The 288,358-nt window shown below is 42.7% G+C and overlaps 4 protein-coding genes and 1 non-coding gene across 5 annotated transcripts; 2 read left to right on the forward strand and 3 right to left on the reverse strand.

Annotated features, from left to right (window-relative positions):
* Window positions 1-10,170: 10,170 nt before the first annotated feature.
* Window positions 10,171-18,722, forward strand: ACOD1 (aconitate decarboxylase 1). The gene is made up of 5 exons (XM_070943464.1): window positions 10,171-10,254; window positions 12,467-12,628; window positions 14,418-14,507; window positions 16,679-16,884; window positions 17,765-18,722. The coding sequence occupies exons 1-5, from the start codon at window positions 10,171-10,173 to the stop codon at window positions 18,720-18,722; spliced, it is 1,500 nt and encodes a 499-aa protein (XP_070799565.1).
* A 4,324-nt stretch (window positions 18,723-23,046) lies between these two features.
* CLN5 (CLN5 intracellular trafficking protein) lies at window positions 23,047-29,023 on the forward strand. The gene is made up of 3 exons (XM_070942979.1): window positions 23,047-23,195; window positions 25,855-26,080; window positions 27,435-29,023. Exons 1-3 carry the CDS (start codon window positions 23,112-23,114, stop codon window positions 27,944-27,946), a joined length of 822 nt encoding a protein of 273 aa, XP_070799080.1. The 5' UTR covers window positions 23,047-23,111; the 3' UTR covers window positions 27,947-29,023.
* A 4,219-nt stretch (window positions 29,024-33,242) lies between these two features.
* FBXL3 (F-box and leucine rich repeat protein 3) lies at window positions 33,243-47,098 on the reverse strand. Its single transcript, XM_070942837.1, has 4 exons — window positions 46,519-47,098; window positions 38,770-38,892; window positions 36,070-36,241; window positions 33,243-34,899 (listed from the first exon to the last, which is right to left on the reverse strand). The coding sequence occupies exons 1-4, from the start codon at window positions 46,903-46,905 to the stop codon at window positions 34,256-34,258; spliced, it is 1,326 nt and encodes a 441-aa protein (XP_070798938.1). The 5' UTR covers window positions 46,906-47,098; the 3' UTR covers window positions 33,243-34,255.
* Window positions 47,099-47,188: 90 nt separating this feature from the next.
* Window positions 47,189-189,157, reverse strand: MYCBP2 (MYC binding protein 2). The gene is given in 84 exon segments (XM_070944184.1): window positions 47,189-47,898; window positions 49,118-49,283; window positions 49,482-49,589; window positions 50,559-50,768; window positions 51,289-51,396; window positions 53,570-53,761; window positions 55,824-55,927; window positions 57,112-57,244; window positions 58,902-59,030; window positions 59,715-59,816; window positions 60,785-60,904; window positions 61,059-61,155; window positions 62,201-62,484; window positions 62,577-62,843; window positions 64,596-64,676; window positions 66,599-66,697; window positions 68,402-68,641; window positions 69,274-69,339; window positions 70,060-70,284; window positions 70,617-70,773; window positions 72,800-72,960; window positions 74,170-74,319; window positions 74,563-74,762; window positions 77,111-77,268; window positions 78,748-78,915; window positions 79,711-79,955; window positions 80,846-81,015; window positions 82,300-83,949; window positions 95,376-95,501; window positions 96,930-97,062; window positions 97,839-98,063; window positions 98,963-99,037; window positions 101,794-101,934; window positions 103,892-104,008; window positions 105,823-105,920; window positions 107,021-107,136; window positions 108,652-108,707; window positions 109,843-110,055; window positions 111,686-111,830; window positions 113,502-113,674; window positions 115,737-115,786; window positions 116,564-116,651; window positions 116,907-117,025; window positions 117,882-118,107; window positions 120,958-121,176; window positions 122,624-122,724; window positions 124,236-124,378; window positions 125,285-125,463; window positions 127,549-127,680; window positions 128,886-129,092; window positions 129,784-129,975; window positions 132,119-132,340; window positions 133,080-133,354; window positions 134,530-134,722; window positions 136,341-136,437; window positions 137,049-137,132; window positions 137,214-137,348; window positions 137,602-137,693; window positions 139,685-139,812; window positions 139,916-140,041; window positions 141,095-141,267; window positions 144,611-144,764; window positions 146,443-146,647; window positions 148,100-148,217; window positions 149,112-149,193; window positions 149,527-149,646; window position 150,180; window positions 150,672-150,883; window positions 152,327-152,472; window positions 154,237-154,441; window positions 155,208-155,366; window positions 156,861-157,025; window positions 158,105-158,309; window positions 160,151-160,227; window positions 161,970-162,108; window positions 164,483-164,556; window positions 165,137-165,233; window positions 167,492-167,563; window positions 167,831-168,073; window positions 169,547-169,743; window positions 171,945-172,098; window positions 172,208-172,423; window positions 174,909-174,984; window positions 188,988-189,157. Coding segments are annotated over 84 exon segments (13,992 nt in total). The 3' UTR covers window positions 47,189-47,782.
* Window positions 189,158-277,724: 88,567 nt separating this feature from the next.
* Window positions 277,725-277,801, reverse strand: LOC139317289 (small nucleolar RNA U3). The gene has a single exon (XR_011600428.1). It is a non-coding gene; the product is annotated as a small nucleolar RNA U3 (small nucleolar RNA).
* Window positions 277,802-288,358: the final 10,557 nt, after the last annotated feature.

Genomic DNA, 288,358 nt, shown 5'->3' on the forward strand with positions numbered 1-288,358 from the left:
CTGGTTAATTGTTCTCACTGTCAGGAAATTTCTCCTTAGTTCTAGGTTGCTTCTCTCCTTGATTAGTTTCCATCTGTTGCTTCTCGTTCTGCCTTCAGGTGCTTTGGAGAATAGGTTGACTCCTGCTTCTTTGGGGCAACCCCTTCGATAGCACTTAGCAATAGCGCTTAAACTTATATACCGCTTCACAGTGCTTTACAGACCCTCCCTAAGCTGTTTACGGAGTCACCACATTGCCCCCAACAATCTGGGTCCTCATTTTACTGAACTCGGAAGGATGGAAGACTGAGTCAACCTTGAGCCAGTCAGGATCGAACTACTGGCAGGGAGGGCAGAATTAGCCTGCAATGCTGCATTCTAACCACTCTGCCACCAGGACTAGATATTAGAACACTGCTATCATGTCTGGGTGATATGATATATAGAGCCTGGGTGGCGCAGTGGACTAAACTACTGCTGTTAAAGTAGTACTTAGCTGTCAGCTGCCTGAAATTACTGCGAGTTCAATTCTCACTAGGCTCAAGGTTGACTCAGCCTTCCATCCTTTCGAGGTAGCTAAAATGAGGACCCAGTTTGTGGGGGCAATAAGCTGACTTTGTATAAAATAGAACACCACTTAGGGGGGGCCAAAAAGCCCTACTAAGCAGGTATATACAAAAGTATGTATTGCTTAATGCATTGTAAGCCGCCCTGAGTCTCCGGAGAAGGGCGGCATATATAAATCGAATTAATAAATGTCAACCCTAGTCCTTCTTTTCGATAGAGGCTATCCATGTGGGGCAGAAGTCCTTACAGCAGCAAGGGTACCTGAGGCTCTCAGGCAAACCCACCTCAAAACCTGAGCCAGAAGAACCCCAAGGAGGCTGAGTGGCTTTGCCCTGAGCCAAGTCCAGCTCCTGTGAGCCTCAGCCAGGCAGGTGCCACCCACTAGACTACCGCTGCCTCAGGGATGCAGAAGGGGAGACCGTCTCCTTCTGAGCCACCTCCAATCACACGCTCAAAATTTCAGAAGTGGGAGCTCTCTATCCAGCAACATCACAGTATGCTTTCATTGTCCAAATGACCGGAGGGGTCTGAATGGAATTCTATATCGTATCGTCCTGGCTCTGAGGGGTACTTGGTGCTCTCTGAGCTTGCTTGTTTCCATGCAGATAGCAATAGCCCTTAGACTTATATACCGCTTTACAGTGCTTTACAGCCCTCTCTAAGCGGTTTACGGAATAGCATATTGTCCCCAACAAACTGGGTCGTCATTTTACAAAGGATGGAAGGCTGAGTCAACCTTGAGCCTGGTGAGATTTGAACTGCCAAATTGCAGGCAGCCGGCAGTCAGCAGAAGTAGCCTGCAGTACTGCACTCTAACCACTGCGCCACCGAGGCTCATGGTACAGTATTTCTAGCCAACAGTTCCAGCATCATTAAGCCACATCCCCATTCTCCCTTTAGAAAGGTGTGGGTTGCCTTTGAGGGAACAGATGTAGGGGAAAGATTCCTTTGTTGCAGATCTCCAGATGGAAACTTGGAACAACTTGAAAGTAGCCTGCAGTACTGCACTCTAACCACTGCGCCATCGTGGCTGTTTCAGTACCCAAACTAGGTAACATCTTCAGTGTTAGTCATCACTAGCACTGATGATGCTACCTAGTTTAGGTAATGAAACATCTGCAAGAAAACAACCAAGCTCAGAGAGCACCAAGGACCCCCCTCATGTCAATCCTGAGCTACAAATATTCTCCTTTATTAACTTCCTGGGTCTGCTAGAGTTGGGGGGGGGGAGAAGGTCGCAATATTCTGGGTGAAGCTGCAAAAACTCACAGCTTTCTCTACTACAGATACAGGTGGCTTGCTGTATTATAGCCTGAATGCAGGTAAAATAAAGGAGAAATGCAGCTGTGTCCTGGTAAGAAGGAGGGGAAGGAGGGGAGAGTTTAAAGCTACACCCTCCTCTTTGTCAGTAACTGCCATAAATGGGAGGAGGGGTTGCCTGCTTAGATAATAGTTCAGTTTTTCCATATTTGGACTGGGTGAGTGAAATTGCTAATGCCTCAGAAAGCCATACAACTGATTAAAGGCTAATATCTGTTTAAAACAATTAAAATGGCTGCAGTTGAAAAGAACAAGCAAACAGCAGTGGAATCAACCCCCTCTTCAAGAAAGGAATTTCCCTACATGCTTTTTTGGAGTGGAGGTAACTGTCAAGAAATCAGCAGCCAAGGAGGTTTGAACAAATACAGGTTTAATGCACCTTCTACAAGGATTGGAACTATTAATGTTCAAAGCAAATCGGTGATAGATAAGACTCAACGGAATTCAAGGTGGGCTGGACTTAGGTCTCTGGTGGGTGCGAAGGGGCTCGAGACTGATGACATGTTTGACCCCTCCCTTGGTCATCTCTTACACGAACTTGTATTCCTTGAGCTTCTTATCTTGGACCTCTGCAGCTAGACCTCTCAGGCAGGTTAACTAAAGGATGCATGTAAGGAAATATCGAGAAAGAAAGGAAGGAAGGAAGGGAGGGAGAGAGAGAGAGAGAGAGAGAGAGAGAGAGAGAGAGAAAGAGAGAAAGAGAGAAAGAGAGAGAGAGAAAGAAGAGAGAAAGAAAAGAGAGAGAAAGAAAAAGAAAGAGAAAGAGAGAGAGAAAGAAAGACCCTGAGTGGCGTAGGAGGCTAATGCCTCCTACTAAGGCAGCATTTAACAGCCAGCTGCCTGCAATTACTGCGAGTTCAATTCTCACCAGGCTCAAGGTCAACTCAGCCTTCCATCCTTTCTAAGGTGGGTAAAATGAGGACCCGGTTTGTGGGGGCAATATGCTGACTTTGTATAAAACATACTAAAGTATGAAGGCTATTGCTTAACGCATTGTAAGCCGCCCTGAGTCTCCGGAGAAGGGCGGCATATAAAAATAAATTTAAAAAAAGAGAGAAAGAGAGAAAGAAAGAGAAAGAAGGAAGGAAAAGAAAGAAAGAAAGAAAAAGAGGGAGGGAGGGAGGGAGGAAGGAAGAGAGAGAAAGAAAGAAAGAAAGAAAGAAAAAGAAAGGAAGGAAGGAAGGAAGGAAGGAAGGAAGGAAGGAAGGAAGGAAGGAAAGAAAGAAAGAAAGAAAGAAAGAAAGGAAGGAAGGAAGGAAGGAAGGAAGGAAGGAAGGAAGGAAGGAAGGAAGGAAGGAAGGAAAGAAAAAGAAAGGAAGGAAGGAAGGAAGGAAGGAAAGAAAGAAAGAAAGAAAGAAAGAAAGAAAGAAAGAAAGAAAGAAGAAGAAAAGAAAGCCCACCCCAGGAAAAAGAGATAAGAGCAGAAGTTCGGTGACCACAGAGCCTCAAGCTAGAATGATGCAGCTCCAGGACAGGAAGGAACTGGGGGCTCCTCAGATTCTTTTGAACATGGAAAGCCGAAGCAGCCAAGGCACCTGGCTACAGGGATCCCAGCACCTAGCAAACCACCACTGAACATCCTTCTGTCCTGAGATCATGACAGCATCTCTTGCAGTCTTTTGATGGAGGATGGTGTCAAAGGAAGTTGGAATAAACTAGCACCATCAGAAAAGCTAAGAGACCTTTGAGTTGACTTCAGTTGCTGGAGATCACAGCATGCTGCCCTTCATAGTAGAAACAAGGAAGGGCTGCTGAACCATTGGCCATTGCTCTCTTCTAGGAGACAAGTCTCCAGTCCTGGGGTTCCCAGGCCATCCCCCAAGGGAGAATTAACCAGGGCCTGTCTGGCTTTGCTCCCAAATTAATCAGTGTTTGTTAACTGCAGGTAGCTGCTGCCCTCTGCTGGTGAAAAGCCTGCAAGAAACAGACCAATTCTCTGCTCTTTTCCTTTTACCAAATCCCAAGCACACAAACAGAGCACCAACATCATTCTTTCCACACGAATCTAGGTTTCACAATCGGGGTCAGTCTCTAGTTATTGGTGTATTTGACAAGTACAGCCCCGGATGAAGGAGGATTATGGTCGGTGTATCTCTTGAGTTCAGGTAATAACGGTTATGGTATCCAGAAGGTAAACAACAATACGTGAAAAAAATCCCACAATGTGGATGACATGAATGAAAGGAGGGATGATAGAAACAGATTTGGGGGCCATTCAGAGATCCAAAGTACAACTAAGGATGATTGTTTAATGTACTACCTATAAATGGGCAGGTCGGCCTCCTCTATTAATTGGAAGTGAGAACTAAGGATATGCCTCTCTCTCTCTCTCTTTCTCCATTTATTTTCTCTGTTTCTTTCATTCTCTCTCACTCTCTTTCTCTCTTTCAGACTCTCATGCTCCCTTTATTCTCTCTCTTTCATTTTCTCTCATTTTCTCTTTCATCCTCTCTCACTCATTCGCTCGCTCTCATTCTCTCTCTTCTCACTCTCCGTTTCATTCTTTCTCTCATCTCATTCTGTCTCTTTCATTCTTTCTCTCTCATTCTCTCTATCTCTTTCATTCTCTCATTCTTTCTCTTTCATTCTTTCTCATTCTCCATTCTTTTTTTTTTTAATTTGATTTATATGCCGCCCTTCTCCGGAGACTCAGGGCAGCTTACAGTGTGTTAAGCAATAGCCTTCATACTTTTGTATATTTATACAAAATCAGCTTATTGCCCCCACAAACTGGGTCCTCATTTTCTCTTTCATTCTTTCTCATTCTCCATTCTTTCTCTATTTTATTCTCTCTCTCTTTCATTCTCTCTCTCTTTCTCATTCTCTCCCTTTCAGATTTCCATTCTCTATCTCTTTCATTCTCTCATTCTTTCTCTCTTTCATTCTTTCTCATTCTCCATTCTTTCTCTATTTCATTGTCTCTCTCTCTCTTTCATTCTCTTTCTCATTCTCGTTCAGATTCTCTTCATTCTCTCTCTCTTTCATTCTCTCATTCTCTCTATCCTCCATTCTCTCTCCCATTCTTTCTCTTTCTCTCATTCTCTCTATCTCTTTCACCCTCAAGCCCACCCAGGAACGAACTGGGGAGGAGACCCTTCCGTGGGCAGCGCAGGTGCCTGGCTGGACCCTGCTAGGAAAATATGGGAGGGGGACTTTCCAGGGACAGGCGAGGAGGCAGGTGAGGAAATGTTCCGGGGATGCCGCGATTGATCTGAATTTGTTATGGATTTTAATTTAGGCAAACCAGGATCTGTTTTTAACAGATGAACAGAGTTGGAAGGGACCTTGTAGGTCATCTAGTCCAACTCCGCTGCCCAAGCAGGAGACCCTACACCATATTTATTGTTTGCAAGTATGATGAACCTGGGAGGCTGCAACTGTTCTGTCCCCGTACCCCACACGCACCCCCACAGATGGCCCAGAGTTAATAAGCCACACGATAAACTCTTTGAAAATAAAGCTGGCAGCAACCCAGTGGCTAGCTGCCAATTCAGACTTTACTCACACAAAACAAAGATTAGACTGCCAGCATTCCGATAAAACAGGCAGAGTGTCAACAATACAAGGATTAATCCAAATGCAGTCCGATAAAGCAGGCAAAGTCCAGTAACGCAGAGATCATGGAGTATTTCCAGTTTTTGCTTGTCATAAACTGAACCGGCCACCACACCCACATTTATACCCTGTAGGGTGTGGTCCAGTGACTCAGCTAATCTCTGGCACGCCTTCCCCTCTGCTGTACATGCTTCTCCCTGCGCCTCTGTCGCGGGTCCAGCCAGCACTTATCTTCTTCATCGCTGTCCACCTGTGGCTGCGGGGACGTGCTTGGCTCTGAGCCTATCGTTTGGCCTTCGGTGTCCTCCGGAGGCATTGCCAGAGAGGAGGGTCCTGGAGAGGGAGGCCTTGCCAACTCCTCTCCCTCACTCTCAGAGTCTGCATCTGTCAATAGCCCAGGCTCAGGCAATGGAGCCACAACACTAACCCAGGTGCACAAGTTAGAAACCAGAAGAGGGGCTCTCGGCCCGGCCTCCCCATGTCCTATTTCTGAATGGTGAAGCCGGAGGCGACTCGGCCTTTGGACCAGCCGCTCTCAATGGATGGGCTTGAAGTAGATGTTTCTGCCACGTGTTATTAATCTGCTGTATTTCAGTTCTGCTAAGGACAGCAAAAAAAACCTGTTCCTGAGGCTGCTTCTTCTTCTGCAAAGCGTAGCCCACAAATTCCTTTAAATGCTTCTGCTATAATATCGAAAGTGAATGACTATCTTTAGCCTCCGTCATCCTGTTATGGGGCTTTAGATGTCTCAAGATATATTATCTGTTTAAACCTTCACCAAGTTCTCTCCCCAGCAATATTCTCTTCCTTCAACAAAGCAGCTCTATAGTGACCAGACCCTCAAGTCTGGGACTCGGCTGCCTGGCTGGGTGGGAAAACCCTTCTTTGAGATCCTGAAGAGCCATGGTTAGTAGGGGAACTCATGGTCCTAATTCCCACTAAGTGGCACAGAAAGCTGCTCGTTCAAGTCTAGATTTAATGTGCATAGAAGACTCTGCGGATGTCACAAAATATGCCATCCAGCCTGTAGAATGATCCTATGAGAGCCAGACTCTTTTGAATCTGAACCTTGAGAAACAAGGAAAACTAATGGGAGGACCTGCAAATTTAGAAAATTAACAGATTAACCGGTGATCTAGTCCAACCCCCAGCCCAAGCAGGAGACCCTGCACCATTTCTGACAAATGGCAGTCCAATCTTTTCTTGAAATTCTCAAGTGATGAAGCTCCCACAACTTCCGAAGGCAACTTCTGTTCCATTGGTTGATTGTTCTCACTGTCAGAAAGTTCCTCCTCATTTCTAGGTTGAATCTCTTCTTGGTCAGTTTGCATCCATTATTCCTTGTCTGGCCTTCAGGTGCTTTGGAAAATAGGTTGACCCCCTCCTCTCTGTGGCAGCCCCTCAAATATTGGAACACTTCTATGATGTCTCCCCTGGTTCTTCTCTTCACTAGACTAGCCATGCCCAGTTCCTGCAACCACTTGTCCTATGTTTTACTCTCCAGTCCCCTAATCATCCTGGTTGCTCTTCTCTGCACTTTTTCTAGAGTCTCAACATCTTTTTTATAGTGTGGTAACCAAAACTGGATGTAGTACTCTAGGTGTGGTCTTACTAAGATTTTATAGTGTGGTATTAGTCTACCTCACTTGATGTCGCTTGATGTTGCTTGCTGTGGGGATTTCATCCTGTTGGACCAGTGGTTGAAATAAATAGGAATGTTTCTTACATGAAAAATCAAATTGCATACTTCTCTCCCCCCCTCTTCCTCGACCTTCTCCTCCTCCTCCTTCCCTTTTTTTTCCTCCTCCCCCCGCTCCTCCTCCTCCTCCTCCTCCATGTTGACTACAGGGATAACATTTTAAGGAAATGGTAACAATGGTAGCTCAGTGGCTAAGACACTGAGCCTTTCGATCGAAAGGTCGGCAGTTCAGTGGTTCGAATCCCCAGTGCTGCGAAATGGGGTGAGCTCCCATTACTTGTCCCAGTTTCTTCCAACCTAGCAGTTTGAAAGCACGTAAAAAATGCAAGTAGAAAAATAGGGACCACCTTTGGTGGGAAGGTAACAGCATTCCGTGTGCCTTTGGCATTTAGTCATGCCGGCCATCTGACCACAGAGACGTCTTCGGACAGCGCTGGCTCTTCGGCTTTGAAATGGAGATGAGCACCGCCCCCTAGAGTCGGGAACGACTAGCACATATGTGTGAGGGGAACCTTTACCTTTACCTTTTAGCATCCAAGGTGAGCCCAGGTTGTCATCTGATCTTAAGTTTGTGACTCCAGTAGATTTGCAGCCCAACTTGGGAGGAGAGTTAGTAGGCCCCTCTGCTTCTGGTTCATTTGTATGTAAAAATAAGACATATTCACAAAATTCGAACTGTGAAGGTCTCACTGCTCAGGTCTGCTGGGCCTGGTGGCTCAGCAGACTGATAGCATTGTGATTAACACCAGCTGTCTGCAATTACTGTAAGTTCAAATCTCACCAGGCTCAAGGTTGACTCAGCCTTCCATCCTTTCTAAGGTAGGTAAATTGAGGACCCAGTTCGTGGGGGCAAAAAGCTGACTTTGTATAAATATACAAAAGTATGAAGGCTATTGCTTAACTCCCTGTAAGCCGCCCTGAGTCTCCGGAGAAGGGCGGCATATAAATCAAATTAAAAAAAAACAAAAACAAAAACAAAAGCTGACACGTCCCTTTTCAATGAGTGAAACCAGAATTTCTTATGCTTAGAAAACCCTCTTATCTCTCAGGAGTTCTGTTTAAAATGTGGGTTAATCTGGATCCTAGATGTCTAAGGAGAGAGATTCACACAGACACACACACACACACACACACACACACACACACACACACACACACACACGGTTCCTAACAACCCTGACATTTCATTTCAGGGAAGGTTTCAGGTTTTCTTTTTGTAGATGAAAGGGTGAGATTCCTATCTTGCAATGGGATTTCTGGCCTGTGAGCCATTTATTTTGGAGGGCATAAAAAGGAGAAGTTGGGGTGGCATAACCTTATGCAACCTGAAAGTGAAACGGATAAACTGGAGGGATGAAAGTCATCCTTTTCGTGTTCAATGGAGTTTCACAAGATCAAACTTTTACAGGAAACCTTGTGTTTGCATGAGAAATGCAGCCTTACGCAGAAGACAGTCTGAAAGGAAAGAGAAGAAGAAATAGGATGGGTTGTGGGAAATGAGAAGAACAGACAAGTTTGAGGTGGGTCCCATTCTCCACACTGAATTGTGCTGGTTCATGACCATAATAAGGGATGGGATTGGATTGGATTGCATTGGATTGGGTTGGGTTTATGAGCTGGGAGCAAGGGAGATTTTGGATCTCCTGCTTGAGACAACAATGTCTCCGCTACCATAATTGACAGAAAGTAAATTTCTGAATAGGGATGCAGTTGGCTCAGTGGCTAAGATGCTGAGCTTGTCGATCGAAAGGTCGGCAGTTCAGCGGTTCGAATCCCTAGTGCCACGTAATGGGGTGAGCTCCTGTTACTTGTCCCAGCTTCTGCCAACCTAGCAGTTCGAAAGCATGTAAAAAATGCAAGTAGAAAAATAGGGACCACCTTTGGTGGGAAGGTAACAGTGTTCCGTGCGCCTTTGGCGTTGAGTCATGCTGGCCACATGACCACGGAGACGTCTTCGGACAGGGCTGGCTCTTCGGCTTTGAAACGGAGATGAGCACCGCCCCCTAGAGTCGGGAACGACTACCACATATGTGCTAGTTTTCTGTATTTGCCTGCTTCCTGGATTTGCACAAAACCTAGCCAAGAACCTGCAATTACTGCAGGTTCGAATCTCGCCAGGCTCAAGGTTGACTCAGCCTTCCATCCTTTCTAAGGTAGGTAAATTGAGGACCCAGTTTGTGGGGGCAATAAGCTGACTTTGTATAAATATACAAAAGGATGAAGGCTATTGCTTAGCACATTGTAAGCCGCCCTGAGTCTCTGGAGAAGGGCGGCATATAAATCAAATTAAAAAAAAAAAGAGAGGCTATAGCAGTATACACTTGTCAAATGCGAGAAGTCAAGAAGCAGGATAGAGTTCAAAAGTACTGCCAGTTCATTTCATGCTGCCAATACCCAAGAATCAGAGTGTCAGTCCTGCCTCGACTTGAAACCTAGGCAAGAATGATCGATGACTGCATTTTTCGAGTGAGAACCTGTTTTGCAACCTTCTGACCAGCAGAGACGATGGGAAAGCCAGATCCGTTTAACAACCGTGTTACTAACTGAACAACCGCAGGGATTCACTTTACGGCGGTGGCAAGCAAGGCCGTTCAAGCGGGCGAAAGCCGCTTCACAACCATCTCGCTTAGCCACAAAAAAACATTGGGCTGAATTGCAGCCGTAAATCAAGGACTGTCTGCAGTAGCTGGGTTTCTGCCATCTATCAGTGTCAGGCTGACAAGACCTAGAGTAGCAGTGTTTCTTCTACTGTGGGAATCCCTGTAAATATCCGTTGTCTCCTTAGTCAAGAAGCCTCACTTGTGAAAGAGGTTTGGGGACTCTCCTCCAGCTGTGTCCTTTCACAACACACAAACGCCACCGGGGATAGGTGGGGCCTACCGCTGCGTCACTCACAAGAGTTTTTTGGAAGTCCCAAATCATCTTGTTTGACTCAACACGTGATTTGCTGTCAACGCAGAGCCTGTTGCAATACCGGGCAGCAGCATCTAATGGGCCATGGAGAGCGGGGAAAATTGGAGATGTTGAAAGGCCCTTGCTCCTCCTTGAACATGTATAAAAGGAAGAGGTTCAGTCCTCTCCAGCGTGGTCTTTGCAGGCACAGGACATCACTCCGTGGCATCATGTGGGCCAAGGTAGGTTTTTATGTGTCTTGTTCCCAGGAGGAGGCATGGATGCTTTGGCTGAAAGTGGAGGAGGCAGAGGGCTTAGGCAGGGAGAGATGTGTGGCTTTGTCTACAGGAGACAGCAGACCTAATCCATGTTGAAGATGGATTCTTTCGAGTAGAGTCAAGCAACAGAGATGGAGGAAATTGTCCTTGAGGTCTGAGAGACCAGCACAGACTGGTTAAGCTGAGCCAGAACTTGGAAGCAGCTTCCTCTGCTCCGGACAGCGCCTGTAGGCCCAAGGTTAACATTATGGGATGTATGTGTGAGCTGTTGCCATGGCCAATGTTTTTTTTTTTTTTAAATAATCTTTATTTACATTTTCCATTAAAAAGAACAAACAACACATCATATAAATAACACACAAGACAATACAACACAAAACGAAGAAGAAGAAAAAAGAAAGGCATACTTCTATGTAGTACCTTAATAACCTAATATTCGGTACTATGTTTCCATATTATGTTCCGGAGAAGACAGAACAACTTATATACCTTTATACATCAATTAGGTCTATCCGACCTCACTTTACTTGTACAATATAAGTTTCTCAATATATACAATTCCTCATCTAGTGTGGGTTATAATTTCCTCTTCTCTAACCATTTATAAAATTTTTCCCAAGATAGACATATTTGTGTTTGGTCTCTGTCTTTTAGTTTTTTGGTCAATTTATCTGCTTCCGCACATTCTAAGATCTTCTTTATAATTGTCTCCTCTGTTGGGATATTTTGATTTTTCCAAAATTGAGCGTACGCCAATCTCGCCGCTGTGATAATGTGTAATGCAAGATACCATGAATCTCTTTTGATATTTTCCAGTTTGGAACTGAGCAGGCATGTCTCTGGTCGCCATTCAATCTTTCGCATTAAAATCTCATTAAGCCATTTTTTTTATTTTCCCCCAAAATTTTTCTGCTTTTTCTGCTGTTGTTGGCAAGGCTACCAGGTCCTTGAAGCGAGGTGAGGTAGAGACCACCTATCCTCAGCTTGCAAAAACTGGGCAAGAGCAGGTTGTGGGTCAAAATTTGGCACTTCCTTCAGTCCCACTGGTCTACGTTGTCAGATAGAGCCAGGGGGGCTGCGGAAATGAAGTTATCGGAACCAAAGGATTTTTCGTTTTCTGATAAAAATTGTGTTTCTGCTCCATGAGGGTAGCTGGTCAGCAGGGTTAGGAAATGCACAGGGTATTACAGGTAGTTCTTGACCTACGACCACAATTGAGCCCAACATTTCTGTGTTGCTAAATGAGACAGTTGTTAAGCAGTCCCCCGCCCCGTTTTATGACTTTTCTTGCCACAGCTGTTAAGCGACTTGTTGCAGTTATTAAATTAGTAACCCGGTTGTTAAGTGAATCTGGGCTTCCCAATTGACTTTCCTTGTCAGAAAGTCCCAAAAGGGGTTCCCATGACCCTGGGACACCACAACCGTCATAAGTACATGCCAGTTGCCAAGAGTCTGAATTTTGATCACACAACCACGGAGAGGCTGCAATGGTCCTAAGCAGTGGTGAAATGTAAAATTTGTTACTACCGATTCTGTGGGCGTGGCTTGGTGGTGGTGGGGTAATATGACTGAGTAGGGGTGGCCAATTTTTTTTTGTTTTACTTTTAAAACCATTTTTTCTACAACCTCTTCGGCTGAAGAGGTTGTAAAAAAAATGCTTTTAAAAGCCTCTGACGATCCCAGCTGAGCTGCCTGATTGGCAGAAGCTTTTTTTTTTTAAAGCCTCTGATGATCCCAGTTGAGCCGCATGATCATCAAAGGCTTTTTTTTTTTTTACTTTTAAAAGCATTTTTTCGGCCGAAGAGGTTGTAGAAAAAATGCTTTTAAAAATAATAAAAAAAAGCCTCTGATGATTGTGCGGCTCAGCTGGGCAATGGTGGGGGGGGGCGGTAGGGATTTTTTGCTGCTGATTCTCCGAATCACCCGCCTCCATCACTACCGGATCAGGTGATCTGGTCCGAACCGGGAGCATTTCACCCCTGGTTCTAAGTGTGAAAAACCATCATAAGTCTCTCTTTTCAGTGCTGTTGTAACTTTGGTCACTAAATGAACGGTTGTAGGTCAAGGATAACCTGTGATTTGCTTCTGCGAAGATAAATCCAAGCAGGTTGGGGTCTGGAGAAAATGGCAGGGGAGGAGGAAACGTGGCTGACACGGTTTGGTTTCTCTTTGCCAGAATATTACGGGAAACTTTGCTAATGTGATCCACGGGTTGAATCCGAGCCACCTGACCGACCGAGTTGTTCAGAGGAGCAAACGGATGATTTTGGATACTTTGGGAGTCGGGCTGGTAGGCACCAGAACCGACGTCTTCCAGAAGCTCATCCAGTACAGCAAGGTAAGAGGATCTGTTGTCTAATTCTCACCTCAAATCAGATTAACAGAGTTGGAAGGCACCTTGTACATCATCTAGTCCAACCCCCTGCCCAAGCAGGAGACCCTATACCATTTCTGACAAATGACAGTCCAGTCTCTTCTTGAAAGCCTCCAGTGATGAAGCTCCCACAACTTCCGAAGGCAACTTCTCTTCCATGGGTTGATTGCTCTCACTGTCAGAAAATTTCTCCTTATTTCCAGGTTGAATCTCTCCTTGACCAGTTTCTATCCATTATTCCTTGTCTGGCCTTCAGGTGCCTTCGAAAATAGCTTGCGCCCCCTCCCCCTCTGTGGCAGCCCCTCAAATATTGGAACATTGCTCTCATGTCTCCCCTGGTCCTTCTCTTCACTAGACTAGCCATGCCCAGTTCCTGTAACTGTTCTTCATATGTTTTAGTCTCCAGTCCCCTAATCATCCTGGTTGCTCATCTCTGCACTTTTTCTAGAGTCTCAACATCTTTTTTATAGGGTGGTAACCAAAACTGGATGCAGTACTCTAAGTGTGGTCTTACCAAGGCTTTATAGAGTGGTATTAGTATCTCACGTGATCTTGATTGATAACTTTTGGGCTAGGCAGTTATTGATCTTTTAAGGCACAGGTAGGGAGCTATTGCCCTTTGGTGACCTGTGGACGTCAATTTGTGGAGTTGTCCACAAGTCATCAAAGGGCCAAAGTTCCACATTCCTGTTTTAAGATAACAGCCTTGTATTTTGCCACAGGTTATCCTTATTGTTATTTCTTTCCACTATGGAGATTAGCACAAGGTGGCCTTTTCCTGAAGCCCTCCCACCTCTGTTCACCTAAAGGGGTATATCAAATCTCCACCTGAGGATTCTTCTTCCTGGTTGGGCTGGCATGGGGTAGATGGGGTAATGCTCCAGCCCCTTCCTCCAGCAAAGGGGGCCCTTTTCCACCCCGAGGACTCTGTTCCAGATAGCCTGAGGGCCACCCCACCCCCCAAATAATAGCAACCATGGAGTCCATTATCAAACTGCTGCCTTTGGTTAGCATCTAACCTGCCGATGATGGAGATCTGTGCACGTGAGTTCTGCATAAGAAGGAGTAGGTCCTCTTGCTCTTGCCTTTTTATAGGAGATAACCAAGCTAAGCCAGAGAGTGGGGTCAAGTGCACTATCAGTTTGGAGTCACTATGCTGCTATAAGAGACCTAAGTCCAGTCCCCCCTTGAAGTCCATTGACTCTTATCCGGTGCTAATTTGCCTTGACCGTTAGTAGTTCAGATTCTTGTGTATAGATTGCATGGAATAAATTTAAGAGTATTTTCGAACTTTATCCTGGTTTATTTTATCCTGGTCTTGGACCTGGTGGATACATTGTTGGATTTTGGAGCATTTGCTCATTGCTTGTGCACCAATTTGCCTTGACGGTTAGTAGATCAGATTCTTGTGTATAGAGTTGCTTGGAATAAACTTATGAATACTTTCGAACTTTATCCTGGTTTACTTTAGCCTGGTCTTGGACCTGACAGATACATTGTTGGATTTTGGAGCATCTGCTCATTGCTTGTGCACCAATTTGCCTTGACCTTTAGTAGATCAGATTCTTGTGTATAGGGTTGCTTGGAATAAACTTGTAGAACTTTTGAACTCTGTTCTGGCTCCTGATTCCTTGCATTTGATGCTCTTGGTGGAATAAGCCTAGGAGAGAATAAAGAGAAGCGGTTGCTTGGCTTCACATGTAAAAGTTCCTCCTAAGCAGAATTGGGATTTTTTTCTTTTTCTTTTTTCCAGATTTACAGCTCGGATTCATCCAGTTCTGTCTGGGGATGCTCAACGCTCAAGCTGCCTCCGCTCTACGCAGCACTGGTGAACGGTGTGGCGGTAAGAAACTCTTGGTACTCCCTACCACCCTCTGATTCCACCTGTTTTTTGCTGGGAGAAAGTCCCTAGGGCCTATATAGCCACTACTCCATCCGTTTACTCTGAGCAGGGGTGTGCTGGGGACTGAGGAACAAGCTTGGATTGTTTATTTATTTTATTTTATTAAAATATTTATTAATACAAAAATACAAAAGAAAATAATCAGGGAGGAAAAAGGGAAGGGAAAAGTGTAGGGCAGAGAGAAAGGAAGGAAGGAAGGAAGGAAGGAAGGAAGGAAGGAAGGAAGGAAGGAGAAAGAAAGAAAGAGAAAGGAAGGAAGGAAGGAAGGAAGGAAGGAAGGAAGGAAGGAAGGAAGGAAGGAAGGAGGGAACAGCATTGACCTTGGACTCCCTTTGGTGTAGTAGAATAAGAGACTAACATCAAACCTCAACTTTTTACTTTTATATATATAAACCTGGTTTGGCTTGGTTTTTTTTTAAAAAATACTGTATTTTTTGGAGTATAAGATGCACCTTAGTTTTTTGGGGGGGAAATAAGAAAAAAACTGATTGGCAGGTGGATCAGTCTCCCGGAATACCCCCAATCAGCTGTTCCCAGAGGTGAATTTTAGCAACAGGTTCCTTGGTTGTGAGCTCTGATGCTTTTTTCAGCCTCTGAAGCATCCGTTTGAGAAGCTGGGTGGGGCTACATTCCGAGTATAAGACACAGCCAGATTTTCACCCTTCCTTTTTGGGGGAAAAAGGTGCGTCTTGTACTCCGAAAAATACGGTACATAATGAGATCCATCTATGCTGGGAATCTAATCTTCCATCCTTTTCTTTCCCTCCTCACCTTTTCAGACCTCCTGAATTTCAATCTTTAAATGTGGCTGTGGGGGAAAACAAGAGGGAGGGTTGTTTTTGGGGTGAGGGAAGCCTCTGGCTACTCCACAGCCTTTAAAAGTGACGTGCACAGTAAGGCAAGAAAGAAAAGGATCTATGCATTTAACAAACCCTCCAAAAAACAAATATGAGATGTGCATGTAGGTTCAGACACTTATGGACACACTGATATATAAAAAAAACCTGTGTGAATAGGCAGAGCACTCCTCACCTGTCTGGGGATATATACCAATATTTGTTGTGGCTCCATTACCTGAGCCTGTGTCATCGGCAGGAGAGGACTCCGAGAGTGAAGGAGAGGAGTTGGCAAGGCCTCCCTCTCCAGGACCCTCCTCTCTGGCAATGCCTTCGGTGTCCGCCGAAGGGCAAGAGATAGGGCCGGGGCCAAGCACATCCACGCAGCCACAGGTGACAGTGATGAGGGTAATGAGTCTTGGCTGGATCCTCGGCAGCGTCGCAAAGATAAGCGCACACAACAGAAGAAAAGGCATGCCAGAGATTAGGCTGAGTCACTGGACCACACCCCACAGGGTATAAAAGGGGGTGAGGTGGCCATTCAGACTCTGTGACGGACAAAACTAACTACTATCGAGTCATATTGCATCTTTGGAAACAACATTATTGACCTTGGATTTATTTTACGAACTGGACAATTCTTGACTGTGGGTTTTTTGTTTATTGAGTAAAGTTCTTGGCAAGCAGCTACTGGGTTGCTGCCAAGCATCTTATCAGAAGAATTGGTTGTCTGCCAGTTTATTTAACCCCTGGTTGTCTGTTTGTGTGCCTGTGTGGGACGGGGACAGAACAATATTTTCCCCAAAAGAAGACCCTGTCTTATATTTTTTTGCCACTAAAAAAGGTACCAGGTCTTATTTTTGGAGGGGATGTCTTCCACTTAGCCCATTTCTTCTGCAGCCAGCAAGGCTTTCCTGAAGGCCTCTGCAGCCAATAATAGAGCTCTGGATTGATCAGAGGCCTTCAGGAAAGCCTTGCCGGCTGCAGAAGAAATGGGCCAAGGTATACAAGGCCTGGCTGCAACTGTCCAAAGGTAAGTAGTTGAATTCCTGTCTGAGGAATTCTGGGAGTTGAAGTCCACAAGTCTTAAAGTTGCCAAGGTTGGAGATCCCTGCTATAGATGGTCTTGAGGAGAACCTTCGGCCATCTTGATTTCAGCATGAGGCAGATGATCCCCAAGTGGGCTAAAAACGCAGGAGAGAAGGTGAAGCCCCTACCTCAGTTGCAGCTCCGACTCAAAATTTTTTCTCCCTTTCTCTGCCTCCCCCTTCACAGATACACTCCATGGATTTTGATGATACGTGGCATCCAACCACCCATCCGTCGGGGCCAGTGTTGTCAGCCCTCATGGCCGTCGCCGAAGGTGTGGCCGAAAAACAAAGGATTTCTGGCTGCGACTTGCTTTTGGCTTTCAACGTTGGGATCGAGGTGCAAGGCAGACTGATGAGCTTCTCCAAGGAGGCCAGCAATCTTCCTAAAAGGTCTGTGTTTGTTTTTTTAACTTGTTCTAAAATAAGCTCCAGGAGGACTCTCCTGGCATGGGCTTAATGGTCAGCCACGACTCTACCTAGCATCATCTGAGCTTCATTTATTCCTATCTAAACTGAGTGGGCTTCTTTGTTAGATGGTCATTACTTGAGGACCAGATCCTGAACGGGCTTTCCGATGTGGCAGAGCAGATCATTTATTGGCACCCCTTGACTGGATGCAAGCCAGGGGTGAAATGCTCCCGGTTCGGACCGGATCGCCTGATCCAGTAGCGATGGAGGCGGGTGGTTCGGAGAACCGGTAGCAAAAATCCCTGCCTCCACCCCCATTGCCCAGCTGAGCCACGCAATCATCAGAAGCTTTTTTTTTTTTTAAAAAAAAGCATTTTTTCTACAACTTCTTTGGCCGAAAAAATGCTTTTAAAAGTAAAAAAAAAAAAGAAAGCCTCTGCCAATCAGGCAAGTCAGCTGGGATCGTCAGAGGCTTAAAAAAAAAAAAAAGAAAGCCTCTGCCGATCAGGCAAGTCAGCTGGAATCATCAGAGGCTTTAAAAAAAAAAAGAAAACCTCTGCCGATCAGGCAAGTCAGCTAGGATTGTCAGAGGCTTTAAAAGCATATATTTTTACAACCTCTTCAACGGTAGAAAAAAATGGTTTTAAAAGTAAAAAAAAAAAAAGTTGGCCACGCCCACTCAGTCATATTACACCACCACCACCAAGCCACGCCCACAGAACTGGTAGTAACAAAATTTACATTTCACCAATGATGCAAGCTATTGTTCTCTTTGTACTTATGCCATGTACAAGCAGTCCTTGACTTGCGACAGTGTGTTTAGTGGCCATTCAGAGTTATAACGGCATTTTGATTCTTCCAGGTTCCACCCACCCTCCATTCTCGGCACCATGGGAAGTGCTGCAGCCACTGCAAAACTCCTGGGCCTCAACCAACTCAAGTGTAAGGAAGCCCTGGCTGTAGCCGCTTCTTATGCCGGTGCCCCACTGGCCAACGCAGCCACACAGACCAAACCACTTCACATGGGCAATGCCAGCCGGCACGGCGCGGAAGCGGCTCTCTTGGCTTCTCTGGGCCTGCAAGCCAGCAAGCTGATTCTGGACCTCGAGTCAGGCTTTGGGGCCTTTTACATGGATTACCTGCCCCAGACACTGCCCAGCCTGCAGTCCTACTCTTGGTTGCTGGACCAACAAGATGTGGCCTTCAAGAGCTTCCCGGCGCATCTGGGGACACACTGGATGGCGGAAGCTGCCCTGGCAGTAAGGAAGCATCTTGCCCGGAATGGGGAGTCTCTGCCCACTAACTGCATCAAGGCCATCGTGCTTGATGTCCCCAACATTAGATATGTTAATCGGCCGTTTCCTTCTTCCGAACACGAAGCCAGGCACTCCTTCCAGTTTGCCGCCTGCTCAGCGCTGCTGGATGGCTTCATCTCAGCCGAATCCTTCACACCGCAGAGACTGTCCAGGCCGGAGTTGAATGACCTCCTCCGAAAAACCAGCCTGGAGCATTTTCCGGACAATCTCCCCAGCTTCAACAGCCTTTACTGCGGGGTCAAAATCGTCCTCCAGGATGGAGACACCTGGGCAGAGCGTTGCGAAACCTTCTATGGGCACTGGAGGAAGCCCTTGAGCCGTGGGGATTTGGTGAAGAAGTTCCACACCAATGCCGTTGCCGCAGTCTCCCCAGAAGTGGCCGAAAGCATTGTAGAAACAGTTGATAAGCTTGAATCCCTGGATGATTGCGGGGAGCTATTCTCACTTCTTCGAGGAGCTGAGCTGACAAAAGATTTGCGGCAACGTAAGAGGGAAACTTTGTGAGACCTACCTGGTCCCAGAAGGACCTTCCAGGCCTGGCCTACATAGTCAGTTACGACCTAGCACCGTGATGGCGAACCTATGGCACGCGTGCCACAGTTGGCACACGGAGCCATATCTGTGGGCACGCGAGCGTTGCCCTAGCTCAGCACGTGCATGCCAGCCAGCTGATTTTTGGGCCTTCCGGGCCCACCGGAAGTTGGGAAATGGGCTGTTTCTGGCCTCCAGAGAGCCTCCAGGGGGGTTGAGGAAGGCTGTTTTTGCCCTCCCCAGGCTCCTAGAAAGACTCTGGAGCCTGGGGTGAGTGAAAAATGGGCCTATCGGGCCCACCACGCCATCGTGTGCCAAAAGTGGGGGGAGCGTGGGGGGTCGCACACGCCTGCGCGGGGTGGTGGGGTGCATAGAATTATGGGTGTGGGCACACACACACGTGACACCTGCCCCCACGCTCTCCCTACTTTTGGCACACGTTGACAAAAAGGTTAGCCATCACTGACCTAGCATTATCTGAGCTTCGTTGATTCCTGTCTAACCTTAGTATAGTTAGTCCTCCATTTACAACAGTTCGTTTAGTGAACATTCAAAATTACAACAGCACTGGAAAAAGTGACTTACGGCCATTTTACACACTTAACGACCATTGCACCACCACTGTGGTCACGTGATCAAAATTTGGACATCATGTGATCCCCTTTTGCAACCTTCTGACAAGCAGAATCGGTGGGGAAGCCTGATTCACTTAACAACAGTGCTACTGACCGAACACCTGCGGTGATTCGCTTAACAACTATGGAAAAACAGGTCATAACATGGGGCAAAACTCACTTAACTGTCTTGCCTAGCACCAAAAATGTTAGCTCAATCGTAAGTCAAGGACTACCTGTACTAAGATAGACGGTTTGGATAGACATGGTAACAGGTCAGCCAATGGGGACTGTTTGGAAACTGAAACATAGTATTTGTTTGTATGGGGCCATAAGAGACAGTTTGGAGGCTGGGCGTGGCTTAGCCTTGCTGAACTGTATATAAGAGTTGATTTGGCCTCTATAATGGGAACTTCTGTACAATATATTTGCCTTTGTATCTCTCTACTCTATATTGACTTGTTTCTATGAATATTGCTTCTCTGTTCCTGATATTGTATGCTGAATTCTCCTGCATGGTATTGTATATAAAGACATTTTCTTATGTAGATGAATCCTGCAGAATTATTTAATTGTGTGTCTGGTTGGATGTGCTGCAACAAACTGTGACAGACGTCAGCCTGCTTGTGTATGAATGGTGGCTTTTCTTATAAATACCCTGTAATATGAATCACTTTTGTCTAGATTCTTCTCATTGATTTCTGAACTCTTTCTAAGGCACAAGGATAGAAAGTAACAGACCCTGAGTTCAAGTTCTGCCTTAGCCATGAAAGTCAGCTAGTGGGCAGGAATAACAGAGTTAGAAGGGACCTTGGAGATCTTCTAGTCCAACCTGCTGCTCAAGCAGAAGACCCTATACCCGTGACGGCAAACCTATGGCACCCGTGCCACAAGTGGCACGTGGAGTCATATTGGTGGACACGCGAGCTCAGCTCCATTTTCAGGCCTTCTGGGACTACCAGAAGTAGGGAAACAGGCTGTTTCCAGCCTCCAGAGGGCCTCGGGGTGGGGGGAAGAGGCCGTTTTTGCCCTCCCCAGACTCCTAGAAAGGCTCTGGAGCCTGGGGAGAGCAAAAAACAGGCCTTCCAGTCCCACCAGAAGTTGGCAAATGGGTTGTTTCCAGCCTCCGGGGGGTGGGGAAGGCTGTTTTCACCCTCCCCAAGCTCCTAGAAAGGCTCTGGAGCCTGGGGAGGGCGAAAAAACGGGCCCACTGTGCCATTGCATGCCAAAAGCGGGGGGGAGCAGGGGGTTGTGCACGCATGCGCGGGAGGGCGGGGCACATAGAATTATGGGTGTGGGCATGCATACGGGCGCGATCCCCCCCTGCTTTTGGCACGTGATGGCAAAAAGGTTAGCCATCACTGCCCTATACCATTTCACACAAAGTGTTCTCCAATCTCTCCGGTATTTGAGGGACTGCCACAAAGAACAGTTAACTCATTTTCCAAAGCACCTGAAGGCAAGACAAGAAACAATGGACGGAAACCAATCAAGGAGAGAAGCAACCTGGAATTGAGGAGAAACTTCCTAACAGTGAAGACAATTTAACCAGTGAAACAGCTTGCCCTTAGAAATTGTGGGTGCTTTATCACCGGAGGTTTTCTAAGAAGAGACTGGACAGCCACCTGGCCGAAATGTTACAGGGTCTCCTGCTTGATCAGGAGGTTGGACTGGAAGACCTCCAAGATCCCTTCCAGCTTTGTTTTTGATTGACTGATTGCAAGGTGGAGAGGAGCTGTTATAGGTGGGAGCTGGTCTACCACTCTGGATGTTGGTATTGGCTCTTCTTTGATTGCTCTTGGACTAAAAGACCTCCAAGGTCTCTTCCAGCTACATTCTGATCTCTTCTTAAAAGCTTCCAGAGATGGAGTACCTAAAGCTTCTGGTGCAGGGGTGGGTTCTAAATTTTTTTACTACCGGTTCTGTGGGCGTGGCTTATTTTGTGGGTGTGGCTTGGAGGTCATGTGACTAGGTGGGCGTGGCTAGCTGGTCAGTCATTTCTGGAAGGTCCTCGCACTTATGACCAGTCCTCGCACTTACGACCCGACTCATTTGTTTGCTTTTAATACTGATCAGCTGTAGGACGGCCCTTTGAAGCCCCGTGGCAAGAGTTTAAACAGTTTTTTCCCCTCTAGTCATCAGCTGGGACTCAGGAGGCAGCAATAGATTGGGGGTGGAACCACATAAAAGGTAAGAATAACGTGGGGAGGGTGGGGGGGAACCGGTTCGGTGACGTCATATCGCCACCGCTACCGGCTTGGCCGAACTGGACCGAACCAGGAGGAACCCACCACTGTTCTGGAGGCAAATCATTCCACTGATTGTTCTAGCTGTCAGGAAATTTCTCCTTAGTTCTAGGTTCTTTCTCTCCTTGATTAGTTTCCATCCATTGCTCCTTGTCCTGCCTTCTGGTGCTTTGGAGAATAGGTGGACCCCTTCTTCTTTCTGGAAGAACCTCAAATATTGGAACATGGCTATCTTGTTACCCTTAGTCCTTCTTTTCACTAGACTGGCCATACCCAATTCCTGCAACCTAGAACTGAGGAAAAATATCCCGACAGTGAGAACAATTAATCAGTGGAACACGTTTCCTCCAGAAGTTGTGAAAGCTCCAGCACTGGAAGTTTTCAAGAAGAGATTGGACAACCATGTGTCTGAAATGGTGTAGGGTTTCGTGCCTGGGCAGGGGGTTGGACTAGAAGACCTCTAAGGTCCCTTCCAACTCTGTTATTCTATTTTTATTCCCATTCCATTCCATTCCACTCCATTGTATTCATTTCCAATCACACATGGCCAATAAAGCTACTCTACTCTTACTCTATTCTAATCATTTCCAATCACACATGGCCAATAAAGCTACTCTACTCCTACTCTACTCTATTCACTTCCAATCACACATGGCCAATAAGGCTACCCTACTCATTTCCAATCATGCATGGCCAATAAAACTACTCTACTCCTACTCTACTCTATTCATTTCCAATCACACATGGCCAATAAAGCTACTCTACTACTCTATTCATTTCCAATCACACGTCGCCAATAAAGCTCTACTTCTACTCTACTCTACTCATTTCCAATCACACATGGCCAATAAAGCTACTCTACTCATTTCCAATCACACATGGCCAATAAAGCTACTCTACTACTCTACTCATTTCCAATCACACATGGCCAATAAAGGTACTCTACTCCTACTCCACTCTCTATGCCCATTCCATTCCATTCTTCCATACGCTTTAGTCTCTAGTCCCAGCTGCTGCAGCCTGCAAAGAAACCACCCCCACCAGCTGATCTCCGGGACGGCGAGGCTCGTCCCCGCCCACTCCCCTGTCACGTGCCTCCCCGGGGCCCGGCTCAGCTGACGAGCGGGAGCGCGCAAGCTCTGGAGCTGCTGCGCAACCCGGACAGGTTTCAGCCTCCTGCGCGCCAGGGATGGAGCGGGGGACGATTCCTAGGCTGCTGCTGCTGCTTTTGCTTTTGCTTTTGCTGGCGCCGGCCGGCCGGGCGAAGGTGTGCGAGGGCGAGGGCCGTTGGCCGGTTCCCTACAGGCGAGTCTAGGGGGAGGAAGCGGTGCAGGGCTCGGTTGGTGGGAGGCAGAGCGGGGAAAGCCCTTCTTCGGCCGGCCGGTGACGCCTCTCTCTCTCTCTCTCTCTCGTCCCGCAGGCGCTTCGATCGCCGTCCCCGGCCGGATCCCTTTTGCCAGGCTCGGTACACCTTCTGCCCCAGCGGCTCTGCCCTTCCGGAGATGCGGGAGACGGACGTCCTGGCCGTGTATCGCTTGCAGGCTCCCGTTTGGGAGTTCAAGTACGGAGGGCTTCTGGGCCACCTGGTAGGACCGGTTTGGAGTCCCCTCTTGCCCCCCCCCCCGCTCCCCCGCGCTCACCCCGGAGTAAAAATGCCGAGGTTGATTGGGTTGGGAGTTCCCACGTTTCCTCGGGAAGACCAGGATTTCCGCGGAGGCTGTGCCCGGTTGGTTTCGAAGGAGCCCCGAGAGAGTTAGAGTTAGAGTAGCTTTATTAGGGCCATGTGTGGTTGGAAATGAGTAGAGTAAATTGGAAGGGATCTTGGAGGTCTTCTAGTCCAACCCCCTGCTTAGGCTAGCCATGTGTGGTTGGAAACCAGTAGAGTTAGAGTTAGAGTTAGAGTAAGTTGGAAGGGACCTTGGAGGTCTTCTAGTCCAACCCACTGCTTAGGCTGGCCATGTGTGGTTGGAAACGAGTAGAGGTAGGGGGAGTAGGAGTAGGAGTAGGAGTAGGAGTAGGAAAGGACTTTGGAGGTCTTCTACTCCAATCCCCTGCTCAGGCAGGAAACCCTATCCCAATTCAGACAAATGATTGTCCAATCTCTTCTTAAAAACTTCCAGGATTGGACCACTCACAACTTCTGGAGGCAAAGAAAATTTCTCCTTGCAGAAGTTGGGAAAGTTCTAATTTCTTTGAAAAAAAGCAATTTTCAAACCAACGTCTGAAAGGTTGAAAACAAATGTATTCAAACAAACAATGATTTATTTATTTACCTAATAAATATGTATCCCGCCTGTATTATTTTTAGAAATAACTCAAGGCGATTAACATATCCAACATACCTCCTTTCCTCCTCTTCTTCTCCATAACAACAACAATCCTGTGAGGTGGGTTGGGCTGAGAGAGAGAGGGAGGGAGGGAGAGACGGGGGGAGAGAGAGAGAGAGAGAGAGGGACTGGCCCAAAGTCATCCAGCTGGCTTTCATGGCTAAAGGTGGGATTTGAACTCAGGGTCTCCTGCTTTTCTAGCCCGATGCCTTTAACCACTATACCGGCGGTCTCCAAACTTTGCAATTTAAAAACTTGTGGACTTCAACTCCCAGAATTCCCCTGCCAACAGTCTACCTGCGGTAGAAAACAAACCAGGTTTTACTTCCCTGATTCACTTTAGGAAGCTCGGATGTTTTTGCAGAAGAAACTAGACTAAATAATATTGGCGGCTGGGGAATTCTGAGAGTTGAAGTCTCCAAGTCTTAAAGTTGCCAAGTTTGGAGAGTTCTGCAGTAGGCCAAACTGGCTACCCCTGTCTAGTATCGGTTATTAAATCCTGGTGTTGATTCATCGTATCGTCTCCTGGGAAGTCAAGTTGTTTTCATTGCTAAAGAATTGGCAGGTTAATTGGACAAAAATCAGCCCCTCTCTCTGTTGGGTGGGATTTCTCCTTGGGTGGTCTCCAACCTGCCCTTCGCAGCCAGCCTTTTCTTTGGAGTCTGTTGGAGCAATTTGGAAGGACTTCTGGTTAAGCAAAGGGGGTTTTGGGTGATGAGCCACTTGCACCCACAGTACAGTTCTTTTGAGGCCTCCTGCTTCTTCTGGGGGGTCTCGGGCTTCCACAGCAATGAGTGGGGAGGGAAGGAAAGCAGGCCAGACACTCACTCTATTTATCTGGAGAAGGTCCATGTTTAGTGTCTATGGAGATTCTCAGTCATCCAGGTCATAGTTGTCCCAAAGGTACTTTTTTTCCCAAGAGGCAACTGGACTTTTTGGTTTTTTTCATTGAAGACATTTCGCTTCTCATCCAAGAAGCTTCTTCAGTTCTGACTGGATGGTGGCCAGCCCTCTCTCAACAGACACGAAACAAACACGATATGTTTAGCCGTTCAGCAAGGCTCTTTTCTGGGGATTGCTCTTGGGTTGGATCCAGCAGAAGGCAAGTTAGTGCCTCTGCCATGGACTGGCTTTGTTCACATCATCCTTTTGTTCAACTTTTTGGGTACCAGATGGTTCCGTGGAGAGAGAGAGGATTTCCGCGGACCGGAGGAGTCATGGTTTGGTGTGCAGCCTACATCCCATGGATGGGGCTTCACTTGTTTGTGCGGCCCGGGTTCTGGCATGCCCGGTGCCATTCCATGGACCATAGATTGGGGATCCCTGTTCTAGAAAGCCATAAGGAGGGTTAGATCACTTGGACTAAGTCATCTGTTTATGCCTTAGCAAACTGTGTGAGTTGGCCAAATGTGGCCCATCATCCAAATTCTGCACTGATTATGTTACCTAATTTGGATCATGCAACGTCTACAAGAAGACAACCAAGCTCAGAGAGCATCAAGGAACCACTCATTTCCATCCTGAGCTACAAATATTCTCCTTTATTGGCACCCAAACTCTGCTTTAATAAGCTACGAATTGGTGCCAGTTGTGTCCTCACGTCCAACATCCTCTCAGGCCAAATGGATATCGGGGATTAGGAAAGATTTGGAAAACTGAATTTTTTTTTTCTTAGAAACCAAAGCTTTTCGAAGGAGCCCCGAGAGAGTTAGAGTTAGAGTAGCTTTATTGGCCATGCGTGGTTGGAAATGAGTAGAGTAGAGTAGTTGTGCTAAATTGGGTTGGTGGGAACCTTGCAGCTTTGAAAGGCCCTGATGAAATATTTGCCTGTTTTGTTTTTCTCTGAGTTTAGCGGGGAGGGGTGAAGTCTTAATTCACTGCCCCACCTCTCTAGCCCATTGTTTGTTTCCTTTCCCAGAAAATTATGCACGATGCCGTGGGCTTCCGAAGCTCCTTGACTGGGAAGAACTATACAATGGAGTGGTACGAGCTGTTCCAGCTTGGCAACTGTACCTTTCCACACCTGCGGCCTGAGAACCCCGCCCCCTTCTGGTGCAACCAGGGTGCGGCCTGTTTCTATGAAGGGATTGATGATGCCCACTGGAAGGAAAATGGCACCCTGGTCCAGGTGACTACAATTTCAGGTAATCAGGTGTAACTCACTGTAGATATATGAGTGGTTAGCTGCTGCTCATGTTCTTAACATCCGTCCATCCATCCATCCATCATAAATAGCCTTGACTCCAATGGCTAAATTAAAACAGAACACCATTCTATTCTTTCCTGGAGTAGCATCAACAAGAAAATCATATAAAACATTAAGCATCTGCCTGTCGCTATGCTATGCTATGCTATGCTATGCTATGCTATGCTATGCTATGCTATGCTATGCTATGCTATGCTATGCTATGCTATGCTTCCCTTCCCTTCCCTTCCCTTCCCTTCCCTTCCCTTCCCTTCCCTTCCCATCCCATCCCATCCCATCCCATCCCATCCCATCCCATCCCATCCCATCCAGTGGTGGGTTCTAACCGGCTTTACTAACGGTTCTCTTCGTGCGCGATCTCTGCCAACTTTGCACTCCGCGCAAGCACATTAGGAATTTGCCCAGCTGAGGTACGGCAATCCACTCTGCCACACCTATCAGCTGGGCTAAAAAAGAAGAAATAAAAGGTAGGAATAATGTGGGGGTGGGAGGGCCCAGCTCCCGGACAAAGAGAACCGATTCGGTGACGTCATATCATCACCGCTACTGGCTCGGCCGAACCGGGAGGAACCCACCACTGATCCCATCCCATCCCATCCCATCCTATCCTATTATATCCAACTACTGGTATCTACCTACCTACCTACCTATCCATCCTTGCCCATTTCTGCCAGCGAATCTGGGTGGTATACAGGTAATCCTTGGTTTAGAACTTCAATTGAGCCCAAAATTCCTGTTGCTAAGTGAGACAAGTGAGTTTTGCCCAATTTTCCCTTTCTTGCCATAAATGTTAAGTGAATCACTGCAGCTATTAAGCTAGTAACAGGATTGTTAAGTGAATCTGGCTTCCCCAATGCTTGTCAGATGGTCGTAAAAGGGGATCACATGATCACAATAACCATCATAAGTATGAGCCAGTTGCCAAGCATTTGAATTTTGATCACGTGGTCATGGGGATGCTGCAAAGGTTGTAACTCTGAAAAATGGTAATCAAGTCACATTTTTCAGTGCTGTCGTAGCCTTGAACGGTCACTAAACAAACTGTTGTAAGTCGAGGACTGCCTGTAAATCATGAGGTTCTGGACTTCATAAATAAACACGTAAAGCTTTCCCGATGATGCCCGGTGAATTATTCCCCCACCTCCAAAAAAACCTGATGCTGCAAAATAGCAAAAATTGTAAATTTTTCCACCACCACCTAAATTTGGATTATTTTGTAGAATTACAAAATTGCAGAGTTGTGCAATTAAGTTTCTAAAATATAACAATGTCCCCCCACCCCCTTTTTTTAGGAGCTGTATTCAATCAAATGGCAAAATGGGTGGACTACGACAACAAAACTGGCATTTACTATGAAACCTGGATGGTCAAAAGCAGCCCAGAAAAAAATTCCCGTGTCTGGTTTGAAGCTTATGAATGCTCCAAATTCGTACTACGGATTTACCAGAAGCTGGCTGAGCTGGGTGCCGTTTTCAAGAAGATGCAAACAAATTACACAACCATTACTCTCTTCAGCGGAGAGCCTGCTTGCCTGGGCAATGAGACGACTCTCTTTGGACCGCTGGGAAACAAATCCTTGGCGTTGGCTATTAGGAATTTCTACTTGCCCTTCAAACCGTATCACTCGGTGAAGGAGTTCTTCCTTAACCTATTGAAGATACTTGAGGAGGTAGTTCTGGATCATCGGTTTTACTTGTTTTATAATCTGGAATATTGGTTTTTGCCCATGAAATACCCTTACATGAAAATAGCATATGAAGAAATCCCCTTGCCTAACTCAAATGCTACTAAATTCGATGTGTAATTCTTGCCTCTTTTAAGCCACTCTTGGTGGGCTGAGTCCCTTTGTAAGATGGGACCCGTCTCGCCAAATTCTGGTTTTGTGGGGCGTAAGGAACAGGATGGTTTTAACTGGGTCTTTAATTTACCCGTATTACAGTCTGTTTCAGTGGACTCAAGCTTTGATGGATAGCCGTGCGGTAGGATCACAAGGGTGAATGGCTGTGGATGATTGGAACTGTAATCTAATAGAGGTCGGGGAACATCAGATTAAGTTGCTATAATTGTGCATTTCTCTTCCTTGATGAATGTCTTGAAGGGCACGTTTATAGAACGCTGGATGGATCAAAAACAAAGGTGCCTCGAACCTGTTAGCAACTTGTCCGACAAAAGTAAGCAAGCACTGATGATGTTACCTAGTTTGGTAATGAAACGTCTGTAAGAAAACCACTAAGGCCAGAGAGCACTGAGGACCCCACAGAAAGTAAGCTAGTACTTTCTGGAGTAGGAGAAGACTGAAAGATTGATCCTATGCCTGAATGACTGCATGTGGTATTTAGGAATATAGAGAATGGTACACAGGGCTTTTAACAGAGGCCTTCCATACTTGATACTCAGTTGATCAGCAGTTATCTCTTTCCCTAGATGGGTACACAGAGGATTGTAAACTTTTGTTCTGTCCCCGTCTCACACACACACACAAACAGACAGCCAGGGGTCAAATAAAACTTGCAGACAACAAATTCTTTCGATAAGAGGATTGGCAGCAACCCAGTAGCTGCTTGCCAAGAACTTTACTCATAGAGGGAGGGGTTCTTCCTCTGTCAGATAAACCCAAACAAGATACACACAGTTCAAGAATTGTCAAGTCCAGTCTGTATTAAATCCAAGGCAGATAACGTTGTTTCAAAGATACAATGTGACTTGCTAGTAGTTTAGTTTTGTCTGTCACAGAGTCTGAATGGCCACCTCACCCCCTTTTATCCCCTGTGGGGTGTGGTCCAGTGACTCAGCTTAATCTCTGGTACGCCTCCTTTTCTGCTGCGTGCGCTTGTCTCTCTGACGCTGGCGTGGATCCAGCCAAGACTTTTCTCCATCACTGTCCGACTGCGAGGAGATACCTGGCTCCTGGCCAATCTCTTCTCCTTCGGGAGACACCTGAGGCATTGCCAGAGAGGAGGGTCCTGGAGAGGAAGGCCTGGCCAACTCCTTCATGTTCGGAGCCTTCTCCCTCCGATAAGTCGGCCTCGGGGGGGGGGGGGGGGCGGAGTCACAACAACTTTGATGTATGTGTAGCCATACATCAGTATTTGGTACGGATTAACAACTGCATTCAGTGTTCCTCCTCCCACATCCTAAGAACAGAACAGAATAAGAGTTGGAAGGGATCTTGTAGGTCATCTAGTTCCATGATGGTGAACCTATGGCACTCATGCCACATGTGGCACGCGGAGCTGTATCTGTGGGCACGCGAGTGTTGCCCTAGCTCAGCTCCAGCACGCATGATTTTCTGCCCTTCTGGGCCCACCAGAAGTCAGGAAATGAGCTGTTTCCAGCCTCCAGGGGGCCTTCGGAAACCTCTGGAGCCTGGGGAGGGCAAAAAACGGGCCTACCGGGCCCACTGTGCCATTGCGTGCCAAAAGTGGGGGGAGCACAGGAAATCACGCGTGCATATGTATGGTGCATTGAATTATGGGTGTGGGCACACGCGCAACCCCCCCGCGCTCCCCCCCTACTACAACATTTGTGACATATGGCAGTCCAATCTCTTCTTGAACCTGAGATCCAAACTTTAGCAAGCTCAGCACAGCAATCCTGAGCCCTTGGAAAATGTGCAGTTTCTGCAGTACGTCTTGGGCAATGAAGAAGAAAAAGCTGAGTTAGATTTAGTGCCTCCATCCCCGTTCAGAATTTTCCTGTCCGGTTCTGACAACCACAAATACATCCCAGCTGTGGTGAATCTGATGGCCATGAAGAAACCTGGGTGCCTTAACTGCTTGCCAGATGCCACTGGGCACGAGGGCTACATTTCCAAGCTTTGCCAAGTCTTTTAACTTTTTTTCTGATAAGAGCCAAGGGATCTGTGGGACTCCTTTTTCAAACTGGACAGATGTAAAGTCTATTTTTGTGGGAAAATAATTGCAAAAAACAATAGTTCTTTGGAAGAAGATCATTCCAATGTTCTTTGGAAATATTTTTCACAATACTTTTGTATTAAGCATCATTCCAGATTTCATGCTATGGGTAAAGCTTATTTTTTTTGATAGCTGTTCCAGAAGAAGACTGTTGAGCGCAGCCTTTCCTTCACATCAGATGAAAACAGAAAGCACCCTCTCTCTACTGCTCAGAACCAGGAACTATTATTTGTTACTGGAAACATGGGAAGCCCTCATTTAGCAACTGGACTTCTCAACTTAGTCGTTAAGTGAAACAGTCGCTAAGTGAAATAACTCTGCTGATGATCTTCAGCTTTCCTTTAGAGGCCCAAGAAAGTTATAAATGTGAGGACTGGTTGTAGAGTTACTTTTTCATCATCATCATAATTACAAATGGTCGCTAAACAAGGCTGTCGCTAAGCAAGGACTATTTTGTACAGGCTGGTAGCCGACACAGATTAAATCGTTCTTTGATCGTGAAAAATAAATGGCTTCAAGATACTTTTGGATTCCTGTCTTTGATATACTGGTGTTTATGATTACAAAAGCCACTGCTAAATGTGTTCAGGAGTTAAAAAATAATTGGAAGTTATTTCAAAACACATCTTTTTCACCTAGCCGGGCTGGCTTGATCCCATCCCTTCGGTTTTAATTTGTAATTGGTTTTAATCCGGGTTGTTTTAAATGGATAGCCAAAATTATTTAATGTTTTTAAATTGCTTTTAAATTTTATATGTTATGTTTTACTATGGCTGTTCACTGCCCTGAGTCCTGTTGGAGAAGGGCGGTATACAAATAAAATAAAATAAATAAATAAATCCCCCCCCCCACCCAAATCAGATTCTAGTCTGGTTAGAAAGGAGATGCACAAATTATAAAATTTCTATGCTGTTCATCTTACTGATGCTGCAAATTTGGGCACCTTTATAATGCCTGGGAGTGGCTTTCTGTTCTTGTTTTGGCTAACAATCCCATTTTTCCCTCTTAAGCTAGACAAAATGAACTAAAACAGTTTTACCCATTAGGAGATTCCATTTTAATAGCAATAGCACTTAAGACTTATATACTGCTTCGTAGTGCTTTACAGCCCTCTCTAAGCGGTTTACCGAGCCAGCATATTGTCCCCAACAATCTGGGTCCTCATTTTACCCACCTCGGAAGGATGGAAGGCTGAGTCAATCTTGATCGAACTCCTGACTGTGGGCAGAGGTAACCTGCAATATACTGCATTCTAATCACTGCATCACCGTGGCTCTTTTTAAGACCCCCTCTTCTAAAGGGTCTTATTTTGTTTTCTTAGTCTGTTTGCATTGGAAAGAGGAAACACTTTCCTGTATAATTAGGAAATAAGTGTTTCAGTAACTTCCTCTTGCATTCATACATTGCCTTTTCCTCAGTTTCAGCGCTGTAGAATTTCTAGCCGGAGAATCTTCTGGTGGGCCAAAAATACCCGAATGACAACAAAACTCTAATGTATCATAATCATGTTTACAAACTGACCCAAGTGCATGGTCTTTGCTGAGAAATTTCTCATTTTGTAATTTTTGTGCAGGTGAAAAAAAATACAACCCCCCCCCCCCCATAAGAACTCGTGGGATCAGCTACTCGGCCAACTTTCCTTGAAGAGAACTGCTTCAAGCAGAGATTTTCCTACCAATTTCTAAGCAGTTCTCAAGTCCACTCACATCCCTCATCTTGAGCCCCGTTCCGTAATGCTAAATAAACCCTACCCTTTCTTGGATGCTTGCTCCCAAGAGGAACGATAAGAAACAAACTTTCAGCCTTCTCATATTTACAAAGGTAAGCAATGGCAGTTGCCAATAAACTCTGCATCAATGCAAATAGCGTTGAAGGATATTCGCTTCCCAGAAAATATTTTGGGGGGGGTGAGGCAATTCACAGTTTAAGCCTTCCCCCAACAGTTTTTCATGCTCCTCATCTTGAGCTGTCAAAATATGCAAACAAGGACAGGCAAAAAGAAGAATCATGTGAAGCTATGGAAACAAGCAAACTTCTTTTTGTCTTCTTTAAAAACAACCAACCAACCAGAACTAAGTATGTGGTCAGATCAGAAAGACCTGGAACACATTAAATTCCAATCAAATTTAGCTCCTAAATGGACCTCATTCACATACCTTGACAAAATTGTGCTTACACGTTATATGCTCAATCCATTCAACCAAGTCGTGTTAGAATGAGACATTTGCAGTTAAGTATCTACACATTTCACAGAATAACAATGAATGGTTGCTTTTTTAATTACCAGAGGATTAAAATACAAAATGAATAATTGGGAAAGCTGGTCTTTTTTTGCAATACCTATATAGAAACAGCTGCCAAAAATATTCATCAGCTGCAGAGAAACAAGTCATCCTGCTCAGTTTGAATCCTAACCATTTTAACAAAGTTGCTTAATACAGAAGGGTAAAAAAACCTGCTTAAAACCTGCTAAACACCCTTTACTTGCTCAGCCTGTTGCTTCTCTCACTCATCATGAAGGTGACTGCTATGAAATTTCTTTCAGATACAGGCTACAAATGAAAGGTGTGGTGGGAAGGAACATCATTAACTTGCAATTTTTTAAAAAATAAATTCATTTTGGTGAAAGTTAAAAAGCTGGTTTGTTAACGTCAGATGTTTTAAAATGGGTTTTAAGGTATAGGGATGTGTTTGCACATGAAAAGCCACTCTTTTTGTGGTTGTTGTTGCAGCACCTCCAAATTGACCTGAGGTTGACTGGCAGAAGAGTCAGTGCCTGAAATCAGACGATTATGAGTGTGTGCTGGGGTCTCATTTTCCCTTAAACGGGCTATTATGGTCACTGAGGGCCTAAGCTGATCACTAGCAACTTCTCATATTTTAGTTGCCATTCAACCTCTGGAAGTCATAGGATGTACTCTAAAAGACCTTCACAAATGGCTTCATTCTTAGAAAACTTGTATAGCACATTTTTAAAAGCATGCAATTAGCATGCAATTTTTTAAAAAGCCCAAAATATAGGCTATGGCTCCCATTAATATTTTCGCTTATTGGGCTTCAGCAATATTTAAAAACATGTTTATTATAGATGTTATTGCCCTATAATTGTTACATTTTCATTTTAAAAAACTAGAGAGGAAAAAAAAGAAACGAAAATACACCGCTAATAATTTACAGACCACTAGATTTCTGGAGAAGTTTAATAAGCAGCAGATACTTACATTTTTCACACACAAATATACCCCAGCTACTGTGTCCCACGGGTCTATATAACATTACAGAAACACCAAACGACCCACAGTTATGATTTGGGTTTTGGAATTATACATCTGAACTTGAAGCAATTCATTGTTATAAAACCTGGGTTAATGCAGTTTCCCAGATTACGTCATTGAAGTGATATATGCTCTTTACAAAGTCAATTGCAGTAATATTTCCAGGCTAAAATACTGTAATTTATCAGATTTCGAACTGCAGCCTCTTAATATGTAAACACATGTCAATGTCTACATACATTGGCATCCGTCATGTTGGGACAAAAAATAGCCAATGATAAAAAAAGTCACGTGAAAACATTTTGTTCCTCCCTGGTCACTTTTTTAACCCAGATTTTAGAAACCAGCACTAAGGATTAGACTGATTTTTTATAGTGCTTGAGAGATCCTAAGATTTAGAATCTAGAATAACAGTTGGAAGGGACCTTGGTCTAGTCCACCCCCCTGCTTAGGCAGGAAACCCTACACCACTTCAGACAAATGGTTATTCAACATATTCTTAAAAACTTCCAGTATTGGAACATTTACAACTTCTGGAGGCAAGTTGTTCCACTGATTAATTATTCTAACTGTCAGGAAATTTCTCCTTAGTTCTAGGTTGCTTCTCTCCTTGATTAGTTTCCACCCATTGCTTCTTGTCCTACCCTCTAGGTGCTTTGGGCAACAGGGTGACTCCCTCTTCTTTGTGGCAGCCTCGGAGATATTTGGAACACTGCTATCATGTCTCTCCTAGTCTTTCTTTTCATTAAACTAGACATATCCAGTTCCTGCAACTGTTCTTCATGTTTTAGCCTCCAGTCCCCTAATTACCTTTGTTGCTCTTCTCTGTACTCTAGAGTCTCAACATCTCAAGATCACGAAGAAGCTTATTATGATGAAGCTGCCACCAGGCTGGCCCAAGCTATGGGCTTGCCCCCAATAGCTCTACCAGGTGGGCATCATGTCTGGAAACCAAACTCTCCCAAGATGCTTGGACACTTCCCAATGAATCTGTTCCAAGCTATATTTCTGGTCAGGGATCAAGACCTCTTCCATTATCGACAGCTGAGACAAGCGGCCGCCACACATTTTCACAAACTCAACAAAGGCACTGCAGGAAACCTCACATTCTCCGAGGCCAATGGCCGACAGATTCTTACAACGCTCGGCAATCCGAATCAACTCTTCATCCAGGGGCCGTAGTCCGTTGGCGCACACCACCAGTTCAACCAGTCGCGGACACGTCATTCCGACTCGTCCAAGGACCTCTTTGCTGACCGATCTCCCAAAATAAAGATGGGTGACCGGAGTTTCATATCGGAAAAATGGATCAAATTCTTCTTCGTACAAGAAAAAGTACATAACCAAATTCACTTTAGGGGAATGTCTGATGAAAGCGTCCCAACTGCTTTTCTCCAGAGTGTGGAACTGCGTTTGTCCTGGGTTCTCACTGACGACATCAATGCGCAAATGTTCCAATCGGACATGTTTTTCAGATGATAGAGCGAGAAGGAGCTCGTCGCTTAACAAGTGGTAGTTCAAGGCCAGCTCTCGTAAGCCATGGCACTGGTCAGCTACACAAAGGATTCCTAAGGAAAGAAAACACAATATGAATTCACCTTCGGCCTGTCATAGAATAGAAACACCTACACTACACTAAATGCAAAAACTAAGAACTTTGAATAGTTTAGAAATAAGAATCAAGCTGAGGACTAAAGCATTTCCTCACTTGTGATAACAAAGCTCACCTGGAATTTTAATCTGGAAATAAAACCTGCTAATAGATCTAGATTTTAATCATACAGAAAAAATTCTTCAAATTAAATATACTTTCCTATCATTCATTATAGGTAGTCCTTGACTTGCAACCATTTGTTACCTGACTTTTCAAAGGTAACGGCACTGGAAAAAGTGACTTATCACCATGTTTTACACTTATGACTGTTGCAGCATCCCTGTGGTCACATGATCAAAATGTTGTCACTTGGCATCTGGCATGTATTTATGACTTGTTGGGGTATCCCTGGATCATGTGATCCCCTTTTGAGATCTTCTGACAAGCAGAGTCACTGGGGAAGCCAGATTCACCTAACCACCATCGCATTAGCTTAACAATTGCAATAATTCACTTAACAACTGTGGCAAGAAAGGTCATAAAATGGGACAAAACTCACTTAACAACTGTCTTGCTTAGCAACAGAAATGTTGCCTCAATTGTTGTAAGTCTAGGACTACCCATAATTAAAGAACCTCCATCTACTTCTAGAATAATAAAATAACCATTCCTCCTTTGCCAAAAAGCTATTAGGTCATTTTTTAAAAACACGGCACGTTACTCAGGAAAATGTTTTGCCAGTGGCAGGAATCACGTGTTGTGGAAGTGACTAAAGCAGGGAGAGGCCTGGCAGATATGATGAAACAAACCACACAAGAGATGCATTTTGGCAACTGATTAAAAAAAGAAAGAACACAACAAAGATTTGACTGTTTCATCCCATTTCAAAATAACTACTGGTGAGGTTATGTATGTATGTATGTATGTATGCATGCATGCATGCATGTATGTATTTATTGCCTGCCTTTAGTTTTTTAAAAATAACTCAAGGTGGTGAACACATCTAATACTCTTTCCTCCTTTTTCTCCCAACAATACACTTGTGCAGATCATCCTGAATTTTTGGAAATTTGCAATATAAGCTGGGTATAAATGCTAATTCAAAATATTCATCGTACAAAAAATATTCCCAAAACAAACTTACCTGCTGGAGAAACATGGGGACAACTGCTCATTTTTAAGAGTTTTAGGGTATCACTGTTGTTAGCCACCAACACCTTGAGAGATGGATCATCTACTGGCGTATCGTCTATCTTGAGTGAAGAAAGGGATTTGGAGTTTACAAATACCACAGTTAGGGCTGAAACGAAGTGTGACTGTAAAAAACGAGAAAACATTGAAATCAAGAAACAGAACAATAATCCCATTCTAAAATGAAGTTTATTCACAGAAAATGAGAGCAAACTCCAAAAGACTCAAAGTACCCACATATTTTTCAGCTTCTCAATATATTATATTGTGAATTAAAAAAAATTCTGGGTTTGCTGATTATATTGGTATGGTGTTATAAAAATGACTAGTACATACTATTATATAAAAATAAGTTGAGGCTTCATGTTATTATCCTATTCTACTGCAGCAAAAGGAGTCAGAAGTCAATATGCTTTTTTTTTTTCCTGTCAGGGTGTGGCCAGAAGGTGGTGCCATGAAACCACGGTTCTATATTTAGGCTGTAGCTCAGAGCTGGCCTCTTCTGCTGGCTGACATCCATGTGAAACCATTCAGAGCTTGGGAAAAGGAGGACAACTTTACTCCCCACCTTCCATCTTTAAGGGAGCCCTGCCCAATTATTTTCATAATGGATGAGGGAGAACCCATTGAAATTAAATCTAGACAAACAGAAGTGCTGTGGAGAAGGAGAGACATGGGACAAAGGGGAAGCTTCCCTGGATGGGGCTGACCACCTCAGGAGGAGAAGGATTCCCAGTTGGCACAGCATTGTGGTGGCAGCAGTGGTGAGGACTGGCAACACTTATGGCATTGCCCACTTGATCATTCCTGAGCAATAGTTTTGCAGGCCTTAGTTACAGCCTCTGTCGACTACTGCAGTGCTCTTTAGTTGAAAAGGATCAGAAGAATGCTGCAACTTGGCTATTCTCTGACTGTACAGGTAGTCCTTGACTTACAACAGTTTGTTTAGTGACCATTCAAAGTTACAACGTGCACTGAAAAAGGTGACTTTTTCACCTTTCCATGGTCCGGGATCAAAATTCAGATGCTGAGCAACTGCATGTATTTATGATGGTTTCAGTGTCCCGGAGTCACATGAACACCTTTTGTGACCTGCTGACAAGCAGAATCAATGGAGAAGCCAGATTTACTTAACAATTGTGTTATTAACCTAACAACTGCAGTGATTCATTCAACAATTGTGGCCAGAAAGGTCATAAAACGGGGCAAAAACTATATATATATATATTTTGCTTTAATTTATATGCTGCCCTTCTCCGGAGACTCAGGGTGGCTTACAATGCATTAAGCAATAGCCTTCATACTTTTGTATATTTATACAAAGTCAGCTTATTTGACAAATGTCTCACTCAGCAACAGAATTTTGGGGGTTCATTGTGGTTATAAGTCAAGGTCTAACTGTATTGAAGGTTCTAAAAATGTCTGCTGAACACAACTTGGTTTTAGTATTGACCTTAAATGCCCTAAATGACTCGGAGCAAGACTGCCCCTCCCGCTATGATCCCACACAATAACCCTGCTTGGCAGGAAACACCCTTCTGAAGATGCCTCTGCAGCTTGGAGCTCAACTCCCAGGTAAATGAAAAACAGCCTTTTCCTGCATGGCTTCCAGATTTCAAATCACACGTCTGTCTCTTCCTCTCACAGTGTTTAGAAGGTACCGTATTTTTCGGATTATAAAATGCTCCGGACTATAAGATGCACCTACCTTTTTTGGTGAGGAAAACAAGAAAAAGAAATCTGCCTCTGCTTCCCAGCAATTTTGCCTCGTTGCAGCAAACAGCCTGCTTTACTTTCATTTTCGTTTTCAGCATAGCTTGATTAGCACAAGAAAAAAAGAAATCTGCTCCCAGCAATTTACCTCCTTGTAGTAAGCAGCAGAGGCCTGCGCAAAACAGCTGAGAGTTGGGAGGCCGCTCCAAGGGACAATCAACTTGTGCTAATTAGGCTGTCCTGAAGCTGAAATGGGCTGTTTCTTCTTGCTGCTTGCTGCAAGGAGGTAAATTGCTAGGAGGCAGAGGCCAAAAAATGGGGGCCAGTAGGTGGGCGGGGATACATTCAGTGTATAAGACGCATCTAAATTTTCACCCCCTTTTAGTGGGGAAAAAGGTGCGTCTTATATTCTGAAAAATACGGTAGTTAAAAACTCAACATCCTTTCACAGGCCTTGACGGTTCATTAACAAGTGGTTTTATGGGGGGTTTCAATTTGAATTGTATTCATTTTGTGACTTCTACATTCTTGTCTTTTTTTATTATTATTATTATAAACTGCCTTGAGGGTCCTCTTTTTTTTAAAGGGCAGGTTATAAATCCAATCTTCAAGATGAATAGATTTGTTGCATTCTCAAGTTTTGTTCCGGCAAGATCTGAATGGTTTCTCTTTACATTTCACTAGCAATGGCGGAGTAGAGCTTCTGTTGGAACTGATAGCACTGACTTTTGATACAAAGTGAAGGATGTGTGTTAGTTGGAAAAGGGACTACCAGACATCTTCTGATATATATATTTTTTTGCCAGTGTGGACTAACGTGGCTTTCCCTCCTTCTCTGCGTGCCTGGAAGAGAAAGCTTGATCCCAACAACATGGCCCACAATTTGTTGTTCCAGATATGCTGGTAACCAACCACCCCGGATTAAAAATCTGCTCAGTACCTTTGGTAAATCCATGAAACTCGGTCGAGCAGTGGAAATCAGTCCGAGGGTCTTTAAAGAACAATTGACAAGCTGGGATAAAATATCACAGGCAGCCTCAGCCGATTCCTTGCTGCTATCCACCTGAAGGAAAAAAAAAAAAAAACCAACAGGAGTCAGTGGGTAAACAGTCCCTTCAAACACTATATACAGGCAATCCTCGACTTACGACCACAATTGAGCCCAACATTTTGGTTGCTAAAAGAGACATTTGTTAAATGAATTTTGCCCCATTTTACATCCTTTCTTGCCACGGCTGTTAATTCAAATCACCGCAGTTGTTAGGTTAGTGACACAATTGTTAAGTGAACCTGGCTCCCCCACTGACTTTGCTTGTGGGAAGGTCACAAAAAGGGATCACGTGACCCCGGGACACTGCAACAGTCATGCATACAAGTCAGTTTCCAAACAACTAAATTTTGATCATGTGATCACAGGGATGCCGCAATGGTCATGTGTGAAAAACGGTCATAAGTCCCTTTTTTCAGTACAGTTGTAACTTTGAATGGTCACTAAATGAACCGTTGTAAGTCGAGGCTTACTTGTACTTTGCTGTTGACTGAAAAGTATTTCAATTCCAAAAATATACTAAAAAGTATAATGCTGATGTTGTTCCTGCTATGAGACACTGGATGAGAAAAACCCTATTTTAGGTTATACTCAGTGATGGGCTGCTGCCAGTTCGGACTGGTTCAAACGAACCGGTAGTTGTTTTTTAAGCCATGCGCCACATTTTTTAAGTCGTGCGCATGCATGCAAGCGCAGAAGGCCACGCGCATGCTCGCTTCACTTCATTTACGTATGCGTTCACATTTTCAGTGCTGTGGCAAACTGGTTGTTAATTCATGTGCTGCCCACCTCTGGTCATACTAAATGTGAAACATTCGGACAAAGGATGTTGCATTACTTATCACCAGGAGCAGAATCTGCAACAAAATGCCACAGAGTGTCTTCCTCTTTATAACAAGCAAACAAACAAAAAAGTGCCATCCTTTCAGCCATCCTTCCAGGCAGTAATCACTTGAAGCAGACATTCTCTATTATGCTGTATTTTGGTTTGTTATTCAACCATCTCTGTTCCTAAGTATGCCAAGTCCTCTCTGAATTGTTGTGGTGTTACGTGTGTATCCATGTGCATGGTGAATAATTCAGAAGAACGCATTAATAATAGAACTCACATATTGAGCTCTCAAGAACTAAACGTGGAGCTGGCTATCAATGCTTTCAGGTCAAAATGTTACTTGTTGTACAGGACAACAACCAGCTCTATGGGAAACAAAACAGGAACTTGGTTTATACGCCATCATAAATCATTAATCAAGATTGTGCCTCTCATCTTTCCTTTCACTTGCCTTCTTCGGTTATTCAGTGTTACATTGGCGACAGTGGTGGGAATCAAAATTTTTTTACTGCTGGTTCTGTGGGCGTGGCTTCGTGGGTGTAGCATGGCTTGGTGGGCATGGCAGGGGAAGGATACTGTAAAATCTCCATTCCCTTCTCACTCCAGGGAAAGGATACTGTAAAACCCCCATTTCCTACCAATCAGATGGGATTCGGGAGGCAGAGAATAGATGGGGGCAGGGGGCAGAAGTGGTATTTACCGGTTCTCTGAACTACTCAAAATTTCTGCTACCGGTTCTCCAGAACTGGTCAGAACCTGCTGAATACCACCTCTGATTGGCAAGCTATGATTTGTGTGTGTGTGTGTGTGGGGGGGGTTTCTCAAAGCTCAAACAGTGAACAACTTTAATTCCCTGTTGGCAATCCTGATTTGAACTTCAATGTGAAAGACAGTTATGTTCTCCAAAAACGGGCACACTTGTCGAAGAACAAAAAAAATAGATAAACCGATAAGCATTCATTTGACACAAACGGGAAATGTCTCTATTGCGAGGGAAGTAGAAAACACACATACCAGCACTTTTATCTTTTTAATAAAGGGAAATATTTGTAGCTCAGGATTAAAATGAGGGGTCCTTGTACTCCCTGAGCTTGCTTGTTTTCTTGCAGACATTTCATTACCCAAACTAGGTAACACTGATGACAGAGAGCACCTAGGACTACTCACTTTATCTTATTTTCTCCCTGACTGTCCCAAAGATGCTTTTTCAGGAGGCAACTGGATTTTCTTGTTTTTTCTTTGAAGACATTTTGCTTCCCCTCCAAGAAGCTTCTTTCAGCTCTGACAGGATAGTGGGGAATAGAAAGATGACCTGGATGACTGAGAATCTCTACAGACTTCTCCCTGACTCTCTTCTATGCCTTCATGCAGAGAAGGATTGAACTTCTGTACTGCTTTTTTTTGGGGGGGGGGATCTGCAAGATCCTTGGGGTTTCAGGGTTTTCCCTCACTCAGAAACTTCAGACATTTTAAAGGTTAAGTGTGTTTTGCATGTGAGCACTGTCTAAGCCTGATCGATTGTTATCCATCAGACTGAGGCACCAGCAGTTTCACTCAGCAAGCAACTGCCTAGGAAGAAAATATGTTCCCTTCCTTCCTGTTGGGTGCTCGCCTCAATGGGCATTAACCTTCACCAAGTTTACACATTCATCCCCGTAGCTCTTCTTTCATATCAGAAGGACATTATTTAAAACATAAAACAACTGCAGGATTGTCTACACCAAAATCAAAGCAGGTGGGAAAGCAGATACAACCATCTCAGCAGCTCTTGCCTTCTGGAATCTCATCCTGTCCAAGTTGTGTGGCCTACAGGAAGAAAAGGCTCATAAGAGCAACTTGCAATTTGATAGGTTTGAAAACTCTAATAGGGCATTTGGGAGCTTCCCTTCTTTAGCTGGAAATTTACCCATATATCAGGGCATCAGAACATTCCAGGAGTTAATTCAAAATGCAACCAGATCTTGATTTCTTACTAGATCTGGAAATTCCAGTTATTCAAAAAGCAATCTTCCTATCAATCATTCCAAATCTGTTCTTACACTTTCAATCCCACGCTTGGATCCATCTAGCTTCCAAACAGGAGATTTACATATCACTAGAGTATCAAGATTGCCATTTCAACAATCCTTTGTCTGGGAAGTAATCTACATATCAAGCTGATGAAACAATAAAGCATAACGATATGAGGATGGGTTAGAGGCCTAACATGTCTTGAAGCCATATTCTCAGATCTGATTAGAATGGGAAAAAGTATATTTCATCTCCATATATGTGTCTGAGGGGGAATCCTGTCAAATAATGCTGCTATTCACTGGTTCCTTATCTGGAGTCTACAAATGGTCTCAAAAACCTGAGATGCCTCCATCAAAATCTTCATATTTAATCTCCTCAACATTATTACCAGGAAGGGTTGGTTTTTTTTTTTTTTTTGGTGGCATCAACCCCTTTCTTCTCAGGTGGAAACTACCTAACAAGCTGACTGTGGTCTTTTATTAGATCTCATTCACAAACTAAACTCACCTTTTCATGTGGAATACAAATCATTCCTTCCTTTTTCTGTCTGAAACCTTCCTGAAAAACTCATGGCACAGATTGGCTATCCATAGGCCGCTTCACATTTCTATTTAGAATTTTTGTCACTTTTCACCCAACCTCCTTAGGGCCCAAGGTGTCTAATTCTACTTTAGTATGATGGCTGAGAGCCTGCTACTTTCTGTTTTATGAACTTTAACAGCTGTCTGGCTTATTACATCAATCTTCTGACTACTGCCCGTCTTGCAAAAACCTTCTGCTATTAAAAGGTTTTAGAAGATGGATTCTTAGGTGTTTGCTGAGGCTTTTCTCAGAAATTTCACAGCTGGTGGTTTCTCCACATGCCATCTGGCATACATGTATTTCAACTGGAATGACCTCATGTAATTACTGAATTTGGTACAACCAACTATACTGCCCCAACCAGAAAAGAAACACCAGAAGACATCTTCCTGTTTGACTAGAAGGAAGCATCCATCCTCTGGAAAATATATTTTTTGGGAGAGAGGGGAATGGCATTTTTGTTTCAGGTTCTGAGGCCCTTTGTCCTGTTTTCATTTTTTTTAAATTAGACTTATGAGCAGCTCTATAGTTGTTTTAGCTCCTTAAGCCTTTACCATGATAGAAACTGGAAGAAATTGGAATTAGATGGGGTAAAAACATGTCTCCAGGATTCTCTATTGTCCTGGAAAACATCCAGAAGAAATATCCATTGAGCAAATATCCAACATCCCTCCTCAGGTTCAGCATAAATGTAAAAATAATTTAATAACTACCTGTTGTGCTGTCTCCTATCAGTTCCTTTTTTGAAATTATGACTCACAACATATAATTAAAGATTATAAAAAAATTAAAAGTTTGAGTAATCATTTTGTTTTAAATAAAGTAGTTAACATACCCCACCGAACACCCAAATACAGATGCCTAAGATACAATTAGAACTTAAAAATAACTTGCAACCAAACAAAATATTATTCCATTCCATTCCCTTATTCTATTTCTTTCCTATCCATCCCATCCTTCCTTAATCTATCCTTTCCTGCCATATCCTTTCCTACCCTTCCCTTCTGTATTCTTTCTTACATGAATCTTTATTGGATTATAAACATGTGCATCAACTCACAAACCAGGGCTGAGGAATTTTCTTTCTACATGTAGCCCACAGATCATCCTGCTGAAATCAACCCGCAAAGATAAAATATTTTGCCAGCATGATTTCAAGCGTCTTCCTTGGAACTGCTGGGAAATGTTAAAGTTGGAGCTGGGCATTCTTAGCCAATCAAAAACTCCCCCCCCTTCTTGGTGTCTCAAAACATGACCAAGTAGGCTTCAGTGTTTCTCCATAAAACTGAGGGATCAAGTTGAAACCTCAGAATTTCAAAGCATCCCTCTCCATCTCAGACTAAATGGTTGAACTCCTGAATTCATCAGTTGATTAATTTCACAATCAGCTAGTCTAATTCTAATTCCATGAGGGAAGGTCCAATATATTTAGAGGTGGTTCTGCTCCCTTCTCAGCAAGCTGTTCCAAATGTCCCATGAGAGAGCATATGTTGAGCCCTAGGCTACCCCAAGGTGAATGCTACTGGGACACTATTCCAGATGTGCCCAAACCATGGAGCAGCACAACAGCATCACAGCATTGAACATTTTATTTTTCTAAGTTCCAGCTTTTGGATTTAAAATGTTTTCATGTCAGGGTCAAAATATCCCAGAAAATAAGGCATTTTTCAGATTTTAGCATATTATCCATTAAAAAAATCAATACAAATGCAACTTAAATAAACTCAAATAAAACAATGGACATGTACACAATTCACTGAGTTCAATGATAATCCATCATGTGTCAAAAGATTTGTAACAGCTATTATTAGTCAAGCACAACACTTCACATCCCTTAACACAAAGTTTGTGTAAGGACTCCCAAGGTAAATCACACATGATCAGTGTGTGGGTGGGACTAATAAAACATTCAATTGGTGTCAGCTATTTTTGCGTTAACCACAAAAATGGCCCTGGCCCTCTCTTGCTTGCTGCCATTTTTCTGTGTCTGCTCCCTTAACCACCAAAGGAAGAGAGTGGCTTCCTCAACAAAAGTGGCTGATTAGACCAGGTTTTTTAGGAAAAGATATTGTTGGCATGGCATACTCTGCTGTGGAAAGGTTTAGCAAAGGTATTTTCTCCTTACCAGGAGGTTCTTTATTTATCTGAGTTGGAGGCCTGATATTATTCTATGCCATCCAAGTGCAATATAACTATCCTTCCTGATTGGCAGAAGCTAGAATCGAAAGTTTGTCAGATTTTCAAATCTATTTTCCTGAAAATCAGAATATTGCAAGTCCAGGTTTGAATTTTGCTAAATCTCAGGTGAACTTCTGCTTTTAGCTAACAAGCTTGTCATTAAGCCTTTCATGAATCTTATTAAGATTGTGCTAATAATAATCTTATTGACAGATGTCTGCATCACCATGGACTATTCAGCTTCATGGGAATGAGTGGCTAATCAGGCAAAGCCTTTTAACCCTGGTTAACCTGGTTGCACGGTCCCACTGACTGATTCTTTTCTCAGCAACTACACTCTGTAGAACACTCTCCCCATGTTTTGCCTCTCACTGCTCTGTTGCTTGGAAGTTCCCTCTATCCCCTTTTGCCTGCATCTTATTTTGCAGATTTTGTTCAATCTGTCAATTCCTCCTCAGAAACTACCATTCTTACTCCTGGTCACTATTTGTATTTTTCAAAACACTTCAGGAGCACCAATTTCACCTGCTATCAATCCATGTTTATTTCAGTCGGTCTTCAATTGCCCAAGAATTTAAAGTTTCAGTACTGTGGTTAGCATCATTCCTAAAAACAGCTATCTCCTGTTTTTATCTGAAGATAAATACCTAGTGAGGGGCTGTCTCTTCTCCAGGTCTGTGATCAAGTTTTTATATTTACTCCACCAAGGTTGAATTCATCCGCTCTTTGTCCACCAGTAATTCCTTCCACTTCTTCCCATTCTGCTATTTCTTTCACCTGCCTTCTAACCACCTTGGTCCAGCTCCTGCAATTCTCCTTCAACCCTCTCTCTCTACCTGTGTCCTCTGTCACCTGCTGAAGGGAGTTGGGGAAAAGCTAGCCAGGTTCCCAACTCCAACTGAGAAAGGGAGGGCTGTGTGCGTGGCTAGTATCTAGGACAAAAACCTCGGGGTGCTACCCCATTTTCAATGCGGCAAAGACATGCTGACTACAGCTGAGAAGCACCCTCCTTCCTTCAGGGACTCCTGTTCAGCAGGAACTATATATTGCCTCCAGTGAGTAAAATCTCCTTTTCCATCAGCTGACATTTTCTGCCCTCTGCTATCAGAACTCAGGCTCTGTATCCATCGGACACCGATCTCTGAAAATCAACCCAGATTCTGACTGAACTGGATTTGGAAGATGTGTATTGTTCAATACAATGGCACGGCAGTTCAACCAGGGCAGCTCTCAGATTCAGAGAGGAAAACAATTCATCCACAGAGCACAGTGGGGAAATGTGGAAACCGCTCTGAATTGGTCAGAGAGGGGAGCGCAGAAACGATAGGCTTTCAGAGGACATCATCCCTACTGATTACAGCAGGACACATCAGAATAACAAGAGCTGGAAGGGACCTCGGAGGTCTTCTAGTCCAACCCCCCCTGCTCGAGCAGGAGAACCTGTACCATTTGAGACAAGGTGGCTGCCCCAGCCTCTTCTTAAAAACCTCCAGTGATGAAGCACCCACAACTTCTGGAGGCAAGTAGTTCCGCAGGTTAATTGTCCTCATTATTAGGACATTTCTCCTTAGTTCTAGGTTGCTTCTCTCCTTGGTTAGTTTTCATCCACTGTTTCTTGTCTTACCTTCAGGTGTTTTGGAATATAGGCTGATTCCCCCCTCCGTAGGATTCTTTCTTAATACTTTGCTGGTTTTAAGGCAGTAACATCGAGTATCTAGAAATTAGATGGAATTTCCTAACAGGGAGAACAATTCATTAGTGGAACATCCAACACCGGAAGTTTTTAATAAGAGATTAGACAACTGTTTGTCTGGGATGGCATAAGGTCTCCTGCCTTGAGCAAGGGGTTGGACTAGAAGACCTCTGAGGTTCCTTCCAGCCCTATAATTCCATTTCTCTTCTTTGTGGCAGCCCCTCAAATATTGGGAATACAGCTATCACGTCTTCTTTTCTATAGACTAGACATTCAGGCCACCTGAATCCCTGGGCCCGCCGGGTCAGGAAGAAGAAGCCCGGCCAACCTGGCTGTCGCTCACCTTGAAGCTGACGTACTGCAGGTGCCCGGCGTGTCGCTTGAGGATCTGCTTGATGAGCTCCGGGTGGGTGGCTCTGGCTCCGGGTTGGCCCAGCTCGAACTCGAAGCGGCGCCACAGCTCCGGCAGGTGGAAAACCCGTTGCCAGCCCCGGCAGACCTGCGAGGCCCGCGCGCGGTCCAGCAACGGCAGGTGCTGGAAGACGCGAAGCAGCACCTCCGGCAGCAGGGAAGCCCAATCCGGGCCGGGAAGATCCCGTCGTTCGCTTTCGTCTTCGGGTTCGCCCGTTTGCTCTGCTACCGCCTCCCGCTTCATGCTGCCCGGGTAGCGTCGGCGACGGCGACCCGTGGAAAGGCCTCGAGCGCCGCAGCCCCTTTGCCTAGTCGCCATGGCAACGCCCCCCCAAGCGACAGCCTTAACCCGGGCCCGGACGTCGCGGCCTCAGCTGCCTCCTCCTCTTCCCGCGTCCCATGGAGTGGGGGATGGAGGCCCGCGTTTCTCTCAATCAGGCCGCCGCGAGCGTCTCCCTCCCAAACGCCTCTCGACGGCGTTTCACCGCCTTGTTTACTTCGCGCCCGGTCAAGATGGCGGGAGGCGGCGCATGCGCAGCCCCTTCCATCCCTCATTTTTTTTTTCTCTTCTCCATATCCCGTCACCCCCTCACCCAGCCCGACAAAAATTTCTCCTCAGGAGTCTCCGGTAGGAAAAGGCCCCGCGTGGCTTTATTGAGGCTACATTCCCTTCGGCGGCGCTTGCTGGGCGGGGGGGAGGCGCCTTTACGGAAGTGCACTTCGGCCAGACGGCGCCCCCGGAGCCCCCCCCACACACACACACACAAAAATTGGGAGGAAGGAAGCCGCCGTTATACAATCCAGGACTTTTGAGGCGGGACAGACATAGACACGTCTATATATATATATATATAGATAATATATATATATATATATAAATCTATACAACGCCTTCAAGACTGGTTACATTGAGGACGCCCCGCCGCTGTTTGATCGGCCTCCCGCCCTGCCCTGCCCGCGGCAGCCACAGTCCGTCATTCAGGAGGAGGAAGAAGAAGAGGAGGAGGAGGAGGATGAAGAAGAAGAGGCGAAGTCAGCAGCCTCCGGAGTCCCTGCTCGTCGAGGCTCGAGGGGGGTGGGGGTGGGGCGGATGCGCAGCGAGGCCACATGCAAAGCGCCTGAGGCGGGCTCGGCCCCGGCGCCGTGCTGGCCAAATGGTCCCCGGCCTGGGTTTCGACGTTTCGGCTCAGTGGCGGCTAGAAAGTGTGCGCGTTTCTGCAGACGCCGCAGCCCAGCGCGAATTCCTCGCCCGTCGGAGGGTGGACGACGTGGAGCGGACACTCGGCCCCTTCCAGCTGCTTGCTCTTGGGACCTGCAAGAGAAGCCAAGGCCGGCCGTTAAGTCCCGGGTTCCCGCCGATCACATGGTCACATGATCGAAATTCATTTGCTTGGCAACTGACTCATATTTATCACGGTTGCCGTGTCCTGGGATCATTTTTTGCAACCTTCTGTTAAGCAAAGTTAATGGGGAAGCCAGATTCAGTTAACAACCTTGTTACTAAACAACTGGACAGTGATTCACTTAACTGTGACAAGAAAGGTTATAAAATGGGGCATAACTCAACAAATGTCTCACTTTGCAACAGAATTTGTGGTCGTATGTGGACCTGTTGTGACTCTGACCCCCGAGCCCGTCTTATTGGAGGGAGAAGGCTCCGAAAGTGAAGGGGAGGAGTTGGCAAGGCCTCCCTCTCCAGGACTCTCCTCTCTGGCAATGCCTCAGGTGTCTCCCGAAGGAGAAGAGATTGGCCAGGAGCCAGGTATCGCCGAGCAGTCGCAGTCGGACAGTGACGAAGATAAGTCTTGGCTGGATCCATGCCAGCGTCGGAGAGACAAGCGCACGCAGCAGAAAAGGAGGCGTGCCAGAGATTAAGCTGAGTCACTGGACCACACCCCACAGGGGATAAAAGAGGGTGTGGTGGCCATTCAGGCTCTGTGACGGACAAAACTAAACAACTAGCGAGTTGCATTGTATCTCTGAAACTACGTTATCTGCCTGCCTTGGATTTAATACGGACTGGACTTGACAATTCTGTGTATTTGTTTTGATTCTCTGTGAGTAATGTTCTTGGCAAGCAGCTACTGGGTTGCTGCCAATCCTGTTATCGAAGGAATTTATTGTCTGCAAGTTTTATTTAACTCCTGGCTGACTGTTTGTGTGCGTGTGTGAGACGGGGACAGAACACTAACTATATATATGTTTGCTGGGATTTAATCACATTTCTCCCAAATTCTGCATGGCCTGGTGTACATATACCACACAGACTACAAAACGGGCCCTCTAATGCCATGGAACAACTAGACAACTGCAATTGACTTTGTTTCATAAGCCTATTAATATTTTTTCTTCTCACAATGAATGAACTTTCACATGTCCTAACTGATCTATCATGAAATTCTTGGGCAACATTAAGTTCCTTTTGAAGCTTCTAAATCTTCATCTGGAAGACCACCACTGTAACTGAAAATGATCAAAGACAATTTACCAACTACCCAGAAATATAATTCAATGGCACTTTAAAACATTACCTGCAGGGCAATGAGGAAGCTCCTCTTTTGGAATACTTGTCATTCTCTGGAAATCATCGTGACAAGCGTTGCAAAAATGGGTGGTCCCGAAGCAAAAGAAAACAGCCACCGAACAACAGTAGCGACATTTGTACTCTAGAAAATCTGTACCATGTTTGGGACACATCTTGGGGGGGGGGAGGAAAAAAAAAAGCACAGCTTAAGCTGGAGAGAATGAACAGTGACACTGATTTAAGATCTATGAAGATGCATGCAATGCTGGCTGGGGAATTCTGGGAGTTGAAGTCCACAAGTTGCCAAAGTTGGGAGACCCCTGACCTATTGGACAAGTCCCCAAAATGGCAGAAGGAAAATGCTTCACTACCTGAGCTCTTGATACATCAGAACAGGCGCCGCAAATGAGTTCCCGGGGGTCGTAATCATCTCCTTGTCCAGCTTCAGCATCACAACGGGCTTCTCCACCAAAGTAAGCCTGGAGGAAGAAAAACCAAGAAGAAATGCTGAGTGCCATCACACCAACTTCCAGAAACATCAGTGAAACAGTAACAGGCCTCCTGTGATGTCTTAATTACATCGTTTTGTGTTTCTAGCTTTTCTCCGCTTTAGGGAAGAAAAACAAAGCAAGGGCAGTATGAATGAAGGGCTTTCATTAGGATCTGATACGAAAACATTTTTTTGTTTCAAAACTCTGTTTTTAAGGATCTCTTATGAAATTGGGCCAGTAATGAACTATAAAGATGTCATGCTTTTGAAGCAAATACTTTCAACATTGGTAGTAATGGAAAGTTATACCTATTACATGTGAAATGTGAATCAAATAATAGAAAGGGCATTAGGATGTATCCATTTGAAAAAATGTCCTCCAAGTATGTGTGATTCTGTGGCAGCAAAGCTTCTGGGAGTAACTGGATGAACCACCTTAAAGTCTGCTAAAAGAGGGCCTTGGGTGGGCTAAGCTACTAGGGCTGCTGAAAACATCTGGAGAAAAGCAAAGCAAAAGGCCTTAGGAACTGAAAAGATATTGAATAAAGGAAGAGGTTAAGAAAGGCCATTTGTAACACAATGCAAGAAAATTTAGAAAAGAAAAAGGAAAGAAAAAATAAGTTCTTGAAAACAAGAGTTTGTAAACTGAAAGTTGAGAAATAAGTCACCCCACTTTGGTGCAAAGTTGAATGTCACTACTAAAACACTAATAGTTCAACTCTCCTTCAATTTTTGTGAGATAGCTGGATTGAAAAAATACATTTGGTATAAAAATACAATAACACAATTGTGATTTTTTAAAAATATACTATGGTCAAGAATAATTTGCTTGGATAGAGAGCCATCATAGTGTTATCATCTAAAAATATATGGCTCAGTAAATAGTCATGAAATGGCATGTTTCTATTTATCAATCATGCTGAAACACACATGTCCACCATCTGAACCAGGATCATACCTTCTTGCATTTGTAGCAAACATAATATGCGTATCTGTTCATGGCAAAGCCAGCAGGGTCATTATAAAATCGAACTCCGGGTGTCGTGATGGCTTCACTCTTGTGCAGCCCTTCATATTCCAGCCTCATTAGGGCTTTCCTCTTCACATCCTCATAAAGTTCCTTGATTGGATCAAGTAAGTCCTTTAATACCGCATGGTTTATTTTGTTCTGTTGGGTTAAAAAGAAAGAAGCAGTAAGCCACAAATCACAGTTTACTGAGCAAAAAAAAAAAAAGGAAAGATAACACAGGCCAAAGCAATTAGGGCCGGAATTTTGGTTGTCATCAATTGTGGCACTCATGTAATAGGACCCAATTATGACCATTGTTAAGCAAACCACATGGTCTTTGGTGCAAACTCCCTAATGGGCATTCTCCCCCTAGAAGCTGGCAAAAAATGTCACAAATTGCAGTCACGTGACTATGGGACGTGCAACTAATCATAAATATGAGCCAGTTGCCAAACATCCAAAATATGGAATACAAGTAAAGTAAATATTTTAGTTAAACATAAGGAAAACATTTGGAGGTAATTGATCACTATTGAAAACCAATGGAAAACATGCAATTTTCCTCTTCCAAAACTCAGACTTCTAATTCATTATCAATCGATAATCAATGATGACAGAAGTGATTCCTTTAATGTAAGTTATGGGATGCATAAAAGAAACTCTTGGCTCTGTAACTTACCTTGCAAATGGGGCAGGACATGAACCCAAAAGTAATGCGGGGGCCAAGCCATCGGTTTTCTAGAACCCGGCAGCAGCATTGCAGGTGGAATATATGGCTACAGTCCAGCTGCAGAAAGTAAGAAGAATGAATAAATTTGTACTGATATTTCTTGATAGATCCACCAAAGCTCAACATTCCCTTAACTTTTCCTAACTGCAAGGTTTTTCACAACTGTCTGGTCTCTTTAACAGCTATGATTTGTTGAAATATCAAAGGGGTCTGATTTCCACATTACATCAACCCTGATTTGGAATTCATGATAAACAGGTTTAGTGTCATATCACACCCCAATTATTTGAGTCCCCTGAAATAACCATCCTGAACCAGCATGTTGGACAATTTAAGCACAGTGAACTTGAGCTTGTGATAAGAAAAGTGGTATGAGTAGAATTGGGAAAAAAAGGAAAATGAGGTGCTTGTGTGCTCTGGCACACTCCTCAGTAGTTCACTACAAATGCTATGTTTAACCAAGGTGGATGCTAATCATTATTTTTGACTTTAATCTGGTAAAACCATATTTTGTCCAAAATCTGGTCCTTGAAGAGGTACACGGTGCAGTCCCTATAGGTACTTTTCTCACTTCCCAATGAAAGTGTTAGTTCCCTTAATCCCACTTCAAGCTTTATTTTCATATTGCTTTTTTACACCTAATTCAGGTTTAAAATCGGAGGTGAAATCTAAAATTTGTTACTACCGGTTCTGTGGGCGTGGCTTGGTGGTGGTGGGGTAATGTGACTGGGTGGGCATGGCCAACTTTTTTTTTTAACTTTTAAAAGCATTTTTTCTACAACCTTAAGAGGTTGCAGAAAAAAAATGCTTTGAAAAGCCTCTGACGATCCCAGCTGAGCCATGCAATCATCAGAGGCTTTTTTTTTAACTTTTAAAAGTATTTTTTCGGCTGAAGAGGTTGTAGAAAAAATGCTTTTAAAAGTAAAAAAAACAGCCTCTGATGATTGCGTGGCTCAGCTGGGCATGAGGGGGGTGGGTGCAGGGATTTTTCCTACCAGTTCTCTGAACCACCTGCCGCCATCGCTACCAGATCGGGCGATCCGGTCCAAACCGGGAGCATTTCACCCCTGATTAAAATTATTGAAGTGGAATATTGAAATATGATGGGAAAAAAATCAGGAGACCAGGTTAAGATGATCCTGGAGGGAAAAGCAATAGACCCTATTAAACCAGGCTTGGAAGCTGATCAGCACAGTGGTGCGTGTATCTCCTCTGATTTAATGGAACTTGGCTTGAGCTGTTGTACCATGTCTGCAGTTGGCAGCGGCTTCACCACCCTTAGAGTGAATCAAGAGGATAAATCAATGCCCTCCCACCTTCGTAGTGAATCAAGAGAGGGCTTGGCCGGAGGATCAGAGGAAAACTGCCTTCTCCTTTCCATCAAATCCGTTCAGGTGGTCCCTGCTAGGCAGAGCTTAGCTGTAATTTATGGTCAGTCTTCAATGGATTTCTGCTCACAAAAACCAGTTTAGCAATGGTTTGTCTTATTTTTGGTTTGGTTTTTTTCCCCTAGCAGGTAACTTCCTAGCTCTGATGGCTGAGCACCAATTTGGCACATTTGACCCAAAGCTAGTGATATTTGTCTCTCAATTTCTTCTCCTCTCGTCATTTTCCAACCCCAGATGCCTCTGGAGGAGGTGGCAATTCTTTCTTCCCTATAAGGAGCCCTGGGAAGAGACCTTCAAGTCCCAGCCAGGCCTGGGGTCCCTGGTACCTCCTGCAGAGTTCTGCCATGAAACCACTGGGTCCCCAAATGGTGGTTCCAGCATGTGATCCTCTCAGCCACCCAGGATAATTTTGGTTCTGAGAAGTGAACACATTTCTTTAGATTCCCATTAGCCTGTTTGCAAAGCTATTGCCTGCTTTCTGAGCAATGTGCTGCTGGTAATCAGCGCTCACATTTACATGATGTTTGGCAAACTCAGTTCTTGTCGAAAAGGTGATGTTGCAAAGTCATCGTATCCCCAGAGATCCTCAGTTCTAATTTAAGGTCCCTTGGCACTTATTTTAAATGTTTTAAATGCTTATTCTTCATGCCAAACAGAATATTCATTTTAAATATTGAACATCACTCGTGCCAGAGTCTAGTTAAACCACATTAAGGCAGCCGATAGTTCTGATACATAGAAGCATATGAATGTCATCAATACTACCAGAAGAAATAAGAAAGCTGAACCTCTCAGCCCAGACTTGCTGGGACTCAGGAGTTGGTGTTAAGAGACCAGCCCACCTGAATTGCGGGCGCTGCTGAAAGTGCTTCCGTGAAGCAAATCATGCACATGTCGTCGGCGTCTTGCTTCAGGATGGTGGGGGTGCTCTTGTCGCAGCCATGCAGGCAGGGCAAGCACAGGTCCTCATTCCTGACTCCTCCGCAAGGATGGCCACAAGGGTGGGTTTTGCTGCAAGCGAGTTTAGCATATTCCTAGGAAAGAATCAGCACCGACTCCATCAATGCAAAGTTCAGGTCGATTCAAAACCAGAATGCATGAACATCAGCTGGCAGTCAAACGCCACGATCCCAAATCCCTAATCTCTACACACACTGACCCCAAACAGCATCCATTTGATTGGAGCAATACCAGAATCATCGGCCACGCTATCAAAACCCACCATGCTTGTCAGTTCATTGAAGCCTGGCGCTCCACAAGCGATTCCATCAACAGACACATGGACCTACAAGCAGCCTATGAGCCCCTCAGAATTCAAATCCACCACACCGCCAACCAGAGACGGCACCGACCCTCAACCAACCCACACAACCCCCTCAACCAGAACTTCACCTCCAGTGACCCTCACTTGACATGACCTTCCCCATCACAAGATCCATTACACAACCCTCACTTGACCCACCCACACCTGACCCATCACAAGACTTACTGACCACACAAAGCCTTCGTAAGCAGAGGAACACAGCTACATCCCCTAAACTCCACTGAAGATGTTACCCAGCCTAGTAATGAAACATTCGGAAACCAACCCACAAGCTTGGAGAATGAACCTCCACCCTCATCCTCCATCCGAGCTATAGCTATTTGCCACCATCACAATCCATTAATATTCTTTCCAGAGAAAAATGATGGATTTCAAATTAAAGGGTTTTAATTTGGAGAAAGAAAGGGGGGAGGGGGAATTGATTAAGATTAGAGATTAGGGCGAATGGTAATATTGGTTATATACCAGAAGAAACAAGGAAAAGAAAATAAAAACTAGAGAGAAAGAATAGTATGGTAAAAAGTGAAATATACAAATTGTGTTGGAGATAACTAAAAGCTGTACAAATTTGTGACTTGGCCAATACTCTGTTCAGAAAAAATGCATTGTTTGTTTGCTTGTTTGTGTAAAAAATAAAAAATAAAACTTTTACAAAAAAAATATTCTTTGCAGAGGAGCAAAAAAAAAAATGTGTGGAAATCTTGGAATGAACGTCATGGGCAGAAATGGCAGAACTGTCTTCTGGCTACTGAAGTGCTCACTGAGGAAGCCATTCCCTTCTCCCTCAGTCAGAAACAAGTATTTTGAACAGGAAAGGGAGTGTGCATCTAACAGCTTCATCGGACGTCAAGACAGAAGCAGCCACCTATGTATAATAAAACTGTGAGGGGAAGGTCTGCAAAATCTAAATTTACATCGTTTGTAGGTAAAGGTTTCTCTGTCCAGTTGTGTCCAAATCTAGGGGGCAGTGCTCCACTCTGTTTCTTGGCTGAGGGAGCCAGTGTTGTCTGAAGACAATTTCCATAGTCATGTGGCCAGCATGGCTGTATGCCAAAGGAACACAGAAGGCTGTTACCTTCCCACCAAAGTGGCATCTATTTATCTACTCACATTTGCATGCTTTTGAACTGCTAGATGAGCAGGAGCTAGGGCAAGGGACAGGAGCTAACCCTGTTGAAGGGTGCTCAGGTTTCAAACCCAGACTGTTCTGAACTCAGATAGTTTGACATGAAGTTCCAGCTGAAAAGTTCAGCATCTTTAACCGCTGAGCCATCGTGCCCCTGACATCATTTGCAGAATTACATAAATAGGCAATACAATCTCTATTTTCAGCAGACATTAGTTCACGGAATGAGAACAACCTTTGTCCATTGTACCCAAAGCTGCTTAAGCTGATGTCTGTTAAACAAATAGTTCCCTACACATTTCTCTCACTTCCCGATAACTAAATTTTGGGCTCAATTGTGGTCATAAATCTGAATTGCATAAGGAAGCATCTTTCTTCTTTGAATTGGCATTTGAATGGGCAGGAGGATGAAGAGCAGCATGAGTCCCGAGGGGTCTTGCCTGCTTTGGTTATCTTTGGCTAATATCTATAGGGGAACCGTCAGAGGACAGCTGTCCTGCCCTGGCCCTGCTCTGCCCATTCCTTCACTCAGAACTGGCCCAGCTAAGCTATCCTCCTAGAGATGCCACTCAGGAGTGACATTCTTGAGTTCCAAGTAGTTCGTATCAGACATTCTCAGCCTTGCTCAGAGTTTGGGTGTACAGACCTGGCAATCGGCATCTGAACAGACACTGCCGACAGCCGATAATTCTGTTCCATTTCGGCAGCCACAGAAACGACATACTTCGCAGCTGCTTGTGGTGGGTTTGCCTAGATCCAAACCAGAAAGGAAAGAAAAAAAAAGATACTTTCGTATTTTCAATCAGGCAAATATTCTACCATTCTACCATGAGCAAAGGATCTACCCAATAGCCATGGCTTTGCAGTACCAAGACAAGACAGGCCCTGGAAAACTGAAGCATCTAGCAGATTTTTTTTTTTTGGCTTGGCCTAATGGTGGCAGCTTTACAGGGTTTTTGGTACAGACACAGATCTACTTGCCAGGTCCTCTGGAACCAGAGGTGTCAGAGACAAATCCTGAAAAGGTCTGTGCGTCAAACAGGACTCCCTGGGATAATCCTGCAAGAAGGGAATTTACACACTGTACTTTTGTGATTTACTTCAATACATACAGCACATGAGGCACTGGGCAAAGTCATCCATCAGGCATCATTTCTGCACCGATGTAGTGTAATTATTATTTGAACTTGTATGCCACCCAATTCTCAATGACTCCGGGAAACTCACAACAATCAAAGAATCCAATCAGTAAAACATCGATTTTAAAAAATGATAGACATGATGAAGCCAGAGTGCTACTCTTGCTTGCTAAAGGCCTGGGTGAAGCTCTGCTAAAAACAGTGGGAACAGATCTTGAGGGTCAGGTGCTGTTATAGAGAATGAGCACTTTCAGGGTGCCAAGAGAGGACATGGTTTAACTGAAAGACCTAAGAGTGTGTCAACCCCGCAGGATTGAATCTGCCAGGCAGAGGTTAGGAGAGACAAGTTAGGGGAGAAAGAGAAGCTGCAAACTAGATTCCAAGATCTTGATGTATATGCAAAGACCCATTTTGACCAGCGTGCCTGAACCAAAGTGTTTTTTCTCCAACCATGCTTGTGTTATTCTATGCACGTCAGGATTTCCATCTAGAGACTTTTGCAAGCCAATATACTGTTTTCTCCATCTCCAGAACTAAGAGATGGAAATCATCAGATATCTCACTGAGCTGGGTGCTCAAAATACTTGTACATAAACACATATGAATGAATGAATGAATGAATGAATGAATGAATGAATGAATGAAGGAAGGAAGGAAGGAAGGAAGGAAGGAAGGAAGGAAGGATTGAGCGAGCATTGTATGAGACACACTGGATGTATTTTACATGCTGGATGTATTTTACACTGCCACCATTCAAGTGATGAAAATAAAATTTTAATTAAAAACAAATCTTACCTGTATGTTCTCTGAATTCCACCATAGCCTTCATGGTTTTAGAATCGGCTAGTGCCATCAACCAGAAGAGTTTAGTCCTACCACAGCCTTCATGAAGATCCACCTTGATAGCTTCTTCTTCTTCTTTGAACACCTGTTGGATTTATCAAACACATATTAAGATTTGTAACTAGGGAGCCTAGATGATAAAAATACACATTTAATATCTATCTATCTGTCTGTCTGTCTGTCTGTCCACCCACCCACCCACCCACCCACCCATCTTTTGAACCATCCATCTCCCTCAGAAAGGGACTCCCTAGACTTTTGAAATATGGATTTTGTATGTTTAAGTTATTTCTCCCTCTTATTTGACTTTTGTTAAGTTGTCCCACTGAATTATGACTCTGGGTGGCAAAAAATAAAGGAGAATATGGCCACAATCAACAAAATAATCAACAAAATAACAGAGCAATACTGCATATTCAGAAGATGAAGCCCTGCTATCAATCACTTCAAGCCATCTTGAAATTGGTTTTTTTTTTGGTTTTAAACTGCCTCACAAATTTGGTTTTAACTGCCTCGCAAAATACGGGGCCAAGCATGCATCTGGGCGAAGTGTGTATAACACATGAAGTCTATGACAGAGACAGTCTCATGCTTGGGTGACCCCATGTACCTCTAGGCTATGGTGATGCCCAGGAAAGCCCTTTTTGGATGGTTGGAACTGCCTGACACAACCTGACTCTGGGAGGCTATTAAAGGAGATGCAATTATCTAGATTGCGAGCAATCAGACTGGGAGACATTGCAGCAACCTATTCAGCACTGGTGGCATTAACCTACCAGCAGCAGCCGAGCCACCCCATTCTGGACCACTTGCAATTTCTGAGTTATCTTCAAAGGCAACCTCACACAGTAATCTAAGCAAGCAGTGATCAGGACATGAGTCACGAGATTATTGTAGTCAAAAGTAGGACTGTAACTGGTGCATCAGCTGTGATTGGGAGCTGCCCAGAGTTACATGGGTGGCTATGTAAAAGTTTAAAATGAAATAAAATTTATTTATATCCCACCTTTAGTATTTTACAAATGACTCAAGGCAGTGAATATATCCAACACACTTTCCTTCTCATTTTCCCCACAACAACAACAACAACAACAACCCTGTAAGGTGAGTTGGGCTGAAGGAAAGTGGCTGACCCAAAGTCACCTAGCTGGCTTTCATGGCTAAGGCAGGACTTGAACTCAGAGTCTTCCACTTTCTAGCCTGGTGCCTTAATCACTGGACCAAACCGGCAACAAAAAAAATAATAAATGATAAATAAAATAAAAAATAATATCAATATAAATATAAAATATAAAATTAAGTAAAGTAATAAAATATAAAGTAATAAAATCAACTATAAAATAAAAAAGTAAAATGAAATAAAATAATAAAAAATAAAATAAAATATAAAATAAAATATAAATAAAATAAAGTAATAAAATAAAATAAAAAATAAAATAAAATCAAAATCAAAATGTTAATTATGCAATTCCATTTCATAGGGTTTAATTCAACCTCTGTTCTCCATCCAAGCCCTGATCCTGCATTCGGGATTCCCTGCATATCTGGGGTGATGACATATAACCCGATTGACAAATGCAAATCCCTACTCTCAACCTACCCTAACCTTTTCTCATGTGACCAGGTCTAGAAGATGACTAATTGTGAACTTGGATGCCATCTTAAAAAAACAAACAGGAATTTTAAATATGATTCTCCCCTCACCCCCACCCGAGAATTGGGAAGCGTGAGTCATACGTCACCTGTCGCTGATGTGACTTTGTTCGTCGATGGAGATGGAGGAATCGATCACAGTCTGTGCAGAGGTTCCCACAGACGTTGCATAAGATAATGGCCGCAGTTTCTCCATCATCATGGTTATCGCACATCGGCTGAAAGATTTTTTAAAAAAGGTCAATGGAAGGTTAATAAAGTCTTAAGAGTTGACCTTTTTTCTAAGCACAATGCAGTAAATGGTTCGTAGTTGCATCCTTCTAGGATTTTCTTCTCCATTTCCTGAGAAACTGGCACCTTGAGAAGGACTTTTCATGTCAGAATTGTGGGGAAGGTTGAGAACTTTGGAAACTCTGGTAGGAATATTCATCCCTCACTTATCGGTGATGGAAAACACGTGATAAATATTTAAATAAGAAACAAAGATTTTGAGCGTTTTACATTTCTCCTTCCCAACCTTTGTGAGCTGTTGATATAAACTACAAACAAACTCATTTCCTATCTGTGGATTGTTTTTTAGTTGGCATTCCTCCCATTTCTTTCTCAGCCTTCTACACCTCCAGCTGCTCCCCTGGTGTCCCACCTAAGAGCTAACCAGGTCCAACTCTAACTCAAGCTTGGGAAGATCCTCAGTTAGAGGGCTCAAGCTAATAGGTACCTGTGCTTTTCAAAGCACAAGATGCATTTATATTCTGAAATGTAACATGGAAGCACAGAATACATGTTCCAGTATCCAGTAACATCCATCTCAATGTATCTCAAAAAATGGTGGGGATTAAATCCGAAAGATACCCAGTGAGCAGCAAACAGCAGCAACTGCTTTCTTTTCACCCATTCCTCACCATCTGTTTCTGTTGTCCATCTTTGCCCATCCATCTTCCAGAAGAGAGACGGTCAACGTGATCTTGGTCAAGGACACAGAGAGAGGCCAAGGCCAGCCACAGCTGCAAGTAGGAGGACAGGCTCGTTCAGCAAAATCAGGGCGTTAGCAAGACACGGAGCAATTGCTTATTTGTCTATTTGCTGGGGCTTGGGTGTAGATCTTGGTGGTTTATAGTCTTATTAATAATAATATTTTTATATTATAAAATTAATAGCAATAGCACTTAAGACATATATCTATCTACCCATCCATCTCTCTCTCTCTCTCTCTCTCTCTCCCTCTCTCTTTCCCGTGTAAGATTGAGAATACATATATATATATGTATGTCTTTGGTTATTCGGGTCTTCTCCCACGTAAAATTGGACGTGTCTTGGCGATGTTTCGACGAAGTCTCATTCGTCATCTTCAGGCTGGTGTTCTCGGCTTCGTGCTTCCAGGAGCACGAAGAAGAAGAAGAAGAAGTCGAGAACACCAGCCTGAAGATGACGAATGAGACTTCGTCGAAACGTCGCCAAGACACTTCCAATTTTACGTGGGAGAAGACCCGAATAACCGAAGACCTACATACAAACACCCGCGAAAACCTGAGAAAACATATATATATATATATATATATATATATATATATATATATATATATATATATATATATATATATATTGCTTCATAGCGCTTTATAGCTCTAAGTGGTTAACAGATAGTACTTAGGAAATACACACACACACACACACACACACACACACACACATCACTTCAGAGTGCTTTACAGCCCTCTAAGCGGCTTACAGAGTCAGCCTATTGCCCCCAACAATCATCTGAGTCCTCATTTTACCGACCACGGAAGGACAGAAGACTGAGTCAACCTTAAGCCAGTGAGAATCGAATTGCTGGCAGTCAGCAGACTCAGCCTGCCATACTACATTCCAACCACTGCGCCATCACTGCTCTTTATTTAATAAGAAGCATTATTAGTAAAGGACCAAACTGACAAGACACCGCCAGAGATAACAGGTAAGCCAACTTTCTTACACGAGTTGTGGCGATGCAGCGCACAGGGGATCTGAATTCTTCTTCCATTTTGGTCAAAGCAATGATTGTTTCAGCAATGGCATTTTTCGTCACACGGGACCAAGCTTCAGACAAGTGACCCTGCACAAGGGAAGGAGTTTAGGTCATGAGTATGAATGTAACGTTTCAGGCAAAGAGGGGGAAAAACAACAATCCCTAAAGTCTAGTTGAACAAGGCTGCTTTGTGTGTGAACGACAGAGGCAGAAGAGGTATACGAAGATAATGAAAGCTTACAGCTGCCATGTCTTTTATGAGCTTAATAATGATCTCTGAAATCTGCGTTGGAGTTGAGCCCTTCATCCACCAATGGCTTTCACCTCGTCTGAGGTAACTAAAGAAAGGAAAACAAAAAATTGAAAAATTTTTTGTTTGTAATTTTATTTATGGTTCCCCCTTTCTCCCCCTTCAACATATTTAGGGAACAGTACATTGTCTGGGTCAATTTGCTCTATACAAAATACTGGTAACAATAGTATTGTTAGATATACATAATGATAGTCTTTTTTTTTTTTTGTTTCTAAGATTTACATATAGTGGCCAAAATTGTGGAAACCTTTTGGGAAAAGTGGATTTTCTAAAACTAGCTAATAACACCACTTTTTTTTGGAGTAGTACCATAAAATTATACATCAATGGAAAGATAATTTAATTAAGAATGTAATGCAATAACTTTTATGAAGGATTTGCTATTATAATAGCAGTTACAGTATAAAGAAGAAAAGTGAAACGTAGAAAAAATGAGATATACAAAAATTATTACGTCAGTTAATACTTAGTTGGGTAACCTTTAGCATGAATACGGCCTTACAACGTCTTCCCATGGAGTGAACCAAGTCTTTTAGTTCTGCAGCTGTTATAATGTGAAACCAAGATTGAATGATTGCTTCTATTAACTGGGTTTTATTGCTGGGTTGCTTCTGACTAACATGTTTCTTTAGTCGGCTCCATAGATTTTCAATTGGGTTAAGGTCTGGGCTATTCCCAGGCCATTCTAGCAATGGAATATGATTACCTTGAAACTCCAAAAAAAAAAAAAAAAAAAAAAAGTGGTGTTATTAGCCATCACACCTCAAAAATACACTTTTCCCAAAAGGTTTCCACAATTTTGGCCACTACAGTACATTGTAATTATAACATATCTTATAGCAGTATACTTGGTAGTGTTTTCCCAATTTCTACTTTCTGTCTCTTATTTCTAACCCCTAAATACAACAATTCCCATATTAAAAAGTATTGAAAGAATTGACAGCACTTTTGGAGCAACTTCCAGGAACATCATTTCAAAGGGGAGGCAGCACAAATCTTACAAAAAAAAAAAAAAAAAAAATGTCCCGAGGACTATGAGTCAAGACAACAGCTGCATAACTGCTACTAACCTGGAATTGAAAATCATTGGTAAAGTGACGGTAGTAACGCCTTTGCCGGCTGCCGTGCCAGCCGTGCCCGTTATGGTGGTGCCTTTGGCTTTGAGCTGAACGGTGAGTGCTTTGGCAATGCAGCCCAGGAACATGTCCAGAATGCCCAGCTTGTTCCAGTCTCCCTTCTCCGTGGAGTGAATGATATCACTGATATCAGCTGGAGGCAGGGCTTTGACCCCTATGACGCTGGCCAAGCGGTTGGGAGTGACTTCGGGCAGGACCCGTCTCAGTAAGGAGGTGACCTGAAAGGACCAACCAAAGAAGTTAGCCAACCCTGGTTGGGGGAGCCAATCATCTTGCGACCAGGAAAAAGGAGCCACCTTTCAATACCGACCTGCCTCTGTACTCTGGGAGAAGCCGTGTGGAGCAGGGAGAAGAGATCCTGCAGCAAGGTTAGCTGCTGAGCCAAGTACTGGCGCCCGACGTTGGAGCCGCTCAGGGCCAGCACCATGGACAGCAGCTCAAAGCAGTAGGCATCAGACGAAGCGTCCTCATCATTGGGCTGGGAGTTGGCGTTCTCCTTGCTAGAAATGGCGTGCTCCCATTCCTCTCGGACCCGCGTGGCTTCCATGCGGATGGCTTGCACGATATGAGTGCAGACCTAATTACAAAGACAGGCATCGGGGGAAATTAAACTGTAGCTCGGCCCTATCAGTTTAATCACCTAGACCAGCGGCCCATAATCTTTTGGGCACCAGGGACCGGTTCCGTGGAGAGAGGTTTTTCTGCAGACCGGAGGCAGTGTGGTTTCACATGCTGCCTGCATCCCGTGGATTGGGGTGTTGCTTGTTTGCGTGGCCCGGTTTCTGGCATGCCGCGGCCCAGTGCTGGTCTACAGCCCAGGGATTGGGGAGCCCTGACCTAGATTGCAGGTCTTTTCAATAACACTGACGTTTAATACAGACTCCATTTCTGTAGGCCCTAAAGACGTTTTTATTTCATCAAGCCGGTCTGGCCTGAATAGGTTTTAGGGGTTTTTTTTAAATTGTATTGCTAGGGGTTTTAAATTGGGGCGGCCGTTTAATTTAATTTATTTTTAATTATTTTAACTTTTATATTGTATGTTATTTTAATTCTCGACTGTTCACCACCCTGAGTCCCTTCAGGGAGAAGGGCGGGATATAAATTTAATTAATTAATAAATAAATAAATAAATAAATAAATAAATAAATAAATAAATAATAAATAAATAAAGTTCAAGGAAATACAAGGCTGAATTGAGGCTTAAGTCTACTTCACAGAATGCTTAAATGTATGCCCATAGCTACAAGCGGTAAACCTGAAACCCTTAGGACAAATATAAATAGGACTAGATCTTCTTGTAAGATGAATAATACACCTTGCCCAAATCATCCTCACAAAATGGATGGATTGCATGTCACTACACAGGGAGTTGCTGCCAAGATAAAGCCATTCAAATGTTGTCCCGAATGTAGATAGATTTGTTGTTATAGAAATGACTAGTTTATATTATTATGGAAAAGTAAAAAATTGAGGTTTGATGTTATTGTCTTATTCTACTGCACCAGAGAGAGTCAGAAGTCAATCTCTTTTTTTTTCTTTTCTACACGTCTCCCTTTCTCTCCCTTATTTTTCCTACTATTTACTTTTGTATTTTGTATTTTATATTATAAGCTAATTAAAAAAAACTTGTAAACTTCAAATGTTGTCCCAAATGTGTTTTTTTCAAAACTGGACTTTCTTGGGTTTTTTTCCTTGAAAAAGATTTGCTTCTCATCCAAGAAGCTTCTTTGGTTCTAACTGAATGCCGGGAAATGGAAGGATTTATATTCTTTGGGGTCATCTGGTTATTGGAAAACAACAACAAGAAAGTCCTGTTGGGTTTTGGAAAAGCATTTTTGGGACAATGTGAACCTGGGATGATTCAGATGTTCTGCACACTGTATGAGAAGGTAGATTTTGTTCCTGCTTATCATATGGTTTCTAACCTTCCCAATTCCTGTCCTAGATGCTTCTCAATGCACAAATACATACATGTACATTGTGTCTCCTGTTAAGTGAACATTTTGAGCATACCAGTCTACATCATTCTGTGCACATGACCACTTGCATGTTTACAGATGTTCACTGTGGAAATTAACGATTGGACAGATGGGTCAATTTTAATCTCTGCATTGGAAATCAAGCATTTTATCTTCCCTTGCCTGTAGAGTTGTAAGTACATCATTTTATAGGTTTGGGGGCACTGACAAGCTCCTAACTGACAGGGTTCTCCCTCCTCTCCCCAGTCACTTGATTTCTTAGCATATGGAATCTTTTTCCTTCATCTGCAGATCACATGCAGAACGTAATGGAAGAAAACCAGCTTACAAAACGTTCTAGTTGAACAAACCTGCTTTTGCAAATTCGTGAGTTTACTCCTGCTAAATATGATTCCAACCATGTGTTCTTTCAGGTCTGCATCTGAAGTTGCCTTGAAAAGGAACACGATATTGTTTAGTACGATCATACGTTTCAGGTTCTGACTAAAAAAATTAAGACAGTTTTGTTTTGGTTTCCAATGCAAGTTTTGGTATTAAGTGATGTAAAGCATCTAGCCCAGGGGTCGGCAATCTTAAACACTCAAAGAGACATTTGGACCCCTTTCCCACAGAAAAGAAAACACCGGGAGCCACAAAACCCTTCCCATGCCTGACTAATTCTTGAGTGGCCACAAAACTAGCATCTGTATAGTTGAATTAAACCTTCTGTTTTCTTCTGAAACTTTTCTTTTCTTGGATTTATCCATGGTTGGCCTATCGGGTTTGAAAAGCTCAATAAATTGCGTGCCGGCGGGAATTGCACATTGGCCGTTGTGACACATATATTGAGTGACAGGGAGCCGCAGGAGAGGGGTGAAAGAGCCACATGCGACTCCAGAGCCACGGGCTGCTGACCCCGATCTAGCCAATGTCAATAAAATTAGGAAAATTAGGAGATAAACTTATTTTCAAAGAGACTATAAGACTTAAATCTCCTAAAGCTTTTCAAACACTTGATTTGCAGACAATACTGGTCTTCCAGCTGTAGTATGATGGATTCCTTACCAATAGGCAAGTGAGACCTGTGGGAGTCTCTGCTGCAGGAGACCCACACTGGTCCTTCCGATGATAAGTTGGAAGCAAACACCCTTTAAGCAATGGTAGGCCAAATTCCCTAGAAAGCACTATGTCAACTACTTTTAGAACTATACAGAAGGTTTAATCTCTGGGATTTTTCTTTTTTTACAGGACTACGACAGCTTGTGTGTTCATATTTTGATAGGAAGTTCAAGGGAAAAAAGGGGTTTTTTGGCAAATGGAAATAGAAAAATTAATCTTCTTATTCTAAGCGAAAATATGGATAGTCCTCAATTTACAACCAAAATTGGGCCCAAAAATTTCTGTTGCTAAGCAACACAGTTGTTAAGTGAGCTTTGCCCCATTTTACAACCTTTCTTGCCACAGTTGTTAAAGTGAATCACTGCAGTTGTTAAGTTAGTATCACAGCTGTTCAGTGAATATGGTTTCTCCATTGACTTTGCTTGTCGGAAGGGACCCCGGGACACTGCAACCATCATAAATATGAGTCAGTTGCTAACCGGTCTGAATTTTGATCATGTAACCATGGGGATGCTGCGTTGGTTGTAAGTGCGAAAACCTGTTGTAAGTCTCCTTTTTCCAGTGCCATTCTAACTTCTAATGGTCATTAAACAAACTATCGTAATCCAAGGACTACCTGTACACCCATATCCATAGCTTTCTGCAGAGCTGATTCAGGGGGAGTTCCTATAACTGAAGCAGCACTGAATACACAAAGCATTAAAAGCCTTTGGCTCATGTGAAGATGCCATCCCACCATGGAGACTTAACTATTCATCATGAATAATATCCTGCTGTGACCTCTTGGTCTCTCAAGAACCAAGCAGTGGGCTAAATTTCCCTCTGAGCAGGGTGCTATTTATGAGCCATGGTGGCGCAGTAGTTAAAGTGCAGTACTGCAGGCTACTTCTGCTGACTGCAATTTGGCGGTTCAAATCTCACCAGGCTCAAGATTGACTCAGCCTTTCCATCCTTCTGAGGTGGGTAAAATGAGGACCTAGATTGTTGAGTGCAATATGCTGACTTTGTAAACCGCTTAGAGAGGGCTGTAAAGCTGTATATAAATATAAGTGCTATTGCTATTTAAGGGATTCCAATCAATAAGAGGAGTGCCGGCAGTTAAGCCTTCATTCAACATGACGAAAGGCTAAAAGCTTTGTTTCTGAATGATCCCGACTGTCGGCTCAAGGGAACGCAGTTCCAATTCAAGATCTGAACCAACTTGCATTGGGAGATAAAAACAAAATCTTGGTAATTGTAGAACACAAATAAATACATTGTGTACTTTTTCTTCTCCTTCGGGTGAAGAAAGCAAAGCCTTTTCTTCCTGTTCTGGTGTCGGTTCAGCGTCTCCAGATATGAGTTTGCCAAAGACCTGTTTCAGAGGAGAAACAAAATACCGGAATAAGACGGACATGCTATTTCTTTCTTTCTTCTTTTTTTTTTTTCATGCGGCAATGTCAGCAATTTTCAAAATATTTCTTTACTGCCTGCATTCACAAAGAACAGAACCTGGCCTGAAAATAAGCTTTGAAACGAATTACATCATGGTGATGTTTGTTGTCAACAAGACAGTACTGAGAATGACTAATCTGAAATAAATACCACGATAAGGACCCAGATTGTTTGGGGGCAATATGCTGACTCTGTAAACCACTTAAAGAGGGCTGTAAAGCACTGTGAAGTGGTATATAAACCTAAGTCCGTGACGGCGAACCTATGGCACGCGTGCCACAGGTGGCTCACAGAGCCCTCTCTGAGGTGACACCACCTGTGGCCCCAGCCCAGCTCCACCACGCATGCGTGTGTGCCTCCCGCCGGCCAGGTGGTCTTCGGGTCTCTGCCGTGCATGCGCGGGGGCAGGGTGCATGCGGGGGATGTGCGTGCATATGCGTGGGAGGCGCAGGTTGGTGCAGGCAGCTTTCCAGGCCCAAAACGGGGCACAAGGGGGCTTTGCATTGCATTTTGAGGGTTTGGGCAGGTGCGCGTGAATTCACGCGTGCTTCGGGCACTCAGCACCAAAAAGGTTAACCATCACTAGTCTAAATGCTAGTGCCATTTCCAGATTCTTTTTATTAGATGCTGCCTGGTGCAGACCTTGCATAAAAACATACACATTCTACTCTTGTGCAGTTTGTTTAAAGTTGAGAAGAGATATCACACATTACCTAGCCAAGATGAAGATGGAAAATGGTGAGGAATGAATTGGGGAACAGACATCCAAAGTAGAAACCATTTTAAAGATCTAAGTAAACCAGGAAGCAGCGGAAGTAGGGATCCGTTTTTTTTTCTAAGGAATTCAGATGGACATGGGCACGCCAAAACAGAACTCCTCTAAACTAAATTCCACCACAAGCCTGTCATTTTTGGGGTGATATTTTAACTGGTGGATTTTTCTACAATGGATAATTAGAAGTGCAGAAAAATCAATTGCTATCAACCTGCCTTCCATTAAGGATCTGTAAACTGCACGAGTCAAAAAGAGGGCTGTGAAAATATCTACAGACCCCTCACATCCTGAACATAAACTGTTTCAACTCCTACCCTCAAAACGACGCTATAGAGCACTGCACATCAGAAGAACTAGACACAAGGACAGTTTTTCCTCGAATGCCATCACTCTGCTTAACAACTAATTCCCACAACACTGTCAAATAATTTACTAAGACTGTATTACTATTCTTCTTCTCTTCCTTACTAGTATCTATCTCTTCCCACTTATTACTCTAACCATGTTGCTTGTGTCTTTCAATTATATTGTTTTTATTTGTTTCCTAGTACGATTTGATAGATTAGTAACCTTGACTATCACTAAGTGTTGTATCTTTTTATTCTTGATGAATGTATTTTATTCTCCTTATGTATATTGAGAGCATATACACCTAAGACAAGTTCCTTGTGTGTCCAATCACACTTGGCCAATAAAGAATTCTATTCTATTCTATATATTCTTTAGGAAGGGGCAAAAGAAATGTGAAAAAGAAAGATAGGATTCCCATGCCATTTCTACCTACGGAGTGATAACTGTGCCTTTTTATGGAGGCTTGAGAATTGTGTTGTGCTCTTCACACCGCCTCACCTGTGATGTGATAAGCCTGAAAACTCGCAGCGTCTCAGCCTCACAGCTTCTTTGTTGAGCAACACTTGCCGAGATCTGGCCAGCTATTTTGATGCTTTCGCCATCTTTCCAACCGAGCACTTTCACCTGCCGAACTCGGAGGGTATTTTCTGGCCCCTTTAACTCAATTTTGAGGATGTGATTGTCTCCACCAGGAAGTTCACTAGTTACCCAGCCAATATGTCTAGAGTCCAAGTCAACCTAAAACACAGGAACAGAAAAGCAAGTTGATGTAAACAATAGAAACATAATTGCAAAACTTTCCAGAAGAATGGTTCAAAAATAAAAATTAAGGCTAAGGCTGCAAGATCTGACTTGGAAAAATATGTATGGCCATTAGATGGCCACACATACTTAGAATTTTTCTATCTCTTTGCTACCACCTAGTGGCCGCCCCAATTTCTGCAGCCCAGATTTGAAGTTAAGTCACAGGTGACTGGCTAAAGGATGAGTTTAGGTTAACAAATGTGAGAATTGCACTTCATTTGAAGCATTTGCTTGAGAGTAAACAGTGGAAAAATACACAGGAAAATCAGCACTAAATCAAAACAATATTATTCTTTCCTCCAACTACACAGAGCCGGACATTTAAAACTAAAATGGTACATTACTTATGCAGCTAACTTTTTAGTACAAGGACAGATGGAACACAGATTAATAAATACAAGGGGAGATATCTTGTTTCTTTTCTTTCTTGCAATGTCAGAATAAAGAATAATGAAAAGATGTCCAAGTTTTTAATTAAGAAAAGTTCATTAAACAGAATGTTAAAATACATGGATTTTAAACATTAAGATGCTTTGTTATTACTCATAATGGCATAGGTAAGCTACCTGTTTTATTCTGCAAAGATCTTCTACTGCTTTTCCGGTCAAAAAAGTCATTGAAGTCACTTTGTTCTAGATATGACAATATGAAACAAAAAATAAAAACCAAGCATGTTAAGTTTCTAAATTGATTTTAATATCAACAATTTAAAATAAAAGGGAGGCAGAGAGAATAGATTTAATCTGATGTAGCAATTCAGATACCACGTTAGAAACCGGCAGACTATGAGTTCTAGTCCCATCTTAGTTAAGCAGCCAATTGGGCCAGTCCATTTTTCTCAGCCCTGGGAAACATGCAATGGCAAACCTAAAGGTGGCTTTTTCAAGAGGCAACTGGACTTTCTGGTTTTTCTTTGAAGACATTTCGCTTCTCATCCAAGAAGCTTCTTCAGACAAAACGTCTTTAAAAAACAACAACAGAAAGTCCAGTTGCCTCTTGAAAAAGCACCTTTGGGACAACCATGACCTGGATGACTGAGAATCTCCATAGACATGCAATGGCAAATCACTTCTGAAATCTTGCCAAGAAAACTGTTCAGACAATCAATAGGAATCAATATGGACTTAAAGACAGCCCCATAAACCCCATATAAAAAAGGATTTTAAAAAGTATTTTTATCACACACTCACTTTGCTCCATTATATTCTTGCCACCTGGCTTATATATGGATTTATAACAAAATCTTGATCTGCCTTGCTTTTCTAGCTCTATAGCATTATCATTAATTCATCCTCTAACATCCAAGTGGACATGTCGATGTTACTCTTCTTTTAATTGAAATTAGCGCTTACCCCGAGGTCTCTTGAATTGTCAACATGAACAGACACATAGCGAGCATTAATTCCTTTCATGCAATTAATTGTAATGTTTTTAGTTTTATTCTTGTCTTCATCGCCCGATTCCCAGAAGGTTTCCGTTGACCCATCTGTCAAACTACCAATCATGGCTGGCCGGCTTGAAGTTTTTATATCAACAATGTTAGTTAAGTCCTTCAGGCAGACTACTATACATGATTCCTATCAAAACATATAAATTTCACAGTTAAATACACTACTATGGCTTAAATTAATTTAATTAACATATTTAATGTAAAATCTTATAATCAACATTACTGATTATGCCCTGGTCCCTCCGCCTCTTTCATTTACTCCTTTAAATCAGTCTTGGGCAAACTTTTTTCTGCTCAAGTGTTGCTAGGTGTACCCAGTTGGAGCCAAATAAACATTTTCCCAATCGTTCTTTATACCAGAAATCACCCATTTGAAATCACCCAATTTTGATCAGGTGTTCACTGGCAGCCATGGATTCTCATTGGCTGCTGTCACAGTAACCCGGAAAATCAACTCGCCTGATTCAAAGCTTCGAAGCCAGACTGGATGCTGATGCTAAAGCTCTCTTCGCTGTCTCCGTCATCAGATTTGGAGAGAATGTTGTTGATGTGATGAAAGACGTTGCTCTGATGCAAAAACTGATGGTCGGATTGCTTGAATTTGAGGCTCCAGCATCTGAACAAGAAGGCCATGATTATGACTTTTTCCATTTCAAAGCTTCCAAAGAACCAGCCTTCCTCATCGCATAGCAATTAAACAGAGCCCAAATCATCAGAAACCAGCACCAGTTATACAAGAGCAATCAAAGAAGAGCCAATACCAACATCCAGATTGGTAGATTAGCTCCCACCTATCCACCTTGCACTGATGAGCTTACCTGGCACTGAAACGTCTGCAGGAAGAGAAGTGAGTTCAATGACCACCTGGCACCCAAGAATTCAACCCTGAGCTCACCATGGCAGCCTCTCAAGAACATTTGGAAAAGCCAAAGAGGCCTCTGCTAGGAGCAAACTCTATGGTGCTGCTTGTTAAGTTCACGTGCTTCTACACATAAGGAGAACATACTCTTATACTAACCTGTCCATAATGAAACATCTGCAGGAAGAGAAGTGAATTCAGAGATCACTAAGCACCCAAGAATTCAACCCTGAACTACCCACACTGTCTATCAATGGCAGCCTCCAAGGGTTGGAAAGGGCAAAGAGGCCTCTGCTAGGAGCAAACTCTATGGTGCTGCATGTTAAGCTCACATGATCCTACACATTTTACATCTAAGGAGAACCCATTCTTATACTAACCCCTCCACACTGAAATGTCTGCAGGAAGAAAAGTGAGTTAAGAGACTGCCAAGCACCCAAGAAGAATTCAACCCTGAGTTGCCCATATTCTGTTGAGATTGCAAGTAGACGTGTGAGTAGCAAAATCCTCAGTTTTTTTCCCAATGTTTTCCCTCTTCTAACGAGTGGGAATAAAATAAGGTGGCCTGTTGGGAGCAAAATGTTCAGCTGCTAACCAAATTGTCCCCAAAAGTGACACGGGGTCCAAATAAATAAAATAATAAATAAAATAAAATTATAATTAATTAAAATACAGGTAGTTCTTGACTTACAACAGTTCGTTTAGTGAGCATTCGAAGTTACAATGGCACTGTGAAAAAGAGACTTATGACCAGCGATCACACTTACGGATGTTGTAACATCCCCGTGATCCTGTGGTCAATGTTCAGATACTTGGCAATTGACTCATATTTATGACAGTTGCAGTGTCCTGGGATCACACGATCACCTTTTGTGACCTTCTGACAAGGAAAGTCAATGGGGGGGAGCCAGATTCACCTAACAACAGTTTGATTAATTGAACAAACGCAGTGATTCACTTAACAACTGGTGGCAAAAAAGGTGGTAATATGGGGCAAACTCACTTAACAAATGTTTCACTTAGCGACATAAATTTTGGGCTCAATTGTGGCCGTAAGTCGAGGACTACCAATACAGTAAAGCAAAGGAAAATAGATAAAGTAAAATAATAATAAAATAAAAAATAAAATAAAATAAAATAAAATAAAATAAAGTAAAGTAAAATAAAACAGTAAAAGTAAAAGTAAAAGTAAAAGTAAAAGGTAAAGTAAAAGGTAAGGTAAGGTAAGGTAAGGTAAGGTAAGGTAAGGTAAGGTAAGGTAAGGTAAAGTAAAGTAAAGTAAAGTAAAGTAAAGTAAAGTAAAGTAAAGTAAAGTAAAGTAAAGTAAAATAGTAAGTCTGGAAGAGCAGTGCTGAAATTCAGCCAAAGGGATAACAAATTCTGATAGCACACCTGGGAGAATTTGTAGAAGGTAGAAAAGGGGGGTAGAGATGCTCTTCCAAGCAGCTCTTGGACCCCCTTCCCACCAGTAAACTTCCAGCAATGGATTCCAAAGGGGTCAAACGGAACGACCAGGCAGTGCTGTCAGAATACTTATGTGTTCTCCAAATGAGGGCTGGGCCCCAGAAGGAGGTTTCCGAAGTAACCCACCCCCAGCCTGACCGTGTCACCAAGGCCAACTTTGAGAGCTGTGAGAGCCAGCACACAAAAGACCAGGGAGACCCACAGTCAAAAGCCCGGCTACCATCATCACCGCAGCCATGTTTTCCTGGTGAAATTTTGCCTCTGCCCTAAAAGTGTTTTCTAGAGTCCCTGGAGCCTGCCTGCACCTGGGTCAGCTCACCTCAGAGCCATCTGCTGTAATGAACTTCCACTTGGCAGCAACATCATCAGGTCAGAGATGGTCTGGAGCAGACGGTGAAAAGTGTGAGGGAGCGGATGTGCGGCTTCTCCAGCGATCACAATATCCGACAACGGATGCTCGCAAACCCGCGTGTCCTTTTCCTACGCATCAAACACAAGTAGCATTGAGTTAGTTACTTCACGCTGTTCCACAGTGCGGTTTTCCCAAGAAGTCTTCTCTCACACACACACAGCTGTCATAAAGCAGTAAGATCCGTATCAAAGAATAGCAAGCTAAATAAGACAAATCCAAACCTTAAATAACCTACAAAAGCAGCACACGGAGCAAAAACAATTCAAACCTTAATTGTTTAAATTAAGGACCTGCTTTAAAGGTTTTCTAGCGTAACGGAAACAGGCTGAAGAAAAGCTAAGAATCTATAATGATGATTCTGAGTCACCATTCTCAAAAAGATCCATCCTTTTTTAAAAAACCTGAGGGAAAAACATTGCATTTCACGATTTCTCTCAAGACATGCCTTCGTTACTGTTTCAATACAGCCATCTTGCTAAACCTACCACCTCTTTTTTTAAAAATGTGGCAATGTGCCAGTCCATTTTCCTAGCTATTTTATGCAATGACTCATTTAAGCCATTGTAAATGGGACCTCTATTTCTGAAATAAACTCAAAAAGGTTCTCTCTGGAATCCTCTCTGGCCTGAAAAAGGCCACCATCTGTCAAAGAAGCGACAGAAGCCCTGACTTAAGAGAAAAATCTAATTTCTCACAAAGAGAGTAAGGAACGTTGACTGGCATATTTGCACCTTGGCAAAGCTGCTGTGTCTATGCACCCACACAGCACTCTCTCTCTTTGGGTTACAAATTAGCCTTTGAAATAGTCACCACAAAGGAACCATGTGTGATCCATAGATTGTGTAAAGAAAAAAAAAAACTAAACAGGATATTTTTTCGCCCCTACCTTGATACAACTATTCCATGCAATCCAGGGGTGAAATCCAGCAGGTTCTGACAGGTTCTGGAGAACCGGTCGTGGAATTTTTGAGCAGTTCGGAGAACCGGCAAATACCACCTCTGGCTGGCCCCAGGGTGGGGTGGGAATGGGGATTTTGCAATATCCTTCCCCCAGGAGTGGGGTGGGAATGGGGATTTTGCAATATCCTTCCCTCAGAAGTGGGAAGGGAATGGGGATTTTGCAGTATCCTTCCCCTGGAGTGTGGTGGGAATGGAGATTTTGCAGTATCCTTCCCCTGCCATGCCCTCCAAGCCACACCACACCCACCACGCCATACCCACAGAACCGGTAGTAAAATAATTTGGATTTCGCCACTGATGCAATCCCTTTGATTTACTTGTTCAATGGTTTCTTTGTTGGCTTTGTTTTCCTCATCTTCTTCTTCCTCAACCTCTACCGGGGCTGGAGTAAGAGAGGCCACAAAATGCCAAAGAATGTCATGGAGGGACGTGGTTTGTATGACGTTGCAGAGAAGCCAGTTAAAAGCCTAGGAAAACAAGAAGAGACAATGCCAGGCTTCTGGAAAATAAACCCTGTTCAATTCATTAGAGCAAGACAAGCGCCTACCAAATATGTGGACCCTCAAAGAGAGAATCAACAAGCTAAAAAGGGAACAAATTTCCCCAATGCTTTTGGGCTGAACCACGAGCAGTAAAACAGCTCATGCTTTTTATAAGCAGAAGTCCTGCTGGTGCATCATTTACCAGCAAGGCGATTCGTATTAATTTACCTCCATAGCAAACACCCGGCAAGCTGATTTCCTTAAAGCTTGTTTCATGGCTATTTCGAGTCCTTCCAAATCATGATGCTGAATTACAAATGCCAGAACGGGCCACTGGAAGTTTCTCTCTCCTCTGGAAAGAGAGCTGTGGGCGGAGATTAACCGAGAGAGTTCAGGAGATGGATGTCTCAGGAGAGAGGAGCCCACTTCTATTTGAAGGCAGAAACAGACGGAAACATTAGAGGAATAGCTTTCAGGCGGGATGGTCAGCATCAAACTAATATCAAGCTAGAAACATTGCACATGTTATCTGCCACACTGTTCTCTGCAAGGGTGGGCTCCTGGGGGTTTGGCAGGGTTCGGGCGATCCTCCAGCCAAGGATCACTGGGGTTCGGAGAACCCCCAAATGCCACCCTTGGCTGGCCACGCCCACCCCACCCCTCTCAGGAGTCTCCATGCAGCCTGTTCATCATTCTAGGTAAGTGCAGGGGCCGCGCAGAGGGTCTGGGAGGGCAAAAAACAGGCCTATCTGGAAGTCCAGAAACAGACTTGTTTCCGGCCTCCGGAGCCTGGGGGGAATCTATTTTTGCCCTCCCGGAGGCTCGAGGAAAGCCTCCAGAGCCTGGGGAGGGTGAAAAACGGGCCTACCGGAAGTAACGGAAGTCCAGAAACGGGCCCATTTCTGGCCTTCAGAGGGCCTCCAGAGTCTGGGGGAGGCCGTTTTCACCTTCCCGGAGGCTCAAGGAAAGCCTCCAGAGCCTGGGGAGGGCAAAAACACACCCACCCCACTGTGGTCCAGGAGGCCAATTAGGCTACGCACAACATGGCCACACAGACCTGACAATAGGGCAGTGAACCCGTTGCTAAAGGATCTGAGGCCCACCCCTGGTTCTCTGCCTCTTGGGAATGCCAATGGCTGCCTCTATAATCAAACCAATGTCTTGGTTTTCAGTGCTTAAGAACTCAGATGCTATTAACACTGACCCGTTTCTCACGTTGGGTATTACGCTGCATGTGAATCATGCCAAACACTGAATGATTTGCAAGGTACCAGCCATATATAAATTGCTTTGGGGAAACTGGCCTTAATGAGTACTCATATAAGGCACTGGATCCGGACTCTGAGAGGAAGATTCTTTGCAGATTCTCAGGGTTTCTGGCTCTTCTCTGAAGGGGTTTTGGGGGAAAGGCTGCCCCTGATCTGACTGCAGCCTGCCTATCGGCTCCCACAGTTGTGCGAATGCCTCCAAGGTGGAAAGCAGAGCACCCACAACATCTGTAGCACAGAGGCTGTGTAGCAGCAACCGATGGCCTCTGCCATGAAAAGCAGCGTTCTACTTTCTTGGGGTCACTTGGGATATTCTCGCCTTCTTCCTAGGGACTAATGAAAGCCCTCCCTGGCACTGCTGCCTGCTCGCAGGTAAGGGAAGAAGTGAGGAGTGCAAAAGATGGAGAGGAGGAGAAGGAATCAGTTCATCCTCTACAGGGCTGTGTGTGTGGGAGGCTATCCCTAAGGGCACATCTGGAACTTTGTGGCAGTGGTGAAATCTGAACCGGTTTACTACCGGTTCGCTGGCTGCGCATACGCAGTGCGCACCACGCACCAAATGCAAGGTGCAAACGCACAGTGCACGCCAAAAGGAGGCATGCGGTAAGTAGAACAGTGCGCGGGGGGGTGGGGGGTGATCAGCTGTGGCACGCAATCTTTTTTTTTTACTTTTAAAAGTATTGCTTTTAAAAGTAAAAAAAAAGCCTCTGACAATCCCGCTGCTCAGCTGGGATCGTCAGAGGCTTTTTTTAACCTTTTAAAAGCATTTTTTCTACAACCTCTTCAGCCGAGGTTGAAAAAAAGCCTCTGATGATCGCGCAGCTCAGCTGGACATGGGTGGGGGGGGCAGGGATTTTTGCTACTGGTTCTCCGAACCACCTGCCCCCATTTTTATTTTATTTATTTATTAATTTTGTTTCTATACTGCCCTTCTCCCGAAGGACTCAGGGCAGTGTACAGCCTGATTAAAAGCACAAGGACAGACAAAATTTAAAAATTATTAAAATTATTAAATAATTGGCCCAATTTTAAAACTCCCAAATTTAAAATCCCATTTTTAAAACCAATTAAAATCTTTACATTGATAGCCCGGCCTGGTGGAACAACAAGGTTTCGAGGGCACAGTGAAATACACGGAGATCGGAGATCTTAAGCATTTCTGGGGGCAGTTCATTCCAAAGGGCAGGGGCTCCCACAGAGAAGGCCCTTCCCCTGGGTGTCGCCAGCCGACATAATTTGGCCGATGGCACCCTGAGGAGACCCTCTCTGTGGGAGCGGACTGGCTGGTGGGAGGCTACTGGTGGCAGAAGATGGTCTTGAAAGATCCATCACTACTGGATCAGGCGATCTGGTCCGAACCGGAAGCATTTCACCCCTGCTTTGTGGGTATGAACTGTTCTGGGTATGGAAGCACAGCAGTGTGGGCCCGTTCCAAGACAGAGATGGAGATGAACACAGCTCAAGTGTTCCACACCAATTCCCCGAGGGAAAGACGTTCACTTCCTCACCTGCATCTCCGCTGTTAACTCTCCTTCTGGGGATGGCCTTGACCCGGGCAGGCAGAATGGAGTGAGGCTTGTCGTATTCTGATGCAACGACGGAATAGGATCTTTGGAAAACGGTACGCTTTGCAAGGTCTGTATCTGTAATAGGACTAGTCTCTAAACTGGAAGAAGAGCAGAAGCGATTTTGATTTTCAAGCCACTTTGGCACTCCATATACACACAAACATGTACAGTATACACTAAGAGCTGCTTTCAGATGTTCCTTAGGAGTGTTCTCTGTTGTCAGAGAATATGTAATTATAATGACAAACTACAATCAGATACTTAGAAGGAAGAATAAACATTCACCATTAGGTAATTAGGCAGATAATTTTCCATCCGCTATAGATGGAAAATTCATATTCCAATGAATTCTGTTCTGATTTAGGCTTCCTTAAAAATTAAACAACACAAACTTAGTCCCGGCAAATCTCTTTAATTCATACGGCTGTAAATTACTTTCATTTACAGTCCGCAAGGCTTGATAAACAGTCTTTCAGAGGAAGGTTATCAACACCCACCTATCTCACCTGGAACGTTGCCAGAGAGCTAATTTCCAGACCCAAGGCAAGGCCAAACTTGGCACAGAGTCACAAACAGAATTTTTAAATCTTGAATCGGCCTGATGAACTAATTGCTTCCTGCAAAAGCTCACGTCCCGTTCGCTTCTCTTTTATGTCTTATGGGAGGGGCCAATCATCTCCAAGCTTTACTCCCAAGTCGACCCTGTTTCCTTAATTGTTCCTGTCTCCTGGCAGCTCTGCGCATGCGCACACTGGGAACAGGCTCACGCTGTTCTTCTGCCTCACTGATGTCAGACTCTGGAGACTCCGGAGGCAGCAAAGAACTACCAGATGGCCTTGCCCCCTCTCTGCCTCCGACTCAGAGCCATCGTTGAGCCTTCCCCAGACTCCAGAACTGGCCCACATTCCTCCCCAACCTCCTCACTGTCTGAATCTGCTGCCAGCTCTGCTGGCCGCTGGCGGGCCACAACAGATTCATATTCATTCATATTCATATTCCAGTGGATAATTAGGCATCCATATTCCCACAATCAATGTCCAGTCTCTTCCTTTAGAAAAGTGCTGCGTTGGGTTTTGCTCACCTAGTGTGCATTTGAGTGTTTTAGAGCAAAATTTAAAAGTCATCCAGATGGACACAACCAAAGGCTTTATTTAGGATTACATGAGTCCTTTTCCACGATCAGGCACTGAATTATTACTCTTTTAATAAAATATTCTGGTTGAAAATTGGCACGATGACAATTAGTGCACAAACTTAAGCCTGAATCCTGTTCAGCTCAGGTTTGCCTTCCTTTCAAATTAATATGGCAGCATTTAGCAATAGCAATAGCACTTAGACTTATATATCACTTCACAATGCTTTACAGCCCTCTCTAAGCGGTTTACAGAGTCAGCATACTGCCCCCAATAATCTGCGTCCTTATTTTACCAACCTCGGAAAGCCGAGTCAGCCTTCAGCTGGTCAGCATCGAACTGCTGGCAGTTGGCAGAGTTAGCCTGCAATACTGAATTCTAACCACCACGCCACCACAGCTCTTAGTAAGTAGATCAGCATACATTAATATCAGAATGGATTACCTTGGTGGCATGGATTTCATGTTGCTTTCTGGCTCCTCAAATACATTAGGACTGGCATCCGGAGTAACAGATATATAAGGTGCAGGCACTGAAGTTGAACGCAAATACCTCATCTCATCTTGAAAGAGGTTGTCGTCTTGATAGCCCACAAAGTTTTCGTGATGATGCCTGACCCCAAAAAATAATAACAATGCACATCGGTAAAATCAAAGTGTTTATAGCCATTATGTGTTGTGGCCTGTTGGCTGCTGGCCCCTCCAGCAGCCAAATCAGATGAGGAGGAGACATGGGAGTCAGGGTCAGCATCAAGGCAACCTGAGAGCTCTGAGGGGCAAGAGGGCATGGAGCTGGCAGAGAGAGAGAGACAGAGGCAGAACCTGGGCCATCCGTCAGCCCTCAGATGGAGAGTCAACAGCCCCCAGGTCTAGAAGTGACTGATGAGGAAGAGGAGGAACAGCTGGGTCCAGTGCCTGACGCACAGATGTGCAGAAGGCAGAGGAAAGGAGAGCAGTGGAAATCCATGGGCCGATCCTTGGGAAGGAAGAGCAACCACTGCTAGCAAAGCCCCACCCTAACTCTGGGGATAAAAGGCAAGGAGCGGAGATGAATAGATGTGGCAGACAACTATTCATCTCCCTGCCAGACAGCCTTGTTAGCCGGCAGTGAAAGAGAAACTTTTTGTGGGGCTGCTGGCGCTCCTAATAAAGGAATCATTGCTTCAACTACAGAGGGTTTGTTGTGTTTGGGGAGCTGGGTCAGAACACTGGGAATACAAAACCTTCCAGTGAGACAGAGGTGTTGACGAGAATATGGGAAGGTCATCATAGATGTCCATAAAACCGCATGGCTGTGTACATGTAGCACCCGGAGTCGAGATCAGCTCAAGGGGGAATGTCTTTCCAATTTAGTGATTTAGTGATTCTCATAAACATGGACATAAAAAACAGGCTCCATTGCTCTTACCTGGCTAATGTCTGAAGATAGAGGCAAGGCATTTTCACAGGAAAATCCTCAGAAATGCCTTCCTTGACGCTGGGAAGCTGGGACTGGAACGGCTTGGATGGGTGGTAGCACAAAATCGAGGGTTCAGCGGCGCTGCTCAAGGCCAGCAAGAACAGGGCATTCCCTTTGATCACTTGGTGGGCTTCCATGGTGGGCAAGGCACGGGGGGTCTTCACCTGGGTCGGCTTCCTCCTCGACTGTTTGACCTATAAAGAAATAAGTTGAGACTGGCTGATCTGAGATCAGAGCCCAAAGCAGGCCTACTGTTGTGGCCCGCCAGTGGCCAGCGGAGCTGACAGCAGATTCAGACAGTGAGGAGGTTGGCGAGAAACATGGGCCATTCCTGGAGTCTGGGGAAGGCTCTGATGAGGGCTCTGCGTTGGAGGCAGAGATGGGGCCGGGGCCCATATGACAGGTATCAGCTGCCTTCGGAGTCAGACATCAGTAAGGCAGACAAACAGCTGGAGCCTGTTCCCAGGGTGCACATGCGCAGAGTTGCCAGATGAAGGAAACAGCTAAGGAACAAGGGTTGACTTGGGAGTAAGGCCACAGGTGGACGATGAAGGTCCCCTCCCATAGGGAATAAAAGAGGAGCGAAAGGGGAGGGGTGTTCGCAGGAGTTCATTCAATTAGTTCATTCCTGCATTCTTGCCAAGTATTGCGGCGTCTGAAAGATCTCGGCCTGGCCACTCTCCAAGCCTGATAAAGGTCGGTAATTGTGAACTATCTTGAAAGATTGTGGGAGAGGAAAGACTTTGCTGGAGAGGAATTCACTGTAAATTAAATAAAAAGGGTTTATCGGGACGAGGACTTGGCTTCGTGCGGCTGGGGAAGCCTAGGTTAGAACACCTTCAGTGCTCAAAAGTAATAGTCTACATGTCTTGTGTGCTGAGATCTTCACTCTCTGGGAAAGGAAGACAAGGGATCTGCTTGTCTTGTGACCCTGTGAAAGTGGTTCTTGGCCAAAGGTCCTCTTTCTAACGACCTGGGCCTCCAGGGATTGGGGGGGGGGGGATTCTGGATTTGGGACACAATCCTTAGAAGATCTCCCAGCAGGACCCAACTGGCTTGGAAGAAACAGAGGAGATCTATCTACCTTTTCTCTCGCTGCTGCCTGCTTTTCACGGAGGTATTTTTCTCGGCACCGATCACAGACAAGGTACCACGTGCTTCCTCCTACGCCACCATCGCCACAGTTCCCGGCCCATCCTCCGCAAAAGTGTCCGATGCTGTTGTAGCCTTGTCCGTCTGCGTACCGGCCACAACCTGAAAGCACAGAAGGTCACCTTAGACGTAGAGAAAGATCTTAACAAAGCCGTTCCTCAATCAAGCATTCACAAGATGACACTCTCTGGTGCTCAGTCACCTCGGTGCAAGAAAGCTGGATTGAACCATTCTCCAAGAACTATCCCTGAAACGGATGTCCCTTTCTTAACAAAGGGATGTTTCAACCCCATTAAAACTTCCAGTACTATAATTGGGTGCATTCTGGATCCAGAAGAAAGTGAAACCATTAATCAATTGTCCTATCTAGCGAATATTTTCATTTATGATCCAAGATGAGATATTTAAGGGATTCAATCGACACAAATCGGCCAACTTCTGTCTTGGCAACAATGATAGATTTGTTGAATGACGAAGCAAAGCAAGGGTACAATCAAAACTGGTGGCTCAGCAGACTGATAGCATTGTGATTAACACCAGCTGTCTGCAATTACTGTAAATTCGAACCTCACCAGGCTCAAGGCTGACTCAGCCTTCCATCATTTCTAAGGTAGGTAAATTGAGGACCCAGTTTGTGGGGGCAATAAACTGACTTTGTATAAATATACAAAAGTATGAAGTCTATTGCTTAACGCATTGTAAGCTGCCCTGAGTCTCCGGAGAAGGGCGGCATATAAATCAAATTAAAAAAAAGAAGAAAAAAAAAACACAAAATCCCTTTGGGTTGATGTCTGCTGTCTCTTCAGCCTGGGTCTAATGCAAGAGGAAAAGGCCAGGGATGGCTCAAGGCAAGGAAAGGCAAGGCTTTATGGTGAACTGACAACACAACCGTGGGCACCCCCTTCCCTACTCTATACAGGTAGTCCTCGACTTACAACGGTCCATTTAGTGACCATTTGAAGTTACAAGGGCACTGAAAAATGTGACCTATGACCGTTTTTCACATTTACGACCATTGCAGCATCTCCAATGGTCACGTGGTCAGAAATTCAGAGGCTTGGCCGCTGACTCATATTTATGACGGTTGGAGCATCCCAGAGTCATGCGATCCCCTTTTTACGAACTTCTGGTAAGCAAAGTCAACGGGGGAAGTCAGATTTACTTATCAGCCACGTTACTAACTTAACAACTGCATCGATTCACTTGATCAAGTGAATTGGGGCAAGAAAGGACCTAAAATGTGGGCAAAACTCACTCAACAACTGTCTCGTTGAGCTCAATTGTGGTTGCAAGTTGAGGACTACCTTATACATGACCATAGCAGGCGTGAGAAAATGTGAGAAAAATCCGACTGCCTCCCTCATTTTTGCCTGGAGGCCCTCTTACCTGGATGTGCTTGTCTCATGTGATAAGTCACTGGATACGGGTGGGACTCCCCACACAATTCACATATGGTGTCTTTCTCCGGACGCTCCCCAGCAAGCTGAGCCATTTCCCCAAAGAGATTTCCCCTGGGTCTGGCCTCCGCCTTCTCTTTCTTCTTCTTCTCCTTTTTGGATTTCTTGTTCTCTTTCTCGCTTTCTTTTTTCTTCAACACCGCACAGGATCCAGGGCTTGGGAAGATCATGTTCTGGGAAGCCGCCTTGATGGTTGCCAGAGAAATGTCTTCCCAAAAAGCGACCAGGTGCTGCAGCGTTAACGGCAGAGGCGACTTGGTCTTCAGCGGCGGGTGGCCGGAGCTATCAAAGGGGGCCGCTTCCGACTTCCCATCCTCGCAGCGTTCGTGAAGAGGCGGCTCTTTCAGCATCGACAAGACCTTGTTCTTATTGATGCTCCCCATTTTGGAGATGTCAGGCCCGTGAGGAGATATGTTGAACATGTTGAGGGCGGAGGATATTTCCAGTGAGTGACGGTTCTTCAGCTTGGTTTCTTTCTCTTCGGCTGGCGCTTGGCTGAGATTGCTCCGGATGGGCGCGTGCTCTTTGGAAAGCTCGGGGTTGAACTTCAGAAACGAGGAGCAGGCCATCGCGTCGTGGACGATGCCTTCGTGCCACAGGAAGGATGCAAAGACGGTCCTGGCACATTCGGCGACTGAAGGAGACATAGCTGGTTTGGCTGGCTCTACCGACCGGGCTCCTTCCCCTTTAAATAGGCAGACTGACCTCTCCTTTTTGGGCCTGGCGTGCCGGTTGGCGCACTTCCGGCCCGCTTTGGGAGATGCCCTCGTGTCCTGCTCCTCTCTCAGAGGGGCCTTCCCTATGCTGAAGTGAACTTTGTTCAAGCCTTCCTCCAGGCTGCTACAGTCAGAATTGCTGTCCTCGCATAAGGTGTTCGTCACGCTGCTCGTTTTCAGCGTGCTGGATGTGCAGACCTCAACGACTTCGCTGTGAAGGTTTTCTTGCACCACGTGAGGGGAAGGGGCTCTGTTTTCTGTGTCGCTCCCTGATCTCCCTTCCTTGGGCGCAATTTTGGGCTTCGGCGAAGTGGATCTTCCCCGTATGGGTTCGGTGAGAGGCACCTTCTTTTTACGAAGAGTATCCGGGTCCAGTGTGTAAGAATCCGATTTAGACCTCTCCCGAGGAGGGTCAAGCTTCGTCTTCACTGGGGTTGAGGGTTTCTGAGGAAGGGGCTTCTCATGAGGAGAGGACGACCGCCGAGAACCAGCACCAGATGTGCAGGATTTCCCCGATGGGGCTGTCTTTGGAGAAGGGGCCCGAGTTCCCGGGCCCGGGGACTCTGCCCGAAGGGAAGGCGCCGTCCTCCCCTCAGATCTTAAGGTCTGAAGCGTGTTGTGATTTGGGGACAATGATCTGCTGTGGGAATCGGACCTCAGCTTGGCAGTATCCGATTTCAGCATCAGAGACTCACTGGCCGATAGGCTCTCTGTGTTCCTAGGCTTCTTCTGGTCGGCCACGGTGTGGCTCCAACGCCCATCCGATTTAGGGGTCCTGCTTTCCCCCCGGTATTTTAAGGCCACGTCCGCCTTCCCTGCCGGAGAAACTGATCTAGCAGCTGCAGTGAAATTCAGCCTGTCACCTGTACAATAAAATGTTATAATTGGGTTAAAAAGGAAAGATTAGTGAGACAACCCTTACCACATTGACCCGTCATAGAAATTCATTTCTCAGTGTTCTCACTGCCACCAGAAAACCAACACAACCGCTACAGAGAAGTTTCCAGTACTATAGGGAAGAGAGAAAAGTGTTGACTAAAACATAGTTTTATGGTCAGAGCCCAGAGTGAAACTCAGTTGTGCAAATTTTGAGCTTCTGTCCCTCAAAAACTGCTTCTTAGTACCAGTAACTGTTCTAGAATTACATGGTGGCAGAAGAGATCATAGCAGTAGGATTGGGAGATCAAGAGGGGATCGGAAGTCCCTTTCTATGGTATTTGCAAGAGACCCATCTGGATCTAGGAAACCTCTGATGACCAGCTTGCTCACATCTTACAACACCGGCTACCCACTCCAGGGCAGGAAAGGGAAGTGTCCTTCTCTAAAAGCCAGGATGAACCCAGTTATGGTTAAGAATTGGGGGTGGTTTCTTATAGCAGGGACACCACTGTGCATATTGAGAGGAGAGGAAGGATGTCTGTCTGGAACTAGGCTTTAGATCCTGACATGGATTCTCTTGGGTCCCCTTGACTTGCTGTTTCAGAGAATCTGACCCAAAGAATTGACGAGACTTGCAGAACTATTGAGGAAAAAAAAAAGGGGGGGGGGGAGGGAGGTAAGAAAATAGCTCAACTGGAAGCTCCACGGATCTTTCAGCTTACTTTGAAATCCAATGCAGGATCACTTTTTTAGGCATCAGATAAAAAACATTCCACAATGTTCAGGAAAAAGCTAAAAGTCTATGGAACGTCTCATTCATCCAAGTCGTGGTTGTCTCTAAGGGGCTTTTATTTTAAAAGCAAGTGGACTTTCTGATTTTTCTTTAAGACATTTTGCTTCTCATCCAAGAAGCTTCTTCAGTTCTAGCTTCTTGGATGAGAAGCAGGGGTGAAATGCTCCCGGTTCGGACCGGATCGCCTGATCCGGTAGCGATGGAGGCGAGTGGTTTGGAGAACCGGTAGCAAAAATCCCTGCCCCCCCCCATGCCCAGCTGAGCCGCGCAATCATCAGATGCTTTTTTTTTTTTTTTTAAAAGAGCATTTTTTCTACAACCTCTTTGGCCAAAAAAATGCTTTTAAAAGTAAAAAAAAAAAAAAAAAGCCTCTGATGATCGCATGGCTCAGCTGGGATCATCAAAGGCTTTAAAAGCATTTTTTTTACAACCTCTTCAGCCGGAAGAGGTTGCAGAAAAAATGGTTTTAAAAGTTTAAAAAAAAAAAGTTGGCCACACCCACTCAGTCATATTACCTCCACCACTCCCAAGCCATGCCACAGAATCGGTAGTAACAAATTTTACATTTCACCACTGATGAGAAGTAAAACATCTTAAAAGATAAATCAAAAAGTCCAGTTGCTTTTTAAAATAAAGGCACCTTTGGGAAGCATAGCTAAAAGATGTCTCTATGCATATTTTAATAAACGTAAGAAATACAAGTTGCTGAAAAGATAAAAACAGTTATTTCAAGGGGTATTTTTTTTCTTCATTCAGTACTGACCTACATAATATATCAAAGCAGGAATTGCCCAAAAGATTTACAAGAGTTACGCTATTCGGTGCCGATATTATGAAGCGTTTCTTAACTTGTTAAAGATGACTTCGTTGCCAGTCATCCACATTCAAAATGATTTGAAAAAGGACTTTGTACCATTCAAAATTAAAGGAAGCATGTTATCAAGTAGGGAAAGACGGTTCTCTTTTTAACCCCACCCTGTTTAGCGGCTGTACTGAGCAATTAAATCAGACTGGAAAGAGAGAGTGCCTGGATCCATTTGGAGCGAAAGCTAAGAGGGCATCGCAAACCATTTGAAATGTTATCATGTCCATTCAAGGTGGGACACAACTAGACAAGAAATGTCCATGGAGATTCTCAGTCATCCAGGTCATGGTTGTCCCAAAGGTGCTTTTTTCAAGAGGCAACTGGACTTTCCTATTTTTCTTTGAAGACGTTTCGCTTCTCATCCAAGGAGCTTCTTCAGCTCTGACTGGATGGAGGGCAATGGAAGGATTTATACTCCTTGCAGACAGCTGGTCATTTGCATTCTTTTTAGAGAGTCATTGAGGCCACTTGGAGGTTCGTCTGTGTCCCGCAAATGACCAGCTGTCTGCAAGGAGTATAAACCCTTCCATTCCCCTCCATCCAGTCAGAGCTGAAGAAGCTTCTTGGATGAGAAGTAAAACGTCTTCAAAGAAAAACAAGAAAGTCCAGTTGCCTCTTTAAAAAATCACCTTTGGGACAAAACTAAACAAGAAGTGTTTCTTCACATCCTTTGAGCTTGCACAGGTGTGCTGCCTATTGTGTTTGGGCGTTAAAATCGCAGAGGCGCGTGCTGCTGCTAGTTGGAAAACCTCTCCTTTACAGCAGAAACCACAGTCTGACATGTCAGCCAAACCACCCTGAGCTAACACAGAAACCTTCTGGTTGTCCAATCTCTTCTTAAAAAGAGAAGTTAGAGCATTCACAACTTCTGGAGGCAAGTTGTTCCACTAGTTAACTGATCTGTCAGGAAATGTCTCCTTAGTTCTAGGTTGCTTCTCTCCTTGATTAGTTTTCCCCCATTGCTTCTTGTCCTACCCTCAGGTGCTTTGGAGAATGGCTTGACTCCCTTTTCTTTGTGACAGCCCCTGAGATATCGGAATACTGCCCTAGTCCTTCTTTTCATCAAACTAGACATACCCAATTCCAGCAACCATTCTTTATATATTTTAGCTTCCAGTCCCCTAATCATCTCTGTTGTTCTTCTCTACACTCTTTCTAGAGCCTCCACATCTTTTTTTTACATTGTGGTGATCTTGTGATCTCAACAGGGCATTATGGAAAACCAAGCTGGATTCTTAGAAGAGCAGCAAATATTTCAGGAGTCTTTAGCAATGGCTGCGTACATAATGCAGACTTTTACACTACTTTCCCTGCGTCCTTTTATTGGTCAACTCTGGGAAAGACCATATAGCCCAGCATTATTCTGAATATTTTCTGTCTTGTCTTTAGGTAGGAACGCTGTTGTCTTACAGAGTAAGAAAAACCAATTAAACATGCAAAACATTAATTGTATGACAATCATCTGCTCTTTTGAACCTGGGCAAAGAGAAAGAGGACCTCCAGAAAGAAAACAGCTCATCTCTGCTAATGGAACAGAAACAGAACAGGCAAGGGAACTAAGACTTTGGGTTTCCACAAGAGATTCAGGCAGTGGTGGGATTCAAATAATTTAACAACTGGTTCTATGCCCTAAAGACCGGCTGGATGGGCGTGGCCATGGTGGGTGTGGCCAAGGGATGTGACAGGCAGCATTCAGCCTCCTGCACCCCTCTGGGAGCAAAAACGGGCCGCAGGGTGATGCGCCACCCCCCCCGTGCCCCATTTTGAGCCTAGGAGGCCGTGGTGGGTTCCTCCCGGTTCGGTCCGTTTCAGCCGAGCTGGTAGCGGTGACGATATGACGTCACCGAACCGGTTCTCCCACCCCTGCCCTCCCGCCCTCCCACCCCCCCACGTTCTTCTTACCTTTTATTTGGTCCCACCCCCAATCTACTGCTGCCTCCTGAGTCCCAGCTGATGACTAGAGGGAAAAAAACTGTTTAAACTCTTGCCGCGGGGCTTCAAAGGGCCGTCCTACAGCTGATCAGTGTTAACAGCAAACAAATGAGTCGGGTCGTAAGTGCGAGGACTGGTCATAAATGCGAGGACCTTCCAGAAATGACTGACCAGCTAGCCACGCCCACCTAGTCACATGACCTCCAAGCCACACCCACAAAATAAGCCACGCCCACAGAACCGGTAGTAAAAAAATTTAGAACCCACCCCTGCTAGGAGGCCTCCTTGAATCCTCCTGGGAATGAATGAAATGAATGAAAACAGAGGGGCATGCCGCACCCCCCCTGCATCCCATTTTGGACCTAGGCCTTTCTGAAGACTCCTGGGAGTGAAAATGGGCCCGGGGGGGGGCACCGCACACACACCCCGCGGCCTGTTTTGGGCCTAGGAGACCTCCCTGCAGTTACCTGTGAGCCAAAATGGGGTGCATGGGGACTCCTGGAAGGGACGGGGCGGTAAGGGGCAGAGCCAGCCAGCAATTTAAGGGCTGGTGTTGCATTTTCTCCCACTTAAAGTGACAGTGGAAAAATTTTCTTAGACAGAAAAGGATTTCTCTGCTTCCCCTGATCCCATTCATTTTCAGCTACGTTTGTAAAACCCATATCTTTTTTACAGAACCACATGCAAAGACATATTTAACGTATCTTATAATTTAGCTTTTGGCTGTGCAAGAATACAGGGAAAAAGGACTAAAAAAGTAAGGTAAAGGTAAAGGTTCCCCTCGCACATATGTGCTAGTCGTTCCTGACTCTAGGGGGCGGTGCTCATCTCCGTTTCAAAGTCGAAGAGCCAGCACTGTCCGAAGACGTCTCCGTGGTCACGTGGTCGGCATGACTAAATGCCAAAGGCGCGCGGAACAGTGTTACCTTCCCCCCAAAGGTGGTCCCTATTTTTCTACTTACATTTTTTATGTGCTCACTAGGCCTCTACCAAACTACGACTGTTTCTTGCAATGTGATCAATAATTTGGCTATTACATGAGCTATCCATCACTCGGATTGGGTATTCCCATCAATGCAACAGTTCACAAAAGCTATATAAGTTTATATAAGTTGTATAAGTTTGAGGGCCAAAAGTAAAGAAGAGGAAATAAGAAATAGGGAGCAAGATCTCTTAAGCTGAAATGTTTTCCTTTCCTTTCTATTTCCCTTCTCTTCTAAAGCTGTACCGTCTTGTCAGAAATGCTCACAAAACTCTATCATCACAATTCACTTTCATTTCCACCTATAACTCTAATAAAAGAAAATTGAGCGCAGATTTGAAGATATTTAAAGTTTCTACTTGATATCTACTTGTGCAAGATTTCAGATACACAATAATTAAAATCCACTGCAGTGTCTCTGTGTTGTATTTCAAGAAGAGGAACAACTATCCTTTCCAAATAGAGCTTTTGAAGAGAAGAGGGGGGGGAAAAAATAACATTCTGCTCTGGGCATTAATTAAGATTTCAAGTCGACTGATCCATGCACTTGTCAACAACAAAGTCTAATCTATATCAAGATAGTCAGTAGAGGGTGCTTGATTCCCCCAAATGTTAGCTGGTTTATTAATTGCAAATGCACTATTATTATTTTTTTGGCTGAGGATTGTTTTTGAATTATCTACTGAGGAATCTAAAGACCTAAACCTAAAGACTCCTGTCACATCCCTGATGTGACAGGAGTCATCCCTCTCTGATGAAGCCAAAGTGGACAGAAAGGATCCACATAGCCAAACATTATCCTCTACTTTCTCTTACCTGTGGATTCTCTCTCCTGTGTTATCACTTTGAAAATGCTTCCTGAGGTTTATTTCCACCCAGTGGAGCTGGCCAAAGTCTCTAGAAATAATGGGTAATAAGCAATAGACTTGGGAATCTTTATGAGTCAAGAAGAGGAGAATTCTAACTACTTGGTCTCAACAACAAGCCCAATAGCACTTCTATTGATATCTGCAGGTGCTTGATCTTCGAAGGGATGTCATCTGTGGTTTTCTTTAGGCACAACATTAGAAACCGACACAAGAAAAAATTTGGAAGGAAGAATGTACATAGATTCCTTGTGGACTATTTAAAAATGGCCGTGCTGTTCTCAAGGCTGAACCCAATTGGTAAGTTTAAATGTTTACTTAAGCATTTCTTATTCTGAAGCTTTTCGTTTGTCACCTTCAGTGGAAGAAGGCTATCTTGTTTAAGGATTGGCCAGAACTGTCAAATTTCTGGTGCTCCCAATTAAAGATGAAAAAGCATCAAGAATTATACCACATGTTCTGTTTACAGAGAAGATTAAGAACTCTTTGAAAACAGGCAAAAATCAAAGTTTTAATGTACGGTAGTCTTACCCTGAAGGATCAGGACTGAATTCCTTTCTATTCATATAGAAAATGAGTGGAACAGACAGCTTGAGCATTAACTCAATTTATCAGCATTAATCCCAATAAGTTTAACAAACAACTTTTATGGAATTCTATTATGGAACAGACTGGAAAACAAAAATAATATAAATTTTCAACTTATATGAAGAAAAGATCTTACAGAATTTAGTGAAACTCCCACAAAATTATGAAGAAAGTAAGGGAAAAAAATCAATTAGTCATCATCTTTGAAATCAATGCTTTGATATCAAAGTATTGCCTTCATTCATCAATGCTTCCGTTTAAAGCCACAGCTTGGTAATAACTGCAATAAACCCGTACAACAAAGTTCAAGATGTAACAATATTTACGAGAAATTTCAATTCTTGCAAATATTATATAATTTGAGAATTCTTTCACTGAATTAAACTCAGATATTTTCTTTTTACAAATACTCCTGTAAGTGTACTATCCATACCAAAGATCATTAAAAAAAGGCCAGGGTGACAATCGCTACTAATTATAGGTAAACCTCACATTTGGTTCCATGGGATGGAAAGTCGACATAGCGGTAAAAGAAAGGTGAAGGTGATAAGCAGCAGAGAGGCAACTGAGGTGGTGATAGCAATGGTGCAGCTTCGAAACGGACAGATGAGGCAGGAAAGGCTGACAGACTTACTCTGAAGCTGTGGCTGAGGCTGCTGGAAGGGAAGGGACTGTCCAAACACAAATGGGCTGTGGATTAGGGAAGAGGGAGGATTTGCAGCTTGATCAAAGATGGAAGGAGCTGGGAGACTAGGCCGTGACTGAATGGAATTCAATAGGGCGCTCAGTTGGTCACCTGCAGTGGGCAAAACAGTTAGAACTACAACCTGTTACCTTCAAAAAGGGCAAAAATAAAGCGTTCATTTGAGACCAGTGAGGCCTAGTCCGACCCGCCATCTTGTAATTAAGAACTATTCTGCTCACAAGGCATATAGTACAAGATGACGCAGTGGTTAACAAATATTTGGTGGAATTGCGAGCAGTTTTGACCAAATATATTTGCAAAAAACCAAAGCATACAGAGATTATTAGAAGCGTGTTCCATCAAACATTTTTTTCCCAATAGTCTTCCTTTTATAAGTTAAGAACAAGATTGCAGCCTGACCTGGAAACGAGCCCAAATCCTACGAGTATCTGAACAAAGACTTTGGAAATCAAAAAACAAATAGCCAATGGGAGGAAGAAAAAACAAACATAAATTTATTTAGAATACATTAAGCAGAGACAATGGTAGTTCCTATTCTGAAGAATACCCCAACCTACTCCATTCCACCCTGCTCCATTTCATCAGGCTGCTGCCTACTCTCCTGATGGCTCCTAAGTTGTCCCTGGAGAATATCTGGTGGAGGAGGAGGAGGAGGGTGGTATGAACCTCCTATGCTACTGCCATGAGTGTTATGGTATGGCAATCATGGTTTAATACTCACATTTCAGGCAGATCCTGAGATATGCAAATGACTGAGAGTGCCACCCTTTTGTGCAGCTGAGGATCCTGAACAGCTGTGATCAGTTTCAAATGTATTATTAGCAGGATATTTTTTCTATAACTTTCATGAGTTTCTCCTCAAAAATTAAGATTTCTGAAGACTATTGATCATTCTGAAGGCAAAGCATCTTAAAAATCTGCCCCATTTGATTTTAAATATTTTGAAGTTGCCTAAATGGACTCATTGAGAGTGCTCTACGTTTGCTAATATCAACTAACAATTTTTTTTAAATAAACAGTACCAACTTTTGGTAACAATTCCATGGATATATGTCTATGGAGATTTTCAATCATCCAGGTCACAGTTGTCCCAATAATGGTTTTTTTTTCCCTCTAAAAAAAGGCAACTTTCTTGGTGCTTCCTTTGAAAATGTTTCACTTCTCATCTAAGAAGCTGCTTTAGTTCTGAAGAACTGAAGTGCAAGAGATGGCTGAAGAACTAAAGCAGCTTCTTGGATGCAAAGTGAAACATTTTCAAAGAAAATACCAAGAAAGTCTAATTGCCTTTTAGAGAAAAAACACCTTTGGGACAAATTCCATGGATAAAATCTGCAATCAGAATTGAATGTCAAGCAAGAGGGAATCTATTCACCTACAGTAAGTCCTCTGAACTTTTCAACTTTCCCACTGCAGACCTTCAGGGTCTCACATGCAGCCAGCCTATCCTGGAACTGCATATTTCAAAGATAATTTTAATATCGCCTCATTCAAATTTCCAAAGGTGACCACAAGGTAACCCTTTTCCACCAAGGAGGTAGAATCTTCTTGTTGCAGAAGGCTGGGGCAAGATAATTTTCTATACACCTATTGGTGACTTCACCGATTATACTAAATCATTTTATTACTGGAAGAAATTTTAATTACTTTAATGCCGATTCGGCATTTGGCATATTTCTGTTAATAATCCTTTTTGTTTTTTAATTTTCAATCCGACGTAAATTGGGTTTAAAAAGGGTTTCTGGAGGTATGCAAATTGCCTTCATCTTGGTAAATCTTAATTCTTATTCAAATCTTACTTCATCATCGGGAGATTCCTGATAGGTCCCATTCACCTTCTCTAAAAATACTTAAATGTACACTAAAGAAAACAATATGTCCAAACATTTAATCCAGTGGATAAAGAGACTTCCAATAACATTGCAATACATCAAAATCACCTTCCCCTTGGAATGATAGCCAAGCAATAATCTTGCAAATTCAATAAACTTCTCCAGGAGATCTCCTATCAACATGTAAAAAAAATTGCCTAATGAAAAATTATCTCCTTCTTAGAAGATCAATTATAAGAAGGTGCCAAAATCAGTGCCCAGCAGCCTATTTGTGAAATGACACCTCCTTGTGTAGGCTGAAGAAATGCTATCTGAATTATTAGGTGGATTAACTCAGCTACTTTCAAGAGATGAATGCCTAAAAGACATAAGGAGAATCTTAATGGCTAGAAAAAAAATGAGAACCCTTAATTAATCCAATTAGTATGAGTTTGAAATCTCACTTGAATGGATAAATTTGGAGAACAAGTTACCACTATCATTTGATGTGATCTAGATAGAAGGAACTTAATCCATGATAAGACTGATTAATGATTATCCCTGCGAAAGCTACCCATCCTTCATTGCAATTCTGAATATTGCCAAGGTGGAATTTTAGCCAAAGGCATTGATGATGTTACTTCGTTTGGTAAGGAAACGTTTGCAAGAAAACAACCAAGCTCAGAGAGCACACCAAGGACCCCAACAAGGGAAAGTCTGCTTTAGCAACAGATACTCAATTCACTATCTAAAACTAGAAACAGGGAAGTCATTCAATGCTGCTGTCTTCAGAAGCTCATTCATGTGGAGAGAAATGTTCTTGTCCTAACACTGAAAACAAGGAAAACAGAAATGAGTAATTTGGGAAGACCTCAGCCAGGAGTCTCCCTAACCTATCCCAACCCTCTCCCGATGCTGGTGAGATAGGGAGGAGGACATATGAGTGAAATCAAGAGAGCTGGTTTGATCTCTGAAAAGGTTCTAAGAAATCTATCTTCTTGTCTTCTTTCACTTCTTTTAGGCCTGGACATCTGTATGTTTTTGATCATCTAAAGCAGCGGTCCTGGGCAGGGGTGAGCTTCAAAAATTTTAGCAAGGGGTTCTCTGCCTGGTTGCTGGGTGGGCGTGGCCATGATGGGCATGGCCTAGTCGGCCTCTTGCACCATGGTGGGTAGGGGGGCATTTATGTCCTTCCCGGGCTCCAGAGGCTTTCCTCGAGCCTTCAGGAGGGCGAAAACGGCCTCCCCAGGCTCCAGAGGCCCTCTGAAGGCCTAGGCCCATTTTTCGCCCTCCGCGAGCATCCGCGCACACCCTGCACTTACCTGCATCCAAAACGGGCCACATAGGGACTCCTGGGAGGGGTGGGGTGAGATGGGCGGGGCCAGCCAGGAGTGCACAGAATCTTAGCTAGAGGTTCTCCCAAACCCCTGCGAGCCCCCAGCAGCCCACCCATGGTCCTGGGTCTGCAAGTTCCAAAAATGGAGTGCATATTCTAAGCCCCATCTTTCTGCTGGACTAAAGGAGATAAGAAGAGGGCTGAATGTTTGCATTGTGAGGAATCAGAAACAGATTTCAAGCGGATTTGCAAAATTATTTTGTCTGTAAGGAAAGGCCAGGGAAGGGTATAAACTGCTTTTTCAATGCAATGTGCCAGTTCTTCTTCCAAGAATTTCTTGGGTCGCTATAATGATGGGATGAGGATCATCCCTTTCAAATGGTATGTAGCCACATCCATTTTTCAGTATATTTAGGTGCAATAAGACCAAGAACACAACTACTGAAAGGATTTTCATGTTTTGGTGCTATACAGAACCCCAACTAGGCAAGAAAACAAAATGAATCAAGAAGATATATAACATTAATGGACACCCGGTGCAAAAATACCCTGGATCGGTCCAATAATTTTTTTTAAAAAAAGATATTATGAATTAATGTGGCAGGGAATCGAGAGGGAGGGAGGGAGGGAGGGAGGGAGGGAGGGAGAGAGAGAGAGAGAGAGAGAGAGAGAGAGAGAGAGAAGGAGGGAGGGAGAGAGAGGGGGGGGCAGGCAGGCAGATGACAGAAGAAAGAAAGAAAGAAAGAAAGAAAGAAAGAAAGAAAGAAAGAAGGAAGGAAGGAAGGAAGGAAGGAAGGAAGGAAGGAAGGAAGGAAGGAAGGAAGGAAGGAAGGAAGGAGAACAGATAAATGCTTAATGTTTTATATGACTTTCTTGTTGATGCCACTCCAAGAAAGAGTAAAGAGTGGTCTTTTATTTTGACTGAACCATTGGAGTCAAGGCTATTTATTTATTTTCACATTGCTTAAATCAATATTTGATCTTTCCTAAAGAAGCTGAGGCAGAACACAAAATACTTCCTCCTCTAGGTTTTCCCTATTACAATAATCCTGTGCAATGGGTTGAGGTGACAAAGAAACCAGCCCAGAATTACTCTATAGTTGAGGGCAGATTTGAATTATGGTTCATTATTTTACAACTAAAGATCCATCTGAATAAACATGTTTTTCAAAGACGGCTAAAACTCTTCTTACGGTCAAGCTCAGTTCCTACTAACTCATGGGACACCTTCACGTGGGATTCAGCGCAATGTTCTAGAAGGGGCTTATTTCTAGTTCTAATCTATAGCCCTGACTTCTCATAATAGCCTTCCATCCGAATACTAACCAGTTCCAGTGTTGTTGCTCATCTTTCAGGATCAACCATGGCCAGCTAGAGGTGTGACCTAGCTAGAGTCATGGTCATCATCCTCACAAATTTCTTCTCTTATTTTAAAAACGCAGAGAGTGCATTAATGCAGCCACAAGCCCGCAAGAAAGACCGCTCGCTAATCGAAAGTAGGCGCAAAGGAAATATCCTGGGGCAGGGTTTTTACCTTTGTGGTTTCCAAGTCCGTAGTCAAATCCTTGGTCATTACTGCAGGCTGTCCCTCTGTGGAAAGTTTGCAGCGAGAAAGGGCTTGGTGGGGGAGTTTGGCCATTCTGATCGACAAGAACTTGCTCTGTTTAAACAAAGAAATAAGCCAAAAAACCAAAAGAAAATAATAATAATAACAACAACAACAACAACAACAACATCCCAAGCCTGGTTTAGAACGAACTGATCATGTGTGTCAGCAGGGAATGCTAGAATCAAACTTGTAATACTTTATGCCAGGGGTCTCCAACCTTGGCAACTTTAAGACTTGTGGACTTCAACTCCCATCTATCTATCTATCTATCTATCTATCTATCTATCTATCTATCTCTTTCTTTCTTTCTTTCTTTCTTTCTTTCTTTCTTTCTTTCTTTCTTTCTTTCTTTCTTTCTTTCTTTTTCTTTCCTTTCTTTCTTTCTTTCTTTCTTTCTTTCTTTCTTTCTTTCTTTCTCTCTCTCTCTCTCTCTCTCTCTCTCTCTCTCTCTCTCTCTCTCTCTCTCTCTCTCTCTCTCTCCCTCCCTCCCTCCCTCCCTTCCTTTTTCTTTCAAACTGAGCTGCCATTCAGAACTAAATTCAAGTCCTCTTTTGTTGGCTGTTCCCCCAAAAAACCAAAAGGGGTGGAATCTTGCTCCTCCTAATTGAAGGCGTAGCAGCGCACTCTGAAACCATTTCAGTACAGGTAGTCCCCAGCGTACGACTCACAACTGAGCCTGAAGTTTCTGTTGCTAAGCGAGACAGCTGTTGAGTGAGTTTTGCCCTGTTTTATGATTATGACCTTCCTTGCCCCCGTTGTTAAATCAATCCTTGCAGTTGTGAAATTATGTAACACGGATATAAAGTGAACCTGGCTTCCCGATTGACTTTGCTTGGCATAAGGTCGCTAAAAGGAAATTGTGTGACCCCGGGAACACTGCAACTGTCATCAATATGAACTAGTTGCCAAGCATCTGAATTTTCATCACGTGACCATGGGGATGGCTGTAACGTTTGTAACTGTGAAAAACAGTCCTAGGTCACTTTTCTCAGTGCCCTTGTAATTTGAACAGTCATTAAATGAATGGTTAAGTCAGAGGTCTTCAAACTTGGCAGCTATGCTGGCTGGAGAATTCTGGGAGTTGAAGTCCACAAGTCTTAAAGCTACCAAGTTTGAAGACCTCTGGGTTAAGTTGAGGACTACCTGTAATGTTAGACACGTGCATGTGTGTATGCCACCCACAAACACACAGAGAGACACACACACAGAGCCTTGTTGTAATAAAATAGTTAAGAATAGTTAATATATTAATTTATTATATGACTCTTCTTTTATTAATGTTATTGTTTTTATATGGGATTTTATATTCGGTAAGCCGCCTTGAGTCGCCATGTGCGAATAGACAGCAATATAAATTCAATAAACAAACAAACAAACAAATACAGACAGAGAGACAGACTCTGGTCTCCACTTGGTGTTGTGTGCTTAGCTCTAAAGCCCATGAAGGAGACAGCTTTGGAAAAAAATGGTGGCACTTGCCATCTTCGTGACGCAGATACTGGTTTCCGCCTCTGTCTCTAGCCAAAGACCAGGCTTCCCCTTCGTCGCTTTCACAGAATTCGACCATGCTGTTCTTGTCCATCCGCACCCAGGTCCCTTCCGAATTGGTCACCTGGCGTGCACAGACATAGGAAGGAGGTCAGGATTTAATTTCGCTTCTTGCTCTGGGTCACGAGAGGCAGCAACATGATTCCACGCATGAAAAAAGAGCCTTCTTTTCCAGTCAGAAAAAAGCAACACACAGGCATGTTTTCCCAGTTAATTTCCAAAGAATAAAGAATAATTTAAAAAAAAAAATGGCATGCATTTACAGAAAGCTTGAGATTAGTATTTTGAACAAATTACACTGAAGTAGGTTCAGAAGAAGAAAAATAAGAAGAATCGGGTAATTTAGAAAGTTCTGTGGCAGTTCTGATTTCATTTCATTTCATTTTTTTGAAAGCTCGAAACAGAGAAAGCCTGAAAAGAGATCCCTAGGTATTCCACAGTCCCAAAGTGCTATTATACGTCCTGGATGCTCTTTGAGGGGGAAAAATAGCATGACACACTACATCCTCACACCTGTTGCAAGAGAAGAAGACCTAAGCATGCAAAAGTGGGCATTGATTCCAAGAAGTCAGATAATTGTTGTGGCACCCCCAACAGTAATTCATTAGCGAAGTTTTGCAAGAGAACAACTTGCTGTTTCGTTTGTTTTTATGAATTAACTCTATTCTAAAAAAAAGAAATACATGAGAAAAACAGATGAATGAATTGTAGACAACAATCTACAAAAGTTAACCCTTGGCAACCCAAGGAGGAAAAGCAAAGCCCGAGAAGGAGAGCAGTTTTTGCTGATTTGCAAGCCAGTATCTATGAAGGTAAGAAGGGAAGTTCCAGGAGTCCTACCTCGCCCACTGCCTTGACTCTGTTTCCCAGAACTAACATTCCAATGGGGATACCTCTAAGGTTGGGACAGCTTCGGACGTTGTGACCTGATGGACCAGTCTTCACTACCTTATACAGTCCAGGCCCACCACGAAGGAATGGCGCATCGGGCTCCTGCATGACTGCTTCCTGAGGACAGGGTGAGTTGGGGTCTTTGAAAAAGTCCTCTGCATTAGATCTAGACTCCTGAAAATTTTGGAACACAACAAAACAAAAAACAAAAAAAACCAGAACAACCTGTTAATAATGCCCTTGTAGTTTTCAGCTCTACTCTCTTATAAGCTGCCGCAACTAAGGTCCACTCTAAAAGACGATCACACGTGTTAATTTCCTTATCAAATGTCTATGGAGGTTCTCAGTCATCCAGGTCACGGTTGCCCCAAAGATGCTTTTTTCCCCCCAAGAGGCAACTGGACTTTCTGGTTTTTCTTTGAAGACGTTTCGCTTCTCATCAAGAAGCTTCTAGGATGAGAAGCAAAATGTTTTCAAAGAGAAACAAGAAAGTCCAGCTGCCTCTTGGGAAAAAAAAAAAAAAATCTTTGTGATTCCTTATCAAACAGGACATGAACTGGCCGTTTTTCCTGAATTACTTCAGTGCCGAAACATCTGCTATGAATAAAGCAAACACTCATCCATCATTCTGAAAAAAAAAACAGGCTAGCAGAAGGCTAAAAACACAACTCTATGATGCAGAATCTGGAAAGGACAGGGGAGCTATGGGTGGTGCAGGCAATAGCTGGGAATCTGGCACCAAACAAGGACCTCCTACAGAATTCCAACGGGAGCTGACTTGGTTACTAAAAGAAGAAGTGTAACGCTGTTCTTTACTTTTGATCTTTGAAGGCCCATCCAGAAATCCAACCCAATGTTCTGGGGTGCATCTCCATTCCTTCAGGACAAAGGTACAAGAACCTAACCAAGCTAAGCTAAGCATAAGCATGCACCGCGTGATTCTGTCCTCAGCAGTTGTCCAACCGAAGGGGATTCCTAAGGACAAAAGAGTTTGACATCCCGCAGGTAGATGTCTCATTCTTTGCCTCAATTACAGTGGAAGACAGAAGTTCAGAAAGTTTCAGAAGGCTCACCTGAGGGGGAAAAGGTTTAGAAGTCCACGGATACAAGTCCAAATCCCTGTCTCCTTGGCTAGCATTAAAGATACTCTATGTAAAGTTTAAGACAGACAGGTATCAATTCAACAACGTTCAACAACAGCAGAAGAAATCAAGAGACAAATACAATTTCCTGTTTTGGTTTTTTTGTTTTTGTTTCTCTATTTCTGCATCTTTATAACCATGCTCTTTCTTTGTTTGTTTTTCAAAAAATGGAACTTTTGTTAGCCGAGTACTTTCCTCAATGTACCCCGCAGGAGGAAAACCTCTGGTAAAACTAACGGTTTAGGCTGCCCGCTCTCCTAAAGGCTAACGTAGTGTGTCATGCCATTCACCGAACCGGAAAAGCCCTTCAGGCAGCTGCCTGCTTTTGGTGCAGGAGGACTTCCCCTTGTTGAAGGAGAGGACCAGATTTATGACAGATCAGATGAAAGTGATATGAAAAGTCAGTCTGCCACTTTGTGAATAGTTTATTGCACGAGGCCTGGGATTAAAAACTGGACATGGAGATTCAGCCACCAATTTGTAACGGGAAATGTCTGTTTTCAAATGAAGGGGCTGAGATAGATAAAACCCACCCAAGATGAGGGTTTTTTTATGCATTTTACTGCCTGATGATGCATATGCTTGCTGATTTTGATGATATTATCTGCTGTATTTTTTTATGCCGTTTGCCACGCTGTAGGAAAACACAGAGCTGCAGAAATGTTTTCCAATGACACCAAAGTGAAAACAAGGCAAAGAGGTCACAGAGGTTTCAAAGTCCGTCTTTGCTCGGAGGGGACAGTGAAACGGAGGGAAGCTACATTGGTCCACATCAAAAACGGACTTATTAGAAAAAAAATTGTCTACATTTTAAAAAAACAACAACAAAAAAAAAACAGATTATTTAAACTGAATAAGAGGTTGCACTGCAGATTTAAACGAATATTCGTGATCGATGGATTTTGCACAAAAAAAAGATGAAAATGGTATATTAAGTGAGGAAGTGCCTAGCGTGTCAGCCAGGCAACTGAATATTCAAAATGAATGCGTCTGTTTGCTCAATATTAGCATAGCAACTTTTCTAAGCAGGGCTCCCAGGTCAGAACACTCAGCCTTTTTAAATATTTGCCTGCCATTTTTAATTTTCATGGGGGGGAAAAAATAACGAAAACAAAACAGAATCCAAGTGTAGACCAAACCCTAGAATTTTATAACTTTTCAGTTGCACATTCTCTTAGCATCTCAGAAATGAGATTTTAATCATATTAGTCTTCCAAACAGCCAACCTGCAGAATCATAAGCTTCTAAGTTATCATAGCATTTATTAGAACTTATTTGCTAAAAAAAACAAAAAAACAAACAAAAATCAAACAAACCCATGCGTACCTTAATTATATATATATATATATATATATATATATATATATATATATATATATATATATATATATATATATATATATATATATATATATATATATAAAATAAGTATTTTATATTTTTACAAAACCCAGCTGCAGAATGCATATATTTTCTGGATTCAACCACCGGTTTCAAAGTCAACTCCATACCAGGTTTTCTGTGCTAAAAATAAGAAGGAAGCCCGCTTTGTGCCTGATTCCTTTCTTGGGGCCTTTAACACCTTCCTCCCACACAAAAAACATTGGAAACTTGGCATTTCCCACCATCTGAGGGGAACTTCCTGTTTTAAGAGCTCCACAAAAATGATAAATACAAATGGAGGACCACCAAAATAATTGAAAACCTGATTCTCAAAATGAATCCGATTAAGCAATGTGCATTTCTGGAGCCTTGTTCCCATCGGTCTTATCACCTTGCCCTCCCTTTCTCCCGAAAAGCGAGTCCTGCTTCTCTCTTTCAATATAGGGGAGAACAGTCCTGAAAAGCCAACTCTTTTGCATTCCTTGTGGGTGCACTTGCAGTATTAAAATTTGTGCTCCGTCCTTCCAATCAAGCTCCGGCAAACAACTTCTCCTCCACGCCCTGTTTGGATGCTTCAAGCAAGCCCTACCAGGCTACAACACAAAAATCTCTAACTAGCTTTATATTAATTGCAAGCCCTTCGGCCTTAGAGGCATCCAGCAACCTTGTACATCAGTTCATTGGTCTCAGCACCACATTCTTTTAAATTCTGGGAAAAACGAAACCCTAAGGGATCTGGAGATATCCCCTATGTTTCTCACTTCTGCTTATTAAATTAAAATAGCAATAGCACATAGACTTATATACCGCTTCACAGTGCTTTACAGCCCTCTCTAAGCAGTTTATAGAGCCAGCATATTACTCCCAACAATCTAGGTCCTCATTTGACCCACCTCAGAAGGATGGAAGGCTGAGTCAACCTTGAGCCTGGTGAGATTTGAACTGCCAAATTGCAGGCAAGCTGGCAGTCAGCAGAAGTAGCCTGCAGTACTGCACTTTAACCACTGCGCCACCAAGGCTCACAATACCTCATTGCTTTAAAGAAAACTTGAGTCTAGCAGTCAACTAAGGAAAGCAATAACTATTTTCAATGCTGTCCACTCTCTTGGAACTCATCTCCCTGCCCAGCTAAGCAGAATTGGATTGATCAAATGTATGATGCAGATCACACCGTAGCCCTAATGAACACAAGGCAAAAATTTATCGCTAGCTCCTGCATCCTTAGAGTGATGCAGAATTAATTGCAGGAACTCTTTATTTTTTTTTCTATACTTAACTGTTCTAAGTCTTAATTACTTTTCATATGAAATGGATGGAAGGTGCCAATTGATGGGGGGACCCTAAGCATTACGGTTTCTTCAGGGATGCTATTTACTTACATCAACGGGAACCAACAGACTCTTGCCAAGATGCTGATTAAAAGAAAGGCACCAGGCTTCGCTATAACCATTCAGATTTGGAACGTATTTCCGTATCGTCTCCTCGTTCAGTCGTAACCACACTCCATCGTCATTGTGGATCTGTGAAGAAGAACCCAAGATAAAAGACTTGTATTAAAAAAAAAATGGATCAAAATGTTAAGTTTTAAGAATTCGGCCGAAGAAATAAGTATATATTACATTTTTGCAATTATTATTTTTATGTATTTATTGTTTTAATCGACTCTTGAGCGACACTTTTCATGAGATGGGCAGCCATATAAATTTGGTACAGAAATAAAAATATCGTAACACCCAAGAGCTCAGCTTTGAACTTTTTTTTTTTAAAATCCAAACAAGTTTTTAAAACATTCAGGAAAGAGGTTAAATTTCCGGATGCAATAAAAATGTTTGAAATCTAAATTATTACGTAGCAATTATGATATGAAACCTTGTTTTGAAATAGCAGGTACTTTTCCATTTCAATGAATCAATCAATCAAACAAATCTTTATTCTGTCACAGATCAGCATATTTCCTATTTTTGAAAACAGTAATGCATTGCCACCAAATGTCTGAATTACACTAATGAGAGGTTAAAATCAGTATTCACCATGCAAGGATGACTGGAAACTTCAAGATTAAAAGATATACTGGAAACCAGATCTAGCCCAGTCTTAGAAGAAATTATTTAAAAGGAGTATGCATTTTAAAGGGAAAAGTTGGCTGTACAAAATTAGCTATTAATCTTTCAAATTTACTGTGTATTTTTTCCTCCCAAAACTGTAGCTGACACAAAGCAGAACTGAGTATGTTTGAATGATTAATAGAAACTTTGGAACATCACATTTAGTTAAACAAAAATCTCTACCTTAGTTTGTTCCAAAAATAAATAAATAAGTAGTGCCTCAGAAGAATTTAAAGCAATGTGGCTGGTTAATTTGTGTGTGGCAGGCTCAAAGTCGACTCAGCCTTCCATCCTTTCTAAGGTGGGTAAAATGAGGACCCGGTTTGTGGGGGCAATAAGCTGACTTTGTATAAAATATACAAAAGTATGAAGGCTATTGCTTAACGCATTGTAAGCCACCCTGAGTCTCCGGAGAAGGGTGGCATATAAAAATAAATTAAAAAAATTAAAAAAAATAATAACACAGTCTGAGTTATTTATATTCAAGCATCTCCAAGATGTTGCTGTATTTTGTGGGAATTCAGATTATTTTCACTTGAACAGATGATCTGTGGCAAAATCAACGAAAATCTTGGATGGCTTTGTGTTGTGATCCGCCGGCAGCCTGCGGAGCTGGTAGCAGAGTTGGATAGTGAGGAGTCTGGGGAGGAACATGGGCCAGTCCTGGAGTCTGGGAAAGGCTCAGACAAGGGCTCTGTGTCAGAGGCAGAGATGGGGACAGGGCCATCTGGGAGTTATGTACTGACTCCGGACCCTCCAGAGTCAGATGTCAGTGAGGCAGAGGAACAGGGGGAGCCTGTTCCCAGTGCGCGCATGCCTAGAGCTGCCAGAAGGCAAGAACAGTTAAAACAAAAGGGACGACTTGGGAGTAGGGCTTGGAGATGATTGGCCCCTCCCACAAGACATAAAGGAGGAGCAAAGGCACGTGAGCCTTTGCAGGAAGCAACTTTGTTCATGCTGGTTGGTTTAAATTCTGAAGCTCCGTTCTGATTCTGTGTTCCGTGTAGCTTTGCAAAGCTAATTGCCAATTAGGTCTTTGGCGCGTGTCAAGGGAGATAAAGGTGGCTGCTTAATCAGCCTTATCCCGAAGGACTGTGGCAGACTTCTGTCGGACTCTACAAAATATTTGTGACTCATTACGGGCTGTGAATGAACAGAATTCATAGCCGTTGAAATAAAAATAGGTTTTTTGGGACTAATTGTGTGCTTTTTACTGTCTCAGGAAGTCTAGGTCAGAACACTTTGAGGGCCATCCATCCAGATCTTAGTACTTGGGGGTAGGATTACCCAAAGGAGATTTGGGATGATGGCCATGGATGCCAAAGGCAACCAGCCTTCATTACAGTCATCTTCAAAGGATCTTAGAGGTTACCTCATCAATAAAAGTAATGGATCCATTGACTTTAACTAAGCCAATCTGTTCACTCTGAAGAGACGGGTGGCTACGGATTCGCAAGCCAGCACTGTCCTTGGCCACAAATTTGCGAACCTGGAAAAAGCACAGGGAGAATAAGGGCCCTGAAACCTAAACAAACACAGCTCTTGACACCAGCCATGTAACACAGAACCGATTTCGGGGAGTAAAAACTGCATAGTTCAACAACTATTTCTCTTAATAGCTGCTCAAAATGTCCACTAAGAATGTCCAATCAATTTGTCTCTTTTTGGATACCACAGAGAATAGAGATCTAATTAAAAATACCTGTTGTAAATATGCAAGCAAAATTAATTAAGTATAAATGTTTATTCTACATAAACACTGGTGAGAGTGAAGCTAAAGTATATAGTACCCTTCTTTGCTATTATAAATTATACTTAAATTTGAATTGGGTGAATTTTGAAAATCATTGGTTTTTGTATGTGATAACTGCTGCAAGATTATTCTATACACAAAGATGGAAAGGTTTGACTTTATCCACGAATAGAGGAATGGGTGAAGATGATGGAACTTGCTGAGATGGCCGAAGTGACTTCTTTGATCAGAGAAAAAACAGTATCTACATTCATTGTCTTATGGAGATTCTCAGTCATCCAGGTCATGGTTGTCCCAAAGGAGCTTTTTCAAGAGGCAGCTGGACTTTCTGGTTTTTCTCTGAAAACATTTTGCTTCTCATCCTAGAAGCTTCTTGATCAGAAGCGAAACGTCTTCAAAGAAAAGCAAGAAAGCCCAGTTGCCTCTTGAAAAAAGCACCTTCAGGACATTTACATTCATTGATTGGAAACCCCCATGTGGACTTTTTGTGCAAAACAGGAAAAAAAAATGAACTTATAATTTGTAGTTCTAATGATTAGAGAGGAGAGAGGAGAGAGGAGAGAGGAGAGAGGAGAGGAGAGGAGAGGAGAGGAGAGGAGAGGAGAGGAGAGGAGAGGAGAGGAGAGGAATGGCGGCTCCTACATTGGGTCAGGGGTTAAATCCCTCTTTAAAATGGAATATGTTGAAGACTTCTGGCTTACGCACAGCAGAGTTGTGATCCCTGCTTGAAACTTCCCTAGAAATTACTTTAGAAGATTCCAGCATGGAGCCTGTCAGAGGGCATTGTTCAATATGTGTGGATCACAAAGAAAACAGAGAAATAACAAACGGGACATTCAAAGACCAATTTCAATGGGCTCCTTTATGGAGGAGCCTATCTAGAGGAGGCATAGATTCCCTAAGTAACCAATGAGTGTGCATTTATTCTGATGAAGAACTAGGAAAATGTATTTGCCTGGAGTGAGTGGAAAGATCAGAGATGGCTGATACCCCGTAAGATATTATGAGAAAATTGTAGCACCATATTAAAACTCACAACCAAGATATAAAGGCTGTTTCAACATTTGTACAAACTGCAGAAGTAAAAATGTGCCTTCCTGTCTCCCAAGGGATCATATGATGATAATGTGACCTAATCAGACCTAGTTTGATTAATGAAACATCTGCAAGAAAACCCAGCTCAGAGAGCACCAAGGACCCTTCAGATCAGATCAAAGTACATGGGCACAAAGCAAAAACACCAAATGCCTAGACATCATCCCACAGGTCTGGAAGATACTTCATTTTCTTCTGTTCTTCTTGAATAGCTTTTCTTCAGCTTGCAGGGATAGGACAGACGTGCCCTGGAAGTCAACCAAGGATCCATGTAGCTGGTACTGCAATTGCTTGAAGGGTTGTGGCTCTCTGGGCAGGGCACTTGAGGACGGACAGCCTTCAAAACCCACAGGATGGGACTAAGGCTCTTCTACTTGGCATTCTGACCACTGAACAGGCATCCTTTAAAGAGGGAATTGGGGGTAGAAGGTGTCAAATCGTTGTCCTTCATATACCTTGTTTGGCAAAGGTTCAGCTTTTGGTTTTATCAGCTGGGTTCCTGGTGGGATCATCCCTTTTGGAGGATCTTTGACTTTAACTTCTAAACCAGCATCTGCAAGTGAAGGAAATCATTGTGATGTAAGAAGGATAGAAAAGCAAACTGTAGTGAGTAATTTTACCTTCCCATGCTGGGCTACACAGAATTACGCTGAAATGTCTCTAGTGTGGGCAAATGAAAATTACTGCTCGTGTAAATATGGGGGGGGGGGGGAGAGACCCTGGAAAAATGATTTGAGTATGAAAGAATCATGTGACACCTGGCTCTAGATTCACTCCATTTTCTTAAGCAATTGATATTTGAAAACATTTGTCTTCTTGAGACTGCACTCTCCATCACAAAACCTGCTGCAAATGAGTTCAGGAAATGGTGAACTTTACGACTTTTACAAGGTGCCTCAGTTTCTTTTCAGGAGTCATTCTGTGCAGCAGAATACAACATGGAAGAATGTCTTCATTTTCCTGACCTAGAATTTCAAAGGCTGATTGATAACCACAAATTCTCAAAACCGGTCAGGGGAAACATGCAAAGCTGAACCACCAGTTTAGTCGTCATTTGAAGCAAACAACTTTGGTATTAGCAGTTTGGCTATGAACCTACAGAAGTCTGAGCTGCCCTCTGAACATACAGAGACAGACCACCTGGGTGGGGCTGAGGAAATTCACTCCAGTAAAGGAAGGGACTTGGTCAATAAGTCTTCCTCATAATCAGGGCAACTACAGTGGTACCTCGGTACTCAGCTGCCATCAAATCTGGTACTCAGTGCATTTTTATATGAAAATTTTTGACCCAGTACTCATAATCATTTGTTCGGCACTCAATTCACAAGGTAGAACTTGTTGGTGACAGCTGCCTTGTGACATGCTACATTTTTTCTTATGGGAAAATTTTTTTTGGTACTCATCACACTTCCCGTAACCAATTAACGATGACTACTAAGGTACCACTGTAGTTGTTATGCCTGCTTCTCAGCAATTCTGTTTGCTTTTCTATTTGAGACAGAAAGTTCAGAAACTCAGCATAGGCTTTCTCCAAAGCTTGGCCCTCTCTCATGTTTACGAAAACAAGAGTTTCTCTATCCAAGTTTTGGCATGCAGCTATAATCGAATAATACTAGGATGTTATAAAGAGGACAAATTTCTATTCAAATATACCTATTTCAATGCCATCAATGGTAACATGTATGGTGTACAGACCAACTGCTCCTGGCGTCCAGTTAGCACAGTAAGTACCATCGTTGTTCACTCTTATCAACATGTTCTCACTTGGTCTAGGAAAAAAAAAAAAGAATATGGGAATCACGAATTCACTAATTCAGGTCTTGTGAGTGCTAAGAAAATCCAGCACAATTTCATTATTTTTCAGGAATCAAAAATTAAGAGTAATTAAACAGAGCCTTCTTTATCCTCATTATTTCACTTGTCAACATCATCTGAACATTTTGTGTATCTCAACTTTGCTTCCATCTTTCTTTGCCTTCCCACATCTGGATATCCTCCAGGTGTATACTTTCCTCTAAAACCCTTTCAGCCAGGGTTTTGTTAGCTGGGAGAAATCTACACACAATGGGGAAGTCTAATGGCTACTAATCTGTAGGAGTAAACGTAAACTAATCCGATAGGTGAATCCTTATTCAAGGTAAGGCACCACATAGTCTGATAAAACACTATGTTTTGTATACAGAATCACTGAACTAGAATCACTGCAAACAGTCACACAAACTTAACAATTCATATAGAGAAACCCAGCGACTGAACACCTTAAATATATATTTCCCATACATTAAAGGGTAGCTATGTTTTATTTCTTTTTTCCTCTTACTTGCTTGCTTGAATTCATTCATTCATTCATTCATTCATTCATTCATTCATTCATTCATTCATTCAACTTTCCCTGGAACTGTTACCTGGAGATCTTTTAGGTAGAATAGTTACTAACATCCTCTGACAAGGATAATGTAGAAATATGAAAACAATTCTGATAACTACCATATTTTTCAGAGTATAAGATGCACTTTTCCCCCCCTAAGAGAGGGTGAAAATTTGGGTGTGTCTTATACACCGAATGTAACCCTGCCCACCTGCCGCCCCCCACCCTTTGGCCTCTGCCTCCCAGCAATTTACCTCCTTACAGCAAACAGCCCGTTTCAGCTTCAGCACAGCTTGATTAGCACAAGCAGTTGATTGTCTGTTGGATCAGCCTCCCAATCAGCTGTTTCAGGCTGCAGGGATTTGCCATTGCCTATTGCCGCCCGGGCCTCCTACAAGCAGGCAAATTGCTGGGAGGCAGATATTTTTTTTCTTGTGCTAATCAAGCTGTGCTGAAAACGAAACTAAAGCAGACTGTTTGCTGTGCTGGGAGGCAGCGGCAGAGTTATTTTGAGTGTTTTATGAGTCTTATTTTCTCCTTTGTGTCCTTTTGTTGTAAAATTTCTGTCTAGAATCAACAATTAGCTGGAATTTAAAAAGCATTTCACTAACTTATTTAAAATGTTACCTGGAGGAAAATAAAGAGAGGGGAAAAAAGCTTTACATCTAACAGATTGCTTGCTGAATAACTTACTGATTCTGATTACAATACCAATCTATGCAAAGAAAAAAACAGTTCCAAACTGGTAAAATTTCATACTATTTCCCATATTCTTGCACTAGAGGATATCTTGCTTTCCTCCCCAAAAAAGGTAGGTGCGTCTTACAGTCCGGAGCGTCTTATACTCCGAAAAATACAGTAGATAATGGATAACACACAACTTTCTTTAGGTTTAAATATCATACAAAACTGTTACCTCTTAGGTGTTGGTGAAGCAAAACGTAACTCCTCAAAAGAATAATTTTCATATACCTAAAAAGGAAACAAGTGGGTCAAACTTCTACTGTGGTGTTAGTAACTTGGAATAACAGCCACTTTGGCTTCTCAGACCTCCCACAAACTGGTATGACCCCCTACAAGGCAATCTCAATTTGCTCTCTCTCCATAGGGAGACAGCTGCCTGTATTTAGCCTGTACATCTGTATTAATCTGTTTGTGAGGGGGCAAGTCTTTCTCGTACCCCTTATCAACCACTGAAGAGGCTCAAGAAACGGCCTAAACTAAAAGACGTGGAAAGCAGTAGAGGATGGATGGATGGAAGCAAAGAATTCAATTTTACATGCACTTGCTCAAAGAGGACTAGTAAGTCAGCAGCATAATTTTGAATCTAGGCTGATTTTTATATAAGCACTTAGACAGAAAGACAAGAGAGAAAGAGGGAGAGAGAGGGAGGGAGAGAGAGAGAGGGAGAGGTAGGGAGAGAGAGAAAGAGAGAGGGAGGAAGGGAGAGAGAGGGAGGGAGAGAGAGAGAGAGGGGGGAGAGGTAGGGAAAGAGAGAAAGAGAGAGAGGGGGGAGAGAGAGAGAGGGAGAGGTAAGGAAAGAGAAAGAGAGAGGGAGGGAGGGAGAGAGGGAGGGAGAGAGACAGGGAGAGAGAGAGAGGGAGAGGGAGGGAGAGAGGGAGGGAGGGAGAGAGAGAGGGAGGGAGGGAGGGACAGAATCATGTTGATGTACAGCTTGCTTCGTGACTGAAGTTACAACAGCACTCAAAAAAGTGACTTATGACCGTTTTTCACATTTACAACCGTTGCATCATCCCCACTGTCACATGATCAAATTCGGACATTTGGCAACTGACTCATATTTATGATGGTTGCAGTCTCCTGGAGTCAGGTGATCCTGTTTGGAGACCTTTTGACAAGCAAGGTCTATGGGGAAGCCGGATTCACTTAACGACGTTACTCACTAAACAACTGCGGTGATTCACTTAGCAACTGTGGCAAAAAAAAATGTTCATAAAACAGGGCAAAACTCACTTAACGTCTGTCTCTTATTTAGCAACAGAAATATGGGGTTCAATCGAAGTTATAAGTCAAGGACGACCTGTACACCTCTGGAATTCCCCCTTTCTGTATTTCAAACTGTTGTGGCCTAAAAGGTGCCGCCTACCTTCATCATTGTTATAGAAATGTAGCGTGCTTCTTTGACAATCATAGGCTCATAGGATGCTTCCAGCTTGGGGGAAGGGAGTCCCCCAAAGGTCAGTTCCGGTCCAGAAGCAGTGGCCCCCGCAGGACTGCCTGGGGCCCTCTGGGTTTTCTTAGCCTGCTCCTGCTGCAGAGAAGTTTTCTTCTGGGAAACTGGGATTGCTTTGACTTCCACCTGGAAATTTCATTAAGAAAAGAGAGATGGCGGCCGCCATAAAAACAGCAAGTAATTCTAAACCCCAGATAAGGGATTGTACAAATACATTCTGATCTTCAAGCTACCTTTTCAAATCACCCTAAAATGTTCATAAATGTACTGTATTTTTTGGAGTATAAGACCTTAGTTTTTGGGGAGGAAAATAAGAAAAAAAGCTGATTGGCGGGTGGATCGGCCTCCCGGAATACTCCCAATCAGCTGTTCCCAGAGGTGAATTTTAGCAACAGGTTCACTGGTTGTGAGCTCTGTGCCTTGCTTTTTTTTTCAACCTCCGAAACCTCCCTTTAAGAAGCTTTTTTTCAGCCTCTGAAACCTCCCTTTTTAAGAGGCTTTTTTTTCAGCCTCTGAAACCTCCCTTTAAGAGGCTTTTTTTCAGCCTCTGAAACCTCCCTTTAAGAAGCTTTTTTTCAGCCTCTGAAACCTCCCTTTAAGAGGCTTTTTTTCAGCCTCTGAAACCTCCGTTTCAGAGGCTGGGCGGGGCTACATTCGGTGCATAAGACGGTCCCAAATTTTCAACCTCTTTTAAGGGGGGGAAAGGTGTGTCTTATACTCGAAAAAAAAATGCGCTAATTGTTGTTCTCTGTTTGTAGCCAAGGCTAAAAAGCCTTTGTTTGAGCCAGACTTTTCACAGCTTCGACTTTCTAGGATGACCTGTCAGAAAGAAAAGCCAGTGGCAGGAAAGTGAATGCAGAAAATCTCTGAAAAGCATGGAGCCCATGCCATGGGGCTTAAATCCACAGGGGGCTTAAATCGTTTTTGCACATTTATAGGGGCATGGGCAATGAAGAGTTTCCTTAATGTATGTAGTGTATATTATGTAGTGTATATTGGAGGTGGTGACCCTTTGAGAGCTGTATGCAACGAAATTTCATTTTAATGTATGGTATTTTTCGGAGTATAAGACACACCTTTTCCCCCCAAAAAAGAGGGTGAAAATCTGGGTGCGTCTTATACTCCGAATGTAGCCCCACCCAGCTTCTCAAACAGAGGTTTCAGAGGCTGAAAAAAGCATCAGAAAGAAAGCTTCAGAAAAAAAGCCCCCAAACAGAGCTTCAGAGGTTTTTTTTGCTGAAGCTCTGTTTCAGAGGCTTTCAGAGGCAGAAAATAAAGCAAGGCACAGAGCTCACAACCAACAAACCTGTTGCTAAAATTCACCCCTGGGAACAGCTGATTGGGGGTATTCCGGGAGGCCGATCCACCCACCAATCAGCTTTTTTCTTATTTTCCTCCCCAAAAACTAAGGTAAGTCTTATACTCCGGTGCGTCTTATACTCCGAAAAATACAGTATGCCGATTAGTGCACATTCAAAGTGACAATAAAGTTATTCTAAGTAAGCCACAAATCCTGAGCTTCTTAAGCACTCTAGATTACCCCTAAATGGCTGTGAATCATGCAGCTGAAATATTAACTGCTTCTAAATCCCAGCAACGCTCCAAGTTCTGAAACAGGGAGACCAGTCTCAAACTAGCAACTGTTTTACGAAATTATAGATGTAATCCTGTTTCCCTGCAGGAGAGATTTGTCAGCTGCGTTCCTGAGAGGGCCTTAAACTGGAAAATTCCTTTGTCGTTCGTATAAGCCAACTACCTTCATGTTGGGCACATGAACCACTTCGCCGTATTGGTCCTTGGTTTGCACAGTGACAATTGTTGGCCAGCCACAGCGGATGTCGTCTTTGTTGAGGATCAAGGATGTTTTCTGGGGATCTGCATAGGAATCGGGTTGCAGCCACCTAAGGAGAAGACCGTTTAGCATTCCTTTCAAATTCCTGTCTCCGCAGACTCCAAAGAGGAAGAGTACAACGACACTATGGATTTTACTCTGTTAGTTGTTATTAACTCTAAGGGACGCTCATCTCCTTTTCAAGGCCATTGAGCCAGCGTTGTCTGAAGACGCTTCTACAGTTATGTGGTCAACAAGACTATATGCCGAGGCTCATGGAATGCTGCTACCTTCCCTCCGAAGTGGTACCTATTTATCTACTCGCATTTGCATGCTTTCGAACTGCTAGGTTGGCAGGAGCTGGAGCGAGGGTTGGGAGCTCGCCAGTTGCGTGGCGCTAGGTCTCGAACCTCGGCTGTCAGCTTTCCAGCTGACAAGCCCAGCATCTTAACTACTGAGCCACACCATGCACTTCGTCTTCTTCTTTTTTTTTGTAATGGCCCATTACAAAATAGAAATCAAACTCTTTCGTCACAAAGAAAGAACACATAATTTCTAGCTCAGCAAGATACAGTAACTTTTTTTTTTCTTTTGCAGTAAAATGGTTTGTTGCAGACCTTCGATGTTTAGTCAGTGTTTCTGCCATTATAAACAGTAATTTCTTCCCAAATGACTGGTCCTGATCTCCATTTCTTAAAAGCTTCCAACATACTTAAGTCTTAGGGCACACCCAATCCACACAGCTAAGGCATGAGTTGATTAGGGGAGACTGGAGGCTAACACATATAAAGAACGGTTGATGCCGTGGTGGGTTGCTACTGGTTCGCCGCGGATTGGACGAACTGGTAGTGGCGGGTGGCTCCGCCCACCCACCCGGATGTTTTTGAGCATGCGAAGAAGTGGCACACGCGAGCATGCACGCGGCCACGAGCGAACCAGTAGCGATGGGGTTTGAAACCCACTACTGGGTTGATGGAATCGAGTAGGTCTAGTTCAGGGGTTGGCAACCTTAAACACTCAAAGAGCCACAAAGGTCCTAACCGGAAGCCCCCATTCAATTCTGGAGCCAACCGGAAGTCCGGTTCCCACACCATAGAGTCTCCTCCTAGCTTGGCATCTTTTTTTCTCTGCCGACCAGAAGTCCGGTTCCCCTACCATAGAGTCTCTTCCTAGCATGGAATCCTTTTTTCTCTGCTGACTGGAAGTCGGTTCCCCCACCATAGAGTCTCCTCCTTAGTGCGGCATTCTTTTTCCTCTACCTGTCCTAACCGAAAACCCTATCAATTGTGGAGCCGACCAGTGACAGGGAACCGCAGCAGAGGGATGAAAAAGCCACATGCAGCTCCAGAGCCGCGGGTTGCTGACCCCTGACCTAGTTTAATGAAAAGAAGGACTAGGGGTGACATGATAGCAGCGTTCCGATATCTCGGGTGCTGCCACAAAGAAGAGGGAGTCAGGCTATTCTCCAGAAGTTGTGGGTGTTCCATTAATTGGACGTTGTTGAATGCTCCAACATTGGAAGTTTTTAAGAAGAGATCGGACAACCATTTGTCTGCAATGGTTTATAGGGTTTCCAGCCGGAGCAATGGGGTTGGACTAGAAGACCTCTAAGGTCCCTTCCAGCTCTGTTTATTCTGAGACTGGGAAGGAGAGACCCTCCCCCCCTCTAGAGGGTTCACCTTAATTCAACATAAAGAGTAAGAGAGGGATGGCTGTGAATATAACCGAGCTCTTGCAGTACCTGGCAAGTCTCCCACCGCTGGAGCCTGGCACACAGGAGATAAAGTCCTCCAGAAAGGACTGCTCGTTGCTCTGAACTTGCAAGGGCAGAGTTCCTTCAAGCGCTTCCAAGATAGTCGGGGAGTGAGACAAGGCTAGCCCTTTGCCCAGGATGCCCGAGTGAGATTTACAAACCTAGCAGAGACAAAAAAAAGCCATGTTACCTACTGAAAGCAGCCTTCCATCCTTGCCTTTCTTAACAAGTGTCAGCTTTGGAAGTCATATTAACACGGAAGCTTCCACGCTGCCACCTTCTTGTGCTTAGGAAAGTAGGACGGGGGGATTTAGTGGAGGGATTGTAGTTAAGACATAATAGCATTCTTCCCTTCGGTCAAGGTCATGGTGCTCCTGCATCTGGAGGAGGAGCGGTTGCGGTGGTGGCTCGAATTGGGACGGATGGTGATTGGGCCAGGTGATGGACTGAGCGGTGCAGGGGTTGGATTTGAGGTTTTGATTTACTGAGGGGAAAATCCAGAACTCTCAGATTCGGGTTTTCCCAGATGTGCCAGTATACCTACTCTAATAAAGGGAAGTTTTGAGATAATGCCTGCCTCAGAGTTTTTGATTGGAGTTGGGTTGTTCTGGAACGCTGATAACAAGATTACTTCAACAGTAAATAGAACTATTGGTGATATCCCCTGTATTTTACTTAAGAAACCAAGCTGCTGCAATTATTGAGAGTGATGTCATACTTTAAAAAATAAATAAATGTTACGAAATCTACTGCACCGACTTCACCACGGGCATGATTTTAACGCCAACTCTTCATGGGGAAGCACTCTAAAATCCTTTACTGATGTCTGGAAATGGCCTTAAAGGGCCTCCAAAATGATCTGAAGGGAGCAGAAGGGGTGTTTGTGGGAAGGGGAGGTGGGGGGGGGCGGTGCAGTGGTCAGAATGAGCCGTGGGGGCGCAGTAGTTAGAGTGCAGTACTGTAGGCTACTTCTGCTGACTGCCGGCTGACTGCAATTTGGCAGTTCAAATCTCACCGGCTCAAGGTTTCCTTCCAAAGTGGGTAAAATGAGGAGCCAGATTGTTGGAGGCAATATGCTGACTCTGTAAACCGCTTAGAGAGAGCTGTAAAGCACTGTAAAGTGGTATATAAGTCTAAGTGCTATTGCTATATTGCAGGCTGATTCTGCCAACTGCCGGCAGTTCGATCCTGACTAGGCTCAAAGTTGACTCGGACGTCCATCCTTCCAAGGTCGGTCAAACGAGGACCCAGATTGTTTGGGAGTGGGGGAGATAGGCTGAGTCTGCAAACCGTGAAGCGGTATATAAGTCTAAGCGCTATTGCTGTTGCTACATCCTTGAGATCTTTGTTTGTTTGTTTGTTTGTTTGTTTGTTTGTTTGTTTGTTTGTTTTAATTTGTATACCGCCCTTCTCCAGCAGGACTCAGGGCGGTGAACAGCCAGAATAAAACAGAACATACAAAATTTAAAAACAGTTTAAAAATAATTAAATATTTTGGTCGCAATTTAAAACAACCCAATTAAAATCAATTAAATTTAACCAAACCAGTGGGATCAAGCCAGCCCGGCTAGGTGAAATAAATAAGTTTTCAGGGCCCAACGAAAAGTCCGGAGGTCTGGTATTGTACGTATCTCTGGGGGGAGGTTGTTCCAGAGGGTGGGCGCCGCCACAGAGAAGGCTCTCCCCCTGGGGGTCGCCAGCCGACATTGTCTGGCGGACGGCACCCTGAGGAGGCCCCCTCTGTGCGAGCGTACTGGCCGGTGGGAGGCTATTGGTGGCAGAAGGCAGTCTCGTAAATACCCCGGCCCTAAACCATGGAGCGCTTTAAAGGTGGTAACCAACACCTTGAAGCACACCCGGAAGACCACCGGGAGCCAGTGCAGCTCACGCAGGAGAGGTGTCACATGGAAGCACCCCGTCGCTCCCATAATCCCCCGCGCGGCTGCATTCTGGACCAGCTGGAACCTCCGGGTGCACCCCAGAGGGAGCTCCATGTAGAGATCTTCACAAAGAAGTGACCATAACCTTCATGCAGCCACCCTCACAAACCCTGGTAAGGTCAATCACTTCACAGTATCCAGAAATTCTCTTTTGTGTGCATAACAGAAAAATACAAGGCTGAATCTAAAAGGAACAGACAATTGTTTGTATGAATGGTGTCTGGAAAGATAAATAGACACCGGAAGTCCCACGACCCAAGGGGGAAGGGCCAATCTGGTCTACCTGCAGGGCCGCCTCTTCCAGCATCTCAAGATCTTCCTCCAATTCATTGCCTATTCATAAATAGAAAATAATGGCACACAATCAAGATATATTCCAAAAGGATACAGACTCTTTCCCTAAACCCCTAATAATATTTTTTTTTAGAATTTATTGTTTAATCAATTTATATGGTTGCTCATCTCACTGATGGAATTCTGGGCAGCAAACCAGGATGAACCCATCAATCAAAATCAATTAAAAGAAGCAAGTTAAGACCAGGGGTGGGCTGCTGGGGGTTCGCAGGGGTTCGGGAGAAACTCTGGCTATGATTCTCTGCAGTTCGGAGAACCCCTAAATCCCACTCCTGGCTGGCTCCTCCCACCCTGCCCCTCCCCTCCCAGGAGTCCCCACACGGCCCGTTTTGGATTCAGGTAAGCTCAGGGCACGCACGGAGGCTCGGGGAGGGCGAAAAAACAGGCCTACTGGAAGTTCGGGAAGGCCAGAAGGGCCTCCGGAGCCTGGGGAGGTCATTTTTTCCCCCTCCTGGAGGCTCAAGGAAACCCTCCAGAGCCCTGTGAGGGGAAAAAATGCCCCCTCCCCATGGAGCAGGAGGCCAACTAGGCCACACCCACCATGGTCACCCCCCACCCCCCCGAGCAACTGGGCAGAGAACCCCTTGCTAAAATTTTTGAAGCCCACCCCTCGTCAAGATCCCTGCAAAATCTCCTCACCCACATAGCAACTTTAGGGACATGGGGCTCCATTAAAATCCTGGCCCAGCTCTAGCCTTACTTACTCCCCAAGCACTGTGCCAAATCCCCCCAACAGATCCCTAACAGATCACCTACCAATAGGAAGGGCCAGGTCCTTTTTCATTAGAGCTGCAGCGCAGGCGCCTCCTAGATTGGCCAGCTCTTTCTCAAGCTGAACGATACCCTTGAAACAAATAAAAGAGACAGGTAATAATAACTCTTGGTGAAAGCCTGTAACTCACACAAAAGATGGCCAGGATGGTTGGTCCTCTTTCGTACAGTAGGCCTCTGTTTTCTTTCAAACTGCTGGCACTGACTTGCAAACCTCTGAAAGGATGCGTCCCCAAGTTACTAAAGCACCATCTGTAGTCTCTCTTGGAGCTCCCGTCTCCAGAAGCCTTTCCCCCCCTGCCCATTTTCTAACGACGTCAGTACTTACTTCCTCAGGTCCAGGACTAAATTCATATCCTATGGCAAAACACTTGAAGCCATAAAAAGAAGACTTTTCATCCTTTACGTAATCCGATGCAGTTTCCAGTGAGAAGAGGGCTTCATTGCCTAGAGGGGAAACAGCATATTTAGCAACAAAATAAAACTGAGCAACTAAGCTGCTTACAACTGAATGGAAAAGAGTTTGTGATTAATGCTCAGAATTAAGCTTGCAAGTGTGAGTCTTTTTTTTTTCCAAAATTCATTTGTAGGTCACCAATATCATCATTTTATTTTAACGACCCCATAATCCCTTGCGGGGTGGAGTATGGGGCCGGATACCCTCCCTGTTGCCAATGTGGAGTTTTGTTCAGCAGATAATTTCTCATTGTGCCCAGAGAGAGAAATATCTGCCACTACCTACTGTGTTTCACCTACCTACCTATCATCTGTCTGTCTGTCTGTCTGTCTGTCTGTCTGCCTGCCTGCCTGCCTGCCTGCCTATCTACCTACCTACGTTTCCCTGAAAATAAGACTCTGTCTTATATTTTTTGAACCCTGAAATAAGCGCTTGGCCTTATTGCCATGCGCTCAAAAGCCCGATTGGGCTTATTATCAGGGGATGTCTTATTTTGGGGGAAACAGGGTAGGATCGAACTCACAGCCTCCTGACTGTGAGGCGAGAGCTCCACCTCTAGGCCACACCACTCACTTGTAGGTTGTAGGCTCTACTGAGCCATTAACAGAAGAATAGACCGGCTGATTTGTAAGACCTAGATTTAAAAATGTCCAAATGGAAAAAAAAAAAAAAAAACGCGAAAAAAATAATTTAATAGCACTCAACACACTAAAACTTCTTCACACTAATAAAGTTGTTCTTTTCATCTGGCTGAAATAAAAAAGAACTTTCTCTAATTCGTTTATGTGAACCCCCCCCCCCCCCGGTCCAGCCATTCTTAACTACACGTTTAAAAATGAGAATTACCTGGTAGCACTAACACCATTGTGGGCCAACCTGACGAACCAGAAAACTTCTTCAGTTCTATCCATGAGTTAAGGTTTTCATGGACAGATGCCTGCTTGGGTCCAAATCCTGAAAACTGGATGACTCGCGCAGGAATGAGCAAACGAAGGACATCTTCCGACTGAGCCGTTCCACACTGGCCATCAAACTCTATCGAGATCCACCTGACACATTCAGGAAAAGTCACCTATAAACAAAACAAAACAAAAGAGGGAAGTACAAAGAACTTTTCTGCTGCCATCACAACTGGATGAAATTGAAATCTGCTTAACCAGCCTCAGGTTGCATGCCTGATTATCACATCCTAGGAGTCCTGGCCCAAATACATGTGTCATGCCCCCATCAGAGCCTGAATCTGCAGGGAAAGACAAGCTGGAACCTGAGCCGACAGAGATTGAGGGGGCGGCTTCGTTGTCTTCGGAAGAAAATGGGGAAGGCCAGGGACTTTCAGGATTAGGACAGATTGTAGGGAGGGAGGAACAGAGGCAGGATGAACATGAGAGACGGCACTCAGGCAAGGAGCAAGGACCACCCCTCCTGATCCAAGGGCTCGGAGAGTGGAGAGAAGGTGTGAACAGTGCAGACTGAGCAGGCTAGTCAGGAGAAGAGTGCCTCGCCCATCTTCACAAGGCACACCTGGGGAATGAGATGCTGTGGGGAGGGGAATTTGTTGGGAACAAACGCCAAGTTCCTGAAGTGTTGCGTGCTGACGTTTGAACTTTCCAAGAGTCCTTGCATTCCTTCTGGCGTTCTGGACTAATTACCTGGATCTTTTGCTTCCTGAACTCCTTGATTTGCCAAATAAATTTGGATTTATTGCTGTGCACCCTTGGTGCAGACAGCGCTGGGCTGGACTAATTGCAGCCAGAGGCTGCTTGAGGTTTGTGTGGTGGTTTGTTATCACTCTGCTCTGGGACTTGCCAGAAACGGGGGAGCGTTTGGAGCAACAAAGGGGCAGTTTGAACTGCCAACTGTTTGTGTTATCTGTGCCATGCCCTGTTGGGCACGGCACATCCATCACAACATGTTGGACTCTTTGGGGACTTTGAATCTGTGAGTCATGTAGACAGACCCACTATGGAGAAAATCAGAGTCCTCCATGTTTATGTTCACAGCCATCAGTTATGTTTACTGCCCTGGCCTGGCCCGGCTCTAATTTAAAACATCTGGATGAGTAATATAAAGATATGTTTTTCCCTATTTTAATCTCATGACACAGAATGATTTCTATATAATCAAGCAAATTGTTTTCGCAAGTTGCTTTTGCCCAAGGAGCTGTTGATAGCCATCCAATCGTTGGTAGAGCTTTGGCTGAACCAATGCAAAACCATTGTTACCTCAACACTAGACACCAAAACACTACAGGTGGTTTTTGACTAAACAACAGTTTGTTTCGTGATCATTCAAAGTTACAATAGCACTGGAAAAAGTGATTTACGACCATTTTTCACACCATGGCAGCATCCTCGTGGTCACGTGATCAAAATTCGGATGCTTGGCAACTGGTTCATATTTATGACGGTTGCAGTGTCCTGAGGTCATGTGAACAGCTCTTGCAACCTTCTGACAAGCAAAGGCAATGGGGAAGCCAAATTCACTTAACAAACGTGTTGCTAACTTAATGTGTTGCAACTGCAATTATTCACTTAACAACTGTGGCTAGAAAGGTCGTAAAACTCACTTAATAAATGTCTCACTTAATAACATAAATTTTGTGCTTAACTCGAGGATTATCTGTACTCCAAACATCCCATTAATCCTGCCCATACCGAATTTGAGTGGTTTGGTCAGAAGAATGATATCAACTCAAATAATTAAAGCTAGCTGAAGAGAAGCTTTTGCTGCTCACCGATGCACAAAGGGACCAGTTCACCCTAAACATTGTCACAATCTATCCATATCTTGCTCCAGTCAGGAGTAAGAAAATTGACTTTAGATATATGGTTTATGGTTAATCAGATAACAATTGATAACAGACGGTATTAAGAAACAAACATGGATATTTGATCCAGGATCAATCAAGGTTAATTTTGCGGATGGTTTGAAATAGTTAAGAAACCGTTGTAAATCTTCTACGAGTTGATTATAATAACAGTTTGTTATTTCTCCTGAGTCTCCGGAGAAGGGTGGCATATAAATCAAATTTAAAAAAAAAAACAAAACAAAACAAAAAACCAGAGGGAATTGGAATTTTAATCTTGTCTGTTTTTCCTGTTAACTAATTTGTTATTAATATAGTATATGACAGGTTAACAACTTGTAAACAGAATTAGTAGTTTCAAATTCCTGTTTCGCATGGGGTAGGAACTTAATACTATTGTAATATATTAATCAGCAATCAACTAGAGTGGACAATATGTGTATATGTGTTAGCCTTTTTCTTTAATGCACCTTTTACTTTTTAATGTTTTGGTTGTTGTTTCTTATCTTTCTGTTTGTTCATTTTTTAAATCTGGTGTATTTTAACCTTTTTTTAATCTAAATATAGATTTTTTAAAAAACAAAACTATGTTGCCCATATCATCATGTTGCAGGCTCTTCTTATATGTTCCTGCTCTTCTGCTCTAACCATCCTTTCTATTATTTCATTTCAATTTCCCAGGTAAACCAAGGATGCCAGTGTAAATGTTGGTTTTAATGTCTGATACTGATTTTTATTGATATGTTTTAAATTATGGGCCAAATTTCATTTAATTAGTTTTAATAATTATTTTAACTTTTGTGTACAAATGTTTTTATTTTGGCTGTTCACCGCCCTGAGTCCGAAAGGAGAAGGGCGGTATACAAATTTGAAAAATAAAATAATAAAATAAATAAATGACAACTGGCTGGATGATACATGCATTCAGAGCACGATTCCTCACGCAAATCTACGTTGCCCTTGCTTAGTGTACTGAGTTATGCTGTTAGGCTGCCTGCCGTCGACGTTTTCTTGAACTGCTCCAGGCCTCCATGACCTGAACTGACTTACCCAGCAAATTAAAAGACCCGGGAAAACCACCCAATGCCCCAATGATGGGGGTTACGAGAAGCTCACCTTGTAGTGGGTGATGCACGCTGGCTTGTACGGATGTTCGCTCTCAATGACAGCATAGTGGTTAGAGGTCGTACATGCGGAAAGTCCTTGCTCAGGCTGGTTGCCAGTGGTGCTGTCAGTGGACTGATTGGGATTGAAGGCCAGAGGGGTGTACTTCTGGTTCAGTACCGCGACGGATGGAAGCAGCTGCTGAACCAGGCCAAAAACCTCCACGGCTACCTGTGGGGTGACAAAAGGCAGACGGAGGCATGTGAGCTGAGTAAAGTTATGGCACCATGGCAGGAAGAGGGATGCTCCTTTGCACCAAGGATAGGTTTCTTTTATTGGTCTTGTTGGGAGTCACCTAGGATTATCAAACAGGAACTGTAAATAGCTGGACCCCTGGTGGTACAATGGTTAAAGTACAGGATTGCAGGCAAACTCTGCTCACAGCCTAGAGTTCGATCCTGATGGGGTTTAAGGTTGACTCAGCCTTCTATCCTTCCGAGGTCAGTAAAATGAAGACCCAGATTGTTGGGGGCAATAGACAAACAATGACGACATTGTAAACTGCCCACAGGCAGGGTGCTGTAAAGCAGTATGGGGCTGTAAAGATAAAGGTTCCCCTCGGACATATGTACTAGTCATTCCCGACTCTAGGGGACGGTGCTCATTTCCGTTTCAAAGCCGAAGAGCCAGTGCTGTCCAAAGACATCTTCGTGGTCATGTGGCTGGGATAACTAAATGCCAAAGGCGCATGGAATGCTGTTACCGTCCCAAGGCGGTCCCTATTTTTCTACTTGCATTTTTTTTACCTGCTTTTGAACTGCTAGGTTGGCAGAAGCTGGGACAAGTAACGGGAGCTCACCCCATTACGCAGCACTAGGGATTCGAACCACTGAACTGCCGTCCTTTCGATCGACAAGCTCAGCATCTTAGCCACTGAGCCACTGCGTCATAAATCTATGTACATAAATCTAAATGTATATAAATCTAATAAATGTACATAAATCTAAATGCTTATTGCTATAAATAAAAAACTGAAAAAAACTCAATCTTCTTTGAAAGATGTCAGTCCAGTATTCTCATTTAGCTCACTGTAAATAAGGAAAGCACATTTTTAAGTCAGGTGGTACCAACACCAACATATTTTGAAAGATCCAATTCCTTTTCCTGATTGTTATTATTACAGATTCATACGATTGTAAATGTAGATTATAGTATTATTATAGATCATAGATTTGAGTCCTGGACCTAAAAAAATAGGTTCTCAGGTTAGGCTGAATCCAGGAGTTTGTGTTGAAACATGGAAAGCCTTGATTCTTGATGTTGAAAGCCTAACAATCCATTACAAAAGTTAACAATGCCAGTTTTATGGCTTCAAGCTTGTAGCCACTTAAACAGAAGCATCAACTGAGTTGTAGTTTGGAAGCTTTCAAGTATAATTGTAATATAAAGGCAAGGACTTGTGAAGGGACAAAAATCATGACAGATATTCTTGAATTTAACGAATGAGCAATTTCTGAGTTTCTGGAATGTGAAAACCAGGTATCTGCTAAGTATTTAAGGGATGAGCAATTTCTGACTTTCTGGAATGTGAAAATCAGGTATCTGCTAAGTAAACATAACGTCATAACCTAGGTTCATCCCATGGTCTTTAAAACGCCTACAAATTGTTCGAACGTACCTTGGGAATAGCTGCTGCGACAGGTTCTATGTGGGCTATCATCAGAGGAAGGAGCATAGAAAAGAGGCTGGAGGAACTTAGCAGCTCAGGGATGTCCTCAGCTACAAATAAAAAAGTGGTTCAAGCATTAAGGAACACATGACCCCCTGAAATAGTTAAGACCCTGCACCAGGGGTGAAATGCTCCCGGTTCGGACCAGATCACCCAATCCGGTAGGGAGGGTGGCGGGTGGTTCGGAGAACCGGTAGCAAAAATCCCTGCCTGCCCCCCCCCCCCCCCATGCCCAGCTGAGCCACACGATCGTCAGAGGCTTTTTTTTTACTGTTAAAAGCATTTTTTCTACAACCTCTTCCGCCGAAAAAATGCTTTTAAAAGAAAAAAAAAAAAGCCTCTGATGATTGCGCAGCTCAGCTGGGATCGTCAAAGGCTTTTAAAAGAAACCCCCCCCCTTTTTTTTTCTTTTAAATGCCTCTGACGATCCCAGCTGAGTTTTTAAAAACCCTCTGCCGATCAGGCAACTCAGCTGGGATCGTCAGAGCCTTTTGAAAGCATTTTTTTACAACCTCTTCGCCGAAGAGGTTGTAAAAAAAAATGGTTTTAAAAGTAAAAAAAAAAAAAAATGGCCACGCCCACCCAGTCACATTACACACACACCCCACCAAGCCACGCCCACAGAACCGGTAGTAACAAATTTTAGATTTCACCACTGCCCTGCACTGTCTCATTGAAACTTCACCTTCACCTTCAATAATGCGGGATCCTTAATGCTCTCTGAGCTTGGTTATTTTCTTGCAGATGTCTCATTATCCCCGATGATGCTCTGATGATACCCTAGAACTAATGAGTACCCTAGTTTGGGTAATGAAATGTCTGCAAGAAAACCACCAAGCTTAGAGAGCACCAAGGGCCCCTCATTTCAACCCTGAGCTACAAATATTCCCCTTTATTGGAGCTTCGCTAATACAGAGACTATCTGGCTTCTCATTCCCTGCAGTTGCCCACTAAACCCACCATGCCTCACCAAAGCAACAGCTGCAGTCTGGTTCCTGGGGCAGATTATGGTTGTCCCAAAGGTGCTTTTTCACCTGGACTTCCTTTTTCCTTGAAGACATTTCGCTTCCCATCCAAGAAGCGTCTTCAGTTCTGAACTTCAGTTCTGAATTGAACTGAACTGAACTGAAGACGCTTCTTGGATGAGAAGCGAATTGTCTTCAAGCAAAACAAAGGAAGTCCAGTTGCCTTTTGAAAAAGCACCTTTGGGACAACTATGACCCGGATGACTGAGAATCTCCAAAGACCTTTACAACTCTGGTTATTTCCATCCGTTTCCTTTCTCCACCTTCAGACAAAATGTACACTCCGTGCCTCTTGTTTCCCTGACTATTTCAGAGATCATTAACTGATCGTTGGCGATGACAAAGCTAAGCTCCTATTGTTTTGCAGATCTCCACATGGAAAACATCCAAGCAAAAAACTCTGACCCACTCTACTACAAAGGAAGTCAAGGGAAATGCCTCCTGCTGTGGCTGCTCTTTTTTGTTTTTTGCTGCCTAGATGGTGGAAGCAGATTAAGGGACTGAACAAATTCATTAGGGAATTTAAAACATCTTACCATCTACAGCAAGAGCTCTGTGCAAGAGATCTTTCGCCGCTCGGACCACCGCGCTCACAACAGAAAGTGCTCGGCTACAATTCTTATCTTCTTCGTTGGCCTTATTTAAGAGCTGCGATTGCAAATCTCCATCATACTCGCTTCTGGAAAATGGAAAAAAGTCAGTCAGAGAAGTCTTAAAACAAAACCAGTACTGTAATAGACGTAGGTGTGGGCACACAACCCTCATCAAAACATGGTTTAGGCAGCGCAAAATATATATATTTTTCTTTTAATGACCATGTAATCCCTTGCTTCAAGGTCGAGTCGGGGCAACTGAATGGAGCTGAGCATTTATTGGGTGGATGCCCTTCCTGATGCCTACGTGGAGTTCACAGCAGATATTTTCTCTTTCCGCCTAGAGAGAGAAACATCTGCTGCTGCCTAGGATTGAACTCTCAACCTTCCGAGTGGCAGGCAAGTGTCTTCACCTCTAGGCCACTGCACCACCGCAGGCAGTACAAAAGAATATGCTGATGAGAATAGAAGAATGGTATTGTGAAATGTGGAAATTAGTTTTAAACGATAAAATGTCATGTGATATTAAAATTAGAAATGGTGACTATAAAGAAGATATTTTCTGGAAAATTTGGAAACCATTCGTGGACTATTTGCTGGGAAAATTGGATGCTTCGGCACCTGTACCCCGAGAACGTGGATTTTGGCGATCATGAGGATATATCCGAAGAACCAAATCTTCCTTTCTTATGTATAGCACAGGGTGAAATATTGTATATGTAAAATAAAAGAAAAGAAAAGAATATGCTGATGTATTTCCCTTTTTTCAAGATTTTTTTTTTTTTGCTTCAAATCTTCATGTGACTCTACTTACTATGCATTCTTTTAAATGTTACCCATAGCCTTTTGGGAGTCCAGTGGCTTCAAAATCGAATAAATAAATAAAGTACACTTTCCTACAAATCACTAGCACAACACCACATTCATTTAAACACATGCATCTTGGTTGTGTTTAAAGATAACACCCAACAAAACTCATTTTTCATGGGTACCTATAATAAAGGATCTGTGGAATTTGGCCCCGGGTCTGATTGGTGCCGTTGCTGCTCAAACTGCAAGTGCTGAAAGTGAACGTCACGCCATCCGGACACTGGACAGTGGTCATGCCTCCATCTCCGTTCGCTGTGCGACTCCCGTAATTTCTCAGACGGACAGCGTACTTCACGTTCTCCTTCAAACATTAAGCCAGAGTGAAGTGAGGTAACCTTTTTCATCTATTTTAGTACAGCTGAGTTTTAAAGATAGCATTCACATTTTTAAAATATGAAAAGGGGCTGTTTTTAAATGTCAGTCGTTACAGTATTATTCTTGCTGAAACACCATTATTAATCGATATATCATGAGTCGTACTAATCTTTGAATTACATGTTTTCTGCTATTCTATTGGAATAAAGTTATGTAGAGAGCTTTTTCTGCAGTGGCCCCCGTTCTGTGGAACATCCTCCTTTCGGAGATTAGAATGGGCCCAACCCTGTTAGCCTTCTATAATGCTTTAAAAATCTGGCCTCGCTCCTGTACCTGGGGCGCTATATAAATGGAAACGGAAGGGAATGAAAGGAAACGGAAGGGAAGGGAAGGGAAGGAAAAGGAAGGGAAGGGAAGGGAAGGGAAGGGAAGGGAAGGGAAGGGGAGGAAAGGGGAGGGGAGGGAAGGGAAGGGAAAGAAAGAAGGGGAAGGGAAGGGGAGGGAAGGGAAGGAAAGGGAAGGAAAAGGAAGGGGAGGGAAGCGAAAGAAAGAAGTGGAGGGGAAGGGGAGGGAAGGAAACGGAAGGGAAGGAAATGGAAGGGAAGGAAACAGAAGGGAAGGGAATGAAAGGAAACGGAAGGGAAGGGAATGAAAGGAAACGGAAGGGAAGGGAAGGGAAGGAAAAGGAAGGGGAGGGAAGGGGAGGGGAGGGAAGGGAAGGGAAAGGAAGAAGGGGAAGGGAAGGGGAGGGGAGGGAAGGGGAGGGGAGGGAAGGAAGGGAAAGAAAGAAGGGGAAGGGAAGGGGAGGGAAGGGAAGGAAAAGGAAGGGGAGGGGAGGGAAGCGAAAGAAAGAAGTGGAGGGGAAGGGAAGGGAAGGAAACGGAAGGAAAGGAAACGGAAGGGAAGGGGAAGGGAAGGGAAGGGAACGGAACGGAAGGGAAGGAAACGGAAGCGAAGGGAAGCGAAGCGAAGCAAAGCAAAGCAAAGCAAAGCAAAGCATGGGGAGGACTTTCGATCATGAAGACTTGTAGAGTTGTCTGAAACTATATAATGCTTAAAATAAGTAGACAAATCCCTGGGACATTTAACACATCTATTTTGCATAATTCTCTAAACCAAAAGGTGGAGCATTAATTTTGGCCCGCTGTATCCATTTCCTCCGTATGCTGCCAGCCACATTCCCTGCAATGCCCTCGTCTGCATCTGAATTTGCGGAGGAAGATGAGCTGGAACAAGAACTGACAGCGAGTGAGAGGGCAGCTCCATTGGCCTTGGAGGAAACTGGGGAAGGGCAGAGTCAGTCCAGGCAAGACTGTTCAGAATTAGCAAGGTCTGCAGGCAGGGAGGACACACAGAGCTCAGGCGAGGAGCAAGAACCACCCCCTCCTGATGCAAGAGCTCAGAGAGTGCAGAGAAGGCGTGATCAGTGCAAACGGAGTAGGCCACGTGTGAGGAGAGTGTCCCACTCAGCTTCACCAGGCACACCTGGGGAATGAGACTTAAGGAGAGGCTGTGTGGAGGGGCATTTGTCAGGAACAAACATTGAGTTCCTGAAGTGTTGTGTGCCAACGTTTGAACCTTCCAAGAGTCCTTGCATTCTTTGTTGGCGTTCTGGACTAATTATCTGGATCTTTTGCTCCCTGAATTCCTTGCTTGGCTCTTGTTTTGCCAAATACATTTGGGATTTATTGCCATAAAGCCTTGGTGCAGACAGGGCAGGGATGGACTAATTGCAGCCAGAGGCTGCTTGAGGTTTGGGTGGGGGGTTTGTTCTCAATCTGCTCTGGGACTTGCCAGAAACGTGGGAGCGTTTGGGGAGCTTTGGAGCAATAAAGAGGCGGTTTGAACTGCCAGCTGTTTGTGTTATCTCTATGCCGTGCCCTGGGTCATCACATTCCCCACATCCTAAACAACTTAAAGAAAGAACAGTACTGCCCTAAAGGAATGAAGTTTCCCACGGCTGCCTTGGCTGATCAGAAGTAAAGCCAGGAATTAACTTGCTAGGTTGTTAGAAGTGTTGGTTTTCAAGAGATTTTGGATTTTCTACAGGAAAATATATTACTGCATTTACCTTCAGAGGAACGACTTTGTCAAGTTTAATTTCCGCCATCTCGCTCGGAGAATCGTCTGTGGTGTATGTTCCTTTAACTAATTCTAGAGATGTCCATCTATGGGAATGAGTTGAATCTCCTGTATGATCACTCTAAATTTAAAAGATCATTTTAATGCAGCTATAGCGTTAATAACAATAATACAAATTAACAGTATAAAAGTCAGAACTTCTATCCCACAAGCTTTTTTTTTTTTTTTTAAAAAAAAAAACCTAGCTTAAAGTGTAATAGCTCCCACACAAATCCACGACAGAATAAATTCAATGCAGGTGCTAAAAACGCTCCTAGGGATGAATGATTTTTTCCTCTCCTTCCCGCACACACACCTGTGCACACCGAAAGGCATCCTTTATTCTGTTTATATAAAAGGAAAATGGCTCTGATTCCCAGCAAAGAACACTAGAGGGAAGAAAAAGCACGCCCGAATTCTAAACACTGTCTGAAGTCTTAACCTTTTCATCTTACTGAAATTCATTAAGTCTATCCCAAAGACTTTTTTAAAGAGGCAACTGGACTTTCTGGTTTTTCTTTGAAGACGTTTCGCTTCTCATCCAAGAAGCTTCTTCAGCTCTCACTGGATGGTGGGGAATGGAAGGATTTATACTCCTTGCAGACAGCTTGGACATTTGTATCCTTTTAGAGGGCCATTGAGGCCACTTGGAGGTTTATCTGTGCCTTCACAATAACGCAAATGGGTGTGGAGCCTTCTTGGAACTGCTGAAAGGACCGTGTTGTAGACTGGAGACAGATGATGTCGGTGAGGCTCCACACCCATTTGCATCACTCAGGTGACCCTGATGACACAGATAAACCTCCAGGTGACCTTAACAACCCTCTAAAAGGATGCAAATGACCAGTTGTCTGCAAAGAGTATAAATCCTACCATTCCCCATCATCCAGTCAGAGCTGAAGAAGCTTCTTGGATGAGAAGCAAAATGTCTTCAAAGAAAAACCAGAAAGTCCAGTTGCCTCTTGAAAAAAAGCACTTTCAGGACAACCATGACCTAGATGACTGAGAATCTCTATAGACATTCATCAAGTCTAGTTTTGTTCCTCAACCAATGTACCCCATACCGTTCAAGTATAACCATGTCAGGCTAGCATACCTCTGTACACTAAGAAGTACAGAGTGCACGTCTCCACATATAAGGAGACGTACAAATTGTGATTCCAGAGAAAGAATGAAGGAATGACTGTGTGTATGTATTTGAAGAGCAAAACCAACATCAAGCTGGTACTGAATGAGGTTTTCACAGAAAAAGGTTGGATTGTTTCTCTCTGTGTGGCTCATACGTACATCGTCCACGAGGACTTCCAGTTCGTATTCGTGGATCCCTCCTCCTCCGTAAACCGAGAACCCGACCACGATGACTCCCGGTTTGTCCACGGAGAAACAGATGGCGTCCGGAGAGCCGTTTCCAGTGTTCCAGCTCCTGCCCTGACTGGTTTTTGTAAATCGATTTGGGCTGGACTTGACAGAATGCAGGGAGCCGAGTCCATCGGCCTGGAGAGAAGAAAGTCAACATTAAGACGAGATTTGACTGCAAAGGATTTGAGATAAGTTTAGGCTTCTGACATGACAATGAAGGAAGTTGCACAGTCATGATTTTTTTTTCCAGTCTGTTCATCTGTGAACCACTTAATTAAACCTCTCTGCAAAAATATCCTTAGAAACTGATAATCCCTCAATTTAAAATGCCCTGGCAAAATGCAGCCAAAGCTGAAGTATTTTATTTCTGGAATAAAATAAACCATAGTAAAATAATCATCGGAAAATGGTTATCTGAACTGAATGTGGGAATATAGGGTTTCCCTGAAGTCCTCTTAGCAGACCATGAGGAAAAATAGTACGTTGGAATTAGGCTTAATTCCTAAGTGTTTAAGAATTAAACACAGTTTGGATCGCTACAAACTTAAGTGTTTGTAGCCATCCTCTCAATAAATTTCATGAACAACAGAGGGGGAAGAGCATGGAATTTATTTCCTTTTAATGTAACCAAGGAGAAAATAATTCATTGGTTATTCTACTGTTCCATTACTTCACTGCTCTCATGTTTACACTTCGTTTCAGTTTTCTGTTTTTATTGTTGTAAGCCTACATTAGCCCCACAACGAGATAGGCAGCAAATAAATTTCACAAATAAATGACTAAAAGTGAACAAAAAGTTTAGGTTAGAGTTGGTGACTCTTATTACCTCAGATCCCAGTGCAGAAGCTGTGAGCTCGCTCACAATACTCGCAAGCAATCCACAGGTATTAGAAACCAGATGTGCAGAGAACAGCTCATTTTCACGTCTCAGGCTATTTCTCACAGGTAAAACTACAATCACCAACATCTTCTCAAGGACCTCGCGAAAACTTGTCATTCCAGAGATGTTCTCCTCACTCTGCAGAACCAAAGATGCGCATTTAAAAACTAATCAAGGGGAAAAGCAACCAAGAACTAAGGAGAAATTTCCTGACGGTTAAAAGGATCAATCAGTGGAATGGCTTCCCTCCACATCATGTGGGTGTTCCAACACTGGAGGCTTTTAAGAAGAGACTGGACAACCATTTGTTTGAAATGCTATAGGGCAGTGATGGCTAACCTTTTTGCCATTGCGTGCCAGGAGAGCTGGGGGAAGGGGGAGTCACGCGCATACATGCCTACACTCATAATTCTATGCACCCTGCGCTGCGCATTCGTCCCCCTCGCCCCCCGCTCCAGGCACGCGATGGCCCGGTGGGCCCGGTAGCCCCGTTTTTCTCTCTCCCCAGGCTCCAGAGCCTTTCTTGGAGCCTGGGGAGGTGAAAACGGCCTTCCCCACCCCCCCAGAGGCCCTCCGGAGTCTGGAAATGGCCCATTTGCCAACTTCCGGTGGGACCAAAAGGCCCTTTTTTTGCTCTCCCCAGCCTCCAGAGCCTTTCTAGGAGCCAGGGGAGGGTGAAAATGGCCTTCCCCACCCCCCACAGGTCCTCCGGAGACTGGAAATGGCCTGTTTGCCAACTTCCAATGTGCACAAAAGTCCGGAAAATCAAGTGGCTGGCGCACGCATGCACGCCGGAGCTGAGCTCGCGTGCCCACCGATATGGCCACGTGTGCCACCTGTGGCACGCGTGCCATAGGTTCACCATCATGGCTATAGGGTTTCCTGCTTGAGCAGCGGGTTGGACGAGAAGACCTCCAAGTCCCTTTCAACTCTGTTATACTGTTACTGAATTTTAAGCTGTTATTTCTGGTGTCAGTAGGTCTCTGTTGTGATGGACCTGTAACCTGGGCTTGTAACCTGATAAAATGCTTGTAACTTGATAAATGGGCTTGTAAGCTGATAAAATGCCTCAGAAAGTATAGACCTCTCCAGACTGATTACTAAATCCTTGCTGAAGAAGATGTATTTCAATCAGCAAAATGGCGAAAGCAGCTTCTTTCTTCTGACTTTGCTGGTATATGGCTGGTTGAGGAAAAGGAAAGAAGACAATTTTCAACCGTTAGCTGAAGACATAATTTCTGCAGCAGCCTGGGTTATCCCAGGGGGTTGGACTAGAAGACCTCCAAAGTCCCTTCCAGCTCTTTGTTATTCTGATAAAATGATCCATAATGTAACACAATTCTGGACTGAATTCAGAACTCTAAACTGTGAGGTTTTAGGACACAGGTAAATTGGAACATTTGTTCTGGATTTCGCTGCTTGGCTTGGTCAGAGCTTCTGTAGAGTCTTAACAGGTGCCCTAACTGCTATGATGAACAGGTCAGTAAACTATCTGTCAAGCTCCAGAGGAAAATTGATATTAATGAATTAATATTTTTATTAATGCAGCATATGTGCAGGACATAAAGCATGAATGTATATACAGCACTCTTTCCCCACTGCTGTTGTGCTCTGAATCAATGAAAACAAAGGCCCAACTATTCTTGAGGGAAGACATTAATTACAGTTAAAGAGTTCTTCCCTTTTACGAAAAAAAAAAAATAGCTTAATGTCAAGCACAGGAAAATCAGGAAGTCAAGCCAGTTCAAATGAATACTGGTTTGTTGCATGCTAGCTCTTGCAACAAGAATCTAACAGTAAAAAACAAATTGGTGGTAGTTAAAAGCAGGAGTGAAATCCAGAAGGTTCTGACAGGTTCTGGAGAACCGGTAGTGGACATTTTGAGCAGTTTGGAGAACTGGCAAATACCACCTCTGGCTGGCCCGAGTGGGGAAGGAATGGAGATTTTGCAATATCCTTCCCCCAGTAGTGGGGAGGGAATGGAGATTTTGCAGTATCCTTCCCTTGCCACGTCCACCAAGCCACACCACGCCCACCAAGCCATGCCCACAGAACTGGCAGCAAAAAAATTTGGATTTCACCACTGGTTAAAAGTCAATGGAATTCAAGACGGGCTGGACTGAGATCTCTTGCGGCCATGAAAGGACTCCAGACTGATGACGCATTTGACCCCTCCCTCGGGCTCAGCCTCATCTCCTACACACTAATGCTGTTAACAATTGTGAGGATTGACTGTGACTTGTGTTGGCCCTGCCGAAGCATTTCTGTAGCAGAGACATACCTGACTTAGTTTTTCCATGTGCGCCACCAGAAGAGGAAAACGATGGGCCAGCGCGGAGTCATTCTCAGTACTGGCTTGTTTTATTCCCGAACACAGCAAGGCTTCTCCATCGTAAGCAATAGGGAAGATAGAGGTGAGCTTCACAGAAGTGTGGCACAGCGCTGACATCACAGCTGCCAGCAGCCTGCTGCTTGAAGTCTTGAAGTTGGCTTCCTGGATATCCTGGAAAAGGAGCAGGTTGGAACAAAATGAGGGGTTTCTGGCTGCAGACAGGAGGAATTCTGCTCTGCGGTCTCTCGCACAGCTTAGGAAAGCTCGTGGCAAAATGGAGAAAGCAACATGTTCTGACAGTGAGAACAATTAATCGGTGGAATGGCTTTCCTCCAGAAGTCGTGGGAGCTCCAACACTGGAGGCTTTTAAGAAGAGACTGGATAGCCACTTGTCTGAAATGGAATAGCGTTCCCTGCTTGAGCAGAGGGTTGGACCAGGAGACCTCCAAGGTCCGTCCCAGCTCTGTTAATTTGTTATTTTGTCCAGGGAGGGATGGTAAGAAGAAGGGATGAATAAGAGGGACAAGAGGCAAGCTGAAGGTGGCACTGGAACGCAAATGGTGCTGGGAGAAGCAACGGAGAAGAAACACTAAGAAGAAAGCACCATTGGAGGAGAAGGAGGTGGAGAGAGACTCCTTTTCTTTCTCTGTCCCTTCTGCCTCATTAAGAGTTATTGACCTTTGTAAAAATGGAAACTCGGCCCTTTGAAGAATGAAGGAGCAACAGAAACTGAGAACAGCAACATCTTCTGTTTCAGTCAATGCCCTGCCCTGCACAGAGAAGGCATCAACTGGAGAAATCTGCCTATTTGGGGCCAATTTAATGAAAGAATGCTACTCGGAGGTTTTGGAAAACAAGTAGAGCTTTCCAGAGCATCTCTTCAAAAGCTAAAAGAAGGGATTTTTAGTACCTGATCCAAGCAGTTGAGTAAATCACAGAGGCAAGCCCACTGCAAGGCCGGAGTGGGATAGAAAGAGTGAAAGCAGGCTGTGAAGGTATTGTGGCATTCCTGGAGGGCAGCTTCCAGCAGGCTCAGGGGCTGAGTGAGGTAGCCTTGAGGGTCATTGTCCAGCTTGATCATGCAATGGTCAACTCCTTCCGACAAGATTTTTCTCAGCAGGGTTCTCGTCTTCCCAATGCAGTCTGCGAGCCTGCTGCTTTCTTCAACGACAGCTTTAGTGGTGGCTGCAAAGAGCGGTAGCAAAAGTGACACTAGGAATGCAGTCAAGAGGTTTGAGGGGTCCTTGGTGCTCTCCGAGCTTGGTTGTTTTCTTGCCGACATTTCATGACCCAAACTAGGTAACATCATCAGTGCTTTCAACCTTGAGCTACAAATATTCTCCTTTATTAGTCACTACATATGGACGTCAAACCCTTTGGTGCACTAGTTTGGGTAAAGAAACATCTGCAAGATACCAACCAAGCTCAGAGAGCACCAAGGACCCCTCATTTCAACCCTGAGCTACAAACATTCTCTTTTATTGGTAGTCAAAAGGTTTAGTGATAACTCACATGAAAAATAAAATTGTCTGGGCAAGGATACACCTGAAGGTAACTAACCCAGAAGGACAGTGAGTCTTTTGGGACATGTGTCCTTCTCTTTGAGGACCTCAAAGAGACAATTACCTTCTATTAATCAAAGTTTTCCCCTTTCTCCAAAAAAGGAAGCCAAACATAGTAAGACTATGCATTAAATCAACTTCTAAGCTAGGTTCAATATCCTAGCTTGGGGTGTCAAACTCAAGGGCCATGGGATGCTTAAATCTCGCCTACGGGGCTGGCCTGGAAATAGCAAAGGACTGGCCCCGCTTTGGCCAGTAGGTGCTGCAGGAGGCGTCTGTCCCGTCTCGCCCCCATCCCCCGTCTGGCCGGCCCATGGAGGAGAACTAGAATGCTGATCCAGCCCTCGAAGAAATCCAGTTTGACACCCCTGTCCTGGCTTATTCGCCACAGTACAAAACCAACAGCCATATTTATTTCGTAGAGAATGTCCTGGTTTCTTTGCCTTTGCCACAAATGGAGGAGAGGAAAGACTATGTGTAGACTATGCTAGTACTCTGTTTCTCCTAAAATAAGACAAGACCCTGATAATAAGCCCAATCGGGCTTTGGAGCACATGGCAATAAGGTCAAGCGCTTATTTTAGGGTTCAAACAAATATAAGACAGGGTCTTATTTTCGGGGAAACACGGTAGCCCTTTTCACCTCCTGGCTGGCTAAGGTGAAATAGAATTATTCCACCATGAACTCGGTTTTACTAAAAAAAAAAAAAAAGAAAAAAAAAGAGGTCCCTGTATCATTAGACAGCAAGTGCACTTGAAATAGTAAAAAAAAAAAAAAAAAAAAAAAAAAGCATCTTACCTGAAACGGGGTAAATTTCACAGGTGTAGACACGCAGTAACCTCAAGCAGCAAGTGCCGACGAATCGCAGCCTTTCCAAATCCAGAAGGGTGGCTGTGTACTGGAACCCCTTCAGACCTCGAAGTTCCTCCACTCCTAAAACTAAGGTTGTCCAGCTCCAGTGAAGAATGCTCAGCAGCGACTCAAAGCACTCCTGTTCCAAAGGAATCATAAGGATAGCAAACGGGACTCAACAAGGAATATTCATTCACCTGAGGCTCTCAAACTGGGCAATATAAGATCCCGAGGAAAGAAATACCATATTTTTCGGATTATAAGAGGTACCAGAGTATAAGACGCACCAAGATTTCGAAGAGGTAAACAAGAAAAAAAAAGTTTTTGCCCTTCCCGGCCCCTAGGAGCACTCTGCAGGCATCCCAAACCGTCTGCACATCTCGTTTTTTGCAAAAACGGAGCCTACAGAGGGTTTGGGAGGCCTGCAGAGTGCTCCTGGGGTCTGGGGCGGGCAAAAACGTCCCCATTTTTGTGAAAAACGGGCCCATTTTTGGTTTCCCAAACCCCCCATGCTTAACGTTTTTGCTCTCCCCAGCCACCAGGAGCACTCTGCAGGCCTCCCAAACCCTCTGCAGGCCCCATTTTTGCCAAAAACAAGCCTGTTTTTGGCGAAAATGGGACATGCGGGGCAGGGTTTCAGGAGGCCAAAAATGGCTGTATTCGGTGCATAACACCAACATTTCCACCCTCTTTTAAGGGGGGCGGAAGTGCGTCTTATATTCCAAAAAGTACGGTATATAGTAACGTTCCAGAGAACATATGCTTTCTGGGCAACAAAACCTTAAAAGATGATAAAACCCAACTGCTGTTGCCCATCTTCAATTCCTTCAACTAAACACCCGTTTAGGAACCGGAGGATGGGACAGAAAAGCTGACACATTCTTTGGAAAGGCTGAAGGTGATGGTCAGGAAGCTTCTTCCTTACCCCCTCGCCCTCATGAAAATATTTTTACGTTGGACTTCAGTCCAACCATAACAAATTCAGGAGTGCTTTTAACCCAGCTTTGAAGGAACACCAGAATGGCAGATGCCGCCTCCGCCTCTTCCTCCTCCATCATTGATTTTCCTTGCTAAACTGATACAACTTAGAAAATGGATATGCGTGCGGAATTTAGCTTTCCAGAATTTCACCTCTCATTGTTTTTCTAAAAAGGATTTGCCTAATCCTGAGGGTTACCAGGGTGCCTAGGAACGAGGGAGCCATAAAATGTTTCCCCAGAAGGTCAAAATGAGAAGACGATGAGAAATATGCCATTGCTCTCTTTGGACAAAGGGAATTAATGCTGCAGAATAATCACGGCACAGAAACTGTGCCCAAAACCCTCCTAAACTCCTGCCTTCTAGGTATCATGAGCAAATTTATATGCAAGATAAAGGATAATAAATTCCATGTTCACCTGCTGTGTTTCTTCAGTCACTGCAGGGATAAAATGCCATGGACATAAATAAGGTTCCTTAAGAATGAATACACATTTCTTCTTTACAAAAAGGCCAGGTGTGTGTGTGTGTGTGTGTGTGTGTGTGTGTGTGTGTGTGTGTGTATTCGGCTGAAGAGGTTGTAGAAAAAAATGCTTTTAAAAATTAAAAAAAAGCCTCTGATGATTGCGCGGCTCAGCTGGGCAATGGGGGGGGGGGGCAGGGATTTTTGCTACCGGTTCTCCGAACCACCCGCCTCCATCACTACCGGATCGGGCGATCCAGTTCAAACTGGGAGCTTTTCACCCCTGCAGCAGACTATTCTTTACTAGCCAACTCACCACAGAAACGGTTCTTGCAAACGATCGCTTTAAAATATGCACCGGCTCGCTAGTTTGCTGTTTGCCTTTGGATGCGCTTCCGTCACTCGTTGGCAGCCTAGAAGGGAAAGCAAAAAGAAGAAATAACGTTGACAAGCAGGTATGAGGGATATACAACCTCATGGTCCACACTGGTTCTTGCAGGACACGGTTTCTGATCAATGAGCTGCATTTATGTCCCGAAAGATGCATGGCCAGCTGTTGTTTCTCAGAAGTAGCAGCTCAAAAATTGCAAGAGAAAAATGTATCTGTTCAAACACACTGATTGCTTTGAAGAAGGACAGGGAGGAGGAGGAGGAGGAGGAGGAGGAGGAGGAGGAGGAGGAAGGGAAGAAGAAGAAGAAGAAGAAGAAGAAGAAGAAGAAGAAGAAGAAGAAGAAGAAGAAGAAGAAGAAGAAGAAGAAGAAGAAGAAGAAGAAGAAGAAGAAGAAGAAGAAGAAGAAGAAGAAGAAGAAGAAGAGCAGCAGCTGCCTATAGCCATAAAAGAACAAAATTATATTGGCTAATAATTACTGTATATATTCATTATGGAGAACAATTTATAAATCCAGAAAACTCCAATTAAAATACGAAAGTGTTGCTACGAAAACATACAACCCACATTGTTGAATGTTACATTACGCTTTCGGTTCAAAGGTCTGCTTAAAGAAGGAAAATATATATATATACCTGTACAAGAGTTGAGGGATCTGTCCTGCATTCACGTCTGTGCCATTATTTGATTTCTTTGAACTTTTAAACTGGAAGACAATCCTGCAAGAGGAAAACAGATTTAGAGGCCGGGGATGCTCCCTCCGTTTCAGAGGCGCCAAGGGGAAGGGGAAGGTGACTTACCCATCATCCGTAGTAATGGAGGCTTGTCCATGGGAGCCGCAGTCGCTGCTGGGGCCAGAAACCCGTGCCCAGGCGACATACCACCAGCTGGCTTGCAGGAGGACAGGTTCGTCAAACATCATGGCGTACTTTTCCCTGAGAAGCAAAATTGGCATCTGATATAGCAAAGGGCTACAAGGCATCTATTTAATTCAACTTCATTTGATTGTTGCTCTGGGCTGCAGGTTTTTTTTAATTTATCAAGTTTATATAGCTGCCCATCTCCTGAGACATGACATTTAAAGAAAAGGAATATAAACTGGTTTATTTGTTAAGGTTAAAATATATGTGTTATTATTTCTGGTACTCTGGTTAAGAGAAGTGATTCATTTTTGAAAATTCTACTCACCTCGCGGCACAATCGTACGCCAGGACATCCGTTTCAGCAAGGAGGTCCCCATCCGTCTCATGGTCACCTCCGTCTGGCCCCAACTCAAAGAGCTAAAAAAAACAGAGAAACCTTCAACAGTTTTATCTTCTGGCTGGACTGGGAGGTCGCTCTCTTCTTACCCTCTCACCCTGGTGTCTCTCTTGGGCAACATAGAATTGGGCAGGATTCAGCAGGTGCCAAGGAAGCAGCCTGAGAACAAAAGCCCTGACTCGGAACTTTTCTTTTTCTTTTTTTTTTAAATTTAGGATATCCGCCCCATGCTGAATACAGGGTGCCCACCTGGGCTCCTCTGGGGTTTCCCCCTACGGCAGACAGATACCCTCGCCACCAACCCTGAAAGAGGTCAGTGATGCCATTTTGGACAAGGGCCCTTTTGGACCCTTGCCCTGGACAAAGGGAGGAGGAGCCTGAGGTGTCTTGAGGGGTCCAATCCCCAAGAGAGGCCACGGGGGGGGGGGGCGCCCAGCCCATCATCAACACACCCCCCCGAGGTAACCTCGGGCAGCGCGGGTGATAATCCAGGCGTCGCCAACCACCCTCGCCCCTTCAATTTCTCGGCTACCGTCTCGTTACCGCAAGGAGGTAGAGCACGGAGGCTCGGCCCTGGCTGTGCGGTAACGCCAGCCGGGGTCCCTCTGAGGCCCTGTCGTTATTCGCCATAATACCTCAGCTGGAATGCCTGGCTATGCGCCGCAAACAGTTCCTCAACAGAATCCGACTTTCTCAGAGACACTGAGCAAGTGAGGATGGGCTATTACTGAAGGCAACGGCTACCACTTCAGAAGCCCAAGGCAACCTCGGGGAGGTAAAGGCTGAGAGGTAAATAAAACGGTCACTTTCAATCTTATAAGCATCAAATACACCCATGTCTTCTGGGAATAGGTTCCAGTTTTGGAACTAAACTTAGCCATTCTGAAACTTCAAATCAAAGACCCTGTTTGGTATTTTCTAAAGTCAGCACACCCAAACTCTATTGATCCTAGGTTTTAATTAAGTTCAGGACAAATATTCTTGTGGAACTCTTTTCAACAAATCCAGATAATTCATTTTAACACATAACACAATGGGAGGATATGCAGCCTGAGTATTTATTACGCAACACAAAATTCAAAGTTTTGAGAGCGTTGGATGAAATAAATGGCACACTGTTCGTTTATCTTCATCACCGCAATATCTACAGGGTTTATAATTTTTGATGAAGCCTGATATGCTAGCCTTGCCAAAAATTCAGTGTGATGATTTTAGAAACTAAAAAATTATTTTAACCAATAAAAATGTAGGGGTTTATATTGGTTCAGTTATTTTAACACCCCCAATTTTAGATAACACTACATGACAACATTAGGTCTGTTTTATAAGAATAATAAAGGCCACCATTACAATGGAATGGAATTGAAAATGAAATGGAACGGAATAGAACAGAACAGAATTCTTTATTGGCCAAGTATGGTAAGACACACAAGGAATTTGTCTCCTGTGCAGAAGCTCTCAGTGTACATATAAAACAACAGAATAATAATAATCATAATAATGATACCAGTAAGAGAAGATAGTAGAAAAGATAATAGTAACTATACTATGTGGGTAAATATCCCTAGCCATAAAACAGTCTGTGGGAATTTTATGTTTATCAGAATGATAGCACACGGGGAAAAAATTGTCTTTGTGTCTAGCTGTTTTGGCATGCAATATCCTATAGCAATATCCTATATCCAGTTTATTCCCAGGATGAAAGGGGTCTGTACATATTTACAACTCATAGATATTGAAAGTTGCAAATATCCACAGACATTCATTATGTAAATAATATTGTAGATACTATGACAAGGTATAGTAATATATATATATATTTGAAGGAACAGAGGGAGAAGAATATCTGAGAAAAATCAAATGTGAATTGCATGTTTCTTATTAGTTACACATTTATTTTCATATTATTTGCACGAAAGCAACCTTCATTCTCACCTGCTATTTCAAGGCCTGCCTGATCAAAGCCATGCTATGTTCCAAATTCAGATTTGAACAAAGCTCCTTTGCCTACCTTTATCTTAGCGGTATACTCTCCCCTGCCACCAAAAAGGCCCAGGCCACCAAGCAAGAGATCAGTATCCGCGCAAAAGCGAATGGCTTCCACGGAGTGGGCTGAGTAACCCCACCCTCCTCCATGACCTAAGAAAGAAAGAAAAGCAAGTGGTCACTCAACCATCCACAGGGACATCCTGGCAAGAGGGAAGGAGGGGAAAAGATCAGCAGCTGAGAAAGCGAGGGTTACTTTCAAATCTGTTGACGATACTGTAGTCTTCCTTGGAGTAGACTTTCATTACCGCGTGACTCTCCTCTTCTGTGTTCATCACGCCCATTTTTAAGTCCTGCATGGCTGCCAAAGTGTCAAGGCAACCTTTAGACATAAAGGAAAAGAGTGAATAGAGTTAGATCACATCCATCCAAATGGAGCAGCGTGAACAGGTTAACAAAGCGTAATCGTTCAGACGTGAGTTGGGGAGCACCTGGCATGCAAGGCAGTAAATCTGGCTATTTAAAAAAATACCAAAAGGAATAAAACACTTTTCAAATTATTTGTGCTGTATAAAACTGTACAGCTATAACTGTGGGATTAGAATTTCTCCAGGTCAACATGCTTGGGTGACTTATATTTATTAAGACATTTAATATCTATCTGACAGCACAGCCCTTGAATGTATGTACCAAGACTTCAACTATAAAAGCATTAAAAAAAAAAAAAAAAAACAAGTCGACCACACTGACTATCTTGTGCAGTGACAGTTATGATGGTGCTGAAAAAAATAACTTTGCAACTAAGGTGTGCATTTATAACTTTCACAGCATCTGTCTCTCTCAGTCATGTGTTTGGCATTACAGTCGATTAGTATGTGTTGTCCTGTACCTGACACTTTTTCTTTCATTTTCCCCTGACTTGCTGAATGGAGAGTTTAAACAAGCTACCGTAGCTCTTTTGACAATCCCTCCTGTGTCCCTTGCAAAGCAGAGAGATTGGAGAGGAAGGGATTACAAGGGAATAAGCAAGCATACCATATAGGGAATAGCCATCAAAAGGAATGTGATAGCAAGCTACACAAACAGGTGTCAGCACATTCTTTCGATGTGCATTCCCACTGCGTCCCTGCTTACTTTCTTATAATCATTTCCTTTGCAATAAAAATAAAACATAAATACAAACATTAAATTGCTAATTAAAGCAGCAGAGGAAATGGCATGCCAAAGGAACAGGACAGCTGAAGTAAAATCAGAAGCACAGGTCCAATCATGTGAATTTTCCAGATAGTGTTAGCAACCACATCATTTAGCAACAGAGTCGATGGTTCCAATTGTGGTCACTAAACGAGGGCTATCTGTATCGTTCTTACAGTTAATAAAGCTATTCTCGCAATGTTTGCTATTTTGCTAGTTATTTGAGGTGGATCATTCATACCGAGCATGTGCAAAGCTGCGTGTGATCTTGTGGTAAGAGCTTTGGATCCTGTTGGAAGAGCCAGTTCTGGACTGAGAATGCTGCAACGGGACTGTGTGTCCGGAGCGGAGGGAAGTCTGGAATCGGCCACAACGGAGTTGTAACTCCACAATTCTCTTGTATTTGGTCGAAACCTGATAACAATAATAAGATTCGATACTTTTCAAGCTGTTACTATTACCACGGCTTGATAAACTCAAAGAAATGAATTTCAGATTAGAGGTTGCAACTTCATGTTCCTCATCCTGCAATGGACAGGCAGAATGGGTCTTATTCTAGAAAATTACGAGAAAATGAAGACAAACATTCTATCTCTCCAACAATACAAATTCTACTAAATGTATAAAATGTGTAACTTCAAAGACTTACTTTACAACAAATGTGGGAAAGGAACTATAAATTAATGATGTCCACTGCATACATGGAAAACCAATATAAAATGTTTTATAGATGGCATATGCCGCCAGAGAGGTTAGCAAAAATGTTCAAAGACAAATCAGCTAAATGTTGACAATGTCATCAGCTACCAGGATCTTATTATCATATGTGGTGGACATGTCCAGAAGCAAAAAATTATTGGAATAAAATTAAAACATGGTTGGAAGAGATGATACAGTTACGTATTGAATTTAAACCAGAGCTGTTCCTATTGGTTATTCTTCCAGAAAAGATTAGTAAGGAAAATACCTTTTTGATTATACATGTAATAACAGCTGCAATAATTGTTTATGCTCAAAATTGGAAAGCAGAGAAAATACCTTTGGAAGAGGAGGTGATAAAAAAAATTACGGATTGTGTAGAAATGAATAGATTAACTTTGATGATTAAAGATAGGGACAAGATTATTATAGGATATGGAACTGTTTTTATCATTGGTTGGAAAAGAGATATAAAAGATAAAAGTTTTATGATTATATTTAAAAATTCAATATTGCAGAATTTTGTCTTAGTAAGGAGATATTAAAATGGTTTGTATGAAGATCAAGATAGAAGAAATTTCCTTTTTTGGAACAAGAAGAACGATCGAAGATAACACCAAGATGTCACAGGGAGGGGGCGACAGATGTACTGAATGTTTATTTGTTTTTATAAGAAATAATAAAAAGTTATATTAAAAAAAAATGTGTAACTTCAGGAAGGCTGGCTTTAGATTAAGGCTGAGTAGGCAGTGCCCTAGGGGTGCCAAAGCTGAGGGGGCAGCAATGTCGCCCTTCCTTCCAAATCATTCTAAAAATGCAAATCTTTGCATTGGCAGGAAGAGGCACCATCAGTCATTGTGTCCTAGGGGTGCCACATACCCTCCAGCTGACACTGGCTCCATCTCAACATAAAGGCTGCCATCTGAAGTGTGTGTATCAGAAAATAAACCCTACTGAACTCAAGATCCTGCACAAAAGGCAGGATATAAACCTAACAAGAAATACGGGTAGTCCTTGACTTACAACAGTTCATTTAGTGACCGTTCGAAGTTACGACACTGAAAAAAGGGACACAGCCGTTTTTCACACCTAAAACCATTGCAGCATCCCTCTGGTCACACCATTAAAATTCAGATGCTTGGCAATTGACTCACATTAATGACAATCCTGGGATCACATGATCCTCTTTTGCGAGCCTTCTGACAAGCAAAGTCAACGGGAAAACCAGATTCACTTAACAACCATGTTACTAATTTAGGTACTGCACTGATTCCCTTTAACAACTGTGGCAAGAAAGGTCGTAAAATGGGGCCACGCTCACTTAACAAATGTCTCGCTTATCAACAAAAATGCTGAGCTCAATTGTGGTTGTAAGTTGAGGACTACCTGTAAACGTGATTTACTGGCAAAAGAACGAGAAGGAGTGAGGCTATTCTGCATATTGCAGATGAGCCCTACCCCCATTTGTGCATCTTCTAGATTTAGGGAGAGAATATTGCTAGGGAATATCTGCAGCAGGAATGAATAGAACAAGGCCAACAGAACAGCTAAAATTCTAAATTCTCCCATGATTTGCCACCTCTTTTTTCATGGCATGATTTTCATGGCATGAGAGGCATGATTTTCAAATGCCACCTCTTCTAGCATAGACAACCTCCTTTTAACTTTTCACATTCACATATACAGAGCAGGCTTTCTACCCACAATTACAGTTACACAATTACAGTTCTGGTTTGTTATCCCCCTTTGTTGTGACCTAGGCTTCCTGGGTCATTAAAACACACAAATAGTCCCAAAAACCTCTTTTATTGCAACAGCTGTGAATTACATTCCAATTAGTTGCAAAAAGTCCTTCAGAAGAAGTCCTTCGGGATAATCAGCAACCTTTATCTCCCTTGACACTTTGCCAAAGACCTACTTGGCAAAGCCACACAGAATCTAGAATCAAATAGTGATGCCGACTGGGAACAGAATTAACAACGTTGCTTTCCTGCAAAGTGCCCATGTGCCTTTGCTCCTCTTTTAAGCCTTATGGGAGGGGCCAATCATCTCCAGGCTTTACTCCCGAGTCGTCCCTTTAGTTTTAACTGTTCTTGCTTTCTGGCAGCTCTGCGCATACGCGCACTAGGAACAGCTCCTTCTGTTCCTCTGCCTCCCTGATTTCCGACTCTGGAGGCTCCGGAGTCCGCGCATCACTCCCAGATGGCTCTGGCCCCATCTCTGCCTCCGACGCAGAGCCCTCGTCCGGGCCTTCCCCAGACTCCAGGACTGGCCCAGGTTCCTCCCCAGCCTCCTCACTGTCTGACTCCACTGCCAGATCCACAGGCTGCTGGCAGACCACAAAACACCTAGTGAAGGATTCTCCCTTCCCCCTTCGTTTTTCCAATTTTTCTCATTCTCCGTGCCTTTCTGCACTTTTCTCCTTCATCATGCACCCTTTCTTGTTACCCTATGAGCTCATCCGTATTCCCTTTTCTTTAAGCAAGAAACATTTCAAGGGCAAATACGCTGATGTTATCTCCTTATAAATGCTGGTTAAGGATTGCTGTTAATTAAAAAAAAAGGAAAGGAAAGGAAAGGAAAGATTCATCATTCCAAAGCAGGATGCATTGGTCCCAGATTCACTAAACTCACTTTTGAAAAGTTCTTCTCCTGTCCTGTACTATTTTATTTCTACCCCTGCCAATAGGTAAAGGTAAAGGTTCCCCTCACACATATGTGCTAATTGTTCTTGACTCTAGGGGGCGGTGCTCATTTCCGTTTCAAAGCCGAAGAGCCAGCGCCGTCTAAAGATGTCTCCGTGGTCATGTGGCCGGCATGACTAAACACCAAAGGCGCACGGAATTCTGTTACCTTCCCACCAAAGGTGGTCCCTATTTTTCTACTTGCATTTTTTACATGCTTTCCAACTGCTAGGTTGGCAGAAGCTGGGACAAGTAACGGGAGCTCACCCCATTACACAGCACTAGGGATTCGAACCGCTGAACTGCCGACCTTTCAACAAGCTCAGCGTCTTAGCCACTGAGCCACCGCGTCCCTCACCCCTGCCAATACTTACCGCCAAATGACATCATAAACAGGATCTAGACACACGCCAAAGCCCTGAAGGTCCTCCTGTTCAGAATCATTAAACGTCTTACAACTTCCGTCAACTTTGTTTATCAAAAGACACTTGAATGGAGGGGGCTCCGATATGGAAGCTGGAATCAAGCCTAAGAAACACATAGGTGAAAGTCAGATATTTAGCCGTTTATTCGGTCTCTTAAATGACCAAGTCATATTAAGAATAATATTCACTGCATTTACCTGAGCTGAATTTAAGAAGCTTCCCCCATCCCAAAGATAATTAAAAGAGGGAAAAAAAGGTTACGATAGGCGCACACACATATTCTTCTATTCTCCTCTTGGCCACTCAGCCTGCACACACTGACACAAACCACATTCCAACAAAAGACCCCCCCCATAAGTAGCAATCTTAATTAATTAGGGGTTTTGTGTGTTAAGAGTATGTATGTGCGGCCTTTGAATTAACTGCCTGGACCAGACCCTGTAATTTTCTTGGCAACGTTTTTCAGAAGCGGCTTGTTCTGGCCTCCTTCTTGGACTGAGCCAGGAGGACTAGCCAAGGTCACCCAGCTGGCTTTGTTTCTAAGGGAAGATTGGAACTCATGGTCCTGATTTCCAGCCTAGTGCCTCTGACCATTACATCAACTGGTTACCCTGATTAAAATTATTGCACGTCAAAAGTTAGGCCTCCCTAATATAAATTCAGTGTGTGCCTCTCCTCTCCTCTCTTCTCCTCTCTTCTCCCCTCCCCTCTCCCTTCTCCTCTCATCTCTCCCTTCTCCTCTCCCCTCCTCTCTCTCTCCTCTCCCCCCCTTTCCTCTCCCTTCTCCACAGATAGTCAATTTTTTGTGATGGAGATCTCCATCTATTGAAACTCCCATTTTACAGAAATATCCATCTATCTGCATGAGGAGTCATAGCTATAGACCTGGATGGCGAACCTGTGGCACGCGTAGCCATATCAGTGGGCACGCGAGCTCAGCTCAGGTGCGAAACAGGCTGTTTCCTGACACTGGAGGGCCTTGGGGGGTGGGGAAGGCCCGTTTTTTGCTGTCCCCAGCCTCCAGAGCCTCTCTAGGAAGTTGGCAAACAGGCCGTTTTTGGCCTCCAGGGAGGGTGGGGAAGACGGTTTTCGCCCTCCCCAGATTCCTAGAGAGGTTCTGGAGGCTGGGGACAGCAAAAAACAGGCCTTCCGGTCCCACCGGAAGTTGGCAAACAGGCCATTTCTGTCCTCTGGAGGACCTCCGGGTGGGTGGGGAAGGCCGTTTTTGCCCTCCCCAGACTCCTAGAAAGGCTTTGGAACCAAGTGAGAGAGAAAAATGGACCTACTGGGCCATCACGTGCCAGGAGTGGGCGGGAATGGGGGATTGCACGCACATGCGCGGGGGAGGGCGCATAGACTTATGGGTGTGGGCACGCAGGCGCATGACCCCCCCCCAGTCCCCTCCCTCCTGGCACATGATGACAAAAAGGTTAGCCATCACTGCTATAGACTCTCCCACACAGACAATGTGGCAAGGGCAACAAGACTGTGCCCCATAACCTTGAAGAGAGGGCAGCAAAAGAAAGATTCCCTCCTTACATTGGCCCCTCTGCCAGGTCCATCTGCACTTCCCACTCCCAGCTCATTTTTAAGTGCTGCTGCAGCTTTGCAAGGCAACCCTGGTCTTTCCTTCCCATCCATCACTCCTCCCACCACCACCACCACACACCAGGCTCCCCAATTTGAGAGAAGAAATCCCTTCTTCTTGGCTTTGAGGGAGTCAACGCATCAGCTAGAAATGAATGGTTTCCCTGAGCTACAGCAGCTAGCAAGCCTCTTGCCTATGATATGCCGGCTGGCAAAAATCTCCGATGTTGCAAGCACGTGAGAGTTGATAAGAGCTTCGTCAATCCGAAGGAAAGTCTGATCCCCGCTGGCTCCAACCCAGGTTGCCTTGCGTCCATACTTGGAGCCCACGTTAGGCACTGCTGCTGGCTTTGCGTTCCAGTAAGGAATGTCCAGAATGGGTCTGCCAAGCTGCCCTTTCTGAAAGGGCAAATTGGAAAGGAAAAAAAGAGTCGAAAATTAAGCATTATAAGGCGCTCAAGTGTTGAAGACCAATTCTCAGATTTGTCAGCTGTGGCCCTTGCAAATGTTTCATTAAAAACCTCCATTAACCGTATGTGCTTTAGCTTCGGCAGTCTGAATATCAATGGACCTCCTATGACAAATAACCTGAGAGCCTATAGTATTAATTATTAGTATTCAATTGTAATTTGCTTCTACCTTAGCAAAAGCAAGAAACAGACTCCTTGTCCCCAAAAAAGCCTCTTTATTTACTTCTTGTGAATTAATGGCATTCACCCATCGAAAGTCAAGGCAAGAGTCCTTCAAGGAGTTAACTGTAGTAACAAACCTTATCAGTTCCTTGCAATAATTGCAAGGCCTTGAGCTCCCAGCCCAAAGGCTGCAAATTAAGTTCTGGCAAGCAGTCTCTGTGGCATGAAACACAATGAGCAAAATCTTTAGAAATACGAACTGTTGTCTCCTATGCAACCACTCTCCTTTATTCCCCAATCAGGGAGGGGCCATTCAGCATCCATGTGTGCTTTGCTTCCTGAGTTGACTCCTTCTCCTCCGTTGTTCACCCCTCCTAACAGCTCTGCTCATATGTGCATCTGGAAGAGTCCCCAGCTGTTCTTCCTCCTCACTCATATCAGCCTCCAAAGGCAGCTGCCTCTCCAGTGGCTGGGAAATGTTGGACAGCCCTGGCTCTATCTCTGCACCTGACACAGAGCATCCATCAGAACCTTCCTCAGACTCCAGAACTGGCCCAAGTTCTTCCTCATCGTCCAAGTCTGCCACCAGCTCCGCTGGCAGATGGTGGGCGACAACACAATTCATGCTTATATGAATTGACTGGGGATTGTTAAGGATTAGACTCAGAGGTGGGTTTCAGCAGGTTCTGACCAGTTCTGGAGAACCAGTCGTGGAAATTTTGAGTGGTTCGAAAAACCGGTAGTAAAAATTTTGACTGGTCTCGCCCCTATTTATTCTCTGCCTCTCGAGTCCCAGTTGATCTGGAGGAAATGGGGATTTTGCAGTAATCTTCCCCTGGAGTGGGGTGGGAATGGAGATTTTACTGTATCTTTCCCCTGGAGTGGGGTGGGAATAGAGATTTTACAGTATCCTTCCCCTGCCACGCCCACCAAGCCATGCCACACCCACCAAGCCACACCCACAGAACCGTTAGTAAAAAATTTTGAAATCCACCACTGATTAGATTCAATGAATCTGAATTTGGCCGATAATGGGTTGGGGACTCATTTCTAATTGAAAAATTATGTCTTGAATCCCTCCAGTTTTAAACATTAACAACAACCTTAAATTTAACATTGTCCCACCCCAGTGTCAACAAGTTTCTCAAAAGATAGAGAAACATTCTGCATTAAGCGACTGGTTTGGACAAGGAAAGTCATTTTAAGGAAAAGTGCTTACAGAGAAACTTCCAAAGGTAAAGACTTGTCCATCCATCAACAGAACAGCTGTGTGGTTGCTGCCTGCGCTGACCTGGGTGCAGGGTCCTGGTAATGCTTGCACTAGAGTGGGACACCCCCTTAATTAAAAAAAAAAAAAAGCAATTGTAAATTCATCCATTCTTGTGTACCAATGCACAACAGGAAACTAGTCAAATCTGAAATGACACAATTAGAATAACTAATGACCTCTTGGATTTGGGGAGCAGGACAAGGAAAGCACTTAAACTATGCAAAAAGTGAACGGACCACATTCAATATTTGAACAGCTTAAATGTTTTTCCTTGATCTGCTCCATTAAGCAGGTGTCCATTCCTGGTGGATCTGAGTTGACCTCCAAAATGGTAAGTGGGACCAGATCTTGAAGAGCTGGGATGGGGAATGACTAGGAATATCAGGTTTCCAAATGGGAAACGGATGATCTGGTCAACGTAATGACTCGCTTAAGGGCATCACTTAGCAACTGAAATTGAGTCCCAATTGTGGCTCTAAATTGCCAACTTGTATAAAAGTTAAAATATCTGTGGTAATAACAGTGATGAAGATGATAATGTAAAGATCATGACCAGACCATCAGATTCTAGCAGTGCGTTCCTAACAAATTAATAGGAAGTAATGATAATCCAGAAACAGAGTGGCACAGTGGTCTAGAGGTGAACACGCTTGCCTTCCACTCGGGAGGTTGAGAGTTCAATCCCAGGCAATGGCAGAAAATATTTGCTACAAACTCCCTATAGGCGTCAGGAAGGGCATCCAGCCAGTAAATGCTCAGCTCCATCTAGTCGCCCCAACTCTATCCCGAATTAGGAGATTACAGGATCGTAAAAAGGGAGTCTTAATGACAATCCAGAAACAGAACAATGAGACAGCACTGAAATCTTAAAGGTCTTATTCTGCAAATAAGATAAACCAATGCAATTCCCCCCTCTCCCCACCATTAAAATTTCCATATGTATAGTGAAAGACTGACATACCGAGAATTCACATCTCCGTGCCCAAGCTGACCATGCTGACCATATCCAAATGTGTAAACATCTCCGTTCTCCATTAGAACAACTAGGGAATAAAATGGGAAATCGATGAATATCCTCATTAACCAAGCTTCACATCATGAATTCATCACTGCAAAGAGTGGCCTGAGTCCCTGATATATAAATATACTTAAGTGGATAAAATTGTCTCCTATGGGAGGTGATACCCAGGTTCTGGCCATTTGGACTCTGGGGCTACCCACGACTCTAGGCTCATATGCAAGACACCCTTTTTTCACACATGTAGACCCAAAGACTTGCATACTTGTGTGATCCCCACCAGGTTTCAAATTCTTCTCTGACAAACTACAGGAAAAAAAAATTAAATTCCTAAATCGATGTGATAGAAAGGCTGTACCCGAGTGATGAAATCCACAGCTAACTTGTATCGCTCGAAGATCGCAATCGAAGTGGACGGTCCCTGGAGGGTAGGTGGTGATTTTGCTGGCATCTTTCTCACTCCTATCTCCGCTTCCATCTACAAATGTAAGACATGAGAATCTCCCATTCTTGTCTCTCAATGAGCTTCACACTCTGTAGCATCAAATCACATGGTAAGAAGAGGCAAATCCTAATATCCTAACTAGAAGAAACAGGCAATAGAGTACTTGGATGCTGTCATTGTTAAACATGAAAAATAACTGCACCTCGGATTTATCAGATTACAATGACAAATCAGAATATGAATTTGAGTTTTAGTAGATAACCAGACTGGAATTTTTAAATAATGTTGTCTTTTAATCTTCTCCCAACTTAATAGCAAAAACTCTCGTATATAATGTCTTCTAAAATACCCCTGTGTTTTTGTGCCCTTGTACCATAAAAAAGCGTGCCAGCCCAACAACAAGTTATGTCCTTCTAAAATCAACAATCTAGTATTTCTTAACATTATCCATTCTTTAATCCACATCAAATTTGTTGCTTGATAATATAATTCCCAATCAGGCAAACCAAAACCTCCTCTTATTCTAGCATCTTGCAACAGTTTCAATTTTATCCTCGCCTTTTTACCCTGCCAAATATATTTTAACATTAGGTATACATATATAATACTCAATGCAAACAATAACAAATCACAGAAGTCCTGGTTTCTCTTCAAGTAAACAACGCTTAAAAGTTTTTAGCAGAATTTAAGACAATACAGTATTTACTGTATTGTTTTAACAAAACAGTAAAGACATTTCTTCAAAAATTTATTTGAATATCCGAATGACAAGAATAAGCTCTAAAATTTGCTACAAAATGGACTGAGGATCACTACAAATAATTGTGGAAAATCATCACCATTTATTTTTCAGATCGTGTTATTTTTGTAATTCATATTTTTCTTAAAAAGGGTATTTCAAAACAAGAAAAAAATGAAGATAAAGAATAAGATTTTTTTTTAAAAAATCACAATTTTATTTCAAAGGTTGCCTGGGTGAATTAAAACCCGAATACAATTGAAACAAAAATTCAATGTATCAATATTCCATTATCATCTTTGGGGCAAATTTCATCAACGTATTCTTTCTGTTCTTTCCCATTGTTCCTCAAAGGATACACATAAAATCTAATAATACAAAATTGGGGTGGAGTGGGGGAGTGAAAGGAAAGGAACCCCAATGTCTAACCTCTCCCTTCCTCCAGTCTGTGCCTTCTGTTCACACGCTGCCTTTTCTCTTCTTGTCTCAGCTGGAGATGTTCCTCAAGGTTAACGCCGGGCACAGGAACAGCTGCATCAGGAAAAGGGAAATCCATCAACGTACACTATACTTGTGTTTCCCACACCTGGTTAAATTACCCCAAATTAGGTAAAACGGATTTTTCTTTGGGCAAAGACCACCCAATCACCGCCCTATTGCCCAATCACCATGGGGACATTTAAATAACGGCTTTCTGATAGATGGATCTGGATCATGAAGGAAAACTTTTGGGAAGCAGTGCTGTGTATGGTAGCACCCTCCCCCTTCTCACATACCGTGTTTCCCCGAAAATAAGCCCTCACCTGAAAATAAGCCCTCGCCCGAAAATAAGCCCTCCCTCAAAAATAAGCCCTCCCCGAAAATATTTAAACGCATGCACAACCGGTCCCCGCCATTTCCTCTGGTTAGGGTTAGGGATACAGAGCTGGAAATCAGGTAAGACGGCAAGAGGATCCCCGTCTTGCTCCACATGCCCCAAAATAATAAGACCTCCCCCGAAAATAAGGCCAAGCGCTTATTTCAGGGTTCAAAAAATATAAGACAAGGTCTTATTTTCGGGGAAACACAATAGGTGCCCCTTAGTTTAATATTTTCTTTTATTTTCTTTTATTATTTTCTTTTATTATTTTCTTTTATTTTATTGTTTTATGTATTTTTTATATTTTGTTTTATTTATTTATTTCATTTATTATTTATTAGTTTATTTTATATATATATATATTTTAATATCTTACCTTACCCTTACCATTTCATTTCATTTTTTAACTGCCCATCTTACAAGGTAACTCTGGGCGGTTTACAGTATTAAAAAGATAAAATATTACAAAACCTATACACAATAAAGAATATAAAATACTCAACCCTAACTAAAAGATGGGGCAGGGCCTGTTCAAATAAAGGGGTGAGCTACGACTAGATCTGAAGGGGTGCTTTTCCTTTCTCTAGTTAGGCATCATGCTGCTTTACAGTAAAAATGTGAAATGATTACTTGAAGAAAAATATATTTGGAGCATTTAGAACAAAATGCTGTAGAAGGGATCCACCCGTCCACTTTTCTCTTTCCCCTCAATTGCTGAGGGAAATTGCATCTGGCCGTTTTGCAGTCAAATTGGGATGGCCTCATCTTGGCATCCAGAGGATCTCCAAAGAGTGAATTGATGAAAGTCCCATTGATTTAATTTATTTATATATATATTTCATATTTCTTAACATCTTCCTCTGGTATCTTACTAAGAGTAAAAGTAAGATTACCAAACAGGGAACCCAAGAGAATCCAAAGATCTTTTCAGAGAGACAATTTTGGAGCATTGTATTTTTATACTTTACTAACGGGGGGAGGATGACATAAATTTTTTTGACTGATGAAGTAAATGGTGTAAGGAAGGCAAGGTTTCATTTTTCCTAGGAAAATCTTTTTGGAACAACCAAAAGTTTTTCGCCGCTTGGATGGTTTTCCCAGTTGAGCTTGCTTACCCAGCAAGAGGTCCAGTGGGATCATCTCTTTGACCGCATCGAGGATTCCCCGTTGCCGGGCTTCCTGCCCATCCAGCTCTCTGGCACAGGCTTTGCAACAGCCACACACAGCACAGCCGGACTCCCCTGAGCCACAGCCACAGATCCTGTAGGAGCAAAAGGCCTCGTTTCTACTATGAGCCAGGCAGAGATCAAAGGAAAGCGGAAAACAGCAGCTTAGGGGATCGGAGAAAACCCCATCATGGCCATAATGGATCTGAGCTCCATTAAGCATCCATTCGAAGAACTCTCTCCCCCCAACTGCACAACTTGTCACATCTATGAATTGCCTGGTCCAGAAGAACAAAGGTGAAGAAGGTAAAGGAGTCCTTGTGCGTTTTACTCCACTAGTCGTAACTGATTTAGGGGGTATGTTCATCTCTGCTTCTAGGTCACTGAGCAAGTATTGTCCAAGAGGTTTCCCGTGGCCATGTGGCCAGCATGACAACACACCACAGCAAAGAGGGTGCAGTAAAACACAGATTGCCGTTACCTTCCCACCGAAGGGGTACCTATTTATCTACTTGCATTGACATGCTTTTGAACAGCTAGGTTGGAAGGAGCTGAGGCAAGTGATGGGAGCTCACTCCGTCAAGGGGTGGTAGGACTCGAACCGCTGGAGTGTAAACCTTCTCCAGTGTCTTTTAAGCCACTGAACCACCGCGCCTCTCTCAAAAAAAACATCAACCAAAAAAACCCAAACCTCACAATATTGCTTCTTCAAAGATGCTGAAGCCCCAAAAGCTTGCCAAAGCAATGTGTCACTAGCCTAATTCTGTCAGGCTTCCCTGTTGCCTTCAGAAATGGCTGATGTTCTGTAGAGTCCTAACTCTCTAAGTTAATGTTCCTGTGCCATCTTCTGCACCCCAAGGTCAGATAAATCTCCTCCTGGACAGGCTGAGCACATGGTAGAATGGTGCCCCTTTCCCGACAGCTTAATTTTGGAAAGCACATTGGAGTTAATCACCTTGAAGTTCTATTTCATTTCACTGGACATTCAATTAATCTACTAGGTCTGTTTTTTTTCCTGAACGGGCTCCAAAACCACTGAACATCGATGCTGCGTTTGAATCCAAGTATGGATTTCTCACTCAGGTTCTGGGAAGAGCTTATAACTCTGCAATTTAGAACATTAATGGTTGCCTGAATTAATTCTATACTGTTCTAAAAATATCCATCCCTACTTAGTTGAAGTAGGGTCCATAAAGCTTTTGGGCACATGCCCTGTCTCTGGGAAAGATCATTAATTTTGACTAATCCATCTGTGCATGACAGTTCGTCATGTAAACTTCCATCTGTTGTAGAAAAGGAAAACAACCACTAAATGAGCCATTTATAACCAAGAATAATTATGAATCGTTATAAAGTAACACAGGAGAAATTTCAAAGATTACTTATAAAATATTCTTCAACCACAAGATATGCTCATGTTCTGACCCAGCTCCCCAAACATGACAAACCTTCTATATTTAAATCAATGATTCCTTTATTAGGAGTGCCAGCAGCCCCAGCAAAAAAGTGCTTTTCTAAAAGGCAACTGGATTTTCTTGTTTTGTTTTCCTTAAAAAAAACACGTCACTTCTCAACCAAGAAGCTTCTTCAGTTCTGGATTAGAAGCTTCTTCAGAACTGAATGAAACATTTTTTTTTCAAAGAAAAAAAAAAGGAAGTCCAACTGCTTTTTGGAAAAGCACCTTTAGAACAACCATGACCTGGATGATTGAGAATCTCTATAGACATATAAAAACATCTGAAATTATTTGGCAGATACCTCTTCCAAATATTTGTTCAAGGGATTGATGGGTGCCACAAAGAGGAGGACCAAAAAGAGAAGGTGCCCCTGTAGTCGCAATCGCCTCTGCCTCTACTTACCCTCCTGGCACCCGGTCAGGTCGGCCGCTGCTAACACAACTGGCTCCGTAGCCCGTGCAGTCCCCACACACGGTGCACACCATGCACTGCTCCAATTTCCATTTGTGCATTCCTGGCAGGCACATCATGGATTTCTCCTCTTTCTCGTCCAGCTCCTCTTCTAAGTCTTCATCCATGGCTGTGGCCATGTTCTCAACGCCAAAACCTTCTCAAGAGAAGAGAGAGACAACTAGATTCCATCCAACCAGACTGTTCAAAAACAGTGCATTCCATTTTAGCAGATGCAGAAAATCATCTATGCTCACTGGAATAGATCTAAAGGGAGCAATCTTCTCCCAGAGCCCAAAACCTCAACATCTGAGATTTCATGTTCAACCAAAATAAGTCTCCTTTCACGTAAAAATGTAGGAAAATGTGGCTTCTTCCAACAATTCACTGTGTTAAACCTTGATTTGATCTAAAACCGAATTGTGACAAATACAGTTTATCTAATTGGTACATGTCTAAACCAAGGTCATAAAAGGACTCATTCTGGATTTAGCAGGCTCAGGGAGTGTGATTTGCACATCACATTACATTGAGAACTTCTGCACAGGAGACAAATTCCTTGTGTGTCTAATCACTATTCTATTTCTATTATTTCCATTATTCCTAATCCCCTCCTTCTTCTCCTTCTTCTCCTTCTCCTTCTCCTTCTCCTCCTTCTCCTTCTCCTTCTCCATCTCCTCCTCCCCTCCCCTATACTATCCTAGTAAACCAGAAATCTGGCACTGCATCTCCAGGAAGGGCTCTGCATTATATTCTCAACTGCATTAATATCTGCAAGTACACTATAGAAAAGGAAATAGATATGGATTAACTAGAGATCTAAAAAGCTTAAAAAGCAAAATCATTTAACAATTTGGGACACAATCCTTCTTTACCATTAACGCCACAAGGCAGAGAAGAGGAAAAATGGAGGCAGCACTGACCTTTCCCCCCATGGCTCATGGCGCCGGTGTCTCGCCCACACTGGCCTTTGTTATTCACCCCAAAGGTCCACACCTCTCCGTTCTTCATTAGCACGCAAGTGTGAGCTTTGCCCATGGCGACTTGTGTGGCGAAGTGGCCTTTCAAGTCAGTTATTAAACCTGTAAAATGAATACACACATTGGAAGAGTCAAAAATATTTTTTCCTAATTCTACAGTTCTAGGCTGCATAAACAGAGGGACAGAATCAAGATCACGTGAAGTGTTAATGCAACTTTATAATGCCTTGGTAAGGCCACACTTGGAATACTGCATCCAGCTTTGGTCCCCACAATATAAAAAGATGTTGAGACTCTAGAAAGAGTGCAGAGAAGAGCAACAAAGATGATTAGGGGACTGGAGGCTAAAACATATGAAGAACGGTTGCAGGACCTGGGTATGTCTAGTTTCATGAAAAGAAGGATTAGGGGAGACATGATAGCAGTGTTCCAACATCTCATGGGTTGCCACAAAGAAGAGGGAGTCAAACTATCCTCCAAAGCACCTCAGGGTAGAACAATAAGCAATGAGTGGAAACTAATCAAGAAGCATCTTAGAACTATGGAGAAATTTCCTGATAGTTAGAACAATTAATCAGTGGAACAACTTGTCTCCAGAAGTTGTAAATGCTCCAACACTGAAAGTTTTTAAGAAGATGTTGGATAACCATTTGTCTGAAGTGGTGTAGGGTTTCCTGCCTAAGCAGGGGGTTGGACTAGAAGACCTCCAAGGTCCCTTCCAACTCTGTTATTCTATTCTATTCTATTCTATTCTATTCTATTCTATTCTATTCTATTCTATTCTATTCTATTCTATTCTATTCTATTCTATTCTATTCTATTCTATTCTATTCTATATTCTATTCCATTTCCATTTCCATTTCCATTTCCATTTCTATTCTACAGAACCCACATATACAGTTCCTAACTGTGTAAAGTTACTGACATCACAGATTAGAAAGTTGACAAGTGCTAGTATTAAAAGCTACCTTAAGAGGAAAGCACATTTTGCAGCATTTTATATGGTTCTAGTAGGAAAATTTCCACTGTGTTGGTTTTGGATTATTTTAGCAGAATAAAAGTAAAGATAAAGATTTCCCCTGTCTTGTCATGACCAACTCTAGTAGGGGGAGGTGCTTATCTCAATTTCTTAGCCAAGAGAGCCAGCATTGTCCAAAGACATTTCCATGGTCATATAGCCAGCATAACTATACGCCGAGGCGCACAGAACGCTGTTACCTTCACACCAAAGTGGTACCTATTTATCTACTCGCATCTGCATGTTTTCAAACTGCTAGGTGGGCAGGAGATGAGGCAAGGAACGGGAGCTCACCCCATAGTGCAGCGCTTGGGTCTCGAACACGGGCTCTCAGTTCCAACTGACAAGCTCAGTCTGTTTAACTACTGTAATTATTTATTCTCGTTACCAAAGCAAGTAAAAAGCAACAGTACAAACGCTTACAGGGTATCTAGTGAAAAGTAACTGCAGAGAGCATTCCAACCCCAACTTCTGAACATCTGCTTGAATGGCCAATGTCACAGGTTGACTGTTTTCTTTTTGCCATGTCCATATTATTACTGGTACGTGCTTTAAGACAGCAAAAAATTTCAACTTACTTGTATTATCGGAATAAATAGCATCTTTCCCAAACATGTAGAGTTCTCCGTCTTTGGAAACGACTGAACTACTTCCATTATTGCACGCGGTGTACACTACAATCTTTCCTTCCATTTTGATGATTTTTTTTGGCTTATAAGGTTTAGATTGCCGCCTGCTTTTGGCTTTAAAGAGAAAAGTAACGACGTTACAGCCGGTACGTTTTATCACAAAAATAAGCACATTTATCCAACGGCAGCGGATCTGAACTTGTGACTGCTTCTAGGTATTAAGTAACACTATGGCCAGAACAAGTAAAAAATAAACAAAGTGCTAGATATCTCTGACACCTTTTTCACTGGCATATCTGTCCATTTTTGTTCAAAATCAAAAGAATGGAAGTAGTGAGGTTGAGTAACATGGATCCTTTTTTAAAAAATATATAGAAAAGTCATAAAGCAGGGATATCTGATCAGGATACCCCAATTAAACATCAAGACAGTTGAAAAGGTTCCAAACTAAAGGAAGCTGTGCACAGCCTGTCTCTTTGCTTATGTAAACAAGAAAATGGATCTATAGCAATGTAGAATAGAATAGAATAGAATAGAATAGAATAGAATAGAATAGAATAGAATAGAATAGAATAGAATAGAATAGAATAGAATAGAATAGGAGTAGAGAAGAATAGAGAATAGAGTAGAATAGAGAATAGAACAGAATTAGAGTAGAGTAGAGTAGAGTAGAGTAGAGTAGAATAGAATAGAATAGAATAGAATAGAATAGAATAGAATAGAATAGAATAGAATAGAATAGAATAGAATAGAATAGAATAGAATAGAATAGAATAGAAGCTGGAAGGGACCTTGGAGGTCTTCTAGTCCAGCCCTGTTCAAGCAGGAGAACCTATATGTACATTATCTGCACTGCAGAATGAGTAATTTGTGCATTCATCATTAGTGCAAAATTCAAATAAACAAATGCCTGCACAATCTAGCATTACTCCATTCCATGTCCATTTGAACCAAGTAGAATTTTCTTAAAATTAGAGGGGGGGTTGATAGGAAAAAAAAACATTCACAGGAGAGGTAACTGGCGTCTGACAGAATCCTTTATTCATGCTTTATATACATAATATATATAAATATATATATGTCTATATATTTCTGCTACCTTCATTTTCATTTAAAATAGGCAGCATTTGCACAGTAATTCACACAGAGACCACGCCCCAATTCCCACTACGAGGAGCCCTCCTCCAACATACTTGATTCTCCGTCTTCCCCTTTACTAGCTGAGCCTGTGAAAAATACGCTGCCATCTTCAGCCACAAGTAAAGCATGGGAGCCGTCGTGCCCTACTGAGAACTGAACAATCTTTGGAGACTTGGTGATGGGCAGCTCCACCCATTTCCCTGCCGAAGGTCCTCCTTGCTTGATTCCAAGGCTCTGGTATTTGCCAGTGTAATAAATCTGGGGAAAGAGGTGGGAGAGGGAAGACCAAAGAATCACACTGGGATACAGAGAGGCTGATCGGTTTTTCAAAACAGACTTTGCTTTGATTTACAGGTGGGTCCTTGATTTACAACCATTCGGTTGGTTTAGTTTCCAAGTTGAAACAGTGCTGAAAAGGGGGACTTTATGATCATTTTTCACACTTATGACTTGTCAGTGTATAAGAGGTCATGAATTGGATTACACATGGCAACTGGTCAGCCAATGGGGACTGTTTGGTGACTCAGACACTTTGAAGCCTGGGCGTGGCTTAGCTTGACTGTTATGTATAAAAGAGTTGGTCTGTCCTTGCATTATTGCCTCTGTATTATATAGTGTCTGTGTTTCTGTCTTCTGAGTTCTGGTTCTGGCTTCTGCTGCATGGGTATTGTGTATATAAAGAACTGTCTTATATAAATGAACACTGCTGAATTAACCTGTTTCCCCCAAAATAAGACATCCCCTGATAATAAGCCCAATCAGGCTTTTGAGCGCATGGCAATAAGGCCAAGCGCTTATTTCAGGGTTCAAAAAATAAGACAGGGTCTTATTTTTGGGGAAACACAGTATTTACTTGTGTGCTGGTTGGATTGCTGCAAACTCTAACATGGCTACTGTACTGCAGCCTTCCCATGATCAAAAATTCAGATGCTTGGCAACTGGCATGTACTTTTTTTTTTTTTTTGGTAAATATTTTTTATTTATTTTTTCAAATTTAAACATAAAAACATAACTTTCAAGAGCAAAAATCTCGATCCGGTCATAGATGGTTACCACGCTTACATTCCTTTCACAGGCTCAATTCACAATTTCCATTACATCTTTTATAAACAAACAAAAAAAGAAAAAAAAGAAGATAAAAAAAATTCAAAACTTAAGAAAAAACCAATTTTACCTCAAATTTAACATTTTCATCTATATAAATCCATTATATCTATCCAAAATTAGTTTCAAATTCACTTTCACTCATTTTTACATCTGCATAACAATTCTAAACATATCTTTATTCTTCTTTACCTTATATCTTATACAAGTCATATCAAAATAATTTTTACAATATTCTAACCTCTTGTTAAGTGTTCACCTTACAATTTTATCACCATTTATTCTTAGTTTCAATACTCCATTTTTATTATATTTTATAAAACAACATTTTATCTAATTTTAATCCTTTGACCCTTATCCTCAAATCAGTTTACCTTAGTTTTTTTTTCCTCCCAGTTTACATATTACACAGATTTCTCACAAAGGCATATTTTATTTACAACTGGCAACTAGCATGTACTTTTATGATGGTTGCAGTGTCACGTGATCCCTTTTTTTGTCCTTCTGAGAAGCAACATCAATGGGGAAGCCCGATTCACTTCACAACCGGGTTGCTAACTTAAAAACGGCAGTGATTCAATTAACAAATGTGGCAAGAAAAGTCGTAAAATGAGACAAAACTCACTTAACAAATGTCTCACTTAGCAACATAAATCCTGGGCTCAATTGTGGTTATTAAGTCGAGGACTGTCCAACTGGCTTCTGACAAGCAGAATCAATGGGGGAAGCCAGCTGCACTTAATGTCCACAATTCACTCAACAGTAGCAAAAAAGTCATAAAATGAGTCAAAACTCACTTCGACGCCACCTTGCTTAGCAACTAAAATGTTGGGCCCAATTGTGGTCATAAGTCAAGGACTACCTGCCTATCGGTCTGATTTTTGTCCCTTTAATGTGGCACCAGAAATGAACATTTCATGTCAAATCACAATCCAAAGGACACCATTCGGTACTAGTATTATGTCTAATTCTCTGTCTAAAATGTTTTTCAATACCTTCCCACTAGCAGTTCTCATTAGTGCAAATTCTCTTCCAGCGCCAAGAACAGCTGACTCTTCGTCAAACCCTGTACCTAGGACAAAAACATCAATAATTAAAGTCATTTCAGCATCCAATTTAGATGCAATACTATGCCAGAAGCATTTAAACACAAAGATAGTAAATTATTTTTCCCCTTTTATTATAACTTCCTATATCTTGATACACTGCTCTATTTCAGGGCAGAATTTAGTGCAACAATATTTATGTGATATGATTGTAAATAGTAAACATTTATAAGGCTTAAACTTGAAAATTAGAGGGGGAAAAAAAAAGAAAATTTCTATTACTAACATTTTAGGATGCCAATATTGCAAGTGTAACATTATGGTAAATTCTAATTAAGCCACAGCAGAAAGTCTGAAAAATCTATGAGCAGCAGGATTTTTACATGGCTCACTACACTTTCCTTATGAGATTAATTACATTCTACCAGGAAAACAGAAGCCCATAAAAATAATCAATGGATGGTAAACAGTGGAAAAATCAGTACCATTAACAACTGTGCAATTTCTAAAGATCTGTTTTTTGCATCGCAACATGTCCATTTCCCATTTTATTTCATTTTTACATAAAGTGCATATGCTCCAGGACAAAAATGGGCTGAATGCACTGCTGTGTTTTAAAATATGCAGCTCTTGGGTTTGTTTTCTATTTTAGGAAACTAATGTTTACTGCAAGTATGAACTGCCCCATTTTGTTATAATCTCCTTCTGGAACTTTAATAGTTTCTGATATAGGTAGGTAGGTAGGTAGGTAGATGATAAGATAGATAGATAGATAGATAGATAGATAGATAGATAGATAGATAGATAGATAGATGATAGTTAGATGATAGTCAGGCAGGCAGAGAGAGATAATAGATGATAGGTAGGTAGGTAGGTAGGTAGGTAGGTAGGTAGGTAGATATAGACAGACAGACGAGAGACAGAGATGACAGATTATATATATACTAAAAATTTATGTAGGAAGATACCTGGCTGAAGAAAAATACATACTTTTTAAACCTACGATAAGAGAAGAAAGCATATATATAAATATATATATGACAGATATATATGTCTTTGGTTATTCGGGTCTTCTCCCACGTAAAATTGGAAGTGTCTTGGCGACGTTTCGACGGAGTCTCATTCGTCATCTTCAGGCTGGTGTTCTCGGCTTCGTTGCTCCTGGAAGCACGAAGCCGAGAACACCAGCCTGAAGATGACGAATGAGACTTCGTCGAAACGTCGCCAAGACACTTCCAATTTTACGTGGGAGAAGACCCGAATAACCAAAGACCTACATACAAACACCCGCAAAAACCTGAGAAGACAGATATATATATATATATATATATATATATATATATATATATATATATATATATATATATATATATATATATATATATGATAGATGAGTTAGATGATAGGCAGGCAAGATAGATGGATAAAGAGAGAGAGGAGAGAGGGAGGGAGGGAGGGAAGGAGAGAGAGAGAGAGAGAGAGAGAGAGAGAGAGAGAGAGAGAGAGAGAGAGAGAGAGAGAGAGATTTTTAATTCCCTGGCAATCGGGGTGCATGACATCAGATTCTGGCTACCTAAGGCCACCAACCCTGCTCACTGGTGGTGCCAATCGGAAGGCTCTTCTTGGGAACAAGAAGGTCAATCAATTGTTCCCTTTTTTTCCTATCTACCGAGCAAATTACCTGCTGAGTTTGCTCACTTCTTACATTTGATTTTCAGGGATGCTCTACAAACAGGCAAAATATTGTACAGAAAAATCATTCCCTTACTGATAATGTGCAAATCTTTTTCCAGATCAAACAACGAGATCCCACACGCGTGTAAGCATTTTCTGGCAAGCTTTAGCTGAAGTTCTTGTTGTAAGGCAGGTTCTGTACTGGTTGCAAATATCCGAACTACGAAGCCGTCCTGCAACACATAATGTACCAGATCAATAGTCCTCCTTCTTCCACACTGTATCTCACTTAAAAAGACTTATGCAAGACAATGATTCTTTGGAGTAACATGTAAATACTTAGAAAAAACCAACACTCTTCAAAGGAATCATTTTCATATTAATTTAGACACACTCAGTGCAACGCGATGCCTAAAGTTCATGGGATAAAATAATTATAGTTCACAAATACCGTGCACACTGTATTGATGTTATGCAAAGAGCTTGCTATTGTTATAGTTCGGCTTGTCATATTTGAGTTAAAAATTCCAAACTGAAAGGTACAGAGAAACAATAGTGTACCCCTTTTACTCTTTGTTTGTGAAAACTGTTTTCAGTATTTATTAACACCTCACTTTCGGGAAAGTAACCAGAGTAGCAAATATAGCAGCACTTCCAATAATCAATTGGAATACCCCTGCCTGAGCTACAGTCAAGTCAAATTGGCGCTAAATATGAATGTACAGAATTCCCGGGAGGCCAGATTTAGTCTCTTATAGGAGCATAGCCTGTTCTGGTCCTCCAGCGGCCTGAACAGCTGGCAGCAGAGTCGGACAGTGAAGCGGCTGGGGGGGAACATGGGCCAGTCCTGGAATCTGGGGAAGGTTCGGACGAGGGCTCTGCATCGGAGGCAGAGATGTGGCCAGGGCCATCTGGGAATTATGTGCTGACTCCGGAGCCTCTAGAGCCTGACATCAGCGAGGCAGACGAACAGAGGGAGCCTGTTCCCAGTGCACGCATGCGCAGAGCTGCCAGAAGGCAAGAACAGTTAAGACAAAAGGGACAACTTGGGAGTAGGGCTTGGAGATGATTGTCCCCTCCCATAAGACATAAAGGTGGAGCGAAGGGACAATGAGCCTTTGCAGGAAGCAATTTTGTTCGTTCTGGTCGGTTTAAACACCGAAGCTCCGTTTTGACTTTGTGCTCCGTTTGGCCTTGCAAAGCTAATTGGCAATTAGGTACTTGGCAGCGTTTCAAGGGAGATAAAGGTAGGTGCTTATCAGCCTTATCCCGAAGACTGTGGCAGACTTCTGTCAGACTCTTTACAAACTCCTTAGGACTCATTACGGCCTGTGAATGAACATAATTCACAGCCGTCGAAATAAAAAGAGGGGTTTTGGGACTAAGCATGTGATTGTTACTGTCTCAGGAAGCCTTGGTCAGAACATAGCCACTCTAAACCAGAGGTCCCCAACCCCCAGGCCATGGCCTACTACCAGGCCATTGGCCTATTTGGAACTGAGCCATTTGAGAGGCGGGACGGTGCGCGCGCATAGTTCCACTCGCACAAGCAGCGCCCCAAAGGCTTTTCTTCTCTGTTGTGAGAGTGGAGCTGCACACACGTGCATGTCGCCCTGCCGCTCGCGCAGCCCGATTCCTCTCCCCAACCCAAGCAGGCCACCAGGCTGCTCCGAAAGTGGAGCGGTGAGAGCGAAGGCTGAATGGGACGAGCATGCCCTGCTCAGCTTTGCTGATTCAGAGAGGCTGCCTGCTCAGGAGTGTTTTGGCTTCAGAAGACCAGTCTTGTACTGCTTCAGGCCTTCTTGTCCCTTTGCAAAGGCTTTTGGCGTGCAGAAGTCTGAAGGAGTGCAAAACTGTGCCCCAAAGGCTTCTCTTCTCTTGAGTAAATGGAGCTGCATGCGCTCACATGTACCAGCCCATCACTCATGTGGCCTGGTTCCCCTCTCCGCCCCCTCCCCCCAAGCCAGGCCACGAAGCTGCAAAGATTGGGGACCGCTGCTCTAAACTGATGACACATTTGACTCCCCCTTTGGCCTCCACCTGGTCGTCTCCTACATATTAGGCAGAAAGCAACGGAGCAGAGAACAAAGGGAGCAACGTTTAAATCAAAGTGTGTCAAATGTGAGTTTATATTTTGATGCCACATGAACCAGCAGCTCTTTTTAAAGTAACTTGCAATTACAATTGAAAATTAGATTCAAATCATTACCAGTATACTAGTAGTAGGCATCACTGCCTAATTTCCAAGCATGTTAACTTTTAAAACATTCTGACATTCCACAGGCAACCAAGCTAACATGATTTCAGCTGATGAAAAAATATCCATATTGTATAAATCTCAATGGCAAGGAAGCTAATGCTGCCCCTGTTTTTTTTCTGACTGATTGCTTGGTGTAAATTATAGTTGACATAGCAACACCGTCCTACATCATTAATTTATGCTATTCTGCATGAAATAATCTGGAAATATATTTTTCAAGCTGGCAAGAATATCTACAATAAAGGCAGGGTTAAGGCTAGCTATCTGAATATTTAATATCTGCTGCCCAGCCCTTTAACCCCAAAATAAAATTTAAAAAAAAAAATCAAGAGGGAATTTTAACTTACATCTCTAGAAGCTGCAATCTGATTAATGTATTCTCCATCAGTAAAAAGGATGTTTTGCCCTTCCATCTGACAGTCTGGAGAGAAAAAATAATTGCTAGGTCATTTCATATAAAATACTTCATTTTCCAACGCTCAACAAACAGAGATGGATTCAAAATTTGGGGGAAAATACATTGAAGACTTTCAGAAGAGAGGTCTGGTGGCAGCTATTGGAATGTATCAATTGGTGTTTACCTAAGGTTCTGAAACACTGAACCAATCCTTGATGAAGGGACAACCTGTGACTCTGTGATTTCTACTAAATTGTATCTGATGCCGTTTGTTAATCTTTAGGATAAGGATATTTCAAATCATTCAGACTAGAGCTGGAAGGGACCTTGAAGGTCTTCTAGTCCAGCCCCCTGCTCAAGCAGGAGACCCTATACTATTTCAGACAAGTGACTGTCCAGTCTCTTCTTAAAAACCTCCACAACTTCTGGAGGCAAGTTGTTCCACTGGTTAATTGTCCTCACTGTTAGGAACTTTCTCTTTAATTCCAGCTTGCTTCTCTCCTTGGTTAAGTTTCCATCCATTGCTTCTTGTCCTATCCTCTGGTGCTTTGGAAAATAGATTTGTTAGAAAATATTGTTAGAGTCAAGACACTGTTGTGCATACCTGGCAGTGTTACTATTCCATCTTGTTCCAAAGATTCAGGATTTATCCGTATGGCCGTCCTGCTGTGATTGTTTATATCCCGATATAACAAATAGCCCTGAAAAACACCAAATCACGAACTGTCAGAATGACAATCTGAGGGACAGGCCAAACGCCCTTTCACCTTTGACTGCAGTTTTCTGTTCTGCAGCTCCATTTGTCAACGGGGGGAAAAGGGACAAACATAATTGCATGCCATATTTAACAGATGACAGCATAAACTTTAAAATTATCGCCAAGAATCTCAAATCTCTTGAAAGCAACGAGTACAACGAGAACTTCATAATGACATCTGATTGACAGGATATCGGGGCTGCAAGACTGCCAGCAGCAGGAGCAGTTAAGTGTGGTAAAAATGTCTGCATGCTGTCGCTTGTGTTACCAGTTTAACCCCAACCGAGCTCCTACTTATGTTTGATCAGATTCAGCCTTCAACTTCCTCTGATGATACGCTGGCATCTTTTCTGGCATTTCATATCCTCAAGTTATTCGGACAACCAAGGACCTTCTCTGGGATTGATCCTTAGTGACAGCAATCTGGTCTAAAAGACTTTGTCGTGAGTCCAAGGCTTCAGCTGAATCACCCATCAGATCCTCTGGAAAAACACCACGCTCCTTCTGAGATCTGTTAGATCAACTGGCCGCATTGAGAAGACTGATCTAAAACCATCTAACTTCTTATGGGAGGGCACAGCACTGATAAGCCAGCAAGGAGTCAGATAGCATTCTGTGCGTGTCCTCCACACCCAGATCACGTTTCAACTTCCCCAAATTCAAAATCTTATCTTGTGGGTGATCTTCGGTATGGTTTAAGGTTTCAGTTACTGAACTCGGGCGACAACCATGGTCACCACATTGGACCTGAACTCCTGAGCCAACCTTTACTCAACGGCACTCGGGTTCCACCATCAATTTAGGGATGGAGAACTTAGGCAGGGATGTTTTTGTGCAGCAGGCAGGCCAACACAACAGGAACAAACCGAACTGCTCCCCAGAGCCAAACTTCAACAAGTTATCTGTGAAAGAAAGCCTATAAAGGCCACATGGCTTCTGGAGAATAACTGCCCCACCCCACCTCTCTGGAGCTGCCAAAACCAATGACAATCTACTATCAAAAGTACTCAACGGAAGGATAAGATGAAGTTTAATAGCATCTAGTTGCCACAAGGAGCAAAATACTGATTCCCAAGCAGATCAACTGAAAGCAACCGTCTCATGGAAACAGCGAATCAACTTAATCAATTTTCTGGCCATCTTAATAGAAAATTAAGAGAGATAAACTCTGTTCTGTCTCAAAGGAAGTAATGTTGGAAAATAATTTTTGTGAGCAACTGAAATGGAATGTAATCTTTGTTGTCGACTAGAAATTATTTTATAAAAACTACTTTTTTAGCCATACGATCAATACTACAGTGTTTTTCCGAAAATAAGACCCACCCTGAAAACAAGCTTTAGCCTTATTTTTTGGGGGTGGACATAATATAAGCCCTACCACAAAAATAAGCCCGGGGATGGGTGTGGCCGCTAGCCCCTTGGTGCAGTGCAGATACCTTTAAGTCCGAGCACGGAGGCAGAAAGTGGGGGGAAGAAAGGCTCTGCTGCGCACTCTTTGCCCAGAGGGAGATGAAGCTTCGTCTACTTGCAAATGGGATGCTACCTTTCAAAGCATCCCATTTGCAAACACATAAAAGCTTTGAGTCTCCCTCATTTTTCCATCCGGGTGAAAAGTATTTGGGCACCTATGGGTCACTTGGGAACAGAGTGTTTTGCCTGGCTGCATCGCTTGGCCTCCTGCTCCGGTGCCACACTGGTGCCAGAAGAAGTGAGCCTGCAGCCATATGGGCTCCTGTTGCACACGGTTGCTGGTGCTGCCGCTGCTAGGCAGTTGTTGGGGCGAGGAGCCATGAGGCCCTGAGATACGCCGGTGTGTGCGTCAGGCAGCTCCACCACCACCCCACCTCGCGGAGGTGGCACTCAAAAAATTTAAGACACCCCCAAAAATAAGCCCCAGTGCTTATTTCGGGCCCCAAAAGAAAATAAGACTTGGTTTTATTTTTAGGGAAACACGGTTCTTCCTTTCGATTTTCAGTACTTTATAACTACACTATCAATTCGATATTTCATCCAAAGTTATAGGCTCATTTAATTCAAAATTACATTTCTTAGTGTTCACTTTCAATCTTTTTCCAAAGGTGCTGTTTTCCAGAGGCAACTGGACTTTCCAAAAAGTCCAGTTGCCTCTTGAAAAAAGCACCTTTGGGACAACCATGACCTGGATGACTGAGAATCTCCACAGACTTTCAATCTTTTTCTTACCTGAGCATAACCCAACCATGATTTCTTCTCTTTTCTGTTTTTGATGCGAGATGTGGAATTATATATATGGCCCTGTAACGCAGTAAAAACTATCGTAAGTTTCTTGAAATTTCCCCCCTTTTTTTTTCAAAACCAAAAAAGTAAAATACAAGAAAAACTGACTGGAAATCTTTCCATGATTTTTTTTTACCACCTCATCCGATTTGCTGTTCATAAAATCACATCCTCTTTCTGTCAGCGCTGAAGTCTCAAAATGGCCTCAGTCAGGCCAGCTTCAGGGTTCAGCTTCAGGCATTTTAAAATATCTTACGTAAGCTTTTATCTCGGAGGATACATTACCCTGACAGTTCCACTGTATCCAGAGCCAATTTTGTACAATCCATCTTTGCACAATAGATACAAGAAGTAGCCGTCACTCTGGAGCAGAGTCGGATCATCTTCATCGACTGAAATGTCCTTCAAGGACCATTTGTGCATCAGGGCGGCTTTCTTAATTCCGCTGCTGAACCAATCCTGGATCTGTATTTTGCCAACCAAAACCGCCTGCACGCTCCTCTGAAGGGAATTTAAGATAGCTGGCACCTAAGGGAGAAAAACAGCAATAACCCCAAATTATTGCTTATCGTTAGAAACTTTAAACCAGCAAAACTGAAAATGAAAAGTGGATGGGTCAGTGGGGAAGGACAGCTGGGGGGAAGAAGCAATAGGTAACAAGAGATTTTGGTTCTCGTTCAAGAATCTCCCACAATGGATGAATGCTGCAGAAGTTGATGGAGTTAGTACAGCTGGCCAAACTGACTCCTTTGATTAAAGACAAAAATATAACTACTTTTGTTTCTACTTGGAAACCGCTTCTGGACTTTATGCTTGAGGTGGAGAAAAAAATGAAACTTTGATTTGAGGTTTTACCAATTAGATAGGTTTGCTGTTACAGAAATGGCTATTATGTAAAAGTTTAAAAAGTTAAGATTTGATGTTATTATTTTATTCTACTGCACCAAAGGGAGTTTCTCCTTTTCTTTCTTTTTTCCCTTTTTTCCACACTTTTCCCTCCCCATCTTTCCTATTTTCTTTTGTATTTTTGTTTCTTATAGTATTAATACATAAATAAACTAAAAATATGAAAGAGGTGGGAAAAAAAATCAAAAATCAGTAGATCGCCTTGCAAAGCGACTCAATCAATACAAGAAAAAAAAAATGGTGACCTAATCATTCAAAACTATCTGCTATAACTGCAACAACCTTTTCTTTGGAATGAATTAACGTTAGATGGGTTCCTAGATTTTTCCTTCTTTTGCAAATTTTTGTTTTTAAGTTCATATATTCATTCCTAAACATGTTCCAGGTAGTCCTCCTTTAGCAACTGCAATCCGTTCCAGAGCGATGGCCAAATGAACCACATGATTGAGAGAGAGAAAGGGGGGGGGGAGAGAAAAAAATGCCCTCTCATTCAGATAAATTCTTTTGTGCAGAAACACCGGCCAAGAGTCTAATGTTTACTACAACTGCATTTGTGAACAATCATGAACTGAGGCAGTTGCTAAATAAGGACTATCTGTATACCAAACATTTCTTCTTCCCACTTCATGTGATTAAATTGGGTGAAATTTGGGATCAATGACAATCAAATGGAACACAGGTTTGGAACCTGCTTCAGGGTTGCTCAACCTCACCCCTTTTATCTCCTAGTTTCACCAAATTGCTTTACAAATGTTCTTAGTTACAAAGGAGCTGTCCTCAGCACCAGGGACTAGCTATATTTTCCTATGGCTTTAGACTAGCAGAGTTCAGCACAAAAATACTAATAACACTTCTTAAACACCGATTTAGACTTTGGGATTTTCTTACTCCTAATTATTTACAAACGAGATGTTAGCAAGATTTTAAAAAAGAAGTCAAATTCACGAAAATGGCAAATCCAAATAGGTCGCTGTTTTCCCTCTCTCCCTCCCTCTCTGTATTTCTGATGCAATCTTCAGAAAACTACTTGTCGCCTCCAGAATTTTTAGACTTGGAAAACACATTCGTGCCCATGAATGAGGCGGAATACAAGACCTGGATGGTCTGACAAGCATGACTCCCGTTGTTGGTCAGGATAGCGGAGATGGCCTGAAGCGTCCGTCCGGTCTCTCCCCAGGCAGCCACAAGACTGAAGAGGCAAGCACAGGAAAGGGCAGTCAGCGACTGGCCGGGGCTGTCATTCATCCCAGTGCTCCGAACCGTGATTTCTAGCAGGAGCTGGAACAGGGACTCTGCAGACAGAAGAAAAGGTCACTTACACACAGACACACAGTAGGGGTGATAGAAGCATGCAGCCACACAGCAACACAAGGAAAGGGATTTGCATGCTCCAATGTTGCTGTGGCCTAATATCCGTGAACGGATGGAAGGACTGAGGTTCCTTTTACAAATAATAACTTTAAGCTACTCATGGAGATAGGCCGCCGATAGCCTCCCACCGACCAGTACGCTCCCACAGAGAGGGACTCCTCAGGGTGCCGTCAGCTAGGCAATGTCGGCTGGTGACCCCCAAGGGGAGGGCCTTCTCTGTGGCAGCTCCTGCCCTCTGGAACGATTTGCCCCCAGAGATACAAAGGATACCAGATCTCCGGGCCTTTCGCCGTGCTCTAAAAACTTTTCTTTTCCATCAAGCAGGGCTGGCGTGAAACCCCCCCCCTTTTTTTTAGCTCTTTTTAGTTTTTTAGCTTTTTAAGTGTAAATTGGGTTTTAATTGGATTGTTTTAAATTGTGGGCCAAAGCTGTATAATTCTTTTAATTGATTTTAAATTTTGTATTGGTATGTTTTTCATCCTTGGCTGTGCACCGCCCTGAGTCCAATAGGAGAAGGGCGGTATATAAATTGAATAAATAATAATAATAATAATAATAATAATAATAATAATAATAATAATAATAATAATAATTAAAAGCTCCAACTAGAGGCCATTCTTCAGTCATTCCAGTCCCATCTAGAAAACCATCCACTAAGAAAGAGATGATACTCCATTGGCAATCACAGGCAGGAGATATTGCTGACCTCACATATAAGCCAGCACTTCACAGCACAGGCTGCACTGCAGTTGCTTGCTCTTTTGGTTGTGTCAAGTAGCAACTGCAACCCATGAAAAACTTTTATATACAGGTAATCCTCGACTTACAACAGTTCATTTAGTGCCCGTTCAAAGTTAAAACGGCACTGATAAAAGTGACTTATGAGCGAAATGTCTATGGAGATTCCCAGTCCTCCAAGTCACGGCTGTCTTTTTTCAAGAGGCAACTGGACTTCCTTGTTTTTTTTTCTTTGAAGACGTTTCGCTTCTCATCCAAGAAGCTTCTTCAGCTCTGACTGGATGGGGCGGAATGGAAGGATTTATACTCCTTGAAGACAGCTGGTTATTTGCGGGACACAGACAAACCTCCAAGTGGCTTCAACGACTCTCTGAAAAGGATGCAAATGACCAGCTGTCTGCAAGGAGTATAAATCCTTCCATTGCCCTCCATCCAGTCAGAGCTGAAGAAGCTTCTTGGAATGAGAAGCAAAACGTCTTCAAGGAAAAACCAGAAAGTCCAGTTGCCTCTTGAAAAAGCATATTTGGGATGACCTATGAGGTTTTTTTTTCACCTTTATGACCATTGCAATATCCCCATTAGTCACATGATCAAAATTCAGATGCTTGGCAACTGGCATGTACTTAGGACAGTTGCAGGTGTCCCGGGTTCATGTGATCCCCTTTTGAGACCTTCCAACAAGCAAAGTTAACGGGGAAGCTGGATTCAACTAAACAGAGCCTTGATGGTACAGTGGTCTAAAGCACCCTGTTATTAAGACCAGCTGCCTGCAATTACTGCTGGTTCGAATCTCACCAGGCTCAAGGTTGACTCAGCCTTCCATCCTTTCTAAGGTAGGTGAAATGAGGACCCAGTTTGTGGAGGCAATAAGCTGACTTTGTATAAATATACAAAAGGATGAAGGCTATTGCTTAACGCATTGTAAGCCGCCCTGAGTCTCCGGAGAAGGGCGGCATATAAATCAAATTTTAATAATAATAATAATAATAATAATAATAATAATAATAATAATAATAATAATAATAATAATAATAAAAACCGTGTTACTAATTTAACAACTGCAGTGATTCACTTAACAATTGAGTTGCAAAATGGGGCAAAGCTCCCTTAACAACTGTCTCGCTTAGCAACAGAAATGTTGGGCTCAATTGTGGTCACAAGTCGAGGAGTACCTGTATCTGTTCACAAACTGTGTTTATCCTTGCAAATAATTTGACAGAATTCTCAAAAGGGCAAAAGGCCAGGTTCGTATCAGCAAGGGGCTTTGAGAGAGGAGCTCCGGCCTCAAACAGGAATACAGTAGTAAAGCCAGATAGGTTTTAGGCATGACTTAGCTAGTCACTCCCTTATCTTACTGACCTTGAGCGAATGTAGGAGACCTTACCTAGAACTTCAGGAGGTTCTGACTGGAGACCTTCTGGCTGCTGGCCTTGAAGGACATTGAGAAGAGCCTGCAAACTTCTCAGACAGAGAGACGGGTGAGAAAACCTTGTCTCTTTAATCAGTTCGAACACTTCACATAATCCAACTTCTATTATCTAAAAACAGAAAGCAGGAAGTTCCCCTTAGCCAGAAACGCTTTGGAGTTCTGTCCTGCAGAACGTTTTCCAAGACCAGAACGCCTCGGTCCTGCCTGAGGTCCCTTACCTTTGGAAGCTTCACAGGAGGCTCTTTGGCTTCTTCCTCCTCGTCGCTGTCCGAATCCCCACTCTGCACCGTATTTTTGGAGGCCAAGGCCATGGAGGTTTCCTTTTTTTGCCATTCCAAAACACAATGCCGCACGTTGCAGTACACGTTGAAAGCCGAAGGGTTGCTGTGAAGTTTGATATCTGGTATGGATACCATACTATCAAGACTTTCACTCTGATGAAACAAGAGATTTTTTTTTTTCTTGCAATCAACTGGAAAGAAATCTGCATCTTACCATTACAGAAGCATTTGTCAAAAGCTTATTCTCCTCCCTACATTAATATAACGGATAAGTTGGGGTCAATTTTCCTTTCTAATTCAAAGAAAAGCAAGAAAGCAGGAGTATTTTCAAAGCCCAGAGTGGCAATGCTCAAAGTACAAATGTTCTCAACACAAAAATAATTCTTTAAAATCCAGCATTGCTCTTGGTGGGATCCAGAGGTGTCTTTCAGCAGGTTCTGACCAATTCTGGAGAACCGTTAGCAGAAATTTTGAGTAGCTCGGAGAACCGGTAAATACCACCTCTGACTGGCCCCCGCCCCTATCTATTCTGTGCCTCCCGTGTCCCAGCTGATAGGGAGGAAATGGGGATTTTGCAGTAACCTTCCCCTAGAGTGGAGTGGGAATGGAGATTTTATAGTATCCTTCCCCTGCCATGCCCACCAATCCACGCTCACCAAGCCATGCCATGCCCACCAAGCTACGCCCACAGAACTGGTAGTAAAAATATTTGAATCCCAGCATTGGTGGGATTCTGTGAGAAGTCCCTTAAACCATCAGCACAAGTAGCTCTCAAATGAAAGTGCCCGCAACTGTGTGTCATTCGGGCCACTATTCTACAAAGGGCAGAATCATCAACGATACAAGGGGTTCCCCTCTCCTGGGCCAGGTACTTGGCAAAAGGAAAAACCATTCTGAAAAAAAAATTATGGATACACGAACGCTTCTGACCACGATCAAATCGGGTTCTAACCAAAAAATTCCCAAAATTTTTGAACAGTTTTCTCTTGTTGTTCAAGGTTTTCTCTGAGTTATTAAAGGATTTTAATATTGCCCTGTGAGTTCTATGGCATAATTAACTATTTTTGTGCTTAAAAATCTTTTTAAAAAATATTTTAGGGGTCTGGAACGGATTGATCGTATTTACATACAACCCAGTGGGGAAATTAGGTTTGGGTCACGACCAAATCGGGTTGCGACCAAAGTTATGGAACGAATTATGGCCATGACCAGAGGTTCTACTGTATGTAGTAAAGAAGTTGTTTTTTTTTTTTTTTAAAGTCACATTTGGGTATTTTTATTTAAATCAGGAGGCAACAACTATTATTCTCAGCCTAGTAAATGTCATCCTAGTTTGTCCCAGGGGTTATCTGCTCAGACTCTCACTCTCACCCCTTTCTGAAATGGCCGCAGCACTCCTTTTAATGGATTATTTAATGTCTCCACTCCTTGAAAGGGAGAATACCTCCACTCTTCTCCTGCTCCCCAACAGACTTCATCACATTCAGACTCTGTTCCAGAACACTGCCTTGAATCAGCCTGCCTTGACCTTGTGGATTGTATGACAACATTCTAGGATGAAACTCTTGGAACATTAGAACCGTGGGAGATTCTCCAGGGGGGGCCTCTAAGCACACTTAGGAGCTCTGGCGGCACAGTGGTTAGAAGGCAGTATTGCAGGCAAACTCTGTCCATAGACTGGAGTTCGATCCTGACTGGCACAAGATTGACTCAGCCTTCCATCCTTCCAAGGTCGGTAAAATGAGGACTCAAGATTGTTGGGGGCAATAGGCTGACTCCGTAAACCATTTAGACAGGGCTGTAAAATATTATGGAGCGGTATACTTGTGATTTCTCAAGTTTCCTCTTTCTCGATGGAAAGTGATTAATGTGGGGGGGGGAGTGTAGTGGTAGGTAGGTAGGTAGGTAGGTAGGTAGGTAGGAAGGAAGGAAGGAAGGAAGGAAGGAAGGAAGGAAGGAAGGAAGGAAGGAAGGGTAGGTTTACAGCATGTGTATATGTGTGTTATTTATGTATATGGGTTGATATATACTTTCTTTTGAGAGCAGGCAACAGAATTTCATGTTTAATGTGTGTCTGTGTGCTCACAGTAAAAAATGACAATAAAGGTCATGCCATGCCATGCCATGCCATCTATATTAGTCTAAGTGCTATTGCTGGTGAGGGTCCCAAGAAACTGCTACTTTCAAAAAGATTTTTCAAAACTCTCAAGATTCTGAGAGGTACTGTAGGGACCTCAAACTCTTGTGAGGATCAGTGTTTCTTTGATGTTTCAGTCTTTTTTTCTCTCTGCCCACTCCCTCTCAAGTGTATTTGTGATTACGATATCTCCGCTATCAAATATGTAACTTGTATTTTCACTTTCAGGTGTTTTAAATGCCAAAGAGGGGGAGATCCACAGGGAGCACAAAGGCCATAGGCAACAGGCTGTTACCCTTTCAGGGATCACATGTTATTTATAAAACTTTATAATTCACATAAAGGAAAAAGTTGGGAACTGCTACATTAGGAATTACATAATTCTAACGTGAAGTGTAGCAAATACCGTTAATTCGAATTTTGTCAAATGATTAATATTCTTTTTAATTCCTTCCTGAAATACGAATAGGGAAAAAACAAAGAGAAAACAAAAGAATGTACCTTGTTCCGTGCTCTCATTTTCAATTTACTTTTCTGCTTCCGTTTTAGCTTTTTCTTGCTCAGAAGTTTTTTACACCTGTTAAAAAAAAAGGTGAATGCACATTATTTCAGTTGAAAAGCATCACACAAGATTTACACATTGGATTTAATGGCCTCCAGAGTCCACTGTTGTCACGAACCAAATTTAAAGCTCTCCATCTCCAACCGATTCCTAAATCCAGGGCCCAATTCACATATACCTTAATTCTTCCATAACAAAGCAAGGAGTCTGATCCAGGATTCTATGATGCGGTCATTTTTTCCCCTATATCCCTGGGAGTATGATTAGATCCCTTATGCCCTTGGTCTTTTCTCCAGAGATAATCGCCTTGACATTGTACTGTATGCTAAAATAAAATTACGTCTGCCTCACATCACCATTCTGGAAAGTTGATGGCCTTCAGCAGATTAAATCCATTTGTTGAAAGTTTCTTAGGATTTCATTTTTGGCATCCTTGAGAAATCAAACAAGGATGGTAACCCAGAATGCTGATTTAAAGGCGCTTATCTCTGTTTGCTTGTTGATGGAAGTCTAAATGAGGACCCAGTTTGTGGGGGCAATAAGCTGACTTTGTATAAAATATACAAAAGAATGAAGGCTATTGCTTAATGCATTGTAAGCCGCCCTGAGTCTCCGGAGAAGGGCGGCATATAAATCAAATAAAAAATAAAAAAAAATAAATAAAAAAATAAATAAATAAACAAGTGTCAGTCTCCTCTAATATTTTTTTTTTCAGATGGTGCAAAGATCTTTTGCCACTGTACTTTAGAAAACTTGTGTTTCACCTCTTAGCAGATCCTAAACCCATCCAGAAATATCATGAAATGCTCACAACTACTGTACTTTCAATGGACACAAGAACTGTACAGTAAGTGTAGCATACAACTTCCCACTGTTGAGACCTCATAAGCAGAATCATAGCCACTTCATTCCCTTATATGTTACTGTTTCCCTCTAGCATTAGGTCTTAACCAGCTCAGTGTTTTAACAACCACAAATTCAGCATTTTGGAATCTTAGCTGGCTGTTTTATAAGAATGAATTGTATTTATTTATCAGTTAGGTAACTCTGCAGTTTTATACTTTTATATCCTTGAATTTACTTTTGTATTTTTAAAAATTCACTTTTGTTTGTTTTTTGTTTGTTTGCAATTTGCTGTGCTTCCTTTGTCTCTTATTGTTTTTTCTTCCTTCTTTAACTCCTATCATTAAATCGCACTTAACTCTGATTAGTCACTATAGTACAAACATCAAGTTTTATCCTGGTCTGGCCAACTTTTTGAATTTGAATTTGTCTGAAATGGTACAGATTCTCCTAATTGAGCAGGGGGTTGGACTAGAAGATCTCCAAGATCCCTTCCAACTCTATTATATGTTATTTTGTTATATCCCTTTGCATGAAGGCTGCTTGTTTCTTGCTTTAGAAAAAAATTGCTTGGACACAATGGCTCCGTGCCAATGAGAGATATGAATTTACAGTTCTTTAAAGGCATCTACTGCAACAGAACATGAAAACAATGTTTACATACTCTACCCTTATAGTAATACATGGATTATGTGGTTGATTACATTTGTAAGTATTCAAATATGAACAGCAAAGAACTGATTTCTGCCTATATAGAAAAGAGGACATTCAATTTCCCTTTTTTTCTCCTATTGATCATTTTATGATTCAATGTCATGTCACTACAATTTAGCCAATAGTTTGGCAGTGTACCCTGAAGTCATTCTTGTCTCTCATCTTAACAGACTTTTAAGGAACAACAGGCAGATACAGGCTACAGCAATTGTCCCAAGGACTATTATAACTATTAGATCTCATTAAATGCTAATGAAATTTAAATATATTTGTCTGTTTAAAAATATTTTGTGGGAATTGAAAACCTATCACCCCTATTCTTTCCCACCCCTATCTTACAGGACAATGTAACAGCAGTGGTTAGAATGCAATATTGCAAGCTGACTCTGCAAACTGCCAGGAGTTCGATCCTGACAGGCTCAAGGCTGACTGAGCCTTCCATCCTTCCGAGCCGAGGTCAGTAAAATGAAGACCCAGATTGTTGGGGGAAATATGCAATAATGCTTCTACTTTGTAAATCACCCAGAAAGTGCTAGAAAGAGATATGGGGTAGTATATAAGTCTACGTGCTGTTGCTAGTTGTGAAATTGGTATTGAGACAAATGTCTACCTGATCAAAAGAAAAAAAAAATGGTTTGTTTTTTTTTAATTTAAGCTATCAACTAATTTTTTTGCCTACTAATCCAGGCCCTCTTTTCGTGATGTCCCTTCAAGAAATATGTGTAAACTACCCACACTGGTGTATTACATACCAACATCCTACAGTCATGGCCAGGAGAGCCAAAACCTGGTGAAGCTCTACCCTGATCACAATCTGATTTTCTACCAAACAACAAAGTTGTGTATCCTGTGGGACGCCTCAATATAGGAAGCTCTCAAGCTGCATCTGAAATCTCTGAAAGAAACTGAGGCACCTTGAAGATAGTGGATATGCTTGGAACCTGTGGGTGATATTACCGCTTTGAAGGAAAGCAAGAAAGACCAGGAAAAAAAATATATACTAAGAACTACAGGTGAGAAGTGTGCAAAATTAGGACAATTGTAGCACCTTGCAAGTTTATTTATTTATTTATTTATTGGTTCGATTTATATGTCGCCCTTTTCCGGAGACTCAGGGTGGCTTACAATGTGTTAAGCAATAGCCTTCATACTTTTGTATATACCTGCTTAGTAGGGCTTTCGCCCCCCCTCAAAGCGGTGTTCTTTTTTATACAAAGTCAGCTTATTGCCCCCACAAACCGGGTCCTCATTTTACCTACCTTGAAAGGATGGAAGGCTGAGTCAACCTTGAGCCTGGTGAGATTTGAACTTGCAGTAATTGCAGGCAGCTGGTGTTATTTAACAGTGCTTTAGTCTGCTGCGCCACCAAGGCTCCTTAGTTCACTCTACAACCAGCTTTTAGTCACCTTAACCAATTGCCAATTTTGTTAAATTTTGCATACCGGTATATATATCATATATACCAGTATTTATATAAAAACACCTGATCTACCCCAGTATGTGGGAGGGAGCATACTGCATCCCTTTCGCCTTTCAGCTCCAATCCAGGAGCCCTCAAGCAGTCACATTCACGACAAACCATTTTATACCCCCCTCCCACATGCTGGGGTAGACCAGGTGTCTCGATAGAAAAACACTATCTCTCCCCTGGCTCAAGCTGATAAAGGGAGGAGAACTTGTGGCTCAGAGGTTAACACCACTGCCTAACATGCAGGCAGCCCAAGTTTGAATCCAAGTAAGGGTATGGCTAGCTCCCAAAGCCATTCTGGATTAAGATCAACTGCTGATTAAACTGAGGAGATGAGGTAATAAAGAAGAGTTTGCAAGCATAAGAGAAAAGAGGACGACGGACCTGCTTTGGCTACTACAGTATAGGCAGTCCTTGATTTATGACAACAATTGAACCCATACTTTTTGGTTGCTAAGTAAGACATTTGTTTATTGAGTTTTGCTCCATTTTACGACTTTTCTTGCCACACTTGTTAAATGAATCGCTGCAGCTGCTAATTTAGTGACACGGTTGTTAAGTGAATCCGGCTTCCCCATTGACTTTGCTTGTCAGAAGGTTATGTGATCCTGGGATGCTGCAACTGTCCTAAGTACATGCCAGTTGCCAAGCGTCTGAATTTTGATCACGTGGCCATGGCGATACTGAATTAGTCGTGTGTGTGAAAAATGGTCCTGAGTCACTTCTTTCAGTGCCACTGTAACTTCAAAGGGTCACTAAATGAACTGTTCTAAGTCAAGGACTACTTGTACTCTGGTTCAAGGAGGGGCACTTTTCTTCAGTGCTCCTGACTAGTTCTTCTTTCAGAAGTGATTGTGGGAATAAACAGAAGAAATAAATAGTATACAAAAACGTTATGAATTATTTTTTTCCTTTTAATTGGTTGTATTGTATTATTGTAAAACATCATTAGCATATCGTCTGAAAGCAATGGTATTCATACAGCATTGACTTAGAGATGATTCACACTCTAATGTTTAATATTTAAATATAAAGAAATGGTTTATATCAATATCATCTATAATTTCTAAAATATCAAAGGGGATAAGCACTGTTTACTAAAGATAACCAAAGATAGATGCAGCATTAATAAACAGCTGCAAAATACAACAATTTGTTATTCAATGACGTATCCATCTTGAGCTCAATACTTAAGTCTCCAGCATATTGTTATTTATTATTGTTTGTCCATATTAATGAAACAAAGAAGCCAAACAAAATAAACAAAAAGTTGATTTCTAAATAGGATTATGTCTAATAAAAAGAGATGTGATTTCATTTCAAATTTAATTTCAGAATATTTTTTTCCAGTACTTCTGAGTATTTTTGCACGTCTATCATATGGATTAAAATGTTGTTTTCTGTTTCGTGGCATTTCCATTGTTTGTAACGGTATGATTTATCTACCTTGAAAATTATCGATGTACCATCAATACTGAGTTATGTCCCATCTCTAAAACACCTTGTACCTTTTTATGTTTGTGCCTTAACAGATGGTATTGGGTTAGCGTAAGCATTTTATTAATGAATTTCAAATCCCTAGTTTGCGGCACAAAATTGTCTCTAAAGCAGGCATCCTCAAACTATGGCCCATTGACCAGATACAGCCTGCCAATGCAAAGTATCCGGCCCGCGAGTGATGTGATTAAGCCCCATCCCTTGCCGCGGGCCGTATCTTCCAGCAAGCCAGCTGGAAGGCCAGCTGAGGGGTGATCTCGCTGGTGCAGCCTTGAAAAGCAGCTCTGGGCTTGTAAAGTACTGCTTTAAATTAGAAGTCTTTGAAAACAATTTAAACAGAAGCTTAGTAAGGAGGAAGGCAAAAAACTGACTGTTAAATTGGCCACGCCCACCCAGTCACATGACCACCTAGCCATCCCCACTCAGTCAGTCCGCCCCTCCTCCAATAGTCTGACGGACTGTGAATCGGCCCCGTTTAAAAAGTTTGAGGACCCCTGCTTTAAAGCATCTCTTATCTTAAATTGTCCCCATACGGAGAAGCCTGAATACATGGAATCCAGTTTTCTTCTTCCCAAAGAACTTCCCTTCTGGAGCCCATTTATAGGAAGGCAGAACCATGAAAAACCAAGGTCTGGCTTTATAATGCCACCAAGGATCCTTAGCAAGGTGGGTTTATCCCCCAACAATGTTATCTTTGTGTCTAGATCCAGGCCAAGATGGAGTTGGTGTTTTATTGAGCACAGCCAAACAGTCCATCTTCCCAAAGAGGCTGGCTTTCACTTAACCTCACCTTCCAGAAAACTAACTTCAAGTTCATGAATTCAGAAGAAGGGACCAAGTGTCCTTCTGGAGGTCTATGGAGATTCTCAGTCATCCGGAGCTGAAGAAGCTTCTTGGATGAGAAGTGAAATCTCTTCAAAGAAAAACCAGAAAGTCCAGTTGCCTCTTGAAAAAGCATCTTTGGGATTGTCCTTCTGGAGCTTATCTGGTAAGAAAGTCCCCTCCCAAGGGCTGCTGCTCTCATCAGAGAGGCTCTAACAGTAACAGAATTGGAAGGTACCTTGGAGGTCATCTAGTCCAACCTCTGCTCATGCAGGAGACTTGTACTAGGGATTCGAACCGCCGAACTGCCGACCTTTCTGATTGACAAGCTCAGTGTCTTAGCCACTGAGCTACCTAGTCAGGCTCTGTTTGAATAGAGTAGAGTAGAGTAGAGTAGAGTAGAGTAGAGTAGAGTAGAGTAGAGTAGAGTAGAATAGAATAGAATAGAATAGAATAGAATAGAATAGAATAGAATAGAATAGAATAGAATAGAATAGAATAGTAGTGTTGGAAGGGACCTTGAAGGTCTTCTAGTCCAACCCCCTGTTTAGGCAGGAAACCCTACACCACTTCAGACAAATGGTTACCCAGCATCTTCTTAAAAACTTCCACTGTTGGAACATTCACAACTTCTGGAGGCAAGTTGTTCCTCTGATCAACTGTTCTAACGGTTTGCTTCATCATGACTTTTGTCACGTTATTAGGAGACTTTCAACCATCAACTAAATCCATTTTCCAGTTTTCCAACAATAGTGTCTGCACCGAACTGACGGAAACGCGCATAACCACTCAAAGGCAGCCGAGACAGACAATACCCTCAACACTTAGTGTTACCGGGTTGTCAATAGGTCAACTATTTTCAAAGCGAGAGGAAAAATAAAAAGTCCAATCGGCGAATTATATGAAAGAAAATGGATGGAAAAATGGTTGGTGAAAGAAGAAGAAAAAATGAAGAAAAAAAACCTCAATCCTACAGGAAATCAACCCTGAACTGTTCTCTGAAAGAGAGATACTGAAGCCGAAGCTCAAATACTTTGGCCACCAAAAGAGGACTCGCTGGAGAAGAGCCTGAGGTTGGGAAAGATGGAAGGCAAAAGGAGAAGGGGAGGACAGAGGATGGAATGATTAGAGAGGGTTATCAACTCAATGGACATGAATTTGGACAAACTCCGGGAGGCAGGAGAAGACAGGAAGGCCTGGCATGTTGCAGTCCACAAAAGGCTGCGAAGAGTCAGAGTCACAACTTACCATGTTTCCCCGAAAATAAGACCCTGTCTTATATTTTTTTCAACCCTGAAATAAGCGCTTGGCCTTACTGCTATGAGCTCAAAAGCCTGATTGGGCTTATTATCAGGGGATGTCTTATTTTGGGGGAAACAGGGTAGCTACTGAGCAACAACAACAATTATGCATACCAGGTAGAGGAGATTTTTCCTGTGCTAGATAATGTTAGATGAAGGGAAACACTTTCACAATACCTGTTTACCCAAACCCACTTTAGCTCAGTTATAGCTATTCACATTTTTATTATTAAAAAAAAAATAATAATCCGATCAGGCTAACCAGCATTCTTGCAAATATAGGTGATTCTGAGGGGGCCTGAGGCAAGTATTCAGTTTTCATTTTTTAAAAAAAAAAAGTGAAAGGATTGAAAGGATACCTTGCCTTAAGGCAACGCAACAGGAGCAGTTCTTTCTTTCAGAGGGTATAGGAAGATGCTAGTGAGAGCCGTTGCTGCTATTTGCAGAAGGCATCCAGAAGATGAGCTGGGACAATCTCTGGTTCCTTCTTGCTCTACAGACATGCTAAAAACGTGATGTGGGGTGGGTGGGGGGGACAAGCAGAGAGATTGTATCTAAGGATTACCCCTCTCAGGGCAGGATCTAGCTATTCCCTTTCCTTTGGGAAGTATAAAGGGGTGGGGGTGGGGGTGGGGACGACAAAAGGATGCTCTGGATAATTCACCAAGTTGCCCACTGAAAGTCTCTGCTTTTAACAAAGGCTCTGTTTCTATCGATATATATATATATATTAACCGTGTTTCCCTGAAAATAAGACCATCTTATATTTTTTTGAACCCTGAAATAAGCGCTTGGCCTTATTGCCATGCGCTCAAAAGCCCAATTGGGCTTATTATCAGGGGATGTCTTATTTTGGGGGAAACAGGGTACAAACACGGCTTAAATGGCCAGGTGCAATTTGCACATCCGTTTGGTCAGCCTTCCTGGGTAAACCAGACAAGAAATGCAAATAATTTGGTGAGATAAATCTACTTCACTAGCAGAATCTTCACAAGTCTGGAAGTATAAACTTTCTGCCGCCATTTTTAAGATCAATCAGGGCAAGTCCTTCCTAGGTTTCTTTCCTTCGACTGTTAAGGTACTGGGGGTTCCCCCCCTCCCCTTGTCTGATCACTTCCTCTCTTCTCTTAAAAGAGGACCTGACCTGGGGCACTCACATTTCAGCACTGGTCAAAAGGGCCCAGCAGAGATTATACTACCTGAGACTTCTCAGGAAACAACAACTGAATGAAAAACTGCTGGTGACCTTCTACCGCTGTACCATAGAGAGTATTTTAACTTACTGCACCTGTGTAAGATTTGCCAATTGCACAGTGACAGACAGGACAGCGCTCCAGAGGGTCAACAAGTGCTGCAGAGGGTCAACATCATTGCCCAGAGGATCACTGGTTGCCCTTTCCCCTCTTTGGAAGAGCTTTATGGCTCCCGCTGCCTTAAGAAAGTTCAAAACATTCTTAAAGATCCATCTCATCCTGGGCACCCTTTTTTGAACTATTACCATCTGGCAGACGGTACAGGGTAATAAAAACAAAGATTAATAGGCTGAAAAACAGTTTCTATCCCAGGCAATAATCATATTGAATTCTACGGTATAGTGCAATATCGGGTTTTCAATTTCAATTATATAGAATGTAAAGGATGCATGTTTGTGTTTTTATTTTTATAGTTATAATGTACCCTGAAGATGGCATTTAATTTCGTTGTACCATGTGCAATGACAATAAACTAAACTCTCTTCTCCTGTCCCTCAAGGTCATTCTTACATCACAAAAACCATTTCAGATTTTTCAAACCTTCAGATGAATTAAGGAAGAGGGAAACTGAAGTGGCGGAAGGCAGCTGAAGTTGTTCTTTTTTTTTTTTTTTTAATCTGAAGGATGGTTTGCAAATTCCTCTAAGAGAGTATCTTCAAAACAGCCTGATGCTGGCTGGGGGAGAATCCGTGGTCCACAGCTGAGCTAAATGGCGCTTCGGTTATGAGCCTGCTAGGGTGGGAGAAAACACCCTTCTGTGCAAAGCTCACAAAAGACCCTGGAGATTAAGTCACACTTAGCTCATGCTATAGAGATGCCTTCTGCTTAAAACTGTAGAAAAACTTCCTGAATAGGTTTAAAAGCTATTCAGGAAATAGAAAGTTAGAAAATAGGAGGGGAGGGAGGAATATTATGCAGGTTTGCTGCCTTGGGTGAATTTCTAAAAGTGGGATAAAAATTTAATAAATAATAAACTCCCTGTGCCATCTTTTCCATGAATTTCACTCTCCTGACAACTTCTGAAGAAGCCAGAGGTCTCCTCAGAAACCTCAAGGATCAGAACCTTGTTAGAAATCAAAAGGAAGGGACAGCCCTCTTTGCCAGTGAAAATACTTTACATTCATTTCCCTTCTTTAATAGGCAGGTGCCATGGGAGAGGAGAGTTCACACCCCATCTTCACAATTCATATTATAAATAAGCATTTCAGCATTTCCTTCAGAACTTTGTCATTCCAATTCAAGGTCTATTCAGGAAAACATTGCCTTTACTACCCACTGTCCTTTTTCTTTCTTTCTGATATTGAAGAAGCCCTGGTGACTTCCTTGGGAGTACAGGCCAGAGAGCCACTCTGCTCAAATCCACAGCCAGCCATAGAGCTCACCTCGTGGGCTACCAGAGCTCTTTCTCACCAGTAAGATGCTAAAACAGTAGCAAGGGGAAAGCAAGGAGGACAGTCTCTGCAGGCTTCTTAAGAGGAAAGGCAGGAGACAAATATTCAAAAATGGATAAACAGCCAGTTCTCTTTCACAGCTATAAAGAAGAGATATCTCAGTGCTAATTTATGCAGGGAGCATTCCCCAAATCAGAAGTTTCTCAACTCACAGAAGGTAACAAGAGATGAGGCAAAAGATATTTCTCTTTCCTTCTTTTTTTTAAAAAAATATTTTATTAAGTTTATGAAATACATTAAATATCATTTCTATTTACATTGGAAGTGCAGTGTTTATACATATATACATATGCACAAGATATGCACCTGGTATTTCTTAAGCTACTTATTCCTTTTATCAGGCATATCTTTTTCTCATTTTTTTATTTTATCGTTCATCCATTCATACCACCTTCCCCAAACAGTATAGTAATCTGAGTTTTCATCCTCATTTATTTCATGTGTTAGTTTGCTCATCTCTGCGCACGCCAGTATTTTCCTAATTATATGTTCTTCTATTGGCAGATCTTTCTCTTTCCAGTATTGTGCGTATGCCAGTCTAGCAGCAGTGGTGATATGTATAATTAAATAAATCTTTTTCTTTCCATAATTCCTCTTTACTATTCCTCGGAGAAATATTTCAGGTGTCAATTCAATTTCCTTCTTTTCTTATCTGGTTCTGTGTGTGTGGGATGAAGAATGCACATTTCATGTCATTTAACATGACAGTGTTTGTCCCTTATTAGCAATCACAATGATGTAAACCATTAAAATGCTCTGTTCTATATTTAAACAAAGCACCTCTGTAAATTCTTCTACTTGCATAAATTTTTACTAAAAAAAAATCCTTCCAAAGAACACACCGATAAAGTCTATAGAAGTAATTTTCAAAATTATATATTGAGGGGGAGGGGGTTGATTAAAGCCCAGAGAACTATACTTGCTAGCTCTTTATAGACGCAGCCATCCCAAATGAAACCAGAACATATGGAAATATCTATAGTACTAGTAATATTTAGGTTCAATATTCCCTTATAAAACAATTCATTGCATTGAGATATGTGTAACTAGTCTTTCAGAAGCATTTTTAAAATGGATTGGGAGTAAAATCTGGATAGTTTGAAATCTGGATTATTGAATAGGTATTGTTTCTCAAATTAATTGTATGCCTGAATTCATTCATTATAACTTTAAGATGCTAGAAGATTCCCCCACCCCCACCCCTGTAATAGAGCAGTTCCTGTGGAAGAGAAATTGATGCTAAACGTAAATCCAGGTGGGCCTGCCATAAACTAGTCCCTGAAATTATTCTGCAATATACATGTATATTATTTACAAAGCATGCTTCTTAAAAAGCTAAATCTGATAGAAATAGATCTGCAATCAGATGCTGCAACCCCTCGTGTTCTTACTTGGGAACATCCCTGAATTTAGTGAGGCTCACTTTGCATAAATTATGCTTAGAATTGCTGTAAAGAAAGGCCAGTATATCTTTTATTTGAAATAGATAGGGTCAACTTGAGTGTAATTGACTTCTCAGAGCCAGGAAAAGAGAATACAAAATATCACAGGACCAGAATATCTGCATGAATATTCCTTCTAGAAGTGGGAAATGAGTGGCTAGGGGCCCCAAGAAGATCAAAGATGTCCTACCTTAATACTTTCACGGATAAAGGAAGTACCAAGATATATATAATGCACAGAAATCCTGTCTCCAAAATCCCATACTGATCCCCCACTTTTTTTCTACACATCTGTTCAACAAGACTGTGAGACTAAATTATTGGATGTGAAGGATGAACATCAATTCTGAATGAAAGATATCGAATACCAAGTAGAAAATACTTCGCCCAATGTCACTTACAAGTTAAAATGCTGCCCTAGCAACAACATCTCCCTTTTCTACAATGTGGGTGAGGTCATTGATAACCCAGAAGACAAAATACAGTCACCTCCAAGAATGTTTACACTTTAATTGCTTAGGTCCTTACAAAAAAAAAAAGACTCCATTAACATAATTACAAATGGTCTGAATTACTTTGATCAGCAAATCTCTCAGAATTTACAACCATATATACTTCAAGCAGCCAATGCATATTATTTATTTGTTGCCCTTACAGGTCATCAACTCTCATAAATTCACAATAGCATACAGAAGTCCATCATCAAACAGCCACTCAAAACCACTTTAAAGATCTCTCTAAAGTAATTGTGATTAAAATATGCTAATTCTCCACGATATGTTGCTGGTCCCAGCATCTGAAGATATCTGTCTTCAACATTTGAAGAAAAAAAAAATTCATCACTGCCTTTTTACTAATCGATAAATCATAGTAGGAGAATTTTTCAACCGAATAACAAAGTAAAAACGTTTTCAAGTAAGCATCTTTTGAAATATAATAAAAAGTAATTGCTGACAAATGCAAAATGATTCTAAAGAAAATCAAGTTAAGAAAGCACCCACGTTCCTGCACTAACAAACAACTGGTATATTAATCCTTTAGGCATACATTTTATATGGTTTTGCAATTTTAGATTATGATATATATTTATTTATTTATTTTATTCCATTTGGATGGCTTGCCACTCATCATCATCATTCATAACATAATCCACTTGCCATACTAAACCCCTCAATATGATGACACAGCTAATTTGGGAGCATGCAACTTAGCCAGGCAAATAATGCCTCTCTTGCATATCTTCATCATGTAAACAGACAAGTCAAGGTGCAATGCTATTCCCCCAAGCTTAAATCATAAGCACGAAATGGCTACTAAGAGTCTGAATAGTAAGCTCCTAGCAGGGGGGAAAAAAGAAAGAAAGAAATCACATCAGGATGACGCTATCACCTTTTCTTTGTGCAGCAGTCAAAATTTAAAGAACGAAGCTTACTACTTTCGACAACTCAGCTATCGCATCTATTCTGCAGAAGAGGACATCGTAAAGTAATAGTAGAGAGAGCAAGAGCAATTAGGGGCCCTTGGTGCTCTCTGAACTTGGTTATTTTCTTGCAGCTGTTTCCTTACACAAATTAGGTAACCTCATCAGTGCTACAGAGCAATTCACAAGAACATCCCCGTACATTTATCCACCTGTCTTTCCATCCCAATTCAAAATGTGGTCGGTAAATAGGACAGCAAAGGTGTTCCCCACAGAAACTATAAACCTACCCAGGAAAGGCAAGAGCTTGGGATACCCAAACAGCACCTCAATGGAGGGAGTGGAATAGGAATGAGATAAAGCAGCAGCAGCGCAGGTGAAGAGACAGCTGCGTAATTCTCGCAGGATAGTCCCGGATGGGCCAAGAAAAGCTCATAGAGATGCCAACTTTCTGCCCTTGGGCTTCTCCTACCTCTACCACCACTGAGGGATGCTCCTCTCTGCCCCGGATGCCCATAAGAAAAAGAAGGAGGCCGAAAACAGGGGAGGGAGAGGAGAGGAGAGAAGGGGTGGGAGGCTGAGGAGTTGGAGGGGGTGAGGAGGAGGAGGTGGAGGGGAGAGGAGGAGAAAGAGAGAAGGAGGAGAAGGAGGGGAAGGGGAGGAAGAGAAGGAGGAGGAGGGGGAGAGGGAGGACAGGAAAGGAGGGGAGGAAGAAGGGAGGTCAGGAGGGGAGAAAAGGGTAAAAAGAGAGGGAGGGGGAGAAGAGGAAAGGAGGGGACGGTAGGGAGAGAAGGGGTGGGAGGCTGAGGGGTTGGAGGGAGTAAGGAGGAGGAGGAGGTGGAGGGGAGAGGAGGAGAAAGGGAGAAGGGGGAGAAGGAGGGGAAGGGAGGAAGAGAAAGAGGAGGAGGGGGAGAGGGAGGAGAGGAAAGAAGGGGAGGAGAAGGGGAGGGCAGGAGGGGGAAAAGGGGGAAAAAGAGAGGGAGGGGGAGGAGAGGAAAGGAGGGGAGGGGAGCAGAGGAGAAGGACAGAAGGGGGAGAAGGAGGGGAGGACAGGATAGGAGAAGGGGGAGAAGGAGGGGAGGGGGAGGAAGAGAAAGAGGAGGGGGAGGAAAGGAGGGGAGGGAGAGGAGAGAAAAGGAGGGGAGGGCAGGAGGGGAGAAGGAGGGCAGGAGAGGAAAGGAGAAGGGGGAGAAGGAGGGGAGGGGGAGGAAGAGAAAGAGGAGGGGGAGGAAAGGAGGGGAGGGAGAGGAGAGAAAAGGAGGGGAGGGCAGGAGGGGAGAAGGAGGGCAGGAGAGGAAAGGAGAAGGGGGAGAAGGAGGGGAGGGGGAGGAAGAGAAAGAGGAGGGGAAGGAAAGGAGGGGCGGAGGAGGGGAGGGCAGGAGGTGGAGAAGGGCGAGGGAGAGGGGAGGAGAGGAAAAGGAGGGGAGGAAGAGAAAGAGGAGGAGGTGGAGGGGGGGAGGAGGAGGAGGGAGAAGCAGAGGAGGGGGAGGACGTGGGGGGGGGGCGGGGAGGGGTCGTCAGAGGCCTTTCTATCCCAGGGCAATTTGGCCCCACGTGGAAGACCTGCGGCCCCGTTGAAGGCAAAAAACAGCCCGGTCAGGGAGGCCTCAGCCTCAGCCGCGGCGGCCATCCTCGGGGAGCGTCTCCATGGGGCGTGCCGGCCAAAAGACCCCTTTCCCCGGCAGACGCTTCTCGGGCTGCACGGCTGGCACCGGGACCCTGGGAGGCGAGGCGGGGCAGCCCAACCGCGCTTCCTCCGCCCGGCTTCTCTCTCTCTCTCTCCCATCCCGACCACCCTCAGCCTTACCTGCCGGCCAGGTGCGCGGCCTGCTCTCGCTCGCTCAGCGCCGCCGCGGTGTAGATGCGCCGGTAGCGTTCCGCCAGCGCCGCGCCCGACAGCAGCAGCAGTTGCTCGCGGCCCGGAGGCCCTGACGCCGCCGCCGCAGCGGCAGCGGCCGCGCCTTCTCCGGGACCCATGGCCGCTTTCGCTCAGGCGCTCCGCCCGGCCCGGCCCCCGTCTTCGCTCGGCCACCGCCCGGAAGGCCCCGCGCCGGCGGCGATGACAGGCAGCCGCGGCCCGTCAGCGGGGGGAGGAGTCGGCGGCTCTGCGGCTGCGCGGGGAGGGCGCCTTCCCGACCACGTGACCTCCGGTGGGCGGGGCGCGGCGGTTGCCATGGCTGCCGAGGCCGCGGAGCTTCGGTGAGGGCCATGAGAGGCCTTTGGTCTCGCCGGCTCTTCTCTCTCTCTCTCTCTCCCTCTTCCTCTCTCCCCCGGGCGAGTCTCGGGGCCCTTTGCAGAAAAGGAGTCCCGTCTTCTTCGTGACGCCCGGCCCCGGGTTGCGGACGAGGCGAGCGGCTCTTCTGCCGGACCTGGTTCCGTCCGGAGCCTCTCGGAGCCCGCCGTGGAAAACCCCGGTGGGAACGGAGCCCCGTCGAGCAGGTCTTTCCTTAAGCAGCCCGGTCTCCTTCGAGCCAGGCCTGGTGGGGTTCCTGTTGCATTTTAGGGCGGGGGTGGGGGGAAAAAGAATAAAATACCGGGTAATCCTCGATTTACGACCGCAATGCAGCGCAAAATTTATGTCGTTGAGACGTGTGTTAAAAAGGTTTTGCCGCGTTTTACGACCTTTCTTGCCACAGTGGTTAAATGAACTTCTTTTCTTGCCCCGTTTTACAACCTTTTTTGCCACGGTGGTTAAATGAATTTCTTTTCGTGCCCCATTTTACGACCTTTCTTGCCACGGTGGTTAAATTAATTTCTTTTGTTGCCCCGTTTTACGACCTTTCTTGCCACGGTGGTTAAATGAACTTCTTGTGCCGTATCCGTCATCGGACGTTGGCAATCATGCTGGCGATCCTATTTTTTGTCAACAGCCGCATGAAAAAGTGCTGCCGAGTTTTGTCCAAACCGGGTCCCTTAAGATTTTTTTTTTCCCGTTTTAAAAACATTTTAATGTGTCCCTATTTTTTAAAAACCACCAAATGCCTCTTTGTGTTCGACTCTCGATTTGTCTGCTAATATCGTCCCTCTGAAACTGCACGTTACGTCATTCTGAAGACCAACCCTGGCCGTCTAAGGATATTCTTCACCGATGGATTTTCGTGTGTTTATGAAACACGGAAAAACTACAGAAACTTTTCCATGCGCTGAGCGTTTGTGTGATTGTATGAATCTGTTAAGTGGATCACCAAGTTGGATTTGGCATTTCTTCTCTTATGGGCCCTCTCATGTTTGATGTGGGTGTCTTGACCAATGCAGCTTTTGACAGTCCCTAAGATTTTGAAGCCTCGATGTTCTTCTTCTGTCTGGACCTCATTTGCCTTCAATTTTTTTCCCAGGCAGTTTATCTATCACCTCCTCATTTGTGATTTTGTTAAACCCAGCTTCTACGGAACAGCCACGTCTGTAAATCCACATTTCAGATGTTTCTAAAATGAACAGCTGGGGTTAATAAGTTATTAGCACGGTTGTTAAGTGAATCTGGCTCTTCCCAGCTTGATTTGATTGGTTGCGAAAAAAGGATTGAGTGCAGTGGTGAAATCCAAATTTTTTGACTACCGGTTCTGTGGACGTGGCTTGGTGGGCGTGGCAGGAGAAGGATACTGCAAATCTCCATTCCCACCCCATTCCACGGGAAGGATACTGCAAAACCTCCATTCCCACTCCACTCCTGGGGGAAGGATTTTGCAAAATTCCCATTTCCACCCCACTCGGGGGCCAGCCAGAGGTGGTATTTGCCGGTTCTCTGAACTGCTCAAAATTTCTGCTACTGGTTCTCCAGAACCTGTCAGAACCCGCTGGATTTCACCCCTGATTGGGTGACCCCCCCAGACGCTGCAACCGTCGTAAACATGAGTCGGTGGCCACACGCCTGGATTTGGATCACTTGACCGCAGGGATGCTGTAACAGATTTTTAAGTGTGAAAAACTGTCGTAAGTCACATTTTTCACTGCCGTTGTAGCTTTGAATGGTCACTAAACAGAGTGTTGTAAGTGGAGGACTTACCTGGACGTTTTGCTTGTGGCTGCAACAGCCACCACCCCTTCTGGTTTCTTCCAGAAGCCACAGAGATGGGGTTGAAGAGCTGCTCAAGAGCAACCTGATTACATGGAGGTCCCCCCCTGCCCTAACCAGCCCTTTCCCCTATACTTGGCCCTGGAGCCATGGAAATGATGTTGCCACTGCCTCCCCCTCCTCAAAACAAGCCCCTCAGTTACAGGTAACTCTCACCTTTTTTGTTTAAGATCAGTGACATAACAGTTGCTCCTCACCTGACATTTTGAATGATGACAGAGCCAATTATTTGGCATGTAGTGGAAATAATCACATATAATATATAATCTTGACATAGTCGGTTTGGTGCACCTTTGGGAGAATGTTTAGTAATAGTTAACTCTGATTGAAAAAGGGCAGGTTGGAAGGAGAACTGTAGCATTTGTTCCATTCTATTATAAGAATGGTTGGCATGATGGCAGTGCAAATGTGCAGAAGTGGTACAGCCTTGTTACTGAATTTCCAGCCATTTTTAGAGTGAAGGGTAAGTGTCAGCTTTATTAAGAGCAGCGTCTTGATCTGACATAACACTTGCTCCTCACCTGACATGTTGAATGATCACACAGCCGATTATTTGGCATACAGTCCATAATCACACGTAATATATACTGTTAACCTAAAGCCGCTTTGGTGCACTTTTAAGGAATATGAGTTTAGTAATAGTTAACTCTGATTGAAAAAGGCCAAGTTGGAAAGGAGAGCTGTAAAATTTGTTTCATTCTATTATAAAAATGGTTGGGATTATGGCATTGCAAATATGCAGAAGTGGTCCAGCCATTTCCAGCCATTTTTAGAGAGTGAAGGTGTCAGATTTATTGTTAAAACCAGTAATCCAACATAACAGTTACTCCTCACCTGATATGTTAAATGATCACAGAACCAATTATTTGGCATGTAGAGTTTGGTATACTTTGGGGGATCCGAATTTAGTAATAGTTAACTTTCTAATTGAAAAAGACCAGGTTGGAAGGAGATCTATAGAATTTGTTTCATTCTATTATAAAAATTGTTGGGATTGTGGCATTTCAAATAGGTGAAAGTGATACAGCCTTATTAGTGCATTTCCAGCCATTTTTAGAGAGAGGGATCTATTTTAGTAACTGCTGCTTACACAGATTTTTTTTTTATGCGCAATATTCCCTGTAAATTTAATATTTTTCCTCTACTGGAATTCCTATGGTTGTTTGTCAAATACTTTATTTAAGCCCAGCATCTGTTTAATGTGTTTCTGAGAAGAAAATATAATTTTATTAATAACTAAATCTCTTCAGTCAAATTTCTTTGTGCTAGCTTCATAAAAATAAGTGTTTAGTATAAAAGCAAGAGGCAATGAATATGTTCTTTTGGAGAAACTTTTTTTAAAATATAGGTCAGTGTTGTTATATATTCCCTCATTTCCAGGATCTATCACTAGAACCATATTGTCCATGCATATCCAAAACCCAAAATGCAAAATGCAAAATGCAAACTGAATTGCCACAGGCATCTCAGACCGAACCAGCTGTGTTGTGTGTTCCAGATAATTGGGGTTAAAGGAAAGAAAGGGGGAGTAGATACAGCAATAAAAACAAAAAACAACCTGTGGACCTTCTCTTCCCGAAGATGTGCAACATTAGGCATCTGGCCCCTCACCCTTTATGGTTTTGGGGAATGAGGGACAAAGGCCAGTATCGACCAGTACTGAAGAGGGATTGGGGTACATTATTTATTCATTTAAAATATATGTATAGGTGGTCTAGAGCACACCTCTAGGCAGCTCAAAACAACAATAAAACAACAATAGAACCATAAAAGCCACAACAACCCAATGTCATTTTACTGGAATGCCCAGCAACCTTCCTCAGGGTCTCATCACTCTACACAAGGCATACAGCTAGAGCCACATATTTTGGGCATTCCGGAAGGCTGGGGGCCTGCTGGATCTCAGGGGAGACAAAGAGTGTTCCACCAAATAGGAGCCACCACGGAAAATGCTTTCTATAGATATTTCAAGGAAGGGGCATGAATCATGTCTATTCTGTCCATTCTATCCAATTGATGGGGCAGATCCCTTCGGAGAGGCAGTCCCTCATACCATGTAGGGCTTTGAAGGTGATAACCAGTGCCTTAAATTGCGCTCAGAAATTGTGAGCCAGTGCAGCTTGTGCAACGGGGCTGTGGGCAAACTGAGTGATACCCAACATTTTTGCATGCCACATTCTGGACTTACCACAGTCAAGTGAACATTTGAAGTTACAGTGGTACTGAAAAAAATGATTTATGATCATTTTTCACATATAAACCATTACAGTACCCCCATGATCACGTGATCAAAATTCAGATGTTGGCAACTGGTTCATATTTATGACAGTTGCACTGCCCGGGGGTCATGTGATCCCCTTTTGCGATCTTCAGACAACACAGTCAGTGGGGAAGCCAGATTTGCTTAACAACCGGATTACTAATTTAGCAACTGCAGTGATTAACAACTCTGAAAGAACGGTCTTGAAAAGGGGCAGAACTCACTTATCAAATGTCTCATTTAGCAACAGAAATTTTGGGCTCAGCTGCGGTTGTAAGTCAAAGGCAACCTGTATAACTTTAGGGTGATTTTCAAAGGCACCCTATATAGAGCACATGGGGTTAGAACTGGGGTGAAATCCAGTACGTTCTGACAGGTTCTGAAGAACCGGTAGTGGAAATTTTGAGCAGTTCAGAAAAGTGGCAAATATCACCTCTGGCTGGTCCCAGAGTGGGGAGGGAATGGGGATTTTGCAGTATCCTTCCCCTGGAGTGGGGTGGGAATGCAGACTTTGCAGTATACTTCCCCTGCCATGCCCACCAAGCCACGCCATGCCACGCCCACCAAGCCACGCCCACAGAACCGGTAGTAAAAAAAAATTGGATTTCACCACTGGGTTAGAATTAGAGCTCTTTAAAATAGGATCTCAAAATGAAACTATGATGTTGGTTTGGGAGGGGGGCAGACCTCATGGGGGCCTAACCCTAACCCTGGATGACTTTTCCACTTTCAATGGGGCTTCCATGCAATTTGCCTAGGATTTCTAGGGAGAAAGACTAGAAAGCAGACAAGTTCACTAGGCATAAAGACACTCCTCCAAATTGAACTGTCATGTTGGGGTTTTTTCGGCCAGACCTCTTCGGGGCAGTGAGTGTGACGTGTGCAGGTATGATGGTGTCATATGTTTTATTTTTATTTTATTTATTTATTTTCGTCAAGCATGTATTAGATAACAGACACAAGTATAAACATGATTATGATTACATTGGAATGGATACGAATAAAAGGGAACATTAGGACAGGGATGGTAGGCATGCTGGTGCGCTTATGCACGCCCCTTAAAGACCTCTTAGGAATGGGGTGAGGTCTACAGTACACAGTCTAAGGCAGGGGTCTGCAACCTTAAACACCCAAACAACCATTTGGACCTGTTTACCACAGGAAAGAAAACACCGGGAGCCACAAAACCCTTCCTCTGCCTGACTATTTTTTGAGTGGCCACAAAACTAGCATATGTAGTTGAATTAAACGTTCTGTTATCTTCTGAAACTTTTCTTTTCTTGGATTTATTCATAGTTGGCCTACCAGGGGTTGAAAAGCTCAATGAATTGCATGCCGGCGGGTGTCACACATTGGCGGTTGTGATGCATATTTTGAGTGACGGAGCCACAGCAGAGGGGTGAAAGAGCCACATGCGGCTCCAGAGCCGCAGGTTGCTGACCCCTGGTCTAAGGTTAAAGTTTTGGGGGTTTGAGGAAAAAATCACAGAGTTAGGTAGTGCATTCCAAGCATTGACCACTCTGTTCCTGAAGTATTTTCTGCAATTGAGTTTGGACCGGTTTACCTTGAGTTTGTATCTATTGTGTGCTCATGTATTATTGTGGTTGAAGCTGAAGTAGTCATTGACAGGTAGGACAATGTAGCAGATAATTTTATATCCTACGCTTAGGTCGGACTGAAGAAGACGAAGTTCTAAATTGTCTAAGCCCAAAATTTCAAGTCTGGTGGCATAAGGTATTTTGCTGCGAGCAGAGGAGTTGAGAACTCTTCTCATGAAATATCTCTGTACTCGTTCGATTGTATTAATGTCTGATATGCAGTGCGGGTTCCAGGTGAAAGGGCAAAGTACATAATTTCTAACCTCATTACCACTGGAATAACCTGACTTAACCTTCCTAGATAAGAGAGGTTGCTTGTGGGAGTCTCTGCTGCAGGAGACCCATGCAGGTCCTTCTGATGATAGGTTGGAAGCAAACACACCTTAAGCAGTGATAACCCAAATTCCCTAGAAAGCACTAAATTGACTACTTTTAGTCGATATACAGAAGATTTTATCTCTGGGCTTTTCCTTTTTTTCCAGGACTATGACAGCTTGTATGTTCATATTTTGATAGGAAATTCCAGGCCAAATATATATATATATATATATATATATTAGCAGATGGAAACCGCCAAAACTCATCTTATTATTCTGAGTGGCAATACAGGTAGTCCTTGACTTACGATCCCAATTGAGCCCAAACTTTCTGTTGTTAAGCGAAGACATTTGTGAAGTGAGTTTTGCCCCATTTTACGAACTTTCTTGCCACGGTTGTTAAGTGAATCACTGCCATTGATAAGTTAAGTCACCCAGTTGCTCAGTGAATCTGCCTTTCCCCCATGGACTTTGCTGGTCAGATCATCACACAAAAGGGGAATCGCGTGACCTTGGCACACAGCGACCGTCATAAATATGAACCAGTGGCCAAGCGTCGGAATTTTGATCACATGATCATGGGAATACCGGGAGGGCGTAACTGTGAAAAACGGCCGTAAGTCACTTTTTTCAGTGCCTTTGTAACTTTGAGTGGTCCTTAAACGAACTGTTGCAAGTCCGGGACCACCTGTACAGAGTAACAGCAAAACCACCTGCACTCTATGCTCCTTTTTAGGAGGGAGCGGCTTCCCTTAGTCTTCTCTGCATGACCACTGGCTTCTTTCTATCCAATCTACTGCCTGGGACCTTCCCAGCATGGCCGACTTCCTGTCCGTCCGCTTTGGCAGTCCCCTTCCCCCCCCACACCTCTCTTTTAGCGACCTTCCCAACATGGCCGACTTCCTGTCCTTTCTCTGCAGCAGTCCCCCTCCCCCTTTACTCCCTTTGGAAAAAGATCCTCTTGGCGTCCCTCTTTTCCACCTCTACCCTTCGGAGGTTCTTCCTTAAGATTAGTTCCGCGCAATGGTCCGAATAGCACGGCGGCAAATAGGAGGAAAAGAAGCCTGGCAATGGGGCAGGTGAGTCAGCCCAGCCCCTCATTTCCTGACTGAGCAACCTGGGTGGAAGTAATCCCTGAAGTCTACGGTAGATACAAACGCACCATTCTTCCTTAATTACCTAGTTAGCAAGGGAGCCGCCTAGCTTTCCCCCACCCCGTTCCTTCCCGTCCACTCATTTGCTCATCGCCCAAATGTTCTGGGCTTTTCATTGTTTCTCTTAAGGATGCGGCTGCGAACCGGTGGTAGCAGCGCCACCCGAGGTTGGGAGACCGGTCTCTTTGCATTCTAGCTTTAGGAAAACGACGAGTCAAATGGGGGAACGTAGAGATAAACTCTATTTGCCTGCATCATACACTTCAGGGTTCTTTCGGCAGGCTTCGGCGGTCCTAAAAAGGCTCTCGGGCTCCTCTTAGAGACGGGAAGCGGGCGGGCACCTTCAGGGGTTTTTGGGATCCAGGTCAGAGTTAGGGTAGGGAGCGGGGTTAGGAGTCACTTCAAGGGCTGCGATTCAGTGCAGCTGTTGGCTTCATGATGTTTCCCCAGTGTCTGAATTCAGGGATTTGGGGGTATGGCAGCACATTATCCTATTGCGCGTTTCTGTATTAGATTTCAATAGATCCCATTTAAAGTATCTTGTCACCCACTCATTTCCTCCTCTCCCAGATATGATGAGGCCAACATGTTTTTATTTAATTTTTATTTTATTTAACAATATTTTTGTTTGAGCTGACATGCAATAGATTTACAATTTAAAGAAATAGCTATTTCTTTAATGAGGTTAAATGTATTTATAACATATATATTGTATTAAATATACATTTAATTGTAATATATATTTGCGTATGTATATATTAATTAATAATAAATAGACCAATGTAAAATATATATTGTATATTATAAATATACATAATATATTACCTCTAAGAAAGATGGATGGATTGATGATGGGTGGGTGGGTGGGTAGGGTAGGTAGGTAGGTAGGTAGATAGATACCGTGTTTCCCCGAAAATAACACCTGTCTTATATTTTTTTTGAACCCTGAAATAAGTGCTTGGCCTTATTGCCATGTGCTCAAAAGCCCAATTGGGCTTATTATCAGGGGATGTCTTATTTTGGGGGAAACAGAGTAGAAGATAGATAGATAGATAGATAGATAGATAGATAGATAGATGGATGGATGGATGGATGGATGGATGGATGATGGATGATGGATGATGGATGATGGATGATGGATGATGGATGATGGATGGATAGATAGATGAGAGAGAGAGAGAGAGATGATAGTGGATGGATGGATAAAATGGACAAAATAAGAGATCCTTGAACTGATGGAATGCTACTACAACAGCAGACCTAATGAGAGGGGATATATGAAGCATATGTGAGAACTATGGATGAACAGAAAATCAGCATCCAGCCTGCAGACAGCTACTGCAGTTACCCAGCACTTCAGCATAGTGAAGAGGAAGCTGCTATCACAACTTGAGATAGACCAACTACTTGTATCTCATGTTCAATAAGACCTAGAACAACCGGATGTGCACCCAGCCTTAAGTCAGAACATTTTTTTTTTTAATTTGATTTATATGCCGCCCTTCTCCGGAGACTCAGGGCGGCTTACAATGCGTTAAGCAATAGCCTTCATTCTTTTGTATATTTTATACAAAGTCAGCTTATTGCCCCCATAAACTGGGTCCTCATTTCACCTACCTTAGAAAGGATGGAAGGCTGAGTCAACCTTGAGCCTTGGAGAGATTCGAACCAGCAGAAATTGCAGGCAGCTGTGTTAATAACAGGGTGCACTAAACCCCTGTACCACCCTCTTCTTTTCAGAGCAGAGATGGATTGTGTCATCCAGCCTTTCCCTGACTTGATAACCTTTAGCTATGGTAGAGGCCATTGCATTCAATCTGCAGCCCGAGGACGCTTCCTGGGGATGATGGGATTGTAGTCCAACACATTAGAATGTTAGAGCTGATTGATTTAACCAAAGCTTTCCTAGGTGTAGAGGAGAAACCTTCTTTTGCCGTGTTTTTGTGGTTTAAGTCATTCTGGTTTACATAGAATTCCACTTATTCACTCATGTGAATACATTCCGTCGGTTAGAGGCACCTCTGAATGAGAAAGCACGCCTCTCTCTAATGGAAAGCATACAACTTGAGCTGACTCTGATTTCTGTCCGATAGTTTTTTTCTTTTTCTTTTTCTGTATTTAATCAGCTTTCAGGCACAGTAGGAGAGAAGAAAGGAAGGTGGTGTATTGGCTTCTCTGCCAAAGGGAGGAGAGAGGGGCAACTCTTAAGAAGGGCCTGCCTTCAAAGAGATCCACTCCCTCCCCCCAATCCAGAGGGATTCTCTTCCAGGGGGTTTCGCACTGGAGGCTCTTTTGAAGATTTCTGGATTTGGACTGAACAGGTGGTCTTAATTCTTACTAGCTCTTTCACCGAGCTGGAGCTATACAACTCCCCAGGAAGTCTGCTTGGCTTTGGTTCCTGGAGGGGCGAAAACCACGGGGAACCTCTACTTTTCTCTAGCCCGGTTTTATCTTTATTGGAGCGGCTGTAGTCCTCCATTACACTCGCCCAGCAAAACCCACCGAGGATTGAGTCTCTTTGTTAGCGCGTAAAGACCAGAGGCATTCGGTGTGATGGAATAGCTAAGAGAAGTTGTGAGCCTGGCCAGTCTGCAGGTCAGTCTATGATTCCAAATTTACTACTGCTACTGGGTAGCTCTAGGTTGATCCTTCCTGTGCAGTTGGGGTGTGTTTTGTGTGTGTGTCCTTGACTCACAACAGTTTGTTTCGTTGACCATCCAAAGCTACAACGGCGCACAGAAAAAAGTGACTTACGGCTTTTTCAGAGTTATGACTTTTTTCACAATTACGACCTTTGCAGGCATCCCTGTGGTCATGTGATCAAAATTCAGCCACTTGGCAAAATGGTTCATACTTATGACCGTTGCCATGCCATGTCCCAAAGTCACGCGATCCCCTTTTGCGACCTTCGGACAAGCAAGCCAAGTCGACGCAGAAGCCAGATTTGCTTAACAACCAGATTGCTAACTTATCAACTGCCATGATTCACTGTACAACTGTGGCAAGAAAGGTTGCAAAATGGGGCAAAACTCAGTGGAAATGTTGGATTCAGTTGCGGTCGTAAGTTGAGGACTACCTGTATTGCACTGCCTCATTGGCTTGATGTTAGATTACCCAACTAATTGCTGTGTTAGAGCCAGTTTGTTCTAGTGGTTAAGGCACCAAGCTGGAAAAGAAACAGGCCATGAGTTCAAGTCCTACCTTAGCCATGAAAGCAAGCTGGGTGACTTGGACCAATCATTCTCTCTCAGCCCAACCCACCTCATAGGGTGGGGGGGGAAGAAAGAGGAGGCAGATGTGTTGGATATGTTAGCTACCTTGAATTATTTGTAAAAATAATAAGGGTGGGATATAAATGAATGAGAATAAAGATGTTTTGCCTTTCTCAATGAGCAGAATTATCACTCTTTTCCAATGCCATTTCATTTCCTTCTTTTCATTTCCTCATCTGCATTCATGGGGATTACATACTTGCTGATATATACAGAGAGGAAGGGAGATACTTTAAAGTCACTTAAATCCTAATTTCTTAAATAATTGCATGATCTCAATCCACTACATATATGTAGAACCCCAATAAAATGGAGAGGGAGGACCTAAAGGCCTAAAGAAAGTACTGACAGGGGAAAATTTTGAATCGGTTCCTTATTCTCACTTTTCCTTCTAATTATTTTTGCTCCACTAGTGTTCTTTCCACAGTGACAACTTTTGCTGATATACTGTAGACCAGGGGTCTCCAACCTTGGCAACTTTAAGCCTGGTGGATTTCAACTCCCAGAATTCCCTAGCCAGCTTTGCTGGCTGAGGAATTCTGGAAGTTGAAGTCCTCCAGGCTTAAAGTTGCCAAGATTGGAGACCCCTGTTGTAGACTTTACCAGAGTAAGTAAGTGAATAGTGGCAGCGTGGGAGAAGTAAAGGAATTTCAACACTAGCCACAAGAGGCACTGTAATAAGTATTATTTCAGCATTAATCTCAAGAGATTGAAACCTTTCATAAAATCTTCATTTTTTAAAAAAAAAACCACCTAATTTTAAATTTTTAAAATGAAAAAGGTTAGATTTTTGAATTACATCATTTTTAACTTCTATTTTTATCATTTTTCATTAAAAAACAGAAAATATTTTTTAAAAATTAATTACACTTTTTAAAACATCATGCAGAGTAGGTGCTGTGAATGCATTCTGTGGAAGAGCCCAGTGATATCTGTACCAAATGTAAACTAATTGAAACAGCTGAATTAAAACTTAAGAGTCTAGTGATAAGTCTCTGAGACTCAAAACAACAAAAAAGAAACCCCAATTAAAGGGAAGCAAACTGCAATCAAACTTAACACAACAAGGAACAAATAACTGAGAAAATGGACCTTTGGATATGGACCATTGGTGACATGTCACTCATAGAAGGAAAAAAAAAAACCCAGTCCAGTCCAGCCCGATTGGAACTAAATAATCAATTTCATAACCTCCCTTTGGAAGAAGAAAGCATGCAGACAACTGGAGAAGTGATATCATCAAGTGTACCAGTGCAAGAAAAAAAAAGTAGATCAGACTTCCTCAAGGAAATAAAACAACAGCAGCCTATGTTGGTGATAGGAGACTTACTACTCAGGGAAAGTGTACCAACAATTTATAGACTGGACAATCTTATCTAAGGAGGTTTGTTGTCTTGTTTCCCAGGAGCAAAGATCAAAGACGTGAGTGAGAGGCTTACTAAAATAAAGTCCACATATTATGCCTTCTCTTTTAGTGGGACGAATAATACGACAGAGAGCCTGAAAAACAATATCAAGAGACTTATGAGCAGCTAGGCTTGAAAGCCAAAGAGATCGGGACACGGCTGGTGGTTTCCTCTGCATGCCCAATCAAAGGTAGGCATCCAATGAGGGAATGTAGAATGTCAGAGTTTTGGCAGCATAACTAGTAGTATGAGATAAACCCAGGAGCAAAACACAGTACACAGCACACAGAGCCTTTTATATAAATAACAGTGGTTTTATCTACAGTTAAATATTTACAGACTTATAAGTGGTTAAATACCTTATCATACAGCTACTGATACACAGAGAGCAATTGAAATACACAACGAGAGAACATGAAGTAGAATGCATGAGGAGAGGAAACACCCTCTAATGGCTTCCCTTATATAGTCAGCTTCTTACCCAGCTTCTTAAAGTGGCAGTAGCTCTGCTTCCTCATTCCAGCTTCCAGTTGCCTCTGCTTACAACTTCTCATCAGTTTACAGCTATTAACTCTTCATACGCTGACACAGAACTTAATTTGAACCACTGGTTTAAGGGATTGTGCTGTGGAGAGAACTTTGGATTCTTAGAGTACAGTCTACAATACCTGTATTGGGGGGTTGGGTTCTGGCAAGGGATGGGGCTACCTCTTACAAGAACCATAAGAACATTTTTGGAAACCAACTGGCTTTGCCTTATTTGAAGATCTTTAAACTAAAACTGGAGAGAGGGAGGGAGACCAATTTTAGGACCCAATCCCAAGCATAAACCTCAAGGCAACCAACCAAGTTATTTATTTATTGGTTCAATTTATATGCCACCCTTCTCCAGAGACTCAGGGCGGCTTACAATGCGTTAAGCAATAGCCTTCATACTTTTGTATATACCTGCTTAGTAGGGCTTTCGGAGCCCCCCTAAATGGTGTTCTTTTTTATACAAAGTCAGCTTATTGCTGTCGAGACCCCATGCTCGACAATCTGACGATGGGATCTTTCCTGTAGAAGCGGAAGTACCGAGCAGGGGGGGTGGTGGGGTGTGATTCGGGATGTCAGTTCTGAGCACGATCTGGTGACGGTGGGTGTGAGAAGGAGTAGGCGGGCGGTCACAATGCGGCCGAGATAGGATGCTGAACAGCTGCTGCGCGTTGCCGTTCCTAATTGCTGGGGCGCGCCGGCAGAGAGGAGCCCGGAAATACGGCTAATGGGCGTGCTTATTTAACCTGCGCTGAGTGGCGGTGACGCCCAACGCCGACTTTGTATTATCTTTACCTGAACTCAGCAAGCGTTTGCAGCACCTCCGGACGCTGAATAAACTGTTTCCTGCCTTAACGAGCCTTGACTGCAGCGTGGTTTATTACCGACCTCAGGTGTGAAGCGAGAGAGCTGAGAGAAAGTCGGCGTTCCCCCCCCTTTTTCACCGTGAGTAACGCCGAGAGCGAAGGGATGGCGGAGGGAGCGGATGCCGGGGCGGCGATTCCCGAGGGACTGGAGGACGACAACGCCGTGTTGCAGGCGGAGGAACCGAGCCCCAAAGACCTTCCAGTGGTTAGAGCGAAGGAGAGGAAGCTTCAACCCGCCGAAGGTGCCGTTGAGACCCAGGACTCGACCGAGACGCAGCGGCTGAAGAGCTCGGCAGGAGAGTGGTGGCAGAGCTCCGCTCTCGTGGGCTCTGGCACCTATAAAGCCCCAACCCCCGGGGGTTACTCGGGGGAGTCTTCCTTCCGTGGCTGGAGGGAGAGGAAATGGCTAGAAGACGAAGAATGGGATGAGAGTCAGTCTACTGGCCTTGGAGCATCCACTCTGGATATCTTAAGGGAAAAATTCAGGGAAGGGAGTTTCAGAGATGCAGCGTCCTGGCAGCCCTGGATGGGAACGGAAGTCCCTGACTCGTGGCAGAGAGGAGGAGGGGGTCGGGAGTCCCGCTTCCATTTAGCAAGCCCAAAGTTGCGGGTAGAACGGAGGGAAGGCAGCAGAGGCCAGCCAATGGGACAGTCCCGACCCAGGGGTTCTTCAGTAAGCGAGCCGCCCCGCGACACTACCCACGAACGGCAGCCAAGGGTGGCAAGGAGGGGGATGGACCAGAGTGGTGCTGGAGGACAGCCTCGGTCAGGGGCACCGGTGCAGGACAGTGGAGCCAGCAGCCATCTCCCCCCCATGATGTTGCCACCCGGAATGTGGCCTCAGCAACTCCCCGCTGTGTGGGGTCCTCCCCCTATACAGGCTACGTTTGACGGGAGCCCTGATAGGGTCTCTATCTTCCTAAGCCAGGTGCTCAGTCACACGGATCTCTATGGCCATCTGTATCCCTCTCAGTGGGCTGTAATTATGGCCATAACCGCAGTTCTCCAGGGGGAGGCTGCTAATTGGGTTGCAGACTTACATAGCGAACATGCTAGGGAACTGGCCGACGTGGGGCTGTTTTTAGAGGCGCTGCGGGGACGTTTTGAAGACAGCGCCAGAGTCCAGGTCACCGAGGGGGAATTATTGGCGCTGCGACAGAGAGGCCGGCCGGCCAAAGAATACGTGAAGGACTTCCGGACGCTGGCAGGAAGACTTAGGTCTTGGCCCGAACGGTTACTAGTACACCAGTTTCGATCTGGCCTGGACAGGGAGGTGAAACAAGCCTGCGTATACCGTGGGTTACCCCCAAAACTGTCCGAATGGTTTAAGGCCGCAGTGGAGTTAGAGGTTGGACTACGGGAGTTTCGGGGGCGCGTGGGCCAACAACCCCAACGATTTGTACCAACCGGACCGAAACCAAAGGAGTATGGGGTGAGCCCCGCGCCCGGCAGACCAACAGCAGGCGGAGGACGAGGGGCTTTCCGTTGCTTCCGGTGCAACCAACTAGGACACCGGGCTGCCGAGTGTCCCATACCCCCCTTGCAAGCTTCACCAGCACGCACCCCGCCGTCTGGAGCCAAGGTGCGGGAAAGGGCACGGTCAACATCAGAGCGAACATCCACGTCCACACCGATGCCCGCTAGCTGTTCCCGATCCACGTTAACCGGTGTGCAGAGCCCTTCGGGGGAAGGGGCTTTGCCAACGGTAACGGATGGCAGCGATGACAGTGGACCAGAGGACCCTATGGTAAGCGGTCCTATACGTCCGTTTGTAATACCAGTGGTGCTACGCAATATACGCACTCTAAAGGGGGTTCCACTGGGAGCGCTCATAGATTCGGGGTGTACTCGTTGTCTTATCCGCAGTACAGTTGCGGATCGTTTGGGACTACAACGGGTGAAACTAAAGACCCCTATCCGTTTTGAACAGATGGATGGGTCATTGTTAGGAGGTTTACCGGCCTCTCACGTTACAGAGGCCGTCTACTTGGAGATCGGGGAACACACGGAGCGGATCCGGTTTATTGTAGTCGACCGGATGGTCGAGTCGATTATCCTGGGCCTTGCATGGTTGGATAAGTGGCGTCCCACTATATGGTGGGAGGGAGGTTACCGGAAGCTGCAGATCAGTTTAGGGCCAGACCCAATTCCCGAACCCCAATCACAGGTCCAGCAGTGTCATGGCTTAGGACATGCTGGGTCAGGATATCCGGATGTATATAAAGATTTAGCAGCTGTATTCGACGAACGTGAGTGTGAGACGCTGCCGCCTCACAGAGTGACAGACTGTGCCATAGAGCTGATACCGGGGGCGAAGTTTCCTAAACCGCGTATGTACGCCATGACAAAACCAGAGTTAGAAGAGCTGCGGCGTTACATTGATAAAAACCTAGCTAGGGGGTTTATCCAGCCCAGTCGGGCGCATATGGCAGCCCCGGTTCTGTTTCGCGAAAAGAAAGACGGTGGTCTCCGTCTCTGTGTTGACTTCAGGGGCCTGAATGCTGTTTGTGTCGAACACCTTTACCCTTTGCCGTTGATGAAGGATTTATTAGCCACACTGGCGACTGGGAAGGTGTTCACGAAACTGGATTTACGGGAAGCTTACTACAGAATAAGAATAAGAGCAGGAGATGAGTGGAAAACAACTTTCAATTGCCCGTTAGGAAGCTATAAGTTCCGTGTCATGCCTTTTGGGTTGCAAGGCGCACCTGCCGTGTTTATGCAGGTTATAAACGAGGTGTTGCATGAGCATCTATATCGGGGCGTTCTTGTGTACCTGGACGACATTTTGATATACTCCGATACGATGGAGGAACATGTCCAGCTAGTGAGGAAAGTGCTGTCTAAATTACTGGACGCAAAACTCTTTGTCAAATTGTCGAAGTGCGAATTCCACTGCACTACGTTAGACTATCTTGGGTATCGTATTTCAGCACGAGGGGTGGAGATGGATCCGAAAAAAGTGTCAACAGTACTGGAGTGGCAAGCACCCAAAACTCGGAAGCAATTACAAAGCTTTCTTGGTTTTGCCAATTTCTATCGGCAATTTATCCCATCGTTCGCACAGGTAGCCCTCCCATTGACAAACTTGTTAAAGACGAAGCATCTAGGAGGGGGTAAGGTAAAACCAGGACAACTGTTACCATGGACCATGGAATGTCAACAATCGTTCGAGCGGTTGAAAAGTCTGTTCGCTAGGGAACCTGTATTAAAACATCCAGATCCCTCGTTGGAGTTTGTAGTACAGGCAGATGCTAGTGACGTAGCGGTGGGGGCTGTGCTGTTGCAGCGGACATTAGATGGAACCCTGTGTCCGTGTGCGTACACATCCCGCAAATTGACACCCACAGAGCGGGGTTGGGCTGTTTGGGAGAAGGAGGCCTTTGCGGTGCGATGGGCTTTAATGACCTGGCGACATTTGTTGGAAGGAACGGACAGAAGGTTCGAGGTCTGGACAGACCATAAGAACCTAGAGGCCTTGCAAACCCCTAGGAAACTGTCGCCAAAACAGGTTCGTTGGGCACAGTACTTTCAGCGATTTAATTTCGAGTTAAAATATGTCCCAGGGGGCAGGAACTTCCTAGCCGATGCATTGTCCCGGATGCCTCAATTCGATAGTAAACGGGAAGATGTGGTGCAAGCGATAATCCCACAACCCCAACCGATAGCAGGGGTGGGCGATAAATCAACCCGATTCGAGTGGAAGGTAGAATTGGAAAAGGCAGTGCAGTGCGACCCTTGGTTGGTTGAGCACAGAACAATGGTAACCATGCGTGAGGGCTTAGCGTGGATGGGATCCAAGATATATATACCACAATCCATGCGGACAACAGTGTTGAATAAATGTCATGATTCCAAAACCGCTGGACATTTTGGGTTTCTGAAAACACTCCATCTCGTTCGGCGACAGTTCTGGTGGCCTCGTATGCGGAAGGAGGTAGAAAAATATGTGAAAGAGTGTCACGTATGTGCTGTAATGAAAACAAAGCCCGGTAAACCACTCGGTTTGTTACAACCGGTCGCTAGGCCCAGCAGACCATGGGAAGAAATAGGGATGGATTTCGTGGTAGACCTGCCTGATAGTAAAGGCCACACGGTTATATGGACTGTGGTTGATCTTTTTTCTAAGCAGGCTCATTTCATCCCCTGTAAAGGCCTGCCAACTGCAAGACAATTGGCTCGGTTGTTCATACGACACATATACCGGTTGCATGGGACGCCCCAACGAATCATATCGGACAGGGGGGTACAATTTACAGCGCGCTTTTGGCGTGAGTTTATTGGTTTGATCGGTTCATCCCAAGGGTTAAGCTCCGCTTACCACCCTAGTACCAATGGGGCTGCAGAAAGGGCGAACGCTATGATAGAGAGATATCTACGTTGTTATGTATCATATCAGCAGTCCGATTGGTCAGAGCTCATACCACTCGCTGAGGTAGCCTACAACAACGCGGTACACCGAAGTACTGGTGCTACTCCATTCCAAATCGTGTATGGACGAGACTTTATTGCAATCCCCGAACTTGACGTAGGTGAGCTGGAGAAGGTATCTCCTAAGGAGTGGGGAATACGGATTGGAGTCCAATGGCCGAAAATCAAAGAGGCGTTACAAAAAGCGGCACAAGAGTATAAAACATTCGCAGACAGGAAACGGAAAGACCACAAACCGTTTCAGGTTGGAGATCAGGTATATGTATCCACTAAATACATTAGGTTACAGATACCCAGTAAAAAGCTAGGTCCCAAATACCTCGGGCCTTTTACTGTTGTAAAGCTTATAAATCCAGTAACAGTTGAACTTCGGTTACCACCATTACTGGGAAAGATCCATCCGGTGTTTCATAGCAGCCTGTTAAAGCCCGCAACTGGTATGCGTAACCCTCCACAACGTCCAGGGCCTTTAGTCGGCTCCCATTACGAAATTATAGAAATCTTGGATTCCAAATTAAGTAGAGGGACATTAAAATATCTAGTGAGGTGGAAGGGCTATCCTCTGGAAGATGCCTCATGGGTACCAGTTGAAAATCTTCGGGCTGAAAAGTTGCTTAAACGGTATCACAAGAAATACCCCCACAAGCCTGGGAATAGTGTACAAGCAACTGCATAATTACATGTTAATCTCTTATCTTATCTCTTACAGGTGGACCCCTGGTAGGGGGAGCCGCCTGTCGAGACCCCATGCTCGACAATCTGACGATGGGATCTTTCCTGTAGAAGCGGAAGTACCGAGCAGGGGGGGTGGTGGGGTGTGATTCGGGATGTCAGTTCTGAGCACGATCTGGTGACGGTGGGTGTGAGAAGGAGTAGGCGGGCGGTCACAATGCGGCCGAGATAGGATGCTGAACAGCTGCTGCGCGTTGCCGTTCCTAATTGCTGGGGCGCGCCGGCAGAGAGGAGCCCGGAAATACGGCTAATGGGCGTGCTTATTTAACCTGCGCTGAGTGGCGGTGACGCCCAACGCCGACTTTGTATTATCTTTACCTGAACTCAGCAAGCGTTTGCAGCACCTCCGGACGCTGAATAAACTGTTTCCTGCCTTAACGAGCCTTGACTGCAGCGTGGTTTATTACCGACCTCAGGTGTGAAGCGAGAGAGCTGAGAATTGCCCCCACAATCCGGGTCCTCATTTTACCTACCTCAGAAGGATGGAAGGCTGAGTCATCCTTGAGCCTGGTGAGATTTGAACTCACAGTAATTGCAGGCAGCTGGCAGCTAACTGCTACTTTAACAGCAGTTTAGTCCACTGCACCACCAAGGCTCATATGCACCACCAAGGCTCAAAAGTACATGCTTTTGTCATATTATCAAGCCACCTTGTTTCCTCTTGCCCTCTTTTTCTATTGCTTTTGATTTTCCCAAGCATCAAGATTTTTCCTGATGACACTTATCATTGTATGTATCCCAAATGCCTAAGCTTTAGTTTCATTATTAATATTTCAAATGGGTAAAGGTAAAGGTTCCCCTCGCACATATGTGCTAGTCGTTCCCAACTCTAGGGGGCAGTGCTCATCTCTGTTTCAAAGCCGAAGAGCCAGCGCTGTCCGAAGATGTCTCCGTGGTCATGTGGCCGGCATGACTCAACGCCAAAGGCGCACGGAACGCTGTTACCTTCCCACCAAAGGTGGTCCCTATTTTTCTACTTGCACTTTTTACATGCTTTCAAACTGCTAAGTTGGCAGAAGCTGGGACAAGTAATGGGAGCTCACCCTGTTACGCGGCACTAGGGATTCAAACCACTGAACTGCCGACTTTTTGATCAACAAGCTCAGCATCTTAGCCACTGAGCCACCACGTCCCTATTTAGAATAAGGATCAGGTTTTATTTCATCTAGTAATAAATTAAAATAATTCATTTTACTGGTCAAGCTATTCCAACCCTACAATTCATATATTATTTTTTCTTTCATTCAGTCTTCCTGATCATCCGGCTTTTACAGATATATGTTGTGATTGGCCTTCAAAATGCATACCTTTGTTGTTAGTAAAACGTCTGTGAACTTATTAGTTCCATAGATTATACCAGGAGGAGAAACATTTGGCTCCCTGCAAATCTTGATTGAAACATTTTAATTTTGTCTCTCCCTATTTAGGCAATATCTGGGTTTGAGGACAATCAAGGAATGATAGTGGAGATAGCAATATTTTTCTCTCCCACCCCCTCCCAGTTTTTGGAGGAGATAGATTTTTTTTTTAAGAGAGTTAATTCTACCTTTATGTGGTTTCTACATCAAACTGGTAGCTAATCAAAATGCAATGGTGCAGTCAGAAGAAAGGAAGGGGTTTGCTAGAAAAAAAAGAAGCATATGGATTACTTTTAGGTAAGAAGGACTGCCTATTATATGTAGCTTGAGATTTATCAAAGTAAATATATTTATTTTTAATAATATAATTTAATAGTATTTAAGAATAGAATTCTTTATTGGCCAAGTGTGATTGGACACACAAGGAATTTGTTTTTGGTGTATATGCTCTCAGTGTACATAAAAAGAGAGAGAGAAATACATTCATCAAGAATAAAAAGATACAACACTTAGTGATAGTCAAGGTTACTGATAAGCTATCAAATTGTACTAGGAAACAAAAACAATATAATTGAAAGGTACAAGCAATATGGTTATAGTAATAAGTGGGAAGAGATAGATACTAGTAAGGAAGAGAATAATAATAGTAATATAGTCTTAGTAAATTATTTGACACTGTTGTAGGAATTAGTTGTTAAGCAGAGTGATGGCATTCAGGAAAAAAAAACTGTCTTTGTGTCTAGTTGTTTTGGTGTGCAGTGCCCTATAGCATCTTTTTGAAGGTAGAAGTTGAAAATAATATATATTATAATATACATATATATATTATTGCTTTGTTTTTGTTTCTTTGTAACCCAAGGAGAAAACTCCTGTCCTTCTAAAATATAGTCAGTAGATGGCAGGATGGATCAAGCAATGGTTTAGAAATTACAGCCGGCTGCCTAAAAACAGATGAGTATAGTAAAGAGATACCAGCTGGTGCTGACAATAATTCCCTCAAACTTGTTATTTGATCTCTCTGCAGATGTTCGGAAGTCCTAGCAGCCATGAAGTCCTAGAAGCCATTGAAGCTCTCTCTGGGAAGTTTGCCCAGAAATGATCAAATCCTCAATTAGAAAATATGTCTTGGTCCTTCTGAGAAGTTGATTGTTAAATTGGTTGGAGAAGCTGAACTTTATGTGAATGTTTGGCCATAAGAAACTTTAGGGTCATCCTCCTTTTAACCGAAATATGCCAATAAGCTACGCAAGCAACTTTATTTTCATGAATATCCATCTTTCTTGGCAGAGCAGGTGCATTAGTTTAAAATCAAACAGTGTATCAAGAAATTATGAAAACTCGATTGCACCTTATTGCAAATTAAGATAATGTAAATTTCAGCTTGAACAAGTCATGTTTGATTGGTTGTTTTTTTTTTTAAAAAAAAAAGTTATATTATGTCATAAAGATTCCTGAAATAAGTTACCCTTGAATGTCAAGAGGTGAAAAGGCCATTTCAAGATGAGTTTTGTTTTTTAAATGGAACAGTATGGTCAGCAATATTAATTCCAATAAAAGGCCAGTAAATCCAGAAATAGCTTCTTTGATTACCTGAAAATGTTGTTTGTTTCTTGCTCTGTTCTTTCATTAACTTCCTGCCTTTCCTCTTGAAAATTAAGAGGCTGCATACAATAACTCCTTTCATTCTGTTCACACAATAGCTATTGTGAGCAATATTGAGAGTGACTTCTGTGATCCAAAGTCATCCCACGATTTTAGCAACAGAAATTATTACATAGAAAATTTACTGGCATCTTAATTTACTCCAGTGTATTCATATACCCCAGGGTTTGGAAGATTGATGGCTGTGTGGTGGCACAGTGGTTAGAATGCAGCATTGCAGGTTAATTCTGCCCACTGCCAGGAGTTCGATCCTGACCGGCTCAAGGTTGACTCAGTCTTCCATCTTTCCGAGGTCAGTAAAATGAGGACCCAGATTGTTGGGGGCAATATGCTGACTCTGTAAACTTCTCAGAGAGTGCTGTAAAGCACTATGAAGCAGTATATAAATGTAGGTGCTATTGCTATTCCTATTTCCTGTGCCAACACACAAATAATTGAGATGGGGAGCTATAATAAAGAAAGGTGGCTCAAAAAGGTAAGAGGTGCCTGAGGGGAATGAGAAGGCATCTTAGACTAGATTTCCCAGTCTGGTTATATACTTATATGTTGGACAGCAACGTCTGTCATCACCTGGCCAGAAGCTGAGGAAGCTTCATCCAGTTGGTTAGAGAGCTATTGAGTTTTTAGTTAAAAAGCAGAAACCAATTGGACAAGATAATGTAATTGGTTATATTATTTGCAACAGAATCCACATTCAATGAAGTGCTTTGATTCCTATGAATATAAAACCCAATAGCCCACCTAGCAGTTTGAAAGCCTGCAAATGCGAGTAGATTAATAGGTACCACTTCGGTGGGAAGGTAACAGCGTTCCGTGCACCTCTGCATATAGCCATGCTGGCCACATGATCATGGAAATTGTCTTTGGATGATGCTCGCTCCCTTGGCCAAGAAACAGAGATGACCATTGTACCTTTACCTTACAACCCAATGATATATCAGCCTACAAAAATCTACATAAGTGTTGCTAAAGAAACGAGCTGCTGGTGGAATGATTGTGTGTGTGTGTGTGTGTGTGTGTGTGTGTGTGTGTGTGTGTGTGTGTTGGCACTGGAAGAATAGCAATATGCCAGGTAAACCTATTTTATGGTATTGCATTTCATTTAACAGAGATGCACATTAGAAAAGCCCACTCACTTTAATCATTGGGAATGGCAGGAATTTCAAGTAGAGAAGCATCATTAAACATGACCCCAAATGGTACTCAAACTCTCTATCATTTTAAGGAAAAGGCTGTTGGGTTAAACGTGTGGAATTTGCATCAACACTAACTGATCATCACACATCACATATTCTTCTCTTTCCTAAGCCAGTCAGCATGTAGCCCAGTAATAACTATCCAATGAGTACTCAGATGCACAGTAAAATACACCCATCTCACGTCAGAAACAATTTCTTTTAGAAAGCTACTGAATGAATGATTGCCCTATAGTTTGAGTTGCTGAAGCATTTTCTTAACAATCCGTTGTTTCCTGACTAATATAAATAGGTTGATTCCATGGATAAACTCTGGATACCTCTGATGTTGCCTTGTTTAAAACAGACTGCCAGTTACAGATTAAAAACTAATGGGTACCAGAGCAGGCAGCAGGAGTCATAAAATCTACAATCATAAGAATTAGGCTTAGATAGACCAATTACTCAAGCATGAAATTTCATGGATGGATGGTCAACCGGATGCCATAGAAAAATCTGAAGAAGATAAGAATTCCTCAAATCTCAAACCAAGATGCTTGTTCTCAGCACCCGAAATTCAAATCAATTGTTTCTGAACATAGCAGTCTCATAGGTGACAAATGTTGGTAAACCCATCCTTCAGAGTTGGAGACTTCTCTGAAGCAGATTCTGTCTGCACAATCGTCAGTAAGATTTGTAGCTACAACAAGCAAATCATGTCTATTGTCTTCTCTCTTACCCTTATACCCACCTTGGATAAAGTGTCCTGCCTCCGGAAGTTGGATATGAGCCAACCAACTTAACGGCTACAATCAAACAGCCCATCTATTATGATTGCCTGTTCAGTCATCTTAAACACAAGGAATACTTGTATTAATAAGAGATTAAGCTTTGGAACATTGTGTTTTGCATAGCTTTAATGGAATGTGAGCTCCTCCATCATGGCTTATAATAAATGAGCAAGCCGAGACCCTCAGGATTGTCCCCACTTTGTAGTTGTCATTCACCTTCAACAAACACAGTGTGAGCAATGGCAATTCCAAACAGAGGTAATAACTCCACCTGCAGTATCCAAAGGTAAACATATTGGTACCTAACTACCTGTAGCCAGCAAGCAGCAGCTCCTTTGGCTGGTTTTCAAAGATGCTTATATCTGCAATCTGGATAGCCTCTTTTATGAAATCCTCCTTCATAGACCCATCCCTCACTGACTGCTCATTGGAAGGGGATTATGGCAAAATGATCTGAGTAGCATATTCTTGCCTCTCTCCACATCCAGTCAGGTGATACCAAGTTACTCGTGTCTTGATAAAAAGCAATTTAGCCTTCATCATAAAAAGAAATGCTGTCTGACATTTTACAATCTTGTTATCCAGGTTAATTGAGAAGTTATTTCTTTCATGTTGGACCAGTGTTAGCATTTTAAGGCCTTACTTGTGCACTTATATTGATCTAAGCAAGCATCTTTTTTTAATTACAATGTGATTAGTTTATACCGTGTTTCCCCGAAAATAAGACCCTGTCTTATATTTTTTTGAACCCCGAAATAAGCACTTGGCCTTATTGCCATGTGCTCAAAAGCTTGATTGGGCTTATTATCAGGGGATGTCTTATTTTAGGGGAAACAGGGTAGAATAGCATACAAAGAAAATACAAAAGCAAATAATGGGGGGGGGGAATAAGGAAGGAAAAAGGGAAGAGAAAAGGGGGGGAAAGAAAAGGCATTGACTTCCAACTCCCTTCAGTGCAGTAGAATAAGACATTAATATCAAACCTTAATTTTTTACTTTTACATAATAGTTTAAACTAGCCATTTCTATAGCAACAAATCTATCTAATCAGTGAAACCCAAAATCAAAGTTTCATTTTTCCCCCACCTCAGACAAAAAGTCTAAAAGCAGTTTCCATGTAGAAATAAAAGTATTTGTATTTTTTTTCTTTAATCAAAGCCAATATAAGCAAGCATCTTTGTTTTGAATTCCACCCCATCACTTGTCTGAAGAATTACAAATAATTCTGAAAGGAACGGTTGTTTATAATGTATATGTGGTCAATTCCTGCTTAATTCAATACAGGAGCATAAAAATACAATTGGACAAATCCTGAATATTAAGGTAACAGAGCTGATTCAGACACATTCTTCATCTGCGCATGTGAATAAAATTGCATGATTTAAATAATGCAGCAAACTGGTCTCAGATGTTTAGAGAAGAATATCTTCTAAAATACTTTAAATTATTCCCTAATATTATTATGGTTGCATTCACACATGATACACAACCAGTTAAAACAAATTGTGCTTTTTGGGGGGAGGGGATCCAGAATCAATCTTCCAGAAAAGCTAGAGCCCGTTCCTTGTTTGCTTTCTCCGTCTGTCAGTCCTCGGAAGAAATGTGTTATGAATTACCATGTTTCCCCGAAAATAAGACCCTGTCTTATATTTTTTTGAATCCTGAAATAAGTGCTTCGCCTTATTGCCATATGCTCAAAAGCCCAATTGGGTTTATTATCAGGGGATGTCTTATTTTGGGGTAGGAAGAATAATTTAAAACCTCACTGGTGGACCTTTCTTGTAAACCAATAAAAAACCCTCAAACCCCAACCCACCCCGATATGTATGTGTGTCTATATATGTGAGTATGTGTATATATACATGTGTGTGTGTGTCTAAAATAGCCTAGCTAAACTAGTATCTAGGTAGTATCTGCTTTGTTTTCAGCATCTATCCAGAGTTCACTGCATGACACCTGGATGTAATCGATCCTTCCTTCCTTCCTTCCTTCCTTCCTTCCTTCCTTCCTTCCTTCCTTCCTTCCTTCCTTCCTTCCTTTCTTCTAGAGTAAGAATCTTTCTACTCTGCTCAGTGTTATCTATCCAACATTGATATGGCAAAAAAACAAACAAACATGCTGGTATGAAGTCGATTGTTTCCATCATTGATCCCTAATCTGTTGTAATCCCTTCATTCAACCCCACTTCCTTTCAAGATAATGGGTAACTAAGTGTGAGATTGTATACATCTACTGCCTTTGGATGATACTCAGAATAAAGGAAAGGTATCGTTTTAATGGTAGTTATATTACAGACAAATCAAAGTGAGCTAACCAGATGTAGATCCCATTGAAACTAATGGGAGAGCTACATTAACTTGACCAGAAAAGGAAGAAATGTAATTCATTGAACTTGGCCAATGGCTTTTATTCAATGAATTACAATATGAAAAGCAATTAGCATTTTTTTAAAAAAAAAATGAAACTTTTCCCTTGAATTGGTCAAGGCTTATTACATTTTCTGATCGACTGAATGAGGCTATTCTAGAACTAAGGAGAAATTTCCTGACAGTGAGAAGCATTAATCAGTGGAACAGCTTCTCTCCAGAAATTATGGGCGCACCAGAAGAAGAGCTTTTAAGGAGAGGTTTATGCAACATATTAAAAGAAATCAAAATACCCAAAGATATCAAGGACAAGCATTGTAAAAATGGGAGAAACATGTGACAATAATTCTCAAGAGAGACTTTGCATCAATTATAAAAACAATACAGTCTAATTGTCAAAATATTAATAGAAACAAAAAAGGGGGGAAGGGAGTGGTAATCCTTCTTTGTTGACCAACTTTAAAGTCTCCAAAAAATTCCCTACTTGTATAGGTTAGTAAAAGGGCGAGGGGAAAAATTAACCAGCCCACGAGACTAGGTTTGATATGTTCATCTGTTTGTGGTGACAATAAGATTTGAACTTGAACTGAGTCCATAAAGCTGGCTGCTTCTTTCAAGGCAGTTCGTTGAATTTTTGGTCTTGACTGTTGAAAGGCATTTCTCTAGCTCTTGCTTGCCATTCTACCTCTCCTTGGCCACTATTTCATTCCTTCAATGAAATGAGAAGTGAGCCGTCTTCAAAGAAAAAACAAGAAAATCCAGTTGTCTCCTGAAAAAGCAACTTTGGGACAACCATTTATTTATTTATTTATTTGATTAGTTTGTCAAACATGTACAAGATAGCAGGTATAAATATGAACATGGACATGAATGAAGGAAATGAATACAAATAAATGGGGAGAGTAGGACAGGGACTGTAGGCACGCTGGTGTAGGCATGCCCCAGAGGTGGGTTTCAGCAGGTTCTGACCAGTTCTGGAGAACCGGTAGCGGAAATTTTGAGTAGTTTGGAGAACCGGTAAATACTACCTCTGACTGGCCCTACCCCCATCTATTCTCTGCCTCCCGAGTCCCAGCTGATCGGGAGGAAATGGGGATTTTGCAGTAACCTTCCCCTGGAGTGGGGAGAGAATGGAGATTTTACAGTATCCTTCCCCTGCCACACCCACAAGCCATTCCCACCAAGCTATGCCACGCCCAACAAGCCATGAACACATAACCAGTAGTAAAAAAATTTGAATCCCACCACTGGCACGCCCTCTTTATGGACCTCTTAGGAATGGGGTGAGATCCACGATAGACAGTTTAAGGTTGAAGCTGTGAGGGTTCATGTAACAATGGAGTCAGGTAGAGCATTCCAGGCGTTGACCACTCTGTTGCTGAATTTATATTTTCTGCAATTGAGTTTGGAGCAGTTTATCTTGAGTTTGTATAGATTACTTGTCCATGTATTATTGAGGTTGAAGCTGAAGAAGTCGTTGACAGGTAAGACGTTGTCGCAGACAATTTTGTATACTATGCTTAGATCAGACCACAGGCGGCACAGTTCCAGATTGTCCAAGCCCAAAATTTCAAGCCTGGTGGCATAAGGGATTCTATTGTGAGTAGAGGAGTGGAATACCTCTTCTTGTGAAATACCTCTGGACCCGCTCAATCGTATTAATGTCCGATATACAGTGTGGATTTCAGGCAGATGAGCTGTATTCGAGAATTGGTCTGGCAAAGGTTTTGTATTCCCTAGTTAGCAATACAATGTTACCGGAGAAGAAGCTTCGCAAAATTAGGTTAACCGGATAATGCCATGACCTGGATGACTGAGAATCTCTACAGACTTTTAGCTTCACTGTCAGAGCAAACCTTCATATTGTTATTCCTCCTTCTGGCATAACAGCTCCCCTTCCCCCAAAATGTTTACGGTATGTCTTTCCCCAAGATTGTGCAGGAGAACCAGATATGGCAAAGAAACAATCATGGATAGTATACACATTGTACTTCTCTTGTCAGAGGTCATTCGGGATGCCATCCTGATTAAGCCACTGCTTTCTCTCCCCCCAACCTCCCCACCGTGGGACACTGTATTTATCACCCTGTAATTTATAGCAGAATTAAACTTCCTTAATCTGTTTCCTTCTGCCTAGGTTCTGGATCACCCATAAAGTTACAGCACACAAACTAGACTGGATTTAGAACTTATGACTGAAGTCGGGAACCTGCCTGCAGACTCTCTCTCTTTGATTTCCCCCAGAACGGTTGCAAAGCTGAGAATACAAATCAGAGGGCAATTTGCTTGCAACTTGGTCTGTTGGGAGGTAGCGGGCTATCTTTGTGTTCTGCTTGGTCATCAATAACTGATGAGCCCCCAATTCCCCCATGCATGAGATTAACATTTTCTCTTGAACCTCATGGGCAGGCAAACTCAAAGGGAGGAAAGGAAGATGGTAAGGAAGGCCCATTGTCAGAACTGCTGCTCAGATATTTTCCTCTGTAACTAAGGGAGAAAACTTTACCCAAAACTTTACTTTTTACAGAGTCCTGATTCAATGTTGACAACTCATTAAAAAAGCCTGGATACAGTGTTCAAGTTAGGAAAAAAAACCCTATCAGTGCAGAACTTACTTTTGAGCAGATTATGAGAAGGATCTCCTCCTCCTCCTCCTCCTCCTCCCTCCTCCTCCTCCTCTTCCTCCTCCTCTTTCAGTGTCAAGGGAGATACAAAGTTCTGTTTCTTGCACTTTGGGCAGCCTCAACCAGGGGTGGGATTCTACCGGTTCGGACCGGTTCGGGCGAACCGGTAACTCCGACAATCAGCTGGGCCCGCCCGCCCGCCTGCCCCTGCGCTTTATTTATCCTTATTTCCTTTGTTTGAAGCCCAGCTGATCGGCGCCGCAGAGAGGATTGCTGTGCATCAGCTGTTTTACTCACCGGGGCTGCAGTAGAAGGTAAATTTTAGAGCTGAATTCAAACGCACCGCGTGCATGCGGAGCACATGTTCAGCGAACCAGTTGTTACACCGGTTGAATCCCACCACTGGCCTCAACTATTGTTATCTGATGCTGTTGTAGTGTGTCTTTGATATTGTCTCTGTTGTGGTCTGCCAGCAGCCTGCGGAGCTGGCAGCGGAGTCGGACAGCGATGAGGCTGAGGAAGAACATGGGCCAGTCCTGGAGGCTGGGGAAGGCCCAGATGAGGGCTCTGCGTCGGAGGCAGAGATGGGGCCAGGGCCATCGGAGAGTGATGCGCGGACTTCGGAGCCTCCAGAGGCTGACAGTAAAGAGGCAGAGAAACAGGAGGAGCCTGTTCTTAGTGCATGTATGAGGAGAGCTGCCAGAAGGCAGGAGCAGCTAAAGCAGAGAGGACGACTGGGGAGTAGGGCCAAGAGATGATTGGCCCCTCCTATAAGGCTTAAAAGACCAACAATGGCTCTGGGCCTCTTTGCCAGAAAACAACTGTTGAGAGATTTGCTTCGTGTTTGGATGTATTTCTTTCTTCTATTCCTGAACTGTTGCCAAGAAAACCCTTTGGCAGTTTGCCTAATTATCCCAAGGTCAGAGATAAACTGAAGAATGGTGTTTTGAGGACTTTGCTTTCATTTAATTTGGAATACACTGAGAATGAGTTAATTCTCAGCTGTTTTAATAAAATCTGTTTGTTTTTTTGGAACTCTTTTGCATTTAATATTAACTACGTGGGCCTGGGTCACAACAGTCTCTCCATCTTCTTCTAGGTCTGTTTTTTTTTATCTTTGGCCTTCTTTTTTTATATATGCAAACCAGGTGGTTTGCTGCTAACTCTAAATCTAGGTTTGAACTTCTCTATTCTCATCTGGCAGGAGAGTGGGGAATAGAAAAGTTCTACAAGGAATATAAATCCTTCCATTCCTCACTATCCTGCCAGAGCTGAAGAAGCTTCTTGGATGAGAAGCAAAACATATTCAAGGAAAAACAAAGTCCAAAAGTCTGTAGAGGTTCTCAGTCATCCAGGTCATGGTTGGTCCAAAGGTGATTTTTCAGGAGGCAACTGGACTTATTTGTTTTTTTTCCTTTTGAAGATGTTTTGCTTCTCATCCAAGAAGCTTCTTCAGCTCTGCAAGGAATATAAATCTTTCCATTCCCCACTATCCTGCCAGAGCTGAAGAAGCTTCTTGGATGAGAAGCGAAACATCTTCAAAAGAAAAAAAAAAACAACCCGCCAAGAAAGTCCAGTTGCCTCCTGAAAAAGCACCTGTGGGACGGTGAAGCTAAAACTCTCAAATTGCAGGGTGTTTTTTTTCTATCCTTGATTATGTTACCCTGAGCAACCACAGAAGGGTGTCCAAAAAAAAATCATGATAGGGACCTCATCTGCACAATCCATGGGTTCAGTGGTGAAATGCTACCGGTTCGCACTGATTCTGACGAACCGATACTGATAAAAACTACCAGTTTGGGCAAACCAGTAAAAAAAAAAGCTACCGGTTCCTCTGAACTGGTATTTCCAACGATCAGCTGTGCTGCACGATTTAAAATCACTGGAAAGCAGGAAATCCTGCTTTGTAGTGAATCTAAATCACGTGGCACAGCTGTTCCTCCCTCCTCGCTGTTCTACTTACCTTCCCAAACCTCCCTTTTCCATGCAAAGCATGCGTTTGGCACGCACTGTGCATGCATGGGCAGTGAACCAGTGGCAAACTGGAGAAGATTTCACCACTGCATGGGTTCCTCACTCTTTGGGGAAGAGCAGCTTTCACTACAGGTAGTCCTAGACTTACAACAATTCATTTAGTGACCCTTCAAAGTTACAATGGCACTGGAAAAAAAGTGATTTATGACTGTTTTTTCACGGTTACAACCTTTGCAGCATTCCCAGGATCGCAGGATCAAAATTCCCACGCTCAGCAACTGATTCGCACTCATGACCGCTGCTGTTTCCCGAGGTCACGGGATCACCTTCTGTGACCTTTTGACAAGCAAAAGGTAGTTAAAAACCAGGTTACTAACTTATCAAGTGGCAGTGATTCCCTTAACAACGGTGGCAAGAAATGTCGCAAAATAGAAAATTTGGGCTCAGTTGTGGTGGTAACTCAAGCACTGCCTGTATAATCTGAGTTCATTATTCTCCTAAGGCAGGGGTGGGCAAGTGTGGCCCTTTTACAACCTGTGAACTTCAACTCCCAGAATTCCTGAGACGGCCGTCTCAGGAATTCTGGGAGTTGAAGTCCACAGGTTGTAAAAGGGCCACATTTGCCCACCTTTATCCTAAGGGGGTATATTGGAACTATTTTCCAAGCCTTCATCGGTGAGCTACTGCAGATGGCACCCACATACCTGTTTTTCATCGTAATCCTATATATTCAGGTGTGAGAGCAAATTGCTTGCAGCTCCTTTGTGTGTTTTACATTTTTAAACCTTTGTGGCTTCAAATCTCTTGGAAATGATCAAAGTAACGGACATTTCTATAAAGCGGATAATCAGATTCTCCATTATCTTTTGAATTACAATAATACAGGAAACATTTTTTCTCCCCCATTCCGAATACCATGCTGTCTCTTTTATTCATGGATTGTTTTATTTTATTTTTTTTCCCAGCTGGAAAAAAAAATGAGATGGTCGTAAAACCCTCCCTTCTGTATCTTTTTCACTCTATGAAAACAGGGTTACAGATCAATTGATTTACCATCACAATTGATTAGGCGACTTTCCTGCTATCTCTCTCGTGGCAATAGACGGACCTCGTATGGATCTTTCATTAGAGAAGTCACCGAAAAGCTGAGGTTCACTGGAAGCTTATATAGCTTGTCACTGACTCATTAGTCCATTAACCGGGCATTACGATTATTTAATGGTTACACATAAAAACCCAATTCTTGTGTCATTAGATCCAACATTTAAAAAAAAAATAACTTTGAAAAGAAATCCTTATAAGCTCTTAACATTGATTTCCTGCTGTATTTGAACTTACAAAGAGGAGAGGATGAACTCGGATTCTTTACTCATGTAGCTTCTCTGGCACATTTTAGCTTGTCCTACCTAGGTTATCCTAGGCCTGTGAGAGTGAACCTATGGCACGCATGCCACAGGTGGCACGTAGAGCCCTCTCTGCGGGCACGCAGGCCGTCAGCCCAGCTCAGCTCCACCATACATGCGCGCGCGCCAGGGGTGAGTTTTACTTACCTTTACTACCGATTCGCAACGGGGCTGTGCGCACATGCACAGAAGCTTCCTGATGACGTCGGGGTCGGTGAGCGGAGCCTCCTGCCGGTTTTACTAACGGTTCTTGCGAACCGGTCTGAACTGGGGGCAACCTACCACTGGCACGTGCCTCTGCCTGCCAACTGATTTTTGGGTCTCTGCCGTGCATGCACGGGAGGTCACATGTGCATGCGTGGGTGGGCGGTGTTTGTGTGTGGGTCGCGTGCGCATTGCATTATGGGCAGGGGTGGGTTCTAAATATTTTTACTACCGGTTCTGTGGGCGTGGCTTATTTTGTGGGTGTTGCTTGGAGGTCATGTGACTGGGTGGACGTGGCTAGCTGGTCAGTCATTTCTGGAAGGTCCTCACACTTACGACCAGTCCTCGCACTTACGACCCGACTCATTTGTTTGCTTTTAACACTGATCAGCTGTAGGGCGGCCCTTTGAAGCCCCACGCAAGAGTTTAAACAATTTTTTTCCCTCTAGTCATCAGCTGGGACTCAGGAGGGCAGCAATAGATTGGGGGTGGGGCCAAATAAAAGGTAAGAATAACGTGGGTGCGTGGGTGGGTGGGAGGGCGGGGGGGGGAGAATTGGTTCGGTGACATCATATCGTCACCGCTACTGGCTCGGCCGAACCAGACCGAACCGGGAGGAACCCACCACTGATTATGGGTTATAAGTGCAGGGAGCCTACTAGGCCCAAAATGGGGCATGGGGGGAGCACAGGAGGGGTCACGTGTGCATGCGTGGGGCGTGGGGAGCAGGAGGGGTTCCGCACGCATTGCATTATGGGTACAAGCTTGCGTGCGCGCTTTCAACACGCGACAATCGAAAGGCTAGCCATCATTGTCCTAGGCCTTTTATGAGACAAAGGGGGGAAAAAAGAGGCATTCGTGTATCTCTTTTGTCCATTCTTCTACTTAATCTCATTGGCTACGGCAACCAGTCTGATGTTAGTGATGTCCAAATTGTGCCTTGGCTATATCAATGACAAAGGTGCTTGCGCGCGCACACACACACACACACAAACACAGAATTAGGGAAGTTATGAAAAATGGCTTCTGATGAGACATTTATTGTGTAACTACTTGTAAGAGCCATGGTGGCGCAGCAGACTAAAGTGCTGTTAACTAGCACCAGCTGCCTGCAAATACTGCAGGTTCGAATCTCACCAGGCTCAAGGTTTACTCAGCTTTCCATCCTTCGGAGGTAGGTAAAATTAGGACCCGGATTGTGGGGGCAATAAGCTGACTTTGTTTAAAAAAGAACACCACTTAGGGGGGGCCGAAAGCCCTACTAAACAGGTATATACAAAAGTATGAAGGCTATTGCTTAACGCATTGTAAGCCGCCCTGAGTCTCCAGAGAAGGGCGGCACATAAATTGGACTAATAAATAATAAATAAATAATTCCGTGACACAAGAAGCACCCCCAGGACAATTCCATAGAATTGTAAGTGTCATCACAGGTACTTTGGAAAATAGGTTGACCCACTCTCCTGGAGAAACGGATGTTCCAGTATGGTCAGCTGAAGAAAAAAGAAGTGCAAATGTTAAGAGGGTTCTTAATGAATGGCAGATCAACCACAAACGTTGTCATCGATGTTGTCCCTTTGTTAAACGAATAGCATCTAATATTTCTCTCGATCACATCTTCCTTTTTAAATAAAATGATATTTTCTTCTTTAATTTTAAAACCGAAACAATAGCAATCCGCCTGCGGTCATTCTATTTCTCTGATTAGGTAAGGATGACGAGTTATCTAATACATTGACAAAAATCGTTAACCTTTGGGAGAAAAGTTAACGTTATTTCAGATTATCCACTCATTAATAACTCAAAAATGAGAGAGAGATATTGTAGAAAGTTAGCGCCCACCCCTCTCCTAGAAAAGTGAAATATTCTGAGAAATATTAAAAAGGCAGACTATTGTTCCTCCCTGGATGAGAAATGGAGAAACATGTTTTTTAGGCAGGAAGCAGACTCACTCTTAATAGCCCCCACCCTCTCATTAACCCACAGCAGATGTCAGCACTTAAGAGATAAAGAGATAGCTAGGTCTATTCATAAGCAAATGCCCTCACCCAAGATCCAACAAAGATAGGATTAGTCTCAGCCATAATAGGAATTGCCCAAAACCCTCTTCATTACATCATCACCCAGCAAGGCTCAACCAAGCTTGGGACTCAAAAGACAACCTACAAAGTTACCCCTGCATGGCCACATGGGAGTCTGACAACCAATCAGAATACAGGCTCAAATTCAAAGCCCAATAGAGGGGATAAATCTCTCTCTCTCTCTCTGTCATCCATGTGCCTTTTTTGCCCAGGACCTCAAAAAACCATGTGGTCCTGTCCACCATTAAGACATCTTTCTAAGCAGTCTCCATGATTCCAGTGTCTTTCTTCCCCACTTGGAACTGAACCCAGATGGACATTTCTTCCAACAACATGATGAAGAGACCTATAAAAAGGGAATTAATGTAGAAGCTATGCAGACAATCAAAGTGGACGGCTCAGGTTCTCCTTACTGTGATGCAAATAGTTTGCAAGCTTTGATGAAGACATGAAGATATTTCATTAGATAAAAACCCTCTCCCACGCTAAGCTTCGCTTTGCCATCTTTTGATACAGCTTCTGCCTGCATTAACCTGTAACAGAATGGTGCTTTAGCGAAAACCGAGAAAGGCCTCTCTTTGCTTCAGAGAATTATTTAAAAGATAAAATATTGTGTGTTTAAGATCCCAGGAAAGTTTGATGGTATAGATAAATCTCTTTAGTGTGTTCCGTAATTGTTAAGCTAATCTCTTGACAGAAATACAGACCGGGAGCGCTTTTAATTGAGCAATTGCTATAATTCCATTTTAAATAATCATGAAGGAGAATGGCTGGAACTTGAATCTCTTTTTATATATATATATAGATAAGATTAAGTGGGCTTGCTTTGAGTCTCCCCTCCACAGGAGCATTTTTGGTCGTGGTTCCCCCGAGTTGTAGGTTCCTTGCTCCGAAGAGCCTGGTGGTTCTCCTCCTCCTCCCCGTTAACATTCCAGTTGATAGTTTTGGGTGCCAGTCTTGAGCAGGAGTTTGTTGCTTGTATATTACTTGAAAGAGAACTTGTTCCTTTTTTACTCTGGATTGTAAAATTTGCTGTGGGAGGCAAAAGGCGAAGGGAACGGCAGAGGACTAGATGGTTAGATAGTGTCATCGACGCGATGAACATGAATTTAGGCAACATCCAGGTGAGGACAGGACAGTGGTCCACAGGGTTGTAAATAAATAAAAATAGTTGAAGTTTTTTCTCTCTCTCTCTCTCCACCCCACCCCACCCACCCACCAACCACCCACCCTTCTATCTATCTATCTATCTATCTATCTATCTATCTATCTATCTATCTATCTATCTCTATCCATCTATCCATCCATCCACCCACCCACTGATTATTTATCTATCTATCTATCTATCTATCTATCTATCTATCTATCTATCTATCTCTATCCATCTATCCATCCATCCATCCATCCATCCATCCATCCATCCATCCATCCACCTCTATCTATCTATCTATCTATCTATCTATCTATCTATCTATCTATCCATCAATCCATCCGTCCACCCCCTCTCTCTGTATGTGTGTGTGTGTGTGTGTGTGTGTATACATACATAAACACACACATAATATCTATATCACTATTTCTCTATCTGTTTGTCTCTGCCTATCTCTTTATCTCCCTCTATCTCTTTAGCTCTATCTCTCCACCTCTCTCTTTCTCCATATCTCTCTCTCTCTCTCTCTCTCTCTCTCTCTCTCTCTCTCTCTCTCTCTCTCTCTCTCTCTCTCTGAATGTCTGAGATTCTGGCTGACTTTCCAGAGTTACCCCAACTACTCTCTTCTTTAGCAGGATTGCAGTCGCTATTTTGTACTGTAATTGTTTATTTTGCAGACCTAAAACAGTCGAGCGCCAATCCTCTTCACATACCCAGTTCTCCATTTTGACTTGCCTTCTGAAAGTCTTCAAATCACTTTGTCCGTTGACTGATATTGAAATATATTCAATATTTCGTATTTTTTGGAGTATAAGACGCACCGGAGTATAAGATGCACCTTAGTTTTTGGGGAGGAAAATGAGAAAAAAGCTGATTGGCAGGTGGATCGGCCTCCCGGAATACCCCCCGTCAGCTGTTCCCAAAGGTGAATTTTAGGAACAGGTTCCTTAATTGTGAGCTCTGTGCCTTGCTTTTTTTTTTTTTGCTTTTTTTTCCTGCCTCTGTAAGCCTCCAAAACAGCTTCAGAATAAAAGCCTCTGAAGCTCTGTTTGGGGGCTTCTTTTCTGAAGCTTCTTTTCTGATGCTTTTTTCAGCCTCTGAAACCTCCATTTGAGAAGCTGGGCGGGGCTACATTCGGAGTATAAGACGCACCCACATTTTCACCCTCTTTTTTGTGGGGGGAAAGGTGCATCTAATACTCCAAAAAAATACGGAAGTCTGACAAAAATACCAAGCTATATTCTCAATGCAGATATAGGTCTAGTCAAGATGTAGAGGGCTCATCCCAGAACTGTACAGTCTTTTCTTTCAGCTTGCAGAATAAAATAAGCAGCTGTTAAAATATATATAACTATTATTGAATGCTTTCTATTCGTTCCTAGGACAAAATCAAAAATCTGGAAGAGAAGCTGTTTGGTTTCGTGGTTAAGGCATCAGGCTAGAAAACAGGAAGGTGTGGGTTCAAATCCTGCCTTAACCATACAAGCCAGCCAACTTGGGGGATTTTGGGCCAGTCATTCTCTCTCTCAGCACAATGTATCTCACAGGTTATTTTTGTGAGGTAAATAGGAAGAGGAAGGTGTGTTTGATATGTGTACCATCTTGAGTTATTTGTAAAATATTAAAGATAGGAAGCAAACAAACAAATAAAAATAAAAAGGGAGGGAAGGAAGGAAGGAAGGAAGGAAGGGAGGAAGGATGATAGATGATAGATAGATAGATAGATAGATAGATAGATAGATAGATAGATAGCAGTGGTGAGTTGCTCCTGGTTCGGACCAGTTTGCAAGAACCGGTAGTAAAACCAGTGGGAGGCCCCACCCATCGCCCTGGATGTCATTAGCGATCTGCGCATGCGCAGATGCAAGGCGCGCACTTGAGCAAAGCGAGCGCCGCACGCGATCCCATTGCGAACCAGTAGTAAAAGTAAGTAGAACCCACCCGATAGATAGATAGATAGATAGATAGATAGATAGATAGATAGAGTGGTGGGATTCAGTCAGTTCATACCTATTCAGGAGAACTGGTTGTTAACTTTCTAAGCAGTTCGGAGAACCAGTTGTTGGAAGAAATCTCCTTTTGTTTTTTTCCCACTTTACAGAGCTAATCCTGTAAGGAAGGCAGGAAGGAAACATTCTGGTGCTGCTTCTAGCCTAATCTTTAATGCCCTGCTTACAGAAACTGCCTCTCTAGTTAACCCTTACTACAGGCGAAGCTCCCATCGACATGGGAGTGATGTTGAGTTGGCCACGCCCACATGGTCACATGACCACCGAGCCATGCCTAGCCAGCTGGTCATTAGGGCAGAGAACTGGTTGTTAAATTATTTGAATCCCACCACTGGATGGATGGATAGATAGATAGATAGATATATAGATAGATAGATAGATAGATAGATACCGTGTTTCCCTGAAAATAAGACCCTGTCTTATATTTTTTTGAATCCCGAAATAATTGCTTGGCCTTATTTTTGGGGATGTCTTATTACTTTGGAGCGCGTGGAACAAGATGGGGCTCCTCTTGCCATCTTACCTGATTTCCAGCTCTGTCTCCCTAACCCTAACCAGAGGAAATGGCAGGGATCAGCTGCTCTGGAATTTATATATTTTCGGTGAGGGGTTATTTTTTTGGGGGGGGTTATTTTAACACATTGGGCTTATTTTCAGGGGATGTCTTATTTTAGGGGAAACAGGGTAGGTAGGTAGGTAGGTAGGTAGGTAGGTAGGTAGATAGATAGATAGATAGATAGATAGATAGATAGATAGATAGATAGAGGGAGGGAGGGAGGGATGGACGGACAGACAGACAGACAGACAGACAGACAGACAGACAGACACCTTTTCCCTTCTCCTGGTCCTGAGGGCTTAGCTCTCACCACTATGCTCTTATAAAGGAGGAATACAGAAACGAGACTGAATTTCTGGGAACTCAGACAATATAAAAGTCCATTATGTTGAGGTTACAAGTAATAATTATAAACAATTAACTGAAAAAGCATTTCAAACTTTCTATGTGAAGAAAAACAAGCTTACAGCATAAAAACTAAAAAAAAACAAAAACACCACCCTATGCCAGAGTCATCAGAATCCTGGTATCTATACATAATATAATAGCTCTCCTGATTTATAGGATGCATAAGCTTCTAAAGAGTAAGGTTGCATGGCTAACCTCTCAGCAGGTCACCTATAAAGAAGGCACCAGTTCTGACACATAATTTAAATACAATATCTTGTTTTAAAGCAAAGCAGTCAATAGGCCCATTTCTTGACAGATTTCACAATGAAAAGCAGTCGTAGCACAGTATTTGGTTGTAGAAAAATATAGCAGAGATGGAGGTGGGTAGAGATGCAAACTAGGCATTTAGAGACAGATGCAATTTAGGAAGAAAGCATAAAGAAAATTGCAGCTAGCCAACAATTAAAACAATTTGCAGGGAAGTCAGATAACCACAGAAATCTGAAACTGGATAAAAAGAGAGGAAACAAAAAATACTTTTAATTAGAATTTATTTCCATGGGAAAAATCACATGCATGTAGTCCAGTGGTGACATGTAAAATTTGTTACTAACAGTTTTGTGGATGTGGCTTGGTGGGGAGGGGGTAATATGACTGAGTGGGCGTGGCCAACTTTTTTTTTATTTTTAAAACCATTTTTTTTCTTTCTTTTTTTCACTTTCTTTTTTTTAAAAAGCCTCTGACGATCCCAGCTGACTTGCCTGATCAGCAGAGGCTTTCTTTCTTTTTTTTTAAAAGCCTCTGATGATCCCAGCTGAGCCGCGCGATCATCAGAGGCTTTTTTTTCTTACTTTTAAAAGCATTTTTTCGGCCAAAGAGGTTGTAGAAAAAATGCTTTTAAAAATTAAAAAAAAAGCCTCTGATGATTGTGCGGCAATTGGGGAGGGGCAGGGATTTTTGCTACCGGTTCTCTGAACCACCTGCCTCCATCGCTACCGGATCGGGCGATTCGGTCTGAACCGGGAGCATTTCACCCCTAATGTAGTCCCTGACTGATGTTTGCAATGGTGGTGCAGTACTGCAGTGATTAGAATGCAGTATTGCTGGCAAAGTCTGCCCACTGCCAAGAGTTCGATCCTGACCAGTTCAAGCTTGTCTCAGTCTTCCATCCTTCCAAGATCAGTAAAATGAGGACCCAGATTGTTGGGGGCAATATGCTGACTGTAAACTGCTTAGAGAGGGCTATAAAGCACTGTGAAGCGGTATATAAGTCTAAGTGCTACCGCTATTATGTTCATAAGTTGTTACAGTCGTAAAGTGGGTTACCCACATTACCCACACGATTTTACAGCCTTTTTTTTTTTTTTGGTGCCAATTATTAATGTGGCGGTTGTTAAGTGAACCCATTCTTTGCTATGGGGCATTTTTGCTGAAAACCGGAAGTGACAGATTTGAACAGCGGGCCCTCTCCAACAAAATGAAATGTACTGTAGAGAAAAATAAAATTTTACACTTAGGCAAGAAAAACCAAATGTACAAGTACAGATTAGGTGAAACCTGTCTCAAGAACCAATGGATGGAAATCATTCAAGGAGAGAAGCAACCTAGAAACTTCCTAATAGTGAGAACAATTAACCCGTGGAACAGTTTGCCTTCAGAAGTTGTGAGTGCTTTATCAATGGAGGCTTTTAAGAAGAAATTAGACAGCCACTTGTCTGAAATATCGTATAGGGTCTCCTGCTTGAGCAGGGGGCTGGACTAGAAGACCTCCAAAGTCCCTTCCAACTCTAGTATTCTGTATCTATCTATCAAGATAGGAAGATGCGGAGAAACCTGGCCCATAGAATCACCAAGAGCTGGGCACAATTGAATGGATAACATCATACGTGTCAGTGGTAGAATTCAATTTTTTTTCCTATCGGTTCTGTGGGAGTGGCTTGGTGGGCGTGGTGTGGTGTGGCTTCGTGGGCGTGACTTGGTGGGCGTGGCAGGGGAAGGATACTGCAAAATCTCCATTCCCACCCCACTCGGGGGCCAGCCAGAGGTGGTATTTGCCAGTTCTCCAAACTACTCAAAATTTCCGCTACCGGTTCTCCAGAACCTGTCAGAACCTGCTGGATTTCACCCCGATACATGTGAGTGTGAGCATGTGTTTCATGTTACAGTAACAGAGGTGGAAGGGACCTTGGAGGTCATCTAGTCCAACCCCTTGCTCACGCAGGAGACCTGTACTAGGGATTCGAACCGCCGAACTGCCGACCTTTCTGATCGACAAGCTCAGTGTCTTAGCCACTGAGCCACCTAGTCAGTAATGAAACCCTCTTGAGAAGGAAGGGATTTTAAACATGTATGCTACTCTGAAAAATAGGACTCCAAAAGTGAACTCCAAAAAGTCTAATCCAATGGTGAAATGTAAAATTTGTTACTACCAGTTCTGTGGGCGTGGCGTGGTGGTGGTGGGGGGTAATGTGACTGGGTGGGCATGGTCAACTTCTTTTTTTTTACTTTTAAAAGCATTTTTTCTACAACCTTAAGAGGTTGCCGAAAAAATGCTTTTAGAAGCCTCTGACAATCAGGCAACTCAGCTGGGATCGCCAGAGGCTTTTAAAGGCATTTTTTTTTCTACAACCTCTAAGGCCGAAGTGGTTGTAGAAAAAATGCTTTTAAAAGCCTCTGACAATCCCAGCTGAGCCACACGATCATCAGAGGCTTTTTTTTTTACTTTTAAAAGCATTTTTTCGGCCAAAGAGGTTGTCGAAAAAATGCTTTTAAAAGTAAAAAAAAAAGCCTCTGATGATCACGCAGCTCAGCTGGGCATGGGGGGGCAGGGATTTTTGCTACCGGTTCTCCGAACCACCCTCCGCCATCGCTACCGGATCACGCGATCCGGTCCGAACCGGGAGCATTTCATCCCTGGTCTAATCCATACTAATGTCACACAAATCGACTGCCTAATATTCATTCTGCTACTTAAATGACAAGCACCCTATAGTCACTGAAGTTAATGTTGTGATGTTCATGGCGATGTGTCTTCTCAAAAGATTCAATCTTTGGAGCATGCAATAAACTATAGTAAGAAAACCTTGGAATTCCCGAATTGTCAGGATGAGCATCACAACTATTGGAAATAAACCCAAGGCTAAAGAAGGCCCAGCAAAGAGTTTTGGATCATTCCCGCCATTCCCTTGGCACTTAAAGTTTGAGTTGATCTATTTTGTTGTCCTGTCTGAAAGGAGAACAAAGAAAGGAAACCGAAACGCATCTCGGCATCCTAGGACTGTAAAGCTGGCAGCGGGGAAGAATAAAACATAAGAGGAATCATTTTGAGATCCCAGTAATTTCAACCCAGCTGTAACACCCCTGTAATGGGAGCCTCTCTTCACAGCCAACATCCCAGCGAGAGAAAAATCTACCTGCCATTTCTGCATCAAGGACACACTTGGAAACACAACAAAAAGAACATGGGGAGCCTTGGATGCACGCTCGCCTCCACAAAGGTTGCCACGCAACTTCATGCGGGAATTTTATCAGCAACAGATGGACTTTTAACACCCTGCTAATCCATATTTTACATACAGCTTGGGTGCTTTGTGTGATAAATATGATTAAATAAAATCACTTTTTTAAAAAAATAAAGCTGTTGAGGGTGGACACAGGGGCTACGACAACATGTGTCCCAATAAAGAGAGAAAGAGACAGAGAAATGGAAATAAGACATTCAACATTTTTGTCTGCCTTGAGAACAACTCCTTTGTTTAAATATATATTTTAGCCTCAATTTTTTAATTGCCTTTTTAATTCAGATAATGGGTATATTAGAAGCTGTTCCTCTGTGTAATGTAGTTAGACCTTGAAGGCCTGAATTTTGAATTTTTTAAGAAAAATCTTCAAAATGTAAAACAAATAGCTAGTTGAAAGACATCAAGGTCCACCTAAGAACATATCAAGTTCACCAATAATAGGTGATACATTTCTTGACTTAGGGCTAGAGATGAGAAGGCCTGGAAAAAAAACCCAGAAAAATTGGGGGGGAACAGGATTTTTTCTGCTTTTTTCCAAAGCCATTTGGAAACAACTTGATATAGGAAATCCAGAGTTATAAGACAACCTGTTGTAGGAAGCTAGCACCCACCCCTCTCCTAGGAAAATGAGATATTTTAGGAAATATTAAAAGGGCAGAATATTTCCCCTAAAAGGGAGGCACCAACTCAGACACACACACCCCACACACACACCACACCTTTGTCAATGGGCCATTAAGGCCTGGGCCAGTCTATTCTACATAAGAAAGATTTATCTCCATCAGGCACAGCCATAGTAGGAATTGCTGAAAGCCCTTTCATTACATCATCACCCAGCAAGGCTCAACCAAGCTTGGGACTAAAAAAAAAAAACAACCTACAAAGTTACCCCTGCATGGCCCCACTGGAGTCTGACAACCAATCAGAATACAAGCTCAAATTCAAAAGCCCAGAGAGGGCATAAAACCCAGGTACTCTCACCATCTCTTCCCTTCCCCGCCCCTCCACCTTCACCCAAGATCTTCAAGGCATGTGATCCTGTCCACCATTAAAAACCATTTTTCCAAGCAGTCTTCATGTTTCCAGTGTCTTTTTCCCCACTTGGAACTGAACCCAGATGGACATTTCTTCCAACACTGTACAAGTGAACTTACTACTATCAGTCCAGACAATTCTTCTATTGTTAAACGACTTTTCCTCCTGTCAATAATATTTCCCTAATGTTCAGCTGAAATCTGCTTTCCTGTAATTGAAAACTAGGCCTTTATTTGATTAACTTGGCCTGAATCCATTGAAAACTACCTTTTAAGAAAGAGAGGCCAAAAAACCATCTCCTTCAAATATGAAGAAACGATTCTCTATGCAATGCTCTTAATATCTCAAGGAAAAAAAAAATCAATAGCTCCTTTCCTAAAATGATTCCATCTGAAAATTGATTATTTCTAATGAAGGCAGATATGAACTAAAAGTTCTGAAATAATGATTACGTAACCTTATTTTTTTTATGGCCACTGGTATTAAGAGAAAAGCGAAGATTATGGGCAACTTTGAAGGCTAATGCTCTTGTCCCAATTTATTGCATGCATTGGCTGGAATAACAATATGGTTTTTTTAGATAAAATACATATCCAATATGAATATCAATATGGTAAAATTAACTCATCAATATAACCGCTCATTTAAAAAAAAATTATCTACAAGGAAGCTTTCCTGACAGGATATGGTATAGCAGATATGTATATTTGTATCAGTGGGAGACCAAAATAATGTACAGGATGAATAATGTGAAGAAAAAGATAAATTTGAATAGCAAGGAATAGCTTTAGAAATAGAGATGAGCATTCGTCTAGTCGGTAAGGGTTTTTCACAATACAATACCCGATAATTGTAATTTTTAATATTTAGGAACATTGTTTGGGAAATCAATCATGCAGCTGAACAAAACTAAATCCAGATGGATACATGGGTGAGAATTAATACCAAAACACAAGAAAAGAATGTGCTGTTTAAAGCTTCCTACTCAAAATTTATGGCATCACAAATCCATATAGCTTAGGGATTGTACCTCAATGCTTGCTATTTCGCTTAATTCAATAGTACACCAATGCTATAACTCTGTTATGTAGTAGGGCCCATAAAACACATTACATTGTGTTATAAAAGTTTAAGCCATAGTGATAACAAGCACAGAGTAGGTTAATGTCTACAATTTGTACGTGGTTTAGAATCTAAATTTGTCTAGCCCCAAACTTTCTCCAAAAAGTTCTCGTCTACTAATAGCAGTCAGCTTGAGAAGTTCTATAAATCTTCAGCTTTCATAATATATTCCGCAATTACAGTGGTGGCCAAAATTGTGGAAACCTTTTGGGAAAAGTGTATTTTCTAAAACAAGCTAATAACATCACTTTTTTTAGTACCTTGTTTCTCCCAAAATAAGACATCCCCTGATATTAAGCCCAATCGGGCTTTTGAGCGCATGGCAATAAGGCCAAGTGCTTATTTCAAGCTTCAAAAAAAGATAAAGATAAATAAAGATGTTATTGTTAATTTAACAATAGTTATATTAAAATCTAAATTTGCGCGGTTTTCATTTAGTAAGGTGACACACCCACATAAGATTAATTATTTGATATTTTAAAATTTAATAACGTTTACACTGTGTATTAATTTTACTTTCTTGGGTAATTAGTCGATTTAATAAATCTAAATTGTAAATTAATACACCTCTGATTTGAAGTTCGCATTCAATTTTAGAAAACCGTAGAGAATTATACTGGATGAAAAACTGGCCATTTCACTATTCCTAAAGTGCCCCTTAATGGAGGTGCTGCCATCGGTGTGATCTTATACACGCTATTTTTGAATAATAGAATTCTAAGAATTTCACAATAATCCATAAAATGACCTGCTTTTGCCCTAAAATACTCTTTTTAAAAATGCATTCGTGCTCACTTTTTCTCAGCACATTACAGACATGTTGGAGCTGCATAGCTGGCCCATTACATCCGAAGATTGGAGAATCTCTAACTTCAGAAAAGTGTTATCTAAACCAAAGTGATTTGACAGCTTTTATCTCAATTCCTTGACTGCTGCTTAAGAGGATTAGTGACACCGGGTAGGTCCACGAGCGTAGCTGACAGTAAAAGGATCAATTGCAACTTATAGCTAAAAATCAATGGGACGTGTCTCTCTAAATTGGACTGATCCTCAGGTCGCCATAGGGAACCCATCCCCCTTTCCTTATTTAGTTACAGGCTTAGCATCCAGAAATGATAATAATGAGACTCCTTCGAGCCCTTTGAAATAGATAGTCTTAATTTTTTTGTTCTTGCAGTTAGAGGTTAAACCTGCTCAGGAGGGTGAGCCAGCAAGATACCTTCTTGCCAAATTGGATCCTGCTGCTTTAGTGATTATTTCAAGTTCTTTGCAGTAGGAGACATATGAAGGATCACATATTTTATCAATATGTGTGTATGTGTGTGCGCGCACATGTGTGAGAGAGAAGGAGGGAGGGAGGGAGGGAGGGAGGGAGAGAGAGAGAGAGAGAGAGAGAGAGAGAGAGAGAGAGAGAGAGAGAGAGAGAGATTGTTGGGGGAATTTTCAGGTTAAAATATGGTGTTATTTTGGCCAAGCTGACCAAAATTGCTTTATGAAGAATACTTACTTGCTTGGAAAGAAGGGGACACGAGATAATTGTGGTTAGCTCTTTAAATCTTTCCTTTCCCCCCAGGTCTCGAGGTCTTGCAGTCCATTTGCATGCAAAAACTATTTTAACTTCTATGTCGTCTTGCAAATCTTTGAACTATGGCGCTGGAGAAGACTCCTGCAAGTCCCTTGGACCAGGGGTGAAATCTAAAAATTTTCCCTACCGGTTCTATGGGCGTGGCTTAATTGGTGGGTGTGGCTTGGTGGTCAGGTGACTGGGTGGGCGTGGCCAATAATAATAAATAATAAAAATAATAAATAAAGTACACAAAACAATAAGAGGTACCAAAACCCAACTTTCACATTTTACACACACACAACACAACTGACTCACACACAATGTAAACAGCTGCACTTCACCCAAAATGGCCCCTGCAACAAGCAGGAACCTCACACAGCCACAAAAAGCTCAAAAACCAAGAACCTGTCAGGTTCTGACAGGTTCTGGAGAACCGGTAGCGGAAATTTTGAGTAGTTTGGAGAACTGGCAAATACCACCTCTGGCTAGCCCCAGAGTGGGGTGGGAATGGGGATTTTGCAATATCCTTCCCCCAGGAGTGGGGTGGGAACGGAGATTTTGCAGTATCCTTCCCCTGCCACGGCCACCAAGCCACGCCCACAAAACCGGTAGTAAAAAAAATTGGATTTCACCACTGCCTTATAGGTTTTATACCTACTGTTAAGAATATGAAACTTAATAATTATTATCATCATCTGTATTAAACGTATTTAAAGTATTGTTTGGATTATTTTAGGAACCCACTTAATGCATATAAATAGCTTGTAGATCCCCATAATTTTTCAAAAAAAATAATAATAATAGTAAATTCTTATAACCAATCATACTATAGTTACACCAAAGAAAATTAAAAACTCTGGAATTAGAGAAGTAAATCTTCTTCTTCTTCTTCCTAGAATATTTCCACAAGTGCAGGTTCTGCTTTTCGGATCATTGAATGCCACTTTCCACGGTCAGCTGCGTCTCCAGGGTGCAGGCCTGCGGTTTGCATATCTTTGTTGATGGTGTTTTGCCATCTCTGTTTTGAATGCCTGTGGGGTCGCTTGGCCATTGACTTCTAGTTGGTAAGCAGTCTTGGCAATGGTGGAAGGTGCTGCTCTCAGGACATGTCCATACCAGCCAGTGGTGGGCTGCTCTTGGTTCGGTCCGGTTCTTGCGAACCGGTAGTAAAAGTGGCGGGAGGCTCCGCCCACCAGCCCGGACATCATCATGGAAGAGCTGCGCATGCGCAGAAGCTTCGCGCACGCTCCCATTGCGAACCGGTAGTAAAGGTAAGTAGAACCCATCCCTGATACCAGCAGAGCCCGCCTTCTCTCATCTTCTCTATAATTGGTGCCACCCCAAAACGCTGTCAAATCAGTGGTGGGTTTCTCCCGGTTCGGTCCGGTTCGGCAGAGCCGGTAGCGGTGACGATATGACATCACCGAACCGGTTCTCCCCACCCCCGCCCTCCCACCCACCCTCCCACGTTATTCTTACCTTTTATTTGGTCCCACCCCCAATCTATTGCTGCCTCCTGAGTCCCAGCTGATGACTAGAGGGAAAAAAACTGTTTAAACTCTTGCGGGGGGGGGGGGGGGGGCTTCAAAGGGCCGTCCTACAGTGTTAAAAGCAAACAAATGAGTTGGGTCGTAAGTCGAGGACTTGGTCGTAAGTCGAGGACCTTCCAGAAATGACTCTGACCAGCTAGCCACGCCCACCTAGTCACATGACCTCCAAGCCACACCCATAAAATAAGCCACGCCCACAGAACCGGTAGTAAAAAAATTTAGAACCCACCCCTGTGTCAAATGGTGTCATTTGTGATGCGGTCAAGAAGGCAGATGCCCGATATCCAACAGAGCGTTCACATTTCCATGGCATGGAGAGAGCTTTCGGTCCCTATTGTTGCTGCCCAGCATTCAGTGCCCTACAGTGCAACAGGGCAGATGGTTGTCTTGTGAATCTTAGATTTAAGACTTTAACCCTAAAGAAGGTGAACATTTTTCAGTATCTGGGATCCAATCTCCAAGGCAATGGCGACATGAATGGTGAGGTGCGAGCAAGGGTGAATGCCGCCTGGATCCATTGGCAAGACAGTGTGTAGATGAATGCCAACCGGTCTTAAATCTAAGAATTAGAGAAGTAAAATGGTGTTTATTAAATAAGAAAATACAACAATATTATGCTAAGAGCCACGTATTCGTTTTTACCATTAAGAATTGCAATGTGAGATGTAATAAAGAGTTCCTAAATAAGAAATAAGGGAGAGCCATCGTGGGTGCAATAAACTTTTCACAATAGGTTCATAAGATTATACTAATTAAAGATAATCTTGTTTGAACTGTTTCGGCATTCTAGGGAAAAATAATTTGATGCCGTTCTATTGGAAGGACCAATGGTACAAAGACTCAGGGGTAAATGCTTAATCCCTCCCCTCTCATATTATGTTTAATATTAAAAATTAGGGCTGATCTATGAGACAGTCTTAGATCTAGTCATCTCTGCTCCAAAGATCCAGCACATCTTCAGTTAAGCCTCCATAATTATCATCCTTATATGTGACAAGGCCAGGCTAATCAGTCTCTTAGGGACTTTTCCTGCAAATTATAGAGAAATGTATGTGCACTTCCTATTTCTTAGCATGCTATTTTGTACCCGGCTTCACACAGGAATGGATAAAAGTTCATTATCATCAGAGTTTAGATGGGAATTACCCCAAATTAAGAAAGAGTTTAAAAAAAAATAAGAATATACCCTCGCTTTCAAAGAGAAGGGGGAAAAGATATTTAAAACGTAGCTTAGAAAGTCTTAATTAAGAGCAAAAACAATCTGGGGTTTTAGCTCGCTTTAATCCCATATTAAAAGATTAGAAAAAACATCTGAAGAAATCAGAGATAAGTCTAATTGAGGGTCTTGCCTTTAATCCTGAAAGTATGCTCCCCTTTGGATATGAAGATCTATCAGTACTGAGTCTTGGGCATTCTCTCTAAGGGAAAAGAAAACCAGAAAAAGGAGTCATGCAACATATTATCTTATATTTAGAGGAAAGGAGGGGTGGGGGAAGAAGAGAGAGTAAGTTGATGAATCAGAACATACTGTATAATTAAGTGTGGGGGGAAAGAAAGATATAGCATTTCACAAAAAGCTAACTGGAGTATCTCAATTTAAAAGGGAAAAAAAAAAACACCCTGCTGTTTTGGATTATTAAATGTTGTTGTTTCAGTACCCATGTTGGGTGTACGCCTGCATATTTTTATAACTTAAATTACCCCCATTCAAATGACCTTGAACATGGAGCCAAATTCAGCAGAGTGATGCTGTACAGTGACAAATGGAAGGTTCTTCATTTGGGTTGGAAAAATAGAATAGAATAGAATAGAATAGAATAGAATAGAATAGAATAGAATAGAATAGAATAGAATTATTTTTTTTTATTGGCCAAGTGTGATAGGACACACAAGGAATTTGTCTTTGGTGCATACGCTCTCAGTGTACATAAAAGAAAAGATACGTTCATCAAGAATCATAAGGTACAACACTTAATGATAGTCATGGGGGACAAATAAGCAATCAGGAAATATCAATATAAATCGTAAGGATACAAGGAGCAAAATTACAGTCATAGAGTCATACAGTCATAAGTGGAAGGAGATGGGTGGTGGGAACGATGAGAAGATGTTATTTATTATTTTATTTATTAGTTTGATTTATATGCCGCCTTTCTCTGGAGACTCAGGGTGGCTTACAATGTATTAAGCAATAGCCTTCATACTTTTGTATATACCTGCTTAGTAGGGCTTTTTTGGCCCCCCCTAAGCGGTGTTCTATTTTATACAAAGTCAGCTTATTGCCCCCACAAACCGGGTCCTCATTTTACCTACCTTGAAAGGATGGAAGGCTGAGTCAACCTTGAGCCTGGTGAGAATTGAACTCGCAGTAATTGCAGGCAGCTGGCAGCTAAATGCTACTTTTAACAGTAGTTTAGTCTGCTGATTAATAGTAGTGCAGACTTAGTAAATCAATCAAGTGTTGAGGGAATTATTTGTTTAGCAGAGTGATGGCGTTTGGGAAAAAACTGTTATTGTGTCTAGTTGTTCTGGTGTGCAACGCTCTGTAGCGTCGTTTTGAGGGTAGGATATATATATATATATATATATATATATATATATATATATATATATATATATATATATATATATATATATATATATAGACACACACACTCCCTCCCACATGCTGGGGTAGACCAGATGTCTCGATAGAAAAACAGCTTTCATCAGCTAGCCATACCCTTACTCGAATTCGAACTTGGGCTTCCTGTATGTTAGGCAGTTGAATTAACCTTCTGAGCCACAAGTTCTCCTCCCTTCATATATATATTTTCAGGCTTTGAAAAACCTAGTTTGTGGGTAGGGCATGTGAGAAGATGCTATACATGCTAGAATATCAGTTAAACATGGGTAGCATGAATCAACTAAAATGGCCAATGTAATCTTGTGATGCATTAACCAGATGCAGCACATCAAGATCACGGGAAGTAATGGATCTGTTGTTTGAATTAAACTTGAATTTACTATCCATTTCTGGGCACTAAAAACGTAAAAAAAAAAAAAAGATAAAGGTTTCTCCATTTCAGTCGTGTCCAACTCTGGAAAGTGATGCTCACCTCCATTTCCTAGCTGAGGGAGCCAATATTGTCCCAAGATACTTCCATGGTCATGTGGCCATCATGACTATATGTCAAGGTGCACAGCATGCTGTTACTTTCCCACCAAAGTGGTACCTATTTATCTACTCGCATTTGCATGCTTTCAAACTGCTAGGTGAGCAGGAGCTGCCGTCAGGAACGGGAGCTCACCCTGTCGCATGGTGCTCGGGTCTCAAACCTGATGTGGGGCACATGATGTTTGGGAAGCCCACTTTCTGGTCGACCCTTGAAAAACTGCCACTGGTTCAGAAGAGAGCTATCTGTGTAATGTAAGGCTTTGAAAGTTTGAATCCCTATGAAGAAACTGTCAACTTCGAACCGAACCTGGCAGCAGCCATTTTTTTTCCTCAGTTGCCACACAGAGGGGAAAGGGGGGAAGGAGGTTGGAATGCCTTACTAGACACAACAGAGGGTTTCTTGTGGGAGCCAAGATCATCTCTACTGGCAACAAATAAAGTCGGGGAAGGAGTGTCTGGAGAGCCCGCCAATTAACCCAATTGGCCAATGTGACCTGTGACACATAGGGATGGGATTATTTCCTAGTTTAATTATACCGAAACCGCAGGAAAGATTTAGAATTGGTTTTCCTTTAGAGCTGTGTCGATATGATGTACTCAATAAAGAAGATTTTTAAGGAGGATCCTAGTTTCAGAGTTCTGATTTGCTTGAGTTCATTACTTGGAACCCTGACAGAAACTTTAAAGAAGATAGGCGTATTTAGCTTGCGAAAGAGAATACCAAGAAGAGATGTAAGAGGCCATGTAAAAGACTGTGATCTAAAGGAGCTGGAGAATCTTTCCCTTTTAAGAACGAGAGCTGCATAAGGAGAGTCAGGTTGAAATTAAAAGAAAGGAGATTCAGGCTGATTATTAGAAATATATTCTTCATAGGAAAAACCGTTAAGCATTGCAGTACTGCCTAAAACCATGGTAGAATCCTTCATTTTTGCTGTAGACTTTCAAATGGAGACTGTGAAGGAAGGCTTACTGATTTCTTATACTATGTTCTATAAATGTTCTATACTATGTTCTATAAATACCTTTCTAACTCATAACACCACCACCCCCGCAGATTTTATTCTGCTAGTTGTTGCTGACTCTAGGGGTTGGTGCTCATCTCTGTTTCAAGGCCATTGAACCAGGGCTGTCTGGAGATATTTCCGCAGTCATGTGGTCAGCATGATGTCATGGAGCACTGTTTCCACCAAAGTGGTACCTATTTATCTACTCACATTTGCATACTTTCAAATTGCTAGGTTGGCAGGAGGTGGAGCAAGGACAGGAGCTCAACCTGTCATGTGGTGCTTGGGTCTCAAACAGTGGTGGGTTCTAACCGGTGTTACCACCGGTTTGCTTCGCGCATGCACTTTGCACGCGCTCTGACGAACTGGGGAGAACTGTTCTCGAACCTGGGTTGTAGACTTTCCAGCCAACAAGCTCAGCATCTTAACCACCAAGCCACCACTCTGCCCCACTCTGCTTGATTTCCTCATACAGTCTATCTATATTAGATATTTGTGATTTTTAATAGAAAATATGTAGGAAACCTTTCTTCATTTCTTTAGCCTTACTGGTGATTTTTCATATGAATATACAGTATGCATTCCATACGTATGTTTTTATATTTATAATTATATTTAAAAAGCAATAACAGAGCTATAACAGACAAGGTTTGTACTTTTCAATTATTCACATTACGAAATAAAGATTGTGGATAAGAAAGCAAAATCATTTAGCATGCAGAATGTCAGATGTGGAGACAGAAAAGACCACGTACATCATGTTTCACTTTTGTTTTTTAAATGCGTTTCCATCCAGGACAGACAACAAAGATGGCTAAAAACCAAATAAAATATAGAATAAAATAAGAGCCACAAGGTTAAACACAAATCAAAGTACATAAATAATACTATTATAAAAGAAATAAAAGTTATTGTTGTAAAGAAGAATCTGATATCTTTTTTGAAAGAAGAGTAAACATTGTGAACATTTTATAGTTTAGGAGCATCATAGGAGAAATTCCTTTCTTGCATGCTTACCAAATGTGTGAAATACAGATAACTTTTAAAAACGGGACCAAAATTTTATGAGGAAGATCAACCAACTTTGACACCTTCAATAACTTTGTGACAGCTTTAAGGCTGGTGGACTTCAACTCTCAGAACTCCCCAGCCAACATTGATTTTGTATTCAGAAATATACCTGATCTTTCATTGGGATCCAATCCCATTCAGAACTAGCTATACAGGTAGTCCTCGACTTACAACAGCTCATTTAGTGACTGTTCAAAGTTACAACAGCACTGAAAAAAAGTGACTTATGTCAATTTTTCACCCTTACAACCAGTGGTGGGATTCAAACAATTTAACAACTGGTTCTCTGCCCTAATGACCAGCTGGGTAGGCGTGGCTCGGTGGTCATGTGACTGTGTGGGCATGGTCAACTCAACGTCACTCACATCGATGGGCGCTTCGCCTTAGCTGTTACGATGTAATAAGGGTTAACCAGAGAGGCAGTTTCTATAAGCAGGGCAATAAAGATTAGGCTAGAAACAACACCAGAATGTTTCCTTCCTTACAAGATTAGCTGTGCCTTCCTTACAGGATTAGCCGTGTAAAGTGGGAAAAAACAAAATAAGATTTCTTCCAACAACCGGTTCACCGAACTGCTTAGAAAGTTAACAACCGGTTCTCCTGAATAGGTGCGAACTGGCTGAATTCCACCACTGCTTACAACCTTTGTAGCGTTCTCATGATCGTGTGTCACATGACCTCCAAGCCACACCCACAAAATAAGCCACGCCCACAGAACCGGTAGTAAAATTTTAGAACCCACCCCTGCTTACGACCATTGCAGCATCCCCGTGGTCATGTGATCAAAATTCAGATGCTTGGCCACTGACTCATATTTATGACGGTTGCAGTGTCCGAGGTCATGCAATCCCCTTTTGTGACCTTCTGACGAGCAAAATCAATGGAGAAGCCATATTCACTTAACAAGCATGTTACTCACTTAACAAGCATGTTACTCATTTAACAACTGCAGCCATTCACTTAACAACTGTGGCAAGACAGGTCGTAAAATGGAACAAATCACTTAACAAATGACTCACTTAGCACCAGCATTTTGGGCTCAATCGAGGTTGTATGTTAAGGACTACCTGTATTTTTGAGGTTAAATCAGAAATGGGGAGTATTCAGTATAGTGGTGGGTTTCTCCCGGTTTGGCCCGGTTCCACCGAGCTGGTAGTGGTGACGATATGACATCACAGAAACAGTTCTCTTTGTTCGGGATCTGGGCCCTCCCCCCCGCCCCCCACATTATTCTTACCTTTTATTTGGCCCCACCCCCAATCTATTGCTGCCTCCTGAGTCCCAGCTGAAAGGCTAAAAGGAAAAAAACTGTTTAAACCCTTGCCGTGGGGCTTCAAAGGGCCGCCCTACAGCTGATCAGTGTTAAAAGGCAGTGTGGTGGTAGATTGGTGCCTCCAAAAACAAATGAGTAGACCGGTGCCTGCAAAAATAAATGGGTAGACTGGTACAGCTCTGCAAGCAGTTAAAAGCCTGGTAGACCAGTACCTCTGCTAAATCCTAAAGAATTGTCACATGACCATGAAGCCACAGCCACAAAATAAGCCACGCCCACAGAACCGGTAGTAAAAAAATTTAGAACCCACCCCTGATTCAGTAGTTATATAGCTGAATGACATCTGAATCTGTCAGATATGCACCCATTATATTATATTATATTATATTATATTATATTATATTATATTATATTAATTATATTATATTATTATTTATATTATTACTTACTTTTTTTTTTTTACCCAGAAGGAAAACCATGAAACAACAAGCAAGAATCTGTTAACGATTGAAAGACTTTTTAATTGGGCAGGATAAATACGTATAAAAGAATGTGGAAGCTGTTGCACTGAATGGATAGAAAATTACCCGAAATTCATATTTCTAAATTACAGAATGATGTATAGATATTAAGTGTAAGGAGTATATTCCTAAATGGGTGTTCTGTACTGTTTACTACTTTATGTACAAATAGAGTGGGACATTAAATTATGGTACATTTTGAGGATATTTCTATCGTAAATAATCTCAGATATGGAGAAGGCGTCCTGCAAAATTAAAGAGGCAATTTCATATTTTATTAACTGGGTATTTATTGAACGCGTCTCCTAACTGGGCTGTGGTTGAATGGCTGGAAAAAAATATGAATCAAATCATTCAGTAATTGGAGGGCTGCTTCGTACAGTCTATCTTTCAATATGGGCAAGCAAAATACTTTATATCAATATGCCCAGATATAGAGAAGGGCTACTACATTTGCACCCATGCAGATACTAAAACGTGGGCATGGCCTCCTTCGGAAGCCAGAATTGTCCTTAGTCCTCGACTTATGACCACAACTGAGCCCAACATTTTTGTTGCTAAACAAAACAGTGGTTAAATGAGTTTTGTCTCATTTTATAACTTTCCTGCCCTAGTTGTTAAAGGAATCACTGCACTTGTTAAGTTAGCAACATGAATCTGACTTCCCCATTGATTTTACTCATCAGAAGGTTGCGAAAGGGGATCACGTGACCCCGGGACATGGCAACCGTCATAAATATGAAACAGTTTTATTCTTAAATAAAATGGGTCTACAAAAATTGAGCTGCGTTGACTATAAGTTAAAGAACTGTCAGAGTTTCTTGAAAAAATCAAATCCAGAAGCACACACAGATAAACTGATTCAGCAGGATTCATTAACTTCTTTATATACACAATAATACATGAACTTACTGGTTTCAGTTTCATTTCTCTGCACAGAATCAGAAGCTGCAGACTAAGACATGCCCTGGCTCCAGTCTGTCTCAGCTCCCAATTGGCTGATTTAGTTGCTATGCCTATTCATTGGCTGACATTGTTACTATGTCTTCCCAGTCATGAATATTCTGACAAGAACGACTAACAAATTATACGATATATAAATCAGAACTGGTACAGTTGGAGATGTGAAATTGCAGGTATTCCATTCAGCACTGATCGGTATTCTAGTTGTACTAAAATGTGTCATGATTTTTATAAGATTTCAGGACTGATAAAAAGAAAAAAAAGTTGATCCAGAATGGGCAGGGGAGAATTGATAACAGGGTATCCCCAATAATCCACAGCAATGTTTGCTTGAAAACAAGCAGGCACCTAGGCACCCCAGAAATATTTTCAAGAGGTTAGGAAGAGACTCAAGAGAACTGAATATTAGTTTCAGCCTAGTACCAAATGATAGCACGTAGAGGTTCATAGTTCAGCTCTTCGTTTTGAACTGTAGGAAGTTAGTACCCACCCCTCTCCTAAGAAAATGAGATATTTTAGGACATATTAAAAGGGAAGAATATTTCCCCTGAAAGGGAGGCAGAAACTCAGCCACCACCACCCCTTAATGGGCCATTAAGGCTTGAGCCAGTCTATTCTACATAACAAAGACCTACCTCCTTCAGGCAGAGCCATAATAGGAATTGCTCAAAACTTAATTACATCATCACCCAACAAGGCTCAACCAAGCCTAGGACACAGACAACCTACAAAATTACCCCTGTATGGCCTCACAGGAGCCTTGACAACCAATCAGAATACAAGCTCAAATTCAAAGCCCAACAGAGGATACAAATCTCCCTCCCTCCCTTCTTTCTCTCTCTCTCCCCCATGTGCCTTTTTTGCCCAGGACCTCAAAACCATGTGGTCCTGTCCACCATTATACCATCTTTTCAAGCAGTGTCCATGTTTCCAGTGTCTTTCTTCCCCACTTGGAACTGAACCCAGATGGACATTTCTTCCAACAGAACTTCGGGGTTTCAGTTTTTTCCTCCCTGTGCTTCAACTCTGAGCATAATTTAGTTCTGTCTTTCCTTCTCGGCAAAGCTAGTCTCTCAAGGCACAAGGTTTCAACAGCTGGTAGCAAGGGGGCTGAGAATATAGGCTGTACCACGGAATCATGAAGCTTTGACTGCAGCAGCAGGCAAATCAGATTGGGGGTTATTATTCCAGCCATAGATTCAGTCACACAACGTTTTATTTTTTATTTTCCCTGAGCACTCTAGAGGGGAAAGCAATCCTGCCTGATTCAACTCAGCAGGAGGGTTTAACCCCTCTCTGCTACCCATCTTAGATGTCCTGGTGGAGGTGCTTAATGTCCGCACGGAGACAGAAAGACAGAGACAGAGAAAAAGAGCGGAGAGAGAGAGACAGAGAAAGAGAGAAAGGAGAAAGAGACGGCGAAAGAGAAAGAGACAGAGAGAGTGAGGATGGGAGGGAGAGAGAGAGAAAGAAGGGGAAAGGAAAGGGAAAGAAAGAGGAAGAAGAAGAGGAAGAGACGATCTATTTATTTTTATACAAACACAGAATTTTGTTCATCTTATTTATAAAAATAACACCTATCTGCTATCCATCTTAGATGTCCTGGAGGAACTGCTTAATGTGTGCATGCAGGGAGAGAGAAGGGGAAAAAAAGAGAGAGAAAGAGACAGCGAAAGAGAGAGAGGAGAGAGAGAGAGAGAGAGAAAGAAAGGAGAAGGAGAAAGGGAGACGAGAAAGAGAGAGATCTATCTTTTTATGCAAATACAGAATTTTGTTCATCTTATTTAGGGGAAAAAAACACCTTTGTAATTCTACATATTTTGATTTAAAATTAATGGAACAAAGCTTCACTTTTCTGAATTGACCAAGTTCAAAAAGTATAAATGAGAATGGCTGGATTAGCTTTCCTGTAGCTCTTAAGAGGAATTTCATCATGCAAAAAAATTAAAATAAAAAAAAAATAGCCATCCCAATTATCACTGCAAATACAATAAATTCAGGGAATTGAAAGTCTAACTGTAAAAAAATAATAATTAAAAAAATGAAGCACCAAATGCTTCCTGCTTTAGCATGAAGGCATCACGTGTGGCTCTCTTGACATTTTTAAATGCACATCTCAGATACTTTCTCTCCTAACCAAGACCACTTCAGAATTTTTTTGTAAATTCTACCTTCAAAATACATGTGTTTTCCTTTAATCTGATAACAAACCTTAGGTTACATACAGTATAATATAGCTAATTTTCAGCAACAGCTATGAAAGTCTGCAAACAAATTGCCCCAGAACAATATCTGGGGTAACAAAACATAAATTATACCCTGAGTGAGTTATGTTGCGTGTCGTCTCATTAGAATTTTACATATGATTTAATAATGTATTAACTTATTATTATACTACACTGTCATTTCATTTTGTGGTCTGATTTTCACTATTGTTCCAATCGTTGATCAAATAAATGATTTTACCGACTAAGCTTAAAAAGATTAAGAAATGATGCTTGGATTGTTAGATTCATATTCTGCATCAATATAGAGAAATCACTAGAATCCTCCCCAATTTCCAATATTCCGATTTTTCTCATCATATTGGATTTTACAGGCACATGTAAGCAATAAGGATACTTTTTAGGGAGTTACCCTACTTATCCTTAACCCCTGATACCAGTGGTGGGTTTCAAAATTTTTTACTACCAGTTCTGTGGATTTGGCTTGGTAGGGATGGCTTGGTGGGCATGGCAGGGGAAGGATACTGTAAAATCTCCATTCCCACCCCACGCCAGGGAAAGGATACTATAAAATCTCCATTCCGCTCCCAATCCAGGGGAAGGTTACTGCAAAATCTCCATTTCCTCCCGATCAGCTGGGTCTTGGGAGGCAGAGAATAGATGGGGGCAGGGCCAGTCAGAATTTTTACTACCGGTTCTCCGAACGACTCCAAATTTCCGCTACTGGTTCTCCAGAACTGGTCAGAAACTGCTGAAACCCACCTCTGCCTGATACTTGATAGACTTGAACGCTGGGCCCTATCTAACGAAATGAAATTCAATGGAGAGAAAAGTAAGATTTTACTCATAGGCAAGACAAACCAAATGTACAGATACAGATTAGGTGAAATTTGGCTCAATAGCAGTAACTGCGAGAGGGATCTTGGAGTCCTAATGGACAATCACTTAAACATGAGCCAACAATGTGCGGAAGCAGCCAAAAAAACCAATATAATCCTAGGCTGCATTAAGAGACGGATAAAATCAAGATGACATGAAGTGCTAGTACTGCTTTATAAAGTCTTAGTAGGACCACACTTGGAATATTGCATCCAGTTTTGGTCACCACCATAGGTGGGTTTCAGCAGGTTCTGACCAGTTCTGGAGAACCGGTAGTGGAAACTTTGAGTAGTTCGGAGAACCGGTAGAAAAAATTCTGACTGGCCTCGCCCCTATCTATTCTCTGCCTTCCAAATCCCAGCTGATTGGGAGGAAATGGGAATTTTGCAGTAACCTTCCCCTGCCACACCCACCAAGCCACGCCCACCAAGCCATGCCACACCCACCAAGCCACGCCCACAGAACCCGTAGTAAAAAAAAATTGAATTCCACCACTGTTCTAGTTGTAATGTTTCTGGAATCATGAATAGATATGGATAGATAATACAGATACAGATACTTTAAGCTGTTTAATATTTTCATAAAACCGCTTCATGATGCTACTTGTAGATTTAGGTTGAATTTTCAGTACCAATATGGTGATGGCAATCCACGTTATTCCCATCTGTTGTCCATATAGATAAACCTAGATTTATCTATGCGAACACAACAGATAGACAGGCAACAACTTAGATAAATCGAACTTGATTACAAGTATTATAATGATCCACTCCCATGCCTATGTTTTATTTGTGCTTTCTAGATGAATCTGTCTCAAAAAGGGTTTGAATTCTGATTCTGTCTTGAAAAGAGTTTCAATTACTGCCACAAATCGATTATCTAACCTATTCTGTTATGATCGAGTCGTTCTGGTATGTTTCATTTGAACCAGCTATCAATTTACTTCTCAGCTGAGATCAGATTTTTAAGACTCTAAATGATCTTGACCAGAATGTTTCCTTATCTACAAATGAGCTCAGCTGGTACGGACTCAAGTTGATGGTTTTTAGTGTTTGGTGTGCATTCTATGAAATTCTACCTATGCGGGCCAGACAGCTTACACGACTCCGATAGGGTTATGAGCCTTTTGGCGTACAGCTAGAACCAAACATTGAGGGGAAAAAGCCTTGAATTTATAGTATTTTCTTTTTGTTGTTCTTTGAAATGCATTTGGAGTTCAAAGATTTCTTGCGGTTGTTTTGCACTGTTAACATTTTCGTCAGTGAGTGTATGTGCATGTTTCAGGGTTCTTTTGCAAGCTGCACCAGAAAGGCAAGATGCAAACATTTTAATAGAAAAGAAAAAAAAAAACTTCCGATCATTCTAACTGCAGGGCATAATTGCTAGTCAAAGACACTGAAAAAAATAATTGACGTTGAAAAAAGCAGTATGCCAACGGAAGATAATCTGATTAGAAAAGTTTCGGAATGTGCAGAAATGGACAAACTTACAAAGGAAATACAAGAAAAAGAGGAAACAGAATATTATACAGTGTGGGAGAAATGGTAGGAATGGTTAGAGGAGAGGGATAAAAGGCAAAGAAAGAGTAAATGAGAAAGATATAGGAGTGGAAATGCAGTAACAAACAAGAGGAAACAAAAAAGATGCAGGTCGTAGGAATGAAATTGTGTACGTTGTTATCTATATGTATACATGTAAATAAATCAATAATAGAATTATATGCATAATGCAACCACCACAAAGGCACCTATTACCATATGTGGTGGACCTGCCCAATGGCGAAACAATAATGGCAAAGGATCAAAATACAAATAGAGGAAATAACACACCAAAAGATAGAACTAAGACCAGAAAGCTTCCTACTAGGCATAGTAAATGTAAACACTACGAAAAAGAAACAACATATTTAATTATACATATGATAACAGCAGCACGAATACTATACGCGCAACACTGGAAGAGTAGTGATATACCAACACCAGATAAAGTAATCAATAAAATTATGGAATGTGCGGAATTAGATAGACTCACGAAGGAATTACAAAATAAGGAAGAACATGACTTTTACTTAGTATGGGAAAAGTGGTATAGTTGGTTGAAAGATAGGAAAGAGATGAAGCAATAGGAAGGAAACAAAATGACCAAATATAGTACGATGGAAACAAAGAACAGACATAGGTAAAAAAAGATCAATAGTAGATAGACAAAAGGGAATGACCAAATAAGGAAGAGTCAAAATACAAAGAGAAATGTATATTACAGTTGCAACAAACTGGACATGTATTGAAATGGGTGTTTATATATTTTTATGTTTTGTACGTTTCATTGTTCTGTTTAGTTTGTACTTATAAATAAAAATTGGAAAAAAAAAAGAATTATATAGGATATATAAAGGATAAATTGAAATAAGGGAGGAAAAAATGGGTATGTAAGAAACATTTACCGATGCGAAATTGTTGAAAAGAAGAAAATTGTAAAAGATTCTTTTTTCGTTTTCAAAAAAACAAAGCTGTTTAATAAAAATTATTTAAAAAAAAAAGAAAGAAAGAAAGAAAGAAAAAAGCAATATCGAGCAACTTTCATGAAGTTACAGGTGTCCCTTGACTTACAACCATTCATTTAGTGACCGTTTGAAGTGAGAATGGCAGGGGGGAAAAATGACATGACCATTTTTCATGCCAGCATCACATGATCAAAATTCAGATGCTTCTCAACTGGTTGATGTTTATGACAATTGCAGTATCCTGGTGCCATCACCTTTTTGTGTCTTCTGATAAGCAAAGTCAATGGGAAACCAGATTCAGTTAACAACCCAGTTACTGTCACTGCGTTTTTTTATTTACCAGCTGAGCTCTCATTTCTGGACTATCAGACTTTCCGTAGCTTGCCAACTTTTGTTATCAGTAAGCTAAACTGCGCATGTCTCTCCACCCACATTCCTTCTCACACTTCTCTTTCTTCTCTTGCCAAGAAAGGTCCGGCTGCTGAGAATTATAAAAATGTAACTATTAGATCAGTAAGATGTTTTATTTTCTTTATAACAAATAAATGAGTTTTCTTAGAAGATATATCTTCGGGTTTGTTTTCTTAAAGTATGCTGGCAAGGAAAGGTCTCGATCCACCCCTCTTAATCAAAGTGCGATTATCCCAAAGGCAGAATGGAATTAATTTAACAAGTACAGTGGTTCACTTAACAACTGTGGCAAGAAAAGTCGTAAAATGGGGCAAAGCTCACATAACAAATGCAAATGTTGGGCTCAGTTGTGGCCATAAGTCAAGGACTCCTTTTACTTACATTGACATGTTCATGTAGCCACCAGTAAGTGAGCTTGACTTGATTTGAGGAAGTCCTTACATTTTTAAGGGGTACCACACCAAAAAGGCAAGTTTCAAACGATATTGTCAACATCCAGTGGTGGGTTCCTCCCGGTTTGGTCCGGTTCGGCCGAGCTAGTAGCAGTGACGATATGACGTCACCGAACCGGTTCCCTTTGTTCAGGAGCTGGGCCCTCCTGCCCCACCCCCACCCACCCTGCCTTATTCTTACGTTTTATTTGGCCCCACCCCCAATCTATTGCTGCCTCCCGAGTCCCAGCTGATCGGCTAGAAGGAAAAAAACTGCTTAAACTTTTGCCGCGGGGCTTCAAAGGACCACCCTACAGCTGATCAGTGTTAAAAGGCAGTGTGGTGGTAGACCAGTGCCTCCAAAAACAAATGGGTAGACTGGTACAGCTCTGCAAGCAGGTAAAAGCCTGGTAGACCAGTACCTCTGCTAAATCCTAAAGAACTGTCACATGACCATCAAGCTACGCCCACAAAATAAGCCACGCCCACAGAACCAGTAGTAAAAAAATTTAGAACCCACCCCTGTCAACATCCAACTTGAGCATCCTAATAAAAGTCCAGGACCATTTTGTTTCTGAAAAGCTTACTGTTTCTTGAATATATGGCATAGTAAGGTCGAGGTAAAACTAACTCTGAGATCCTCACGCCCAGTTTGTAGTATTAAACAATGATTTTCCCAGTCAAGCCCCCAGGCTTTTACACAGACCAAGTAAACATGTTATTTTTGTTATGGGAACCATCTGCCTCAACTGCACACCTGCAAAGATGTCCTTGAAAAGTTTCCAGACTCTCACAAGCTTCAGTGGAGCTGTAGTAGTTTCATTTCTCTGGTTAACCCATTCATAACCAACACCTCCCCGCCAGTGGTCGAATTCAAATTTTTTTACTACCGGTTCTGTGGGCGTGGCTTGGTGGGCGTGGTGTGGCTTGGTGGGCATGGCTTGGTGAGCATGGCAGGGGAAGGATACTGCAAAATCTCCATTTCCTCCCCACTCCTGGGGAAAGGATATTGCAAAATCTTCATTCCCACCCCACTCCAGGGGAAGGATACTACAAAATCTCCATTCCTTCCCCACTCTGGGGCCAGTCAGAGGTGATATTTGCCGGTTATCCAAACTACTCAAAATTTCCTCTACTGGTTCTCTGAACTACTCAAAATTTCCACTACTGGTTTTCTGAACTACTCAAAATTTTCGCTACTGGTTCTCTGAACTATTCAAAATTTCCACTACCGGTTCTCCAGAACCTGTCAGAACCTGCTGAATAGCACCCCTGCTCCCCGCCCCTTCCTCTAATGAGAAATTGAAACAATGAAGCACGTAGCTGCCAGAATTTCAGTCTCAACAGATATTGGACAGAAAAACAGTTTCTTAATTCCACCTTATTTTTTATTACCTTACCTTAAAAAGAAAGCCTCTTTAAATTGATTTCTATATCAAGTTCAGTTAAAAGATCAGATAATTCAGGAAAGACTGTGCTGAAATTCGTCTTGTTAAAAGAACTAACTGCAGGAAAGGAAAGTGGTTGACAGATCTTCATCTGCATCAACTCATCAAGGTAGCATGTTTTAAATTATCAAAGAATTATAGATCTGTTATCCTATCAGATTTTATGATATCCCCTTTAAGACAGAGCAGGGTAATTGCCACTCCCCTTTCTTTTGATCTTTTACATATAAATATTTATGTATAGCCCGTTCACACACATACTTTCCTCTCTTAGATTCTGAAAATTCTGATGAAAATTCTTCCTCTTTCTGGCAGTGCTATTATGGGCATGAGGAAAAAATCCTTAAAGCAGGGGTGAAATTCAGCAGGTTCTGACATGTTCTGGAGAACCGGTAGTTCAGAGAACCGGCAAATACCACTTCTGGCTGGCCCCAGAGTGGGGTGGGAATGGAGATTTTACAATATCCTTCCCCCAGGAGTGGGGAGGGAATGGAGATTTTGCAGTATCTTTCACCCAGGAGTAAGGAGGGAATGGGGATTTTGCAGTATCCTTCCCCTGCCACGCTCACCAAGCCACGCCCACAGAAACGATAGTAAAAAAATTTGGATTTCACCACTGCCTTAAAGGTAGAGCAGAAGCCACAAATTTCATTGGGACTGCAAAGAGAAAAATTATTGTTTTATACTTAACAAAATGTAAGGATATTAATATTACATTAGAGCTTAGGCTGTGCTCTTGTTTACGTGCAGTTGATAGACAGGCTGCCAAATTATGATTTTAACAGAGATGTTGTTATTTGCCATTATTTTATTCCAGAACTTTTAACTTAGATACTCTACGTATTTTTAACTCTCTGGTTTTTGTTTCTAATAAATATTCCGAATCCGAATCCCACTTATGGATCATTCTATATCCCAGTTGCTAATTGAAATACACTTACACAGAGCACATGGACGGATAGATGGCATATGCAGGCTGTGAGAACGATAAATTGGGGGAGGGGATAAGTAAATAAGGGAGTGATTCTACCTTTTCCTTCCCATTTTCTCATGAGTGAAAGCATCTATTCACGCAAGTGGACAGGCCGTATGGAATGTGTGAATGGAAAAGATGGAATCTGCGTTCCATCTATTATATAGCCCACTAAATGCCTACTCCATAGTTCTGCAGCCAGGATGTGGCTATCCCAAAACAATGCCTTCATCTACAACAAACTTTCATCGTTTTAACTATTGTCTATCCATTGCAGGAGGAAGGCCTCTTCCGCATGTTTCCAACCTATACGGTCTTGAGCTTTCTTTTGCCAGTTAGATCCGCAATACTTGCTGATGTTGTTGGTCCATTTTATATTAGGTCTTTTTCATGGACATTTTTTATCCAGTGAGATCCATTTTATGACCGTGTTGTGACCTAGGCTTACTGAGTAATTACAATACACAATTAGTCCCAAACAAACCTATTTTATTGTAACAGCTGAGAATTACATTCATTCCCAGCTGAGTCCCAATTAGCTGCAAAACAAGTCCTTCAGAAGAAGTTCTTCAGGATAATCACCAAAGGCCTTACTTGGCAAAGCCCCATGAAATTCAGAAACAAACAAGAGATGCCGACTGGAAACAGAGTTAGCAATGTTGCTTTCCTGCAAAAGGCCCAAGTGCTTTTGTTTCTCTTTTAAGCCTTATGGGAGGGGCCAATCATCTCCTGGTCTTACTCCCAAGTCGTCCCTTTTACTTTAGCTGCTCTTGCCTTCTGGCAGCTCTGTGCATGCGTGCACTAGGAACAGGCTCTTCCTGTTCCTCTGCATCTCTGCTGTCCGACTCTGGGGGTTCCGGAATCCGCGCATCACTCCCAGATGGCCCTGGACCCATCTCTGCCTTCTACGCAGAGCCCTCATCCGGGCCTTCCCCAGACTCCAGGACTGGCCCATGTTCCTCCCCAGCCCCCTCACTGTCTGACTCTGCTGCCAGCTCCGCAGGCTGCTGGTGGACCACAACAGGCTGCCTTGGTTTGCTTGCCATCCGTTCTTCTTGCTATGTGACCACCCATTTCCATTTCAGTTCTTTTACTCTCTTGATGATATTGTATAATTTCATTTGTTCTCTAACCCACACGCAGGTCTTTCTATCTTGTATTGTAATGCCGAGCATGTATGTTTCCATGGCTCTTTGCACCACTTATAGCTTTTGTATCGATTGTGAGATTGGTGTCCATGTTTCACCAGGTATGTTAGAGCAGGTAGCACACACTGATCGAAAACGTTTCTCTTCAAGCATAGGTGGAGGTTGTTCTTGAAAATTATGGAATCCAATATTTTTTTATCTGGCATATTTCTTTATTCTTTTTACTGTTTTTATATGCATATTTTTGTTTTTATGTTTTGCTAGTTGCCTAGAGTTTTTGTTTTAAATCATTTGCAGAAGGAATGACTGTGACTTTTCAGTTTGAGATACGAAAGTTGTAGTTTCTGTTTAAAAGATTTGTTTTCTTTTTACGACCCTGTTGTCCCTTAATTCGGAGTAGAGTTGTGGCAACTGGATGGAGTTGAGCATTTGCTGACCGGATGCCCTTCCTGACACCACATGGAGTTCGCAGCAGATATTTTTACCATTGTACTTTAGGAGAGAAATATCTGCTGCTACCTAGGACTGAATTTTCAACCTTCTGAGTGGAAGGCGAGTGTCTTCACCACTAGGCCACCACACTGCTCTTCTGTTTAAAAGAATAACAACTATTTAAAAGAATATCATTCTTTTTTTTGTTGTTAGGAAATCTTAGTGCCGCATCAAAAACTCTCATGAAGCCTTCAGAATGAGTTCAGTCCAAAAATCAGGAAAGATTCACCTGTTTTTTAAAACATAAAATGTTTCTACGATGGGCTAGATAATTTTCTCCCTGTCGGATTTTCTTTTGCTTTGCAGTTTTAGTTTGACTCCCTACGCAGCGAGCAGTGAAGAAACACGACTGTATGCTTTCAATCATCATTATGATAGGGAAGAGAGCTTAATTCCACGTCTGATTTTCTCCATTAACCTATATGATAAATTTATCAATTGCATTTTTAATGAGGGTGTCTCTTCATCTCTTCTTGGAAGTATTAATCAGCTATTTAACTACTCTCCTATCACATCTGATCTGTTTAGATGATATTTTGAGTTCATCTGGAGGTGAATTATGAAACAGGGGTTTCGTTATCCACAACTCACACTCTGTGCTGTTAGGTTTTACCCTACAACAGTTTGGAACCTTAGCATAAATGTCATTTAACTACATTTGTCATGTAATTACAAGTAGAACTTGACTTACAACCATTCACTTAATGATGGTTCAAAGTTACAATGACACTGAAGATGTGGCTTATGACCAGTTCTCACCAGGGGTGAAATGCTACCGGTTCAGGCCGGTTCGCCCGAACTGGTTCGTTTGAACCAGTAGTAAAAAAAGGCTAAAAAAAGGTTAAAAAAAAAGTTCCAATAATCACATGGAACAGCTGATTGTCGCACAGCTGATTGTCAAAACTTTTTTTTAAACTTTTTAAGCATTTTTTACTACTGGTTCGCTGGGACCGGTAGAAAAAAAATGCTTTAAAAAGTTTTTAAAAAGTTCCGACGATCAGCTGTACGACAATCAGCTGTGCCGCATGATTTAGATTCGCTAGAAAGCAGGAAATCCTGCTTTCTAGCGAATCTAAATTTCACGGCACAGCTGTTCCCCCCCCCTCACTGTTCTACTTATGTTTGCAGACTCAGAAAAGGCTTCTTAGTGCCTGTGGTGCGCATGCGCGCGAAGCGAACCGAACCGGTAGCAGACTTCAGAGCATTTCACCCCTGGTTCTCACCCTTATAGGTTTTAGATCTGCATTTAACACAATACTTCCACATAGACTAGTGTCTAAACTTATAAATCTTGGGCTTTCTTATTCAATCTGCCTTTGGATTATGGATTTCCTGTCTGGCTGCTCTCAGAGGGTCAGATTAGGTAATCATATCTCTTCAGCCCTTATTCTTAACACTGGTACACCACAGGGTTGCGTGTTGAGTCCCTTACTCTATACTCTTTATGTGCATGACTGCATTCCCATTCATGCCAGTAATGCTATTTGCAGATGATACAATAGTGGTGGGACTCATCCGGGGGGAATAAGTCTGCCTATCGAGATGAGGTGGACCAGTTGCTTTCATGGCGTGGAGACAATAATTTGGCCCTTAACACCAATAAGACCAAAGAACTTATAGTGGACTATAGAAGGAACAGATCAGACATCCAGCCCTTGCTTATCAATGGAGACAGAATGGAGCAAGTGGCTAGTTTTAAGTTTCTGGGTGTTAGCATCAAAGAGGACCTGACCTGGGGCACTCACATTTCAGCACTGGTCAAAAGGCCCCAGCAGAGATTATACTACCTGAGACTTCTCAGGAAACAACAACTGAATGAAAAACTGCTGGTGACCTTCTATTGCTGTACCATAGAGAGTATTTTAACTTACTGCACCTGTGTATCAGGGGAGGGTTGCCCCCGGTTCGGACCGGTTCGCAAGAACAGGTAGTAAAACTGGTGGGAGGCCCCGCCCACCGCCCAGGATGTTGTCATCAGTGACCTGTGCATGCGCAGAAGCAAGGCGCATGCGCAGAAGCAAGGCATGTGCGCAGAAGCAAGGCACATGCACAAGCCGAGCACACGTGTCCGATCCCATTGCGAACCAGTAATAAAAGTAAATAGAACCCACCCCTGCTGTGTATGGTTTGCCAGTTGCACAGTGGCAGATAACAGTGACAGCACTCCACAGGGTTAATGTCATTGCCCAGAGGATCATTGGTTGCCCTTTCCCCTCTTTGGAAGAGCTTTATAGCTCCCGCTGCCTTAAGAAAGTTCAAAACATTCCTAAAGATCCATCTCATCCTAGGCATCCCTTTTTTTTTGAACTATTACCATCTGGCAGACGGTACAGGATAACAAAAACAAGGTCAAATAGGCTGAAAAACAGCTTCTATCCCAGGGCAGTAACTATATTGAATTCTACTGTATAGTGCAATATTAATGCAATAACAGGGGTTTTCAATTCAATTGTACAGAATGTGAAAGATGTGTGTTTGTGCTTTATTTTTATAATTATAATGTACACTGAAGATGGCATTTAATTTCGTTGTATGAGGTGCAATGACATTAAACTAAACTAAACTAAACTAAACTAAACTAAACTAAACTAAACTAAACTAAACTAAACTAAACTAAACTAAACTAAACTAAACTAAACTAAACTTATGACCATTGCAGCATCCTCACAGTCACGTGATCAAAATTTGGGTGTTTGGCAACCAGCATATATTTAACAATGATTACAAAGTCCCAGGTTCATTTGCAACCTTCCTAGGAAGTGTCTGACGATGGTGGGGGGGGGGGGAACCAGTTTCGCTGAATAGCCACATGAGTCTGTAGTGATTCGCTTAACAACCATGGCACAAAAGGTCGTAAAATGCTACACAATTCACTTAACAACAGCCTTGGGTTCGATTGTTGAAGCCGTAAATTGAAGACTGCCTATAGTGCGAAGTTCTTCAGCAGCACAGAGCTAGGAAAAGAAGCACAGCCCACCCCAATTTATACTTTAGTAAAAGTAGGTATAGTTGCATTTCAACAAAACAGAACACATTTCTTTGCAGAGCCTATAATGGAGATTTTGCTGATTTCCGGGCTGTGACAAATGAAGCAAAAAAAAAAAAAAATACACCTGTAATCTATACATACGTTTATAATATTTGATATTTATATATATCTTTTGTGTTTTTATCAAAATGTGACGTGAATGTACCATGCGATAAATAAATATGTTAACATTTCTCTTGCCTGCCTGCCTGCCTGTTTGCCTTCCTCCTCCTCCTCCTCCTCCTCCTCCTCCTCCTCCTCCTCCTCCTCCTCCTCCTCCTCCTCCTCCTCCCTTCCTCCCTCCCTCCCTCCCTCCCTCCCTCCCCACTGGATAATTGATCGCCCATATGTGTGAGACTCATCTGTGTATTCTGTGGAAGATCTTTGACTATTGACTTTCGTACGCTTCTAGGAAACTGAGAAAAGCAGAATCCTTAGGGAAAGGCCAGACTGACAAGTTAGAAAGGTGCACATCTATAATTATGTCAAAGTTTAAGGCTCCCTCCAAGGTCATGGACATAGTATGGGTTTCCCCCCCCCCATCTCAACCCTTCATGCAGTTCCAAAAGGATGTACGCTTTTTGTTTTATTTATTAAGCTTTTTAAGACGTATTCAATATCTGCAGTTCTTTGCCATCATTATGGCTCTATTACTGACCTTTAATTTCCCAATGTGCTTTTTACCCCAATTAAAACAACCCTCCCATATAAAGATGGGTATACATGAAGATGCTTTCATGGCTTCTGTCATTCTTCTCAAGTCTAAACATTCCTTCAGTCTTTTTAGCCCTCTGGTCATTTTTATTTTTATTTTTATTTTTTTTAATTTGATTTATATGCCGTCCTTCTCCGGAGACTCAGGGCGACTTTCAATGCGTTAAGCAATAGCCTTCATACTTTTGTATATTTTAAAGAAAGTCAGCTTATTGCCCCCACAAATTGGGTCCTCAATTTACCTACCTTAGAAAGGATGGAAGGCTGAGTCAACCTTGAGCAACCTTATTGCCTTTTCTTTTGTTTTTTGTTTTTGTTTCAGTTAACTGAACAAAAATGATCTGAGACAAAATCTACCCAACACAAAATAGTCTGCTTCAGTGGTGAAATTCAAATTTTTTTTACTACCAGTTCTGTGGGCATGGCTTGTTGGGTGTGGTGTGGCTTATTGGGCATGGCTTGTTGGGCATGGCAGGGGAAGGATACTGCAAAATCCCCATTGCCACCCCACTCCAGGGAAAGGATACTGCAAAATCCCCATTGCCACCCCACTCCAGGGAAAGGATACTGCAAAATCCCCATTCCCACCCCACTCTGGGACCAGTCAGAGGTGGCATTTGCCGGTTTTCCGAACAACTCAAAATTTCCGCTACCAGTTCTCCAGAACCTGTCAGAACCTGATGGATTTCATCCCTGGTCTGCTTACATATGTTCTTTGGAGAACCATTTGGAGAGTCATTTGTTCCCTCAAAGATTACCAAGAAAGAATACTTGGCTATTTGTTGCATCTTGGGAATTGTTCAGTTACATCTCTAGCCTTTGCTATTAAACAGCACAATTCACAAGGTGATAGATTTGACCGACACACACTTTATTTTTTAATTTCTCATTCTATTGCATCACTAATCACAATCCCTTCATTTTTTAAAAAAAGTGAGCACAGTTGCATCCCTTCCGTCCTTCACGATACCTTTCTGTCTCTTGGTCCTCAGTGCCTCTTCCCTTTGAAGGTTTGGAATCTGCTTCTTTGGCAGGCTCTCAAAGATATTTCCAAGTTTCAGCTCTACTCCCTTTCTTTGATCTGATAGAACTTGATTTTCCCTCATCAGCTGAGGTGTAGTAGTTGCTCGCTGTTCAGCTTCTTTGACTTTTTATTCTCCACCTTCTCTAAGCTTGCGGTTGTGGCCTGTCGTGCTTGTTGTGTTTTGGCCTGTTGTGTTGTGCTGTTGTGGTTTGTCGTGTTGGGAGCCGGGTCAGAACACTTGCACTAGCTATAAACCAGTGGTGGGTTCCTCCCGGTTCGGTCCGGTTCGGCCGAGCCGGTAGCGGTGACGATATGACGTCACCGAACCAGTTCTCCCCCCCACTCGCCCTCCCAACCCCCCCCACGTTATTCTTACCTTTTATTTGGTCCCACCCCCAATCTATTGCTGCCTCCTCAGTCCCAGCTGATGACTAGAGGGAAAAAAACTGTTTAAACTCTTGCCGCGGGGCTTCAAAGGGCCGTCCTACAGCTGATCAGTGTTAAAAGCAAACAAATGAGTCGGGTCATAAGTGCGAGGACTGGTCGTAAGTGCGAGGACCTTCCAGAAATGACTCTGACCAGCTAGCTACGCCCACCTAGTCACATGACCTCCAACCCACACCCACAAAATAAGCCACGCCCACAGAACCGGTAGTAAAAAAATTTAGAACCCACCCCTGCTATAAACGTATGCTAGATGGTTTTCAAGTAGGAATATAAACATGTTTAGAGGCAAACCGTCTTTTTTCATGTTGTTTCATACATTCTGCCCAAACAGGCCTTTATTTTTCTTATCACAGAAAAGCAGAGTTGGAAGAACCTTGGAGGTCTTCTAGTTGAGCAGAAGACCCTATACCCGTGACGGCGAATCTATGGCACGTGTGTCACTGGTGGCACACATAGCCATATCAGTGGGCACGTAAACTCATTTTCGGGGCTTCTGGGCCCACCAGAAGTAGGGAAACAGGCTGTTTCCTGCCTCCGTAGGGCCTTGGGGTGGGGATGGGGGTGGGGAATGCCTGTTTTTTGCTGTGTCTCTAAGAGTCTGGGGAGGGTGAAAACAGCCTTCCCCACCCCCCAGAGGCCCCCCAGTGGCCAGAAACAGCCTGTTTGCCAACTTCCAGTCGGACCAGAAGGCCGATTTTTTGCTGTCCCCAGCCTCCAGAGTGCCTCTAGGAGTCTGGGGAGGACGAAAACAGCCTTCCCCACCCCCCAGAGGCCCCCCAGTGGCCAGAAACAGCCTGTTTGCCAATTTCCAGTGGGACTGGAAGGCCGGTTTTTTGCTGTCCCCAGCCTCCAGAGCCTCTCTAGGAGTCTGGGGAGGACGAAAACAGCCTTCCCCACCCCCCCAGAGGCCCCCCAGTGGCCAGAAACAGCCTGTTTGCCAACTTACAGTGGGACCGGAAGGCCGGTTTTTTGCTGTCCCCAGCCTCCAGAGCCTCTCTAGGAGTCTGAGGAGGATGAAAACAGCCTTCCCCACCCCCCAGAGGCCCACCAGTGGCCAGAAACAGCCTGTTTGCCAACTTCCAGTGGCTCTGGAAGGCCGGTTTTTTTGCTGTCCCCAGCCCCCATGGCCTCTCTAGGAGTCTGGGGAGGACGAAAACAGCCTTCCCCACTCCCTAGGAGGCCCTCCAGAGGCCAAAATGGCCCGTTTTGCATAGAATTATGGGTGTGGGCACGCACGTGCATGACCCCCTTGCCCCCCCTTCCTGGCACGCGATGGCAAAAAGGTTAGCCATCACTGCCCCATACCATTTCAGACAAATGGTTGTCCAATCTCTTCTTAAAAACCTCCAGGGATGGATTACCTACAACTTCTGGAGGCAAGTCGTTCCACTGATTAATTGTTCTAACTGTCAAGAAATCTCTCCTTAGTTCTAGGTTGCTTCTCTCCTTATTTTTTGTTGTTTTTGTTGTTTCAAGTTTTTAGGAATTGCTAAATGTATGGAGACATAGCTGATCTACAGTAGTTCCATGCATTTGCCTAACACATTTTACAAGTAATTTGCAACGCGTTTTTAAAATGTAACTTGTAATTCAATATAAAACATCTTGAGTTTCTCATACGTTACAAAATTGACCACATATCTTCACCTTATGTGTACCGTATTATTATGTCTTTCTATATACCTTTACTGCTGCTATCCATGTCTTTCATGTCATAAAATGAATGAATGAATAAATAAATAAATAAATGCAAGTAACTGAACAAGTAACCCTAACCCTAACTCATTCAAAAGTTATTTAAATTATTACTGCATAGTGTATTAAAGGTTAATTATATGTTTAAGAAATATTTCCTTAGATTTAGACTGCTTACCGTATTGTTCAGAGTATAAGGCGCACCGGAATATAAGACGCACATACCTTTTTTGGTGAGGAAAAGAAGAAAAAGAAATCTCCCTCTGCCTCTGAGCAATTTTGCCTCATTGCAGCAAACAGCAAACAGCCTGCTTTACTTTCATTTTTGTTTTCAGCATAGCTTGATTAGCACAAGGGGAAAAAAAAACTGCTCCAGCAATTAACCTCCTTGCAGCAAGCAGCAGAGCCCTGCGCAAAACAGCTGAGAGCAAATCAGTTGAGAGTCGAGAGGCCGATCCAATCAACTTGTGCTAATTAGGCTAAAAGGAGCTGTTTTTTCTTGCTGTTTGCTTGCAAGTAACTGCTGCAAGGCAGAGGCCAAAGGGTGGGGGCCAGTGGGTGGGCGGGGCTACATTCAGTGTATAAGACACCCCCCCTAAATTTTCACTCCCTTTTAGGGGAGAAAAAGGTGTGTTTTATACTCCAAAAAATATGGTAGCTACTTATGCTATTGTTAGTTCCCATTACATCGGGCGTTGCTTGAGTTGCAGAATTCTAAAGAGAAAGAGAAAAAAAAACTAAAAATCAACCTTGTTTATAGTTTTATAACCTTTCACCAAATAATTACCTTTTGACTTTCAGAAATAAAGATTTAAAAAGCATTGATCAATGCCTTGTCCTGTACTATTTCCTCTCCGATTGATTATATTTGATACATACTAAGAACGGGGATAAATGTAGGGTGAAGAATTTTTCTTGGAACAAAGTTCCCAGTTCCTATCTCAATTACTGCCAGTTTCTCTTCCTTTCCCCCATTCGTATTCTGGAGATAATAATTACCTTTCAGAAAATGTTTTAAGGATTGCTGAGATAATCTAATAACCTCAGCTACTCGTGGCTTTAATCAATTCAGCCCAGATTTTAATTTGATATTGTTTTAAAATTTAGCGGCCTGGCTTAAAATGTTGCCACTGACCATTGGATCACAGGATATCCAATGCTTCATCGTAACAGTCAGGTAGGCAAGTATTAATCCTTGGGGTGGGGAGGGAAGAAAATCAAACAATAAATGGATAGCCCCATCTATCGCTGCCCCTCTTTGGTTTTAAAATGGAAATTTTCATTACCCGCCAGTCATTATGTGACCCCGACATTTCAAAGCAAAGATTACTGGTGTTACTTAGAGTCAGAAGGCTGTGCCCTCCCACCCACTCTCTCCTCCAGTTCCGATGGTAGCTAATTTCCTCCTCCTCGTATTTGAAACAAAGCTAATGCCCTTCTGAACAATTAGCCTCTTTCTGTTAAAACACGCCAGAGGCGGGGTTGGAGAAAGAAAAAGCTGGTACACAAAAGGCTGTGGCTGCGTACAGGTGAGGACTAAGCAAAAAACCGTTGTAGCAATTTGCTGAACACGGGGAGGCTCATTGAGGATGCCGTCCTGAATAATACAGGCGAGCTTTGCTCATCTTCGCCTTTCGTCTGGTTGCAGAAAGAGAACTTATGAATGATTCATGGTCTCCCCAGCTGAGGAGGGCTTCAAAGGGGAATGTTTCTGATTGGGCGTCCTGTGTGAATTACCAGGCTGAGGAATCCTGGATCCCCTCAGCACTGGAGGGTTGAGGAAGCACTTTCATCTGAGCCTCTAAAGTGTTTTGGGTCACAGTTCACCAGGAGATAACGATGCCGATGTACATTCGGAATTAGCTGCCGAGCTACCTGCGTGGTGCGGTGTGGAAAAAGTGAGTCGGTATCAACTCCCAAGTGACTGCTGAGAATCAATTACTGTATTCTGAATACAAGCTTGGCTGCAGGGGATAAACAGATGTCAGAGGTTTTTTTTTTTACCTCCCCCCCTAATCAGACCCCAGTAATAGAAGAGCACTGTCAGCTTCATTTTGCATTATATATATATATATATATATATATATATATATATATATATATATATATATATATATATTGCCAATTTGCATGATCATTTATTACGCCTCTAAACAAAGCTGTAGATAGATAGATAGGTAGGTAGGTAGGTAGGTAGGTAGGTAGATAGATAGATAGATCTAGATATAGATATATCTCCACACTGCCAATTTGCATGATCATTTATTATGTCTCTAAACAAAGCTGTATAGATAGATAGATATTAGATAGATAATAGATAGATAATAGATAAATAGAGATAGATAGATAGATAGATAGATAGATAGATAGATAGATAGAGATAGATAGAGACAGAGACAGAGATAGAGATTATATAGATATAGTGTTGCAATATTTTCAGGATCAGACTCAATAAAGATAATAAGAATTAGAGATTTAAATATATTTCTCTTTAATCATAATAGGCATTCTATATTCGCTGAATATTCAAGATAGAAGCAAGGAAAAATGGTGAGGGTGGCTCCTTATATATACAAGGGGTGGAGCCAGGAATAGGAGTGGTAAATTATGAATACATTAAAATCCAAAGAATAAGTTAACCCCTGATATCCCATATATACATTATTTACACAATAGAGAATAAGGCATTTACATCTGACAAATCCCCCTCTAAATGCCGGTTCGCTATACAACACCAATTACATTCAGATTCAGGACAATATAATACATACAATTTAGAAGTTAAATATTTGTGCTGTTTAGAAGGTAAAGGCTTCGTTAATATGTCAGCTAATTGTTCAGAAGTATCACAATGTATTGCTTTGATGAATCCATCTTGAGATAATTGTCTCACGTGCTTAAATTTTATATCAATATGCCTGGATCTTTGTCCAATGGCATCGGATCTGGATATTTCAATGGCTGCTTTATTATCTTCATGCACAACAAAAGGTAATGTAGGTTTTTTCCAAACATCTGAGATCAAGTCATTGAACCATACAAGGTTATTTGCAGCTTTGGATAAACAAACATATTCCGCTTCTGTGGTTGAAGTGGCTACCAGTTCTTGTTTACCAGTGTACCAGTAAACTGGACAATCATTCAATAGAAAAATATAACCAGAAGTACTCTTTCTGCATGATGTATCACCAGCCCAATCTGCATCTGCATAACAGGTAATTTTTGGTTCTTTGTCATTATTAGGTTCTAATACTAAACAAAAATCTAATGTACTTTTCAGATATCTTAGAATTCTTTTGACAGCTTCCCAATGATACATGGTTGGTTTGCTAACATATCTTGACAATAAATTGAGAGGTAATGCAATATCTGGTCTGGTCCAATTAGATATATAAAGGAGTGAGCCTATAACTGATCTGTAAAATGTATTATCTTTAAATTCAGGGGAAGACTCATCAGTGTTTCTAAGGAAATCAGTTTGCATAGGAGTGTCACAGGTTTTGGCATTGTTTAAATTACATTTGTTTAGAAGTTCAATGATCTTATCTTTCTGAGTAAGTTTGAATCCCCTTCTAGTTTTGTTAATTTGCACACCAAGGTATTTATTCACTTTACCTAGAGATTTCAACGAGAAATGTTCGTTTAACTTATTTACAAAGATTTCTCTGCTCTCTTTATGTTTTCCTATATATAAAATATCATCCACATAAATTAATACAAATTCAATGTGATCATCACTCTTTTTTACAAAGAAACAGTTATCAGCAGTGGTAGCGTTGAAATCCATGGTCTTTAGTACTTTTACCAAGCAATCGTACCATCTCTTGCCAGATTGCTTTAATCCGTATAGACTCTTGTTTAATAACCAAATTTCATTCTTATTAGTGTATTGACTGTGTGGTGCTCTTACATATATTTCCTTATCTAGTTTTGCGTGTAAATACGCAGTCTGTATGTCATATTGAAATACGTCCAGATTGAGTGCAGATGCTACTACTAGAGCTGTTTTAACACTCTCTGTCCTCACCGTGGGGGAGTATGTGTCAGTATAGTCTTCTGGATATTTTTGTGCATAACCTTGTGCAACTAGTCTAGCCTTGTATAAAGTATTGCCTCCTTCTAGGTTCTTAATTTTATAAATCCACCTGGTACCTATAATTGTCTTATCCTTAGGTGCGATCGCAGGAGTGAATACATTTAATCCTTGTAAACTTTCCATCTCTTTTCTCATAGCTAGTTCCCATTTTTCTCTTTCTTCACGAGGGAGTTTTAATACTTCCTCATATGTATTAGGTGTTATTTGTTCTCCATTCATATGCATTATGTAATCTTTGTATTTACTTGGTATTTGATTTCTATTGTTTCTAATAGTTCTTTCAGGTTTGCTATGGTTATCATGCAAATATCTAGCTTCCTTTTTTGTTAATGTGTCTGTCTTTATTTTATGCTGACTATTTGTCCAAGTTTTGGTTTTGTTCTTATTTTTGTTAATGTTTTGATTTTCTATTGTCCCTTCCTCGCAAGATATCGCATCTTTGCATTTATTTGGAAATATCTCATTAAGGTGCAATTTAGACCAATTGGCCTGCTCATGGAACACAGCTGTTCTGGAGACTATAAATTTGTTATTATTATCAATGAATCTGTACCCTTTGGTTCCAGTTTCATATCCCATAAATCTTAATCTTCTGGATACGTTTTCTCCTTTTCTCCTCAACTGCTTAGGTATGTGCACATCTGCAGTGACTCCAAATATGTGCATGTGTGCTAATTTAGGTTTCCTATTGTACATCACCTCATACGGTGTCTTATTCACAATGCTGGACCAGGTTCTATTTTGAGTGTAATTTGAATAATGTAGGGCTTCTGACCAGAATTGTTTGCCTAAACCAGCATCCTCTAATGTGCATCTAATCATGGTTTGTAGTGTGGAATTCTTTCTCTCTGCAATCCCGTTTTGAAACGCAGAAAATGGATTGGACGTGAAATGTAGCATTCCCCTATCCTTTAACCATTGGGAGAATTCTTTAGACATGAATTCACATCCCCTATCTGTCATAATTTGTTTTATTCTGATGTTATGTTGTGTTTCTATGCGTTTGTAGAATTCCTTAAATTTCTGAAATGTTTCATCCTTGTGCTTTAATGTGTAAACAAAACCATAGCGACTATAATCATCCACTATTGTTAGAAAGTAACGTTTTCTATAGGTAATTGATGGAGTTAATGGACCAACTAAGTCCATGTGTACTAAGTCAAAAATATTGTTAGTTGATCTGTTAGATTTTTTTGGTCTGGGACTGGTTTTTAGTTTGGTGGATTTACATACTGAGCATTCCAAATAATTTTCATAATTTTTTATTTTGACACCTTCTGCGTGTTCAGTCATTTTTTGAACTACAGGAAAGCTTGCATGTCCTAACTTCCTATGTAAGATGTGAGCACACTCATCATGAATTGGTTTACCTATTTTTGGTTTCTTCTCATTGTGTGTATTTTTGTGATCATGAGGTATTTTACATTCATCATTGTCACTATTACTAACATTTTCATCATCTGCTTCAATACAATCTTCCATATTTGAATCAATGTTATGTAACCATCTTTCTTTTGTTATCAGATAGGGTAGACCTCCTTTTATCATCACAGTGCCTATATTTGTTTTGTCCTTCTCTAAAGTAGCTTTCCCCTTAGAGAAAACTATATTGATGTCAGAATCTCTGCTTAGTTTTATAGCACTTAGTATGTTATGAGGTATTTCTGGGATTAATAATACCCCCTCTATTTTACCTAAACCAGGCAAAGTCACATTTCCTCTGCCTAATACTTGAACCTTTTCTTGATTAGCTACCTTTATCACAAACTTATCTTCTGTAAATGAAGATAATATACTTTTGTTGTTAGTGGTGTGATTGGTTGCACCAGAATCAATAAGCCAATTATTGTTCTCATTTTGTTGTGTTTTGGTGCTTTCTTGTTTGTTTAGTCCATTTAGTGACCCAGATTTTCTCTCTTTTGAATTTTCTCTACCCCCTCTACTTTCTCTGTAATTTGGTGGGCTTCTATATTTGTGTCTATCTGTGGAAGACTGTCTATAATTGTATTTGCTCCTATATTCTGGCCTATGTCTCTCCCTTGAGACTTTGGGACAGTCTCTTCTACTGTGTTCCCTGGACCCACAATTGTGGCATCTAAAGGCTTCATTATATTTTTCTTGGAAAGCTACTTTCCTAAAAGATTTGTGTTCAGTTTGATTACTGGAACGATTTTTTCTTGAATTGTCTTCTGCTATCAATTTGTTAGATAGACTTTCTATGGTTAAATATCCTAAATTAATAGTATCTAAGTGTGACATAAAGCTATCCCATGATGGATCAAGTGAATTGATAATAACACTTTTCATTGTTTGATCTGAAATCACTTCCCCCCTCAATTGCAGCTCAGCTCTTATTTTGTTTAGAGATATCAAATGCTCACTTATAGAAACCCCTGGTTTCACTCTAGAAGAAAAGAAATCCTTAGACATTCTTGTAGTTGTAGCTACGCTATCGCTGTGAAATAGATTAAACATGCATTGAATTATTTCTGACACAGTTAGGTTTGATTTGATGCTATGATACATTGCAGGAGACACGCTAGATATTATTATGAAAAACGCTCTATGATGTAAACAATCTATTTTTAAAGTCCAAGGTCTTCTTGGAGGATTAGTTATAAAGAATAATAAATTTTCTTTCATAAAGACAACCTGAAGCTGTTGATACCACTCTTGTAAATTAATGCCATCAACTCTAAGTTTTGGGAAGTCACTGGGTAAGTTCCCCACATTATTTTGTCCATTACTTACAACCTGAGGCAGTCCGTGGTCTCGCAAGTGCAGGAAATTACAGAACGGCATGGGGATGCTCGCAACGAGTCTGCGCGGTTCTCTGGCCAGTTCAAGTCTTTCGGGGCCGTTTACGTAGCTTTGCACATGCGCGTTGCTCATTTCTTCCTTGGCGTCGTCGTGGAAGGTTCTCTCCATCTCAGCTCTCTCGTTCCGCTCCTCTTCCGATGAGTCGGTTTCTGGCTCGGTTTTAGGGGTTCTGGTGGTGGCGACAGCTCTTCTCTTTCTTTCGTGTGCGTTGGCACTTGATCCGGTCTGCGGTGTAGGACGGAATCGGCATGGCTCTCTGGGCTCAGGTGTCGTCGCCTTCGAAGTCAGGATGGGAGCGTGCAGGTCTCGAGTTGTCGGTTTGATCTCTTGCTTCTTCGTTGGTGCTTTGGAAATTTTCAATCTTGGCCCAAAAGCAGCAAAAAGCGTTTTCATTGCTGACTTTACTTGAGACTTTGTTAAATCGTCTTCACTTTCTGATTCTGGTTCTTCTGAAGAGTTTGAGTCTTCTTTTTCACTTTCGTCGTCTGATAGCGTTTTTCGCGCCAGAAATTTTGAACTGAGCGTTTTGATTGGCTCTGCTTCACTCTCTTTTGAAGTTCGTTGAAACCAAGATGGCTGCCATTCAAAATTTCGCGCGGGATCACATCTTTTCTTTTTCACAACGACTTTCTCATTAGTTATTTCACTCACAGTTTTTTGATCTTTGGGTTTTTCTTTAACGACGTTTTTCTCTCTCGCTGCTCCGTTGTTCTTCAGCATTTCTTGGAGGTTCGCGATGAGGCTTTCATCGTTCTTTTGGCTTTTTAGTATCTTCAATATCTCTGACCTGAGTTCGTTATTTTCTATTTCGATTTCTTCCTGGTCATTATTTTCATTTATCAGTTCTTCTTCTTCAGTGGTGTATTCTTCGGATTCTCTCGAAATCGCGTTAGTGGATTCGTTGATCATCTCTTGTTCAGTTTCTGTTTCCTTGCTGTAGGCCCTGGTGTTGGGCCTATCTTTCTTAGACATTTTTAATTATTTATTGAGTCAATTAACCATCCTCTGCTACCAGCTTGTTGCAATATTTTCAGGATCAGACTCAATAAAGATAATAAGAATTAGAGATTTAAATATATTTCTCTTTAATCATAATAGGCATTCTATATTCGCTGAATATTCAAGATAGAAGCAAGGAAAAATGGTGAGGGTGGCTCCTTATATATACAAGGGGTGGAGCCAGGAATAGGAGTGGTAAATTATGAATACATTAAAATCCAAAGAATAAGTTAACCCCTGATATCCCATATATACATTATTTACACAATAGAGAATAAGGCATTTACATCTGACATATAGATATATCTCCACACTGCCAATTTGCATGATTGTTTATTATGTCTCTAAACAAAGCTGTATAGATAGATAGATATTAGATAGATAGATAGATACATAGATAGATAGATAGATAGATAGATAGATAGATATAGATAGATAGATAGAGACAGAGATAGAGATTATATATAGATATATCTCCACACTGCCAATTTGCATGATCGTTTATTATGTCTCTAAACAAAGCTGTATAGATAGATAGATATTAGATAGATAGATAGAGACAGAGACAGAGATAGAGATTATATAGATATAGATATATCTCCACACTGCCAATTTGCATGATCGTTTATTATGTCTATAAACAAAGCTGTATAGATAGATAGATATTAGATAGATAGATAGATAGATAGATAGATAGATAGATAGATAGAGACAGAGACAGAGACAGAGATTATATAGATATAGATATATCTCCACACTGCCAATTTGCATGATCGTTTATTATGTCTATAAACAAAGCTGTATAGATAGATAGATATTAGATAGATAGATAGATAGATAGATAGATAGATAGATAGATAGATAGATAGAGATAGATAGATAGATAGATAGATAGATAGAGATAGATAGATAGATAGATAGATAGATAGATAGATAGATAGAGACAGAGATAGAGATAGAGATTATATAGATATAGATATATCTCCACACTGCCAATTTGCATGATCATTTATTACGCCTCTAAACAAAGCTGTATAGATAGATAGATAGAGATAGAGATAGAGATAGATGTATCTCCATGTTGCCAATTTGCATGATTGTTTATTATGCCTCTAAACAAAGCTGTCTGTATTAAACACCATGTGAATAATAAAAACAGCCAAACTAAAATCGGTTTAGGGACATACCCACCTTATCTCTTGCAAAGGTAATTAAAAATAAAGACACCCCCCTCCCCCCCGCAAACCAAACATGTTAAAGCCTTATGAAAAATACTAAAGGAAAGGGGGGGGGGAACCCTTCAGGTCTTTCTTATACTGTATTACAATGATGAGATTTCAAAGAGATCGGAGCTTTCAATTAAAACATGAACTTTTTGGGTGGGGGGGGAGGAAAAATACTTTTTTTACTTTCAAGAAAGGTGGAGGAATTTGATCAGGATGACATGAATTGACCTGATCTACAATTTGTATCATCATTTCCTTCTGTTTAATTTTATATTTTATTTTGACTGCACGAGTCAAAAAGAGGCCTGTGAAAATATCTACAGACCCCTCACATCCTGGACATAAATTGTTTCAACCTCTACCCTCAAAACGACGCTATAGAGCACTGCACACCAGAACAACTAGACACAAGGACAGTTTTTTTCCCCCTGAATGCCATCCCTCTGCTTAACAACTAATTCCCACAGCACTGTCAAATTATTTACTAAGACTGTATTACTGTTCTTCTTTTCATCCTTCCTATTACCTATCTCCTCCCACTTATGACTATAACCATGTTGCTTGTATTTTTATGATTTATATTGTTCTGTTTGTTTCCTAGTATGATTTGATTGCTTAATAGTAACCTATGACTATCACTAAGTGTTATATCTTATCTTTATCTTTATTTGATTTGTATACCACCCTACTCCCGAAGGACTCAGGGCAGTGAACAGCCAAACAGTAAAATACATAAATACAAAATTTAAAAACAGGATAAAATCGAATTAAACAATTTGGCCCAGACAGATTAAAACACCCCAATCATTTAAAAAACAGATTAAAATTTGCATATTAAAAAGAAAAGAGGGAAAAGATTAGGCCAGGCCCGCCTGGTGGAATAAAAAGGTCTTCAAAGCGTGGCGAAAGGTGCGTAGATCTGGGATCCTCTGTATCTCCGGGGGGAGCTCATTCCAGATAGTAGGTGCCCCCACAGAGAAGGCTCTCCCCCTGGGGGCCGCCAGTCGACATTGTTTGGCTGACGGCACCCAGAGGAGCCCCTCTCTATGAGAGTGTACCAGCCGGTGGGAGGCTATTGGTGGTAGTAGGCGGTCCCTTATGATTCTTGATGAATGTATTTTTTTCTTTTTTTCCTTTTATGTACACTGAGAGCATATGCACCAAAGACAAATTCCTTGTGCGTCCAATCACACTTGGCCAATAAAGAATTCTATTCTATTCTATTCTATTCTATTCTATTCTATTCTATTCTATTCTATTCTATTCTATTCTATTCTATTCTATTCTACTCTACTCTACTCTACTCTACTCTACTCTACTCTACTCTATTCTATTTATATTTCCATTATTTATCATAAAAGAACATTTTTTTCTTATATACGTCATCAATACATACAATAAATAATATCAGAAAGACATAGTTATATCATCACCCTACATCCTCCACTGTCATCTGTTGCCTGATTTCACAGATTCATGTGGAAACAGAATAGACGTATAAAATGAAGATACCTCTTGAACCAAAAATACATCAAACCATCCACCCTTAGCATTTTTAGATGGACCCATGAAATGGATGCATTGTGCCAGCTCAATGCAACATGGTTAGAGTAATAAGTGGGAAGAGATACTAGTAAGGAAGAGAAGAATAATAGTAATACAGTCTTAGTAAATTATTTGACAGTGTTGTGGGAATTAGTTGTTAAGCAGAGTGATGGCATTTGGGAAAAAACTGTTCTTGTGTCTAGTTGTTCTGGTGTGCAGCGTTGTTTTGAGGGTAGAAGTTGAAACAGTTTATGTCCAGGATGTGGGGGTCTGTAGATATTTTCACAGCCCTGTTTTTGACTCATGCAGTATACAGGAATGGAAGGCAGGTTGGTAGTAATAGTTTTTTTTTAATTTATTAAATTTACATGCCACCCATCCTATCTCTCCAAAGGTGACTTTAGGTGGAATTACTTTGGTTTCATGACAGTGCAGGGCAAACTAAAGCCTTCCTGGAAAAATATCGATTCTTGATGAACGTATCTTTTCTTTTTATGTACACTGAGAGCGTATGCACCAAGACAAATTCCTTGTGTGTCCAATCACAGTTGGCCAATAAAAAATTCTATTCTATTCTATATGAATTTAGGAAGGAATGTGGAGAAATAGGGAAAATAATGACAAATTGTTCTGGGAGGAAGCTTCAAGTGTTCATGCCACGAAGGAAGAAAGAGAAAGAGTCAAAGCCATAGAAAGAATCCTGAGCATTAGGCCTATTTAAGTCTTCATAAATGATATACTGAGCTTTGATGGCATATTATGTAAATAGAAAAAAATCCAAACCTATAGATGGAACCAGTTGTTGCTATACTGGCAGCAACAATTGCCTGAGGCTAATCCAATCAATGTCTATCTAAGGTCTTTAGAAAAATATCTCTGGCATTGACATTTTCACTCTAACCCTTTATGGCTACAGTTTTCCCATGTTCTCTATCCACCAATGCATATTCCAGAATGTGATATATATATATATATATATATATATATATATATATATATATATATATATATATATATATACACACAGTATAATGGAGAGAGGAAATTGAAAGAGAAAGAGGGTCTCTTTGCCCTATTGGTATTAGATTATTTGTGTAGAGTAGAAAATATGAAATAAAATTAAATTTAAAAAATGTTTCCTCAACTGCTTTAAAGGAATAGAGAGATCCATCAGGATATGTAATTTCACCTTCTTGCCTTCATTTCTTCTGCAGGAGAATCGCCCAATGCAGCTTGGCTTGTAGCTTTATTGCTGCTGCTATTTATTACTCTAAAACAGAGGTCACCAACCTTTTGGACCTCAGGGACCATTAAATTCATAATTTTAAATCCCGCGGACCACTAATATGATCTGCCTAATGACCGACTGGGTGAGCGTGGCTAGGTGGTCATGTGACTGAGTCGGTATGGCCAACTCAACGTCACTCATGTCAAAGGGTACCTCGCCAGCCTCTACTCACCCCTCCTCTCCCAGCCACTCCTTGCCTTCCCACCTGGGCTCCAACAGGAAGCAGTTGTTGGAGCTAAGCAGCCCCCACGAGAAAAAGTTGGCAAAACAGCTCAGTTCAAATTGGATCTGACCGAGAAGGAAGCTCAGTAGAAGCACCTCACTGAGGACTACAAGCATAGGCTTTCCAAGCAGAGGGAAGATCTGCAAGAGAGTAAGACCAGGTGCCTGGAGGCTTATATGGTCAGCTAGTTCCAGGCCATGATGCTGTCCCTCTGGAATAAGATCCTCCGGCTCTTCGCCACTAGCGGTGCTTCCCTCCAGCCTTCGCCCAAAGCCCCACACCAGGAGGCCGAATCAGACTCCAAGTTGGAATTTTTGCCCCCTCCGACCAACACAAAAAGACCCCGAAGGGGAGGACTCTCTGCAGCAACACATATCTGTCCCAGGGGCTGTAGCTTGAGGACCCCTGATTTAATGCAATATAAAAAATGCAAATAATTTTTCTGCAGACCACCAAAATTTTCTTGCGAACCATCAGTGGTCCACAGACAACCAGTTGGTGAACACTGCTCTAAAACATATATACATACCATAGTCAACCTATGTTTGTGACAGTACCAATTTTGTGCTGATCTTCCTATTTTTTAATATATAAAAAAAGGAATTTTCATACCAATTCCTTGTTCCAAATACCAATTTAATACTGGACTCCTTGGTGCTCACCAAGCTTGGCTGTTCGCTTGCAGTCATTTCATTACTCAGTTAGTAACATCATCAGTGTGATGGACTGTAGGGTTTGCTTCTTGTTTTTATACCGTAGCTTGGGGAAGAAGAAAACAATCCACCATCCTTTCTGGATATCCTCATCAGTGGAGGAAATAATGGAACGTGAGAAATACAAGTCTATTGAAAAATGGTCCACATTAACTAAGTGCTCCATTAGCAAAGCAACAACCCAGCATTCCACAAGAAGAACTATTTATGAACATTATTCAGGTGACTACAGATGCGCTGCAACGATCTAGAACTTAAAGAAAAGGAAACATACTACCTACACAACAACTTCCAAAAAATGGATATCCATGCATCTTCGTTAAAAGGTGCCTGACCATTCAACCCACTACAGCACAGTCAACACAAACTGAAAAAAGGAAAGCATGGCCATTCAACGAAAACATCTCAGAAACAAACAATAGAACAGTGATGGCTAACCTTTTCTGGACCGAGTGCCCAAAGCGTGCGTGCGTGAACTTCCAAAATGCAATGCACGTGTGGCCCCCACGCATGTGCCCTGTCCTCATGCATGTGTGCACAACCCCCTGCATGTGCCATTCCACTCTCATGCATGTGTTCAAATGCCCGCACACGCCCCGCACATGCATGCACGGCCCCCCGCATGTGCCCCACCCCCCACGCATGCACGGCAGAGACCCGACGACCAGCTGGCTGGTGACAGGCACGTGTGCATGCACGGTGGAGCTGAACTGGAGCGACGGCTCGCGTGCCCACAGAGAAGGCGTTGCGTGCCACCTGTGGCACGCATGCCATAGGTTTGCCATCATGGCAATAGACTATTACAAAAACACAAGATCACCACATCATACAAACCAACCAAACCCTTCCAAAACGTCTTCAGTAAATCAAAAGACCGTGTAGCTTAAGGGAAGGGGTGAGAAACAGAAGCCATCTACAACATATAGTGTAAGGATTGTAACAGCCACTGTGTAGGACAGAGAATCAGAACAGCAGCAGAGTGCATCCATGAATATCAACTAGCAGTCAGACAACATGATAAAAACTCATGGTTTCAACTGAGAACTTTGATCAAGCTAAATGCAAAAACGTTGGGGAATTCCTGGAAGCTTGACATTTAAACAAACCAGCCATCAATAGACACAGAGATAAGCCATATTTGCACACCATTCCAGAGATGCCAAAAAAGCTAAAAAGGAAAAAAAAAAAGATCAGAATGCATCATCTCCAGCAACCAACACCGAGATAAGCAGGGATTAACACCTGACAAATGACCAAGCAGAAAACTAAGGAACTACCATGGAGAAACCCACACACCTCGCAACATTGGCTGAGCAAGTTACTTTATATAAAGAGGGAGCAATCCCTACATTCTAGTAATGAAATGTTTGCAAGCAAACAAGGTCAGAGAGAACCAAGGATACCACAGCTGAACCCTGAGCTATATACAGTATACTCCCCCTCTATTGGAACCAGTTAAATATGAATTTCTTTTACCAAGTGCATTTTGCATATTAAACTGGACATATTAATTGATCCAGAATGCTCCTTCCAATTTAGACCTTCAACTGTGCCAAAAGAAGAGAATAACTTATTATTTTCATGGCGTGTGAAATAAGCACAGGTACTAAAAGCATCAAGCTAAGAACCAGATTTCTTACACATGTACGGAAATTTATAACTTTGACAAGAATTCATAACTTTTAAATGAGTGATTATGAATTAATGCATAGGAAAAGGGAGCATGTTCCAGAGACCAATAATTTTGATGCATTATATTCCCTGTCTTCCAGGATGACTATAATAATAAGGAATTGATTTGCTTGGCCTTCTTCAGACTAGTGAAGGATCTAACCTCTTCTTTTCCTCATTCTCCCTACTAGAGAATCACAGACACTTCCAGTTAACAAATTCTTCTGAGATTTTTTTTTTTTAATTGATTTTTATGCCGCCCTTCTCCGGAGACTCAGGACGACTTTCAATGCGTTAAGCAATAGCCTTCATACTTTTGTATATTTATACAAAGTCAGCTTATTGCCCCCACAAACTGGGTCCTCATTTAACCTACCTTAGAAAGGATGGAAGGCTGAGTCAACCTTGAGCCTGGTGAGATTTGAATTTACAGTAATTGCAGACAGCTGGTGTTAGTCCGCTGAGCTAAACTTTTAGCTCTTTAGTCTGCTGAGCTAAACCAGGCTCAGTTAAAGCACACTGTGGCCCCAGCTATCATTAAGATGTTAAACTTGCCTGGTTGTGTGAATGTACCAAGAGCCTTGGTACTACAGTGGTTTAAAGCACCCTGTTATTAACACAGCTGCCTGCAATTTACTGCTGGTTCGAATCTCTCCAAGGCTCAAGGTTGACTCAGCCTTCCATCCTTTCTAAGGTAGGTTAAATGAGGACCCAGTTTGTGGGGGCAATAAGCTGACTTTGTATAAATATACAAAAGAATGAAGGCTATTGCTTAACGCACTGTAAGCCGCCCTGAGTCTCCGGAGAAGGGCGGCATATAAATCAAATTAAAAAAAATAAAAAAAAAAAATAAAAAAAAATGTGACAAGTTGAAGTGGGGTGGGAATCGTTTTATCAAAAGAAAGTATGTAACTCATGATAGCGATAATAATAACAATCATATAGGAACAATATTTTATTCCCATCTTTCAGATGTAAAACCAGTTCAAAAAACCACCACTTCTTCCCGACTCACAACCTATGTTCCTTTCCACTATAAAAGTAAAGGCTTCCCTGTCCAGTTGTGTCTGACTCTAGGCAGGGCATGATGCTCATTTCCATTTCTTGGCCGAAGGAGCCAGCATTGTCCGAAGACAATATATGCAGCAATGTGGCCAGCAAGGTTATATGCCAAAGGTGCACAGAATGCTGTAACTTTCCCACCTAAGCAGTACCTATTTATCTACTCGCATTTGCATGCTTTTGAACTGCTAGGTGAGCAGGAGCTGGGGCACCGAATGGGAACTCACCCCATTTCATGAAGCTCGGGTCTCGAACCCAGGCTGTCAGCTCTCTGGCGGACAAACTCAACGTCTTTAACTGCTGAGCCATTGTACCCTCAGGTGATCACTTTTGAGTGCAATCAATTTCTCTAATTAGATACTATAGAAATGAACCCTGCAAGTATAGTCTTTCCACTATCTTTGAATGATTCTTGTATACTTCTGTATTCTAGACTGCTGCACCATTCCTTTGATAATAGAAATTTGGTTCTGTTTATTTTTATTTATTTTTTAAATTTCTAACCTGTAGCTCTCACCAGTGGTGGGATTCAACTGGTCTGCACCACTTAAGCCGAACCGGTTGTTAATTTTTTTTTTTAATTTGATTTATATGCCGCCCTTCTCCGGAGACTCAGGGCAGCTTGCAATGCATTAAGCAATAGCCTTCATACTTTTGTATATTTTTACAAAGTCAGCTTATTGCCCCCACAATCTGGGTCCTCATTTTACCTCCCTTAGAAAGGATGGAAGGCTGAGCCTGGCAAGATTCGAACTTACTAATTGCAGACAGCTGGAGTTAAATTACAATGCATTAGTCTGCTGAGCTATCCAGGCTCCTTGCTTGCTGGCCCCCGCCCTCCCTGCCCCACCCTTCCAGAAGTCCCCACACGTCCCATTTTTGCTCCCAGGGGGCTGCAGGGAGGCCTACTAGGCCCAAAATGGGCTGTGGGAGGGGGGGGTGCAGCGTGCCCCCCGTGGCCCATTTTTGCTCCCAGGGGTGTGCAGGAGGCCAAGGGCTGCCTGTCACACCTCCTGGCCACACCCACCCATGGCCACACCCACCCAGCCGGTCATTAGGGCAGAGAACCTGTTGTTAAATTATTTGAATCCCACCACTACATCTCACCGAAGTGATTCTAGGCTGTTTGCAAGAGATGCCAATTTATTTATAAAACCATATAGATACATGAATAAAAGCACAGCTTAAAAACAGAGTTAAAATGGTAGCCTTCCTTTCATTTGACGAATTGAAGCAACAGCAAGTCAATAATCTCTCTGGGATGGTTTCACTGGAATACCTTCGTGAGAAGGAGGTTGGATGAATTCCATGACTTAGTGAAAAATTTAGCATGATCAAGACGTTGACTTTGCTAAATGTCTATGGAGATTGTCAATCATCCAGGTCATGGTTGTCTCAAAAGTGTTTTTTCAAGTGGCAACTGGACTTCCTTGTTTTTTCTCGAAGACGTTTCGCTTCTCATCCAAGAAGCTTCTTCAGTTCTGACTGGCTGGTGGGGAATGGAAGGATTTATATTCCTTATTATATTCTCAGTTTTACCAAATGAAGACAAATTCAGATGCACAGGTCAACAAATCAATAGGAAAGCAAAACAAAACAACCATTTTCCAAAGCACTCATCAGTTCCTTTGAGAATGGGCTAAGGTAACTGATTGCCAATAGGATTGGAAAATAAACAGAAACAAACAAGAAGAAAATTCCACGCTTGTTTCTGAAGTACAGAAACAGGGCAAATCAACTCAACAAGGGAATGTGATGCTCAGAGGCTTTGGGAACTTGTAACTACTTCTTCTTCTTCTTCTTCTTCTTCTTCTTCTTCTTCTTCTTCTTCTTCTTCTTCTTCTTCTTCTTCTTCTTCTTCTTCTTCTTCTTCTTCTTCTCCTTCTCCTCCTCCTCCTCCTCCTCCTCCTCCTCCTCCTCCTCCTCCTCCTCCTCCTCCTCCTCCTCCTCCTCCTTCTCCCTCTTCCATATCCATCATCAGACGTTGGCAATCACGTTGGTGATCCTATTTTTATCAACTGCTACACAAAAAAGTGCTGCTGAGTTTTGTACACACCAATCTCTTAGATTTTGAAGCCATGATGTGCTTCTTCTGCCTGGACCTCATTTGCCTTCAATCTTTCCTTGGAGGATTAAGTGAAGGATGCCGTATTTTTCCGGGTGTCTCATCACATGTCCAAAATATTCTAACTTTCGCTTTTTAATGGTTTTGATGATTTCCCTTGGTTTTCCCAGGTGGCTTATCACCTCCTCATTTGTGATTTTGTTAACCCAGCTTATAAGTAACAGCCATCTGTAAATCCACATTTCAAATGCTTCTAGTCTCTTCAAGTGGCTTTCTGTCAGAGACCAACTCTCCACTCCATACAGCAGGATAGAAAAGATGTAACATCTGACAAGCTTCATTTTCAATCTTAGGCTTATATCATGACTGCAGAAGACCTTTTTCATTTTGAAACCTTGGTAACAGAATAGCAAAATATAATGGACAACTGAGGAAGTCAAGATTCCTCAGTTTAGAGCATTGCAAGATTTTCTTGATGGTTTTAGTTGCAAAAAAAGGGATTTAGAAAGAGTCCACTTGACTTCACTCCTTGGGTGTTTTTTTTTAGTTTTTTTTTTTTTGGTTTTTTTTTGCTGCCAGTGGGATGTCACTTTACACCAGAAAAGATCAATATTTGATCTTTGTCTTGCAAAACAGGTATATCTCCAAGGAACCTTGGTGGCACAGCGGACTAAAGTGCTGTTAAGTAGCACTTAGCTGCCAGCTGCCTGCAATTATTGCGAGTTCAAATCTCACCAGGCTCAAGGTTGACTCAGCCTTCCATCCTTCTAAGGTAGGTAAAATGAGGACCCGGATTGTGGGGGCAATAAACTGACTTTGTATTAAAAAAAACACCTCTTGAGGGGGGGGGCGAAAGCCCTACTAAGCAGGTATATACAAAAGTATGAAGGCTATTGCTTAACGCATTGTAAGCTACCCTGAGTCTCTGGAGACTACGAGACCGTCTTTTGTCACCAATAACCTCCCACCGACCAGTTCGTTCTCACAGGGAGGGACTACTCAGGATACCGTCAGTCAAATTATGCTGACTGGCGACTCCCAGGGGGAGGGCCTTCTCTGTGAGGGCTCCAACCCTTTGGAATGAACTGCCCCCGGAGATACGAAATATCCCTGATCTCCGTGCTTTCCGCCGTGCCCTCAAGACCCTGATGTTCCAACAGGCGGGGCTAAACATATGAACATGTGAATGATTTTTTAAAATGTTATCTAATTCTGGGTTTTATTTAATTGGCCAAACTAAGTAATAATTTTAATTAGCAATTTTATGATGTTTGTGTGTCTATATTTTTCTTGGCTGTACACCGCCTTGAGTCCTACGGGAGAAAGGTGGTATAGAAATGTAATTAATAAATAAATAATAATAAATATAAATCGAACCAATAAATAAATAAATAATAAAGAGAAAAACAGGATATGAAATCTTTTTCTGGAAAAGCCTGATGAAGGTTGCGTTTACACAGGCGACCACTTCACCTGCCAGCAGGGTGAAATGCTACCACCCAAAGCAAATGTTGTTTCATCTGCAGCCACTGCTCAAGCCAGAGCCGAAAAGAAAGAAAGGACAATAGGTCTTTTTTTTTTTATTGAAAAGGTTTTACAAATACAAATTTTCCCATTCCCCCCCCCCCCCTTTCCCTCCCTAACCCTCTCTAGCCCTCCCCTCCTCCCAAGACTTCCCCAAGGTGAAATCCAAATCCAAATCATATTATATCATAGTTTACCGCCCTTCTATTCTCCCCCCTGTGTACTATACATTTCTACATGACATTGAACTATTCTACCCCCTATATACTAAACATTTCTACATAACATTCAGCTAAAAACTATCTGGTACTTCCTAGTTTGGTATTTATTCTGCACATAATCTATCCATTTCTTCCACTCCCATACATAAGTCTCTTGAGTCCGGTCTTTTAAGTATGCTGATATCTTCACCATTTCTGCAAAACTGGCCACCTTCAAAGTCCATTCTCCAATAGTAGGCAAAACATCCCTTTTCCAATGTTGACCAATCAATAACCTAGCTGCTGTCACTATATACAATATCAATTTTGTTTCACCCATTGAAAAACCCTTAACTATGCCCAATAAAAACAATTGAGGAGAAAATTGGAGTTTTTTCTTCAAAACATTTTGCATAACCCACCAAATTTTTATCCAGAAAGCCTTCACTTTCTTGCAAGTCCACCATATATGATAATATGTAGCATCCAAACAGTCACATCTCCAACATTTTGGTTGAACATTAGGAACAATAGGTCTTTTGAGGAAGTGAGGTGTGGGAACGTCTTTCCTCTTTATTCTACAGCACTGGATTTTTGTTTCTGAGACTTTTGTTCTTGCTTCAGTTTTAACCAAATAACCCATAAATGGCTGTTTTTTTGTTTGGGAACCTAAAACAGAGGAATTGGGCCAAAACAAAAAAACACATTTTGGCCTTTCAAATTGTTACATTTTCCCCCTTCTGTCATGAAAAGATGTCTAAGTAAACGAAACCAGCAGTAACCTGCGTGGCTTCTAGATGTTGTTTTGTTGTTTGTTTGTTTGCTCTTGTGTTTAAAGTCCACTTACCGCGTTCTACGTTATTTGGAGGTCACTTCATTTTGATCACTAGAGGGTAGCATTGGGCTTTTTCATAGATGTTTGTTGTCTACTATTCAGGCGAATGCTTTGGGCAGTACTTCCTGGAAAGAGAAACCTTAATTATGTGTTTCTACCTAGCTGTAAATAGAGGTGAAATTTATTTTTTAAAAAAAAAATGAAGAGAAGTTTGGTAACAGAGTTAGACTCAAAAAGCCTGAATCAAATGTTAGGGGGAAAAGAATCCATCATCTATTTAACTTATTTATGCACAGACCTCTCCGTTTATTTTCCATCACCGCGAAGCGGATGCTGCAGTTAGATCTCTATTTTCGAGGGTTGCAAAAAAAAAAAAAAGTGACCTTAGTATCCCGTATTAATATTTAATCAACTCCTTGCTTAGGCCTTGCAAGCAATTCCCTGAAAATTAATTAGCTCCGAAGATCCTTGTCCTTTAATGGGATTGTAATCCCCTTTTGAAAATTCAGATGAGGTAATCTGTAGCGACGAATCTTGGTTGCTCGTAATTCTGACACTTTCCCGGCAGCTGTTGGAAAGCAAAAGGTTGCAAATTTGCTCTTGAAAAGAAAAAGAAGAAGAAGATTGGTTTCGCCTGTCCTCCTGTCCTTTGCCTTTTCAGATTGTCCTTTCCGTTGCTTAAATCTGACAGCAAATGTTGCCCTACCCCCACCTCCCACTCCAGCAAATTACACAATTCTTCGGGGACTTTTCTTCACAAGGAATGGCCTTGTTACAGGGACACCAAAAGAGACTTTCTCTATTTGACAGCCCTGGGGTAGAGGCAAGAGAGATTCAGTAGAGTTTCCAAAATATGGTTTGGGTTTCTCTAAAAATTGCACCTTAGACGGCAGCGACTTCTTTTCTCGTTAAATTGTTAAAAGTAAATGATTCATTCATTCATTCATTCATTCATTCATTCATTCATTCATTCATTCAGTATTCAACCTTGCCAAACAACTCTGGTGGTTACCAACTTAAAAAAAAAATACATACATAATCAAAATATAACCATTCCTGTTGGAGCAGAAACAGAGTTAACATTACTGATATCAATGCTTTTAATGTGGTTATGGAGCCTATTTCTACTGCCTTCTTTCAGCTGCTCTGAGATATTGTAGAAACAGGAGACAAAGTCTGCTAATTCAGAGGAAAGGCCCCTGCCGCTTCATGTTCTTCTATCACAGAGGTCAGCCAGAAAAACCTGGTAAGTAAGTATGGAAAAATATTGTCAGGCTCACATTGTCCAAGATGTGACCCTGAAGGAGTTGTGGTTCATTGTCGCAAATTACAAAGCTTAGTGACATCTCCATGAAATAAATAAGTGCCTGTACAATGACATATTGATGAGTTGGAACAAATGGGTAAGATTTAAGGGTCTCCATATGAAACACCGAGCGTGACTGCATTCCTGTGATGATATACCATCATTCCTTTTATCCTGTTTCACTTTCAGGATGGAGGACTTATTTATTTATTTATTTATTTACTTACTTACTTACTTACTTACTTACTTACTTACTTACTTATTTATTTATTTATTTATTTATTTATTTATTTATTTATTTATTTATTGCAGTGTTACCTTGGTCCTTGACTGCTTCAAAGCTCATTGAATTTGGTTCTCAATGCATTTTTGATGCATTTCGTTTAGTACTCGATGCGCTGCGATAGGAAGTGGAGGATGGCTGTGGAGAACCGACAGGAAGTTGGCCATGCTGGGAAGGTTGCTGCAAAGGAGGGGGACAGCCACAAAGGGTGGACAGGAAATTAGGGCCATGCTGGAAAAGTCACCATAAAAGGAGGGGGACATCTACAGAGGGTAGACAGAAAGTTGGCCATGCTGGGAAGGTTGCTGCGAAAGGAGTAGAACAGCCATAGAGGATGTTTCAGGGTTCCAAGGAACACCCCCAACAAAATAACAACAGGATGAACAGGATGTTGGCCATGCTGGGAACGTCTCTAACATGGGGAAAAAAAGACAGTCAGAAAGTTATTCCTGGCTGAAAGAAAGGGTCATGTGGTAAGTCATGTGGTTTGTTTGAGATTCATCCTTTTTAGTACACATCAAACCAATTAATGACATGTACCAAGCTACCACTGTGTATGTAATTCTGGCTCCCTCGGCTAAGAAATGGAGATGAGCATCACTCTTCAAAATCTTACACGACCGGACAAGGGAAACTTTTATCTTTCTAAAAATAGGCTTCGAAAATAAAAATTGTGGCTGTTGAAGAACAGTACCCATGTTTCCCGCCATTTTGAGCCATACTTGAAATTCTACAAGGAAGAGATAAGTGGAGATGTTGTAAGCAAAGCTTACACATAGCTGCTGGGTCACTCTTTTAAGTCATGTGCGAACCAGCTAAATATGTACTGGGTTTCCCCAAAAATAAGACCTATCCCAAAAATAAGCCCTAGCCTGATTTTATATGCACACCCAATATAAGCCCTAACCCCCAAAATAAACCCTAGTTAACACTCCACCCACTCCGTTGCACCTGAATGCCCGAGGTGGGGAGGCGCAAGGGTAAAAATCAAGCTAGGGTGGGGATGGGGGGTGGCGCTACCCCACATCCCCCGCTTCCTTTAGGACAGTTGCAACCAGGCCTCCCACACCACGACACTTGACTCGCCTTGCCGGCCCACTTCTACTGCCGCTTACCACTGCTTGTGTGCAACACACCCGGCCTTTGTTTTGCTGTTAGAGGCCTTTGAGGCCAGGGGGCACTGCACGCGAAGAATGGCAAGTGGCCGCAGAAGAAGTGGGCTGACAATGGCCACATGGGCTCCTGCTTGGCAGGGCTGTTGGTGCTGCCGCCGCAAGGTGAGACAGTGAAAAAGTCATCCCTGAATATAAGACCTAATGCCTCTTTTGGAGACAAAAAAAAAAGACAGGGTCTTATTTTTGGGGAAACACGGTATATTTTATATCCTGTATTTTGCATTCTTGGCCAATGCATCTCAATAGGGCTTATACTAGAAATATTTTCAGTGAGCTCTGTCTGAAATTGACATTTGTTACTTCACAAACAGCACTGCATAACCCTACACCCTACAGTGAAAAGATACATGCATTCTAAAAACTCTTAAGACTTCTCTTTTTTTTTTTTTTGAGCACATCATATTGGTGATTTTTTTAAAAAAAATCTAAAATTACGTTATTCATCCTTTGTTCAAGTTTCCCCTGTTTTGGGGCTATTGGGAGACAGAGGAAGACACCATCAGTCAATAGTGTTGAGTCAAGACTTCATATCTGAAAATTGTTTAGCTTGTGCTGGTAGACACACACACAGTTGTTTGAAACCAAAGAGAACAGCACTAAGAGATGGTAAATTGGTTATTGTCATATCATGGTTTTCTCTAAGGGATTCAAGCATGGATGTAAGAATCAGTGAAAAGCAATTGCCAGACTGAAGAATTACATCTTTGGAATATCAATGCTAAAAGCCAGTGAACACTACAAGTTATTTACACTCTACTCTCCCCTGCTTTTGACCTGCTTCTATTTGTATTGCAAAAGGAAATGTGGTTTTTGCTATTAGACTGTTACGTGCATCGCATTGCTGTTACGTAAAGTTACAGTCTGAGTTCACTTCTAAATAACTCTGTAGAATCCTATATAACATAGAGCTTGGTTTTGTTTAAGGCATTCTCTCTTTTCTATTTTATGAATCATTGCTGGTATTCTTGAGCATTCAAACTTTTCTCTTAGATGTGAGAGAGATCTTCATGGAGCCCAGTGGCAAAGCATCTTGTACTCTATAGACACTGCCAAGAAAGTAAGATGTTATCTCAAACTTACATTTAAGTACCTGCCCAATTTTTTCAACAGTAGGAAAAAAAGATGAAACATGCCTTTCTAGTATCTGGTATAAGAAACCAACCCAACCCAACCCAACCCAACCCATCCCATCCCATCCCATCCCATCCCATCCAACCCAACCCAACCCAACCCAACTCAACCAATCAAACCCAACCCAACCTTCCTCCACACACATTAATATAACCACACTCCATTCGAAGAGTCTTTTGCATTCCATCATAGTCCTGGTGGCCCAGTGTTTAGAATGCAGTATTGCAGGCAAATTCTGCCCACAGTCTGGAGTTCAATCCTGATGGGTTCAAAGTTGACTCAGCCTTCCATCCTTCCAAGGTTGGTAAAATAATGATTTAGATTGTTCGGGGCAAGATGCGGATGCTATAAACTTCTCAGAGAGTGCTGTAAAGCACTATGAAGCAATATATAAGTTTAGGGGCTATTGCTATAATATATAGAAGATGGCTAGCCACCTAAGTTGTCCACCTTTTGATCAGTTACTAAGAGGTTGAAGAAATTATCCTTTGTTTTTCGCTGGGTATGATTTATGCATTGGTAACCTTTGTTATTGTTACAAATAACTCAAGATGGCAAACATATCCAGCACTACTTCTGCCTCTGATTTTCCCCACAACAACAACTCTACAAAGTGATTTGGTAGAAAGGGTTGTTCTGTTTTTGACTCCCTTGTTTTTAATTGGTTGTTGGGAACCAGTTAGGATAACTAAACGTCATAGGCAGCCACAGAGCCTTGATAGTACAGTGGTTTAGTGCACCCTGTTATTAACACAGCTGCCTGCAATTTCTGCTGGTTCGAATCTCTCCAAGGCTCAAGGTTGACTCAGCCTTCCATCCTTTCTAAGGTAGGTGAAATGAGGACCCAGTTTGTGGGGGCAATAAGCTGACTTTGTATAAATATACAAAAAGGATGAAGGCTATTGCTGAGCACATTGTAAGCCACCCTGAGTCTCCGGAGAAGGGCGGCATATAAATCAAATTAAAAAAAAAAATTAAATTTAAAAATAATAAAATAAGAATGATAATCTAGATTGGCAATGTTTTCAATGTGCAGTGTGTGTGGCCATAAAGAAGACTGCTAAATCTTGCATCCATGAGTGTATATCCTCAAATTCAAGGGGGTGCCCTTTACCTAGACCTCTCCAGTGTTTCAGGGCAAGAAGCAGTGGAGGGAAACTAATCAAAGAGAGAAGCAACCTAGAACTAAAGAGACGGTTAGAACAATTAATCAGTGGAATAAGTTGGCTCCAGAAGTTGTGAATCCTCCAACATTGGAAGTTTTTAAGAAGAGATTGGACAACCATTTGTCTGAAATGGTATCGGGTTTCCTGACAGAGCAGGGGGTTGGACTAGAAGACCTCCAAGGTCCCATCCAACTCTGTTATGGAACTGAAATTGAGAGTTGGGGCCATGCAACTTTCTGATGAATAAATAGTTGGGTAATAAACATCCCAAGCAGAGACAAAGATTAGATTTTCTGATTCTGATCCAATACCTCTCAAATTGCTGATATTCTATTCCGGAATGTAACACAGTTATCTGTTTTGGAGGCCTAGATAAATTATCTTCAAAAATCTGTCTTGGCTTCATCCTTTTTTTGTTCTTTTCCAGTAAATATCCAAATGCACAATATCTTAATTATGTAGATCAGCTGTAATTCTTACACTGCGTGTTTTGCTCCTGTGATACAAACCGCTTTCCTTTTACATACATAATCTGAGCTAAGAATAATATTTCGGAGAATAAAACAAGCAAAATTCTGAACTTGTACAACAGCTTACATTTGGTCAATTCCAAAAGCTGATTTTAAATCTCTTTGGTATCATAAGAATGCAATATTTTGGGCGGTAAATAGATTTAGCTCCTGAAATGTTTGTTCTTATTTTCTACTGCAATAAATATCCATGGTCTCTGTGCACCCATTAGATTCATGATCCAATTTTCAGGCTGCTTGTAAATGCACTGCTTAGCATCTGATGAGATAAAAGTTTACTCACAGCCTTGTTGCAGACTCTCCAAATACTGATTTCTGAATAGAAGGAAGCAGAACAGAAGAAGAGAGAAAGAACATGGACAGAAGTTTATAGGTGGCCCTCTATGTAAGGGATTTAAACATGTTTTGCAACTGAAAATCATGCTTCGGGATATCAGGCACTCCATTTCCCCAAAGTTTAAACCTTTGGAAATCTATTTTGCAGGTTTCAACTTTCTATTAAAACTTCTGCTTAACAAATTAACAGAGATGGAAGGGACCTTGTAGGTCATCTAGTCCAACCCCCCGCCCAAGCAGGAGACCCTACATCATTTCTGACAAATAGAAGTCCAGTCTCTTCTTGAAAGCCTCCAGTGATGAAGCTCCCACAACTTCTGAAGGAAAGGTGTTCCATTGGTTGATTGTTCTCACTGTCAGAAAGTTCCTCCTCATTTCTAGGTTGAATCTCTTCTTG

Source organism: Pituophis catenifer, unplaced genomic scaffold, assembly GCF_029215685.1.
Source record: "Pituophis catenifer annectens isolate HBS135680 unplaced genomic scaffold, rPitCat1.0.hap2 SCAF_4, whole genome shotgun sequence".
In the NCBI taxonomy this organism is placed as follows: Eukaryota; Metazoa; Chordata; class Lepidosauria; order Squamata; family Colubridae; genus Pituophis; species Pituophis catenifer.

Excerpts from the sequence above, each read along its gene's own strand:
- ACOD1 (XM_070943464.1), top strand. The coding sequence starts at position 10,171 with ATGTATAAAAGGAAGAGGTTCAGTCCTCTCCAGCGTGGTCTTTGCAGG. Across the intron at positions 14,508-16,678 it reads CACTGGTGAACGGTGTGGCG|ATACACTCCATGGATTTTGA; the intron begins GTAAGAAACTCT and ends CCCCCTTCACAG. Across the intron at positions 16,885-17,764 it reads GCCAGCAATCTTCCTAAAAG|GTTCCACCCACCCTCCATTC; the intron begins GTCTGTGTTTGT and ends TGATTCTTCCAG.
- CLN5 (XM_070942979.1), top strand. The coding sequence starts at position 23,112 with ATGCGGGAGACGGACGTCCTGGCCGTGTATCGCTTGCAGGCTCCCGTT. Across the intron at positions 23,196-25,854 it reads GAGGGCTTCTGGGCCACCTG|AAAATTATGCACGATGCCGT; the intron begins GTAGGACCGGTT and ends TTCCTTTCCCAG. Across the intron at positions 26,081-27,434 it reads CCAGGTGACTACAATTTCAG|GAGCTGTATTCAATCAAATG; the intron begins GTAATCAGGTGT and ends CCCTTTTTTTAG.
- FBXL3 (XM_070942837.1), bottom strand. The coding sequence starts at position 46,905 with ATGGCGACTAGGCAAAGGGGCTGCGGCGCTCGAGGCCTTTCCACGGGT. Across the intron at positions 36,242-38,769 it reads GTTTCATGGATTTACCAAAG|TCACACTTCGTTTCAGCCCT; the intron begins GTACTGAGCAGA and ends CGTTTTTTACAG. Across the intron at positions 34,900-36,069 it reads TCCCCATGTTTCTCCAGCAG|GAATCCTTTGTGTAGCTGAC; the intron begins GTAAGTTTGTTT and ends TTCTTTCCTTAG.